The following is a 288358-nucleotide window of genomic DNA, read 5'->3' on the forward strand; positions in this document are numbered from 1 at the left end:
AATATTAAAAATCCAGATATGTAGGTGCATAGTAGGAAAACACAGTTAGTATGTACCACAGAAGGATTTTAAATTGTAATGTTCGGTACAAGCTTTACATGGTGAAAAAAGTTTGGACTAAATTAATCACAAACATTTTCCTCTATGTTTTGTTCTTCCACAAACTCTGATTCAGTGCTGATTCAAAGCTGTCTCTCTTGTATAGTTTCATACCTTGCCAATGGTGATAAGATGACAGGCACCAAAGTTTTTCTGTGTTGGGTAATGAGGTGGGATGACCACACTGCTTTGTCTTGAGAAGAATTGCCTGCTGGGTAATTTAGAGTAGCCATTCAACCTCACTGACATATCTTTAGGAGGTGGGTAAGACCTGGAAAAAACCCGTACAAACATTGGGAGAACATGCACATATGCCTCACAGACTGGATTCTCTGAGTATAAATAACAGTCCTAACCAACGCATCTTTCTGGTCCTCTCTGGATCTGGATATCTGGATAAGAAAAACACAAGATTTCCACAGACTAAAATTGTAGTATCCTTGAAAGGACATTTACTAAGCTGATTGTTAAAATAGAACTGGCAAATTTATTTTAAATTCTGATCCAGGACATTTCTATCCATAAGAAAGAGCAAAGGGCACAGATTCCTTTTCCTGTCATCTGCAAATCTTTTCCTGTACTTTGGTTTTAGCTTGCATAACTGAAATTATAAATAGAAATGTCCCAGAGAACAAAAGAAAAGCAGAACATGTGTTTAACAGATATATAGCGATCCCTATCAGTGTGATACTTGGATTTTGTAGCTGACTACACCTACCACCTAGCAATTTTAAGGGTGGTAGGACCCTTTTCACCCACAACAGGTTCTTTATAATTTTTAGAACCATGAGAGCCAATGTAATCCTGCACAAGACAGGTATCATACATAATTTCCCTTTTATTCATCTAACAGTCTAGAAGTTACCATATTTGAGGTTGTCTAAAATGGGCTCCATTTACCAAATCCCAATGTCCCAAATGAAAAGTCCAGTAGTGTTATTCTACTGGAACCAGCTCCATTTGGGTGACCTGGTGTGACTCTTACCACCACACCAAAGGAAGGGACGGAACTCTGCATGATTTGATGATCTTAGGCATCTTTCTGAGGCCAGGCCATCCTGAACAATGATTGTCCCTATGCTACTCCACTAGCCTGTTTCCTCAGAGTCCAATATGGGGTAGGCGGGGAGGAAGATGATTCCAGAGTCTTACTCTACTGTTCTCTATATAGTACCCCTTTGGTGTCTGATATGTGTTCCCCAAAATTCTTTTGCTTAAATTCTCTTGAAGAATTGACTGGGCTGAGGACCCATTATGGGGTGTGCCAATGTCCTTATGGTGTCTTGGGTATTGGCAAAGCTAACAGTTCAGGCTAATTAACAGACTCCCTGTAAGCAGATGAGCAGGTGTTGTGGAGCTCCGTTTCTCCTTTGTTCACTTCCTACTCCCTTCTGCCCACGAACTGGTCTTGGATGAACCTCAATGTGCCATTGACATCTGAGAAATTAATGTTTCCTTCAATCCTTGTTGATTGGCACTTGTCCTACTATTGTGCTTGTGTTTGATTGATATGAAGCTCAAACAACAAAGAAAGAAATGCAATAACCTTTATGAAGATCCTGTCCATTCTATACAAACCGCAACTCACTACTGTCCCTGACACCTGTTGCCCCACACCCTCTTTTTTATTCTGTGACACATATGCCTCTCTCTCCTTGACGCTAAAGCCCATTGTGGGCCCTGGCCTCCTGCACCATATTTCACCATTCATCTCGATCTAGGGCACGCCGCCTCCACCTACGCACCCCCACATTCCTCAGATCATACTCAACATCGTCAATCCATAACTTTCGGAGTCGCCCTTGTTGTCTCTTCCCACCTGGCCTTCCATCTAGCATTTTCTTAGGGCATCTGTCCTGGGACATTCGCTGTACATGCCCCAGCCACCTAATCCGTCCACATTTAATTTAGTTGACAATATCAGGATTGCTATACAAGATCTCCAGTTCTTAATTGGTCTGAATTCTCCATTGCCCAGCTTCATTGACAGAACCGAATAGCCACCTTAGAATCTTCTTTTCCCATCTTCTCAAAAGCTCCTCTTCCCCTTACTACTAAGGTCAATGCCTCAGAGCCAGACATTACGACAGGCCTCACGATGGTCCTATAAATGAGTACCTTGGTGTTCCGACGAACATTCTTTGACTTGAAGATGAGTAGGAGGCCAAAATAGGAACATATCCCGGCAGCTAGTCTCGCTTTTACTTCCACAGAAACACAATTATCCTCTCTCACCAGCGAGCCAAGGTACAGTACTTAAATTCCCTATATCTGTCAAACTGGTCTCCGTCCAGGTCTATGATTTGGCCCTCCCCCCCTGTTCGCTTTGGACACTAAGAGGTATTTCGTTTTTTCTGTATTGAGGCGAGCCCTATTTCCATTGCCACTTGTCTAAGGTTCCTATAAGCCTCTTCCAGCTCTTTACGTGTACGCGCCCATTATAGCTACATTATCAACATATGCTAGAGATTGGACCAGTCGATTGAAGATGGTTCCACCACGATTGATGGCAAGCTTCCTCATTGCTTTTTCGAGCGTGAGGTTGAACAGGAAATCACATCTCCCTGCCTAAAGCCTCAGTTAATAGTGAATTTGGTTGAAAGCGCCCCTTAAACCTTCACTTTACTTCGGGTGTTCAACATAGTCATTCTTATGAGTCTAACAAGCTTTCAGGGGAAAACAAACATTTCCATTGCCTTATACAATGATTTATGTTCCACCATGTCATATGCTTGCTTTAAAATCTATGAACAGCTTCTCAAGGGCCTGCCTTAGGCTAAAGATCTGGTCGATGGTGGAACAACTGACTCGGAATCCGCACTGAATCCCCAAGCATCCCCAAGAATGCTTTCTGCCAGCGGAGTTAGTCTATTAGCCAGGATCCTAGAGACTATTTTATACGCGACTCCAAGGAGCGTGATTCCTCAGTTGTTCCTACACTCTGTGTTCCTGCTAATAGCTAAATCCACCAGTCTAAGCCCATTGTCATTGCATTCAGTGTGTAAACCTTTGCACCCAATTACTTCCTGAATGCTCTTTCATGCCCAATTTGCGCATTCAGGTCTCCCAACACTATCTTAACATCCTGCCGAGGGGCAAGATCATTTACCATTTCCAACCTATCATAAAAATGCATCTTTCACCTCTTCCGTGGCGTCCTTGGTTGGGGCATAGACACAGAACAGTTGTATATTAAACATTTTCCCTTTTATGCGTAATTGGCAAATCCTCTCGTTCACTGGTTTGAAATCAAGAATTTCGCTCTTTAACTCCTTCTTAACAAGGAAACCAGCTCTGTGTGATCTTGTATTTCCCCCACTGTAGAAGGGTACATGAGTTCCTGATGATAAAAAGCCAGTTCCCTTCCACCTCACCTTTTGGATTGTTGCAATTGTGATTTTATATGCATCTAGGTTTTCCTTAACTTGTTGTAGTGCACCAGGTCTTGTTAAGGAAAGCACGTTCCATGTAGTGAGGTTTAAATTCGGTTTACTAAGATGTCTCTTAACACACTGAAGTTGAATCCATAAATCTAATCTGATCGATATTTTGGGTGCTGGTTTTACAACAATATTGTTTTCCGAGGTAGGGTTGTTGATCCCTTGACCCCTTGAGACATATGTAAGTAATTCAATAAAGAATGAATAGTTAATTGTATTTATATATCAGTTTTCATGTCAAAGAATTCCCAAAGATTTACAGGAGGGTGCTCAGTTCTCTTCGTTGGGTGATACAAGACAGCGTTGTCATATTTGGAAATTGTTTTGGAGATGATGATCCAGAAGTATGAATGCCAGCTATAGCTCCACCAACACCAGTTTTGGGCCAACACCAGTCATTGTAGATTTAATAATTTACCACCTATTAGGTAAGTCAGCTGCACATTAGAAGGGAGCTTTTCTGGAATCAAATGGAGCATGGCACTCAAAAATAATGAAAATATTGTTGGGACAAGAATACAAAAGGCTCTGTATCCATTACTATGGATTATTGCATCAATAATTGCATCAAGATGAAGCAGGCAAAGGACATCCATGCTTCAAGTGGATCTTCCAGAAAGCCTCATGTTTTACAGTCAAACACTTTTGACAAGTCAAATAATGCTAAGTAACAAATGTGATGAGGGCTCTCAGTCCATCTAACCTGCTAAGTAGCTGGTGTGAATGTAAGTGTGAATCTAAATTATTCCTAAAAGATAGGCTGTGAACATCATTGTCAGTTATGACAATGACAGTCAGTCACGGCAAATAAGTATCTGAACCCACACTGAAAACACTCACGTCAAAATTATAAAGTTTACCTCTTTGTTCCAGATCTGTATGATATATGTCTGTACTATTAGGTATTGTTCCATCATTTCCTGCTTGTTTGTTGTTCTTCATTTGTGTGATCGCTTTCATCATCACATTAGGAATTGGTAAAGTTCCAAGATCATCTTTAATTTGGCATTCTGGGATCAAATTGAAAATACTAATGTTGACAGTGAATTCTTCACTGAATAGACATTAAAAAAAATCAGTTTTAACAGGTGTTGCTTGCAGCCCTTTCCTTAATTAAGTTTCCCCATTCCTTAAGCCTTTAATGGACTGTTAAGTTGGGTACTTGGATATTATACAACTTGGATATTGTGTTTGCATACAAGATGTTGAATTTCCTTTACCTTGTCTGACCACCAGCTGTTCTGCATGTCATGTCTCTCCTTTGAACCTCTGTCTCTGCATGTTGGTGTACTAGTTACTTCTGTTTCGAGTTTGATTTGTTCTTCCAGTCAGACAACAAATGCAATTGAATTCAATAAACTTATTTTTCTTATGGTTATGTGTGTCAAACCTTTCAAGTGTTTCATGGTATAAAATCCAAATGTCTTTACAGGCACTGATGAGATTTATCCTGAGGTCTTTTTCAAGTGGGTAAACATTTTATATATATTTTTGGTTGACCCACAAGAGCTTTTTTCGAATGCATTCTTGAAACATTGCTCCTTTGTTTCAGTGCTTTAGTGCTTGGATGTTGATTTTCCTATGATGCTACTTCTTCTAAAGGTACTTTGTCAGAGCCAGTTTGAGACAATTAATCAGATACAAGTGTTTGTGGTGTGGATGTTGCCAGGAGGTTTTGTGTTGCTTTTTCTGACATAACAGGACATTAATGATGGGGATCTGTGGTCTATGCATATAGTAAAGAAAAAATGCTATTGGGGATTACATTTCCACCTCCTTTCTTGACAATGCTTGTACCCCAGAGAATGGAATGTTCATTGAAATGGTAAAAATAAATTCATGATATAAATTATCTTATTTGCTATTTTTCTTTCTCTCTTTTTGCCATTTTGCAGCATGACCTTGTATGTAACTGGCATAAAGCCAGAACACTGTTATTGGACTTTTCACCATATATCACTGGCATTAAGCCAGAACTATGGTACTGAAGCCACATGAGCCCTGTATACTTTAACTTATGCCAGCTCTACAACTGGTTCATCACTTATTGTGTCTGTTTTCTTTTATTCCCTGAGCTAGTTTCCCAGAGCATAAGAAGAACATTTGAACCTGATATAGATTTCAGTTTGTTCCTGTGTATACTGTACGTGTAAGAACAGTATATGTCCTTCATTTGGAAGGTAATTTGGAATCACTGTTGGTTAAGTCTCCTGGGTGATGACCTGTTTTGGGAACTTTCCTCCAGCATACTGGAATGTTTATAAAGTATTTAGTTTTCTCTCCAATCTACAGTACAGTCTCAAGAATAATCATCTCTCTACAACAGAAATTGTAGTTATGAATTCCCCAAGTAGAATAAGTTTGACATCCTTTGGGATTGCAGAAAGAATTTGATCAAGTTTGGCATAGAAACCTTCCTTGGTTTCACTGTCTGAATTTAGCAGACTATATTTAGGGCACTTTTTCTAGTCCCCTCGTAAAAAACGAAGCACCCCCCTAGATGGGCTGCTCAGTCACAGTTACAAGTGCCACTAGGCACTTCTGATTCAGCCAAAGGGTTTGACAAACTTAAAACAGCCACCACATCATTCATGATCTGGGGCTCCCAGACATCACTATTCTGTTTCTGTCTGCAATAAAAGGTTGTCAACGGCCTTACAGAATGTGCTTGAGATGAAAGAATATGTATGTGGAAACTCATACTGTGAAATACCATTGCCCACCAGTCCACACATATTGTGTGACACATATTGACCTTGACCCAATAACATAGAGACCAAGATGACTGGAAGTCTTACTGCAGCCTTCATCTGCCAGAACAGCAACAAAATGTTGATAACCATAAAAAGGATATTTAGCGGAAAACAAGACCATTTACAGACACATCTGGTTTAACTTGCTTGTCTTCAAAGCTGATGTCTATGAGGATAAGAGGCTGTCAGACCTTCAGAAAATGTGCAAACCAAGTGGCACCTCATATCTGTTACGGCTGCAGCTAGTTCTCATTACCCAATTTCCCTCACACACCCCTTCCTTCACTATTTAAACCCTCAGCTCACCCGGTAACATTGCTCGGTATTAGGAATCTATCCGCCACCTGAGCTAGCGACGCCCTTGAACCTCTGGCTACCGAAATACAGACCTTTCTAGCGTTGGACCTTAACAACCCTTTCGTCTCGCTCCTTTTGCGAATTGTTTGCCTTGCTGCCTTCTCCAACCAGACTCCAACCAGACTCCGACCTCTAGCCTGGAACTACCAACCACTCTGCTGCCTCGCTCCTCTCGGACTCTTAGACTCCCTCAGCAACCTGAACACAGGGTTCATAACTACTCACTCGTTTACAATATCAACACAATAAGAACTCAGTTATAGTAAATGGACCCTCATAAACCTCATCAACCTGGAAGTCGGACTTTTCCAACCATGTGACTGCAAGTAGTCCAAGTCAAAACATAAACTTTTCTCCAGGGCTTTGACTTTCTCCAAGATTCCAGGCCATGAGAGAGTCAGTAAAGAACACTGCAACAGAAGAAATCTTGCGTTTTACCAGCCAATTGTTATTTTCACATGACAATTGTTATTGTTGACAATCTGAATAACTGAACATATTCAGTAAAAAGCTATAGGTGGAACAACAATGAGTTTCTCAGTCCATCTTACTTACTGTACAGCAGATGACTGTACACTGACTTTTTTTTAAAAGGCAAAGTTCAGGAATACCATTTACTTCCTTTCAGAGCTTTTCGGAGTAATAGCTAAGGAAAGCTCTCTCCTTTTCTCTGTATTGGGACACTCCCAGGCACAGAGCAAGCCGATGAAGAAATTGGACCACAGACAACACAGCCAATTCAGTCTTCTGAGGGAAGTCCAAGACTCACCAAGGAACATTAAGCCAAATGGATCTTTTAGTATGAAACTTCTATGTTCATATTATAATTCTCAAGAGTTAAACTATTATTACAAACACGTGATAAAGTGTAGTTCATGATAGTAAAGGCTTGTTTACTTTTATTTGAGAATATAAATGTGATTAACTATATGAGACAGATATAACTTATAAGGTAGTGTTTCGGGGGCCGAGTTGGCCGTGGAGTGTGCAGTAAAGACCCTATGAGTGACGGTTTAATCTGGAAGAGACAGGAGATGGACTTCAGGGAAAGACACAGAATGATTTATTGTGACAATAGTGAGCAGTGACAGTCCAAAGGGGAACAGCCAAAGGCATCCGAGTCCACGCACGTCCAGGTGGGTAGTTGGGAGAGCAGTCCATATTCCGTTAACCAGGTAATCCGTCAGAGACGAAGACAAGGATAAAATCCCCGGAAAGGGGTGGCAAGACCAAGAACACATGGACATGGAACACGAATGGGACTGGGCGCTTCGAGATCCGGGCTCAGAGGTCAGGACGTCTGGGGATAAGGCCTGTGCCATCAGGCTTCTTCTTAGCCAGGTGATAGGCGGGCCATCAGACATCCGTCTTCCAGAGCTGAGCCAATTCCAATAACCGATTGGAGTGCCCTCTAGAGGAGGGATGTCGACCGTAACAGGTAGACAATAACACATTCTAGTTAATACACCTGAATTCTAATGTTTATAATTTTTGTCTTCATAATGCCTGAGTGAGTGATCAATCTTTTGTATCACTTCAATCTGGTTCACAAATATATTCTATTACTCTTGCTAGGTTGCTATGTATGTTTTGATGTTGTATCAGTAAATTGTATGTTGCATATTTAGAATCCATATGTGAGACTGTAAAATATTGTGTTTGATTCCTATAATCATCAAAGCACTCTTGCAATTTACTGTTCCAATTCCTAATTGATTCAGTAAATTGAAGCTCCTCACATCACTACAACCTTGTTTCCAAACGGTAGAGGCTATATGCAAATCCAGAAATCATAAGCATGGGCATGTGAGTTAAAGTACGTCAATGCTGCAAAACTTGAGATGCAGCCTAATGTCTGACTACCCAAGACATCAACGCAGTTATGTAAAAAGGGGCTAAATTTGTATCCGGCCTTATACAGTAACTCTTATAAAGAAAATGGAAGATTAAAATTGTGAGTAATGGGCAATAACCAATGAAAACATAAAAACAGGAACCTGGAAAGCTCATTTTTATTCCCTCCAGGTGACCAAAGCTGAGATTTATGAAAGAATACAAATCCACTGAACATTGAAACATGAAAATAATAAGAGTATGACAATCAGTAAATTCTTTTAAACATTCATTAAATTCAATTAAGGTTCATCTTGTCTCTGTTTGATATTGATATAAATATACAAACACATTTTTATTTTATCAACAATAGCATACTGTAACACTTTGCAAAAGACATTTCAGCATACAGTATATCAAGGTCAGTAAATTGTGTAGTAACTAAAAATACTCTCAATTAGCACATAACTCCCATCCTCTGCAAATTGCACTGGCTCCATGCGAAATGTAAAGTGGACTTCAATGCACTCCTGCTCATGTATTAGTCACTGCATGATCTAGTCCAGCTCTTAACTTTTAATCTAGTGATTCTGGCTTTCTTCAACTCAGTTGAATAGGTGATAAAGCCTTCTCATGTGCAGCACCATATCTAGGAAGCTTTTTGCTCAAATCTACTACAGACTGTCCCTTTCAAGACTTTCCCTAATTCACTTAAAGGGGTATCTTTGTACTTAACACTTTTAATGCATAATATAGTCTTACTATGGGTTTTTCAAAGTTAATGTGTTGCACTTTTTCAGTTTCTTTTTCTTTTTCGTTTTGTGGTAGCAGAGTGCGTCTGCTACCAGGATGACCTGCAAACTGGGAGTCATGTCCCCACTGCAGGATGGCAGAACGCAAGTGATCCGGGGACAGTGCAGAGGAACCGTAGTTCCATCGAGGGCACGTCTGACCTGGTCCTCAATAGAGCAGTGAATCGCCCCCTTGATTCTGTTGGATGAAATGATTGGTTCAGGCGTGTAGTCCAGATCCGGGGGGTCACGGAGCCGAGAGAGTGCAACAGCCCTCCCATTCTTGGAGCCGGGCGTATAGGTGATAACAAAATTGAAACAAGAAAAGAAAAGAGACCAATGGGCCTGGCGCGAGTTGAGGTGTTTGGCAGATTGAAAGAAGTAGGCCGGGTTCTTATGGTCCGTAATAATGACAAAGGGGTGGTGAGCCCCCTCCAGCCAGTATCTCCATTCCTCTAGAGCCAGCTTGATAGCTAAGAGTTCACGATTACCCACATCGTAATTAACCTCGGCGGCGGAGAGCTTCTTAGAAAAGAAGGCACAGGGATGTGGAATGTGCTCTTTTCCGTGGTGCTGGGAGAAAACTGCACTAACCCCATAGGCAGAGGCGTCAACCTCAACAGTGAAAGGCCGAGAGGGATCTGGGTGCCGTAGAAGTGGAGCTGAGCCGAAGAGTTGTTTCAGGCATAGGAATGCCTGGTTAGCCTCTGGGTTCCATTCACCCAGGCTTGGTCGGTTGCAGGTCGGGGCCGTGATAGGCGCCATGAGCGAGCTAAAGTTCTGGACGAATCGCTTGTAGAAGTTGGCAAAACCTAAAAAGTGCTGGATTTGCTTTAAATTGCGAGGAATTGGCCAGTCATTGATAGCCGCAACCTTAGCTGAGTCCATCTCCACTCCAAGGGGAGAATTGATGTAACCCAGAAAGTGAATCTTAGAAACGTGAAAAACTCACTTCTCGAGCTTGGCATAGAGTTTATTGTCAATGAGTCTGGACAAGACCTCCTGGACGTGACGGACATGTTCCTGAGGGTTGGCGGAAAAAATGAGGATGTCGTCCAGGTATACCAAAACAAAACTTCTGATAATGTCCCTATAAATGTCGTTCATGAACGACTGGAAGACCACTGGGGCATTAACAAGACCAAAAAGCATAACCTGATATTCATAATGCCCGTGCGTGGTCATAAAGGCTGTCTTCCACTCGTCCCCTTCACGTATCCTGATTAAATTGTAAGCTCCCCGTAGATCTAATTTCGAGAAGATGGACACTCTGCATAAGGATTCCAGAGAAGCTGGGATTAAAGGCAGGGAGTAGGGATGTTTGACCGTAATGGGGTTCAACCCTCTGTAGTCAATACATGGCCGCAAGGAGCCATCCTTCTTCCCTATGAAGAAAAATCCAGCACAGGCTGGGGATGAGGAGGGGCGAATGAAACCTGAATCCAGGGCCTCCTTAATATAGTCCTACAGGGCTTGATTCTCTGCCTGAGTGAGAGGGTAGATCTGTCCTTTGGGTGGGAGGGTTCCTGGAAGCAATTCTATAGCACAGTCGCAGGTGCGGTGAGGGGGGAGTGAAAGAGCCTTCTGCTTGTCAAAGGCTTGTTTCAGATGCACCTTCCAGGGGGATTACTGCAGCAGAAACCTTGAGTGGCGTGCGACAACAGGTATCACAACAGGCGTGGCTCCAGGTGATAATCTCATTCTTGGCCCAGGAGATGTGAGGATCGTGCTTCTTGAGCCAGGGAAGACCAAGGATTACCGAGTAGGCAGGTGAATCCAGGAGAAGGAGTGAAATATTCTCAACACGTGTGGCACCGACCGTAAGACAGAGAGGAATGGTCTGCCGAGTAATCCGTCCAGGAGCGATCGGTGATCCATCCAAAGCTTGAATGCAGACAGAGGGCGAGACCGGAGCGAGAGGAATATCCCACTTCTTCGCAAAAGTGTGTCTACAAAGTTCCCCGCTGCCCCTGAGTCAACAAAAACTGAAAGGGGAAGATGAATGCCAGTCCATGAAAGCTCTGCTGGGAATAAAGGCCAAGACGAGGATTGTGAAAAAACAGTGCTACTGACTCTAGCAGTGGGCTTTGGAAGGGTTCAAGATGGATACAGGGGTCTCGAAGGACAAGCAGAGAGAAGGTGATCCAACGCAGCGCAGTACAGACACAGTCCCTCCCGATGGTGCCTTTCCTTTTCCTCTTGCAGGCTCTGTGTTCTGTGAGGAATCCCCAATGAAGAGATGTGCGGATCCTGTGCAGACGCAGGAGTAAGTAGATGTTGAGACAGGCGAACAATCCAAAATGTCAGGTGAGATCGTGGTCGAAAGGCGAAAGGTGGTTCTAAATCCAGGAAATACTAATTGAGGCGAACAATCCAAAACGAAAGGCGAAGTCCAAGGTTGAGAGGCAAAGGGGAGTTCAGTATCCAGAGTAAGTGAAGTACAGAAAAAGCAAGGTAGAGCTCTCTATGAGAAGACTCAATACCGAGCAGCGGGAAGCGAGTTTGGATGGTATAAATAGCGCTGCGTGCAGCACGGTAGAGCATGTGCTGGTGGATTAACACGTGCGGTGGCGCTTGTCATTATAATTAGTTCTCTTATGGGTTGATCTCCGCTGGCTGGCGGTCGTGACACATACTTTATATGAAATGGGATTTCAGTCCAATCTGTCCAAAAAACCTCCGTATATGAACCACCCCTGACAACTATTCATGGCCAATTGAAAAATAGTTCATAAATGATTCACCAAGATAATCAATAGCTTTTAAAAAGGTTTCACTTATTACAACATATCCAGTTTTTCAGCCTATTAGCATGTGTATAGTGTGTGTAATTCTCTTTTTTTAACACCTTATACTGAGCCATAACAAGAGGTCTCTTGTTGTGCAGCTATTTAATCCATTTCAGATTTACTCTGAGTAAACACAGTATATACAGTACCTTGAACGTTCGTTTAGTACAATGACTCATTTTCACATTGTACTGTTCACGTTTTTAGACTCATTACTGTGTCGATTCATTTGTTATGAGAAAGTCACTTATTCCTGGTGAAGTTGCACCCAGGTTGCATTGGTCTATCCTAGAAGCATAGGGCACAAAGTAGGGCTGCACCCTGCAGGAGAGAGCACACAGCACCAATAGAAAAATTGAAGGCACCTCCAATTTGTTCCTTAACCCAGCCAGCATGTGTTTGGAAAGAATCCCGACCGCCAGGAGAAAAATTGTGTGAGCACAGGAAGAACACGGAAAGATCCCCTCAGAAGGCACCCCAGTGCAGGGCTGGACCCACGACCCGACAACTGTGAGGTAGCAGTACAAATGGCCGTGCCACCATGTCACCTTTGTACATCCAAATTTTGTAATAAATGGAAATTCCTCACTGAAGTTCGAGAGGGATGACGAGAACCAAGAACTTCATGTTAGAAGTTCTAAATCATAATCATTCCAGAAGTATTTTTATTCTCAAGATTTTATGTGCATCATACTGTATATAGATCCCTCTCCCTTTGCATTATGTCTCAAGCATTCCTCTTTCACTTCCACTTCTTTGTTAACTCCTCACTATGCATTGGAGTCTGAGCCCCCTTTCCTATGGAAAAATAGTGGCCAAATCTCACTATACCTAAATATTTAATAAACACTTCAAACACATTTTATCTTGAGTGTCATTTTGTGGCGATTTGTAGAAAGGGGAAATAACTTATTTCTGAACAGCACATTCATTAGTAATGATTAACTTAATAAGTACAGTAGCCTGTTCATTAAGTGGTGACTTGAATTAATGAAAAGCTCTTCAATATTTCTTAAATTAATGCATTTTATTTTTATGATTATAGCAGCATAAATATCTTGCTAAATGTCCTTAAAATAAGGTATGGAATTGTTCTTGGACAGTTCATGGACATTCATGAATAATTCTTGTTTCTCGTATAAAGCTGAGATTCTTTTATGATTGCCATCATTGGAAGTACAGTATAGATGTGTCTCTTTACACCAGGTAGTACATTTATCCAGTTTACCTGTTCTTATGAGGACAAGAGAGCGCTGTCATAAACAACGTTTCCTCAGCTACCATCACTGGAAGAAGAAAACTGTTCACAAGCTCAAAAGAACCTTTCTACAGGGCTCAAAAGACATTAATCGATATGAATGTTGGTTAGAAGTGACCTTGACCTCTGTAGGGCAATTTATTTTGTTTTGCAAAAAAGATTTAATCCATAGAGTGGATTTAGCCAGTAGAATTAATCTTTTTTGGACAATCCAAGATACTCATACAAAAAAAACAATGAAGTCACTGAACATCATTTCATTTCCAATTTGTTCTCATGAGAAACTTGGTCAGTGTTTAAAATAGGTCAAAGTTTAAAAAATCAAACTTTTTCTCCAAGTTTATATTTAGCACCCAAAATATAATTTTCTAAGCAAATTTTAAATAAATGTGATCTACAGTACTCAGCTGGAAAATTACTAAAATGTTTAAATGCAGTTTGACAAGTTAATTGTGACATATTCCATTTGTTTCTTGAAAAAACGTAAGTTAAAGAATTTTCTTCTGTTTATTTTTCTCCTTAGTAATATTTCATTTGCCGTCAGATAACTGTGGATTATTATATAATCAGTATCTTGTGTTGTTCATTGAGGGTGATTTTATTACTCATAAAGCTCAATAAAGAGACCACATCATCACTACATTACTGTTTTTTTTCTTTAAAACATTATATTAGAATTATATTTCTGATTGGAAATTCTGTACTTATCTTTTTCATGAATTATTCTCTAATAACACACTCTACCAGCAATTCAAATGTTCTGTTACTTTACCTTAATGTGTAACTTATGCAGCATGTATTTTTGTTGGTTTAAAAAACAATAAACATACTTGTTAAAACAAAGCTACAGAAATGTAAAATATACAATACATTATTCTGTATTGTATATTTTACATTTCTGTAGCCTTTCTATGACTTTTTTTGTATGGAAGATACATGATAAATGAGGTCAATAGTAACATCTAATTTAGATTGTGTACAACTTTGGTCAGTAGTTCAGGTGGGTAGCTGCGTCAGCATGCGTAGGCTGCAAAGGAACAAGTAATAGGTTTATTCCATGCTGAAAAAAAGAAGAAAGAGAACACAACGTTTCGGCCGTGGAGCCTTCTTCAGGTGTCACCTGAAGAAGGCTCCACGGCCGAAACGTTGTGTTCTCTTTCTTCTTTTTTTCAGCATGGAATAAACCTATTACTTGAACTTTGGTCAGTATGTTACTAAAAGAGGTTGCTGTTATGGAATCAGTCCAGAGAAGAGCAAAGAGATACATTCCTGTGTTTTAAAAGAATGTCTTAAACTAACATGTTAAAATGATTGAAGCTTTTTAGTCTTGAACAGAGAATTCCAAGAGGAGACATGATTCATATATCAAAAGGCAAATCCTAAACAGTATACTTCTTCTGAATTAAGAGTGAAACTAGAGTGGAAGTGCTTGTAAAACCTACTGTAGATAAGGAGGCACTTCTTTAGGCAGATGGTTTTGGGAGTATAAAACAAGCTACCTAGCCTATCTTCTTTAAAAAAACAGCTGGATCAGATCCATGGATCAATTAACGACTATGTACTGTATCAAATGGGCAAGATTGCACCTCACATTTGTAACTATTTAGTTTAACTATTTCTTAACTGGATTGCAAATTCAGAAATAAAGTTTAAACGTGTATCATAAAATATTTTTGAGTTCAAGGCCAAAGCTTTTTTGCGTTCATTCAGAACCAACAGGAGCCTCTGCACAGTTTTTATTTGTTTATTTTTCTCAAGACAAAATACGATAATTGCTGTACAAAATAAGGTGGAGCTGCTTTACTCCTGTCGCTAAATAATGCTGCTGCGTGCGCTGTGGGTCTCATGGATCGAATAACGCGATGGAACTGGAAGTGTACATTTCAGAGGGCAGTGTCCACAGTCCTCAGCCCTGCCATGCAGGGACTGAAATCATTATATGTTCATGAACAATTGGTGATGCCAAAATCGGAAGGATGTGTTAAGTCAGCAATCGACTTGTATTTCCATTATTTCCAAATCCATGAAGACTCAGTTCTTGTGATTTGCTGAAGGAGTTGACGCCATGTTTGGTGAGATGTGAGTGCAGTTTTTTTTTTATGAACGGCGATATTGGTTCTAAGGGGTGTGAAGGTTTGTCTCTCAACGACCACATTTGTTCTTCATTACAAGGGAGTGCTTTTGAATTATCCGGCAGCTTGATCAACAACCTGAGGTTTCGCAATAAAAAATCTGTTCCGTCATGTTGTTCTAATTCACCCTATTGACAATTTAATGACCTCAGCTCCAACAATGAGAGTGAACAGCAAATAAAATCAGAAGGCAAACTACTTTCATATGTGCACTTGTATATTTTAGGTAAGAATTTTTAAAGTAAAATTACATTAGAATCCTTTGGTGTATCCAAACAGTTAATTATGATTAATTTCAATTAAAAACACTGGTAATGTAAACAAGTCAGAAAAATAGTCCAGCCTTACAAATGAGTCAGATTAAGAAGACTCAATGCACGGATATGGGAAGCAAGTCTTGCCCGATTTTTTTTCTTGTTTGAAATTAGACTTTTGTATGACCTCGCGGTTTTTCTAACTTAGTATTGTTATCAGTAGTTTTTTACAAAGCTCAACCGATTGTATTTTAAGATTAAAAAGCCCTGAAACACAGTTTTTATACTAAATACTGTATTAATATTTAATCTTAAATCAATGAATGAATGTGTTAACAAATATGTGCTTATGTAATCACACATACTGTATGCAGATTAGCAGGACTAAATGTAGTGACCTGATCAGTCAACACAAGCAATTGACGAGATCCTATGCCAAAAGGCCAACTCCCTGGTGTGAGTCACATGAATATTATTAGGAGTCTTGGGGAGTGACATAACAGTAGTGGGATCATATTACAGAATAATGCCTTGTCACATGCATCATAGATGTGTCTGTAGAAAAGGCACACAGATTCAACAGATTTAATCATCTTTTCTAAATGTCCTCTCTCTGTGTAAAAATCTGTTATCCCCATCGAAAGTTGACAATTACAGGTCAGACGTTCTTAAAACTCTTCCCTATGAAAAGTCTGGAGAGAATAGTGAAACAACACACTACAAGGGACAGCGCACTACACATGACTGTATTGATTCCCTGGAGTTTAAATATAGGGAAAGAAAGGGAGTAGAAGATGCAATAGTCACTTTGGTAAACATTGTTATGGCTAAGCAAAGTGAATTGCTTGAATTGTATTGGCCAATTTTTATTTTGACATGATTCAGCTGGGATTTAACAAGATTCTACCACTCTTTCTTAATCTCTCAAATAGTTGCAAACTACAGGTACTGTATATTCTTACTTGATTAGATGGGTTACATTGTTTAATGAATAAGTCTCAACATGTAAAAGTGGGGAAATGGTTATCTGATGGACATTTTACCTCTATTGGATTACCTCTTGTCCCCTTTATTATACATTGTGTACATGAATGATTTTAGAAGATAACACACAGATAGATATCTTATTAAATTAACTGACTACGCAGCCCTGCTCAGCTTAATAAGGAACTCAGCGTATCATCTTGGGCTCATTGTAAATGATTTTATTGAATGCAGCAATGTGTTCTCTTCGGAATTAAGTGTTTTGAAAACAAAATAACTTAACATTGATTTTAAGAAAAATGTGGTTCCCTTCTAAACAATTGATTAGTCAGATTGAAGAGATTGTCGATATTTGCAGGTAATTGGTGTCACGATCGCAAACCCCTCGTCTTAAGGGCACTCCAGCCCTTCCTTGTTTTCTCCCATTACCTGCACCTGCTCCCTATTTCCGTTCCCCCTTAAAAGCCAGACGCAGACTTAACTCCTGGTCATTGATTTCCGCATCATGAGAGCCCGGGGTCCTGCTGTGTCTGGCTCCGTTATGGTTTTAACCTTCTGTTCCTGATTCCCTGCCCCGCCGGTCCCGACCCGGCTCATGCTTTTAACCCTTGGATGGATCTCCTGGCCTTGGACTCTACTCTTCCGTTTGGATTCCCCGTTTGGACTTTGGCTTTGTTTGTTCGCCCGGACTCACTTCCCCTGCTCACCTCGGACACGCCTCCCTGTATCCAGACCCTTTCCTGCATGACTTTCTCCCTAGTGTATCTTCACAATTCCGGATCGCGTCGTCTGCACAGGGCCCGGAAAGAACTGCTTCGTGACAATTGGGACTGGTCAGAAGTAAAAAATTAAGACAGGACAAATTTTGTGAAACCATTTTATAAAAGAAGACCAAACCCTTTCACCTTCTTATAATTTCAAATCATGTATTGAAAGTGTTTTAGCGTACTGGTTAACCTGTTGGTTGGTAACAGTAACATTAGTATTGCAAATTGTAATTACAGTATGTTCTGGAAAATAGTGAAAATAAGTAGCAAAATCGCTGGGGTAAATCAGATCAGCCTAAATTCACTCTATAAAAATTGAGCTCTAAAGAAGCCTTACAGCATTATGGAGTGTGTAGCACCCTTCATTGTGCATCTGCTTTAGTCCATCTGGGGGATGCTTCTGTGCCCCGAGATGTAACGCAAATAGACTGAGTAAATATTCCCACTCTTAAACAACATATAACCATTCTTTTATTCACAGAAGTATTGTTTGCCCTAATCTTTTTTGTTAGTGATTGCTGTGTTGGGGAAAATTAAAAAAGGTTTGAAATGAATAATGAACTGTTCAGTACTATGAAGTAGTTCAGGTGGGTAGCTGCATCAGCTGCAAAGGAACAAGTAATACGTTTATTCCTATGCCCCATTATAGTGACGGGGACACTATACTGTAAAAAGGTGCCGTCCTTCACACGAGACGTAAAAAAACTTTCTGTCATTAAAAATCTCAGGTTGTTTCTCGAAAAGAGTAGGGGTGTTGCCCCGGCATCCTGGCCAAACTTCCTGCTGGCGTTTACCAAGCATGGTCTCCTAATAATCCCCATCTATGAATTAGCTTCATTACTCTGCTCTCCTCCCCACTGTTAGCTGATGTGTGGTGAGCGGTCTTGCACACTACAGCTGCCGTCGCATCATCCAGGTGGATGCTGCACATTGATGGTGGTGGAGAGGAGTCCCCATTACCTGTAAAACACTTAGAGTGGAGTGTCCAGAAAAATGCTATATAAGTGTCAGGAATTGTTATTATTATTATTTTTATAATGTTATTATTATTAAAGACAATGGTGGCCACATTCTGGGAACATTGCTCTCAGAAATGCTGCAATGTGCAGACAGTAGGGTTTTCAGACTCCATCACTGAAAATCATCCACCACCACTAGGCTGTAGCAGTGCTGCTACCTGACAGGAAGTGCTGTACGTATGATTGACTAATAGTCACCCTGAGGGCTCACTTCTGCTTGTCAAAAGCTATGACTGCTAACATAATTCAGCAGAACCCTAAATCTGAGTAAAGCCATCACGTATTCCTACAATGCTAAATTCTGACTCAGTCACCAAAATGTATATCTGCAGTTTGTTTATACATATGGATGTCAATCCACACAATGTTGGCAAGAGGTTTTCTTGTGACTACTGTTTCTGTGTCTGGCAGTAGTAGAGCAGGAATTTGCAGAATAAACTGTGAAGGGTTCACTGAGGTTTGCATAAGGGGGCAATTTCGTTTTAGCATGAGGGGTTGGGTCTATCAGTGCCAGTTTTAGGACCTGGCATATTGTTACTGAATGTGTTCTCACTTTCCATGTGCAGCATTATGGTGACCATATTTTGAGGCTTGTGCTCCACCTGGTGTTAAAGTATTACCAACATGAAATCCTACTTTCTTCTCAAAAAAGCAATATTGCTTATCTGCACACAACAAGGGTCACCTAAAACACCTTAACCCAATGAAGGATCCGTGGGATGAATTGCGTAGATGTGCAGATTAATACCAATCACTTCCAAACTATGTTGTTGGTCTGGCTGGTACTTTGTAGTTTTATATTATAGCAAAGGATCTGTGCCTTGTGATCACTGTGATCACACAGGTCAGCCACATTTGCCTTGTGCCCCCTTTACTAATGTTTAAAAAAAGACAAACAAAACACAGAACAAATTTTAGTCTAATCTAAAAAGTAACGATGGATAGAGTGTTTCTTATGTTTCAGTATAGATAAGACTTCATTATTGACCAGTGTTGGTTAGATTTTTCCCACTGCTTCTTTCCTTGTATTTTTTACTTTAACAACACAGGAATTCAGAGCACTTCTAATATAAAAAACAGTTTAAAATGATCTACTGTCCTAAGTGAATTTCCAAAGAAAGCTTTCCTACACTCTTCTAATCCATGGATCAGGAATGGCATGGGTCTGTTGCAGATTTTATGGGTGCTTTTGTGTTGGAAGGTAATTTCCTGTCTTATTCAAATCATTAGTTCACTGAACTAATTACTATTTAAATCAAAACTTGAGGACATATCATCCCTCAAGGACTGGAGTGGCCCATCACTGATACGTATACTTTCTGCAAGCTACCTGATCTGTTTGTATGAGTTGCTAAGGCTGAGTCTTACCCTACATTGATTGTGCTGTCCCATATGGTTACGAGGAGCAATAAATCAATAGAAAATGCATTCCCTATGCATAGCAAAAGCTGTTTCTTTTCCCCAAATTTCATCTCATTCCTTAATTTGCTCCATGATTTGCTTGTTCAAAGACTCAATTAGAGGGAGAATTAAAAAGGAGAAACTGTATTATAATATTATGCAAAACAACATTTTATATAGTCGAGAGACATTTAGCAGTATGTTGCAAAATGTCCAAGGGGTGTGTCATTTCCAGTTCACCTCTTGATTGCACTAGTCAAGGTTTTACTCAGAAAGCTAAGTGTCTGCCTAGCTGCAGGTGCGCTAGGAAGCAGGTAAACACAGATGATCAAAGGACGTTTTTGATGGTGTACTCTGGTTAATTAACTTCATGGTAAATCACTGGAACCACAACAAAGGGTAAACATTCAGCAATCACGAAGCTCAGCATAAATACAGAGGCAAAGAAGGAGAGAGCAAATGCAGAAAGAAGGAACATGACTGTCACCCTTCTCTTTCTCCAATCTTGTGACATGCGAGAAGACCTTGTTCTGATCAGTCTTGGAGACTTGCAGACTTGGAGACTAGCTTGCTGTCTAAAATATTTTAGGTAATTCTGCTTTCCTGTTTTGTGGAATCCTTAGACTAAAACATTCTCTCTTCAAGCTGGTGATGCATTTTTAGAATAGGTAGATTAATTACAATTGACTTTTGGGAATGTTGTAGGAATAGTGACTTAGTTTAGAGTATTTTTCATTTTCTAATATTTTTGTCTGTTTTTAGCCTGTTTAGGTGTTGTAGTGCAACAATTTTTGCTTTTCATTGGCTAGTTATTATTCTATAACCAAAGCCAGACAATGTAAAGAACACACATGCCCCAAGAAATATAATGCTTTTCAGATTTATATTCTATATTCATTGGGTACTGATGAAAATACAACACTATATTTTGGGGAGTTCAGGATAAACAAAGATTCTTGCTGCCTCTTTTATTTTCTTGATAATATATCACATAAGGATTTGAATTTATGCAACAATCATAACATTTACTTTTATTATATTCATTAGAATATAATACACAGTGTATAGTGTAATATTGCTTCATGCAGATTAAATAAATCTGGCATACAAACATTCAGACTGGAGATACTCTTAATTTTGCAACAGCATGCCTACCTGTCACAATCGCAAACCCCTCCTCTTAAGGGCGCTCCAGCCCCTCCTTGTCTGTTATTCATCCCCCGCACCTGCACCCTGTTCCAGCCCCTTTTCAGTTCCCCCTTAAAAGCCAGACGCTGACGCTATTCTGGGCTCTGCATTGGTTCCCGCATCATGCGAGCCCGGGACCTGGATGCACCTGGCTCTGTTATGGTTTTAGTTTCTGTTCCTGTTCCCGTTCCCCCTGCCGGTCCCGGCCCAGTTCTGGATTTTAATCGTCGTTCTCGGATGGATCGCCTGGCCTTGGACTTTTTGCGCCATTTTGGATTTCCCTTTTGACTCATCCCTGGATCGTTTGCCTCGGCCACACCTCCCCCGACCACCAGCACTCCATAGACATGCCCCACAGGTTCTCATCCCCGTATCCTGCATGCTTTTTTCCCCGTGTTTTCTTCACTTTCCCTGGATCGTGTTGTCTGTATAGGGTCCGGAAAGAACGTTCCCTGACACTACCATGTCAATCTATACCCTGCCACCTCTGATCTTCTAAACAATATCTGGTTAAATCTTAAAGGAACACATTACTTTCAACCTAACACCTCACTAGTGCTATGATTCCATTCATGGTGGACTACCCAAGATATACATAACATGCAGAACTATCTGAGGTAAGCAGATAAAGTCTGTGCTGAATATACCCTTATTGTATTTTGGATGGATTATCCAATCACATTTTGCTTAAATGATGTTGGTGGCTTTTCCAACAGACATTGAAATATTGTTCTGCAAAGCATAGCCAGTTGGAAAGACACTGTACAGATACTGTATATTTCAGAAGCTTTTCTGTAAGAGGCAAAGATGTAGAGCAGTGGGTCTCAAACTATGGTACACGTACGACAAGTGGTAATATCAGCATTAATTTTAAGAAAAATGTGGTTCCCTTCCAAACAATTGAATAAATGGTCAGATTGAAGAAGTTGTCGATATTTGCAGGTAATTGGGACTGGTCAGAAGTAAAAAATTAAGATAGGACAAATTTTGTGAAACCGTTTTATAAAAGAAGGCCAAACCCTTTCACCTGTTGGTTTGGTACTGCGCTAGTACTGCGAATTGTAATTACAGTATGTTCTGGAAAATAGTGAAAATAAGTAGCAAAATCGCTGGGGTAAATCAGAACAGCCTAAATTCACTCTACAAAGACTGAGCTCTAAAGAAGCCTTACAACATTATGGAGTGTGTAGCACCCTTCATTGTGCATCTGCTTTAGTCCATCTGGGGGATGCCTCTGTGCCCCGAGATGTAACGCACATAGACTGAGGAAATATTCCCACTCTTAAATAACATGTAACCATTCTTTTATTCCCAGAAATATTGTTTGCCCTAATCTCTTTTATTAGTGATTGCTGTGTTGGGGAAAATAAGAAAGGTTTGAAATGAATAATGAACTGTTTGTATGCCAGATTTATTTAATCTCCATGAAGCAATATTACTTTTCTGTAAGAGGCGATGATAGAGTGTGAAGGCAACCATAATTACTTTCCACATTGAATATTTTAAAATAAAACATACGTGGAATGAGGAAGAGGAGCAGCTACTGTACTACACTCAGAAAACAGAGTCAAAGAGATGGCTGCCATCGGGATCCCAAGACCTGGAGATACGATGAAGGTTGGCAGTTTTTTCCACCGAGTCTACTATTTTCTGCTATACTAGTTTCCACAACTCTGTAGTTTTTGCTGTTCCCTGGCAGTAAAGTTGGCCTTGCAATGACCGATTGTCGGATGGTGGTGTCCTTAAGGGGGAAAGGGGGAGGGTTATGAGAAGAATTGGTCAGGTGACTGTCTGGGGACAGACAGCAGATCTGAGAAACTGAGCAAACAGAACTTTGTGAAGTTTGAATGAATTTCAGAGAGAGACATTGTTTTGGAGCCAATACGTAGCTTAGCTGCCGGTCTGCGTTTAAAGAGAGGGCTCATGAACAGGTCTAGTTAGAAGCTGAAAAAGGAGTTTAGGCTTGTTGTTTATGTTTTGACGTTTTCGTTATTTTGCTTTGCAATGTAAATAAAAGAGCGCTGTCTCTTTCGTTTACAGCTGTTTTGTGTGTCTGTTTTACCTTGACCAACCTATAAACAATCCTTTTTTGTTGGATCTCTAGGATGGATCATAGCCCAAATCAGTACTTGTACACTTCAATTTAAATAATTAAATGTACTAACGCAACAAACCCTTAGGATAGCCTGGAACCTCACCATTCGGTGCCTCATACATGAGCAAGAGATAGTCAATAGTCAATGCAATTTAGAGAGGACAGAAGTAATGTACTTTCTGGTCAAGATTTCTTAATACATTAATTAAATTAATGTATTAATACTTCAACATTAGACAGGCAGAGCAAGGATGTTTACTGAGCAACGTATGTCATTGAGTTTCAAATGCCAACATGGGGTCAAAATTTACAACAAGGTTTCTAATATCAATTTAGGTTTCAATTTTTGTTCAGTCAGCAACACTGAACAGTTGATGGTACCGACGATGCAAAGCCAACTTTAAGACATTATAATAACTGACATAATTTTGCCGTCCTCCGGCTTAAAAAAGTTTAGCTTAAGTAAATTCTGTTTCATCCATGTTGGAATATGAGGTAGACACATCTAAAGTACTGAAACTACAGATGTGGTATTTGAGTTAATGTGAGTCTCATAAGCACAGCATGGAAACCCAGGGCAAGGATGATAAATAACATGAGATTTTAATAGTAAGGCAAACAGTAATGCAGATATTATGTGTAAGTGTACTAAATCTGTTTTTGTATGGATAACTGTAAATGCTGTTCTTTCCTTGAAGATTAATGGAACTGCAGACTCTGGAAGTACTCCCCATATGTGTTCTGTCATTATAAACAGAGAGGAGGAGAGCTCTGTGACTACAGGAAAGCAGCAAGCACACAATCCTAAAGTGGACCACCAACAGAATGATTACAAAGAGATGGGCTGCACCCACAGACTGAAGAACAGATTGCTCATTTTTGCCAATGAACACAGCGTAAAACCTGGCAAATGCTCCCTATGATTTAAAAATAAAAACATGGTTAATCATGTTCATTTACAAACATATTCTTTTCTGGAAAAAAATATTTACTAAGGGATCATTAAATTCTCTGAAGACAGTAAACACAAAATGTAAAGTCTTTTAATAAGTGTTGCATTAACTATTGTTAATTGTGCCTTTTCAAATTGTGAGCTTAGGTTAATGCAATTATTATTTTGAATGAAATCAGAGTGACACATCTTCTAGGAATTCTGAGGACTGGTAAGGGAATTGGCAAAATCAGCAAATCAATTTCAGACCCTAATGTTTGTTATTTTTGAGTAATGTAATTTACTGAAGATTTACTAGTCTGTTAATGCATTTTAGGTCATTATAATGGCAAAACAAAATCTATAAACCACCTCCCGCAAGGAAATACAGTATGTGATTCTGGAGAATGTGCTAGTACTGTACCTTTAAGTTAACTTTACACAAAACCTACTCACCTCACTTATACTCCCCTACCGCTTTCTACCAATCGACCCCTAAAACATCTATACTTTATAAATAAAGGTACTGTGAATCTTTATGTACAGTACTGTGAATCCCCCAGCAAGTTTTGTCTGCTTCTATCTGTAACCAGTTCTTAATATTTATTCCCTGCTACTTTTCGGAAATTCAGGACCACCTATAGCAGTCCTACATCTTTTCAGAAGCCATATTCTGTAACTCTTACCTTCTCAGATAAATTCTCCAGAGCATCGCACCCTGAACATTCCACTCGTTCATTATCTAAAGTCAGTCTCTGCACTCAGTGCTTTCAAACTCCCTATTTCTGCTATGAATTACACACACCTCAGACCGGCATGCTTTCCTACCCTCTATTCTTTGACAAATCGACAGTTAATGACTTCCCAATGGTTGCTGCACCACTTTCTTGATGCACTGAATCAGTTTCAGCGCTGTAAGCTTTGCAGCCGTTTCTTTTTCAGGTACAGTTTCGTTCACCTTGCTGATGGAGGACTCCCAGTTGCTCAGGTTTAAATTCCTTGAGCGCTGGTCCTCTGAAGATCTGAAGCTTACATCCCTCTTTAATCTCACCTCGTCCCGCAACCGAAGATCTGAACGGATCACATGGTTTTCATTCGGTCCTCTTCTTCACCCTCTCTCAAAAATTATTCTCCATAGCACGGCCCGCACCTTCTCTCTCTGGTCGATTTGGAAAACTTACCAAAACGTCCTTCGAATCTTTCACTTTTGGCTTATGCACTCCTTCTGCAAGCTGTATCATTGTTACTGTATATATGTTATATACTGTATGTTTAATTTTTGTAACTTAAGAAATCTGTATCATCATCATGGGGGCTCTCTCATTTCTTTTGGGGGCTGACAGTTTATGGATAGGGTTGTTGTCCTCTGCCATGATCGTTCCACCAATGAAAAGCTCTCTGTTTGAATCATGCTTCTTCTTCATTTAAATTAGGGTTTAATCAAATCACTAAATTAAATATTCTTTATTTTTGTTTCCTTTCCAAAAGCAATTTCAAGACTATCAATGAAAGTCTTCATATAGAAAAAGGGAAAGATTTACCACTCTACATTTTGAAATATACCCTAATCTTTTATTTCCTAATGCTTGGAGAAAAATATATATTTCTATTATTATGTGTTACAGGGATGCTAACTTATCTTATTTTGTAAGAATGGCTTTACTTTTCTTCTTTTACTGAATTTTTGTCTCATTGCCTCACTGTTTTGATCTTTTTGCCTCTGAGAGACGTGGGTGACTAAGACTCAAATGCATAAAAAAACTTACTGTAGGACTCAAGCTTGTTGTAAAAGGTTTAAATAGCAGTATTTTTTTGTTTTTATCCTGTACATAATATTTTAATGACTGTTACAGGGTCAGACATGATTTCCTATTTTTATCATTCAATTTGCTGGACGCATAAGTCTTGTTTTAAAGCAGTTTTAACTTGGCATCTGAGCTTGACAATTCCAGAAGACTATCTAAATCTATCAATCTATTTTGTATATATCAAAGTAATTTTAAACTGTTTAAATTATGAGAGATTATACATGTAACTCACAGGATATATTCATCTTAACAATACTGTATATCTTTAAATTTACTAAACAAGAACAATGACTGAACAGACAATAGAGATAACATACTGTAGGTGTGGTCTAAATATATTTTTATACAGTATGTGCATCATACTGTAGATATCTGAATAATATATTAGATATATAAATCCTTAGTTCTCCTGTATAACAAATATTTATCTTTGCTTTATTCTCTCTCTTTATTCTCAATACTCTTTTAAAATAATGACTTCTAGCATTGTTACTGTTGGACCTGGTACTTGATTTTGTTTGTAGAAGATTTTAGCATTATGCAAACAATCCCTTGACAGCTCTAATGGATAGAGAGGAACAGGTCTAAGGAACATACTGTATGTATGAAATAATATGTAACATGTAAATGCACTCTTATACAGTAAATGCTGCACATGCAATGCATGACTGTAATGCAATTATATGGAGGAGGACTAGTGATTAATGTATTTATCATATTTAATGTTGGTAATTCAACATAACAGAATTCAAACCATTTCTGCAATAGAGTCAACCTCTTTTCATCTGCAGAATACAGGTCCGTATGACCACATCATTTTCAAGTGTATTTCTCATTTATATTTTCATTAAGTATTTTAAATTAACTGGCTTTTTGTGGTTTTATTTTTAGAAAGCATAATTGTGATGTCAAGAACAAATGAAAAGGAAATGAATTGTAATGGGAGCCAATAGCATTTCTTCTAAGCACGCATGAAGCTGAAGTACTGCTATCACCAACAGTGGCTCAAGGGACCCACCCACATAAGCAGGAGATGTCAATACAAGTGGTGACGGAATGGATTTCTTTGAAGAGAGTGTGTCTCATTAGGACAAACACGGTTTCTATACCAAACAGTATCACTTGAAAATTAATCAGTGTTGGCTTTAAAACTCACAGGGCATTTAATATCAAATGTATCTATAACCCAAATTTTATTTTGTCATAGAATTATTTTGCCATGTGGTATTATGCATTGCACTCTTCAAAACATGTTTTATTCATAAAACAAGGATTAACCATTTTTTTGCAACCATTAAAAATCAGATTTGTTATTCAAAATAAAAAAGATTTTTTTTTTATTTTAGCAGATCTTTTTAATGGCATTGGTAAAAGAAATGTCACATTTAACTCTCAGAGTAAAATTGGGTCTCCCCTCCCAGTATTGACTAGGTCCAGTCTTGCTTAGTTTCTGAAACCATGGAGATCAGTCAAGAAAAGTTATCTGGTAGATATAGGAATGCCAACTTGCTATATAAATAATATATAGAATGAATAAATAATATATAATACACATGGCCATTAGAAAATGCAGCAGACACAGACACTAACTGAGTAAAAACCTTTTTTAAAAGAAAGGTTTTGAGTCTATGCCTATACTTGAGCAGATTTTAATACACTGGGGATAGAATTCAGAGCTTTAGGGCTCTGTCACCCATAGAATGCAGGTGAGCTTGGGAGACAAAATTGAAAACCAGATTCAGTTGAATGAAGGTTGGCAGGTCAGGAAGTGATAGAAAATAAGCCAGATAGGTACCGAGCATAAGGCGAGCATGAGAATCCTGCAGTTGACTCAAAACATGATAGGAAGCCAGTGCAAGGACTCAAGACATAATATGATAGTAGTTCAGGTGGGTAGCTGCGTCAGCAGAACATTTCAGCTGTGGAGCCTTCTTCGGGTGTATTGTTTGCATGCAACTTGGTTAGGATTCTGGCTGCCAAATTCTGAACGTATTGGACATTGTTCGTTGTGATTCAGATAGTCCATCGAGTAGGGCGATGCAGTAATCAACTCCAAAAAAGACAAATATGTTGACCAGCTTTTCTGCTACAGTCAAAGACAGCATAGGAAGCAATCTGTCCATAATTCTGAGATGGGAGAATTATGTTTTTAGAATATTCTGCACATGAGGGCCAAAAGTCAAGCCAGCATCAAATATCACCCCTTAAATTAATCAATTTTGATTGAAATTCAAGCACACTGCCGTCCACAGATAGGGTTACTGCACTGCCTGTATGTGGGTGAAGTCCCGATTCTTGTCACAGTTTAATTGAAGGACATTATAAGTCATCTAGGTTTTTATATCCAATATGCAATTAGATAGTGCAGAAACAGCTACTTCATTCAAGCCAGAAAGATGCTACCTACATTCTAGTTTGTGGAAGACTTCCTTCTTTGAATGTAACTGGTCAGTATACCATGGGGCACAGAAGATGGATGGAGTTTTTAGAGGAGCTAATGTATAAAGAGGTTATAAGTGATGGCAGCCATAGAGCACACAGTATGCTCACCACACACCAGCTACAGTATCAGTAGGGAGGAGAACAGAGTGATAAAGCAAATTCATAGATGGGGAGTTTTAGGAGGCCGTGTTTTATAAAGACCAGGGGGATATTTGGCCAGGACACCCCTACTCTTTTCAAGAAACACCCTGGGATCACTATACTGGGGCATTAGGACCCACACAGTCCACAGGGTAAGTGTCTCCTACTGGCCCCTCTAACACCTCTTCCAGCAGCAACCTTAGTTTTTCCCAGGAGTCTCCCATCCAGGTACTGGCCAGGCTCACACCTACTGAGCTTCAGTAGGTTGTCATTTATGAGCTGCAGGGTGACATGGCTGCTGGTCTTAGCTATAAAGTCCTTCATGATTTTTTAAAAATAAAGTGATACTGCAAACATGTGCCAATAGAATTTGTAGTCAGACAAGACAAAACTGGAAGTTTTTGGTCTAAATGCAAAGCGTTAAAGTACATCTGACACAAATCCAACATAATGCACTATGTGCACACTCAGTCAACACAATCCCTACTGCTAAGCATGATGGCAGTATTATGTTATGGGGTTGCTTCTAATAAGCAGGGACAGGGAAGCTTATGAAGATTGAGGGGAATATGGACAGAATAAGGTACCAACAACTTCAGTAGGTCAATAACTGAAAGCACAAGGAGAAAGCTACACTGGACTGGCTTGTTGAGAAGAAAATGAATGTCTTTGGGTGGCCAAGTCAAAATCCTCACTTGAATCCGATAAATCTTCACTTGAAAATTGCTGGTCATTAACAATCCCCAACCAACTTCACAGAGTTTGGCAAGTTTGCATAGAATAATGGATGACACCTGGTGTGTAAAGTTGAATTTAAAAAAGGGTGAGATGCCTGTAATTGTTGTCAAAAGTGCTTCCACCAATTATTGACTCAAGGGGGATTTTCTCTTACCCATAAAGGTTTTCAGATTTAGCATTCTTGTTTCCATTAAAAATATTGATTTAAGTGGATTGTGAATATTTCATTGATTTTCAATACCTGCAATACTGAAGTGTTCAGGCTCATTAACTTAAATTTTCATCGTTACAGAAAGGGATTTCTCAACAATTACTTAAGATCAATCCAAATGAAAATTGATGACACAGGCAATAAACGTGCAAAACAGTCTGAGCAATAAATAACACACACATAAATATATGGCATTATTATGGTGCATAACAGTAGTTTGGCCTTGAGCACTGTGAAAGGCCATTTATAGACAGAATTCTTCTGTTTGCCCCAGTCTCTACTATTTAGGATTATTTTTCTGAACTTGCAGGGCCCTGTACATCACAATCTGAATTTCCATTGATGTGTTTTTGTCCACATTCCTAAACATATACATCAGAGATGTTATTATTAAGCGTACAGGTTTTATCATTAATTAAAGAAAACTCGTCTCATGATGTACAAAAAAAAGAGTCGGAACAACCGAGTACAAGTGAAGTTTTCTTGTGACAGAATACAAAAGCACCAATAGAATATACATCTATTCATCTAGAAAGTGTCACATGTCCAAATCAACAATGCTTGAAAATTTGTCTGAAATTTATTTTCAAATAATATAGAAAATGTAGGAAAAGGTTATCCCTTTTCATTCCCTTTTCACATTTTCTATAGCACCATCCTTTAAACATATATTCAACAAAAATAAAACAGCTAATTAAAAAATGTTAAAAGCCCATTGTTGTGGGATTTAGAAAGCATATTTAACTCCACACAAAAAGCAGTACAGTATGTCAAACCTGTAGCACCTCTGTTTCATTTAGGGGTGAAACTCTTATTTGAGCGCTAGAGTAGCTTTTGCTGACAAGAAATAGTGATCAGAAGCAGATTAAATTGTCAATAGCCAGACTGTGCTCGGGGAAAAAACTAAGAAACCTAGTGGTTGTTAGACTGGTGTTCAGAGTGAAATGAGTCATTTAAAGGTCTAAAGCATATTGCCGAGAAAGAAGCATGTTAGCTCTATTTTGTCTGCTGCTTATGGTGTGATAGGCCAGAGAACTGAAAAGGAATTAAAGTTAGATATGTTTCTTTTGAAAGAATAAAACACATTTTTTTTTACAATTCTAACTTATTATATATGTAGAGGCTACACAACTGAATACTCTATTTTGGGTTTTATCAGTGACATACTGTACCAGTAGTAGAAATTGCTTAATCAGTGGATATACAGTACTGATGTATCCATAACTAACAGTATGTGTTTCAATGTGATCTTTATATTTGAATCTATTTTGTGGGCTCCTGAGGGAAGGAAAGACTAAAATCCTTTAAGAACAATCTTTTTGTTGTGAATTCACAAGAGGAATACTTATTCCTTGACACGAATGTTGTAACTGATCCTTCAACACACTTATTTCCTCAAGGTAGCCAACAGGCGTTTTTGAATTCAAAAGACGGAACCACAAAAAGAAATGAAAAAAAAACAACATAATTGCCTACAGCATGAAATGTGTTTCCTGTTCAACTGTTGGTAGGAATCTGGTCTAAGGCTAGACTTTGATGTGCAATTACAGAGATTCTCCAACTTCTTATCTGCAGAACTTTTTGCTATGTGGGGAAAAACCCACAATGAAACTTTACATTCAATTTGATTACATGCCATTTTCATTCTCACAATTCAATGTAATTGTTTAGCACAATGATCTAAAAAAAGCTTGTATTACCCTTGTATACAGTACAGTTAGAAATATTTTGGATATGTGTCTTTATACACAGTGTAGGCCAAACGTGACAGCTAGCACTGCGATTAAAGTCATTTTTATTTTAAATAAGAGTTCATCCAACTGGGTACAAAAAGTCTTAAGAGAAATGAAGGAACTATGGTGGATTTGCATATACATTTTTTAAACTAAAACCTTCCAATTATAGGTCCTTAACTCTTTAACCACTGCTACCCCTAAATAATTCAATCATTAAAATCAGGAATGGATAACTGTTATTCTTGAGAGCTACCTGACACTCATCACCTGTTTAATAGCCTAAAATTCAAAATAAAAGTGTTATAAAACTTATTTGAGGATGACTCATAAAGTCTGCTGAATTGTGGCTTTCTAGGTCCAGGACTGTCCACCTGTGGTATAGAGTTTGTTTGCCCAGCTGGTATAACCAGCAATGTTTTAACCACATATTATTCAGGACGCCTGACTATGGTTGTTGGAAGTATTTGTCTGGTCAAATATTTGTCATGGATCCTTCAGTATTGAATATAGATAAGTTTTATTCAATTCTTATTTGAAGCCTGCTGATATTTTGGGAATGTAACCTACTGTTCCTAACCATGAAATTAAAGGTTATTAAAATTAAAGGAATTAAAGAAACAAAGAAATGTCCTTTTTAAAACTATCAGGAAAGGAATTAATTTACAATGGACAATATGAACAATATTGTGGACAGGTATAATTAAGAAAAAATAGAACTGGGTAATATGGATTAACTGTAGACTTCAGTAGTTGATTCACTACATTAGATACTGTATAGAGACTAAACAGTGAAACTGGGAGCTGGGAGACAGTAGAGAGATTAATGAATGCTCATTTTGCGGTTTATGCCACAGTGCCAGGAATAACACAACAACCGTTAGGATGTTTTTTGCCGGTCCATTTTCCAAGAGGTTTCTGAAAAGACAATCTTAATACCTTAATGCAGTCAATTAGTGTTCAAAGCAGCTGAGCAGGAAGTCAACAAATATTGCACCTTAAAACGGCGAATAATTACGTCTTCTGTGGGAAATGACACTTTGCAGATGATGTTTGTCATAGGTTTCGCTACAAACCTTTTTCTTGGTAAAGGTGTGCATCCGTGCACTATCCCTTCAGCACCGAGTTTGCAACAACAGCTAATAGTATAAGCAATTAGCTTCGAGAAGGTGAAAACAGAGTTTAGCGTTTTCCAAATACCCCACACCGGTGTTCTAAAAAATATGCCGGTGTCCAGTTAATGTTGTAGAAAGAAGACTTCAGTTGCGAAATTTCTGTTTGATGTATCTTTTGAAATGGTATGATTCATTTGATAGATTAACGGAGATAAAACACAGGTCCGGACTGAGGAGAATACTCATAAAGGCTAGATAGGATAATGCAATTAACATCGTCCACGCCACAATGAACTAAAACCTTCTGAAGTTTTGGTTTTTCTTCAACGAGCAAGTTTTCAAAGTTCTGCTGATGTTTTTGTTTTAATTCGCTAAGTGGCGGTATTGCGCTTGGATTGCTAGATACTGTCTGCAAACGCTGCAGGCAATCGCAAGCAATCCTTCAGAAATACTGTATTAACTTCTCCACGCTTCTCATTGCATAATATACTATAACACTGAGAATATAAAATAAACTGTAATTACAATAAAGTAACACCCACAAGCCTACACTTCTTAGCACTCACAGCATGGGATGGGGACGGTTAAAAGCTTGAATTACACTGTGTTTTTTTATTACTTAAAGGGTGTGGTATAGAAATTTAAATAGAGAAAGCATTCTTGGCAGAACCAGCTTGTATGTGTCTCCTCCTTGGTCAGGTTTCTGAAGCGTTTGCCATTGCCTCGAGGTCTCCCGCACAAGAAGCTTGTTTTCTTTTTCCTGTTCCAAAAGAAACGCTAGGAGCATACTTACCATAATTGCACATAATTAAATTTAGTGTTTGGACTTCCAGTCAATGCTCTGAAATATAAGTGAAACATGAAGTTGCTATTGATCGAGGCATCCTCTGCAGGAAAATTGCGAGATAACGACCATTTAACCTGCGTGATCTCTTAATGTTCAATTCGGACGTAAATCATTCCCGTTTAAGAAAATACAAAATAACAAATTCCTGGTAAATGCTTATTTCCAATCTAGAAGGATTGACGAAAAAGAGAGAAAAGGATCGAGAAAAAAACAAGAAAAACCGCAACTGCGCTTAACACGAAACGAAATGATCGGGAAAATAAAATGATTTTTTCCGAGAGGGTTCTCAACGCGTTTCTAATTAAAGACATGCCGGGCTAATCCACAAGGGACAGCTCCTTACGTCTGCAAGCGAAAAAAAAAGTGAGCGAGCCCTGTCAAAAGACTGGAGAGAAACTTCCATCAAGACACAAAAAAAGTTACCCAGTGGACTTTTATTATTTTCCACCCACTTTCAAGAAGTCGATAAAATCAGCCGATGCCTATACTGGCATCGTATAAACATATATAAGAACCTGCTTCTGGGCTGTCATGGTGTACTGCGAAATCTAGGAGTGTAAAACTGCATCGAGGATTTGAATTTCCTGCTGTACAAGCTGCTTCTTACAATCCCCGAGCAAAGTGGGAGATACACTGCAAGAACCAGAGAAAGTAAGGATACGATTTCAAAAAGGGGGAAAAAGGTACATTTTACTTTTTAAGTTCGATACTGATACCATTAGCAGCTGAGAAGCGCAGCGTGAGAACAGCAAGTACGTGAAATTCATTTGTCGAAGCTTTTTAAAGTTTAGCTTGGAAACATTACATTGAACAATCTTAAATTTTACTTAATAGATTACACATTGCGCAATTTATATGTCAGCGACTTCTTCGGCAGCATTCATCTTGAATGTTACTACTTCAGCAGAACAAAAACACCTGTCAATTTGAAGCGTGTTATCAAGTTCATATTGCAACTATTGTACTGTACAATATGAACTGAAGTGTGCGCTTAGCGATACAAGTAGAATCAAGAGAAAGGCATACTCACAAATGGCATGTAACTTTCTCTATACTTTAACATTGAAGCGACCTCATCTTTAATTATCATTATCTGTCTTTCAGGGCAATAAAAGACGACGCAGGGCAAAAGGCTGGTTTTAATCAGATTGCAGTAGCAATGAGCAAACCGAGATCACCTTTATTTCTGGGACTGGTACTGTTACTGCTCACCGCTGGATACTGCAAAGAAAGCACTGAATCCACAGACACGAAGAACAGTCAAGCCCTTCTCAAACTGATAATGGACACGGTGAAGCACTTGAAAAAGCATCATGCTGAGCAAAATGAAAATATTGTGCAATACATTTCAAAACATAGCGACTATTCTCTTGATCCAAAGGAGCAACAACACATGGACAAATCCTACCACGAGGATCACCACGAGGATCACATTGTTGGTAAGTTTATACAAATCTACCTGGATATGGAGTGTTTTCTTTTTAGTGTAATAAAGGACAGGCTTCCTCTTTGGCGCTTTAGTAGTGGTTAACCATTGTTTTCACGAATTAAAAGTAAGGATAAAGTCATTACAGATTTATATGGAAATGAAAATAAGGTCGCTTTGTTTAAAGACAACCTTCATTCCTCCTATTGCTGGTAATCAAAAAAGTAAATCAGTAATCAGTAGTAGGATCCTGTTGTATACAATACGTCAGCATGAAGGAGTTTATAACTTGCAGCTGTAAAATACATCTGGATTTTCAGTGTTGCGGTGCCGAGGAAAGTACAACAGTTAACCCTTTAGCCAACATTAAAACATCGCACAGGTATAAAAACGTAAAGTGTAACATACGGCTTTCAGTGAATGAGCTCTTCAATAATTTAATGGTTCGTTTTTAAAATATAAAATGGAAAACAGTTTGAGTAATTTTAGCAGCTTAAGAAAGGTGATAATCACAACTAATGCAACAATTGTGCGTTTTTTCACTTTACAGAAATCTTTCCTAGAGATCTCAGGACAAAGGAAAAATTTTTAAAGCACTTAACAGGTAAAACCCTTGCTGCCTCTGTACTGTGTGCGTGTGTAAGTTGACCAAGGGAATTGGAGTTAACTAATAGATATTATTGTTCCTTTTTCCAGGACCTCTTACCGTTAGTCCAAAGTGCAGCAAACACTTCTACAGGCTCTACCATAATACCAGAGACTGTACAATACCTGCATGTAAGTGCCACCTCCCTCAATGATAAATGAGAAAAACACCTGACTTGACACTGTAAACACATGACCATATACAGTTATTACAAGTACATTTGATATTTTAAACTATGAAGTTGTGAAAACGTTTTTGTTATGCATTTTTTTTTAGCTTTGATAGATTTAAACCCGGCTACAAGTACTGTACCAGTGTGTGTTGTAGTTCAACTCCAGAACATTTTTTTTCAATCCCAAATGTAACATGCAAAAAAATCTAGTTTTTACGAGGATGAAGTAAAAAACCCTATTAACAGCCTGTTAATTTCACGTTATGAAGTGCATGTATGTAAACTGCCAGAATGTCAATTTAGAACATTAAGAATTCTGCATTAGAAATGCTATGACATTTGTCTGTTGCAAACCAGCATTATATATTGAAGTCTGATTTCTAATTTAGATTACAGAAGATGTGCCAGACTCCTCACAAGATTAGCTGGAAGTTCACGATGCATGGAAGGTTAGCTTTAACAGGTAAGCTTGCTCAACTTTAAAAAAAAATCCACACAAAATAACAAACCATCATTTGGGCCGTTAACTGCACAACAGATTTGTATGAGGTGAACCAAACATACAAATAATTTTTACCTTGGAGATACAATTTCCCAGATTCAAAGTAGTTGAAAGCAGATAAAAAAGTAACCAGATAACTGCATGCGAATTGTTTGGAGCAATACTTCAGGTTGAACTGGGAGGAAATTGGAAACAACACTCTGAAAATGTTGATCAGTTGTGATTTAAAATGGTGTTTTAATTATTGATAAAATATAAAGAATGTTGTCATAATTACACTACCCTAGGAAAAATTAAACATTTTAAATGTGCATTTCTTAAGCCAAGAAATGTGTACATTACTATAATTTAGAACAGCTGATCTCTTTGTTCATATCAGTTATTCAATGAAGTCACACATTTAACCACACTGCCTACATATCATATGAATAAAACAGTAAATTAAAATATATTCTGGATAATTACATTATTTTCTTCATGTGATGCGGTTCAACTCCAGAACATTTTGTTCAACATGTGTTACTCACAGAAACCAAATAGGGTCTGAGTGTTTCACATACTGTAAGCATGTTTATAGAGGAGAGAATGACAAGTTTAAAGGTGCTGATGAGGCATGCCATATGGACAACTAGAAGATAATGTGAAAGAGCAGCACATTTGTCAGTCATCAGAAGTGGCCGATAGGCACATGTTGGTGATTTTGAACAATACAAACCCCCATTTACTAAAGATACATTATGAGACTTGTTTGTAGCTAAAGGTATGCATAACTGATTTCTAGCATAATAAATTCCTTATTAGTATCTGGATTAAAAAAAAACAACAACATTTATTTCAGCCATAATATATCACAGAAAGTTCAAATGCGGTTAATATTTAGTAACTGAAACATGGATGAACGCCACTAAACAACTTTCATCTCAGCTGTTCTGAATCACAGTCATTCCATATTACTTTTCTTGAAGCTATATATACAGTACATCATACGCAAAACTCTTTTTAAATCTCACCTTCTCCACCCCTCTTCCTAGTTCCTACCCCTTAACTATTCAGGGAACGTGCCTCCTCATCCTAAAGCCAGGGTGTTTAGCTTACCTAATCTACATACTCTACGTCCTCAAATGCATCTAACTCTCCGCTGTCATTTTCCCCATGGATTTTACTTAAAATGTAGAGGCAATCTTAACGTAAATACTGGAGTGCTACAAATAAATATAGCACTGATCATTTTGAATATGATCTTTACAATCTTAATATTTTGTTGAAGATTAAGTGGTTCATCAGGATATGGTTAAAAGTTTGGTTTAGGGATTACAATTACTGTTGCTTTCAAAAATTCTTACTTATATCAGAAGTTCAGTTACATGAAAGAAAACAGATTTTTGTACTTACTATTTGTGTTCATTACAGTAGATAGAATCCATATCCTAATCTGTGACTGCTCTGACACTTTTCATGTTAATCTTCTTCGTTCAGAATTAACATAGACAAATTTCTTATAAAGGCAAGTATAACTGAAGTGAAATAATTCTTTATTTTTATTTCTGATTTCAGCCTAACCAGGAAAGAAATCCCAAGAACCAAGAAAAGTGCCTTGGAGAACAACAGGGAAACGACTGAACTGAAAACATTTTTATCTGTCATACTTCATTGTGAACTGAACAAAGATTTATTTTTGCAAATGAATGGAGTACTTCCATAAACTTCACTTTTTGTATGTTGGTCAGCATCATTTGCAGATGTATAGCAATCCTATAAAACGACTTCTGATAACTCAAAAAAAAAATATTTAGGAAAACAAAATCCAATGTTCTGCTGCCAAAAAGAAACTAGATGCTTTTTCATACAACAAGCAAAAATAATGAAAGCTACTTTTGTATCGTCTAACATGCGTTTTTGGCTCATATTTTGTTACATTTAGTTTCTTCTCAGCATTGGTTATTACTTGACAAATAAGGCTTGTATAACAAAATCCTGGACCACTGCAACCACAATCATTAAATGCTGGGGTCATAGTGTATCCCACAATTAATTTATAAATTGCATGACAATTTTCATGCCTTTTTGTCTTTGCAAGACATTATCTCTTGACTAGAGGTGATTTATGAAGTGCTGCCTATAGTTTACATTCTGTAAAAGAAAAACAGCATTTCCTGAAACTCATTTGAGTGTGGTAAATATATATATTCAAGCTAATATCATTAGTCTTTCTGTACAATAAATGTATAAACATTCCAGCTAACGTGCAATATGTAAAAATTGTAAATATAAAATATATCTACTATAAATGAAAGTGTTTGGTATATGATATCATCAGATGTGATGAATTACAGATTAATATTTAAATAAAAGATATTTAAATAAATTATGAGGTTGACCTTAACAGTCATTGTTTTTATTTCAGACATGCAGGATTCATAATTAAGCAGTAAGCGGTGATTTACAATATTGAAGAGATTTGCTTTACAGTTTTCGGAGAAACATGACCTCTGTTTACACAGTACACAAAAGGTTTAATATCTGAAATGATTTATGAAGAGAAGCAAAGGGAGAATTCAGAAGGAAGACATTTGAAAGTGTTTCAGAAAGAAATTGAAGTCACTATTTGGAGATTAACATGTGCATGCTCACATCTTTTTCATTTAGATTATTAGGCGTGTCTCCGAAAGGAAATACATTAGGGTGAAAGAAAACATAGGTGGTGAAAACCTACATCAACCTTCATTCGCATAGGCGTAGAGAATAACCATAATTAATAAGAATTACTTGAATTTGTAGGGCTCTTTTCATCCCAGGAGCCCATTAGAGATGGGAGGGGAGCTGCTTAATTCACCACTGAAGTGCAGCACAGCAGCCCTTATACTCCAGCAACCCCACTTTGTAGCACATCAGGTGGAAAAGGGAGAAATTAATTTCACAAACTGAATTAGGGAGGAAAAATAAACAACTGAGTTAGTTCTGCATTTTCACCATGAAATGAAATGGCTAATAATACGGTAGCGCTTTCACCAATTATTTTTATGCAAATACTGCATGTTTAGTATTTTGTTTACACCAATGTAGGTTTTCCTATGGTTCTCCTACAGCTCTGTTCAACAGCTAATCTATTTTGAATCAGCTCTTTTCAGTTGAAAAGCCTAAGATGATACAATTATTATTAATAATAATAACTGTCATCAGGACAAAGGGATCAAATAAAATAGAAAAAAGCATGAATGAAATTATAGATCACGGTTCGTTTTCAGCAAGAAATGTGACACTGTGTCAAAATAAAACTACAAAACTAGTACTGGGTGTGACCTCCACAAGCATTACCACAATCCTCGAGTTGAGTCATTGACCTGATCAACCTCTGAACCAGCTATGGGGGGATGTTCTGCAACTCTTCCTGCAGACTTTCAGTGAAGCGTGCAGCCACGTGTCCCTTGTTGATGGCATGGCATTGTAAAACTGGTCTCATAGACTTTCATTTTGTCTAGGACCAGGAGAAGAAGCGGCCCGCAGCACGATTTTGACATCGTTTTAAGTTGTGACATTGTAGATGGTTCTAGCACTGTGTGGCTTTTCACTGTCCTGCTGGAACATGAACACTTCTGGATTCCTTTTCAGGAACAGAAACCAAAAAATTCATTGCACTGGATTACCGAGCAATAAGATTGCACAAAGTTGCGCTTTTATGTTGAAGTAGATTCCTCTGCACATCTTCACACTTCCACTGTCTCACCAGCTGGCTTGAACAACAGAAGAACATGCTTTCCAAGACATTTCCACATTCATGGTATTCGCTGGTCAATGGAAAACTCCAAAACTCTGACACCAACCCAGATGTTCTCTGGGTTACAGGATATATCGATTTAATCACCCAGATAAATGTTTTCTTGAATAGCCTGTGAGCACACACATCGTCACCATAAACTACAATAATTTAATCCAGCAATTTTTTGTGCTGCACTCACATAACTGTTACATAGATGGATCAGACAGGTTTTACAGTCCTAGGCCAGTGCAACAGTGCTCCACCTTCCAAGATGTGGCCTGTCAAATACAGGACCTGGTTTCTCTGGATTAGTCTGCAGATTGTCGAAGAAGATCATCTCTTTCTCTGGACAACCTCACATGCTGCCTTCCATCAGGCTGATAGCAATCATCATTACTCAAAAGGAACATGGTTGTATCTCTCATAATTCTGCATTATTTGAATCCTGCCTTTAGAAGGGCTATCTATACAGTTGCCTCATCACCTAATATTGTCAATTTTAGCACAATTTGAATATAAAACACTGAGCATTTCATGTGATTTTTTTACTTTAACTCTTTAACTATTGTTATTCCAAGCAACAAACTACTCAAGCAACAAACCAAAAAATGCAAATAATGTTATGCAGTCATTGTGCATCACTATATCACTATAGTTATAACAGTATATCATTTTAGTTGTAACACTAAACACTGGGTTTAAGGATCATCTGCATCACTTCTTTAATCTTGAATACCATGGCAGGTGTGTGGAGGGAGTTTTACATCCTGTACATCCTCAAATCCTGTAATTTGAGCAAACATTCATTTCTTACTCATCATTAATACTTCAGCTGACATTACCCTCTTAAGACAGAGAATAATCAATTCTAATGGAATTCCTCAAAAGCAGCAGCATTCATATCTTCATTTGGTTATTTTTGATCAACCTGCATAGACCCGTGTTTAACAAGCACAGCTGAACCCTTCATTGATGTTTTCTGTTAGAATCCATTGATATCTCTGCTACTTTTTCAAAACACTTTGGATCTTTTAAAATTTTCATTACCAGCACTGAAGATGCCATCTTTTAAGTGTAAAAGATCAGTTCGCATGTTAGTTGTTAAAGCTATGTTTTTTGAAACAACATAGCTAAATGCGAAAAAAAAACCAAAAGAATAAGATTTGGAGCACTTGGAAGCTTTTAGTGAAATAACATTCAGTTCAGTAATTCAGACAAGCCCCTGTATCAGGTGAATGTTATTACCATCCCTATAGATTTCTCCTGTTTGGCTGAAGGGTGGGCGACACATGGCTGTCCAGCCCTACCGTGTAAAAAGAACCAATGGCTGCTGGAGAGGTAGTGAAACACGGATGGTGCAAGACAGCTGAGTGACAACTGTAGGGAAGGAAATTCTGATTCATATTTATTCAAACTGATGTGGTACCATGTGAAGGATAGGAATGGGAGAACTGACTTCCCCTCCCAGTTTTGTTAACAATAAATGAAAATAGAAGCTCAAGATCCCTCCATGTTTAAGGGACACAATCATTCCCAAAAGACGTTTGACAGAAGAATGAAAAAAACACATTTGTTTATAAACACTAGAACTTCGTTCTAAGTATCTGATAACAGTTCCCACATATGCTGCTACAGAAGCAAAGTGAAATTATTATTAAGTAAATGGCATGGGACAGCTGTATTCCGCATTCCAAATGCAAAACCAGATTTGTGTAATATCATACCAAAAATGGTAACAAACAAGATTTCAGACAGTCTCCTGCCAAGATTAAATCTTCTTGTGCAGGTCAGGAGCGTGACAGAAGAGCAGTAATAGATTAAGCATGAGATAACACAGTTACATCCTTAGCATGTTAAATATTTCTTATTATCTACTGTACCTTGTGTAGACACATATTAAAGACTGTTTTAAACAATACAAGAGTTGATTCTATGTCTAGATATCTTATTGTTTAAATCAACATTTTCACACCAGTAAATGTGTTTGATCCTTTTATTTCCACATGTTAAGTGGAAATAAAAGAAAGCACTCTCTTTATAAAGGAGGAAATCAATTTAAATCAGATACAGATGTGGATAAAATCTGAAAGTCCTCCAAAGTGGACCATTTTGACCCATTAACATGTATTTGCTCTCATTTGCAAAAGTCAAGATTGGGACAATGTTGTTCATTCTGTTTTACTGCAAGCCATAGAGTAAAATCCTTTATTAATAGTGAAATACAGAAATTAATGATGAAGTGAATCACAGTGGGATGTCATGGGTTTCGACGAGTTAAAACCATTTTATACTGAAAATAGGTATGAAACTACAAAACACAGAGGTACACAGTAATATCTTGCACCTGCTTAGTCCAAAGCATAAAGCAGGGTGGGTGCTGGACAGGTTAATGAGGTCTCCTCTTAATTACAAATGTACACTTAAACGTCTTCTGAGAGCATTATGTTTAACCAGCTGTAAAACACAACTACATGTTCCAGTTTATCTTAAGAAAGCCACTGATCACACATACCCTCAGGACAGTTCTTACATTTGTAGATGTTCTTTAAAAATTCTAGTAATTATTTTTTATTCATATTCTATGTAATTGCACGTTTAAAGAAAATTTATAGTAATTTGCACATTAATGGTTTATTGGAAAAATATGCCTTCCTGAAAAAAAGAAATTCCAAGGATTCACTTTTACACCTGCAAAAATGACACACAACTGACTAATATCAAGATTCTTTAATTGGATCACACTTTTGCTAATGCATATTTTCTTCAGATAAGAACAAAGTTATATTACAGTAGACCACATCAAGACAGCAATGGTACTGTCTCTTCTGTATGTGAAAAATGTGAATTCTTACTCTAATACTTTATTTATTAATGACATTTTCTAATATTAAAGCAAAAAGACATTTTCACACTAGTTATCCCTTTTATGAGTTTGTGCTTTCGGCTCAGAGCTTTTAGATGTAACAGTCAATATTTTTTTCTTTTTAAAAAGAGGTTTAATTTACTCACCTACTTACAGTTTTTAGTACCTAAGTAGTCAGCTATTCTTTTGTGTGTGCATAAGAGTTTGATTTTTCTAAAATCCCTGTTTCAAATCATATATTCTTTCTGTAATATAAAAAAATGAACTATTATTTCAATTTAATTATAATAATCATATAATTCTATTCCAATTTTTAGTGTATGCAATTTGAAAATAAAACACGTTTCGTTTTTAAGCACTTTTTGCAGAAAAACTTTTTTCTGTCCAAGAACAAGCACACATACAATGCTAACCACAAAACATCTCTGGAAGAATGAGTAACCCTGCAGCGATGTTAAATGTTAGTGACAGTTCATAAATACGATAACTGTCAAATAGATACCCAGCAATAGATAAATGGCTCCACTAAAATAAATGAACAAATGTAAAGGAACATACAATTTAGATTGTTAGCAAAAGCGTTGATAAAAAAGCAATCAATAACAAGCTATGAAAGTGAGATATTAGGAAACTTGTAGAACTGTAGATGATGTATTTGTCACCAACATTACTTACAAGTTCAACATGCAGGTTCCATTGAACACAAACACCCATCCACTGTATAACTGCTTCTTCCAATTCAGGGCTGCCAGGGAGCCAGGGCATATCTTGGCAAATAAAGGGAACAAGGCAGGGAACACCCTGGGCAGCATGCTAGTCCATGACAGGGCACACACACAGACACGCATGCACGCACACCAGGGATAAATTTCCTAAAAGCGAGATAACCCTTATGTTTTTATACTGTGCTATTCCCAGTGATATCATTAAGCCAGGCTTTACTGGCAGAGACCACAGCATAATAGCATGAATATAGGAAGAGAAGGAACAAGACAGTCAAGTCAAGCTGTGGGAGAATTCCCTTTCCCAAAACCAGATTCTGCTCAGGTAAGCTGAACAGTATAAAGAGCTCCAGTCTCAAAGCATTATAACAAGAGAGTTTGTGGGAAAATTATGATTTTCTATATTTTGGAAGACTCAGAATAAACTTTCCTTTCATAGTGACGCAGTGTTAAGATAGGGAAAGTGGTGTCCATTCACTTGTGGGTATCCATGTTTCAGAGAAATGCAGTGGTGGGCGGGGCCCATTTCAGTAGGAAGCAGGTTTTTTTTGGTCTGTCAATGTCATATATTTAGATAACAGACAAAACTTCTTTAACTTTCCATGTCTAAATAATGAATCTGAAACCTACTGATTGTAGACAGCCATATCTAGGGTAACTTGTAGTTGTACAAACTGTTAATATTTGTATTTTCTACATTCGGCCTGATTATTACTGTATCACCAGAACCATGCTGGGGAATAAGAGGACACATATGCTGCATATTGCTTGATGACCTGATGACATGACTTTACAGGGTTAAATTAATAAACCTTATAATTTGCTTACATTGCAAATTGATGTCAGAATCTTATTTTTAACACCCTCCTTTTTTGTAATGATGTACACAATACTGAGCATAAAGTATTTCTGCATGCATATTTTTAGACCAATAAACTGCACAGATTTAGGGGGCTTGTCCCTCTCATTGACTGATCATGTGTGACTGCAGTTTTTCCTGTTACAATAGGATTCACTCATCACGGATGATGAGGTGGTTTACCAAATGAGCTAGATGAGCTGAGTGGCCTCTTCTCATTTATGTTTTCAACAGTTGAATGTCTAGCTTAATGATAATCAAGAAAGAAAAAAACACAGAAAGGAACCAATATAAGTTGCTTATGAAGAGAAGGCTTCATTAAGTCAGTGCACTGTCATTTGTCATCTAAGCTGGTCACAACAAGCAATTTCTAACATGGCAAGACATTACAGCCAAACCTAGTCTGTCAACACAGGCTATGATCTGGGAACCATAAGTCACAGAACCTCACCAAGATCAATGGGAATGTCCAAGTGTGATGTATTTTTAATACATTCAATTTGTTTTGGCACTCTTGAGTCAATGAAATTGATAGTGTCGAAAGAAAACTATAAGGACAACTGGATGAAAGGTGTATCCAGGTGATTAGGCGTTTGTTGTTGGGAAAGCAGATACAACCGTGCTATAACTATTCTCTCGACGCATCTCACACTGACATCAGTGTTTGGAGTCCATAATCAAATGGAAAAATCAAAACTAAAAAAATCATTCCAAAATCAATGATTCTGAATATACTGAAGAAAAATTCACAGGTATAGTTACCGCAGTTAAAACATCCGCAGTTGATGACAGAAATATCACGGCTGTCCTGTCAAGGATAACCCTAAAAACAGTCAGTGAAATCATCAACAACCCCCACAGTACAGAGGTCTGAAGTTTCATGTTCTTGGCGCTGACGAGAGGTAAACATCTGGCAGTGCAGCCTTCATAAGTTCTGCTTTTTCCATCTTCTACGAATGAATTTTTGGAAGTACAAGACGAGACCACAATAACCTTTTACCAGCAATGGAAAGATTAATGTATAAAAAGAAAGGAACTATAGATGCTTCAAAGATCACCACCTCGGAAAACAAAGTGGAGGCAACGTGATGACCTGGACTTACATGGCTGCCTCTGGAACTGGCTTACCCTTCTTCATTTATGATGTAACTGGCAGCTGCCAAAGAATGATTTCTGAAGAAACGTTGTCTGCTTATGTAAAAGAAAATGTGTTTATATTTAATGTGGAGGAACTTAACCATGAACTATAACAATGACTCACAAATTTGGCCAATGCACCCACACAGTTCCAAAAATTGAATTTGAGTTCAATTGACAAGTTGAACTGACTGGTTTTCAGGTCAATCTCCAGATTCATATTTAATTGAGTATTTTAAATGCTGTAGAAATTATTGTATTAAGAACAATCCAAAACTAGGAAAGAAGAGGCTGTGGCAAAGGCTTGGCAAAGCATCTAAAATGATGACACTAAGGCTGTTCTCCCCCCTGCGCTCTGGCAAGTGGTACTGCACTACTAAAGCAAGGACCACTAGACTCAAGAACAGCTTCTATCCCACTGCTTTACACATCCTCAACAGGTAACAGGTGGAGCTGCACACCGGTGGTGGTGGAGTCCCCACTACTTGTAAAGCGATTTGAGAGGAGTGTCCAGAAAAGTGCTATAAAAGTGCAAGCAATTATTATTATTAACTGCAATGCCTCTGACAATACACATCTGTACTATGGACTTTCGCATGGTCTACCATGTTTTTTTCCTCACTACTATATATTTACATATTTCTCCCACAACATATTTATTGTTCCTCTTGTTATTATGTTTGTAATGTACTGTATACATTGTGTGGTGTTGTCTGTGTACTGTGTATGCCCCGAGAGATTAGTGTGATTAAAAATTCCAATGTACATGTCGATATGGCAATAATGTACTCTACTCTTAAGATTAGAGATTTCAATCTATCACATACCTCAAGTTGTTGCTTCAAAGGGATACACAACCATATACTTGAATTTAATACTCTGAATTGTACTTAAAGTGAATACGCCCCAATATGCATGTTCATTTGAAATCACTGGGTGGAACACACAAAAAAAACAAGAACATACTTATTATTCATATTTTTCTGTTAATCATAAATACCAATGCTTCACTGTAAAGCAAAACTGTTTTGAATTTGCTGTCCCAATACCTTCGGATGGCACTGCACCGTGCAGAAAAGTGGTTAGTAAGGACAACAGTGACTTCATAAGGTTTGGAAATATATGGTAACACAACATAACATATGCCTGCAATGTTAAGTTGCTGTACATGCACTGACAATATACTTTTCCCCATCGTAAACCTGAGTTTTAGTGTATGGTCAGATTAGACCAATTTAACTTTCTGATCTAAACACAAGGCATTACACATCTGGTGCAGACTGAAAGCAGCCTATCTCCCAGTCAGAAACATCCCAAGTCAAGCACAGTGGCAGCAAGAGTAGTTTAATGGGCAGCTGCTCATTAGCAGAGGCAGGAACCAAGATGAGGAGAATTTGGACTTGAGTGATGACTGAGCAAAGTACAGAAGAAACCTGAAAACAAAACACTGCTTGAGTCACCTGAGAATCAAAAATTGACATTTTGGTATGGCAATGATCCAAAGCACAAGGAGATGCTATAGGCCTTTAACATTTTAATGATCAACTTCACCATGAGCAAAGATATTAAAGATCTTTGAAATGCTTTTTATACCCTTCTCCTGATCTGTGTCCTTGATTGGCCCAGTCAAAACTATGAAAATAGAAAATGTATGGATAGACATGAAGACTGCGTAAGTATTAAGCCCTCTAAGTCAGTACATAGTGGAAGCTCCTTTGGTAGTAATTACTGCAATCAGTAAACTTCACTTTTATTATCTTCTTTCAGGTTTTGCTGACATTCAGCCTCCTTCGCATACAAATGTGTTCAATTTCATTATAGTTTTGAACAAATGCATACAGCTACATGAAATTCTTCAAATGTGTTATTATTGGCAGGGGGTAAAGCATTTTGCAAAACACCATATGCTGAATATATAGCAAAGGTTATTCCCATAAGTTGTGGGACATGAAGTGACAATACTGAAAATGCTTGAAACGGGTGTCTTACGGTTAAAACTATGTGAATTTATGACATTTACAAAACTTTAAATAGCATTAGCCTTCCAGCTTTCTACCAATATTACATATATGTCATAAAATTTCACACACAATCAATTGCACGTGCATAAATACTCCAGACGGGTTTTCTGTGCGGCAATTTATATTTGTAAAAGCGTTACATATTTTAAGACCATGTTGTGCAACTTAAGGTCTAGTCCGTCCAGATATGTCCCGCTGCCATCAGACTGGCATCGCACAGGAGCCCCATCTTTTCTATTGCAACGACGGATCCATGTAGCCATTTCAAGCTGTGTGGGCACGGCGCTCACCGGCAGACACCACGCCCAGGCACGGCCCCAGGGTCCTGGAGTCCCCGATTCAGGAGGGTGGGTTCACTCAGTTTTTACTGGGACCATCATGGAAGTCTAGTTTGGATCATTCTTTCTCTGGCCCATCACCCTAGACTGTCTGGGAATCCCCCAGGAGGAGCTGGAGACTGTTGCTGGGGAAAGGGAAGCCTGGTCTTACCACCGCGACCCTCACCAGGAATAAGTGGTTTGAAATGAATGAATGATTATTCTACTTAACGTCTAAAAGACAGATCTTACTTTTTTAGTACAGAAACTAATATTGCTGCAGATAATACCTCTAAAAGCATACAACCTCTATGATAAAATATCCAGATAAGTGTCTGATACAGTAAATCACTAAAAATGAAGCTGGTATTTCAAAGGAATTCTTTTATAGACAGCGGTATTCATAATTTTACACAGCTGCACATATACAATAATATTTTGTTTCAAAGTAATTATTTCTCTTAATTACATTTACTGAGAACAATTTTTGTTTGCAATTTTCTAAAACTGCCAAGTAGTTGATTTTAAACTAAATATGTAACAGAGTGCACATTATAAAGGACATGAATTTAGGTAGGCAATCGTCAGATGATGCTATTAATCTGATGCTAAACAAGAAAAAAGGCTACTGAGTGATTACAAGAACATAAACTGTCATTTTTTTACTTATTCTGACAAATACTGAAGTTGACAAAAATATAGAAGCATCAAGAATATTCCTCCAAAAATGCTTTGCAGCATCTAAGACATTGCTCATAGACTGTTTCAAAGTCTTCGTCGTTCCCCTAAAATAAAAAACACAAAATGTTTAAATATGAATGTGCACATCAATAAGACACCATTGTAGAGATGTATAAGCTAATACATGAAGTACCCATTGTCACTGTATGTGCAGAACTAAAAAGTTCATTTTCCAAAATGCTTGTGTGGTGGTTACCAAGCTTTTCAGGCAGTTTCCAAACATCATCAGGTCAATGGCTGTGCTAAATAAACAATTTGAAAAGCACTTTGAAGCTCTTATCATCTTAAACCAGGGAAGTAAATTTGAACAATGTCTTAACACAAGGAAGCACAGTTTGGGCATATTCAATTTTAACTTCAGGAATAATTTAATAAAGACAAATGTCCTATTAACATTAAATCACATTCTTACTGATTTCAACTTAGTATCAATGATATTTAAACTCAAACCAGTTTGCATTTTGCTCTAAAAAACTAGAGCTAAAGTATCTGAAAAAAAACACCAAAACACAAAGAAGGGCTCTCAACACCCCTGTTTTCTTTCATTACCTTGTTTGCTCTATGTATAAAGACTTGACAAAAGCAAACAGACGCCTCTAAAGCAATCCCGTGACGTCACGTAAAAAGCTCAGTCATGGCATACCACAAAAACACCAGGATCAAGAGGAACAAACTCACACACACCTGAGGTAACTATGGAAATATCTGCAAACCTTCCTTTCTCTGCTTAAAAATGAAAGTCCTAAATTTCTCTTCAAAGACCAGTTATTCCTTTTTTAATATCCTCTACCTCTTAGAAGCTTTCATAATCTTGTATCATACAGTGCAAGTATTTTTTAACTTGAAATCGACAAATACTTATGCTCTTCCATCGACTCTTATGCCTGGACTATGGTGCTAAACCCATGCTTGAGCTTGCATTTATTGTTAAAAAATAGAATGTAGACTACTGGTTAAATAAAGAAAAAGGTTAAATAGGTCAGTCACTGCAGTGTCAACTGAAATATAAGAAAAAAAGATAAAAGTGAAAAGAGAGCATTTGGCCCATCTAGGTCTGTTATTAGTAGCAGATTAATATGAGCGTCTGACTCTGATTCTATTTCTTGAAGAAAGCCAGGTTATTGGTTCCAGCAGCATGGCTTGGTGGCTTGTTTCATAGTCTCACAAAGCTTTGTCAGTTGTTAATACACTTCCACACGTACTCACACAGCAAACAATGCCTTCACATAGCTTCTACATGTATACTCTGGTTCAGTTGTCACAGCTGATTCTGAAGACGAACTTTGGATTGACTTGGTCAATGCCTCTAAGGATTTTGGATATTTGAACCCAATCCTCTCCCAGTCCTCTCTTTTTAAGACTAAAAATGCTTAGTTATTTTATCTGTCAAGCGTATGTCATTCCATGCATCTAGTTTCTCTTCTCTGGACCAATTCCACAGCTGCATGTCTATCTTGTATCTTGGCGACAAAAACTGAACACGATAATCTAAGGATGTTCCACTAGTGCACTGCATAATCTTAGCATAAAATCCTTTGATTTAAATTATTTTAGCTTTATATCTTAATATTCAATTTGTTATTTATTTGTTTATCATATTGACTTTTTCCATAAGTAGTTTTTTCAAGCTCAGTGTTAGCCATATTATATTCACAGTTTGATTTTTCTACCTGCACAGTCCTCTGAGGATGTCCACTTTTAATAAAATCCATCATGTACTGTATGTCTTGAATTCCGTCTAAAGGACGGAATGAGCCTTGCTTGCTTCTACCATTACCTGAAGTACAACTCAGATCATTGCTAGATAGATACTTTATTGATCCCGTGAGGGAAATTGCAGAATTTATATATTGATATACAGCTTTAACAATAAAAGGGTCCTAGTACTAATCCCTGTGGTACTCCATTCATTACAGCACCCCCATCACCCCAATTGGTATATTTACACCTTATCTTTAGAGTTTTCTATGATTTACCCTTCAATGCAAACAGACATATCTCTATGAAGGCCAACTGCCTGCAACAAGAGAATTAACCTTTTATAAGGTCTTCTGAAAACCTAAATTCAGTAAAAGCTTTACTATCTGGCCTTTTACTAACCAGAATGGTCTACTAACTGGCATTTTCTTAAAGAACCAATACAAAGTAACGCTTTACAATCCAGGGACATTTCTGGTTCTATCCAGCTAGTATCCTTTATTTTTGTCATCATTTGATATGATTGTTACTGCAAGCACTGTGCTATGTTGGATGCATCATCTTTGCCCAATTTTGTCTTGAAATATTTACACTATTCAGCATTCTATGGCCTTAGTCTTCTCTTGCATTGCTTCATGTGCATATCTTCACTTACTGTACATGTGTGTTTCTGGAATAATTTCTGGTGTTTGCAGTGTTACCCTTTTAGTTATGGCTGAAAAGCAAGCAAACACTTGGAATTACAGTATGTGAATTTCTATAATACATAATTTTTTGCAATGCGCTTTGCTTGAATTACAATTTTTGTATTAAATAACACTGTAATAGTGTAAATGTGTATTACTACAGCACTGTAATTGTGAGAATGATAACTGTTAAAAGTGTGAATGTATTGTACAAGAGTACACTCCCTCTTGAGCAAAAATCAGTAGTATTTCACAATAAATATTGAATAACGTGCATTTTTCACAATCCCGCACAATCCTTTCAGTCCCCAAGGATGCCAGATAGTAAAGCTTTTACTTACTATACTGTACTGCTGATGTTCTTTGGTCAAAGAACTCTAACATGTTAATCAAGAAAGATCTACCTTTACTTAAATGATATCGATTAGCCCCTAGGATTATAATTCTCAACAGTTCATCCTTTAGTTTAACTCCAATTATCATGAGCATAACTGTAAATTTAATAGAAGCAAGATTTAAAGGTCTTGATAGTTGGTTTAAATTTGTTCCCCTTGTTATTGCTGGGCAATATATGAGTACTTTTGCAGTTAATCGTTACTACGCTGTCATAAATGATATCTGCAAGTTTGTTAATGGCCTATGAATTATATTCATGTTTTCTTAAGTACAACTGATAGAAGATCATCAAGCAATGGAGAAATACTGTACTTAAGTGCTTCTAGTATCTGCAGCACTCTAACAAGTTAATTAAGTTAACGAATGCTTCTTCTTTGCTGCTTTTATTAAATATAGAATTGTTTTCAGACTATTTCTGATTTCTTACTTGGTAAACACCTGATTAAAATATTAAGTACATCTGACATTTCAATTTCACCATCTAAACGTTGCTGTCCCAGATGCATTTTTCTTCATCAGTTGCTTCTCTTTACACTCCCTACCACACACTTCATACATGAGGAAATCTTGTCTGATCTGATGAGCTTTACTTATGTTATGATGTGTGTACAAAATAACTAGAATCTTTTTCAATAAAATGCACACTTACATAATAGGGGTCTTTAATAATCAGCTGCTTTTCGGGGTCATAAGTCCCAAGAAGTTCAATTTTAGCACTGGAGTTTTTCACTTGGTTAGCCTTCCTGTTGAGATCCCTGCGTTGTACAAAATAAGAAGAAGGTTTTTCCTCTTCATTCACAATAGATTGAACAGTGAATTACGCTCATTTAATAAATTCATATCAAACAATATCATGATTAATGGTAATAAAAATAAATCCTAAAAAGTATATATTAATTAATTAACACAAATAGATTAAGACTTAATAGAACTCTGAAATTTCCAAGTTCATATTTGGAGAATTCCAGTTTTATTCCTTACATAAGTTATTAAAATAATACACTCCACTTAATCTGAAATTATGTCTGCATGAAATTATGTCTGCTTTATGATTTTTCTTGTAGGTCCAACTATCATTATATTGTATATACAATATGTTATGCAACACCTATAGATTATATACACACATCTATAATTTATAGACACTTAAAAATCTATTTTTAAAATAGATATCCCAGATATAGTTGTCTCTCTTGTCCTTTCTCTGATAATCAAAAGAAAAAAATTAATTCTACTTCGGTGGCATCAATCACTGAAGGAACCTCAGTAAGCTGATTACAAAGTGAACCCATATAAGCACATGATTACTGATGGCATTCAAAACAGCACCATATATAATATTTGAAAAATGAACAGCTTAGGGTTATTTACAAAAAGACAATTGCATCCAAGCAATAGGATTGACAAGAATATACTTCTGTCGATTAATATCATTAGCGCTGGTAGATATTTCAGTAATCTGTGAACATAAATTCAAATAAAATAATAGAAGAGGAAATATTTAGAAACAAGTTGAATCACAAACTTGATCAAATTATTACACATTAAATCACTGCAGTTCTCCTGTGAATGTGGAGAAGAAAAGGTAGACCAGACAAACACAAGAAAATTACATATAATTACTATCACATTTTTTCTTTTCATGCTTTTTGTCTCTAGGCTATGCTGGTAGAGATATCTGTTTCTCTGACAAAAGACATGTAAAGCAGAAAACCAAAAACAAAAGCCAAACAAAAACCACACAACAGGATTGATTACTAGAACTTAGCTGGGAATGCTTTGGATTATTCAAGTTCTCAGCTCTTTTATAACTTGAGTATTAGATCTATGTGGCATGACAGAATATGCAAATACTCACTATGTATAAAATACGTTAAGGGAAGAGAAGATGGAAGATAAAGGTGCGACTAACATCAAAAACAAAAAATAGAGAAAGGACTGGGTTACTTTAGTGCTCATTAATGATTATTTCCTTTGATTTACTGCTACATTGAGCACGTTTTGGTAAAGGGGAACCCAGGGAACATATTTACATGAACACTACAACACCAGAGGGCGCTACATCAGCAGGTGTGGCAGTGGTGTTGTACCTTAGAAACTACAACTTAATCTCTGGTTGACACTGGTAATGTTAATGCCCTCTGGTGTGTAGTCTCATTATTGGGAAGTGTTCAATGTGGTGCCATTTGCATGCATGCATAACACTCTTGTTCTTTGGTATGCTGGTGAAATTGCAAGCACATACTGTACCTTAAATTGCTTTCATCCATGCAAAGAATGTGATCAAAAGTTTTGAAATCGTCCTTCGTAACCTAAAAAAACAGAAAATGTTTTTCAGGCAAACTTTTGATATTAAAAATTAAGCTTAATGTACAAGCATGAACACAATCATACCTCTGACACAAAATGCCCTACCCATTTCTATAACATCATTATGTGATGCTACTGTAGCTCAAGGGAGTCCTTAAACTTCACATTCCTTTATGTTTCTGTTTCTTGCATACAATTTCTACTACTTATTCCAACACATTTCTATTGAATGCCAAAATATGCTGATGATGGCGGACAAAGACAAAGATGGCTGTAGACAAAGTAAGATCAGACAGATGTAACCTCATTACATAAGAATTAGAATAGAACAGAATCTATTCTAATGTCCACATACAGTGGAAAGCAGAAGTGTGCTTAGCAGATAATTTAAGTCAATGATTAATTTATCTGCTGATTTCAATTTTTTGTGCCTGGGCAGTAAGAAAATAGCCAAACGCAGGAAGGCAAGTCCATGGGCAGTCTCAAAAGTATTGTGTTAAAAGGCTGCTTCATATTGGCAGGAACAGAGAAGCTTGTCAACACAGAGGAAAATGGATGATGTAAAGCACACGAAAATCTTAGAGGAAAACCTGCTTCTGTTTCTTAACCAGAAGAAAAGAGAATGTCCTTGTTTGGCCCAGTCAAAGTGCTGACTTGAACCCAACAGAAAATCAGAGGAAAGACTTGAAGCTTTCTGGCCATTAAACTCCAAACCAGTGACAGAGGTTGAGCAAGTTTGCAAAGACAAATGAACGAAAATCATACTATCCCCGTGCGTAAAGCTGATGGTGTCAAGAAGATGCATAGCTGTGCTTGCTGTCAAAGGCTCTTCCTCAAGAGCATTGAACTGGGGTAAAACTCATTAAATCAATACATTTTAAGCTGTTGCGGATATTTAACATTTCATTCATTAAAGCATTCCATTTGATTCACGTTTTAAATAAAAATATTCACTTTGACATGTGCATTCAACATTTGTAAATCAGCAAAATGAGAAGGACATCATGAGAAGGGGATAAGCAGCTTGGCAAGGGACTGCTCATGGATTGGGGAAAGGGTTGAGCGTTACTCTGCTCTGTGCACTTTCCCAGCACTAAGGGGGCACTAAGGCGACACCCTTGTTTACATAAAAGTACTAATTCACTGCAGGAACAAACTGTCAGACTGCCAGTGTACCTCACTCTGTTTTATAGAACTAGGCAGCCTAAAAGCTACAAAAGGTACGCTATACCTTAAACCTGGCAAATTCAACAATTTGGCAATAGAGAAGAGAATTCTGTGGGAAAGATGCCATAATGTTATAGACCAGAGCCCAGGCTGCCAGTTACTGTAATTACTTTCATTCTTCTTTAATATTAAAATAACTATTCGTAAAAAATGTTAATCAAATTACAGTAAAAAAGCTGTACCCTTTACTGGATTTAAAAATCTCTTCAATAAGCATAAAAATCAGTCAGCTGAAATTCCTTAGAAATTCCCGTCATTTGCCTCCTTCAGTACCGGTAGCTGCCAATGGCAGTTTATATTTACCATAATGCATTTTGTGGTTCTTATTTATAGCATGCTGCAAATTGAAGCAGGCATGTAATGTTAGTAGGGCTCTGATAGTGGTTTGAAGTGTGTGCAGTGAGTAACATCCTGAGTGAGTTCATCTTTGCTTTCCAGGATTTTTCTAATATTGGTTTTGACCTAATCTGATGCAGAATAACTGGAGAAACCACTGATTCCTGAAAACTACGTAAAGAAGAAAAAAAAAACATAAAATACTAGCATGATTAACTTTTAACTACATTATGCATATATTGCTCAGAGAATATTGTTCATATGAGCATAAAATAAAGTCAGATATAAAGTAAATTATCATATACTGTAGAACAGCAGATGTAGCCAGAAACCGTTTTCAAAATCCAGTTATATTTAACTCTGCTTTCCTCTGAAGCAGAGCTGTTCTCGCTGTAAGAAAAATATTAACACAATATTAACACAACTTTGAATGTTTAATTTTAACAATGTAGATCACACAACTAATTACCATTCAACAAACAGATGTCTCATCAAACCTCACAATTACATTTCCAAGTACAAATACATCTTCATTATTTTAAAGCTTTGATTAAAAATACAGGCAAAAACTGCATGAATGATTGAAATTGCATTAGCATCTTTAATATCTCATAAAAGTAAATATTTGCCTCAGGGCTATTTATGAAATGCAAGCATTTACAATTTAGGATCATGCACATGTTATCCTCTTTTGGTGTGCCTGGAAAATCACTCAAAAGTGAATTAAAGAATTCCTTTACCTGTCAGGCCAATTAAAACTCTCCATCTGCTACTGAGCTCATCATTGAAATAACTCCTCAAAAAGGGTTTATAAGGTTATAGAATGGATCAAAGACAATAATCTTTGCAAAAATGAATTCTTTACTCGTAACTTGTGTGGGAGTACTACAAGACATAGATTATCTTTAAGGAGATCAAAGAATGTCATGATGAGTACAGCTAATTCAATTCAGCACTAGTCTTCAAAGAGTACCGTCTTGAAGCAGCCCTTTAAATCCTTGAAAAAAAATCTTTTCAGAGGAGCATAAAACTGAATAGTCACTTGTCCAGTTACAGCTTCCAGGTGACAATAAACCCTTCAATAATTTTCTGAAAAGTACATGAGTAAAAGTGATAAAGCACCTTTTACAGGTTTGCAAACAGAACTTGTGTAAAACCACTGCTGAACAGAAAGGGAACAGGAACGCTGAGAAAAACGTGGGCATATCAGTTAACAGTGAATTCAGGAAGAGGACAAGAGAAACTTGTGAACTTCTAGAAATAAACAGGCTACAAACTGTTTAAGATAACTGACTAACTTGGTACTGTGTCATAAAACCATTAGGAAACCGACTGGATATTACAGACTGATCAAAAAAGTAGTTCAGGTGGGCTGCGTCAGCATGCGTTGGTCGCAAAGGAACAAGTAATAGGTTTATTCCATGCTGAAAAGAGAAGAGAGAAAACACAACGTTTCGGCCGTGGAGCCTTCTTCAGGAAGTTGGCACCTGAAGAGGGCTCCACGGCCAAAACGTTGTGTTTTCTCTCTTCTCTTTTCAGCATGGAATAAACCTATTACTTGTTCCTGATTAAAAAAAGTGTCATTCAAAACAGCGGTGAGGGATGCTGAGGGAAGCATGGCCCGAGATACACACCACTGGGTAGAGCTGTCAAGGGTAGAGTTAGGGAAGCAGGCGTCTGCCACAGCAGTAAGAGACAGAGCTCGCAGGATTGAACAGAAGCACTGAAGGAAGTCCAACGGCAGTGCATGACACAACAGACAGCAATATGTAACAGGACAAATGGAGCACATCACTGCAAAGAAGGACCAATGGTGAAGGGAGCTCGACAATAGTAGTATTTGCAAAGGACAGGGAGAGTATCTGTGAGAGTAGAATTTGTACAGAGCAGACAGATCTGGTAATAGAGCCCTAGGATAGTCAGGACAAAATGCTGTGAAAGATCTGGTGATGTGTGGATTAGAGTACCATATACCATGTTGGAAAAGAGAATATTCTGTGGAGACCTCTGTCGATTTTTTGTCAACATCCTGAGAGCTAATCTAAACAACTGGATTAGAAGAAGCCCGTGGAACAGATGTTAAAACTATTTTAGGACAGAAAATATGACTTTCTTTACAAAGTAACAATTAAACTAAGAATTCTGAAGAAGATGAATCACTGGTATGCCTTAAAAAGCCTCCTGGAAAGTTCTTTGGAGCAATGAACTAATAGGAATTGTGAGAGGGAGATAGGCCTAATAACCTCCACTAATTTGGATGATCAAAACTGTTATTCTATGCTTTTACTGCAAGTGTGGTTGAATTGATATTTACTTTAAAACTGCAGGTGGCCCACATCTGATATCCCTGACTGGGATATCTGATCAGATCCTTCAGATGGAAGTGTTTTTTTTTTCTGAAACAGAAGATTTAAAACTCAATACATTTGTCTGCCACAACCAAGGACATTGGTGTCTAGAACAAGCTTCTCAACTATGTTGTCAAAACCAATTCAATAAATTATTTCAAGTAATTGCTTCTGAGATCTTCTGCAGGCACAATGAAATACAAAACAAAAACACCTTTGGGTATAATGCTAAATCATTCCATATCACAAATGTATGTAAGCAAGAAAACACAAAAGCTCTGCATAAATCTAACTAAAGCAAAGCATTTGAATAAGAATAAAAAACATATTACAATGTGTCAGCAGAACACTTCAATGTGTGATTTGAACGCATTAAGTAACTGCAAAACGCAAAGTGCTTGACATTGCACTTATGTCACAGGACTTGATACCTAATCCACAGAAGCTTTATCATACCTGTTCTTAATTTTTCTAAATCCTTTATAAACTACATTATTGCAGCCTTGGTGTTTACTGTTTGTAAACAGTTGCTGTATATTAATCTTACGGGATTAGTTTCACCAGGTATTGAGTTGCACCTCTTTCGAAAGGTTAAGGAAGACATTTCTGACATTTCTTGCATATTTGGGTGTGAGAAGTTGGCTACAACTCTGGGAGCTGTTGGAGAAGTTTCATGCTTGGATTGCTGAATGTTCTTTTACTTTTTAGGTGAGGTGTTAAAACATTTTGTTAAATGCAGACCCGACGGTCTCATGAAAGATACCATATTTTTCTTTTTATTTTCAGTAATTCATGTATTTGTTTCATTTGGCTAACCTTTGGTTCAAGCATAAGGTAATACTTGTTGTACTATCAGATATTAATTAACTAAAATACTACCTTGGGCTCAACAGGGCTCATGACGCATTGCAAAATGAGTCAATGTATTGTAACAGAAAGGTGTGGGGGCTGTATCAGAAGTTCCCACTAGATTCCTAACACTGATAACCCTAAAGAATATGGAAGTGTGATACCCTTTGTAAGGGTAAGGAAGGCCACTTTCAAAAAGTAATGAATCCTCCTAGGAGGTGAGCCTCCCCCCTACCGATTACAAAAAAGAACACAAACTTCACATGGTCACATCAGTTGCTGGTTATCATCAGGAACTTCAATCCTCATATCCTGCACGAGAAGTTCCAGCAGGATAAGAAGGCATCTCGTCTCCACTCAGCTGGGGTCTGCTTATGGCTTAGTTCAAGTGGGCTGCTAGTCTGATTAAATGCCTTAGCTGTCCGAACACCTCAAGAGATATAATGCCCCTGCAGCCAGAGAGCGCTCCATGAAGAGAGACAACAGCATCAGCAGTCGACAGATTCATGATAGATTCAATACTTGTTACCAATATTGCAACAATTCGATTCAGGTCGGAGAAAAGAGAGTATGGTATCTTTTCTCACACACCTGGGAAGATGTTTTTTCATACAGTGTTGCATAAAAATCATCAAAGGATTTCTTGATTAAATGCAATTATTTTCTACAAAGAAATTAGTAACCGTTTATGGGAACAACAGTAGCTTTTGTAACTAACCATCTTTTAGCCCTGCACGAAAAAACATTCAGCACTGGGTGAAATTTCAACTTATTTTTTAATAATGCTAAATTCAGTGATTTAATCATTACAAATAAGGATTGTAAAGTAAAAAAAACAACAAATGGACATAAAATATAAATAATTCACTGTCAGGACATAAACTTCAACTCACATTGTAGCTAACTAGGACCTTACAGTATTCAAAAGGTTACATATTCTGGTCAACTAAAGACCCAGTGCCTGTATTCCTCACAACCTTTGCTCACATCGTTCATGAACACTTAACTGTTAAAGTGAAAAACGGAAACCTTTTCAATTAAAGCATATTTAAGTAAATTGTGGTCAGCATTACTGCCTTGCAGCACAGGGGCGAGAGCTTCAGTTCCAGTCCTGTGTTGTTATCTGTGTTTTTATAGTCTCCCTATGTCCATGTGGGTTTCTCCCAGGGGCTGGTTTCTTCCCACATTCCAAAGACATACTGGTAGGTTAACGGGCTTCTGAGAAGACTGGCCCGGGTATGAGCGTGTGCCTGTCTGTGTGTGCTCGGAGGTGGACTGGTGTGCTGCCCACGGTGTATCCCACCTTGAGCCAGCTGCTTGCCAGAACAAGGTCTGGCTGCCCCGCCATGCTGAGTTGGATTAAGCTGCTGGAAAACAGATGGCTGGATGGACAGAGAATTAGTCAACACAGTTTATTTGAAAAAACATGCAATAGAAAGTGTTGAATTAATATGTAGTGCGATACAAAGTACTTCCAAGTGTTGGATTTGGCTGAAGTCTAGTTTTAGCTGACTGTTATTCTAGTTGTGCCATGATTATAAGAAGCGGGGACACAATACAATTTAAAGTAGAAGATTGAAAATCCAACAATAATCATCCAAATCTAGTTTCCTCACTGACACTTATATTCATTAAAAATGCATAAAGAATAATACTCATGTAGTTGACATTTACCTACTGTAAATGACTTGGCTCCAATCGACCATCAAACTGAAAGCTGACCAATGTTAAAACAAAACTGAGACAAGTTGGAAAAAAAGACGACTCATCTGGAAAGAATTTTGGAGGAAGCGCAAGGGGAAACACCCCATGACTTCAGGAATTGCTACTCATACCATTCTTCTTCCCTGGCGTGTTTTTCTATGTAAAATCTACAAGACCAGGCCTTTTCTTCTCTACTCACCTCGCAGTCGACACCCCTGCAACTCTTTCCCTGCTGTCCTCTCTGCCTCACCAAACCACACTCACCAAATCATCCAAAAGTCTGAAACTTAAATAGTATTCTTTCTGCCTTCTTGCACACTGCCCCTTTCTGCACACTTTTCACTAATTCTTCCTGTCTGGATCCAGTCCAACATCCTTCTTCTTACCTATTTCTCTCCTTTCCTCTGGTCTTGCCTATCACCAATTCCTCACTTCTGATATTTTGGTAAATATTTTTCAAATTTTGATTCCCAAATATAATTACACTTTAAATGCAATTGTTCTTTTGATCCAATATGGTAATGTTGTGTATGATGGTCCAATGTTTAGGAACAAAGAGCTGCACAATATTGCCCTTTGCATAAATAGTATATATTAAGTCAAAAAGTGTTGGAACTAATGTTCTTCTATGCCTGGGTATCAAAGTATCAAAGTAACATATATTCAGCTAACTATAAAGAGGATTGAATTGCATTTTCACCACTTTGTTTACTTTTATTTTACATAACTAATACTTTGTTTCTAAAAAATGCAAATTAATATAGGACTGGTTATAAAAGACATACATAATCTGTCTTGTTTAATCAACTGGCACAAAATGGACTGCAAAGAAATGAAATCCGTTTGATACAATCATAACTAGTTGGTATAAAGAAATGAATGATCCTGAAGATTCTTTTGCAAAAAGTTCTAGCTCTAAACTTTTGACTTATTTCAAAACAGGTTTGTTAAGAGTGATCGAATTATTTAATATTTCAATACTTAGCAACAAGGAAATTAAGCTAAGAAAAAAAAAGAATCCCTCCTTAATTTCTACCAGGGGCTGGCAAGAGTTATGAAAAAATGTTTTACACCACAAGGAATGCTGATCTGTTACAAAAACAATAAGAGTAAGTTTAAGCCAACTCATGATTGCTTTAAATAGATTTACTCCTAGTACTGTTAAAACACCTATGCCTTAAGCATGGAGATTTATACATGACAAAGACAACAGATGTGGGCCACCTGCAGTTTTAAAGTAAACTGCAGTAACTACAGCTCGCTTCAAACATGTGATTATACAGCGGTTATGGACACTTTGTTGTGTTATAAATGTAATAACCACTGTAATGCACTGTGTAATAAATAGAAGTGAAGTGCAGTGAGTGAAATACAACATTTGCAGCTGTCAAATTCAAATTTGCCCTTGCCCAGTGTCAAATAATTGCTTTCACTTATACAGCATGTTTTATCCTGAAAGTTTCCAAAACACTTTATATACAGAATGCACTACATCCGCCAGCCACCTAGTAGACACCTAGTAGCCCTTTCCACCAGTAACTGCACTACACAGCAGAGAGACTGCTCTGGCAACTGAATTAAGAGAAACCTTAGTAATTTAGAAAGCAATATACACTTCCCAAAAAATAATTAATTGACTTCCTGTTTTTCAGATCAATTTCAATATCAATAATATATAAAAACATACATACAGAGTAGAAATTATATAAATATACATAGAGAGTAGAAGTCAACCTAAACGTGAATTTGGCCATCCTTTGTTTTTTTTAAGTGAGGGTGGCCACACGGCCATCGGTATCTGCTAATGAAAGAAATCTAAACCATAAGCACATCATGCGTATGTGGATTTCTGGAGTTCTCAGTAATAAACTCTTAAGCTTTGAAAACTGAAGAAAAAAAGTTACCTTTAGTTAAGTACACTAAAACCTTGATGTTAACGAGTTAAATAGTCATGATTTTGTGATTTTTTTAGTGATCACTTTTTCCACATTCGAAGACCAAATCGGCCTATTCACAGGCTGCAGAGTAGCACAGTAAATGCGGGGATCCACTTGCACATTTTCATTTCACTGATCTACTTCACCCAGCGTGCACTGGCCTGTGTAGTAAAGGTTTAGCTGTGGTAACAAAGAGTTAACATGTTGATGTTTAAGTGCATCCTGGCTAATCTTTACATGTTCAGTTTTCGTTAGGTTAGATGTGCATTATGTGTAGACCTGTAATCAGCATAATGTCTGTCTATGACAAAGTGTTGTACGAAATAAAAGTTAAATAGAAAAACTCTGTAGTCCCCTAAGTTATTACAGTACCAGTTCTTGCGTGTCCTGAGGAAAATGATCAGAAAATAAATTGAGACAAAATATATAAATTGCAAGAGCAGCAAAGTTGAGTTGATAGAGTGGGAAAGGAATGAGTAGACTTAATTTACTGACTTGTCTGTTATTAAAGTGCAGTAAAAATGTTTACATATTAATATACAGTATTGCGGCATTTATAACAGTAATAACAAAATGTAAAAAGTAAAGAAAATACAGTCTACCAAGAATGGAAAAACCTAATGCAGATTAAGCTAAAGTATCATAATAGTGATCAAATTTATTTGTTTGCACATGCAATAACTTGAATTATAGGGAATAAACAATGCTTATTTAAGTTTCTAGAAATCATCTTCAATAAAACAATACTACAAATAATTACTAACACTATGTCTGGAATAGTTCAACGGTATTCAAAAATATTATAACAATTGTCAGCAATGGACCAATACCCTATTTTAGAACCTTCTAATACTGGCATCACTATAATCAATAGAAAGATCCACTAAGAAAGAGTGAAGGTTTTATTTTCTATACATAATTACTATAGACAAAGCCAGATAGAACATAAAATGTTTAAACTAGAAAAAAAAATCTTTACTTTATAATAAAACTGTTTTCATCAGAACGTAACCTAAGCTTGCTGCAATTTGGCATGTAGCTGTAATTACGAGCAATGAGAGGAAGGAGTGATAAAATCCACACAAATCCTGTCCACCGTTTTGAAAAAGTTAAAAAAATTAACAATCTACAGTTTTTGCTTACACAGGTATTTTATTATTTAATTCCTCAGCTATTTCATATTTTTTATCTTTATTTCAGACAAATGCATCTTATTTACATAAAGCATTTAACTTACTCCTGTCCAGTATCTTCAGCCACTTTACCTATCCAGTCTTAATTTGTGATCAGTCTCCATTAAGATCAGACAAGAATTTAATAATAACCACAATGCCTTGTTATGGTCATTTAATACAAACACTGCTTTAAGACTTAATTTTATATTCATTAAGGAACGGGCAGTTTTTTTGAAAATTCACACACTGCAGAACGCAGGCAGAACGTCAAGAAAATTAAAACCAAAATAACTTAAAAAAAGGGCCAAAACGATCTCTCTTACTGTTAAAAAGATCCCATCCACTTTCAATGCACAATGTGGCAGAAACTACTTGTCTAGGTTGGTAAATGAAACCCCTCCCCAAATACGGTTGCAGGAAACGGGGATGGGTCTTCCCCCATTTCTTGCTATGTGCAGCTGATCCTTTGATCTGACATCTACTTCAGTAAATGTTATGTTATGTTTAAAGAAACATAAACACTTAACTTCTCACTGGCCAGAACCTCACAGGCTCCAAGCTGACCAAAACTTAGTTGCAGGAAAGTATCCAGAGTTACTTTTAAAAAAGAATGTTTACAAGCACTAATAACAATAACGATAAATATTTTATTAATCATTATTATCCCTTACACTTATATAAGGCATTTCACTCAAGGTGCTTTACAGGTAATAGGGACTCTCCTCCTCCACCACCGATGTGTAGGGGAACAGCCAAGTATTTTGTACTCAAGGTAAATTTTTGATACAGATCAGATTAAGGATTCCTCTTCTACATATTTTTAAATGCGATAGAAAAATGTTTGAATTTACGAAAATAAAGGAAAATGATGATTTTTATGTTCTATTATAAATGTTTTATTTTCAAACATCAACATCGAGTTGGTACTGGCCATCAAGTTCAGCAAACATCAGAAACACAATAAAATCTTTATTTGTACACTCCTAGTTACCATTGTAGCAGATCTTGAATCTATATCTATATCTCTAAATAGTGGATGTAAGGGACCTCCACATGCAAACTATGTACTTGACAATTTTTTTCCAGGTGGTTCGTGCAGTATTTATTCACCTATTTTATATTTATTTTAGTGCAGCAGTATTACAGTCAGACTGGTCAATTCCTGTTATCAGTCATTTTTAACACTCTTTGGAATGGCCATGAACCTGCTTATTTTGTACTTAAAATGACCCCCGGTCTCAGAATGTACTTAAACCTGTGGCTTTTATGCATGTTGCTCAGATTAGTGCCATCAACCGTTTTCCTAGGGTTTTCTTCAAATGACCAGCAGAACAGATCAGCCTGTCGGCTATCGAGTTCATAGCACCATACCAATGCAGCAAACTGGCTTGACCTCAATAGTGGTAGCTATCTCTTTCCCTTCACTGTGACTAGGCAAAAGCACTGTGCTCTCTTACACACTGTTAAAACTTCAGACTATAACCCTTTTAGTTTTTGTCGAAGTATCAACTGAATATCAACCCAAGAGAATATCCCCTTTGAAAAATCCTGAAATCTTTCTCAGGGGAGTTTACTGCAAGACTAGGCATTTTAGTCTCAAAGAAACATCTCTATACCTTTAGGATCCTTTTAGTTTATTAAAAGATGTTATATTTCATATATAGCTGCAATTAATTTACGTCTCATGCAAAAACATGCAGAATCTGGATTCTCGGACACTGCCAAGTAGTCTTACCCTGCCCCCTGATGTCTAAACTTGGTGGCAGCAGCAGTCAACCTCCCACGCACTGGTATTTCTTTTTTAATTTAAAATTGATGATTATTTTTCTATCCCCCCTCCCCCAGTCTGGAACATCAAACTGTGTCTTTCACTTTCAGCCTCACTGCTATGAGCCTTGTGACTGCACCGTGGAGAATGAGGAAGTACAAGCAGATTCTTTCGAATCACTTGTCTTTCGACACCTCGCAGGCTACACTTCACCGACTGAAAAACAGGCATATCCCTCACCTACAGAACCCACACATTTTCACAAGAGGGGCTGCAGAAGAAATAAAACAGAAAAAATTCAGTGTTGAATAAAATCCCTATTCTACCACTCAACATGTCACTTTTACGCACGAGTAAAAGTTTGATATATTATGTGTACAATTGCATCACAAACTATTTAAACATGGTACTAGTATACAAACTTTAGAATATGTTATGATTAGGACCTAAACACCATAGAGATGCTGTGGCAGGACATAAAGAAAGCTGAGTCGACCAAAAATGCTGCTGACTCCTGGATATTTCTCAGAGCAGAGGATGAAGTACCTACTGATTGGAAAACCACAAATCTAGAACTTCTACAGGACAACAAGAGGAAGACTGTCTAAACTACAAGATGTTTTCATTAGTGCATTAGTTAATTTCAGGAAATGTGACATGATATATCTGAACTTTTAGAAAGCTTTTCACTGAGCAAAATATGAGATTAATCTTCTGGCTCATTCAAGTGTCAAACTCATTTGCTATGGCGGGCCACTTTTCATTTCAAATGCAATTAACAGTCACTGCATTGTCACTAGATGTCAGTAAATCAAATATTGTAGTTGGGATTACTGCACATTATGTAAATCTCTATTTCTGTTCGTAAAATAATTTAGTTGGGATAGCACTTAAATGATTTGTGAAAATAAAACATCAACTATACTCATCCACACCTTGCTAAATAACACTCAACTTATATTAACTGTTCCTACAACAAATTGTGCATTTTAATACTGTACCTGCTATTTTGCGGTATGAAGCAATTTTCACTACAGTATAGGCACTTCTATTTGTAGTCTTGTGACAGCTCTCACACATGACAGATTTTTATTATGGATCCGTGCCATGATCTTAGGTTGGCACAGTGGAACAGTGGTTTTCTGCCTTGCAGCCCTGGGGCATCGAGTTCAATTCCTGGGGTGCCACCTGGATGGATTTGACATGTTTTCCCCTGTTCTCATGAAGGTTTCCTCTGGGCGACACGGGTTCTCCCACAGTTTAAAGAATACAGATAGGCTTCTGTAAACTGTCCCTAGCGTGAGAGTGTGCATGTTTGTGTCTGTGTGCGCCCTCCAGGGTGTATCCCGCCTTGCGCCCAGTGCTTCCCAGAACAACATCCGGGTCACTGTGACCTCTGGACGAGCAGTAATTGAAAGTGAGGTGATCGTGATGACATCCTTCTTATTTTCATTATTTTCTTATTTTCATTCTTCTTATTTATCATCATGATGAGAAAATGTGTTGCCAGTGCTTCAAGTTTTACAAAGAAAATAAAGCATTCCCTTGGCTTAAAAAAAACTGTGATAGAAGCATATAAAAAGGATTTGGCTCGCATAAAATGAATAAAGAAATCCCTAATAGTGAAAAATCCAAACTACAAACCTACAGTGGAATTAACTTCTAAATTCCCCTTTACTACTACTACTAAAGAACTAAACTTGTTATGAATTTTAATACTGATGCTTTGCTTTTACTTACAAATCTCCTTAAGTATTAATAGATCAAATAAAAGTTTCTTCATATTCAGAACTGCTTCAGCTTGAAATAACACTATAAAATGTTATTATGTTTATGATTGGCTGAATAAAATTAAGTGCTATGTAGCAGGCAATTGATCATATTCAGACTCAATTAACATGAATCAGACTTATTCCTCTTAACAGTAAAATCCAGGTGTGTGGTAATAATGAATGTTTTTTACATATTCAGAACTCTATAGTACCCCGCCTACTCTTGCATTACTCATTAAACCCTCATTTACAAACACACCTGTGACACTTAGAATACATATTCAATGACATAAGTCTTCTGTACTCTTACTATGCTAGTTTGGTAATTAGTAATTGGCTTGCAGCACTTTAAAAAAAGCATGAAACAACTATGCTTTAATATAGAAGACTAATCTAGACCCAGCGGATAGGGCACTCACCTTATCTGATCAAAAATGAAACCTTTATTTTCACCTTTACATTTTAAGTTAAAATAATGTTTTGGAGTAATACAATATGGTCACATTGTGAAACACTAAATGCTTTTATCTTTAATGCAGTGATCACAGATATGACCTCTATCTGAAACATCTGTGCTTATATGATTAAAAGGATTTCAGAACTTGTGGATGTCATTAAAACAGCAATGTTTATAGCATAAATATAGAAACATTTCTGTTCATTAATCATTACTTTTACAGGCAGTAAAATCTAGCCAGGAGAGACTACTGCCAAAAAGAAATGGATGTTTATGTTGACATTTCCATCCTCTAGACAATATTTGGAAGTATTTAAAAAGCAAGGAAAATGTTAGAACATAATTTCATAGAATAGTTTATAATTGTGTACCACAATAGTAGGGTCTCATATAGAATACTGCATAGAATGTTTTCACCATTGTATTGAAAAGATATTGCTGCTCTGGAATCAGTCCAGAGAACAGTGACCTGATGCAGGGCAGGGCTGAACACACGTCCCACTCTACTGGAACTGAACTGTGATTGACTAAAACATAACACAGTAAATGTAACCAGAATGAACAGTGGAACATGAACCAGATGGCACATATGGTAACTACACAACAGCGCTTGCACTTTCTGTGGTGATTAAAGAAATGCAGTACAGGGAAGTAGTTCCTCATGAACTTTTACCGCAGCACCACAGAAAGTGTCCTCACTAGTGGCATCACTGTGTGGTACAGCAGTGCTACCATGCATGACAGAGATGCACTACAAAGGGTTGTGGCAACGGCACAGATTATTATAGGATGTGATTCACCATCAATCGGTGAGATTCACAACATCCACTGTCGCAATAAAGCCCAATCCATCATTCAGGATCCCAACCATCCTGGCCACAAACTGTTCTTACCCCTACCCTCTGGCAAGCTGCATCGCACTGTTAAAGCAAGGACCACAGACTCAAGAACAGCTATTTTTGTCTCTTTATTACCGTTTTCTTACTGTGCATCGATATTGTACATAGGTAAAAATGTAGGCACCTTTCCATTCAAAACGATCTTCCAAATCAAAATCTGGCAATCTTCGACAGCAGCACAAATGATTTTTATACAATAAATTAGCTGAATTTATTTAAACACACAGAAAAATGAAAGTGAGATGAATTTCTCTACCTGTCTCGCCCTGTGGTTTGTCTCAATGCCATGTTTTCTAAGGCAGGCGAGAGCTCGAGCATCTGGAGAGCACCCCACATTCCAGTCAGACACTGCACCACTGTCTATAAACCACTGAAACACAAAACACGAGACTACGGCTCATGAAGGAGAAAGAGAAAAATTAGCACTGTACCTGTCTGGCAACGTGACTCATGGATATGCCATGCTTCCTCATACAGGACTGTCCTCGATAGTCAGGTGGGTTTCCTATCTCATATGTGGATGTTGCTGCACTGTCTATCCTCCACTACATGAAGAAAAAAGCACACAAGTACAGAACATGTATATATATATATCTTAATGTATTACCTTTTACAGATCATTGATTGGTTTGATGCATGCCAACTTGGGCAAATATGTCTGATAAATAAAAGCAAAAATTCTGATAATGCAAATGCACATTTTTAAAGTATCTTTAGGACATTTGCCACCTGCACTCTTCAATTAAACTACCTATTAATGCCCTTTTCTTACCGAATAAACTTGACAGAGGAGACTTTGTAATTTGTGTTCCTTACATATTCCATATTGGGAACGTTTGATGTAAAGATTTCAAACATGAAATGCTCAGTTTGTTAAGTACCTCTTTGAGGAAAGAGTAGGTTCCCTTGCTTGATTAATTACATTGAAATAGATTTCAGAATCTCAAATCCAGCTGGAGCAAAAGTGATACAGTTCACCTTCATTCCTGACAGGAGCTCCAGCTTTGAGATCCAGCACTTGTACCTAAAAACTTTTATAAGGCCAAAATAAACACTTAGTAAAATTAGTAGAAATTAGTTTAAAGTAAATTGTTTTTTAAAAGTCAGCTGCTAAAATGCAGCAGAAAAGTACTTTCATGGTTTCCATTTCAGGATTTGACCTGCCAAACAAATGGGAACTCACTTATCTGATGCCCTAGGCATAGGCCATCTACATTACATAAAGACTTTTGTCAAGAAAGCAGAATTAAAAATAATACATGACTATATACTTACATGATCTACAACACCTCTATCCGTTGCCATTTTCCTGAAGACAGCTTCAGCTATTGGGGACCGGCAGATGTTCCCTTAAAAATAAAAAATACTATATGACAGTTTATCTAAGAAAATAAAAAACAGTGTAGAAGTGTGGGGAATATTTTTGAGGCATATGGATACTGACAAAAATTAGTAGCCTTCTCCTACTCAAAAGACTGGGAAACAATATTACAGGACAATATAACCACAGCTAAGTGATTTACTTTAGTGTCTCAATACCAGCACAGATGGTTGTAATTCTCAAGATATTTTAAAATGAATGTCAATTGCCATTACAGAAAATGTGAAGACATCTAAAATGACAAGATGCCTGTTTTTGGAAGCCACAAGATCTTTCAAGGCCCGATGTTTTTAAACTGTACCGTTATCAAAATGCTGCAGCGAGCAATGTTTGGTGTTTTCTGCCTGATAGTTAATTGCCAAACGATAACGTGTTTAACACTTCTAAGCCCCCAGAAAGGCACAAAAATAGGCGTTTAATACAATACAAATAGGCATTTGCCATCATTTGTACATAGTTCTACTGTATATAACGTATTGTAATGTACTTATAACAACGATGTTAAACGGAACGTGACCTACATCACGTCTACTACTTCTCATAATGCTGCGAGGCCGGCATCGCGTCATTTTACAGGTCCATAGTTATGTCACTCAACTAAAACAACTGCCCACTAGCACTTGGACGTATAAAGTCGTGCTATCCATTCATATGTATAATACGGTAACAAGTCTCAAATTTGCAGTGTTTTCATATGAACCTTTCACCAAAAGCAAAGTACGCCATTCCGCAAGTGCTGCTTCGTTACTGGTATGACTTGTAGGAAATGCATCGCGACTTCAATTAATGCCTTGATATAAAGTATTTTCGGTTCGGCTGTGTCTTGTGAGAAGGTTCCGGTGAAGTACAATTTTAACCAATGCAGCCCAACTGGCTAAATCCAGAATAACAACCACGATGCACTTAAACCTTATTACTGTATATTCAGCAGTAGGTGCAATTCAAAGGTCACTTTAACAATCTGCTTTCATGTGAATCTTAATAGACAGCAGACCCTACCAATTAATTGTAATCCATTTCGGATCCCTCCAATCGGAGAAACCACTGGGCTCATGAACAGTTACGCGTGTACAGGGCATCCACATGCCGGTTGTAGCACATCTACCAGCTTTTAATTTGCTTCAGTGAGCTTGCTATGAAATATACCCAAAGAATAACTTCATCAAATCAGTTACATTGGTGCTTTGAAACATGCTTTGGCTGCACGTATGTTCAAAGGGCGGAATAAACTGAAAATATAGAGTTTGCTCACCCAAACACACGAATAAAACGGACTTTCCACTGTTAGAAGCCATCTTCGATGGAAGGGTCCTATGTCTTGTCTGACCGTCAATCGAATACGTCACCACTTATTCTTAGTACCTGTAAGTAATGCCTGATTACAAATAAAATAAAATTGAGAATAACGGCGCACTACAAATTCTACTAAAGATACATGAAAGTTGAAAAAATAAAAAATGTAAACTGTAATAAAGAACTATTTTAAACTGCATATGACATACTTTTTTTCTTCGTAAGGTCGAGTGGTTGGGTCCTTATTTAAAGCTCACAGCGCAACAGGTTTGGCAGGTGTGTTGTGAGTTACCTGTAACAGGTGAGAATTGCTGAATCGTTGACAATATATTTCTTCTGTATCTGGTGACGTCTGTGGATAAAACATTCTTTGAAAAGTAAGTGGGATAACATTTTAATTTACATTTACCGAGTTTGTTTTTATCATGATAAATTGGTGGATTCGTGGTGTAGACTATACAGGTCTGATGCTTACTCCCACAGTGAACGAGTAACTTGATATTCTGTGATCATTATTGAGTGATGAGCAAAGTTTTAGAATTGTTGACAGTGGTCGGATGTTGACTGAATGCTTCCTGCTCTGTTTGGTTAAAAAACGAAAGGTAAAAAGTACAAAAAGAAGCCCAGATTGTTACATGAAAGATGAGCTCTTTGAAGAAAACAACTGAAAAGAAAAATGGAAACTCATTTGCGACAGTGCGCTAGTGTAAACTGCGGGAGAGAAACCTGACCGGCTTTTCACTATTAGTGTACGGACAGGAAAGAAGGTAAAAAGAGTTGGAGACCGAGAGAGAAAACTATGCCCAGTATGCAATTTGTTTTTATTTAGCGCAAATAGCGTATGGTAAAAGTTAAAACCGATTCAATAATCAACTGATCAACACGTGATCAACAAAAAATTACCTTAAAATGTTTCTAAATCTTCCTTTAGAAAAATAGGGTCTGGCACTGAGGGTTCTTCCTGATATCAATTTGGTATTGGAGACATTCAACTTCAAATAGTTCTGTTCACACCAAATGGCAAATCCACTTACAATTGGCCCATGGGCCCCACTCATCTGCTTGCATTAAGTGAAAGAGTCGTCTGCAAATTTAATTATGCCATTGAAATTCAAGTTCTATTAAAGATTATAGTGCTGTACGTTTTCATCAGTTTTTTTAACTCTTGTGTACAGAGAAAGGGAGCATGTCTTCTGTTGTATATGAAAGGATATTTAACTGTCAGCTTATATGTCTGTATAGCTTCCATCATGTGATATTAGAAAGGAAAGACAGTTTGTAACGCAGTTAAAAAGGCTACAAGGCCAACATTTTAAAAGGCTCAATCTCTTTTGTAGTTCAAAATATGGGTTAGTCAGTGTCAGTTCCACTCCAGTAATTTTAAATCTTCTGCCCTTACAAATATTTAGCAAGTTATTCCATTTAAAGCAAAATTCTTTTTCTTCTGCTAGGAAATGCTATAGCAGTAAAAAGAAATAAATATACTATTCAGGTTATTCAGCATACCTGAAAGTGTACACCTTATTAACTTTCGGTCAGAAGAATGTTTCATGTTTCTACTAATGAACCATTACAGTATATTTATTGGGTTTTCAATCACTGTTTCTCAGATTTATTTTTAGAATTACGAAATAGATTTAATTTTGACATTCCTATTTTCTTTCCCCACGAACTTTTGTCTTCTACATACCCTTCATCAACCTGTGCTGTGTGCAGTGTCTAAAATTCATTTATCAAGAATGTATATATTTTCAAAATGTTTCACACCTGACGGGCAGTAAAAACACAATATGAAAAAGACATGCACTGTAATATAAATACAGGAATCATCTACCTATACAGATGACTGGTAATAGGCTTTTGTTTTTCTATAATTCTTTTATGTAAGTGATATAAATACAAACTGTACAATTTTGAAATTCATAGCAGTTGTGACAATGTTAAACCAACCTGTTCCTTGGAGTTATTCAGTAATTAGAACATAAGTCATTTTATGTATAACATCATATTGTTTTATATGATAGTTTTACAATGTTTTGTCCTTGTCCTAAATGGTGGTAACAACAGAGGTTGACAGGGGTTTATAAAAGACCACGTAATAGGTTTATTCCATGCTGAAAAAAAGAAGAAAGAAAACACAACGTTTCGGCCAGCCACTAATTAACTTTCTTCAATACTGCATTGAACTGCACTGTGAGGTCTTGTATCCATACAGAACTATGATCAATTACATTGTGGGAGGCAGTGATGGTCCATCCTTCATGCAAATGTAACAAATTACATGTGAGTCTGAATACACGCAAAGGTGCAGTACTGTACTTCTGTCTCCTGCTCTTTTCACCTTCCTTCATGCCTGTACACCATTAGTAAAAACCCAGCCAAGTTTCTGTCCTTTACATTACACTAGTGCACATCAGAAAATTATATTCAGGTTTGGATTCTTTTGAGCTATTGTTTTCAAAACGGTTATCTTTCCATGTGAAAATCTGAGCTTCTTTCCTTCCAAATGGAGAAGGATGCATTCGTTTATAGGTAACAGTGCCTTTAGTGAAGTGAAATGTTCCACAGGAAAAATTCCTCATATCTCAGGTTTTGGAGCTTTGAAATGACACTAAAACCGTGTCTGTAGAACATCAGAGGTTACAATGCCTTCAAGGAAGACTGTGAGGATAGAGAAATGACTGGAAGTGACCACTTTGAATGGCTATATGTCTAAACATTTAAGATATTAATAGGCCTTGACTCCTTCCTTTACACAACAAATATATGCACTTCATTTCTTGGAAATCTGAGAGGGTTTTGCCAAAATAAAAAAAGGGTTGATTTTTGCATAGAGTAACAAAGTTGTTTAATTCACAACACATGTTGGGAATAAGAACACTGGCAAACAAACTATTAACACAGAAGACGCTACCCCTTCCCGTCATGGAGATTGATAGCCCTGCTTTAACACTTGAGCAGCTGGGTTTTGCTCTGTTATTTGCAATTAGCTGTGCTTTGGATTTTCTTGCTTGGTCGTTTAGCTGTTGCTTAAACAGCAAGTGCTACATTGCTGGTTTTTGCCAAAACAAACATAAAAGGCTCCAAGCCTCTGGTGAGACTTTTTGCCCAGCTTTAGAAGTCTTGTTAGTTTTATGCATGTTTTGGCATCTTTTCCCCACTACTTTATGTGAGTGGATGCGAGATGTGGTGTTCTTTCAGACATTCTCCACTACATGCACTTTGTGGGGCTTCTAAACTAAATCATGGATGATGCAGCAAGTTCATTCTCATATTCTCACTTCTTGTAGAGTAGAAGTAAGGCTAGTGCTGCAAGGGGGGTTAACTCGTGTTTTATAACTCATGGTTGTAGTGCCACCTTTTATTTGGGAAATTTAACTTTTAACTTCAATGCAGAAACTATAATAATAAGAAGAAACTTTATTTTATATGGCGCCTTGAAAGATGGCTTCTCAAAGCACTTTACAGAATGACAACAACAATAAATAAGAAGAATACACAAGATAAAACACAATTATACTATACAGAGGAGACCGTGGATGGTGGTACTAACTATAGTAGGAGCAGAGGGGTAAAGAATGGAACCAGTTAAGTAAAGGCTCTTCTAAAGAAGAAGGTTTTGAGTCTGGAGTTTAGAGAAGGTGACTCTCTTATATCCTTAGGGAGAGAGTTCCAGAGCTTGGGGGCATAACAGGAGAAGGCCCTGTCACTCATAGAATATAGATGGGTTTGGGGGACAGTTGGAAGACCAGAATTAGAAGAGCGAAGGTTGCGAGGTGGGGAGTAGGGCCATAATAGTTCAGACAGGTACTGAGGTGCCAAGCCATGCAGAGCCTTATAGGCGAGCATGAGGATTTTAAAGTCCACACGGAATTTAACGGGAAGCAAGTGCAAGGACTCCAGGATAGGAGTAATGTGAACACTTGAACTAGGCCTGGTCAGGATTCTGGCTGCCTTATTTTGGACATACTGCAGTTTGTTCACTGTAGATTTGGATACCCCAGTGAGTAGAGCATTACAGTAGTCAATGTGGGAGAACACCAATGTGTTAATTAGCTTTTCAGCCACAGTTAGTGATAACATAGGGTGTAATCTAGCGATTATTTCTGAGGTGGAAAAAAGATGTTTTGACAATATGCCGCACATGTCGGTCAAATGTTAAGCCAGAATCAAATATCGCCCCAAGGTGATGCCTATGGCACCCCAACTGTGCTTTTCAGAATAGGAACCAAGACCTATCTGACATCACACAATGGAAACAATCAACATTTTGCATTTTAACAAATACCAATCAGTGCATCTGTGCATCCACTGTACTTGCAGAATATATCGTACATTACATGAATTCACCGAATAAAAGAATCACTCTGCGTATGGAGTGTTGCTGGTGAATGAACTGACCCACTAAAGAACGAATTATAGTTGTGACATGCAAAAGCTACTGTAGACCTTCAGTGTGGTTGGTGACCTTCCAAGGTCTGGGAGGTGCTGTAGAAAGTACAAGATGTTTGGCATAACATATGCGATGGAGTCGTTGTCATGGGCTTGAATATTTTGTGATATCCATATATAATGAGCTCTGGTGGCAAGTACCTGAGCAACCCTGTAGGTTGGCCATTACTAACTCCATTATTGCTGTTGTGCTTGAGAAGACCCATTTTGCAGCCAGACGCACACATGGATTACAGAACATCCCTTCCCTAAGACCTAGTGGATTCTTCCAACTCCACAGCTGTTTTAACTAATCAAGTGAACTAATGAACTGAATCCAAAGCAGAAATATTCTGGCTACTAAGAGCCAGTGACACCTCCTCTGGAAGCGGCCGAAACCTGGACGTACTTGTCTTGTTCTGTATTCAGAAGGTGCTTCAGAGCTGCAGGCGATGCTCTGAGCTCCAGTAGAATGAGGTGTATCTAGGACCAAGTGTCTGTTACGCAACTTTCACACCCCTTTCATATCGCAAACTCCCTGACTAGACGTGGTTGCATCTGGGATTATGAGTTCTTGGTGGTGCACCGGTGGCAGAGGTGGCTCTGCTCAGGGGCAGGTGTCTTGGGATGTGCCACCACACTATAATTTCATGGTAGGTGCGAGTGGCTGTTATGAGAGGGTGGTGGAGTTCTAGGGAGTGAGGAGCTCTGCAGCACAGTCAAGCCTTCAGGTGTGAATACCTATTAAGCCCAGTGGGTGAAACTGGGAAGCAGCTATGCATAGACCCATCAGTGAAAATTGTCACTGGCAATGAGGCACCCTCTAAGAACTGAAAGAGGCATGAGTTTTTTTTGTTTTTGGATGCAGGACATCGTAAATAATTTGATCTTTGATATAGTATATACTTTCTGACGGGATCTGCTGGGGTGAGATAGTATCTTGCCAAATGTACAAACTTTTCAGAATAAGATTTAATAATAATCCTTATACTTTTAAAGCGCTTTTCTGGACACTCCACTCAAAGAGCTTTACAGGTAATGGGGACTCCCCTCCGCCACCACCAATGTGCAGCATCCACCTGGATGATGTGACGGCAGCCAGAGTGTGCCAGTGCATTCACCACACACCAGGTCTCAGTGGGGAGGAGAACAGGGTGAAGAAGCCAGTTCATAGATGGGGATTATTAGGAGGCCATGATTGGTAAGGACCAATGGGAAATTTGGCCAGGATGCCAGGGTTACACCTCTACTCTTTTTGAGAAACACCCTGGGATTTTTTATGACCACAGAGAGTCAGGACCTCAGTTTTACATCTCATCTGAAGGACGGCGCCTGTTTACAGTGGTGTCCCCGTCACTATACTGGTGTATTAAGACCCACACAGCCCTACTGGCCCCACTAACACCTCTTCCAGCAGCAACCTTAGTTTTTCCCAGGAGGTCTCCCATCCAGGTATTGACCAGTGGTAAAGGCCACAGGGACAGTTAGCCAGGACACTGGGGTTACACCCCTACTCTTTTCAAGAAACACCCTGGTATTTTTAATGACCATAGAGAGTCAGGACCTTGGTTTCAATATATATATAAATCTCAACCTAAGGAGCCATCTTTTTTTATTGTATATTGCCCGTATTTGGTATTTCAAGGCCATGTTGGTTGATTGGCTGAAGAGATTTTATTTGCAAGATCAACTCGCACACATTCCCTGTTCTGTTTGTTCCTGGTTACAGCAGTGTGTTAGGTCTTTGTGTTTGCCATTTTAACTTTGTACTTCAGAATATGTAATTTTTTTTATACCTGTCATACTGTACCATGTATTCTTTTTCCAGTTGATCATTTCCTGTTCTGTTTTCTGTGATTGATTTTCTGAGACGGTATTCTTTCGAGTCCAGAATTGTCCCTGGTTTGATTCTGCTGCACTGACAGCAAACATATTGCACGGTGAATTTAAACACTGTTTTCATGCGTCTGTAATTTAATTTGGCTCCTGCATAGAGTTACTGGGAGCCATTATAGTGAGAGTTATCAGAGAGCTGCCATCACTTTTGTTCTTGGTTTCTAACCTTTTGATTAATTTTATATTGCTTTCACAAAGTATAACTATCCTACAGGTAGGTGTTCCCCCCTGGCTGAAATGTAGCAAACCAGTCAGGCTTTATTTTTGTATGGCATAACAAACTCTATTTCTGTCTTGTGGCAGTTTGCTTATTGTGCCTTCAGTGTTAAATAATTCCCATGTCTGTTAAATTTCTATATCTGTTTCTCATTCATTATATATTTTTCTTTTTTTGAATGAGAGCTATATTAATTAGCATTAATAGCAGCAGATGTTCATGTACCTTTACAACAGGGCTGATGCATTCTGAAACATTGATTATCGTGTCATTTCAATTAAAGAATAATTGGGATGTTGCAAACATTTACGTTTTTATATTAATCCTAATTTGGTATTCTTCTAACCTGCGTAAATGGCAATTATTTATATGGTACTAATAACAAAAATTGTATTCTACTATATCCTTGAATAACAACATCAATTTTAAAACATTCAAAATAAATGTTAATATTTGACAAAATTAAAAACTTTACTTCCTAGAACAAACAGGAGAAGGCAGCTGTAAGTTCTAAAAGCCTTAAGATGAGAAGTGCAAGATCTGGCTGCGATATCCTTCAACTCTAGTTGGGAGTATCTACTCGGGCTGAGCCCTTCTATATTTAAAAGGGCAATCCTAGTATAATGTTAATTCTACAATCTCTATTGATCTTGCATGGCACACTAAGCCTGATATTTTGTGCTGCAGATACAGGAGTAATCTGAGGAAAAATGGGCAGTTTCATGACCCTTGGCACTGGTTGGAACAGTGGGTAGTGGTCCCTGATGAAAATGTCCATAATTACAGTATATATAAAGTTCCAAAATTATAATTCTGTTGGCTGTTATAGCCTTATAACATGTGGTTAAGTTGCTTAGGCAAACACTTTCTCACAAATTCAGTCATGCTCTATCTGGCTATTGAGTGCCGTTCCATTCTTTTTATCTTGAGTCTGCTTTTGCCACCTCTGCAGTGAACATCGGCAAGGCCATCCTTCTGCTTGAAGCGCAGAACATCAGGAATGCAGTCGCCTCAATTAAGGGGAGTATAAGAAGAATGAAAGCAATTAACAAAACATTTAAAAAAACAAGATGCAGTAAAAGAAAATGAGTACAGTAACGCCTCAGTATTTGTGAGAGTTAAGAACCTTGAAGGGTCCGTAAATCGTGATTTCATGATTGTGGGACTTACCCTATTTTCCCAATAAGGTATTATCTTCCACGGCCCGAGAAACAGGCATTTCTGTAGCAATTCAAATTACAGCCTGTGAAAACAAATTAGATCACTATTATGGTATTATGGCTTACCCTGGATTAGAGTTTGTTTTTTTTATCTTAGTAGTGTGTATTTTCTTCATTTTACATCATATTATTACAATAACTGCAGCACTTGTACTGTTATTAAATGTATTACACACGGTAATAACAGACAACCAAACTAAGTGTACTCATTCCTCCCACTCTCCTGATCCTGTGGCTTGTTTGATTATCTTTCTTTTAATTGAATGTGATCCTTTTCTGCAAGAAGTGCAAATGTGAGAGTTTAGGGGACCACTTACTTTACTTGCTAAGTTAATTTAACATTTCTTTTTAAGGTTTTCCTGTATAATGAGCTGTAAGCACTGATTAGAAGATTTTAGGAAGGCCAAGGGAGAGAGGGAAATGAATACAGCAACAATAGGCTCATATTTTTTTCAGTATTGCAATCGCCAAAAGAACAACAAAGTATGAAGCAAAGTTTAGCTGATAGAAAAATGAGAATTTTAGATGACAGGGAAATGAGTGATGTACCATTTGTCATGCAGCAGCAATACCCCAAAGGTGGCCGCGGGAGGTTTAGGTCAGATCCCAATCGCTTGGGCTCGGAATTCCGGAGGTTTCCGGAGACATCCGAACATTGAAGAATGAGCTCGCCAGAGAAGCCCGAAGGTCATCCCTTCAGTCTGTTGAGTGGTAGATGGGATCGCCACAGTGGTGGTGGACTGGAAGTGGCCATGATGGACCGGCAGACCTGAGGCAGTTGCTGTAGGGATGGGCTGTGAACTGTTACTTGACTCAGTTGTTGAGCTCTCCTGGTTGAATTTCTGGTTCAGAGACTGGCTGCTGGTGTATGGCAGAGCAACAGAGCCACAGGGTGTTGAGAAGACCAACTGTTGGCTCGCAGCTGACTGGTGGTTCTGTTGAAACTGTGATCCTAGAGAGACCATGGTGGGGGGGCTATTGGGGTGTAGCAGAGCGGAGTACCACTGAAGTCACAGCGGGGGTTGGCCGCCCATTGTAGCTGTCCAGGGGTACTGAGGAGATTGTGACAGTCTGATGAAACTATCAAGACTGCAGTGATCCAGGCAGGCGGCCTGACAGATGGCTTGTTGCTGTGTGGTGTTGCTGTGAAGCCGCAGAGACTGGTAAACTGACCACAGGCTGATTCAGGAACTGGCTGTCGGGTAAAGGCAGACCAGAGAGACTGTTGTAGTCATAACTGGAGCAGACTGTCAGCTGGGGCAGCAGCTGACACCCTCGAAGCAGAGTCTGGCTACTGACTGGAGTAACGACTGATTAAGTTGTTGCGGAGGCTGGCTGTCCAGTAGGGTAGCGGCTGGCACAGTCACAGTGGTGGCTGGCTGCTGACATGGGGACATGGGATGATGCAGGAATAACACTCAGTGGCAAAGACTGCTTCTGGGATCCACGATCCTTGGAAAGAGTCCGCATTTACTGATGGACAGTAGGTACTGCCACCGGTAGCTGAATGAGCTCGAGAAGAAGCACCCCTTCTGTGACGCTTCAGGATTAAATAATCCATGGATGAGTGAGTGATTTGGTAAAGGGAGGAGCCACCTGTAAGTTGGTCCCTACTGCAGCCTCTGAGCTACGGATGACTGCGATTCCTCATGGGAATGTTCTGATCTCCTGTGGCAAATTAATATGGTCTCTGGTATTTACCAGAAAGGGAGCAGATATGTGTGACATGTTCTAGAAACACCCAAACAAATCCCCAATGTCTGCTTGTATTCCACCATTTGTATTTATGAAATACTGTATATATATGTAAGACAAGGATAGTACTGACTAACTGGAATGATACCAAGTCAAATGCATTCATGAACGATAATAAATTATGAAGATTAGTACACAATCTAGAGGCACTCATAAAATTCCAAAGGATTAAAACATTTAGGACTGGCAAGACACCTGACAGGTGACATTTGATGTAGGCAAGTCTTGGCACGCAGGGAAGCATTTGTATAAACTAGAAATATAAAATGTGGCATGACTAGCTTGGTGAAGATAATTATGGGAGAACCTTAGGTTTCATCTGTGGGAAGCAATAAAGGATGCAAATCTAATGTTAGGTTATATGTTAAAACTGTAGAATTAAAACCAAGGTAGGCTATGCTAGATATTCACAATGCATTTGTAACATTTAATTTAGAATATCATGTACAATTCTGGTCACTGCGCTACAAAGAAAGTTATCACCACCCTGGAATCGGTTAAGAAAAGAAGAACCAAATACATTTCTGGGATCAAAAGAATATCTTACACTAACAGACTGAAATAACTAAACTTTTGTAGTCTTGAACAGAGAAGACTGTCTACGTACTGAATGCAAAATCCTCCGAGCTTTGACAGTCAGTCAGTTCTGTAGACTTCTTTAGAATCGACAGTGACACAGAAACTGGAGGACACAAGTGGAAGCTTAAAGTTAAAGCCGATATTATGGCTTCTTTCAAGGAATAATTTAATAACATCCTTGGATCAGTAACTACAGAAAAACCAAATGATCTAGATTGGAACTTAAATGAAGATCCAAGAGAGATGTAGTGAATATGGCTTTGAGTAAACAGAGTGGAGTTTATCAGGAAATTGTGGTAAAGACTTTAAATAAGACTCCTTTTCTCAGTGATGCTGGGCATGTTCTGGTTCTGTTTACTGTACACTTAAGGGGAAACGTATTAAGACCTAGTCAAAACAAACACTCCTTCTGTGGAAGGCAATGCCTGTAAAGTCATGAAACAGATTTTCTTGACTTTACACGGCCAGAACAATTCCAAGATCTTAATCTTACTGAAACCAAGTGAAACTGGCAGTTCAATCCTGTAGATGATTGCTTTCGTCACAAATTATCTTAAAGGCAATCCTGCTGGAGAAATGAGGTGGGATGTGCTGCAGTTATTTCTGAGCTTTTTGGAACTCACTTCATGCACTGATCTGGCTCTTTTTGCTGCTTTTGGAAGTCCAGCGCATCATTTGGTATTGATTTGAGTGAATGTAAGTTGTCCACTTGCCATATTTGCCATCCTGTTTTGTTCATGTGTATCTTAAGATATCACTGGAATCACATTTTAATCAACAGGCCAACTCAAAAAGTGACTTGTGCACTTTATCCAACTTCTTACTGTGCATTGATAAACTGCAAGAACTAATCAGCTCTTCAGGTTTAGTTTAGATTGACACGTTAGCATACCGGTTACATTAATGTAGTGAAGTGTGCTCGTGAGTGTTCCCTTGCTGTTACTTTATTTGGCCAAATGAAGGATCTTGCATGTACGCAGCTGCAGGACTTGTTCGCCGACATACACAGTCCAGGTGTACAAATGTGAAATACAATGCAGTGGAAATCAAAGTATACCACACCCTGGGTGGCAACAAAGCAAGGTGAATAATCTCTTTAGTCTTTAGTCAAGCAAGAATTGCAGAATGTCATAGAGGCAAACTATCGCAAAACGTTTGGGGAATTACTGTCCATTCAACTGCTTTAGTCAGACTGTGGCTCTGTGAACTGCTTCAAGTTTCAGTGTTAGTTATGCATTTAAATCTCATATCAGCTGTTTTTTTTTTGTTTTTATCATTAAAAACTGGTGTTTCATGTTTACTGTGGGTTACGAGCCCCTTTCTGTAGGAAAGTACAGTAGTCCTAAGATAACTATTCATTGGTTTGTTGCAATCACAGCCATTATAGTCTTTAAAATGGTGTTGTAGTATAAAAAGAGATGGTATTGGGCAAAAGCATTTTTTCTACTAGACTTTTGGACACAAAGATCGCAAAATAAGTGACCGTAAAAGGGCCAGATTAAAAACGATGAGTCCAATATATCTCAAGCTAAAATGGTTTTCCAAGGATGTTGATCCAACAGATTTCAGAATTTTGAGTGAATGGGTGGGTTGTAGAGTAAGTGAGGTGGGATATAGCATTAGAAAAAAACAATAAACCCTTTTCATCAGAAAGTTTGCATGTTTTTCTGGACAAATTAGACATATCTATAATGCTTTGTAAATTATTTGGTTATTCTCTGTTTAATATGAATTTTCCACTATTTTTCCAAGGGCAGATTATAATGGTAATAAAGTAGTTCTAAACCAAAATCAGTAACTTTAGCATAGTAATTGGCAGTTATGATGTTCTCTGTTCTGAAGTGAAAAATGTGTTGAGAAAACTAAAATGGTATCATTCTTCCACATAATATCACCGAATTATATCCCAAGGCAGTAATGTTAACCATTGTGCCACAATGAGTGGGAATGAAAGAATCTAAATCTCTGCAAGTACGTGTACATCTTACCTTCTTAAACATGCCTTTCCTGAATCTTTTCCGAATTTTTGTAATTGTGTTTCAAGCAGCCCGAGATGTTCTAATGAATGTTACTAAAAATAAAAATTATTATAGATTTGTTACTATAATGATTTGACTACAGGACAATTCATGTACAACTGTGCACAGGAGCCACTTGTTTACACAAAGGGTTTTGGGAACACGCTCTCCAGCCTTGTTGTCAAAGCGGGTATTATTTCAGGAAACCAGTGGAACAGGTCCTCAGATCATTTAACTACTATCATCCAAAAGAGGTCAGATAGCCTTCTCTCAATTACAACCTTTATTTTGTTCAATACTATTTCACTCACGGTTGTCCAATCCTAGTCTTGGGGGCTTGGTTTATCTGCAGGTTTTAACTCTTGGACTTTAAACATCTTCTTCTAGCTTTTCAAGTGCTGCTGCTGCTCTGAAGAGACTAGAGCAGTGGTTCTTAAACTTTTTGGACCGAGTACCACCCCTGATCAAACCAAAGCATTACCTACCAACATGAGCGTGTGCGCGTACATACTCACACGCGTATAATAAAAATGGCACTGAGCACTTGGTTAATTTGGATCGTACCGCCTTGTAGCCATTTTCTGACGCTTGCTAACAAGAGCAGTGCCGTCCCAAGAGCAGTTTAAGAAATACTGGACTAGAACATGTCCAGACACACTGACCCCCCAGGAGCAGAATCGCACAACTGTGCTCTTGCCTCTAGAAACTGAATGAGCTGTATGAGCTGAATGGCTTCCTCTTATTTGTAAACGCATAGTCTTCACATCTTACACAGTTGTTCACTATATCGAGAGTTTTTTCAAAACCTGGAAGCTTATTTTTATACAATGCAGTACTGCTCCACCCAGACTAATTTATCCTTTTAGTTTAGTTCTTTTGAAGAACAAACCATCTGTAAAACTGTTTTTCCTGGGGTGATATTTATGTCATCAAGTTTAAATAAAATCTCGCAGATTGATATGTCTTCTTTCGGAATATGTCCATTAAATGGGTTTATTAGCTTTGACGAACTGGCTGACGTGAAGATATTGTTGAAGATTGACTGACATGACAGGTTTTTCTTGAAACATGAAAACAGGTAAGACAGCATTGAATTGAGTTTTTACAGCAAGCTTGCTTTAATCACTTTAAGTAGAGGCTGCCCCCCAAAAAAACACTTTGCCAGTGATTGTCTATTTTAGGTTTCTAATGATATACTTTCACGTGGAAACCTATTTTATCACAATGTTATAATAAAACAATATCGAATATTAATTAAACGTCTTTCATAATAACTAGGATGCATTCATGATCATAAAATAAATGTAAACATTCCTTTAATCACAAGAAAGGACATAATATATTTCTGCATTAAAACTGTTCACCTTAAACTATAAATCAGTAATATTTCAGTAACAGTTTTTCAAAAAGAATTGTCTTTTCCATTGAAAGTGAGTTTTTTTTACTACCTTTTCTTTTGAAGCAAGGCTTATCACAAAGTGATACTTTTCTTTTAAAGTTGCAAATATTTTAAAGAGAGTTGTTAAAAGTATTGAAGGCTTTTGGCCACTGCCTTTGGTGGGTTTATGTTTGAAAACCAATCGCTTGCCCAAGAGCTTCTGTCTCAGCAGATCATCTGGTCAGTGTGATACCAGGAAGTTTCCTCCAATATTAAGTATATGGTCTACAGGAGAAAGACGAAAACAAATAGAAAATGCAGTCATTTAGGGTGCCTTTTGTAACATGTCTTTGAATCTTATTCCAAAAAAGTTTATGCACCGTTTTGTTTCAAGCATGAAATATATAAATGTGTTCACCAAACTCACATGTGGTATAATCATTGGCACTACTGTACTGTACCTGGTGGCATGTGGATCAGACTGAATCTATACAATCTGTTGCCACAAATCGGTAATAAGAGTAAATCATCATAGAATTGGCCATCAGATTTTGTATGTAAAGGTTCTCAATATTAAGTGCTTAAACAACATATTGGGAAGATAACAGAGCAACCAACAGATGAGTCTCATGAGTGTCTGTGAAAATATACAATTGCACAAAAATTATGAAGTATCTTCTATATTTATCTCTTAAAAAATTGAGAGGTGACTATACCTTAGAAGATTTTATTTAAAATTATGCATTTGTTTAAATGCATTCTAAAAAAATCTACTACTATTTGCAAAACATAGGATGTGGATGTCTAAATTTCTAAGTCACAGGGTGGTGAACTCGCAGTATGAGATTTTAAAAAATGTAGCAGTTCAGAAATATTTAAAACAAGATTTTCTGTACCTCTTGTGGGTTATTTCTTTAATCAGTTAACGTGTTGAGTCCTTAATGCACCAAGTAGCATAAAATATAACTGTCTTCTAATCTGGCTAAAGAATACAATATTGTAATGAATACTGTACATATCATTACAAATTCTAGTCATAAGGAATGATCAAGAAAAAAATATTTTAAATTTTAAATGAATACAGCACAACATTCATGGCTTAAAGGAGCTCAGACATCTGTTGTGACTTATGCTAAGGTAAGAAAAGTCAATTTAAATACAGAACTAACCTCTAGAATCGAATGGCATATACTGTATATGTGCTTTTATAATGATCTTATTGATAAAATAGCCTTTTAAGCATTCTAAGGGGAATTTGATTAAAATGCCAGTACTGTTCTATTTCATTCACTAATCATGTTATAAATGTACTTTATGGGTTTCAGTTTTCTTCATGATGATAAATTTTGGGGGTGTTTTCCATATTAATAAGCAAGCTACACACATTTGGATTATGGAGCCTGATGGAGACAAATAGTTACTGAATGTAAGAGGACAGTATTTTCAAAGAAAATGGCGCATTTTATCAAAGGAGGAATTGGAGGAAAACGATGTAAAAACCAAGAGGAGGAGGCTTTAGGAGATCTGTTGACGCCCAATGTTCCCCTTCAGAGGGAGGAAAGAAGGACTGATTGGCTTGTCCTATGGTGGTGGATTTGGTAGTTTAGAAGTTAAAAGAATTTTTATTTTTTGTGCTTGTAAGCAGCTTAGCTGTCTGGCTATTATAAGAAAGGGCGTATAAAGAAGACTTTATTTAGAGCTTTGTTTGTTTTACATAAAGACCACTATCTGTGTACCAGATTGTGGTCTGCTTGTGTTTTTTTTGCCAGAAATCGCCTAATTTAAGAGGTATACACCATACCGTCAGTTGTGTTGTACTGTATATTGAGGGTTCTTTTTGGCATAGATTGCAGTTTTTGGAACAATGCACTCATGAAATGATCGGGAAGATTTTTTTAAAGGTTATTTTTTTGTGGACAAAAAAACTTAAAGAAAAAATGTAGCCATTTGGTGTGGGTAAGCAGTTCTATGAAGACCGAAGGCAGGAAGAGACTGTAAATTATGTTCAATTCCTAGCAGTCCTCAAAAACTTGCTACAGTCTATTAAAACCCTCACATCACTATACAACAATCATTTATATTAAACATCAAAAGAAACTTATCACTTATTGTATAATTGCAGAAAATCTACCAAATTATCCAGCAAATCTGTTTGTGGCAGGTGCACTGGAATTTTAAGGGAAGATGCGAACTAGATAAAGTCCTTCTGCTCCTCAACATTTGTCAGAAACAAGGTTGATCAACAGGTCAATCATGTGTGGCCACTGTGTACACGTGCGCTGTTGCTGAAAGGGTATGAATACAAGCTGCACATCTGTGGTGTATGCTTTGTCTTGTTGGTTTTATATTCTTTCCTTCTTTGGAGCCTGGACAAGCATGTATGTTCCATAAGAGGCCAGCAGCCATATCGCCCTGCAGCTCACAACTGGCAACCCACTGAAGCTAAGCAGGTGTGAGCCTGGTCAGTACCTGGATGGGAGACCTCTGGGGGAAAACTAAGGTTGCTGCTGGAAGAGGTGTTAGTGGGGCCAGCAGGGGGCGCTCACCCTGCGGCCCATGTGGGTCCTAATGCCCCAGTATAGTGACGGGGACACTATACTGTAAACAGGCGCCGTCCTTCGGATGAGACGTAAAACCGAGGTCCTGACTCTCTGTGGTCATTAAAAATCCCAGGGCGTTTCTCGAAAAGAGTAGGGGTGTAACCCTGATGTCCTGGCCACATTTCCCATTGGCCCTTACCAAACATGGCCTCCTAATAATCCCCATCTATGAATTAGCTTCATTAATCTGCTCTCCTCCCCACTGATAGCTGATGTGTGGTGAGCATTCTGGCGCACTATGGCTGCCATCCCATCATCCAGGTGGATGCTGCACATTGGTGGTGGCGGAGGGGAGTCCCCATTACCTGTAAAGCGCTTTGAGTGGAGTGTCCAGAAAAGCGCTATATAAGTGTAAGCAATTATTATTATTATTATTATTATTATTATTATAAATGTTCAGTGGGCAAAGTCTGGCGAGCATGGTACTCATGAGATTGTGGCACTAATTTCACCTTGTAAGAATGCGGTGACGCAAACGGCACGCAGTTGTGCGTTATCCTGACTTGACAGCATTCCAGAAGGATCAGCTCGCGCAAAGCCCAGCAAGTTAAGCTCCAGAGTTGTTCACTGTGGTACCATGCAATCAGGTTGCCACATATCTGCCCACACCATCACACATGGGTCTCTTGTACGCAGAACTTGGCAAATCCTTCTGTATTTCCTCATGCCCATTGTGCTGCTCGACACACAACCTGACTCATTTTTTAAAGAGGAGTTTGCTTCATTGCTGAAAGTCCACTTGAGGTTTTGCCCCAAATATGCCAATGGCACAACATAGTTGTTTCATTGAGAAGCAGGGCATAGCGGAACCTTCCTGTATTGTTTGTCCGTTTTCACAGGTCTGTTCATGATTTTAATAGCCTTACCTGTACCACATCAGGTCATTAACTAATGAGGTGATTTACTGTAAGTGCTTATTCAACAGTTAAAATCACCATATCACAGCTAGTCACGAGATATCAATCAAAATGATGCCAGCAGCATTTAGTTAATAACCCGAAACCATCTACTTTTGACTTTTGAAGTATTTTGACAATGAGTGTCGGAGAACTATGAAGAATTGAGACTATGGGATATGATGGTTCTTGCAGTCCATTTAATTACAGAAGAATGTGTATTTTATGTATGTCACCTATTACAATATACTATTTCCTAAGGACAAACCTAAAAATGCTATTGCACTATATGATTTTTATGCTATATATTTAAACTGAATACACATCCTAACTTTTTAGATCCTACAGTGTTACCCACCTAACCACTAATTCTTATTTTGTTTTTATTCCTAGTGAATAACCCAATTCCATCAAACTTGAAGTCTGAAGCAAAAAAGGCTGCCAAAATACTCAGAGAATTCACAGAGATTTCTAGCAGAACTGGCCCTGACAAACTCATACCTGGTAGGAACAAATCTTTTTTTAATGTCAGAAATATTTTCCAAAGAGGATAACCTTTGTGAATTATGGAAATTGAGGCCAAAAACTTCTTACATCAAACACATAAACAAGTTTATTAATGCATGTTGTTAGATATATTGCCTTATAGTGTGATATTTTAATTTTCTGAGAACAGGGAATGATCTTTATTTTATTTAGCATTTTTCTATACAGAAGACAATAATCTGAAGTCTTTTGCTAGTATTTTTTACATACTTAATTTAAATTAAGTACACTAAGATAAAGAAGAGAAGCATAACTTATTTAACTTATTTTTTTTGTAGGAATCTTATTTATCTCAAACCAATTTTTTAACCATTTTTTAATGTCTAAACAGTCACAGTTAAACAAGCATTCCTACATCAAATGGAAATGCATGTACTGTGCACATCCCACAATAAACTCAAGTTTTCAATAGATGCTGTTCCTCACTAAGTACTGAAAATTTGGAAAACGCTTGTGCATACAGATAGACATTTCTACAAAATGACTGAAAATGTCAAATTAATTCCACTTCATTTGCCACTGGTTTGTCTTCCTAGTGCTTCAATATGACTTGCGTATCTTTTATAATAGAGATCTTATTACTTGACCCTCAGATTTTCTGTGAATATAGTATGGGACTATACCAAGCATAATAACTTGTTTTATAACCGGTATCTCTAGCAGAACATGAGCAGCAATAGCTATTCAACAGTATCTCTGCAGGTTTTGCTGACATTTAACATTTTTACCCATTAAAGTCTTCAGTTTCAGCATTCAACATTTGATTAAAAATATGCACTTTAAAAATGTATTGTTTGTAATTAACCCAAACGAAACATCATTGGAAGGAGTCTCTGGATGTGTATGAAGTACAGTACTTTTTGTTCCATCTTCTTTGTGTTCCTTGTAGAGTTTCATTTCTTTCCCCATGTCCTTTCAGCTCATGTGATCGCCAAAGCTCAAGGTCTTGCCATCATATCAGTGATAAAAGCTGGGTTTATGATCACCGCTCGTGGAGGAAGTGGGATTGTAGTGGCCCGTCTTCCAGATGGACGTGAGTTTAACGTTTTTCACTCAATGCTTCTAATCCTCTCCTATTCCAGTAGGTTTCATTGTTTATGTAGGCAGATTTAGACCCACTTTCTAAAAATTACAATTTGAAGAACAACTGTCTTGAATCATCTGGGTTACACTCATATAAGGGTGCTTTTCCCCGATTATTTGGAATTTGCTTGCTGTAAGGTGACTTTTTTTTAATTTTCATCTTTACCTTTCAAGTTGGATATTGCCAACGCCTCCACCACAATGTAGAAATCCACTTTGTCCAATGCTCTCTTACAAGGTGACTCGTACTAGTCTTGATCTTAATGTGAAGGGATCATTATCAGGTACTGGGTATAACTATTTTTTTGCATTGTGGAGGGAGACGAAGAAGATTTCATTAAAAAAAAATAAACATGAAAGAAGAATAAGCTTCAAGTCGACCCCTAAAACCCCAAAAATCATATGCAGTTATGTTAGTGTTATATAAAGGTAGGATTGGGGTTGGCTTTAGAGGTTAAATAAGCATGGCAGGGTACGCCATGATAGGACACCAGTCCATCACAGAGCAGACGCACAGATGCGCACACACACTCACAAACAGGGGCAGTTTTCCCATATTAACCTACAGTGTGTTTTTGAACTGTGGGAGGAAACCAGAGCATCTGTAAAGGAAGCCAATATGAACAAGAGGAGAACATGCAAACTCAATGCAATGTGTGCCACAGGACACCAGGGCTGAAAGGCTACTATGCTAACCTCTGTGCCATTGTGCCATCCTCTTAGGTAATATCTTAAAAATAAAATTACAAAAATACAATTTTAGAAACGGCAAGTACACAAGATGCGAAACGCAAAAAAAAAAATATTTCGAGAACATGTACAGCTGGGATGAGTTTCCGAGCCAAAAACACTCCACCCAGTTTTCTCCATTCAGTTTCTCACACTGACATGCCTGAATACACTCTGAGGTAGACACAAATGTTCGAAAATAAAACTGTTTTAATTAAATCCTTATTTTTTTTTATTTATTACTGTAGGATCCCAAGTATGTCCACACCCTAAACTGATACATAAACGAGGGAATCATTGCTTTCTACAGTATATCAAAATGCATCCAAATACAAACATGAATGAAAACGTCTGTCTGGATGGTCAAATATGAAAACGCAGCTCATTGCATCTTTCTTAAAGTCCTTTTGGTGTCCAATACAATAAACTGTAGGTTTCAGCTCATTAACTAGAAAACCAAGTGATGAGGATTGCATGCAATGGCGGAACATGCTCACACTGGTTTCAGACCACTCGTGACCCTACCATGGCGTGCAGTGTTGGTCCCATGACCCTGGCTTTCTCATCCAGAAAGTCCAGTCTTTAAAGTTGACAAGTATGTCTTCCACTCGGTCTGGGGCTGCTTATCTGTTTAGGTAACACTGAGCTGCTAAGACACTATCAACATCTCACACCCCCTCCCCCTCCCTGTCTAGTAGTTCAAATAAATCAGATGCTGCTTGGGATAAAGGAAAATCGCCAACCTTTACATCCATAATCGGCACATAATATTGCAAATCAAAGGGCAAGAAAGGCATTAAAATCTCAGATAAGAAATTTAATGTACATGTTAATACATTAATTGACTTTTTTGCACAGCTTTTATTTAATGTGGGTTACCATAGGATTGAGCTGTTTAGGCTGAAGGCATGTATCCTTTTTTTTTTAAATGTCCTCTTGCTCTCGGTGGGTGTATAACATTAGGGTTAAGATAGGGGGTAGTAATAGAAAACAAATAAAATATATGGAACCCCAAAAACTCTTTGTAGATTATGAGATACTTCTGAAAAATAGTTTATTTTTCAGTTGGTTGATCAATTACTTTATCTAGTCAATGCGAGGATGTAACAGATGTCTCAAAAAAATATTATCTAATTAAGGTAGATAATGTTCAAATTCTGCAACGCTGTAAGCGGTCTTATTTAGAGCATCTCGTCCATCTCTGGTCACAGTACTTATTTTGGCTCCCCTTATTAGATTCTGCTTGTGTTTCTCTCACAGCACTGCTTGACAGTGAGAAAAGTCAACTGAAAAATACTTTGTTAGTCTCCTTCTTTCAGACCTGCAGCAATAAAACAAATAACCTAAATGCAACAGTTTAATCTTGGTGGATTAAAAAAAAGAAATCTTGGCCATAGTTGGCTACCGTTAATAAGGTCATATAACAAGCATCTCTGACTCATAGCAATGCTTTTTATAGCACAAGGATGAATTTTTAGTGGTTCAAATAGGTTTGCTGACATCAGAATGCTTCATAACATTGATAGGATAATTAACAGCTGAATAAATCTGGTAATATCACCAGTATGAAAAAACAATTAGAAAACAGAAGTGCCCAGAACAGCTTTTCCTTGAAAACATTTGACATTCAGTTTGAATTTGAAAAAGATTTAACATCTGGACACTGCAGCCTTTAATTATTTCAACTACCATATGCATTTTAGAATTAAAATGTGTTGTGGATTGTCAAGAATCCTAACAAAAGTTTTTAGTTACCTTGGGTCACGAAGCGAGAACTTGAAACAACAGTAAGATATAAGCTGTTGTTTTTCTTAAGAACCTTTAATTGAGGTAACCTGCTACTGAAGTACATGCAAAAAGATTTTAAACTAGTAAATTTCTCATTACCATTCCACCCACCACAAGAATAGAATTTTATTAATAAAGGCTTTGAAGTTAAAAACAAGGAGATACACTGCAGAAGAAATTAATGATTCTCCACATAAATTAACAACCTCCTTTACTCTGGGCACAAAATTATCATAAGGACTGTGTCCCCTTTGGTAATATGTGAATGATGTTCTTTGCTTTCTTCTCTGAATCATATACAGTTACTTATGATTTGTTAGCACTGAACTAATTGCAGATCAAACTCAGTACCTACTAAAGTACAGCTTTCCCGAACCACATAGTAGGCTAGACTGAGTTATAGGGAAACTGTGGAATAACCCATTCTGTTCTCCTTGTAGACGTGTTGTATTTAGTTTCATTTATGGAACACAAAAAAAAAAGTTCATATTCTAACCGCCTCAGCCAATGTAGGGTTGCAGGGGCCATATCCTGGCAAGAAGGAGGCTCCAAGTAGATCCGGCCCAGGATGGGGTACCAGTCCATCTTGGAGCCCACACAGACATGGACACTCAGACAAGGGCAAAATGTTTCCAGAAGCCAGTTAACCTCCCGGCATTGTTTTTGGACTGTGGGAGAAAACCGGAGCTCCCGGAGGAAACCCACACGAACACGACGAGTACAAACTCCACGCAGATAGCACTTCTAGGTTCACAACTGAACCCAGGGCTCCAGCACGGTGAGATAGCCATGCTAACCACTGCGCCACCATGCCACCCTGTAAAAAATATTTTTCAAAATAATTATTAATGTACAAGGTATGCTTTAAAACCACTACTTCTCCCCCCCCTTTAATGTTCTTACTTTTGACCTTTTTACCCATGTTGTATTTGTGTACTTTAAAGGGTATTTATTTATTTTTTTCTTGCGTTAGGGTGGTCAGCTCCTTCTGCGATCGGCATTGCAGGTCTTGGTGGTGGATTTGAAATTGGTGTGGAGGTAGGTTGCTTTGTTGCTTGAATTGTTTTCTAATCTAAAGGGAGAAAAAGGTGTCAGATGGTAAAAGTAAACACACCTTTCTGTTCTTAAGAGCTTTTAAAACTTTTAATTTTTATCACTTTCTTTAGAACTGAAGAATGTAGTGTAGCGTAATACCCCTTGATAATGGGCTGTTCAATCCATGGAACAGATGTCTGAGTTCTGGGGTCTGGTCTTTAAAATTGTAAATGAGTTTTAAAAAATAATTTTAACATCACTGCTGATGATTTTTAGAGAAACCCAAAGCATTGGTGACGGTTGACATTGCCTCACATGCAGTAGCTGTAAAACAGTCTCCTTATAATTTTTAAAAGCCGACTTGCAGTTTTTATAGTACTTTAAGACAATGGAATAATGTACTGTATCTCCTAGATGAATTTTTCATTTCACAAGTGAATAGGAAAATATTGCCTACTCTTAGCAATACATCATTACTGTTACGTCCCAGTGTGTGGTCTGTGTGTTTTTGTTATGTTCCACACTGCTGACCTTTGATTGTTCTCCCTCCCCCATTGGTCCATCATCACACCACTGTTTCAGTATGATGTCATCATCAATCAGCTTCTCAGCCAATCAGAGTGCATCTTATTCAGTATATAACATGGAGGTTTTCAGAAGGAAGGGGCCTTTCGTTTGACTTTGGCCCCGCTCGGCTTTGGTTTTCGCTTCACTTTTGATTTTGCTTCAGCTTTGTTGATTTGTTTTGGCGCGTGCGCGCGTGCGCATAGCTTTGGCTTTGTAGTTTTGTTGGTTTCTTTGTCCTTTCGTTTGTTTGTGTTATCCTTATTTTGCCATAACCTTGCCCAAACTTGTTATTGTATCAACCTCTGTGTTCTTTTGTACCTGGTTACTTGTGTCTACTCTTGTTTGTATTCATAGTTCACTCGTGTATTTGTGTGAACTTTTGTGTATAAGGTTAGTTTAATTTGTTGGGTACATTTTGCACACACGTAGTTGATTTTGTATTAGTAACACTAGTTTAGTACGGGTGAGTGCCGTTTGTCTTGTATGGTTTTGGGTAGTCAGTGGAGGTTAGCTAGGGTGTTGAAGATGCCAAAGACCGTGTGTTTCGGGTTTTCTTTTGTAGTCAGGTTAGCTTTCCCTCACTTTTCTAGCCAGCTCCATTTTGTTTATTTTCTTTTCTTTGGCACCACTCTAGTACTCTTACCCTGTGTGTTATCATGTCTTATTTCATACCAGTCACTTATTCAACTTAAAATCATCACTTTTTGCACCAACCCTTGTTATCACACTTCCTAGTCCCTCACTAGAACCCACCTGCTTCCAAAAACTATCCTAAATGTTACACCTTTACCCCTTGACACTTGGGGTCGTAACAATTACAATAGGAGAGACATCTTCTGTCTGAAGATCTTACAATCCAGGAAATCAGAAATGTCCTAATAAGTATGACAACAAGCTCTTATCCATAATGACGTGTGGTACTCTTTTCACTGCTCAGATTACCAGGATAAAATCCGGTTTCAAGTTGTTTGGAAGGGGGAGCTCTTCCAAAGTGCATGTTTTGATGATGCTGATAATGATGACGATGAATGATGATTTTCTCTTCTTCTCTCGCTGTTCTGTCTCCTTTCTCTGGATTTCTGTTTCTGTATGTACAGTATGTTATGGTCCATTCCTGTGGCAGGCGCTTTAATGAGCTCACTGCAAATGGCTCGGTCGCTGTTGGATGTTTATCCTTTAATATGGGGGTCTTAATAATTTACTGTAAATTTTTAGGACACCTTTGATATGGATTGCCTCCTGGCCCAAGAACAGCAACAAAAATAGTAAATAATACCGACTGCTCCAAACCTTCTGATTAAGGGAATCAACCTAGAAAGTGCAAATGTTGCTAACCTTTCTCAAACTCGGCTGCATCCTTCCCTTCCCAGTCACAACAATATGCCTGGGTAGTTCCATTCTTGCATTTGGTCATATTTAAAATAAAAACATACTTTCCAAACAACCTAGGGATTTCAAGTGACTGTAAGTCTAGGGACACATTCAATTTAAGTACATTTCAGAGTGTAAAAGTCAGGAGTTATTACAGATCCCTTTGAACTAATAACTCCATGAAGTCTGACCTATTGAACTTGCCAAAATCAGTATTTAATCATCATCATTTTTGCCCAGGCTTTATTGCAGTCACTTTCAATTCTTGCCTATTCTTGGGGTGTTCTGACTTCAAGTTTTTCTTCCCCTTATAAAATGCATCTTGTTTTGGATTTAAAACTAGAGACTGACTTGGTCAATGTAAGGTTTTCTTTTTTCACCTGATTAACTTTTTGGTTGCATTAGCTGTACGTTTTGGGTCATTGTCATGCTGCATGGTGATGAGCTGTGAAAGAATTTTCAGCTGCTTGCAACTTTTCAACCTTGTTATAAAAGTATTCTCACTCATCTTCGTGCATCCTAGCAAATTCTCATATTGTGGAGTAGGCTGTGTATTTCTGCTGAATGAGTAGTCTGTGAAATATGGGTTTTGATACCTTTGATACTCCTGCACTCGGTGCTTGTTGGTTATATGACAGTAGTTTTAGTGTTCTCATTGAGAGCCTTAATACATTTTTCTATTGTCAACGTATGTTTTTCTTTGCTGACCCAGTCATGGATGATAATTACAACTGTTTTTCTTTTCAAAAGTATAGTACAAAATACTGATTTTGGAGTTTTTCTTTCAGCTTCAGAATTGCCTACTTTTAGTTTAGGTTTTCATTTTTACTTTCAATTACAGACTCCAGAGTTTTCAGTCATAGCGGCAAATAATTAATCGATAGATTTTATAGGATGCTCGCAGCTCTTTTATGACACCAGGCCATCCACAGACACCTGTCAGCTCACTATCCCAGTAACTTTTCTCCTTCATAATAAAGAGATTCATCCACTATGAAGTTCTTCAGTTAAACCAAAAGGTTAGAATTGAATAGATTTTATTAAATATAAAATAATTAGGAGTTGTACTTATCAGTTATCTTTTTTCTATGAGAAAAGATTAATTCATAGTGAAAATCCCATTTTATGCTTTAATGTTCCAACACTTTTGGAGGGCACTGCAACTGGTAATATGACCTGAACAAGGTTAAACATTGGCCTCGGTTCACTAATTTTAGCTGTGCTTATGCTACATGATTAAAATAAGTATTCCCTGACAGTAGTACTGATGTTAAGAGTGATTCATTAAAATAATATGATTATTTCACTTTATGCTTCTGACAATATATTGTTCCCTTATGATATTTCTAACTCAATTCCCATTGGTTTAAATATTTTTGATAATTTTGTACATTTTCTGGGTATAAGAATTTCATTAAATCTTTGTTTTTCCTTGTATATGTATTAAATTGTGATTTTTATCTTAAATATTTTCTTCACAAAGAAACACATTGGGCCCTACGGTATATTCAAAACACCTATGTTTCCTGTAACCTTAAAAAGTAATGGGAATTATAGTATTTACTGCAGTTATTTTGAATGTCCCCTTCTGCTAAAATCTCCTCACCTAAGTAAAGGTGACAACTGGGATAGCTGGCTCTCTCTGTGATTTGAGTTTTCATGTAATCAATGTCACTTAAATCTAGGTCATGTGTAATTTGGATTATTTAGCAGGAGACAAACCTAACAGCTTTATTAAATGTGAATTGTAAGTGTTGATTGTTATAATATAAAAGTTTTAACTTTGAGCAGAATGAAAACAGATGGAGAAATTACTGAAAATTATATTCATTGTGATAAATAGCAGTCAGATATTTCAGTTGGCGTACCAGCATAATGAATCGGAATGATTACTGATAAATAGAAAAGTTCAGATAATTAACGACATGATCTCATCCAAGCTCCAATAGTAACAGCTTGGTAAATTATCTATTTGTTCACACTGAAACTCAATTTGTGTTTTATGAGTCATAAACATACCACATGAAACAAAGGACTGCTAAATATCTTTAAAGCCTCCCATAAAACCGACTACTGTGTCAGTAAAGTAGGTGTCCTCAATGACAAAACTGTAGAATTTCTGTTTTGCCCCAAGCGTTTAATTTGTTTCAAAACATTTGGTTGGTTTTTGTTTGTTTTTTTCCCCAGAGGTGTGGTTTTGTCAAACTTCTTTGAACTGATATATACAACTTACAATTTAAAAGTCTTCTTTTTAAGTTGGAAAATAGTTACGTTATTCAAATTGTCTATATAGAGAGCTGTTCCAGTGCCTTATACTGTAACTCCTGTACGCAATTTTTGCGGCTGAATTGATGTGAAAAAATGTATAATAAATATGGGGGGGGGGGGGGTATAAAGAACTCTTACTGACATCATTGCACAACAGATGGCATATAATGCCCTCCACAAGTATTTATACCCTTGATAAGTTTGGTATACCTTTTGATAAATTGGAGCACAACACATCACCTATCAGATTTATGCATTGGATAATGTGGCCAGGACAGGCTCTGGGTTGCCATGACCCTTACAGAGAATGAGAGGCTTTCTGAGAATGGATGGATGAAGGAAATAGGAATCGATGGCAATAATAATAGTTTTGCGGGTCCTCTGTGACATGATGCCAGCAGTGTTACCAGGCAAAGAGTCTGTTGAATGGTAACCATCCCACAGGTGGATTATCTGAATCTGATTATGATATTGCTGCCTTGTGACATGATGGCAGAGACTTCCTGTCCGTAAGTAGTGCTCATGGCGTCTAGTGATATACTAGCAACTTTCTCTGACCCCATTCCTTTTGTGCATGAATATACTGGACAAACTCTTGAGGAAAAAAGGCCTCCTATTTATATATTGTTACATACTTATGAAATAACAAAGATGGAAGGAAAAAAAACTTTCTCAAAACATATGACCTCTCGTAATATCGTGCTTGAACACGTTAATCATACCCAACTATTGTAGGTAAATCATTTGCTTTGATTTACTTTTTTTTAAGTATGTACTTTTGGAATGCCGGTCAGTTTTGGTGGTATACACTATTTTGGCGGTTAATTGGTAGGTTGAAAGAAACTCCCAATTAAGTGTTCACAGTTCTGGAAGAAAGTATAAACAGAATTTGTTCAGCATTTTATTATAATGCAAAAAGTGTTAAGCTTATTGGTGGTGAGGCGTTGTCAAGTGGGGATGGACAGTCAGTTTGCCCAGAATTTCAATAAAGCCTAAAGGCTAAATAGGCATAGATAGTGTTTTAAGCATTGAAGCCTTACTATAAATTGAATTTAAAATGACTTTATTTACATTTGTGTAATAATGTACAATGATATCCAATTTGCTCAATTATCTTGATAATTTTGTCTACCAGTAACACTGGAGAAAAGAATGAAAATGTTATTGCAGTAATTGTGCTGGCTGTTGTTGTTGTTAACTTGTGTATGTAAATCTGAATTTCCCCAGTGAGCCAGAAATGGAGTTATGATAAATGTGAATGAGACTGACCGTTTTATAACCAGGTCTAACACGCTTTATGACATTCTAAGTCCTCTCAGTATCTCATTTCCCTCCAGCTGCTTATTTGTGGAAGAAAAACGTACATGCAGTTAATTGCTGTGTTTTCAATTTTTCCCTGTTTAAGCTTCTTTCCAGTACCTTGTCCAATTTCATGCTGAATGTAAAGTAGATGAAGCTGTGCTGCAGGTCTTTTATTTTTTTTTATTGTTTCCAGCAGCCAGTTCTGTTTTAGATTAAAGACATGCCTACAAAAGTCAGAAATTAAATCCATTCTATAAAATCAGTTAACTGCTTGTTTCCCTAAAACACTCTTTTTGTAGAACAGCAGGGTGAACCACACAAGTTGTTTTTTTTATGTTCGTAATTAAACTGCTGTCTGAAAAATAAATGGATGTAAGGTCTTGCAAGAAAAATGGTTTAACTTTGGGCTTAAGGACAGATTTAAACAATTATAAGGCTTTTTTTGCTGTGTAATATACAAATAATATACACTGGTGGCTCTGTGGCTAAGGATCTGCGCCTGTGGCTGGAAGGTTGTCGGTTTGTATCCCACAGCCGGCAGAGGAATCCTATTCCGGTGGGCCCCTGAGCAAGGACCTTAACCAACTGCTCCAGGGGCGCTGTACAATGGCTGACCCTGCGCTCTGACCCCAAGCTTCTCTCCCTGTCTGTGTGTCTCATAGAGAGAAAGTTGGGGTATGTGAAAAGATACATTCCTAATACAAGAAATTGTATATGGCCAATAAAGTGATCTGATCTTATTTTGTAAAATGGCGTGAAGTGCAAAGTGGCTGCTTAGAACAAATTATTTTGTTTTTAGTCAATAATGACATATGTAAGGGATTATGGTACAGCTTACGATCTGACATTAACATCACAGTTTCTTTAGCACTCATAAAAAGTTAATGGAAATGCCCTGCTGTGCAAATGTTTTAAAAATGTTTGGCGCGCAACCTTGTGGTACAATCTAATGCTGTTCAAAGAACCCCAAAGCCTCCATTCGTGTGTCTGTACTGTTATAACAGCTTTGACTATTAATACGTCTAAGATGGAGAAGATGCCAAGCTCTATTTAGTGTCTGGGGAAACTAAACGAGGAAGAGCCTGAGCAGTACTGAGCTGGGAAATCTCCAAGAAAGAGCGTGTTGCTGCTGTAAATGCTTTGGGTGGACCACTGTCATTTGGACCAGATGTTTCAAACCTCACTGCACAGGAAATTAGGCGGAGAAGTGAGAAAGTTGTTCACTACATGGATTGAAGGGGGATTTTTTTTTTTAGTAGGCCTGATCCTACAAGCTCAGAGTTGAATTTGGCCATGGCACAGGGGTTGATGATCTTATTTATTTTTAACAGCTAAATGGGGGGGGGGGGGGAGGGAAACAGCTTTAATGACCAAATAGTCAAGACCTTGGTTTAAGGTCTCGTCTGGAAGATGACCTACTACAATCACTGCATAAATCAGTGGGTTCCAATGGCATTTTCCCCCAATTGTACATAAGGAAGAGAGGGATATTGTTCATAACCCCTTAACTAGGATATCTTAATCTCGCATAGAAAAGGAGCAGTACTTATAGATTTTGGAGATTTTCAAATATGACACCAATTTGGAAAAAGGGAGCTAAAAATGAACCAGGAAACTATTGAGTAATCAGTGGCTCTGCTCTTGCTGTTAAAGTAACGTGAAGAAAAGCTAAATGTGAAATGTTTTAGGAGACGGCCAGCCTTGGAAACAGGAGGCCCTGTTTACTGTAAGTAACATACTTGAATGTCTTTGAACACGTATCAAGGACAGCTGATAACACTGAAGCATATACTCTAGCACAATATATTTAGACTTTCGGAAAGGTTTTGATAAGGTTCCCTCTCAAATTTAAACACATTAGGATTCAAAGGTATCCATGGGAATAGGTACATGGGTAAGAAACAGGTTATCAAATAGACAATTTAAGAACATAATTGGTCATATTTAAGTAGTAGTCTTAATACAAAATCGGCTGTTTTAGGCTCATTGCTCTTAGTGATATAAGTGACCAATTTAAATTCTGGTATAGTTAGCAGACTATCTAAAGAAATACAAAGACAGAGGGAGTGTCAGACAGAAATGAGAATTACAAAAAGACTGGGCAGACACTTATTAAATGAAATGTACAGGTAGCATTGATAAGTACAAGATATTCACATGAGAAGCAATAATTTATACTGTAACATAATGTGACTGCAGGATTCTGAGGTGTGTCCTTATGTTATGATTTTTAGGTTTAAGACAATGTGGAGAAACCATACAAATATCAAACTGAATGCTTGGGTATATAGCAAAAAGAGTAGAATATACATGGTGGAACTTGTACATTGCAACATTAATTAGGAGCTCAGGTAGAGCATTTTGTTCAATTTTGGCCACTGTAACCACAAAAATTATATCGTTGTGGTTTAGCGGTTTTGAATGCCAATATTTCATCTTGTAAAGAGACCTCACCCTTGACACAACTATGCTTGAAATTGCTGGATAATAAAGCATCTTGCTAGATAACAGACCAATAGGAGTAGAAATTGGATAGCTGGACTACTTATTAGGCTGAAGATTTCCAGAAGATTTGACTATGTGATAAACAAATGATAGGCAGCAAGGAACAGTAAAGATGTATGTGAAGAATATATCAAGGAGGGAGAAGAGACCAGACAGAAAACAACTTACAGCCTACAGCCCCTCTTCACCGCTGAACCTATTCTTGATGAATGGAATCCTATCAGGTATTGGGCACTGAAGGGACATGGACTCAGATTTTGGGAACATTTGTTAACATGTATTTTCTTATTGGTGGAAATATCTTCAGAAGAGGATAGGTTAGTTCTTATTTGTTTGTTGGTTTCATAGGAAAACAGTTTTTGGAAATATGTGAAATGTACCCATTCCTCTGTAACTTGCAGCATGTTTGTTACAGTATTCTACTTGCAGTACTAATGTGTGCCTAAGCTATCCCTTGACATCCAGCCAAGTTTGAAATCAGGCCAGAGTCATATTGATAGGAGATATTTAATGTTTCATTTTTCCCGAAGAAAATTAGCATCCACTTTTCCCAATACAAGCAATCTTGGAAACATTCACAGAAAATATTTGACTTATCTCTAAAAATAGTGTATACGTGTTGGCTTTTTAGGACACTTTTCTTGTCACAGTTTGGTTTCATTATCTTAATATAGTGCTTCCAATTTTGCTTGATGTTTAGATTTGCTTGTTTTAATATTTTAAGGCATGAAAATATTATATACAGTACTAGGAATTTCAGTGAAAACCGCATGAAAGCTTGTATTTAATATGCTTGGCGAAGTTACACAAACCTTGCCATTTCCCTTGTTTTTCATGATCTTGGGGGGGGAAATGGGTTTTCCTAAAAAAGTGGGCATTAAGTGGCCTGGATCTGTATTTGCCTTTGACAATATGGCATGTTACACCCGGGAATTAACTCCATGTCCCTCAGGCTGCTGTCTTTGAGGGTGTCTTTAGAGTGGCTCTTTTGTTGTTTAAACAAGGATGTGATCTGCAGGCTTCCAGTGTCTGTTCTAGGATTTTCCTCAATCGGTATAAAATGTGATTCTTCCAAGTTATATTCCCAGGTACTGTGTTTTAATTTTCTTTTACATCCAGGTTCTCCATGAAATTCATTAAGGCCTCACAGGAGAACTGTGTTGCATTTTAGATGACATTCAAAAGAAATCTCAAGAGCATTAGATAAGAAGCATAGCTCTCTTCAGTGTTGTTTGAATAGCAGCTGCAAGGAAATGAAGTGTTTAATTTAAAATATAATGTTATGAGTTATGTACATATGTTTTCTTACCTGTCCAGCCAGTAATTGAGTTTGCATTTAAGTCTGTCATAATAAGCAGTAAGCTGAAAACATAAGCAATGCTGAATTATATATCATCCACAAAGTTATGATGTATGAAGTTAGGCTTTGTGGCTTTAAATTGTGGGGAAAAAATAAAAAGAGCTTCACAGCAAGGTGAAAATAATTGCTCGACAAGAAAAATAACTTGTCTTGTCCAGAAGTGTTCCACACTAATAAGTGGTGGATTTCTTCCTGTGCAAACTTAATTTTGAAAAATCAATACAGACAAGTACAACTGCCTTCCCGAAGTTGGCCATCCTGATGATTATATGATATATCACCTCCAAATGCACAGGCTGAAAAGTTGCAGAGGTTGCAATAGAAATTGCCAAGCTAGGCGAGAACCAATTGTATGAATTACATCCGATTTCCTTAGATAATAAAAACCAATGACTTATTTCCTGTAGGTTTGTTGAAGGCTCCGTAGGAGGATGATTCACTGCACTCCCAAATCTTTTGGGCAAAACGGGAAGCCTTGTTCCCTCCTTAACTAAGTAAACTTTTAATTCATTACCAGAATCAGCTGTAGCTTTACTTTGATCTAATTGTTTTTTTTAAATGTTTTCATTATCCTTAAGTTCTATGGTTAATTTATTTTACTACTACTTGTAATGATTTTGATTGGTTTTGCTCAGTGTAATGTTATTATACTGTAAGTACAATATAAGATCAGATCACTTTATTGCCCATATACAATTTCTTGCATTAGGAATTTGTTTTTTGGCATACCCCAGCTTGCTCTCCATGAGACGCACAGGCACGCAGACAGGAAGAGAGAAGCCTGGGGTCAGAGTGCAGGGTCTGCCATTGTACGGCGCCCCTGGAGCAGTTGGGGTTAAGGGCCTTGCTCAGGGGCCCAATGGAGTAGGATTCCTCTGCCGGCTGCAGGATTTGAACCGGCAACCTTCTAGCCACAGGTGCAGATCCTTAGCCACGGAGCCACCGCTCCGCCCCAGTATAATGGTTTTAGAAATGTTTGCGGCAAGACACCGTGTCCAATCCGTATCTCATTTTGTTCTTTTTATTTCCCCCTGCAGACAGTCCCAGATATAGGTCGAGGTTTGGGAACCGAAAGTAAATATAATAACGGAGGGTTCAGGACCAAAGGGGAACTTCAGTCCCATTTCTCAGATTTAGTTATTACATTTTGGTAACCAAATAAATGAATTGACATATACCACAAAATTTGACACATTTTGTATCAAAAAAAAAAATCGTGAACTATTTGAAAGTACTGTATGGTTGCCATATTGCAAACTCCTGGTTTCGCCACAGACAAAAGCGAGATTTGTGTGAATTGTGACGTGAAAACGGCCCTACTTGCTCACTAGTCACTGTGAGCAAATGAGAAACATGGGCTCCTAACAACGCTGATTTTTATAATTTTATTTTTGCTGATTATAAGGTTGCTCTTTTTATGCAATACTTGAAAGGGGATCTCAAAAAAAAAAAATTGTCTCCCTGTGTGTGTCGGTTTCATGAAAATATTTAAAATTAATAAACTGTAGTAGCAGAATTCACTTGCACTAAAGCAGTGGTCCTCAAACTGTAGTATGCCAGATGACCCTGGAAATGTGTTTTGTGCCCTGAAAAACGTGGAATTAAAAATTAGAACAATTTTTAATTATTCAATTGATTGGATTAATGACTTATTGCATGGTGGCAAGAACTTCAATGTTGCGGAATAAGGATTTACCTGTATGTTCTATGTCATGTGCCACTGAGATGCTTTTACCTGTAAAAAGGTACTAAATGACGTGCTTCAGCTGAGCACATTGGTGTTGGTGTATAAGGCTTTAGAAAGTTAATAGTAAAATATTTACCTGAATGTGCAGGGTAATGGGGAGCCAGTGAAGATGTCCTATGACATTGCTGTTTCTGTTCTACTGTTTTAAATACCTAGTGTTACTAATTTGGTTCTTAACAGATACAGTAAAGGCCTCATTCATTAATGTCCTTGTGCAGTAAGGACTGTATTTTATGTATAGGCTTATTACTGTATAAGCCTCATCATGTTGTATCTTACTTGTAAATGAGGCCCCATCGCCTTTATCTGGTCAATCCTCATATTACACAGTATGGTAGCCTGCAGCCATATCATCATATCATAAGCAGGTGAGCCTGGTCAGTACCTGGATGGGAGACCTTCTGGGGAAAATCTAAAGTTGCTTCTGGAAGAGGTGTCAGTGGGGCCAGTTGGGGGTGCTCACCCTGCGGTTTGTGAGGGTCCTAATGCCCCAGTATAGTGATGGGGACACTATACTGTAAAAAGGCGCTGTCCTTGGTGTGAGACGTAAAACCGAGGTCCTGACTCTCTGTGGTCATTAAAAATCCCAGGGCGTTTCTCAAAAAGAGTAGGTACACTGGCTGCCGTCACATCATCCAAGTGGGAGCTACACATTGGTGATGGTGGAGTCCCCATTGCCTGTAAAACGTGGAGTGAGTGGAGTGTCTAGAAAAGTGCTATATACTGTAAGTGTAAGGAACTTATTTCATGTTTTTAAATGTCAACATATTGTAATATGTGGATTATACATGTGTGTATGTCATAAATATGCATTTTTGTTTGCCCTTCATTGCACATATACATCTTCAGAACTCTTAAGGAATTGAATATACTTTTTTTCAGGCCATCCATAAACATTTAATACACTAGCTGCCATAAATCTGTTTTTAATAGCGATATTATGTATGATAATTGTTGTCTTACACGAAAGCTTAAGGGAAGCAGTCTCGCATGCAAAGATGACAAAAGGGGTACAACTTAGTTTATTAACATGGGAATGGTTCCAAACCTGGTGTCGTATTCCTGTGATGAAATAAAAATTAGTCAACAACTGTCAATTATTTTTTAGATTCTTCTGGTGATGAAAGACCGTTGGTGGAAACACCCCTGTCAGCATGATTTAAGAGATACTGTATGTGCGCACACACACTTGTCTTTTACACTTGATACACTGTGTTTATATAGGATTTTAATAGTAATGAAGGTTGTAATGTTTAATTCCTACTACTGCAAGTACAACATTTTGAGTTATTTTGCATTAGCCCAGCCTCGCTTAAGCTTGTTTGTTTGCAAGCATGCTGTTGTGCTGCTTGCATATTACTAGTTTTATACTTCAATGTTCCTTGTCTCCTAACATGCATTTCAAAGCTCATCCTTGTTTCTTTACTCTTAAAAGGTATGTGCTTTAATAGTCATGCTGAAAACTCCGCCTTTGAGCTATTACTGTAATTTGAGCTCTATTTTCAGGTACAGAAGAATCTAGTTATTCTTCATTTGAAAATTTGGGCCCAAAATACTTAAAGACCCTTCAAAATGTTACTGTGGGATGGAAACATGATGTTGCATCACTCTCCTTTTCTGTGTTGAGTCTACCTTTCTTGTGCTAAAGACCAATCTCAAATTTCAGAGTCGTCAAATCTGACGTATGTGCAGTCTGTCACTCACTTATATTTCAGTGGGTATGCCGTCTTGAAATGTAAAAATGTTATACTATTTTAAGGGTTTAAAGAGAGCTTCTTTGTGGAAGCCATACTGTATGGTTCATCGTCTTTCAGTCTGAAATAAATTGATTGTGATTCCATGTGTTTCTTCCAGTCATAGGAATTTATAAACATCAGGAAGGTTGCAAAGCAGGAGGCGGCCATTCAGTCATTCCTAAAACACTCGAGGATATCAGTTTCAACAGTATGGCTAGTTGCTTATTCCACTTTTCCACAACACTTTGTGTAAAACAAAGAAAACCTCCTGTTTTTCTATTTCAAATGTACTTCAAAATCGTTTCCACTTGTGTTTCCCAGCTGATTGTAAAAATAAAGTCCATAGGAGTGACTACTTCAACTCCTTTGAGGACTTTGAAGAATTAAATTGGGTCTCCTCATACCTTTCTCTGTTCAAGACTAAAAAAGGTTCTGGTCTTTTATCCTGTTAGTGTACAACTCTTCTCGGGGCATATTCTAGAGCAGCAAAATCTTTTTGTAATGTTGAACACAATATTCTTAAAGAGGCTTTTACTGTGCATTATGCAATTTTACCATAACATCCCTTGGTCTCATGCACCTAATATTTTAAAACTGCTGTACCTGCAGTATCCCTTAAGATTATAGTCATCAGATTCTAATTTTTGAGGCTTTTTTGGTTTTCTAGATATGCTTTTCTTTTGCCGATTTACTTTCATAAACATGTTTCAGGGTACTCCAGACACCTTCCGGGGTCACTTGTAATTTTTTTTTTGCAATTATTCTTGTGCTGCAGCTTTTTCTTAGAAGTAAACATAACCATGTGCACCTCGGAAGTAAATTGAACTATGTGCGTCTTGAAAATAGGTCTCATCTGTAAATCCGTGTTGTGTTTTTTCTTCAATTTGTTTTGATGATTGTTACATGTTTTGTTCATTCTGAATTGTTTACAATAATGCAAATTATTTTAAAGCACATGTTAGTGCTTTGGAATGTGGAAATCTTTACTGTGTGAAGTATTAAATTCATTAAAAAGTTTGGAAACGCCTGTTGTTTTATTGATGGTACTGAGATAATTTACGTTTTTCGCTCTGAAGTTTCCTGCTGTTTGGCTTTTCCAAACTTTTGAATAATGCTGCGATTTCTTCAGTAAAAGGGAAATCATGGCGTGTTATGTCTATTAATATAGTGTGCTGTTTTTGAAAGCCTTTCCATACAGATTGCTAGCATTCTCCTGATTAGACCTAACTGTTCTGCTGTAACACAATGTCAGTAAGGCTAAGTGAAATTAAAGCATAATGCCACTTTTTAAAGACATAATATTAGAATGACTACCTCTGAGTTTTAGAACCTACAAAAAATGTCAGATGCAGAAAAAAATGTATTGACATTTGCAGTCGTTCTCAAAATACAATTTGCAAAAATCTGTTAATCTGATATTCATATTGATATAATAGTTTCCCATGTATTTCACTTTTTATACGTCATCAGAATAAAAAGTAATAACATTTTTTGACAGGTGTCAGATTTGGTCATCATCTTGAATCACAGAAGAGCAATTGAAGCTTTTGGGAAAGGGGGCAACCTCACACTAGGAGGGAATTGTACAGTGGCAGTTGGACCTCTGGGGAGGTAAGAATGTTTCTTCTTAATTCTAGCTACCCTTCGTGGAAGGCAGACAAAGTTAAGTAGATTTAAGTATCAGTGCTTAACACATACATGTTGATAAAACCCATTTATTTTTAATTTAAAATTTAATTTTTAATTTTACATTAAACTACAGAGTGTATTTCAATAGAACAGTTCCCCTTTCTAATGTGTTTTGGTAAGACTGTGTTTTGGATAATATATACTGAAGAACATGTGGTTTTATTTTAAGCATGAGCAAAGAGTCAGTTCTTTGACTCATGGTTTTGATTAAAAAATAATTCCTTAAACAGTAGCTTAGGCTTTAAATCTGTCAAAATGATGCTGAAAATGTAAATCAGTGTGGAATACCTATGATATATTGCTATTCAATGCAATAGTGCCATTTGTAGCACATTGCTGTAACCAATTTGGTAAGAGTATAGCTCTTGTAAGATCATTGTTTATTGTATAATATTTTCATACTGTTGCTGCCTATGAATTCTGGAAACATCTGTTCCTCTTGTTTTGGAGTTAGATCAAAGAATGCAAAATAATGCATTTTTTAGTGTTAGAAACTCTAAAAAAAGAAATAAAACAAAGGTAAATGTTTCACTTACAAATTCCATATATTTTTTTAAATATATAGGCTTAACACCATGAAAGTCTTTTATGATTATTCAATGAAATAAAACATGCCAGAAATTTGAATAAATGAGAGAACAACAGTATGAGTGCCAAAGTTCTTTGCAAAACTATTGAGACAAAAAACAGTCACAAATAAAGAAAAAGGCTTTTTAGTCAGTGTGGCTTCTTCTTTCTCTGTATCCTTTGCTGAGGTTAAATAACATAAGAAATCTTAAAAGCAAGAGAAGACCATCTGACAATCTTACTTATTTGCAGTTAAGGTAGCTTATTGGTCCAAAGGGCACATTAAAGAGAGCATGAGTTGGCTTTGAAATTACAAAACAAAAACAGCCCATAAAATAAGCAAATAATTTATTCAGAAGTATAACATGAAAGTTAAAAGTGCTAAATGTATTTAAAAGAATCTTGAAATGAGTAAAAAAAATATGTGAAACATGTGGAGAAAACCAATTGATAAGGATGTGCAGAGGGAAAAAAAAAATGTTGTTGGCTATTTTGCTCTTAAAAAGATGCACAAAGACAGTTAGGGGGTATATGCGTGTTGGCATAGTCTTCGGGCCTTTTCCAGGCAACATCCCTTAAAGCTTTTATAAAAACAAATAAATGCAACGAGGAACAAATGTGTAATAAACTCAACTGACATCTAAGAAAATTAATCTGTATAGAAATTTACAGGTACCTGTAAATAGTCCCATCCAACATGTTCCCACAAGCCTGTGATTTCATCATCGTCTTGCCCTCTTTTTATCTCTTTCTTTCCGATTGTTTCTTGGTCAGTAAAGATCTGTTTTTGCTTTTGTCCAGCCTGTTGCCATGTTAGTTTCTCAATTAACACATATTATGATGTCTCATACTCTTTGATTTATGATTAATAGATTTTTTTTCTGCCTATATATGCAAGTGTACATTTTTGTCTTTTTTTTATTACCTATAGTTCTGTACTTTTTTTTTTAATTCCGGGTGCAGTATTTTCTTCTTTATTTGATACAAGCAGCACAACATGGTCTTAAGCTTCACTTTTAAGGTACAAAATCAATTTCCACTTAATCAAAAGGCACTCCAATTTTACTTCTTTTTTTTCAGACCTTTGATTATAAGTAATTTTTTTTTTGTGAATTCACAGAATTGTTGACCTCTTTAAAGTCCAGGACAAAGAAAGTAAATGTTATTGACCCTTCACATAAATGTTAAGGCATTGCTTTTCTTTTAAGTTAATCTTCGAACTATCTTCATGTAGTTATTGAATTCACTATGGTATTTGTTTTTCTTATTGAGTGCAAAAACAATGATATTGTCAATAAATCATAAATGATGTAAGTAGGTTACATTAATCTTCAGAGTCTTTTTAACTTAACCCATTGTATTGAACGTTTTTTCCAATATGGCTTAAATATTTTTCTGGACTACCTTGATAATAATGATAATAGAGCTGTAACTGTCGAGGATGTCTGTCTACTTTTGAGGGTAGATGTACAGCTTAACTGGAGTAAAACAAATTAATTAAATCACTAAAACATGTAGAAATGCTCATCTCTATTCCGCACTGCTACTACTAATAGTAAAAACAACTATCTTTATTTTACATATTGCCGTTCATGGTACATCTTTGGTGCTGTACAATCCAGAAAATAGGCAGGTATACATATTTTGATATTAAAGGGTGCAAAGAATTTCACAACAGGATTTGAAAGTGCTAGCTGATTTGCAGGATCAGATATGGATTATGAAAGCACACTCTCCCAGTTTTCGGAACCTTGTTAGGGGATTAAAGAAGGCCAGGAGCATTGTGTAGGTGTATCGAGTTAAATTGGGGAAATGTATACATTTTCTTCTCAGTAAATCATGAAACCTGAAAGATCATGTGTGAAAGTCTGAAGAACTTTAAAGTATGCATCCAAGAAAGAAGAGACGCAGGGATTTTTAGCAATGATTTGTCCATGAATGGGAGGTGTTTAAGAGAACTTGGTTTACGAGAGAGTTGCTCCAGTTCCATCCAAGATGGTAGATTATTTTGGTCTAGATGAGGGTGAGTTTTTTTTTTTTTTTTAAGAGAGGTACAATGGTGGCCTGTTTAAAGACCGGGGGAAAGAATCCTGAGAGCTCAGAACCCTGACAAGGAGTCAGGGGAACATCAGGAACTGGTAGTTGAGAGCAGCAACCTGGAAGAGGTGAGGGGGTAGTGCGTCCTGAATGCAAGCAGTATGTTTAAGGCCCTGGAGCAAACGCACACGTTTCAGTCTGAGAGGGCTGTGGAGAAGGAGGAGGGAGAAAGATGATATTTTTCATATTTCTGTTTTTAAGAACTACAAAAAAGTTAGATTTTTTTTTTTAATTTGTGGAACAGTGGAATCTGATCTTCTTCAAGCCATCAGGCAAAGTCATACAAAGTCAGTTCTCTGCACTCCTGTTAAAATGACCAGTTTGCCGTGTTAAATTAAATGCTGAGATACCCGAGCAGTGCTATGAAGCTGAACTCTTTTCAGGAGAGTTTAATTTTCACATCTTCTTATCCAGCATTAAAAATAGAGGACTTTGCAACATGATGGTGTTAGGTGATCTTTTGTGAAGTTGACTCAACCATGGACATGATGACATCAGAAGTCTATAACATTGTTTGTAGTGCTGAAGAACCTTTGCTTCTGGCTATAAACTTTACATAAAAGCAACCATCTACTGTCTCCTCTCATTGTATATATCTTGTGTATTTTTTTGTTTTTGTTCTGTAAAGCACTGAGAAGTCACCTTTTAAAATGAAGTTCATTATTATTATCTTCTGCTAAATGTCTTTAAATCACATTTAATTTAGAAAGCCCTCAAGTATGTAAGATTAGAGAAAATTTGAAAAATGGCTTTTTAAAATATATTTAATACTTGATGGTGTTTTTGACTGAGCAAGAGCAGAATCCCAAAAGTGTTATTTCTGGTGTAATCAGAAGTTCCTTATGAGACCTATAGTTTTTATAGTTTTTTGTTTTTGTATAGTATAGTTTTTTGTTTTGTTTTTTTTAATGGAGGTCTCAAACTGGGCTCTGGCATTCCCATGATAGAATGCTTTCCTGGCCTACAGGAGGCCTGGGATTTAATACCTGCCTAGTGCATTTATGACATTTTATGGGCAGCATGTGTGTGTTGGGTAACACTGCCACCTCAAAGTGCAAGAGTCCTGGGTTTGATTCTAGCTTGTGGTGCCTGTCTGTGTGAAGTTGGCTTGTTCTTTGTATATTAGCTTGGATTTTCACCTACCTGGTGTCATGGTGTCCTCCTGCCTCCTAAAGGCATACAGGTTAGGTTTGATAGGAGGCTGTTCTTAAACTTCCACCTCAGTGAGCCAAAAGGCTTCCCCACATCTGTGGACTCCTTGATGTCCTGTCGAATAGAGGAAAATAAAGTACCAAAGTCCAGAGGAGAATGACTTCCTAACTTAACATGCATCTATGTTACAGAAATGTTGAAGCAGATGTTGCCTTAAGAAGTACTGCAGCTGTGTACACATACTGCAAGTCACGAGGGTTATTTGCTGGCATTTCCCTGGAAGGCTCCTATCTAATTGAAAGGAGAGAAACCAACAGGAAGTAGGTGATCTCCAACAGTTGTCATAAAGGAATTACTGTGTAATGAACAGTCTGTTGTGGTATTGTCCATCAGTTTTCTGAAGTAATTTTTGTTGAACAAAAGCTTTTTATATTGAACAAAGGCTTTTAATGTTTGAGAGGCTGCAATATGAGCCACATTTTCACATTGTTCTATTTCTTGAAAATGAATATACAGTAGCTTTAACACAGAAGTGAAGCTCTTTGGAAAAATGCTTCCGTTATCAGGTCATCATCATAACTGACATATCTTCTATATTACATTGCAACCAGAAATTTACAGGGACCTAATTTTTAAACCTATGTTATTAGATTATATTTCTAATTGTATTTTTCTGATAGATTTTATGCTCAAGATATCCGTGCCTTCAACATTTTGAATGGTGATGTGGAGCCACCCCCAGCTGCAAGTAATCTTTATGAAATTCTTGAGGTCTACACCGAGAAGTATACAACTGATTGGCAACGTAAGAACTTGAGGGCAGCCTCAAGTAAGGTTTGTACAACACATGCATGCATTCATTGTGTGTGGTGTGAACATTGCTACAAGATTTCTTATTATCATGCTTTGAAATCAGGGGAATTCTTGATACATAATTGTGTATTACTTTATGAGATTACTTTGCAGACTCGCTGAAATTCATGTGCTTCAAATAAGTGTTGTTGGCTGCTTTGAAGATGCACTGTAATAGGTGTAAACAAGGTTTCGCATCCACACTGGGGAGTATTTTAATACCAGGCAGTAACACTACCTTAGAGACCACCTCAGACATTCACTTCAAAGGAAGGGTAATTCTAAATCGGAGATTGCTTCATATACAGTGGTTTGCCTGATGCATGGATGGTGGAAAACCCAGCTGACCCTTTTTTGTTCTGTCTCCTGCGACTCAAAATGCTCATTTTGCAGTTGAGAATACACGGAGCAAGCAAGGATTATTAGAAGGTCCTACGCTTAACACAATTACAGGGCACTAAAGCAAGCTCACATGATGAGTGTAAACCCATCTGTTCTCCACCCAGTGCTGAAAACATGCAGAAGATATTAGGAAACAAAGGCATGCGCATCATGCCAAGAAGTGAACTTCCTTTTGGATATGGATAGCATATTTACGAGGTGGTAATTGTACAGTATAATAAAGTTCAGCTGCAGCATTGTGCCACTAAACTGTTAGGAATGGTTGCCAAACAAATGTAATAGTGTTTGTTTAAACCTGATTAAACAAAATGCGATGCGTCAGAGCTGGTGCTTTCAGCTGCTCAACATGCATCTACTGACATGGACAAATAGTTGCACAGTTAGATTTTGGGACAGTTTATCTGAAACAATATTATTCACTGATTTTTTTTTCATTGAACTGTGTTTGTCAGTGAGGGCTTTAAGTCAGTTGGATACCTTTCTTGAGATGAGATGACTGTCTTTCAGACTTAGTTATGATGTACAGTAAGTAAAGAAATGAGAAAAAAAGCAAACGAACACAGTATATTAGTACTATCCTACCCTTTTCTGGACTGCTATTTCTAAATCCCATATAGCTGCCAGATTTGAACTGCTTTGAGCATCATCCCACCCCATTCAGTACTGACTCTTTCCCCATTGAAGTCTGTGGGATTTGAGTTATATAATCAGATATGGAGGAGCTACATGATCAATTGTATATAATATCTTCTTAAAAGCTGTAGAACAGACAACTAATAGCATAAGATCAGCTTAACTTAACAGAACTGTCTAATACCAGGAAAGAAAAGCCATAGCAGAATGACAAATGTCAAGGCTTCATAGACACAAGGAAGCTAACTTTTCCAAACACCTGTACATTATTTAATCCACAGACATCTAGAGCAAGTGGATTCAGCTCTTTAGAGCTGTAAAATACAATAGATTGTATTAATAAACCTCATTAGGTGTTATTTCAGTTTCTTCCCAGAATGTTTACCCATATAAGAACGCACGTTCAGGAAGATGCAGGTGCAGAGACAAACTCGCTGCAATTGTGTGAAGTAACTAAAAACTCACTTGTGGCTCTCATTTCAGGTGAATAATCCCCCAGAAAGACCTCTATCAAGACCACAGCCACAGAGATCATCAGTGAATCGGAGACCACAAGGTAATACTCCAGTAAATAAAAATTAACAGCAACCGCAATTGCACTGTTTCAACAAGTGTTTCCTTAGAAAATAACGTATGTAAATATTATATCGATAATGTCAGATTTTACATTTGAAAGTGTGTAAAAGTTCTAAGTCTAAGTTCTTGAGACTAAGCAGTTTTTATTTCTTTTATTCAAGAAAAATAACATTTGTGTTTTGGATGTTTTAGATCAAAAACCAAATCTCTACCCTGGTATCAGCGATTACAGATCAGACATGGGTAAGCAGGCAGATTTGATAAATATGTTCTAAAGCAATGTATTTACAACATGGATACTGTAAGTCAGTTTGACTATTAACCAAGATTGTTGTGCTTTCTTCAGGGAAATGGCAAATATGCATTTAAACTGCTTGCAAAATGTGATGTTCCACATTCCCCAAATAACTGATTAGGGGTTAGTTATTCTAAAGTAGAGTCAGGTGTTGGAGCCAGTTATTTCAATAACCACTTGTTCCAAGAGTACTTCTAAGAGTAATGCAGTGCTAATTATGCTAATTATTTTTTATTGTTCGTTCTGTTGTCATACACTCGTCGTAGAGGTAAATGGCATTCAGGTGGTGAAGCAGCTTCTCACTTCCGTACATGATGTGTAGTGTAGTGGGACTGCTGGAACAGAATATTTCTGTAGCTGCTGCACCTCAGTGGTAGACAGAAGTAGGTCTCCTATATGTTAAGCTCTATATACTGTAAATACAAAGAATTATGTTTCTTATTATATCTCATACCCCCAACATGTGTTTTTCTTTTAGGTGCAATAAATGCACCATATAAGTAGATGCTAATACATAAAGATTAAAACAACAAATATCTTAATAATAATAATAAAAGATACCTGCGTGTAGAAATTCACAGCTTCTACAGACCTTCTACCAATTTAGTTAACTCCAAATGCAACCAAAGCTGTTGGCATGTGGAACCTTGAAATTGTGGCAGAGAAAAGTGATTTTAACGGTTTAGGACACAGTTCAAGACCTTAAGATCTGAAGCACCACGAGCCATTTCAAGCTTTGCTGAGAGCTTTGATTTCAGCTGAACCACACAAAAAAAGTACGGAGGTCATGATCACAGAGGTTTGGTATGGTCATTTACCCCTGTGATAGTATCGCATTTTATTGTGAGTGTGTGAAATGATAATGAATTTTGCAAGAATTAACCTACTCCCAGCTGTTCTTATTACATCTTACCAAAGGATTCTTGCATGGTTCATCTAAAAGCCTTTAAATACATTAAAAGCTTATAATTTCATAAACATACCACATCATTACTTTATTGCTTAAAAAACTCTGGCAGTAAAGAGTTCTGATTCTACAGCACAAGACAAAATGACAATTGAATAGTTAAACTTTGCTAATAAACATTTTAAAAAGCATTTTAGTGATGCACTATACAGTATATATAACATTTTAAACAGATGTTTGATACTGAGGGCTGTGTAATTTCCCATCTCAGTCTTCCGAGAAATTTTTGGTCCAGTGTGCTTAAAATTAGTAAAAAAACTTTCAATGTTGTGGTTGTTAACATTTTCCCATGGATGAAAACTGAAAATAGTGTTTGTGTAAGTGTTACAATGCGATTTAAAGGGCTGACTTTGCGTGTCACCGTATCTCTTTTCATTGTTCTGTGTTTGAGGCCATTTCCAATTAGAGCTTTCACATATGATCTGTTTGTCATGGAAGTTGCAAATGAAATGTGGTGGATGTTTCCTGTATATTTGAGCAGTCTTGATCATCACGTTCTAGATGACAGCTTGCTTTAATTTTGTCAAAAGGTGTCAGGCAGGGTCCTGTGGTTTGCCGCAGGGTTATATGCAGAGATGAGTGATCACAATTGAGTACTTCTGGCTTTTGGCGTTTTTGCTTGGCTCTGTTGGACTGCTTCCCTGCCTCTGTACTGTAAGGCAATCAATTAAGACTCATGGAACATTTAACTCTATGTAATTAATGTATTGTATGTTCAATGCTAGTTCCAGGCTTTGTGAGTGTCTGGCTTTTTGCCTATGGCTCCCAGGAAGGCTGGAGCTAGAAGAACTTATAAAGAAACGCCATGCAAAAAAAAAATCCTTTGGTCTGTTTTTTTATTTCAGTTCTCTAGTATCATTAGAGCTACCACACTGATGCACAGCAGTATTGTGTAGAGTGGGGAATACTGTAGGTAACAATACAAACAAATGTATTTTAGAATGGAAGATGGAACAAATGTTGATTTAAAAAATCAGTTGATGTTTAGTTTCAAGAAAAGACCGTATGTGTGTTATATATTCTGTCAGTTTGCTTTTAAAGAAAGGTTGAAAGAAACTCAAGAGAGTTGTGGTTTAAAATAGCATAAATGTTTTTGTGGTGGTTTTGGTTTTTTTAGAATTATACTATTAAATATTCACTGTCAAACATTTTATTTGATTGCTAACAACATACAGTAAGTGAACATCTGGCTCACTGTTAAAATGAAAAGGATAGCCATGGAACATTGGTTGTCACAAGGCGCTTGACAAAGCAAGTGACCATACATGTTGTGAATACAGAACAGAAAAGACCAGAAGACAGTGGAGGAGAGGATATTCTGCTTGTATCACCTAACAAATCACCTAACAAATTCATCTCTAGAGCAAATAAATGAAAGACTACAAAGCAGTGATCAGTATTTTTTCATCTTTGGAGTGCAGTCCTGAGAATGTTGAGAGTTTATTAAGTGGAAGAATACAGTGGTTTGTTTGAGGACCACTACTCCCTACAGTGCATTACACGCAGGAAACGGAGTATAATGTATAGAGGCACTGTAAAATAGGAAACTTCCATTTATTTATTTCAGCAAATTGGAGCTCTTGAAGGTTTTCTCTTCAAATTTCTTATGTATATTTCGGACAAATTCAATTCATGTTTGACCTGTTAAGTAAATCACAACAACATTTGTTAGACAATGTTCTTTCAAAACTTTCTCTAATCATTTATGGTTCTCTTGCATAATTAAAAGTGAAGTCAAGCATAACTTTCCAATGCATTATAGAAAAGGAATGGCAGTAAAACAAAAGTTACACTTTGGATGTACTATGCAGTCTGCAAAAACATTTCTTAGAAGCAGTAAGACATACGCAGAGTTCTCACTTTACTGCAGGTGCCTGAAATGAAAACATTATTGAGAATGTGTTCTTTTACTAGTCTTTAAGTACTTCTGAGTTGTGCAATTCATTGCAGTTTTGGGAACAACCTTTATTTCTTTAGTGTACATCTGAAATTCTTTCACATGAAGCAAAGCTCAGCTGTTCACGTTACTTATGTTGAAAATATTAATGCTGTATAATACCAAACATAAGCAGCATGGGTAAATCATGTTTTTTCTCAATTTTTAGCATTAAGAAATTCTTCTGTATTTTAATATTGATATTGGGGATTGCATCACATTTACAGAAAGACATTTACTTTTCTCCATAAAAATGTGGATGCCAAATATTTACACCAAATTAAAAAGTAAAGTAAACTCACGCATCACCTGTTTATAATGGTGCGCTCAGCAAAGTCAGACTTGCAGAATAGCTAGTTTTCTAAATTATATTGCAACATTTTCTCTCTCCATGTCCCATCCTGTCCCTCGCTGAAGTCTGAATGTTTGGTTTCAATTTTACCTTGTTGCTGGAAGCTGCACATGAAATTTCGTAAACATTTAATGAGCACCTACTATATAAACACTGGACAGGTGTTCTTTTCAGCCTGTGAGGTTAATTGGGAAATATTGTGAATCTCATAAAGCCTATAGGATGAAGTGCTGCCATTTGATACCTACTGTATTTCAGTGTACTCTGCAATTGTTCAAGGACCACCGGGGGTCATCTGAGGCAAAGTAACCTTTACTGATTTTTCTGTCCTTGCCTCTAAGAACCGGCAAAGCTAATGACCTCTAAATATTACTAAACAAAAATATGTGATGTAATATTTTGTGCCACAGGACATTTTGTACTTAAAAAGCTTTAATGTCTGAATAATCACAGGAGTGGACTGAAGTTTCCATATCTATCCACTTTGTAATCATTTTATCCAATACAATGTCATGGGGGAGCCGGAGCCTATCCTGGATAGGACACCAGTCCAGTGCAGGACACACACACACACACACACACACACACACACACACACACACCAGGGACAATTTTCCCAAAAGCCAATGAAACTACCAGTACTGTGGGAGGAAACCAAAGCCCTGAGAGGAAACCCACACAAATATGACGAGAACACGCAAACTCCTCACAGATAGTGCCCCAAGAATTGAACACTGGGCTCCAAGGCAGTTATACTAGCCACTGCACTACGGTGCCATCCATACGTTTCCATATCATGCTTCACAGAGCGTCCTTTTACCTTACACTTATATTTTACATGTGGGCCTTCTCTGTTATATGGCTTTTGAAGGCACAAGGGTGAGGGTAACCCCTCCTCAGGAGATTGGGAGGAGAATCGGAGTCCAGGCTACAGAGGTAAAAGAAGCAATCACCAAGCCTTTGCTTCAGCTGATGTTAAAGCACCATACAGCAGCATGAGGGGAAGAAAAAGTTCTTCTCTCCTTTTTCTTTCTCTGCCCGTTCCCCCTAGCAAAGCTCTCTTTATAGACAAATAACAGAAGTTAAAATTCTCATTCCCACGCAGCCCCCTCTTTCAGCAGCTGGATGACTTTCCTTTCTTGCCTCTCTGTTATCAAAAACCTAATTTGTAGCTGCCTGCAGTCTAGGCATTGTCAGAGTCACAAGGACATATTATTCACAAAAGAAGCATTTTGAACATAAACAACTTTTTACATATGCCAGGTTATTAGTGCTTCGAGTACAGGTGTAAGGTTACAAGTGTTGTAACTGCAAACGTCTGGAAATGGTCGTGGTGTTATATAAAAGAATGATCTTTCATAAAGATCAAAACTTTATTTTCTAAAGCCTCTGTTGCAATTTTGGTTTATGATGGATTGTTCATCTCTTCCATACAGGCCAATAACAAAACGGCAACACGCACCAAATTAATGTACAAAATGATCTGCGTTTCCCCGTTTTTAAATTCCTAAAAAACTGTTCAACAAAGGGCTACACTCAGTCAAATCAGTCCCCAAAAATGAAATATTAATATAAATAATTTGGTCCTTTTTTGGTGTAGGAAAAGCTCGCTCTCATCTCATTGGTGAATAAGACTAATAGACACAGCTTCACATAAAAAAAAATGAGTTTGTAAATTGGTGTACATACAGTTTAGAAATGATGTTTATAGATGTTTGGAGACACAAGTCTTTTTTTGCTTGTGAGTCACTCATGAAGAATGCTCTTGTGCAATTTTCTCTCTTATGAGAGTCATGGCACCCTCATCCCGCTATGCTACTTTTCTGCATTGTTTACTGTATTTTAGTGACTGAGGCATGTCTGTCATTTTAACCTCTTTGGCAGTCAGCCAGTATTCTGTTTGAACTGTCGTCTTAAATTGGCTCAGTTTTGTTTTTCCCCGTCATGGTGGAATACCTTAAAAGATTAATCTGTGAATTATCTGTCGAGTTTTTATCTTTAACCATTACTAATAATTCTCATTCAAATTAACATTACACAGTAGTGAGAGAAGAAATTGTTGCTCACTGTTATTTAAATTAGTGTGTTTTGGCAGTGTGTAAGGAGGTTCATGGTGTATAATGATCTACCTATGATCATTTTACTTCTGTTTTGTTAAAGGTAAATTTCCTATATCAACCCTTAAGTACTCATTCTGATCTCTTCCTTTCTTTTCTTAATCAGACCAGTAAAAATACATTATTACAATGATAAATAGCCGTGATATTTGTGTAGTTGCATATGCTGTTAAAATAAATTACATATTAATTACATTAAGCCTATACATAATGATGTTGATTTATGTGTAAATACACATGTAATTCTGTACATTTTTTAAACATTTGCAACAATATGAAAAACATGACATTTCATCATTGTCTGAATTAGGATGTTTGCTTTGTTAGGAATTGTAATAATGGCCTTTAAACAGTTTTGTTTTTCTATTTTTTATTCCTGACTTGTTTTTGCCTTTCTTCTAAGTATAAACTATTTTATTACTTTTTTATTTAGAATACAAAGAACATCAATGTGCCACATTAAATTGGTAGTAGTCCATGCCCCTTGACACAGCAGCAGAAGATACTAATATAGTCATCCTGGATTGAGATGGCTGTCTTTTTTACTTTTCATCTACCTTCCAATTATACTGTAGTTCAATGTAATTATGTAATGCTTATTTGGAATACAATATTGAAAAAAAACTTTTAATTATCAGCATTGTCATGATTCCCTAAAGAAAGTAATTTCTAAGGCGCATTAATGAATTTTTGCCTTTATAAAATACCTAAATGCACACACACAAATGCAGAAATTAATTTTAATAAATGCACATTATTTTATTCTTAGGATATGCTAGAGGAACACCCAAGGAGTGAGTTCGATTGTAGAAAATTGGAAATTTAGGTTGTGAAATGAAGGGTGATGGTGTAAAATCCCTCTATTTTATTTTGAATTTGAAGGAATCTGATAATACGTTTAAGTGAAAATACTAGGGGATCTTTTAACGTGAACAAGCCAGTATTGTCTTGGGTTCTCGGGTTTTGCACCATAGACTAGCAGACTGTAGAGGAAGCTGCATAATTTTGTTTGCGGTATAACAGTGCTTATAATTTCAATTGAAAAATTATCAGTGTACATATGGAAGGTAAACCAGTCTTTTGAAAGACCTACCATTTAAATTTCTTGCCATCACCTAGATGTAGCCTCAGTACTTCAAGTTGATTGGTCTCATTGTGTTACATGAAAGCCCTCTTTCTTTTATCTTTATTATAAACAGTCCTCAAACACCATGATTTAGTGAGTGTGATTGTATCTGATAATATTGTTTGTAGGTTTATTTTAATTCACATGACCTATATATATCATATCCTATAACAAGGCAACAGAGTGAATTAGTGTGATAACCAAAGAGTGAATATAGACTGGGGAAAAGGAGCAATCAATGTTTTGTAGAACTCTACAGGGCTTTCTGTAGACTAATTTTGTAATGTGAAATAAAAAGTGATCAACCAGGATGAAGCTCCAGTTGGGCTGGAGTCTAACCCTGAGCAGCACACTTTAAAAGAGAAGCAATTAGATGCCCAGAATTGTAGGATTACAATGTTGATGCAAGTACATTAACTGATGGTATTATTAACTGGTATTATTAACTGAGTAAGGGAATTTTATTAATTTTCCTTTTTTAAAGTTGCTGTGTGTGTCCAAATAAAAAATTGTATTGATCTGATAATAGCTCCCCTTTTGCTCTCTAAGTATTTAGCCTTGCTCTGAGCTGTACATCTGTCTATAGAGTACAATACAAAACCAAAGAGATCCAGCAGATGCTTCCATAGGGTTAGAGGACAAATAGCATGACAGTATGGCAGCCTAGTCTCACACACCCTTCAACGGGAGGTGCTTCCCTCCAACAAGCTCAGGATGTCCCAGCACCCCCAACTCTCACCCTGTACTGGTCGAGTCAATATTTTGCTGGCATAGAAGTATCTCAAATAAGTTGTCCTTGTGCTGACAGACTTGTTGAGATCCACACAAATTCTGTATTGATTAAATAGGTTCTGCTGTTGCTTAACAGTAGGCCCCTTCAGTAACCTCATTACTCACTATATAGCAGTAAATAGCACTTGTCATTTATATAGACACTCCTTTATTACAGTGCTAATATTTTATTATCATAGTGTGAGAAAGTCATTCTACATTGTATCTCAGTTCACCGTTATGTATAAATTGTGCTGCAATTGTTCAAATTTAACAAAGTGCATCAGTTAATATTACTAATATTAAACAAAAAGCAGCATAATAAAGCTTGTCAACTGCTGAACTATAAAGTTCACTTAATAATAAAGGTATAAGTAAGGATTCTAATACTTCAACAAAGCAAATGAATTGGCAAAGCCCTTTTTTGATTTTTCTGACATCGTTAGGCCTGCGGTGTTTTAATAAAAGTGTAATTATAGTAAGGATTAGATTGTCGAGCTATGTAAGGGGAATGTCACCTGTCAAACTAACTGAAACGCAATGCAAACAAGCAATTACTATAACAATGGTTCTCAAATTATGGGCCATGATATAATTGACATATTCTGAAAGCATTATAACAATCTCTATTGGAATGCGTTGTATTTCTTACTGGAGAAGTACCTGAGTGAGAGCGTTTTGTATTCTAGATGAAGACGTTACACTATAAAAAAAAAAATGTAGCAAACAAAATCGTTATTGCATGTAGTTCAGAAGACATCCAGAACACTGGAGATCATACAAGGACAAGTTTCAAAACACACCTGATAGTGTGCACTAGAAAAACCTGCCTTATGTCTGCTTTTCCTGGGATATTTGCGCAAGTGAAAGTGCACCTAATGCACCTTTCAAGTGGGTAGCTGCCTGAATTGCAGTTTCTCCACACCGTCACGCATCCATGTTTGAGTACCGTCACACTAAGCAGTGCATTACAACAGCTGAGCTACCTGTAGATGCTGCGAAGTCTCTGAAGCTTGAGTCTCAACATGAAACAAAGGGTCCAATGCAGGCTTCTGAAACTCAGAAGCCTTTGAAATGTTCTGAGTTTGGAGCAGTTGTTACAATGTGTTAATAGTTTTATATCCCAAGAAAGCATAAACCTAATTGATAACACTTAGAAACCAAATCCTACAGTATATGCCTATATACAGTAGCTTTGGGATGTGTTCAAACTGCTGCATGTTTCACGAACATTCACATAATAATTTATTTAATTATATATAAATATACATAAATTTAATTTCACTACTCATAGAAGTCCTTATTTCAGCAATACTACTGAAACAAAAGCAATGGCAAGACAAATGCACTCAGGTTCAGGAATCTTCCTATTTATGAACATCTCTGACAACTTGGATGTCTGATTACAATAATTAAGTACTAGTGTGGGAGAGAGAGCTTTCACAGTTGGTGCCAATATAGTATTGAATGTGCCGATGAGCTAGATGTCTTTATCCCCTTGCTTAGTGTAATCTAGTACAACAGTAAGTCTACCTCAATGTTCAATAAACCAGTCCTTTACGTGGAAAGTAGTTCTGGTATTTTCCTTAATTAGTTTGCGAATAAAAATTAAAACGTGCTTCCAAATTCAAGTCAACTGTGAAATTTCAGCAAAGCAAAATGAAAACTTTTTTTACTGGATATCTGCTAACAGGATAAGCTTACATCCATGCTAATATATTATCTGCATTCAGTGTTTAAATAATTTATTTTTCATTATGCCCCTTGATGTGTTCGCATTGCAGTTTGCTGGATGAAGTATTGAAAACTGACTCAACTAAATTTGGGACCAAAAGGGTATCTATATGAAACACGTACATAAATACATATTCTTTTTATTACTTTTGTATGAACAGAATGTGCTATTTTAGGCCTTTCAATGTTAGCTGATTGGAGCACCAAAACGATAAGATCTTCCCTCTGCAGAACAAAACCTCAGACACTTTCCTGGTCACTAAAAGCCTTGAGAATACCTTTCTATTTGGAATGTACTTTTGAAAACCTGAGTTCCTCCTTTGACATATTTAAAAAAAACAATTACATGAAGCAAATGATGGACCTTACAAAGTCTCTTTCTTTTCTAAATACATAATAATATGCTATTTAATTGTCTTTAAACTACATGACTGTCAGTCATGAAAGCTTTTTGAAATGGTTGGAATTTAGTTTCCACAATGTCTTGGTCCTAAAGGGGTGTAGTAAGAGGCTTAAAATTCATTTCGTCTATTGAAGTTGAAGTTGTTTTTTAATAATTTACCCATAACAGTTGCTGTGAACGGAGATCTGGATCTCATACTGTTGTTTACAGCAGTCCCGAATGAACCTTTATGCTTGGTGGATGGTGATTTGGCTGTGGTACAACCTCTGATCTTCCTTCTAGTGATAAGATCTGTATGCAAATCATAGTTGGAATGTAAGCAGTAGGATATTTATTATGTCCATGTAGTGTAAGATTGTCTTTGGATGAACACTTGTTCAGTAGTTAGAAATACAGTATTGACAATGTTTTTTGCAGAATCAGTCCTCAACATCTGTACCTTTTGCTGTTGAGACGAAAGAACTGTAGGGGAGGCTCATTGACTCATTTAGGAGAGACCCTTCAGGCACTACTACAGGTTCAGTTACTCTAGTCTGTAGAGAGTCTTGCAGAGCGAGTAGGACGGTGCCATAAACACTGCATAATATACATCTGCATATGTTTAAGTCAAATGTCCTTGGTTTTGATTGTCTTTAGTTACATCCCAAAGGGTCTTTAAACTTCCACACTTCAAACCGGTCGTGCTCATTTCACCTTGCGTGATGTTGCAGTTTGATGCCGTTGTTGTTTTCTGCAGCTGCTGTCTGTAGGGAGATGTGTTGAAATACGAGATGTAGAGGTTAATTCCATGCTGGAAAAAAGACGGGGACAAAACGCGTTTCAGCTGTGGAGCCTTCAGCAGCTTGAGCCACACGCATAATGATCTTTGTGAAGTTGTCAATGTTAGTCTAGCAGATTTAAGACAGTTTCTCATGCGAAGAAGAACTAGATTATGTATTATGGCCTCATGTGAGAATCAAACATTTCATTCAAGCTGATTCACAGTTGGCACATTCTCTAGCAATTATTTGAGAAGTTAAAACAGCAGTTTTTGGTTAATCTTTTTTTCACTAATTTTGTTTTGACAGATTTACAGTTAAAAACCCTTGATTAACTTTTAAACACAGCTCTTTTCTTGCGTTGAAAGATGCCCATGTACAGGAGTGCTACACTAATTAAGAGTAATAATAATGCATTCAAATATATATACGTTCTTTGAGTTGAGTAAAATAAAATGCAGATGAAGATGGATAAGTTTAATATTTAACCTTTTCTTACTGAAGAGTAGTTGTTCGCAGGTGAATGCATTCTTGCAAGATCTCAGATTCACATTACCTGCAAGATGTGCATTCAGAAAATTAAACGGAAATTAGCTGAAAAATATAATTCTTTTGGCATACCTTCTATACTCTGATAAAGGAGATTTAACATAAAACCTAATAAGTATGAAACTTATTTCCTTTTTTCATAAAAACTTATAATGGGTCCCTTTCCCTTTCTTCAGAATGAGTACACTGCCATCTAGTGTCTAAAGTTTAGCGTTTTTGGCAGTGCTTGTTAAACGGTTTTCAGTAAATGTACTTTTAAATTTCCCTGATAGCATTACTTAGGAAGTCCATCTCTGCTCCTTATTTTTAACAAAAAAAGACACCACTAACAGTTTGCATGGTAAACATTAACAATCTCTTCAACAAGTGAGCCCCTCTTGTCTTAAGGATAGGATTTTGGGATATGGTGAGGCTACTTTTGCTCTTTAATAGCAAAAATATGGTGGTGGCCAGTTACACTTGTAGCCACCTGGCAGGTCAATGTCATGATAACATGTACCTCTGAACATTTTAAAACCTCCGAAGATAGTGTGAATATTTCCTGCAAGTGAACTTGAAAGTGAGTCTTGATTTACAAACTTCACTACATTTGAGATTCCTGTGGCAACTCTGCACTCTGTAAGTGCTTACCTTATCCATCCCCTAGCACACAAAAACAAAGCTCCTTTGCCCTGTTCAGTACCACATTCTTTAAAATATTCAGACAAGGTGATTTTTATGATGTCTCAAATCTTATGTATAGGACTTTGATCTCTCCTTTACAATGGTAAATATCGTAATAAGACAACAACCAATTGATGCGTCTGTTACAAGTTTAATCTTCTGTTTACTTAGCATGCTGTTATTGCCATAAGACTGAACAGAATCATTAAGGAAAACTTTTACAGAAGAAGATAGATATGTGGAGGGCGATAGCTAATGGAATTTGTTCTTGCTCTCTTACAACACATTTGTAAATAGGAGTGGTATCTTGGAAACAGTGTTTGTGTGGGGAATGTGCTTTAAGTTGTAAGTAATTAGAAAGTAAACCATTCAGGACTCGTGGCAGTTTTGTTCAGTACGTGTGTACTGGCACAGACGTGACCCTAGTCATGTCAGCAGGTTGGAAATATTTTACAAAAGTACTGGAAGTCTGACAGATTGTCCAAATCATAGATGCAGTGCTGCTGGTGATATTATTCATAAAAAATTAGCACACAGGTTCACATGCTTAGTGCAAGACTGTTATCGAAGAAAACACTGAAATGTAAGTCAGTAAGTGTGCCTTACCATGTGTTTCACTATTATAGTGTTATTTATTAAATTAAAAATGTATTTTTTTTTTAAATAATACAATGTAAGACTCGGGACTGTAGCTTAATTCAAAATTGGAAGAAAAAAGTCTGGTGTTATAATACCAATAAAGGTTTTTAAGATTTGTCTATGAAAATGGTCAAATCTGTGAAATCAGATTCTAAGGAAGGTCTAACAACATATTTCAAATAATTCTGTCTCGCATCATCTACTGAAATTTACTTCTCTATGCTCTCTAGAATAGACAGATTTTCATTTCATATTTGATTAGAGTTATATTTCATGATGTATACGCCCTATGTGTTTGATACATATAATTCAGAATACATTTGAATGTATCACCAAAATAGACAACCACAGGATTTTTAACAATAACGTTAACGAGTTCAGTTTATTTTTCTGATATTTTGAAGGTGACATAACATGGTTGTATACATTTTCAGGGAGACCCTCAGAAGGCCCCCTGGTTGTTACGGCGATGCACTCATTCGTAGGTCAACAGCCGGGAGACCTCAGCTTCAACGTTGGAGACAAAATCACAGTGCTCACAAAATCGGACTCCCAGTACGACTGGTGGGAGGGCCAGCTGAGAGGAGAGGTTGGGATATTCCCAGCAAACTTTGTATCCTACAGCTAAAAGCAACAGAAGAACTTTGTTCTTACATTGGGTTTGGTAAAGCTGCTTTACATTACTGCATTGGGGTTTGGATTTTCATGGCTTAAAATGAAGGGGAAAAACAGCCTTAAAATGTGTATGGTGTGCCTTGTAGGTTTATTTTATTTTGTTTGTTATGTCTTTATACTGTACTTAACCTCAGGTGTAAATGAAGTGTCTTTGATTAAACAATTGTCTATTAATAATTTGTATAATGAGGTATATATTGAGAAGCAATTGAAATTTTAATATGTATGTGAGGATGGACTGATCTGAGGTGGGGTTTCAAGTCCATAATGCATTCGCAAGCTGCTTACAAAAGTCACTTCTGGTAGCCTTAACATTAGGAGAAAAGAAGATTTTGTATCTGATTAAAACAGAATGCCCAATATGCAAAACTGTAAGGGCTAACTTATGAGGCACAATGTGTCACTATTCCAGTCCTTCTGCCCTTTAACACTACTCTCTCACATCATGGACACTTTGCAAGGTGGAAACTTATAAAATGTTGAAGAAAAAAGCAAGGCTACGGTGACCTCTTAATATTAACGTTTTAATTTCTGTGCCTGGAGAGATTTATGACTTGCTCATTACCACAAAAGTATTATTTGTTAGATAGGAATTGGAATACCACAGCAACAGCATATGAGGAAGTCTAAAAATCACAATAAGTAATCATGTAAACTCCACAACTCTGCCAAACTGTACCGTGCAGTGAAGCCACAGCCTAAAACAAGACACTAACACTACATGGGCTGATAAGAAAGCCTTCAGTGTTCGTCGCCTTATAACACTGGCTGCCAAAAGAAAGTTGGCATTACTCTGTAGTGCAGCATCTTGGAACACTTATTTAAAAATGTGAGAACACTAACACTATGAGAATTATCTTTGATGTCTTTAGTTTTTGAGATTTGTTAATTTTCTTTATATCACAAAATTACTGTGGCAATCTTAATCTCATTAATGTACAGGTTAATACAATTACGATTGATAAAATTACAAGTGTAAGTTGTTATAATGTAGATTAATTACTGCCTGGTTTTTGTAATGTACTTTTAAAGATTGTTTAGATAATTTATAAAAAAATATTCTGATTACAAAAACCCACTTCAAACATAACATGTATGTAATTGGTTGCAAATGGAAATATTTTTAGAAGAAATTATGGTTTAAAATAAAGACTGTGATTGTAATTTGTGCACTGTTTTTTTCATTAAGAAATACAATTTAGAATTTGCATGTGTGGGTGTGAAAGTACTGTCATGATGAAATGGAGTGTGTGACATTAATCAAAGGTTAAATCAAGGCATGCCCATGTTAAATTATACAATGCTCTAATAAGACCGTGTTTAAAATACTGTATACAGGTTTGGTCAAGCTGATAAAAAAGACATTACTGCTCTGGAAGGAGTCCAGACATTGCAAGGATTAAGGAATGTTCTATACAGTAGTGACGGCAGAAAAGACTATAAGGGTACCAGATTCAAGTATTCAAACACCTCAAAGGCACTGACAAAGTGAACCTGGGGGAATTTCTCAGAGCCGACGGTGAAACACTAATCATAGGACACCAGGGAAAACTGTGTGGAAAAACATTTTAAAACTGAGACCAGGAAGCAAGTTTTACCACAGAAGGTTGTGGGAATCTGGAATAAGCTACCCAGCCATGTTCTTGAAACTGAAAACCTTTAATCCAAGAAACAGCTGGATGTGTTTCTTGTGTCCACAATCTACTTAGCAACAAAACAAACCAGTCAGGCCAAATGGCCTCATCTTTCTTTAACCTTCAATGTGAAATTTGCATGATGGCACAGTACAGTAAGAAATTGATTGATAGTTCACTACTTTTTAGTTATGCTCTTGGCCATTCTTTAACAACCTAGTTAGAACTGTTTTTGAAAACCAATTATCTATTTACAGAACCTTTATAACAAAGCAGGGCACACTTTGCTGTGCATGTACCACAACTATATTTTCTATACTGTATATATATTTGAAGGAAAGGAAATAAGATATACCAATTTCTAGTAGAAGTTTCTTCATTGTATTTTTTTTTATATGAACCTAACTTTTTACCCCAGGCAACAGGAGATCTTCACACCATCATGGGTGACCTTATCATAAGTGAAGCACTAGTGTTGGAGAGACTAGAAGCAATTTAAAGGAGTACCTCTTTTTGGCTGTAGTGTATGCATCCTACTGAGTTAGAAGAAATGAGGAATATGACTGAAGAAACACTTTTAGTCACTCCCGAAGAACTGAGAATTGCTTCAGGTAGGGAGGGAAATTGAAAGCATAATACTGTAACTCTGCATAAGATATTGGACAATGTATTATAACAAATCTGTCATCTTTACATTTATTCCAGATCATTTGTATTTCCAATAATTTTAGTAATAAGATTATCACCTGCAAATGTCATGCACAGTACCATTTTGAAAGAGGTCTTGTATTACCAACACTTTAATTCTCTGAAATAGCAAAACCATCATGAACAGAATAATTAAAACAGAATATGCAGACTTATATATCTGGATTATTGGAACAAGTAATAGGTTTATTCCATGCTGGAAAAAAAAGAAAGAAAACAACGTTTCGGCCGTGGAGCCTTCTTCAGGTGTGAGAAAGACAAGGCAGTAAGCAAAGGTAATGTAGCAGGAGAACAAAGGCTGGGAGAGAGGAGAAGTGAGAGGCGAGAGCAGGGGACAGAAAGAGAGGCCAATCAAGAGGTGTGAAGTCAGAATAGGTGTAGAGAGGTGTGAAATGAAACTTCCAATGAATGGAGAAAATTTAGAAGAAGAGTAGTCTGTCGTTAAGAGAAGGGGGAAGGTGTGATCCTAGCTGCAGGATAATTTTGGTTTCGGTAGTCTTTCTGATGTATGAGTTCTCTAGAGAGAGGCACTCTCTATACCCAGTAAACACAGGTCCAACCTCACCCATGGAGAAAATCAGGCGCTCCAGTCTCTCCGCAACAGAGATGATATCGTCAACAAACCAGCGGACAAAGGAGGCGCTGTTGTGGTGTGGTGTAAGGACCTATATATCTTTGAAGCCTCTAGACAACTAACTGACACTTCTGGCTACCTCCCTCTCCAACACGACCCTACCACTGACTACCAAAAGGAAGTGGTATCCACCATTTCCCTTCTTATCAGCAGTAATGAGCTCCCCCAGGAGGCGAACCGTCTCATCATGGAACATCCGCAGGTAGCTCAATTTTACCTCCTCCCCAAAAAACAACAAACCGGACACTCCTGGACGCCCAATCGTATCAGCATGTAACTATCCAACTACTTACATCTCAGCCTTTCTCGACAGCCTCATGAGACCGCTGGTAGAAGGTCTTCCCTCATACATCAAGGACACCAACCACGCGCTCCAACTTTTTAATGATTTCCAATTTCAGGGCACCGAATGCTACATTTTTACCATGGACATCACATCTCTTTACACCGTCATTCCCCATAATGACGGCCTTACAGCCCTCAAGCACACGCTGGACAAACACACAGTGCTTGATCCACCCACCCACATCCTGGTACGCCTTGTAGAATTGGTCCTCACACTGAATGCATTCTCTTTCAATAACCTTTTTTACCAACTGGTGAGTGGAGTTGCCATGGGCACCAGAATGGGACCCAGCTATGCCAATATTTTTGTCGGCTGGGTAGAAGAACATTTCTTCGCTTCCTACACTGGCTATGTCCCTGACCTCTACAAGCGATACATTGATGACTGCGTTGGTGCCGCCACATGCTCCAACGACCATCTTGAATGCTTCCTGCATCATTTCACCAACTTCCACCCGTCCCTCAAATATATGGTTAACATATCTTCCACTTTTCTTCTGTTTCTAGACATCAACCTCTCCATCAACTACCCCTGACTCTCCACTTCAGATTATTACAAACCCACGGATTCACACAGCTATCTCCTGTATAGCTCATTTCACCCTAAGCACACCAAAAACTCTCTCCCTTTTTCGCAGTTCCTTCGGCTACGATGATTATGCAGCGATGACATCGACTTCCAGAACCAAGCCCTCAAAATGTACTCCTTTTTAACCAACAGAGGATACCCCAGCAGTGTTATTGACAGGGCCCTTGCACGAGCCAAAAACACCCCCCGGACCATCAACCCGATCAGGAACTCCCGCCGTAACAACCGCATTCCTTTGGTGCTTCCTTACCACCCTAACACACTTCCTATCCCCAGGACTATTAACCACAACTTTTCCATCCTACAGGATGATCCCTCCATTGGGGCCCTCTTTTGTGACCGCCCCATCATCTCATTTTGCCGATCACCTAATCTGCGCAACCTTCTTGTTCACAGCTCCTTTGACCACCCTCAGCAACCTTCCACACCAGGCACTTTCCCTTGCAACAGAGCTTGCTGTATCACCTGCAAGTACACATCTAACACCACACTCATTCAAGGCAACTCAGGACAATTCCAGATCACCCAGATGGCATCTTGTACCTCCAGCAACCTTATTTACTGTATCTCTTGCAGTAAATGCCCAGCCATCTATATTGGAGAAACAGGTAGGAGACTCGGAGACCGCTTCAGAGAACACATCAGGGCTGTGGAGATTAAAGATCTCTCCAAGCCCATTGTTTCTCATTTCACCTCTTACAGCCATGACCACTCTAATCTCTCCGTCTGTGTTCTCAAAGACGGTTTTCCGAACTCAGACATCAGAAAGACTACCGAAACCAAAATTATCCTGCAGCTAGGATCACACCTTCCCCCTTCTCTTAACGACAGACTATTCTTCTTCTAAATTTTCTCCATTCATTGGAAGTTTCATTTCACACCTCTCTACACCTATTCTGACTTCACACCTCTTGATTGGCCTCTCTTTCTGTCCCCTGCTCCCGCCTCTCACTCCTCCTCTCTCCCAGCCTTTGTTCTCCTGCTACATTACCTTTGTTTACTGCCTTGTCTTTCTCACACCTGAAGAAGGCTCCATGGCCGAAACATTGTGTTTTCTTTCTTCTTTTTTTCAGCATGGAATAAACCTATTACTTGTTCCTTTGCAGCCTACGCATGCTGACGCAGCTATCCACCTGAACTATCTGGATTATTGCTGAAATAGTTTTAAAAATGTAATATAGCGTATAAGGTAGGAATGTAAAAGAACTTTCCAGTCCAGAATATTTTGAAACCTCTCTCTGCAGATGGCAAAACAGAAAAAAACATTTAAAAATAAGGAAAAAAAATACCCAGGGATGTTTTATCTGCCTGTTGCTTTTGGATTTTAAACACGTCCTTTATACTTATTTTGGAAAATACCTGTTAAGGAACTAGGAGAAGTTCCTAGTTCATTATCAATAGCAAGTTAAGCTTTTAAAGCTTTTCTATAAAATAAGAATTTAGTAGTTTGAAACAACCTAATGAAGGCAGAGTAGAGGGCATCGTTCGAATTTGTTTGCTTTGCTGGCTAGCCTGGCTGAAAGGACAATAACCTGTCTTGTGAGGATGAGGCCATCAGGAGCCCCACAAGAAGAGAGAGGGACCCCATGGTGCCAATGCAGAATGCCTAAATGAAGTTTCATTAGAATATGAACCAGAATAGGATTAGTAGAGCGAATGAAGAAGGGGTGATCTGAAAGGTCTGATGAAAGCCGTAGGAGCATTTCAATGCCAACCAGGGAGAGTGACAGACACAGCAATACTGTAGATAAGGAATCCAAAAAGGGTGAATGTTTCCAAAACCATGAGCCTGCACACTGTTCCAACTGTAAACAGGGATCCGGGCAGCTGGTAGTGGGTGGAAAAATTGGGAGATGAAAGTCAGCCGAGCCAAAAACAGCCCTCGGATCATCAATGAGCAGGAACTCCCGGCCTCAAAATCGCATTTCACTGGTGCTTCCCTACCACCCTAACACCCTTTCTATCCCCAGGACCATTAATGACAACTTCCCCATTTTACAGGATAATCCCTCCGCCGGTACCTTGTTTTCTAACCACCACATCATCTCATATCACGACCACCTAATCTGCGTAACGTTCTTGTTCGCAGCTCCCTTGACCGCCCTCAGCAACCATCCACACCAGGCACTTTCCCTTGCAACAGAGCTCGCTGTATCACCTGCAAGTACACATCTAACACCACACTCATTCAAGGCACCTCAGGACAATTCCCGATCTCTCAGATGATATCTGATAGCTCCAGCAACCTTATTTACGCATCTCTTGCAGAAAATGCCCAGCTATCTACATTGGGGAGACAGGAAGAAAACTGGGAGACTGTTTCAGGGAACTCATCAGGGCTGTGAGGATCAAAGCTCTCTCCAAGCCCATAGTTTCTCATTTCACTTCTTACAGCCATGATCATACTGATCTCTCTGTCTGCATTCTCAAAGAAGGGTTTCTCATCTCCTATTACAGAAAGACATCCAGAACCAAAATTATCCTGAAAATAGATTCACAGCGTCCCCCTTCTCTCAACGACAGACTAATTTCCTTCTAATCCTCTCTAATCATTTGCAGGTTTTGACTTCACACCTCTCTTTACCCCTCTTGACTTCTCACCACCTGAGTGCCCACTCTGCTTCTCCCCTGCTCCCGCCTCCTCTCCACTTCTGGATATTGTTCTCCCATGCTGCTCACTTTCCTCTTTCTCACACCCGGAGAAGGCTCCACAGCTGAAACATTGTGTTTCTTTTCTTCTCTTTTCAGCATGGAATAATCCTCGGTTATAAAAAATGAGATGGCTGAAACTAGAGAACAAAAATATTGACCTTAAATGTATCACAAATAGTGCTCACTTACTTGAATCAATTAGATCAGCACAATTTTCCTCTTCCAATGAGAAAATAGGTAGTCTGTTCATGCCACAGAAAAAAAATAGTGTTATTCAGAGATAACAATGAGTTATTTCACAATACACATTGTGTTATTAAGAGATAAGAAATCACTACCAACAGGACTCTCCCTTCATACTGTAAATGCATCAACATTGCTGTGGGAGCAGATTCTGGGGGCTGGAAGTTGTTTAAGTCACGTATCTTTTGTCTTTAGTGGGCACAAAACTACAAAATTTCTATGTTCTAATCCAGGCTGAAAGTATCTCTTGATGAAGCTATCTGGCGTCATCTAGCAGTTCCCGAATGAACAACCTGAAAACGATAGACAAAAACGTTTTGCAACTGTAACAGGTATCAGCCAGATCCCAGAGGATCAATACTGCATGATAATTGGCAGGTATCGGTGTGTGTTGTTTATCTTCCTCTACCTTTTGCCCCTTATTTCCAGGCCTGTTGATACGACTGTATGCGGACTGCGTGATGACTCAGAGGGCTAGTATTGTATGATGATTGACAGGTATTGGGTTGTGCTGTGTCTTGTCTTCTTCTGTCTTTTGTTTCATCTCCGTTCCTCACTTACAGGTATGATCCACACCCTAGTTGTCAGACCCTGACTATGTTAATTGAAGGGCATCTTGACAAACTGACAAGTGCAGCCACTGGGCTAATTAAATAAAAAGGCAGGAGCTCCCAAATTAAAGGAGTAGAGACTAAAAACGAACTCAGACAAATGGTGTAGAGATTTTCTTTAAGAGCCTTTACAGACCTAGAAGAGGACTGTTGAGCAACGTAAAGATCAGAGAAGGAGATATAGTGTACTGACTGGTTCTGGCTTCGTCTTACAGGAAAAACGTAGATCACAATTAATGAATGAGGTAACAGTTTATTTAATGTTGCTTTAAAACATTAGGGCTATTAGGAAAACATCCCTCTTATATACTTTCTTGCACTACCAAAACTGGTGTGCATTCTTGAACTCAAATGATGATTCAGGACAGGAGTTTTTGCACAAAGCATGTACTGAAATGACCATTATGCCCTTGGAAAGGACACATATCACAGGTATCAGCTATCCTCCCTTAAAAAAAATTAAGATCACCTGGTCTATGAATCTAATCGTAACACAATGATAAGGATTCACTACTACCATTTGAATTCAGATCTTTATGAGATTCTTAGATTAAAAAAAATAACAAGATCATCTGTACAAAAGTTAAACAGGAGAATATGGCCCCTTGTGATTCACAGACATAAAAATACCACAAACATGAGAGAATGACAGGACACTTAAGTTTCTCACGTCCTTAAAGCAAATGGTGATTCTAGAATTAGGCTGATAAGGAGACTATAGTTCTGTCATTTTAGAAAATGTTTTCTCTTCTGGGTTTTGAGCTTTTCCTTGTCCTTCATTTCAAGAAATTCATTAATTTTAAAAAAAAGGAAATTCATTTTTCCTCAGTGTGGTGCTCCGACTGCCTAAAAATAAGCAAAGACAAATCAGAGTTGTTTCCATATGACATACAATATATTGAGCTGTGCTTTTGCAGTCAGAATGTTAAAATAACATCAGAAACTATCCTACAGTGATCCTGTTAAGTTTACATCGAAAACAATGTGTACAAAAAGCCCCATCAGTTTCTGAACTTGCACAAGTTTCACAAAGGTCACAAGGTTGTATAGAGAGGGGATGAGTTTTCTGTGCACACATTAGCTTGTGATGGGATGGCGCAGTAGTGCAATAGTTAGATCCAGATCTGGTGTGCTGTCTGCATGGAGTTTCCTCTGGGTGACGCTGTTCACATGGGTTTTCTGCGGAAGCTCTAGTTTCCTCCCACAGTGCAAAAATATACCCCCTCACAACCCTGAATTGGAACAAGTGATTAGAAAATGGTTGGATGGATGCGCATACTATAAGCTTCTGAAACAAAAAGGCGACAAAAGCGAATACAGACAGACATCTCATCAAAATTACAGGGCTCCAGATACTTATATTTCTTTCATATTGTCATGAGCATTTCTGAGCTTCTTTCCAAGTTCAGCATCTGGAAAAAGTTCTTTGACCTTCCTCCTTTTCACTGGTTAATGTGGATATGCTTCCTCTAACAGAATCTACAGATATCACCGGCAGTATGTTTGCTCGATTTGATTAACATGTAGCTGTTTTTGTGACCGTATTTACATGGGAATGTTAAAAGGTCCCTGGTCAATTACTCATGTGCTGTTGGTTTGTTAGGAGAATAGAGACATCTATTTCCTTTATGATAAACCCTTGCCAAGGCCTCACTGTAGTGTGATGTAATGTTGTATAAGAATCCCGATCAGCTGATAAACATTGGAAGGAAGTCTTATTTTAATGCAAAGACTCACCATTCTACTGCAATTATCCAATCACTTTTAACAACAGTCTACTGTATCACTTTCAAAATCAAATCAAATATGCTCTTTGTGCGCCAGGGTAATGAAATTCATTACACCTAATTTTGATATATTTAAATAGATTTGTATTTAACTAGTTAACTAGCAACACAACTGCTCGCAATAACAAGAATGACAATCAATAATGTGTTGTTTCCTGTAGAATGATGGTCAATCAGGAGGATGTCTCTCCCAGTTCTCCTATGGAATTAGGACAATGTCATGGTGTTTAGGCATTTAAATCAGCATAGGTGGGTGTTAGATCTTGGAGGGGATGCTGTTTATTTGAGTTGGGATGAAAATGAATGTGAGTGATGTGGTTTTACAAATACAGTTTGTGTATGACGCCCTCCCTATCATTTGTGAACAGGAGATACTAAAACAGCTATACTGTAGCTACATTATGCTACTCCAGCAATAATTATTAACCTTTCTATTTCTAGCAAGGTAGAAATTTCAGGGACAGACAGAATAATCCACACATCACAACATATGTTGGTTTATATAAAAAATTGAGAATGATATACACAAGATCGAATTTACAAATTGATTTTATTCAAATGGAGATGCTTTATGAATTCATAAAAAACATGACCATACATTTTCCTCAAGAAATACTGTGAACTATTTGTTGCAATCTTTATCAAAGGTACCAGCCTTGATTCTACCTCAGAAGAGGTTTTCTGTATCCAAGCAAACTTCCTGATGGTATGCATGTGGTATTAAAAGTATGCGGTATTCTGAGCTCTGTGACATCTCTTAGCTAGTTTCAGGTAATCATTGCATGAGGTAATGCTTTTATCTTTGAACAACTAATCAAATACAAATTTGATGATTTTACTTTTTAAATCAGGAAAGCTTTCTAGGCAGCATATGCCTTACTCTCACAGCTGACCACAGATCTGTCATATCCCTTCTTAATCATGCATTAAAATCTCAAGACCTAGAGTTTAATTTTTAAAATGACTCACATTTACTTTTACACATTCGTGAGGATTCAGTGCAGAGAACCATTGAGAATTCGCACATAACCAAGTCCACTTCTATACTGTTGCACAATGTACTACAGTATCTAGCATGTACAGTTAAAAGACATAAGTAACCATTGCTTACATGACAAATTAAAATAGTAATGCATTGGGTTTAAGTTAATTAAAATGAAATTTTTTAAGCTCTCTGGGGCCTGAGTTGCGCAGTGCACAGCGTGGTAATTGTATCCCAAAACTGAGTCGATTGCATCAAAAGTTGTCACAAAGCATTAATTAATCTCATTTAATTGCAACAGCATTGATCAACAGTCTTCATTGTTTCCCACTCATGCCTTTTGGTTTGGGGAACATGTCAAAATCAAATGCTCAGCGAGGCTCAGATACAGATCGCGGAAATGCTCACTTGACACCCCAGGTAGGGTTAGGGTTATCATTCACACACTAGTTAGACAATTCTTAAGCTCAGCGCTGTATTTTGGGGCCCAAGTCAGGTTTAGGACGGGTGGTTTTCTAGTCCTATCTGAATTTTTTTTTTTCCAGAAACTCTCTGGGGCCTGGGTGGCGCGGTGCAGCACGCGGTAGTTGTATCCCAAAACTGCATAGGTGGGATCAAAAGTTGTTATCAAGCATTATTGAATCACATTTAATTTGACATTTGTCTGTGTCAACGTTTTGTCCGTGAAGCCTTCTTAATACTGGTATCCCCATCTTATCTGGCCAGAAACTTTTCTTTCTCCTGCTTTTCCTCAAAATATTTATAACCTAGCACTCAAAATTAACCGGTGTACCTTCCAGGATGTTGTCTTGCTTTGCACCCTCGTCTTGTTTTTCCTACTGTAGTTCTTGGATAGGCTCCGGGCCACTGCAAACCTTCCCAGGAATATGCACTTTTCTGCTGGTAGATGGATTAATAAAGTTACACAAGTCATCATCCACAAGGACAAAATACAATTCTATTTTTATAGCTGTATACACAACGTAACCTGATCCAAAGTTATCCTTACCTTTTAGAAAAAAGAGATGGAACTGGCTGCTTCTGACAGTCTTGGACGGTGTCTGGTAGAGAGATTCCGCTCGTCTCAGGCAGCAGGAGACATAGGCCTGCTCCAAGTATCGGGCCACTACCGTAACAAATCATCGCCTCAAGAGAAATTCCATCTTTTGGGGACAAGACCGCATTTAAAATGCACCCAATCCGATACCACAGGTTCACAAAGCCTACACATTTCTGCCTGTGGAGAAAAAAAAAATTAAATCAGAAGGTATTTGAGCGAATACAAACCACTGCAGCAAAGTGAGTCTGTAATGTGCAGATTACGAATACTGGTATGCAAAGGTAGTGCTTATATTAACTTTTCCATCCACCTGTTTTCAAACTAATTTAGCCAATAAAGGACAGTGGTGGAGCTAGAGCCCATCCCAGCAAGCAAAGGGTGCAAGCCAGCACACACCCTGTGTGTGATGTTATTCCATTGTGGCAAATATTAACTTCCTTTGATGTAATTCTGGAACCTTCACAATCTTTCTCATTAATGACCTTTCACTGCCAAGGTGGGTTGAAAAGGAGTGAGAAAGATACATTTAAACATTTCAATGATCCTGTGAGGTACTTTACCATTAATATGGTAACCTGAAACTCCAGAGAAGACCATTTGTATATGGAATCTAGTTTGGGATATGCCTGTACACATTCAGACTAGGATTAAAGGAAACATCTAAAATAAATTGCATAAGCAATTAGAGTAGAAGAACTGGGCTCTTGGATTTGTGAATTTAATCAGTTTTAGTCAACCAAAAAGGACTGGTAAAAAAAAACAGTATCATTTTGATCCCAATTCATTACAATGTCACTTTAACACAACGCTCCCACAAAAGAAACGTAGTAAAACATGGAATGTTCACGCATTGGCTGGGATCGATCGGGAGCAAACCCTGCCAGTTCACAGGGACTGGCAGGTTTGCAGTGACCTCAGTGAGGGATATCCTTTTCCTTCAATCAAGTCTGAACATCTGGTACAGACCAGCTGTCAATTTAAGGGCTTTTATCAGTTTGAGCAACTAGGAAGATGACTGTAAATCATTAAGGTCATGGTTTAAGGGCGCAGTATGTGAATAGCAGCTAAGGTTTTCATGTGGGAACATGCTGCTGCAGCTGTTGCTGATTAATGATCTCTTTAAACAGGGTGAAGAAGGTTCATAGATGACTGTTCCATGTCTGTCTGTGTACAGACTCTTAGTTTCTATACCTCCCGGTTGAGGACTTCTAGTAAAAGGTTAACATCTGTCTCTCAGTGGCAAAGGTTAAACGGGATAGGTTTGACCAGACAATTGAAGGGAGAAGCATGGTTGGTTCTCCTGAGGGATATGTCTAGCCACCACCTGGGGAGAATTATCTGAGGACCAGGTTTACTCGAGGTTATGCAATACAAATGTATTTTATCATATTCTTATGTTCAATAGTGCAGTACTGTACCAGAATAACAATTGTTTTCCATAGTCCAAATGCCTTTGTGCGTTACAAACAGCAGGCAAGAAATAACAAGCTATTCTTCATAACTAGCATTATTTTTACAGCTCCAGTACAGGTCTAATGAAACAGTAATAAGTCAGGACCAAAAATCAAGAATTCTGCCCCTGCAATCCAAATACAACACCGAACACCTCAGACAGGACAAAGAGACAGATGATAGATGATGAATGTTCCCCCCATCTCTCTCTCTTGTCTTCTTTTTGTCTCAGTCTTCACTGCATTTATGCAGTGGTCCATTCCATTGGAAATGGGTTCAATTACCTCCCTAGAAATGGTCATCACTGGTGAATGTTCTTTAATATGGTGGTCTGAATGATGTATAGTGAAGTTAATTAACCTAAGTAAATCATTAGGAGCACACTGTGTCACACATCTGTGTCTTGCCCATCTAGGTACTGTAAATACAGTAAACAATACAATGTGTTCTAAGTAATAGAGTGATGCAGTTAGGAAACATACTGTAAATGTTGCTAAACTTTTCTACCCCCCAGTCATAACAATAGAAACTATTAATATCTTAAAAGTATCTTAATTTAATAATTAAATATCTAGGCACTAAACAACCTCAAGAGGATAAGCTCCACTCAGTTTATTGTTTTTCATTGCAGTATATTCAATTCATAGGCATGATGTAGTGATATTCTCCTTAATATTTGTGAAACCGAAGATAAACATGTAAGAGAAAGCCTAATTACCTTATAACTGTAGGAAACAGTTCTATTCCATAGAGCAGGGACACAAATACTGTAGTCTGCATACATAATTTCCCAATTAAAGCTAATGCCATTACAAGTGAAGGCATGTCTAAAGAAAAGATAGGGAAAAACAAACTTGATTATAATTTTTAATAAAAATCACCATGTCAAACTACAACTATAACAATTATAGCTGTTATTCAACATGAACAGTTTCAATGTATGGAAACAAGAATTATTTCATAATACAAAGTTATATTTAGGATTGCTCACCACACAACTTGGAAACCAGGAGGGACAGCAAGCAGCCTGATCCACTCATCAACAGGGAAATCATGGTGAATGTTCTACGGCCAAATCGTACCAACAGTAAAGGTACCAGCAAAGTCGGCATTTCAGTCAGTCCTGAGAAAAACTGGGCAAGATAGATATTCACACCAAAATTTCCCACGTTGAAACATATTCCATAGTATGTAAGGGCAGAAGACAAACTGCAGATACAAAAATAGTAACATCCTGTCAACTGCAGAGATCCATTGGGACTGAAAAACACTGACAAATTGTGAATACTGAATTAATTGTTACTACACTCCTTGGTGGTGCTCATCCCACTATGTGTTGCCACTTCAGTTACCACTGACCAGTCACAGTCAGCTAGTGACATGGCCCAGACTCAAACCCATGATCACAGAGTTCACCGTGGACGTGGGCTAGTGTCCTTATCAGCTGAGCCACTTGAAAGGTCCCAGTTTTCTTTTAACATTAATTAGTTAACCAGCCTTAAAATAAGGTTTCATATTGATCAACAGAAATAACACCTTGCCTGGCAGAAAGCACCTGTATTTTAATTTAATTTAGAAGATAAATCTTTGTAATCCCAGATACCACTTACCTTATAAAACTCATGATACAAAGACGCTGGACTATAGTTTGCGATCTGAAGTACTGAAAATCAGAATTTGTTTCACTTGCATTATTTTGTTCCATGGGCTGCTGGGTTTTCATTCCAACAGTATCCAAAATCTATGAGTAACAGGTAGAATATAGAGTAATTAACAGTTTATTAACTAGAATAAACACCAAATGTCAGTAATTATAATGCATATTCATACATGCATTGCCACATTACATCAATATTAAATAAAACTTTCTCTCTATTTCAAAACAAATATTTTTCATATCATCTTTCACACTGAAATTAAGTTGAAGATATGTATAACTTCCCTTAAATGTTTTCTAATTGAATTTGTCAAACTGCATCCCCAAATTTAAAATGATCAACTGCAGGGGTAATAATAACTCCTTATAATTATTTAGCACCTTTCTGGACACTCCACAGTACAGTGTCCCCATCACTATACTGGGACATTAGGATCCACAAAGACCACAGGGTGAGCCCTTCCTACTGATCCCACTAACACCACTTCCAGCAGCAACCTTAACTTTCCCAGGAGGTCTCCCATCTAGTTACTGGCCAGGCTCACACCTGCTTAGCTTCAGTGGGCTGCCTGTTGTGAGTTGCAGGGTGATATAGCTGCTGGCATTCATAGCATTTTCTATTCTGAATTTAGACAGGCAATTAAAATAAATATTTGCTAACCTCCACAAGTAATAAGTAAAGAGCCGAATGATACTTTTCTTGATTACAAGTAATTACAAAGGTTATAAACAAGGATAGATTATTTGGGCCATCAAACGTATACAGTTTTGTTCATTCAGTTCAGCTTTTTCTTGAAGGCCAGCGTTAAGAGTTTGTTTGGCGAAGGCTGCTTCAACAAAGTCACTGTGCTGCTTGCTGTTTCTGACTCCCATAATCTCTGTGCAAAGAAGTGTAATATTGCATTCCAAGCACAAAATGAAAACTAAGCAAGTTCTTACTAGATCCAGATTTTCCTGGTCCTCTCTGCTTTCATGTCTGTACTCTTCTAGCGTACTGAACCTTTTCTTCATCAGTAGCCACCTCGGTGACTCTGGAATACAGCTACCAAAAAAACCCCCGTTGAATCAACACAGGGAGAAAAAGGCTTGAAGTATTAAAATGCAAAAGGAGCAGATAACGTATTTATTTCTTACAAGTAAAGAGGGATACAGAGAAGCTGTGGAACTGCAATGGCTAAATAAAACTGCTGCCAGTTTGATGCAAGATATGCAATCAGAGCCAGAAACATCATCCCAATGCTGAAGGAAAAGGAAAGCAAGGCGGGGGGCCATACGTGGTATCTGGGCAAGCTCCACTCAACTCCTGAGGAAACAGGGAGAAAATGGTCATAGAGTTCTGAAGCTATGTGACATTATGTACTTCTGAAAAACAGTCAAATTAAACACTGTATGACATGAATCTATCTTAAATAACTGAATAGTTTTTTTTTATTTTTAACTAACTAATGATGTACAGAATGTATTTTTTCCTTCTGTAATTAGGAATTGCTGGTTACTTATTGTTTATACAGTACTCCTCTCAATCTGCAATTCCACACTTAATCGTATTTCATACCAGCACAGAAGCACACAGACACGTTCCATTCCTTCCAAAGGCACGCAATTAAGCAGCTCATCCCAGACAGCAGAGCTAGGAGGAGGGCAGCAGCTCTCCCTGATACCACTGTAGTTTCACACTGGCAGCACCAGTCAAGTGCAAACCAGGGACACCTGGATCAAATTCCACTTATACAACCCTGATGGGTCTCGCCAATTGAGCTGCTGTCTGGGAACAACCATAGTCAATCAATGACACAGTACAGACTCAAAACTGCAATATCTGGACCACAGGGTTCAGCCTTATTGAGAAATCAAATGTCTGCTGTTTGCAAAAACATGGTACGATAGAGAGAATAATATTGACTTAACTGATCATGTAATGTACTACAGCACAGAAAATTCTCCAAGGTCTTCCAATACAATTCTCACATCCTTAATTTTTTTAAAAACTCTCCTAACTGCAAGTTCATGATCTACAGCCTAATGAGATGCACCAGGATATCGGTGTGTATAATTCCAGCTCTTGTGAAGCGAGCCTTGCCTCCAAGAAAAAGTGAAAAGTGTCTTACCCAGACTAAAGGAAGCGATGTTTATACCACAGCACATTATTCCACCAATCAGACGAGCAGTTAGATGGAAAATGGCATTGGGTATAAATGCAGGCATCAATGCTATGATTGCCTGTATAGTACTGCATCCCACAAGGAGGACTTTCTTTCCATATCTTTATTAAAAAAAAGATTGTTAGACAGCCCTATGAAAAGCAAGAAATAAGGCTAAAAACACTCAACAGCACAAAATAATAAGTCATGTTTAAAGCAGTGAAAATAGAAGGTTTAATTTGGTATTCTGAGTTGCAAAACAAGCATTTGAAGCACCACTGGAGTATTTCAAAAACAACTTGTTGGTTTTCACAGAAACAAACAAAATTATCATCCATCCATCAATTTTCTAAACACTACATCCAACTGACGGTTGTGGGGGATCCAGAGGCTATCCCAGCAAGCAACGGGCACAAAGCAGGGTACATCCTGGATGGGACACCAGTCAATCACTGCGCACACACAGGCACAAACACATACACATACACACTCACACCAGGGCTAATTTTCCCCAGAAGCAAATTTACCTTTGGACTGTGGGAGGAAACCCAAGCAGCATACAAACTCCACACTAATAGCACCCCATGTCCAGAACTGAACCCAGCGCCCCAGCACTGCGAGGCAAAAATGTTAACCACTGCCCCACCATGCCATCAAAATGATCATCTGTGATCATTTAATGTTTTAAATATCATTTACAACAGCCAAGAAGAGATATTTAAAAAATTAAAAACAATGAAAGTTGACCCTGGTAGTTACAGTAATTCAAATTAAGCACAGGATCAGGAGTTCTGAAACCTTCAGTTACATAGTCATTAGGGATTTTACTGAAGGGGAAAATTAACTGAGGATATTTGGGTAAACTGAAAATGAGAAGGCCCTGACCACAGCAGTATATTATACAACCACCAAGATAACATAGAAGCCTACGGTATATCACCTCTACAACACCATGAGGAACGTGCAGTGTTGAAGACGGTGTTGTAGTAATGGGGGATTTTAAATCACTGAACACATATAGTAAATACAGGAAATCACCAAAATGGATTCCCGGTAACAGTCACTGTAACAGTCTCAACCTGTCACACTTACAAAGTTTTAATTAGACCACATCTAGAATATTACATACAGTACAGTTGTGGTCTCCACATGGCAAAAAAAGAACAAAAAAGCTTTAGAAAAAGTCCAAAAGAGAAGCAGCAAAAGTAATTCTGGAACTAAAGTAGGTGATATAATATGAGGACACATTGAAGAACCACAATCTCTTCAATATCTGAGAAAGATAGCTAAAATGCAGTTTTCAAAAGTTTGAAGAGAATGAAAGTTGACCTAAGATGTTATTTTCAATTAGGCTCAGCAAGCAGGAGGTCTGAAAGATTAAGTTATGCAGTCCTCATTAGTGATTTTACTGAAGGGGAAAAATTGCCGAGGATAACAAAATGCACACTTTACAGCTCCATTCCTGTTATTCGCAGTAATATGACTTGCAGATGCGTCTATATAAAATCTTGAAATTCCTTTATTTTGGGTCAGCAGTTGCTTTTCGCATCTTAATGCATGTAAAAAAACACTGCAAAAACAATACATTGTCCTTTTCTAGCAGCAACTGTAATTAACTGCTCTGAATACTTTATTTTAAAAAAACGGAAAAGGACTGTGTTCTTACATGAAGGCTGTCCCCTAACTCATTAGCTGGTTTCATTAGAATTGAAGTAGTTCAATGTCTTTTACTGTGTTCTCTTCTACACTTCCTTCAATCCATCTTCCAAACAATCACATACAGCCATGGATTTCACTATGGCCTGGTGACTTGTGTAGTTTATGATTCTTCTCATCTGCATCACATCTAATATCTCCAACATTAATTTCCTCTCTTCCGTTAACCAAATTTCATTTGAAATTCTTTTTATCTCCTCTTATGACATTAATTCCCAACTTCATTAATTAGCTACAGCATGTCCACGTTAATGAGAAAATCTAAATTACGTTTCTTAAAGGCAATCTTACTTGTCTGAGAGAGCACCACCAAACAGTGAACCAAGCAGGAGTCCACTCATATACATTGTTAGGCCGTACTCCCGAAGTTTGTTGTCTCCACATTCTGAACTCTGCGGTACAAAACAGATAGCAAGCTTCATATTTTAAAGTCTGAAAGGCAAAAAGAAAACCCGGACTCTTCCACTAAAAAGCGATTTTATTCTTTTTCTATACTTACAGTAAACTAGTTAATAGTCACCTAATATGATATACTCTATGATTACATTATCTGGAGAGGCATTTTTTATTACTTACAGTTTTGTTTACAGCATGATTTGACATTACATGTTTGTTTTTATTTTCAGCACCTTTAAATGTTATTCATATACAATAAATGATCTCCAAAGACAGAAGTGCACACAGCCAATAAATCTTAAAGAGCTCAAAAACGTCTCATTCATGATCACAGTTTTTCCTGCTGAACAGCCTTTAAGCCTCCGTCAGCAAACCTGACAAAATTTTGCCAAATGTGGTGATGTTTTGCATTGACGTGTTGTTATTCATGTCAACTTTCTTTAGTGGTGCTGGGCTGTGTGTTCATTTTTTAAAATACCATCGAACATAAATGTTACAAGTGAGAGCTACTGTAGTAGCTACCGTAATTGATCTAAGGCAGCTGTTTCTTGAAAGAAACTAGAATATCGACTTCAACCTACATTACCCAAGTAGGTTTCTACAGCAAATGTCTATCGAGTTGTGACCATGCTTTTAAGAGTACTCTGCGATTTCATTAACAACAACTTGAAGAAGTGTTTCCGCATAACACACCTCTTTTATTGGTACTCACATTAAAACTTTCTGCAAACGCGATCGAGAGAGATCTGTTTTCGTTGGATATGTCGTATGAGAAGTTCTTCTCTGGTGACTCATCTAAAAAGTTAACATTTCCAGACTCCCTTAAACTTGCACAAGAAAAATTATGTACCGTGAAAACGTCTACAAAAAACATAAATGCCGTAAAAACAAATATTAGACTGAGCCGCCAATACACGCTCTTCTGTAAAGGACCCATTACTCGAAAGACACAGATTCCCCTCTCCTCACGCGTGGGTATAAATAGCTCAAGCTGCCTGCCTGTCAGACGCACTCCATTTCTAATTAATGGTTACCTAAACGGCACACAGACTGCACAGTGGCGCGGTGGTTAGCATTGTAGCTCTGTGTTCATTTTCTGGGGTGCTACAGTATCTATTACCCTCTGCAAAAACAATACATTGTTCTTTCTCTGGCAACAATAGTCAATTTATTTTACGGGTCTTTATTACAAAGGCTCCTGAAAAGCACATGGACGTAAAAGGGGTTTCTCTCAAAGTCTGCGAAGAGTACCTCCAAAATTATTTTTCCATTTCTTTTTTCAAAAACGTCTTGGTTTTCAAGCTTAGCCAACGCGTTACTCGATGAACGGCAGTTTTCACTGAGTGTAACGTGTGTGTGGAGTTTGTTATCATGGATTTCCTCCCACAGTCCAAAGTCACACTGGAAGGTTAATTGGTTTCTGGGAAAACTGGCCCAAGGTGTGAGTGTCTGTGTGTCTGGACTGTTATGGACTGCTTGCTTGGATAGGCAATCCTATATTCGAAAAAACGGATAAAAATGGAGGGACAGATAGTGCCCGTGCATTCATTTCTCATGTTTGCAATGGTTCAGAGATTTAAAATTCGGTTCAAAATATACTGAATATTTTTTGTTAAATTTATTTTGTAAATAATATAATTTATTTTACAAATATTTTGTAAAATATTTAAATATTTGCACAATGTACTTAATTCTACACAATCATGCATACTGCATGTGCATTTACAAAAATATCAAAATACATCTTCAATACATTAGTCTTTTCATTAGTCCAGAAATATTAAGACCAACCTTGAAGTGATACAGTATACCTTGGACTCTTTTACTGTATATACCTTGAACTATTCTATTAAAAAACTTCATATTTCCCCATTATTATCCAACCATCCTTTTTCTAACCTTTTTATAAAATACAGGGTCACGGGGGAGGCAAAGCTCCCTATTATTACAGTATAGTTGTAAAAAATCCTTAAGTAAAATAGTGATGTAATGTGCAAGGCAATCAAAAAGATGTCTTTAAATAACTAAAAAGAAAATAATGCTTTGAGGACACCAGACTGTTGTAAAAGAAATTAATGTCCACAGTAAGCTACTGCGATTGAAAAACTAGTCCCAAATGGGGAATTCAGTTAAAACATTAGGGTTGATGTGAACTACTGTAGTTACCACAAGGCTTTTCCACATCTCAGTTCTGCCTTAGTGACTGCCTGCCTTTTGGTGGGTAGTTGCAGATAACATACTAAACAATCCCCAGCATGCCTTGAGGCCCTCCGACCTCTGTATCTTTCTAGGCATGGAGCCACACAGGAGGTAGCCTGTCTTTGCCATCAGTGTCGAACCCTCATAACCGGCCTGTATTGGTTAAATAGTACAGAATGTTAAAAGGCTGAGTTGTAATCAGTATTGGAGTAGGTAGTATACCCCTCAGCACAATACAGTATATAACACAGAACTATTTGCAACACTCCAGTTTCTGACCCCATGGTTCAGCTGTGACTGCATCCCAAATTAAGAAAAGCAAATTAGGATCTAACCATGACAGGTCATGAAAGGCATACTTGAGCAGCACCTGTGCAACCCAGAATTTTCTGTGCTGCTGTATTTCTGAGGAAATGATTGATGTCTTTTCGCTTTCTTTAGCCATACAACAAGCATGCTTTCATAATTTCAAACATCTGGGTCAAGATAAATAGAAAATGTGTTAGTGCATATTGTTTCTCATATTTTATTCGGGTTTAGTTAATGTCATCTTGAATTAGGTAGAAACAATTTAAGAATTAAGAAACAATCTACTGTATACAATTTGGTAGGGCACTTTTCTTACAATGCTAGAATATTGCTGCTGTCTGGTTACTTACAAGAGAACTTTGTCCCCGGTTGTTCCAGGGCTCTTTCTTGAACTCTCCTTACATACAGTACTATGAACAGAACACTTTTCCTTAGCCTGATAATGCAATGGCTAACTGACACAGGGTATTTGAAAGCAGCTGACCATTCAAACCGACCAGAGAGGTAAGGTTAAGGTAACTAGGAATCTGCCCTTCAAACAGGTGAGCTAAGGAATTAGACTGCTTTGAAGATTAATAGGGTTTTCGGTGTGTAGTTTATAATTACACATTTCTTCTCATGATCCTTTGGAGCATCAAGACTAAGAGAGACTAATTCAGGTGGTTAATAACACAGCTGTCAGTTACATACGCAATTTCCATAGCTGATCTGGTTAAGTGGTTTTGGAGTACTGTATATGTGGATACTGTGCTCATACACTACAAGCTGCCCTCAGGGCTCAAATTCAGCCTGATTGAGATTTTCTAATACTTTAAAACATTAATGAATTGTAAACTGCAACCACATTTTGAAGGTACATAAAAGAGAAATGTACATTAAAATTTTTAGGACCGAAATTGCCAAAGCAACCTACAAACGGTGTTTTGGGGTTTATGTTGCGTCTGCCATAGTCTTTACAAGGAAAATGCCTGGAAACGATCAAAAATTATAAAATGTAAAAACTGGATTATGAAGTGCCAAGTACAATCCATAGAAACAAAGCAAAGATTAAAGTTTGTAAAGAATTGGAATATTGTGTTGATTTTATCATGAAAAGGTTGCAAAAATACCATGAAAACTACCAAGATAGTTCAAAGAAGAGGAAACAAAATGTTTCTCAGCTTCAAAAAATAATATAACTTACAAACTGGTCAAAGAGGCTGAATGTCCTTAGTTGCAGAAAGAGGAGATTATGAAAAAAATAGATTATGGAGGATACTTTTGATTCAAGTACACCAAATCAAGCCAGGGGACTTCTTTAAACAAAGCACTTAAACCAAAAGCAGTTAGTGTATGAAACTAGTCATGTTGTTGAATCTGACCCTCTAGGATCCTTTAATCAATGGCTGTGGACTATTACTGTATGAAATTCATCGACAGGTAGACCAGGTAGGGGGATCTGTCATGTAAGCTGAATTCCCTCCTATTTTTTGTTTCTTTTCTTATTTCTTAGGCTCTAAAACTGGCTTTAAAAAATTAGAGTGTCTGATTCTCTTTCATCAAGGGACTTACTGTATATTTTGCTTCAAACACTTTCCACTTTCCACTTTTAGAAAAGAGTAATAGTTCTTAGACTCTCTTTCATCCATCAAAAACAGTATTTTTACTATTACGTCATCAGGTTTTTAAAATGCGTAATTTCAGTTTATGCTCTTCCTCTGTTGCTCTCTGTCCTCCATGGTTTTACGTGACAGTTACTCAGCAATCTCATAATGGAAAGAGGAGCGGATCGTCCTGATTTCCTTACATGAAGTACACACAGTACTTCTTTATAATAATAATAATAATTAATAATAATTGCTTACACTTATATAGCACTTTTCTGGACACTCCACTCAAAGCGCTTTACAGGTAATGGGGACTCCCCTCCACCACCACCAACGTGCAGCATCCACCTGGATGATGCGACGGCAGCCATAGTGCGCCAGAACGCTCACCACACATCAGCTAACAGTGGGGAGGAGAGCAGAGTAATGTAGCCAATTCATAGATGGGGATTATTAGGAGGCCATGATTGGTAAAGACCACGGGGAAATTTGGCCAGGATGCCGGGGTTACACCCCTACTCTTTTTGAGAAACGCCCTGGGATTTTTAATGACCACAGAGAGTCAGGACCTTGGTTTTACATCTCATCTGAAGAACGGCGGCTTTTTACAGTATAGCGTCCCTGTCACTATACTGGGGCATTAGGACCCACATAGGCCGCAACCTTAGTCTTTCCCAGGAGATCTCCTATTCAGGTACTGACCAGGCTCACACCTGCTGAGCTTCAGTGGGCTGCCAGTTGTAATTGCAGGGTGAAATGGCTGCTGGCTTTATCTGGCTCATTCATATACAGGAATTTTAAAAAAGCAAAGAAGGCTCGCCAACTGACTCATATCTAGTGACGAATGTGCTTAAAAATCAGGATTTTCTAGTTATTGTATTTAAATTGTAGGTGTGGCAAAATTCCAAAGAGGTATTATGACAAATTGCATGGTTTGTTAGATAACACTTACCACACAACTAAAAATAACCTAGATTAATTCTATCTAATTCCTTTGTGAAACTGCCTTCAGAAAAAACAAAAATCTAACTACTAAACAATTACAATACTTAGCAAGAGAATAAATATATTTAATTAAGACAGATCGATCTACAGGAAAAAGGAACAGTGTAAACCCTTGTAGTAAGTAAATACATTACATACAGATGGAAATTGATATAGGATGGAATAAAAAGCAAAAGATCTAAAATCTCTTTTGTACAAAAAATGTAACATACAACTCTTCGAGGTCAACCTCAATATGCAAAGAGACTTGTAGTGTAAAATAATAAAGAAATCAAATAATAATAGTCATAAAGTCTTCAAGAGTTTTATAACCTGTAAATCAGTTGTTGCACAATTGTTCATTCAGAAACTAGAAACAGCAATATTCTTCTTTCTGAAGACCACTTTAAGTATAAAGAAAGTAAATTAGGCACTATCCAACACATTGAATCACTGCTATTGCTTTGCGAAGTTTTAATGGCAGAACATAGTTAGCAGATTCTGTTGATGGTGTAGACTACAGTATGTGAGGCTCGGCCCTAGCACACCTCTTGATGGACAAAAAAAGAAGAGACACAGTAGTGCCAAATGGACCTCCGCCTGCTTGGATGTCACTTCAAGAGAGTAACTAACTTCCTCTGTTTTCTAGACTTTGTGCATTATTTCACTGTTATTACTGTTACCATGTATAAACGTTATAACAGGGGTGGTGCGGTAGCTTTGTGGCTAAGGATCTGCACCTCTGGCTCCAAGATTGCTGGTTCGTATCCCGTTGCCGGCAGAGGAATCCTACTCCGTCAGGCACCTGAGTAAGGCCCTTAACCCCAACTGCTCCAGGGGTATGATTGGCTGACCCTGCACTCTGACCCCAAGCTTCTCTCCCTGTCTGTGTGTCACGGATGTCCATAGGGACTAACCGTGGAGAGCAGGAGAGCGGAAAAAGACCCATATGCGTAGCAGTGGAACGGGAAAAAGGCCCGGGCTCGTTAGTGCAAAGAGTTCAGGAGTGCCGTATAGAAACCTATGCCCTCAGGTAGCGGACGTGGGGCGACCTGGTGCTAGGCGGGTCTCAGGACATCCGAACTAGGTCAATGCTGAGCGAGGGCAGAGTGCAAGACCCGGAAATATATAGCCCAAGGGAAAGAGAGGGACCGGAAGGACAGCAGGCAGGAAACTAGGGACAGGACAGAGTAGGAGCGCCCTCTGGCTGCAGAGGGCATGACACTGTGTGCCTCATGGAGAGCAAGTTGGGGTATGCGAAAAGACAAATTCCTAATACAAGAAATTGTATGTGACCAATAAAGTGATTAAAAAAAACAACAATCTGTTATGCTGCAGCTGGTTGTTGTAGACTGCCACAGTCGCAGTGACAGGCTGAGACTTAACTGCAGCACAGACGGGGAATGCGGAGAAGATCAGGAAGCTGAAGAAGAAGGTCATTTCTGAACCTTGCAAAGGCAGGTTTCTAAAGCACGCAGGGGACTGCCCTACTTAAGATATCTCAATGTCAGAGCATTGATCCCGCTGGGTTTCGGGACTTAAATGTAGTGCCTAATTGGAGGATTGATTGGATAATTCAGTCTCTGATCAAAAGGGAGATGGACGCGCAGATAAGCCCAACCTTGTCCTCACGGTCTTGGTTGGTATGTGAGGCACTCCCGGCCCAGACATGACACAATTCTGTTAAGGGTGTTGAGTATTCTCCTTAAATTACAACTGGTCCCCCCTTTTCACTCAAAATGTTCACCCACGTATTGAGCCACTTAAGTGAAGAAGAGATTCCCACATTGCTTTTCCCTCTTTAGGCTCGAGCACTTACTTTGCACACTTCCTGTTCTATTAGGTTTCTGAGGCTATAGTTTAGACAAAGTTTCCTTTCAAATGAGGAACACTATCACTTCAGAGCTTATGGTCTCTGAGCCATTACTATACTTTAGTATTAGAATCATTTTGAATCATCCCAACTTGTACCTCTGGTTAAAACTATATGAAAAGCCATATATTTATATACACTGACCTTCCTTATATGGCCTAAAGTTCTGGTGATGAAGGTGAAGAAGACTAGGGAGGAGTATTATGGGATTTAAGCTGGAAGGGTACATGGGAAGGTCAAATGGTGATCATTGATTGCACTGTGCAGCTTATTAACCAATTAAGATTAAAAATGATAGTGTAGGTGGGGTAATAGTTAATCAGCCACCCTCACCTGAAAGTGTATTTTATCTCTGATGCTTTCTTTGTACTTCATGTTTAATTTGTACGAGATTAACTTGTATTGTGGAACCTCTATTGTGCGCACATCGTGAATAAAGGAAGAAAATTCATCCCACTGCTGGCTTCGGTCTGGTTCATTTGGGGTTGCCCTGACTGAGTGCTTACACCTTGAAGTACCAAGGCTGTTGAGTAATTAATCCATTAAATGCACTGCTGTATAAACGTTTAAATTCGTGAAAGTTTGTTCTCAATTGACTTATGTAATCTAGGATTAAACTAAAAAGTATAGTGTGTGGAGGAAGTATCCTAAGTCTTAAGTGAGTGATTTGTCCAGTCAGAGGCACAGTATAATCTGCAAGCGATTCACACTGATGCGGAACAGGCCTTCTGAATGTGCAGTTTCTATAGCTTCACTGGAGCCCCTTTCCTAGAAGCCATCCCACCCCCCATATCAACAGACCTAAAAACGTTCTATTAAAAAACAATTGTGGCAGCAAGTGCTGTTGCATCATGGGTCATCATAAGTTCTGGCTTGCATGTCTTTTCCATCTTGATGCTGTTACAAGCTGCACACCATAGACACATGAAATAAGGCTGTCATGAGAAATGAGAAAATCGGGTCCTGGTTAGGAAATACACACCCCCTGTTGTAGGTGGATGGTTTCTTTTTTCCTGGTCCTGTGAGAAGTTATTAAAAAAGCACAAACGTTAAAAGTGTACAATGACGAATTAACCATTTTTAACATTAAGTCAGAGACACACAACTTTCATCTCCAGTAATGGTGAGTACTAGTGCCAAGCCTTCCACACAGCCCGTAGACTGATCCAATGAGGCACAATTATGGTAGGTGGAATGCAGAACCTGTTTCTTTTACAAAACTCCTCTCTAGACAAAATAACCCCCCAAACAGCATCGTATAAAATCCCTGAACAGTATGCCTGTTACAGTAAGGCTTATTGCTTGCCTGTTAGTTGAAGTGAAACCACGTTGTCACTGTAAAGTGATCCATACAAGGTAGAATAACTTCAGTCGTGGAAAAGTGTTGTTTATTAAGCTTTGGCTTCACTGACCGTGAATAACCTAAACAAAACAAGTAGAAGTTAATTTCACACTGAAAAGAAAAAAAGGAAAAAACATTTTGGCTGTGGAGTGGAAAACATTCATTGGTAGGGCTTAGAGGGACTCTTTTATTGTGCATATCCAGTCCCAACATCCACTTGCTCTGATTGATTGATAAAGGACAATCACTTTTTTTAGAACACCTGTAATATAGTAGAGATTGCATGACTTTGCATGAGTGTGTACTTATCGTGAGATGTTTAATGTGAAATAAAGTTTATTTTGATAGAAAAAAAGAATAGCGAAAACTATGCCATTCTGACTAATAAAAAAGCTCTTCCATTACCACTCATTTGTGTGTTTACTGTCCGCGTTACTATATGTTCCATTGAAAGGCTTTGTCAAGATTTGCCTGCAGCCATTTTCACTTGTTGCTTGTTTGTGAAGTTTTCAGCCTTTTAAGACCCAAACCATATACTCCAAAGGCTGGAAGTGAGACTATAGATTTTCACTGATCTATTTTCAACCCTAATGCAACATGGAACACATGAGCAATTGGAAACAACGGTCAGCCAATTATCCCAATACTTACAGTAGTCTCACCCCAAATGGGAGGATTGAGCACAACAAATGCCATTGTTCTAACATATGTGCTGGACATGTATAACAAATAATACCCAGAAGCAAAAGCTGAAAGTCTATGTCTACACTTAAGCCTTATGTTACTCTTTTTTTTTGTAAGCAACATTTCATTATGCATCCCAGTTGCTTTGTTCCTGGCACTAATGAGATAAAGAAAAGATTATTAACAACACTTAACACAAACTCCTGTAAACAGATTATTTACAACAGCAGCCAGTCCTAGTGCCCTGGTCTTACGCAAATAAAATAAACAAAGGGGAGATAATGATGCTTTTCCTCCACTGGACAGGAACCTGAAAGTGATTTTGAGAGCCCTTACTCTAACCCAGATAAGGCTACTGACAGGTACAAGCTCTCACTGATGGGTGCTGAAAAAAGGAAATACATCTTTCTTCAATTATTAAAGCCCAACCCTTTTTGCTCCAAAATTTAGTTATTTCCCTTCCATGACCAGAACTGCCTACACTTTTCCAGACTCAAATGATTAATCCATTTTTGTACTGTCCCAACAATCTCTGTGTGTCCCAAAATAAGCAAGAAAAATGCCAACTTGAATCTGCAATATACAGAAATTACCTGAATTTTCCTTAAAGTTACATTTAAACTCAGACTGAAAGATGAATATTGTTTTAAATATTGAGTTAAATATCTTAAATACCCACTGAAGGGATAAAGGCCCTAATACTGTAAGTCTCAAAATATTTTCATTCTCCCTTTGTCACATACAGTATAGCTGTGTTCCTTTTGAAGCGCAATATTTACTATATTTCAGCATACAGTATATCTGTACATAATTGATCATTTCTTCCCTGGTTACATGTGCTAAGCCTCTTGTGCCCTCTCCTGGCAGCAATACAAAAATGCACACTTAAAAAGGACAGTGACAGTGACTTCCTGTGCAGGGTTGTTCCAGCCCTGGTCTTAAAGAGTCAAATAAGTCTTATTGTATTAGCTGGGGTACTCTGTTGGGACCCTAGATCAAATTGAAGAATTTGTTCTGGCATCTCTAACTTAATGCAGTTTTATCGTTCGGAGTTGTTGGCACCATGCTGAACTACCAGACTGTAGGAGAAAGTGCCGTGTTAGACTGACCACACACCTGAGACCTGCTCAGAACAGTTAGACCTACCAGGGGATACGTCTGCTCTGTAATAGCTACCAGAATCCCCAGGGTTAAAAAGTTTCAGTGCCACTACAAAGTCACACACAGCACATGGTGAGGCAGTAAGTCTTTCTAAACATGGCAACTCTTGAAAGTTATTGATCCGGTAATTTACTACACTTTGGTCTTAGAGGACTGTCACCTCTATTTAGAATGACGTCTAAATCACATAATTTAACAAGCAATTGATCATAATCAAATAACTACAACACAATTTTAATTCAAATTATTACAATTACAATTACAATCAACAACACTTACAGCCCTTATTTTACCAACACTTTGATAAAACTAGTCCCAGAATTCCTATATTATCAGTTTAATACTTGAAGAGCTTCTGGTAGCACAACTGTGTAAAGGAGTGGGTTGGGAGGGCTTCAGGTTGAGAAGCCATGCTCTATAGCAGGCCAGAATGGGGATCTTCAGACACTAGGCTGGACACCTCTGTGTCACAGCAAAGTCTCCCAAGGACAGATGATCCCTGCAGCAGACTGCAGTTTATGGAAGGGAAGCAGATCTGTGTGATTACTTTATACTGCAGCTTGAACTCCAAACTGAGGCTATGATAGTAGAGACTTGTGATTTTGGCTGGCTACTGGAACTTTATGGGGGGGGGGGGGGTCGTTTGTTCTCTTACACATTTTCCCAGACAATTTACTGTATACACTGTAGTTTTGTTTTGTAATCCTCTATTACAATGGTACATTTTCGCACTAAACTTATAGTTAACTGACAAGAAGTATTCTCCATTTAATAGAGAATTGTATATTTTTGAGTATAAATGTATTCCATCCATTTTCTAACCACTTCACCCAATTTGTAAGGTTGCAGGGCAGCCAGAGACCCAGCAAACTATGAGCCCAATGCAGGATACACCCTGACCCTGGATGAAAGGCCAGTCCTTCTCAGAGCACACACACATACGCAAACACGGATATGCACTCACCCACACCAGGGCCAGATTCGTATTCTTATTCTTATGTATCTTTTTCTTGCTCTTACTCTTACCCAGAGGGAGAATATACAAACACTTCATGCAGATAGCAGCCCAGGTCCAGGTTAATTAGCTTTGAGGACAACTGACCCTGGTGTGAGTGTGTGTGTGTGTCTGGGTGTCCCTGCAATGCACTGATCCAATTCACAAATCCAAGAGCCCAGTTCTTCTACTCTAACTACTTATGCAATTTATTTTAGATGTTTCCTTTGCTCCTAGCCTGAATGTGTATACAGTACGCATATCTCAAATTAGAATCCATACAGAAATGCTTTTCTTGGTAGTTATCAGGTTACCATTTTAATAGTAAAGTAACTCACAGGCTCATTCAAATGTTTGAATGTGTCCTTTTCACTCCTTTTCACACCACCCTGGCAGTGTAAGGTCATTCATGGGAAAGAATATGAAGTTTTCAGAATTTAATTGTAGAAAGTTCATATTTGCTTCAGTGGAATAAAGTTTTGGAATAAACGTTCCATCCTGGGTGTTTCCTGCCTTGTGTCTTCCCCCATGACTCTGTATTTGACAAAACGGTTAGAAAATGGATGGACGGATAATACAATGTTAATAACACAAAGCACATTTACCTTTCAAACTTTTCAGATTCAAACCCCTTCTCCTTTTATTTTGCTGGCTCAGACTCCAACATGGAACCTTAAAAGACATTGCACAAATAAACAAACACATCTGTATAGAGACCACGGTATTCTATGTGAACCTAAATTGGCAGTCAGCATACAGTTTGTATAATAAATTCCACTGTAATACTTTGTGGATTTGTATTACATCTTTATATTACAATGTACAATCTTACCATTTCTTATGTTTTACCTTCTTTTGATCATTAGTCAGCAAACAGTGGCAGAGAAATGGTAAAATGGCACCTATTACAGATACAGATCATCTGTATTTCTAGACACAAACTTTCTCTATTTGTTGAACATTTTTCACTTATTTGTTGATAGTGTTCATTTAGTTGCGCTTTTGTCTTGACGTGCTATGATACCTGTATTCCCATAGCAGGTGAATAGCACATAAATCACATCAAAGTATATGTTTCAACTGACATTTATAAGAAAATATACTTTATCATAACTCACATCATCTCTAGCTGTAGGCAATTCCCTATAAAAAGGAGAAACATGAAGTTGCAAGCACACATACTGTACTGTATCTTCAGCATATTATAAAGAAAGACATACAATATTTCAACTTCAGCAATATAAATACAGCATATTAAGTATATTAATCTATTATCTAGAAAATACAGTGAAGAAAATGAATAAAATTATCGATTCTTGTTTTTAAAGTATTTTAAATCTATTTTTAAAAGACATTTGTATATTCTTTGTGGGCAATCCATTATGACCTTATTTTTTGTAACCGGCTGTTCTAATTTATTTATGAATGTATTCATTTATAGCCTGAATTATATTTATTGATAGAATATAGGGCACAAGTTCCACTTTAAATGTGCTATTTAAATGTATTAATAGTAGTCATATACAGTATAAGCTACATTGTATTTATTGGTGGATCTTGGACACTGGTTCTGCTTTGAATGTGCTATAATGATTAACAGTGCATTCTAACAATATTAACAAAAGACTCTTATGTTGACATATGTGGAAAACATTTCCTGAAGCAACAATTAAATAAGAGATCACAACATTCAATACAGGAAACTGGCTTTGCCGTTAGAATAAAGTAGAATTATGAACTCCTTCTAGGCGTCAGTGTAATTGCTTTAGCTGACAGAACTTTTTATTGAATTAATAAATTTGAACAGTACTTGATATTATAATTTCAATCGTATATATCTGGTTGGACTGTGCTGGGATGCAATGACGATATTGGCCACTAGAGGTCGCCAGTGGAACAGTCAGAACATATTTTGAAAGACGGAAAATTCACTTGGGTACTGAATCGAGAGTGGGACACCACTGTCAGAGCAATGACAGTCAGAACATTATATGGAATTTCGTATATTTGGAAGTGTATGTCATTATTCTGTGGGTAAGAGTGTCCCTAAGAGTCACTAAGAGTGTCCCATTTTGTGAAATTGCAAAATTATGCACTGTTTAAATTTGAATGAATGTTAAAACTGAGGACTTCTAAGATAAGATAAGATCACTTTATTAGCCATATACAATTTCTTGCATTAGGAATTCGTCTTTTTCACATACCCCAGCCTGCTCTCCATGAGACACACAGACAGGGAGAGAAGCCTGGGGTCAGAGCGCAGGGTCAGCCATTAATACAGTGCCCCTGCAGCAGTTGGAGTTATGGGCCTTGCTTAGGGGCCCAACTGAGTAGGATTCCACTGCCAGCCGCGGGACTTGAACCGGCAACTCGTGACACACGCTAACTCTGAGCAATTGCTGCCCATTCTTCTGAGCAAATTCACTCCAGCTCCCTCAAGGTGCTTGGGGATTGCTTATGGGCAGCAGTTATCCTTCCAAATGCTCTAAAAGTTAGGTTGGGAATTTGACTTAAGGATTCTTAAGCCTCAGCAGTGTAAAATTGGCCTTGGGCCTTTGAGCACTGTCCAGCTCAAAGGATACATTCTGTCCCAGTTTTGTCTGTGGCAGGATTTCCCTTGGATTTGCCTGTACTTAACTCCCTCTACAGTACGTTCCCATCAATCTCAACACATTTCCCAGAAGACAAGAAGAACTATAATATAAAGCTGCCACCACCATGCTTGGTAGTAAGGGTGGTGCTGATAATGAGGCATTATGTTAGATGCAACACTTTGAACTTAGACTAAAAAGATCCAGTTTTTCTTGTCTGAACACAACACCAATCACCACATGTTTGCGGTATCACATACTGTATGTTCTTTATTGTATCCCATGTGGGTTTTGAGGTGTTTCTTCAGTTCCATATCCTTTGTGGACTGACTGGGATATTGCTGAGCCACGGACCTTCTGCCCCATCTCTGGCACATAACTCTGCAAGACTTTCAAAGTCACCCTTGGCCTCACCAGTTTCCTCCCTGCTTCCTTTCTCAGTTTGGAGGGACAGTGGGATCTATGCCCTGTCTGAGGGCCTTCCACTTCTTAATGATCAACTTCACCACACTCAATGAGGTATTCAGAATCTCTGAAATGTTTATATACCCTTATCTTGATCTGTGCCATTATACACCTTTATCCCTGAGGGCAGAGAGAGCTGTTTTAATTCTGAAATGGTGAGAACCAATATTATCGCACACAGACAGAGCAACTCATCTAATTGTGTGGCTCGATAAGTTGCTTTTGTGGACCTAAATTAATTTAGGTGGGTAGCTGCGTCAGCATGCGTAGGCTGCAAAGGAACAAGTAATAGGTTTATTCCATGCTGAAAAAAAGAAGAAAGAGAACACAACGTTTCGGCCGTGGAGCCTTCTTCAGCCTTCTTCAGGTGTGAGAGAGACACAGGGCACACCTACTGCCCTGTCTCTCTCACACCTGAAGAAGGCTCCACGGCCTTCTTCACGGCCGAAACGTTGTGTTCTCTTTCTTCTTTTTTTCAGCATGGAATAAACCTATTACTTGTTCCTAAATTAATTTAGGTTTGCCACAGCAAAGGGTTTAAATACTAAGGCAGTCATGACTTTGATATTAGGTATCCATTTACTTATTTCTCTTTTTTGTGTGTACAGTATATGAGAAATATTAATTGGTGCTTCAAAACAGCATTACAGTAACAAAATGAGAAAGCTGTGCAAGGTGCAAGGGTATGAATACTTTTTGAATAGATTGTATTTCTACATTTTTCCTTGTATTTTTGAATTGCTTGTATTGGGTAAAAAGTTCAACTATCCCAGTGTTGGTATATCTTTACGCTCAGTTTGGACTCAGGTGAGCTGGCTTGTGTTTTCTGTAATCTACTGTAATCTACTGTGAGACTTCTGTTGAGTTCTGTTAAGAGCCCATCATCTTAAGAAACAGTGGAACAAACCTGTACTTCATTTATTGATATCAGTACTGGGCATCCTTCTGCAGAGTGGACCTTCCTTAACATTTGGCATAATCAGAACCTTTTTCCAAGACTTTATAAGAGAACATTAAGAAGGTTGTATTCTTGAGAAATTCTGAAAGTAAAGGTTGCTGCTGGAAGAGGTGTTAGTGGGACCCGTAGGAAGTGCTCATGCTGTGGTCTGTGTGGGTCCTAATGCCCTAGTACAGACACTGTACTGTCAAAAAAAAGGCGCTGTCCTTCGGATGAGACATAAAACCAAGGTCCTCGCTGTCTGTGGTTATTAAAAATCCAGGGTGATTTTGAATAGAGAAGTCACTTTTCACCTGATCTGCTGTATAGTGGGGCTGCTGGCCCACAGTAGGTGCTACACCTCAGTGGTGGATGAACTGGGTGCCTTCATATGTGTGAAGAGTTTTAGGATTCTTTGGGATGCTAAATGAATGCATATTATTCTTGCTCTTGCTCCTGCCCTTATGCTTACTCTTTAGTAAATATAGGTTTAAATCATTTTGATTTCATACAGGATGATATTAAACAATACTGAAAAAGTTATTATGGCCAAAAGTCAATTAAAAGACCTTTAGAGTTATATAATAACCTCACGGGCTGAATCCAAATCAAAAGTCTACAGTTTCAGGGAAACAGACTTCGAAGGAGTGAGAAAAGAAAACTGCATAATATACAGTCCATGTGAAATCAGGAGAGAATTTAGATTTCACATAAAAAAACAGAACTAAACATAAAGTTAAAAACAATTATAGAATTATTTGACAAATCAATAAGGAAAAGTTTAATTAATTTTCTAATTGTTTTATCCAATACAGGGTCACAAAGGAGCCAGTGCCTACCTTGGCAAGCAATAGATACAAGGCAGAATACAGTCTAGACTTGATGCAAGTCAATTGCAAGGCACACACAGACACAAACACACACACACACTCACACCAGGGCCAGTTTCCCCAGAAGCCAATTAACCCACCAGTATGTCTTTGGACTATGGGGAGAAACCAGAGCACCCAGAGAAACTACAGGTAAACATGGGAAGTACACACAGACTTCAGCTAATAGCATCCCAGGTCCAGAAGTGAACCCAAGGTTTCACGCCCTCTGCAGCCAGAGGGCGCTCCTACTCTGTCCTGTCTCTAGTTTCCTGCCTGCTGCCCTTCCGGTCCCTCTCTTTCCCTTGGGCTATATATTTCCGGGTCTTGCACTCTGTCCTCGCTCAGCATTGACGTTCGGATGTCCTGAGACCCGCCTAGCACCAGGTTGCCCCACGTCCGCTACCTGAGGGCATAGGTTTCTATATGGCACTCCTGAACTCTTTGCACTAACGAGCCCGGGCCTTTTTCCCGTTCTGCCTCTACGCATATGGGTCTTTTTCCGCTCTCCTGCTCTCCACGGTAAGTCCCTTTGGACGTCCGTGACACAAGGCCCCGGTACTGAGAGGCACCAATGCTAACCAATGCACCACTGTGCTGCCCATACTATTAACCATACGAGTTTATACCAATGCACTAGTGTTACATTTTCTTTTTGTTTGTATTTGAACTGAGTTACTGTTTTGATATATATATGAGATGCAACGAGTAAAAAGGAAGTGTATATTGAAAAAATATGGGTCACGTGTCTTGCCTCTGTTTCAAATGTAAATAGCTAAATTACTGCAGCACATAACTGCAGTATTTATTTGTCATTAAATACATGTTTTGTTGGTCAGTTTTACTGCAGGGACAGAACAGTTTTGGCCTTAAAACTTATCAACATGTAATTAATTAATTCTATGAATGAATGAATAAGCACGACAATGAGTCAGTGACAATGCCTACAGAAGCTTTGAAAGCATCTGTAAAATTTGCATTATTGGCAGTCCATTTTTATTTATTTATCCCAAAATGTGTGATTGCCATTTTCTTTATTTTAACAGTTTCTAATTATTTTTTGATAATAGTCTTTAACATAAATAATAAAACTTCACATATTTCAAAACTGATGTTGTCTATCTCTCTAGAAAGCTTTTATAAATATAAAAATGAAAGTTAAAACAAGTCTTTGTCTGAAGCTATACTATATAATTCTTTTTAAGATTGTTTCTTATTGAGTTGCGATTTCCCTTCCATGCACAGCAAACACAGAGGTGTGTGAAATAAAGATTGGGCGAAAACGTGTTTTAGCTTGTGGTACTTATTAACATTTTTTTCCTTGTCTCCACACTTGTGCTAGCTTCAGGGGGGGGCTAAAAAGCAAGAGATATGTGGAGGAGTATTTCTAGTGCACAAGACGTATACGGTAAGGAAGCATACCCTTCCCACTCATTGAACAGAACTAAAAAGTAAATTCAAACCCTTATCAAAACACTGAAACCACACTTTTACTTTGGAACGTGGCACAGGTGTACTGTACTTCAAAAACAAAAATGTCTGTCTGCACTTCTTGAAATTCAGACTGTCTCAGTGTTAGCAGATTCTTTGGCTGAAAGCAATTGGCAAAGTGTGTCAGAAAACATCCCCTCTTTCTGGGAGTGTTGTGTAGGATCCTGGAAATACTCATTAAACTGCAGCAGGACAATTTAACCCAGGTTCCACCCAGAACACAACTATCTGTTAACAAGAACTTGTTTGGATTACGAGTGTTGAATTCTTGCCATTCAAGCTAGTAAACACAGAGAATAAATTTATACACTACATAGCATGGTTGCATTGAATAAAAACATTGCAATATGTCATTTTAAGGTCTACATTATATATCTTATAACCAGATACAGGCCTTCCTTAATACATAATCCAAAAGTATTTTTTTGTATTTATTTTCTTGTTTTATTAACACTATCATCTATTTTTACTTATACACATTCATTTTGTACATCTGTTCTTGATCTCTTTATGCTTTGATCAGGTGAAACATGTAGGCGTTTATTTTTAGCTTCATAAGTTTCAGCATTTCTTGAAAGAAATTGAAGCATTGTTGTAGAGAATTCCACTGCAACATGTGCAGTAAAACCAAGCTACTGGGCTATGGAATGCTACAGGGTATCATTGGTGAACATGCTGGATGCTTAAGACAAGAGCAGTCATGTCTACTGCTGTAATATAGCTGGTGTATTTGGTACTACAACAGTTTTTTAAAAGGCTGTATTATTTATTGTGCCATTCACTGGAACATTAGTCATTTTTAAAGTCACATAAATAATACGATAAGATAGAATTAGCTTGAAATGCTATTTGTGTTTGCTATGTCCAAAAGCTCTGGAGCACCACAAAAAAAAGATATATGTGCTTCAGCCATATTCATGCTTTTAAGTCTGGCGTACAAAAACTTCCTTTTCCAGATACAATAAATGTTTGAAATGCAGTTCATTGGGGTGGAAAATTACAAAACAATATATATTTCATAGAATACATCACAGAGAGGATTTGTAAGTCTACTATGTGTGTGTAGGGGTGGTTAGGGCTCTGGACTTGTAACTGCAAGGTCATGGGTTCAAATTCCAGGTAAGGTAGTGCTTTCATACCCTTGAGCAATGTACTTGATCAGATCACTTAAGTGAAATGCCCAGCTGCAGAAATGGGCACTAATGTGTGATACTTTGGACAAAAGAGCCAGTCAACTGAAATAAAGGTTGATATTTAACACCTCCTGGTTGTGTGGCCCTTATGGAAAGTGAGGTATTTCTCTTTCAAGACAGGCATCTCTTCAAGCCCCCTGTGTTTTCACTCTGTGAAGCTGGAATGCAAACAGCAACACCTATTTTTGTCAGACAGAAAATGGAGAAAGGACCAAATCTCTTTATAATGTTCTAACGTGCTAAGCCTACTGACCTCTTATGTAACGGCACTGTAAAGACTGTATGAAAATCGTATAAGCTGTCTAAACTGAAGGGAAACTTAACTGGGCACTCTTGGGATTTGCATGAATTTTATTGCGACGTTTGTTGTTTGTAAACAATTTCTGTTATGGGCTCAGAAAATTATTATTATCAGATATGGTCATTTTCAACAGTCGCCAATATGACAATCTCTTTAAACCCCCTCTGTTTCCTCACTCTTCATAGTTCCTTTAGGAAGAAAATTTTGCAAATGCCTCCTAATAGGCAGTCTTGGTAGATTTATGCTTTCGAGTAATTTCTGGTGATCAGACAATGGCTGAATTGCCCTCCATAATGGTGTGACAAAAAAACGATACAAAACTAAACATTTCACACCTTACTTAGCAATCTAGGACTAACTGGATTCTCTGATACAATATTTAAGATAGTTTAAATGAATATTTTTGGGTTGTTTCTATCAGTTATTGTCTTGGCCACATCATGTTGTGAAAAGGGTTTCAAGAATAGACTCCTTTTATTTGTTCTCCTTATATGGCGTTTTGATAGTAAGAACTTTTAAGCACTATACTGCAATGCACTTTGAATGTGGTTAAGCAAAATCAACAAAACACACAGCAAGATGTTCCTCACAGCAGGAAACAGTAAATAAAATTAAAAGCCTCAGGTTGTCATTTTCCAAAGCAACATCCAAGGATGATTTTAAACAGCGGTAATGTAGTATAAGGGATTTTCAAGTTTTTTTTCAAAATAGCTTCTCTCTATTAGAATAAGAACTAGAAAAAATGAATGAGGTGGATATATTATGCAACCTGAGCCTACACAATTTATTTTGCTACAAATTAACACTAAGTGCCAGAAAATGTTTTGAAGTTATGTGACCCAGTGAAAGTAGAAACTGTTAAATGGACCAGATAACACGTAAGGATACGTTTTAAACCAAACACAAAACTTAAGTGAACGTTTTTAGGAATTCAAGTTTAAGTTCACAATAATTTTTATCAATATGGTGACCAGCAAATTTTCACTTGTTTGGAATGAGATTAAAATCACTGTTTAATCATTGTTCAAACTTTATAAAGTTTTCAAGTTCAATGCATGATGTTTCAGTAAAGTTCAGATACAGATTGACCAATTATTCAAAATGAAATTTGACCCAGTTACCTTCTTGTTCTCTTCTGTTCTTGAATTGTGACAAGAATACGTAATAAAATGTAAAAGAACATACTCTCAATTCAAACCATAACTGAATCAGCCCCATTATAATATGAAGATGGCAAAGTTTGTTTTCAAACCACTCAATTTGAGAGTCCAGGATTCTGTACAGTTAGACAAGAGAGGCTACCCAACTCTATCAAACCTATCCAATTAAATAATTAAACAATGAATTCCTAATTAATAATTATTTATACTTATATAGCGCTTTTCTGGACAGTCCACTGAAAGCGCTTTACAGGTAATGGGGTCTCCCCTCCACCACCACCAATGTGCAGCCCCACCTGGATGATGCGATGGCAGCCATAGTGCACCAGTACACTCACCACACACCAGCTCTCAGTGGGGAGGAGAGCAGTGAAGAAGCCAGTTCAGAGATGGGGATTATTAGGAGGCCATGAGTGGTAAAGGCCAGGGGGAAATTTGGCCAGGACGCCGGGGTTACACCCCTACTCTTTTCAAGAAACGCCCTGGGATTTTTAATGACCATAGAGAGTCAGGACCTCAGTTTTACGTCTCATCCGAAGGACATTAAAAAACTATTTTAACCGACAATTATAACAATTAAACAATTGTAACAGTTACATCTGTGATTACAAAGACCAGAGAGTGGAATTAAGCTGGGGCATTACAGGCAGCAGTGGCTGATAGTCCTCTGGAAGGTTGAGGTTATACAGCTGCCGCGTCTTGAAGCCTCTGTAAACCCAGCCGCATCAATAAATATTTTCTAAAGAAACGTTTGATCAATTAGAGGTGAGTTAATAATATAATCTGTCACACAGAGTTCTGTGTCCACTGAGCTCCAGTGAGGTGAGAGGAGCAGCTCCACCTTCAGTCTGAATCACTGGGTTCACTGCTGCCAGATGCGTTGACAGTCATCTGGAGATCCTGGCTCACGTGTCAGTATTCAGACCTCAGACTGTGACTGATGTTTGACTGGCAGGTTCTCAGGCTGTTTCTAACAAATGCTTCACTAACAATTTCATTGTCTGTGCAGTTGGCAGTCACCTTGAGCTGCAGCTCAGTTACCATTTCAACCCATTCTACACAGAAATAACAGCAAACCTCTCATCCTTTACATTTCCAAAACTGGAATATAGATATCTCTGTGAGCATGGTGGTTGTGAACAGTCCAGGTAAGTATGTGAATCAGGTGCGAACTTGTAATTTACTTCACTGGGATCTGTCGAGCCCCACACAGCACATTTGTTTCTAATACTAAATTTAGGGGGTAAGGGGTGCTTTCACATTGCAAAAGGTTGCCTTAAAGCTGTTTAAAGACAAATGGTGTAAACTCAGGACTTCAAGAACCACCAACAGACACAGAAACAAAACAAAAAAAAAGTAAAACTATAATTTAAATATGCAGTTTTATAGCACGAAATAGCAGCTCTGCTGCCACTAAATCAATCGATACACGAGAGGCTGGAGAAAAGACAAGTTGATAGTTAAATCTGCGGTACACATTTCAGTAAAGGTGTTAAGGAAGGTTTAAAAGCGTGAAGCGGGGCTGGTTTGATTAAATCACAGTAATCGTGATATCTGAGTAAAAAAGTGCGGAGTAAGATCGTAACACACTACAAACGGGAACAGTGTATATTACAAACATATTACAATCGGGAGAAGAACATCTTACTTATTATGTTGTTGGAAGTATGGTTTGCGTAACTCGTTACAGACCACTAAAGCCCCTTGTATAAAAGGTGTTTATTTCAGTCCGCTTACAGAAGAGCCATACTATCTTAATCGTATTGACAATCAACATATTTAAATTGATGTGTTATAATAAATATAATAATACCTAAGGACACTTAAAAGTTTAGTATCTAGCTGCTGAAGTAATAAAGACTGACAGTGCCTCGTACAGCTTAATTAATAATTTACCGCTGCCGGAGGAGTGCCGAAAATTCAAGGTTTTCACTAGGCACTCCCGTGTGATGTCACGGGGTGGGGTGTGCTTGCCTGTTCCGTTTGTTTTACCTTTATGTGGGACGGAAGCGGGGGTAGGGGGGCGTGTCGTGCCTAAACGCCAAGGTGAAACAACTGTCTTGAGTCAGTAGAGATCTGCTCACCAACCCGATGCGGTGGTTTTTTGTTATTGTTATCTGCAAGCGTCACCGCGGGACATTGAAAAGGAAACTGAGGTCCTTATTTTCTGGGTCCCGTTCGTAAGCGCGGGGAAGCTTACCTGGGATAAATGCCTACTGATCTCTCTCGCAGTGTCAAGATGCAGGCGTCCGCGGACGTGAATCCTACCAGGATCTTGGAGAAGGGTCCGAGTTACCTCCGAAAGCAGATGGAGCTGGAGGGGGACGCGAAGGGGCGGCAGAGTGCGGTGGAGAGGCTGGCGGCAAGCAAAGCCAAGTACGTCAAAAGCCAACAGGTGGTCGGCTCGAAGCAGGAGCCCGTGATCACGCTGAGCTCGGCTTCCGAAAGCAGCAACGGCTCCTCCATTCGTAGCTCGAACCGGAGCACCGGTAATAGGGACGTGAAAGGAAAGCCCGACGACGACCCCCAAGCGCGAAATGCGAAACAGGCTGAGAGCAGAGCCCCCGCAGACGGCTCGTCCATTGTACGGCGGAGCAGTTCGAAAAGGCAGAGGCCAGATTCTCTGGTCATGTACAGACAGAATCTGGTAAGGGGGCCAGCCAGTGAAAACTCAAAGGGGGGTTTAATGCGCAGGCTGTTCCTCAGTACGCTGCGAGACAAGTCAGTTGCACTACCCGAGGCGCAGGGAAAGGAATGCGCTCCCGGAGCGCACCTGGACCCCTTGGGCAGCGCGGCGACGCCGCCAGGCTGCCCCAGCAAGCCTCGCTCGGCGACGTCCGGAGGGGCACCGGCGGCGGTGAGGACGTCTGTTCCCGACACGGACGCGGAAAGCGAAAGGGCACCCAGGAAAGGGGTGTTCCGGTCGCATTCCGATATAAGTTCGAGGTACTCGAAGAACTTCTCCGAGTTCGAGACGTTCTTCAAGTACTGCGGGCTGGACGGCGACGTGATCGAGTCTCTGGGCAAACAGAACTTCACTGCGCGCTCGGACGAGGTCTCGGTGCGGGTCCGCAGCGTCAGCGTGGCGACGTCGGACGACGGGTTTACCAGGACTAGCGGCGACAGCGACGGACTCCTGGAGGAGGAGGTCAAGGAAAAGAATCAGAGCGGGACGTCGGTGATTGAGCGCAATGCGAGGATTATCAAGTGGTTGTATAGTTGCAAGAACGCTAATGAATCCGGCAAGGTGTTACGAGATCTCCATTAGAATAGTATTACGTCGCAACTGGTCAGTAGTGTTTTAAATTTATATTTATAAGGCTGATTTGCAAGTTGTTTTTCTGCAAGTTGTTTTTCTTGGGAGGTATTTATAATAAACCAATTTCATTATACAGGATTCTGCTGCTGTTAAGTTAAAACCCAACTTCAAGAACATGCGGTCTTCTCTTATTTCTGTTAAGATGTTGTGTACAGATAATGGGGCAAGTGAATATTTAATCGATTTCTGGTCAAGTTTTTATCCACATTTTAAAAATAGTGATAGACTGCTTTTATATTTTATTATTATAAACTGTTATACTTTGAAATGTCATTAAACAAAGCTTAAAAACTCCACCTTGTTCCTTTTATCAATTACGAGACGAGAGTTAAGGTTAGATGATAGAAAATAAATGTCTTGAGCAAATAAATGTAGCCTGAAGCGTTACCGCGTTTTCTTCGCTCAGCAGGTATAGAAATGTTACAGGATCAGAGTAAGATCACAAACTCGCGGAAGTACTGTACAAATCTGGAATAATAGTAACATCGTGTTGAAGGGTAAACTGTTTGCAAAATGCGTTTTAACAAATTATTAATAAGGGTTAACAAAAGGTCCAAAACTTCCGATCTGAAATGTTTAGATTTTAAGCTTACCAAAAAATACGTTGGCATCAGAGTGAATAACGCTTCTGATATGTGCTGAAAAAATCCTTAAATTACTTTCAGCGATGCAGAAATAAAGTGTTTAAACAACGTATCGCTGAATTCTGCAGTATTTTGCTTTGAAAACATAAATATAATCATGCTCAGATCACAAATGTTATGTAATTCCAATATACCGATGTAACTTTGCAAATGTATATAGCATTCCAAATGTATAAGAAGGCATTGGAATTTATGCGAGACTAAACGTTGTTGTAACCTACATGCAACTTCAATACTGTAAATCAGGAAAGAGTGCGAAATCACAACTGAAGCATGATAGTATAGTACAGTACAGTACATGTGTTTTTATGAACAAGGGTATCATTCATTCTTTTGCCCGTATCACATCTTTCGTTCTCTCTGTAAAAGAAAACACCATTGAACTGGGCCCTCTTACCATAAAGTCAAATATATACGCCTGGCGCTATACCGGTCACCTCTGTCAAAGGCACCGTGCTAGAAAAGCATCATATCGTCCCTGGAAAAGCATAACATGTCAAAAACACCAGTCGGCGCTTAAAGTAGTGGATCTGCCACTTGCAGAGTAGGGAGTGTTTATTTTCTCCTGACGAAGTGTCAGAGCGGTCATACAGGGGAATGATGCACTTGAAAACGTGCTACAGTATGTCAATGAACCAATTCAGCTGTACACTGTGACTGTTTTCTCGTTTACTGCAAGCCGTGAAATAACACCCGTGTCAGCTGCCCATGTCTCCTTCAGCAACAATGAGATTTCAAATGGAAAAATTAGCATTGGGGCTGTATCAGCAGACTGCTTATTTTCTGTGCCTTCAGGTATGTGCGTGCAGAGGAACAAACATGAATCACCAAGTGCAATTCCGTGCGATGTAACTTTTTTGTGTGTTTGCTTTGTTATTGCGCAACATCTTGGGTACTGGATTTGCTGTTTGTTTGATAAGATGGCTTTTCAATTGACCCGTGTCCTGTCTGTGCAGTTTTATTTACTAATGCCAGTGGATACTTTAGTCTGTGACAGTCTACTGCATGGGTAAGTGCGTGTATTTTCCCATTGCTAGTGGTTTAAATTTTCGTAAGGTATTAATATTTTTTTTCTTTTTCCCTTCTTCATTAACAATACATTCAATTGTAAAATGGCATGCAATTTTTCCCATGTAGATTATTTTGTTAACGAGACATGCCGAAAGCAGGTTGTCTTTAAATAGAATCTGAGAGAAGTTAGAAAATGCGTTGTTAAAGACAAATGGGATCCATGGTTCAGGAAACTCCCAGTTACTGAATAAGGCTATATAATGCTTGTACAGTAGTTTGTTTTACTTTTCTAATCAATTGAGCACAAATGATCAGTTGTGTTCCTACATGTGTGAGAGTATTAGTCTTCCATTGTTTCCTTCTTTTGTTATGATGAGTCTTGAAAGAAAATCTGACAGAAAAGGTATCCCTAATGGTTAAGGCTTTTAGCTAGAAACAATTGTGTGCACAGGCCTTTTAAGACAATAAATGCCCATAGTTGCCCAATAAATACACAAATACAACTGTTGCTCAATGTTGCTGTTTTTTCTTTTGATGATTATTCTTTTTTAGTCACTCTTTTGATTTAATATTTATAAATAGAAATAGTTTCAAAATTCACAGGCGGCTCATTTATAATGTCTGACACTTTTGATTAAGACTCTTAAAATGCCTACTCAAAATACAAATGGTTAAAAAAAACATTCCTCTATGTAAATCCATTTTAAGCGATTCAGAGCATAACTGTAGGATATGTCAATGTCAGAAAACTTGTTGGCTTCACTTGGGAGAATAATCTGCACCATTATAGTTCAGTACAGAAAGTTTCTAGAGGAAGCTAGGAGGTAAAGTGAATTTATGTTGTGTTAATATTCATTTTATCATGTCCTGGAGCCTGATTTTAAAGCATGGCCTTTATGTGAACCTTCTATGGTGTATTATCAAAGCCCATCATGTAATATACCCTCTTCTGAAGTAGTGCTGAGGTGAAAGGCTAATCTTTGAAATGGAAGTGCTTGCAATTCCACATACTGTAGCTGACAACTCCCCTCCCTCAACTCCATCCCTCCAAGGCAGGGCTGAAACGTTTAAGGAAGAGGGCCTTTTGTCAACATGATATGAATATATCTATGGATATTGGATATTGTGCTTTACCTCCGCATACCGGCAGCCTGGTACTGTTTGTGATAACAGAAAAAGTCTTAATTCTTTGAAACAATGCCCTGTTTATTGTGTCATTGGAAAACACTGAACTTGCTTCCCTGATTGCCTACAGTAATTACAACAGATGACAACTGCAGTGACTTTGAAAGCTCAAGGGCTGGTAGATTGTTTTCCAGAAGATAGGCAAGTCTGATGTCCAGTGCTTTTGCATTTTGGATGTCACCACAGTCACTGTTGGGTCTATTCAGAATAACTAAAAGTGTTTAGCTGTTGAAAAGATTATATTACATGTAAGACTTACTTCACAGCAGAATAAGGAAAGATAACTAGGGAAATGAACCATTTAAACTTTGAAACTTGTAATATAGTGTAATATTATTTACTATTTGTTTCTTGCATGAAAAAAACATCATGCGGTACTGAATCGAACGAGTTCTACGTTTCACATGTGGTGAGGGGGTTTCATTTGCTGTAGAACACACAGCAGTAACGCTTCTTTACTTTTTTAGATGATGTCAGTGTTGGCCAAAGAATCAAGCTGTGGCTGGCTCCATGTTGAAAAATGCATGCCTGCAGTCCTATCGGGTTACAAGGCATACACAAATTTGAAAGGCGCCTTTGTTTTTCTTTTTAAGTTTACATGAAATCGTAGACTTTAAGCAAATGACCTGTGGGAATTTTACTAGAAAAGAAGATAAGACTAAAAGGCTGGTGTAACAAAGAGCACCTGTGTTGGAATATCAGATGTATTCATTTAAAAAAGTAAAAACCAATGGAGCTTCACTGCAGACGTGCTGCACATACAGTACATCGTGTGATGAACAATTGTTTGCAGAAGGATCAAGTAGATTCTTTTCAACGACATGGACTTCAGACATGCAATGGTTTATTTAATACACTTCTGAGTGAAAATGATTTACCTTTTTGTTATTTTCACATTTGTTTTGGTCATAAGCCAAAACCAATACATAAAATATGCTTTTTAGAGCATTTACCACTTACCCACAGAACTTTGAGAATGCATTTTTGCCGTGCTCATATCTTGCCTTCTAATTAAAAAAGGAACTAGTGCGTTTAGTTTTATTGTGTTAAACACAGTTTATGTGATATATAAAATACAGCTATATATGACACCACCCCCCACACCTTAAAATGTAAACTGCTTTGTAGTTTAATAAGATTGATTTCTGAATATTTGTTTTTGAGAAAAGCAACTGCCCTTATCAAAACAATTTTGCACTTTGCTCTTTTTTTGCTGAAGTTAAATTCTATTTTTGTTAGAGGAAAAATCCAAATAATAATCATTGTGGTAAAATCACACTGTGAAACATTAAAACAGTTTGAAGTGAATAAAATGTGTAGGTGGGCCCAAAATTGTATTGGTTAATGCTACGTAATGCAGAACCAAAATAATAAAATCTGTAAACCTTAATGATTAAACTTTAGATAACACCAAAACATTTTTTTATGTAATGCCTCAACGTTTTGATGATACTTTACCCAGAAGTAAGACTTGATACATCTTGGTTTTTCTTATATTAAAAAAAGCTGGATTTAACACATAAATGAGAACTTTGTTTTGCTTGTTTTTTTACAAGCAATACAAATCCACAACACTTTAATGAACTGTAACTTGGCAGCTAGAGCTTGTCCTAATTCACCCCACAGATATTTCTCTATCAGTCCATCCTTTAATGTTGGTCATTGAAGTTTCATGGTCAATACAAGAAATGGATTAATTGATTTTAGCTGGTTTAGCACTGGGGGTTTGCAAAAGTATTGTCTATTCAAAAGGTAAATACCGTTTTTTTACATTTTAATATATTATAGGAGCTTATCATCTGCTTTCCTTTGATAATGAAAGCTCCAGGTTGTGACTAAACCAGTAAATAGCATCAGATTTTATTTTACCCACTGTCACGTGCAGTACAGGTATTGCTAAATGTGCTTCTTTTGAAAATGAAGATCTCACCACCATAGGTTTATAGATCTGCTCCTTCCAGCTGAGGGAACCGATTCTGGTTCGAGTTGAGATTTAATGTGTTTGCTGGCCTTCATGTCATGTTGGCCTGGCAATGGAGTAAAAGTGCTTGCTTTCTACCTACTGTACATGGCCGAGTAATTATCTGGGTTCCAAGGCCCATCACTGTTAATTTTGCTATTCAGTGTTTCTGCTTCCTTTTGCTGAAAAGCTACAATCACACGGTCTGACTTACCATTTCCATGGTGATGATACTCAAACGTATGTGCAGACTAATCCTGGCACAGAGGCAGGTGTTTCAGTACTCTCTGATTTCATGTATGATACAAAAGGCAGAATGAGGGGTGGCACAGCAGCGCAGTGGTTAGCAATTGCTGCCTTGCAGAGCTGTGGCCCTGGGTTCGGTCCCAGATGTTTGGTTCTACTGTCTCCGCACAGTGTTTGTATTTGTTTCCCCCATGTGCGCGTGTGGGTTTCAAGTGGGTACTCTGGTTTCCTCCCACAGAGGAAAGTATATCTGTATCTAAAGACACACGGGTAGGCTAATTGGCTTTTGGGAAAACCGGCTCTGGTGTGAGTATGTATGTGTCTGTGTCTGTCTGGCCTCCAATAGACTGGTGTCCTGTCCAGGGTGTACCCTGCCAGGTGCTTGTTCCTACTCAGGATAGGCACCGACTCTCCTGTGACCTCTAACTGGATGGAAAGCCGTTAGAAAATCGATGGCTGACACATACTGTATTACATCTTAATTATTATGAGAATGAGGTTATGTTATAGTGTTCCTCATATCTGTTATGTAAATCAAAGCACCGTAATTTGTTGACATTACAGGTAATGTAAGCACAATGTGTATAGCCACATAAAATCACCTTTGTTCATGTTTAAAGTTGTGCATATCTTCATATAATTTAGAAAAACTTCAATAATCCATTAGGATTTGGTCTGTCCATAGCCATATTCTTTAGAGACGTGAAGAGGTGCCTATTGTTGGTAGGATCCTGCCAGTGATAGTTTTGGCTGACCACAATGGCAACTAAATTGTGGGCTGTTTCTTGATAATGCTTATACATTTCTTTGGTTTCACGTTAAACACATCTTAGGTCTTTTTCAAAAAGATAAGGAGCCACACTTCATCGATATACAATACATTTGACAACAAAAGCAGCAGAAGGAAGTCTGGAATTTTGCAGTTATTGAGTCAGCTTTTAAAATGTGATAATGTAAATTCACAATGAAAAAATAATAAAAGTAAATGTCTTTAAACTTGCTCCATTTCAAAATGGACTGAAATCCGCAAACTAGTACCGTGGGTGGGATTGTTTGACCACTTTAGTAAATGACTTGTGTGCCTCAAGAAGGGCAGTTATAATCATAAGGAAGAAAATGTCTCTAGAAGTACAAAGCATATCCCCAACAAATGATTATGAAATAAAGATTTTTATTAGAATTTCGAAATCACTAATAAATACATTTATCTTCTTCAAATACTGCTATACCTGTCCTTTAGTTCATAGTTTCTAAAACATGACCGAAAATGCCTGCACCTGTACACATCACTAATTCTACCAGTAGCTGAAGATTAAATCTTGCTTGAGTAACATATGGTTTAATAGTGCTTCCAAAGATTAAAACATACTTCACTTCTAACCAGGGGCAATAAAGACCACACTAGTGTAGGCACTTTCCCAAGGGTATGATGCGTTTTGTTTTTGAAATGTGTTTTGAACCACACACATTACCACATAATAAATCAGATTCTAAATAATTATGGTCCATTCACCATTTATTTACTTTCACAATATTACTGAAAGCCTGGGCTTATATATTCTCTTTAATATGCCAACATTCATTTTTTGTTTTACTTGCCTTCCTTGCATAACTTCCAGGTGTGTTGAAATATCAGCCTTTGTGATACCAGTCAGCACACCTCCACATCAGTAAGGGATATGTTCGGTGTAAATATACAAGCCCAGTCCTGCTTTCAGATTTCTGTTGTGCACTGAGCCAGGGGTCAGTGTTTGGATGAAGGTAAAGCATTATTCAAAGGAATTATTTGAAATAAAAATAAACTGATGACACAACAAATATTGAATAACAGTTTCTATTTAATGGGTGTTGTTTTAAAAAAACAAAGTAGAACTTCAAAGACTAACTTTGTTATTCACCTATTTTGTCACTTTTCAAGGAACGTTTTAATACCAGACATAATTTAGGACCAGTGGAAAACCTTAGTGCGTGATAACACTTTTAAAATTGCATTGTTAGTATTGTTCTATGTGGTGCTTTGCAAAGAGTATTCAAACTGTTGCATAGTCTTCACATTGTGTTGCTTTAAAGCTTGCAGTCATGACACTTTAGCAATTTCTAATATATACAACCTACTTCACACAAAAATTAGTAAATATAAGAGAAAAAAAGGAAATTTCATTATTCTAAAAGTATGACTGCACAACTATTCAAGCCACTTGCTGTGGCAAACCTGTATTAATTTAGGTGCAGAAATTTACCATAACAAGGCACAGTTAGTTGAGTGGTCTATGTGTGCAATAATTGTGGTTCTCATCATTTTAGAATGAAAATACTGGTCTCTGCGATGCTCCTTGTTAAGGTAGTGATTTTCAAACAAAGACCCAACTATGAAGGAACTTTAAAATCGAGTCGGGGATAAAGTTGTTGAAAAGTTTCAGAAAGGAAGGTACCAAAAATGTTGAATTCCCTGAATATCATCATGAAGTGAAAGGTGCATCATACCACCTAGACACTGCAAAGATCAGACTGAGCAGCTCGACAAGGAGTAAAGTGGTGAGATTTGCCACTTTTAAGAAACTTCGATGAGTGAAATGGGAGAAAATGCGCATCACTCAACAATAACCTGGTCACTCTAAAAAGCTGACATGTGGAAAACCCAATTCAGATCCTGCATGGGTTTTGTAAGAAAGGTCCTGAATGATCCTGCGAAAATGTGGCAAAAGGTGCTGTGGCCCAGTGAGCCCAAATTGTAGCTTTGTGGTCTAAATGCCAGGAGTACACCACACCACATCTCCTATTCAAAATCATCGCTCCAGTCTAGCTTGTTGGTGACAGCATCATGCTCGGTATTGGCATACTTCTCTTTAGAAGGTACTGAAAAGCCTGTTAGGACAGAAGGAAAATGGACAGATCAATTTACAATTTACCAGAGGAAATCTTGTTTCAGTCTACTACAGACTAAAAACCAGGTGAAAACACACCTTCCAGCAGGTGTTTGTTTCAGGGTTATTTCTGACAAATACAACAAGAACATTTACTGGACGTTTACTTGGACAGATCAGCACTCATACTGTAGGTCTTTTTGAGCTGATCATGAAAAACACTTTGCAATATCTAATCAGTCGATCAATCAGTCTTTATTGTTTTCTACAAATTGCCACAGAGCACTTTACAGAGGTATGTTTTTTACATAGGTATAGAAGGCTTTTATTATCCAAACAAGAACTTGCATTCTTTCCTCTCTCTCAGGAGGCCTGAGAAGTGTTTCTGGATTTTATTCATTATTGTTTTAGAAAAAAATGTTTTGCAGAAAGGAAAATGTGGCTTCAGTGATTTTACAGTACGTATCCAGCTGTACGTTGTTAGAACATGATGACACATGCTGAGGCAGTTCACTTTGTAAAAACTAAATATTAGGCAACACATTGCTTACAATGCAAATAACAGTGCAAAGTCTGTCCATTGTTTGTTTTGAGTAGACCTTTCTCTGTTCATCTTGTTAAAGAATTCGTCTAGCTTAGGAAATAGTTTCTTTATCTTAAATCAGCTGGTACTTTTAAATGTAACATTTAAATCTATTCATTCATTCAAATATATAATATTTTAATCTGATAGTCACGTTATTCTTGTTTACAGGTTTTTTAAAAACTTATCTGTCATTCAATGTTTTAGAGCCCAAATTAACTGCTTACTATTAAAAAAACTGCAACAACTTATTTTTCTATAGGGGAAGGAATTTAAGTTTCTATTTTCTACTTTTATTGCTTTAAAGTAGTTCACATTGGCTCAGAAAATAATATAATTAAATGCCTTTAAAAACCTCTTTACATACATTTTGTAAGGAAAAATGTTACATAGGTTCTCAGTAGTTTGGCTCTGTGATGAAATATATTTCTCTCATTGGAAGAAACGATAGCTTTGTGTCAAAGCACATACCGTTTTGACCTGGTCATAGGTTAACGTGGCCGGTAAAATACCAGATGTTCTGAGGACTTCTGTCATGATATAAAATTGCTTTATAACAATACAAAATATTTTTCAATTATAATTTTTAAGGGGGAAACACAGTGTCATAGTGGTTACCACTGTCGTCTCCCATTGCTGGGCTCAATTCCTGGGGGGCTGTCTGTGTGGAGTTTGTATGCTCTCCATGTGTGCATTTCTTCCAGGCGTTCTGGTTTCCTCTCACAGTCCAAAGGCATACTGGTAGGTTAAATGACTTCAGAGAGTACACCCCCTGGTGTCACTGTATGTGCGCGTCTGTATTTGTGCCTACGTGTGCCCTGCGATGGACTGGTGCCCAGTGGAAGCCAGTGTGTACCCTGCATTGCGCCTGTTGCTTGCCAGGATAGACTCCAGCTTCCCCTGTTTTGAATAAAGCAGTTAGAAAATGGGTGGATGGATTATTAAGGATGAATTATTTTTTTGTTGTTTTGGCCATAAAATATAATGTACTAACATTTTAAATAAAGGTCAGAATCTTATCTTTAAACATTTACACTTGGCCCAAATGTAAACGTTTAAAGATACAGTAAATGGCGAGAATACTATATGATGTGACCTATTATATAGTAGAAATATTCAGTAAAAAGTATATATTTCTTTTACATATTCTTGTCTTATATTGTTTTCTTTTACACTGATTCTAAAGTAAGATCATTTGCAGTTTTTAATACAAATACTAATAAGAGTACCAAAATAAAATTTTCAGCAGGAAAATTGTCCGAACTCACAAAGATATTGTGGCACCTAGCGGCTGTGGGGTGATATTGCAGTCAGTGATGGGACATTTAGTATGGGACATTCAGCTCTTCCCTCAGAGGAGCTGTTGTGAAGGACTAAGAGTTGCTGTAGGCATGTATATTCAATCCATGCTGAAAAGAGACGAAAAGAAACACAACGTTTCGCCTGTGGAGCCTTCTTCAGGTTACTTGTTCCTTCGCAGCCTACGCGTGCTGACACAGCTACCTACTTGAACTACATACTGTATGTTCAATCGATCGATATTATTCATACATAGGGCCTTTCTGTCCAGAGCATTCTCAAGGCACTTTACATACTTACACGTATAGAAAATGTACAGTAACCAGAAAAAAAGAGAATACAATGCAAAAAATATCTAAATATGAAAGTAAAACAGAATGAGGGAATCAAAAACAAGTACGTTCTGAGGCAAGATCTAAAAACGTCAGTAGAGGATGTTTTTTTCAAATTTGATCGGGATGAGTATTCCAAAGACAAGGGGCTCCCACTGGAAAGGCTCGGTCCCCTGAAGTACGATGTAAAGTCCTTGGAACACTGAGGAGCCTGAACACGGGAAATTCATAGCCAAACCTGTAAGAGACTGGTACCCAGTGTGGGGTTTTCTGCACAGGAGAAATGTGTTCAGATTTTTTAGAGCCGGTCAGCACTCAAGCAGCGCAATTTTGGACGTACTGTAGTTTCTGAAGTAATTTCTTGGATGATCCAGATAGCAAAGCAATGCAGTAGTGTAGTCTTGAATTTGAGGAGACAATTTCTGTATCACCAAAAGTTTTGGACTATTCTCAGTACAGGATTGCTTTCTACTTGCGGAGAAAATTGATAATAACCAATAATTAAAAATATATATTTTACGTAGAACCCTTAAAAGAGGAATCTCAAAGCTTTACAGTAGGTTAAATGAGAAGTTATAAGGATAGCAAATTACAAAGTACATATAAGAAAGACAATCGGAGCAGACGTGGACTTTAATTAGGTAGAAGCCTTTTTGAACAGAAGCAATTAAAATAGTTCCACGAGAAAGAAGTACAACACAAGACATCTGTCTTACTCCATAATGAAACTCCATGTTGAGAGTCAGTGAGGATCCATTTTAAATGTGCTGAGTATGAAAATCCAATTTATAAAATAGAATGTTGGGCAGAGCTAGGATTCCCCTATCGAAATCTCCTACTAAATCATCTACCGCATTTTTGAGAACCACAGTGGAATCAGTGCAGCAGATAAAGTCATCTTGGGGAAATAATAATTTCAACTTGACTTATTCTGCCAGAAGATGGGGAGATTCATTAATTTAATTTTTCTTTCCAAGCCTTTAAAACACCCAAACCACACAGCATTCTCTTCGTGCTTTTGATTCATCATAATTGATACCATGTGAGTATGAGCCAAACATGTCAAACCTAAGTATTGCAGGACTAGAAATTTCAGGTTTTGAGATAACAAAATAGTCTGCGTACAAGGCAATTTAATATACAGTACTAACACTCCCACTGTAATAAATCGTATATTGGGATGATGCCTGATGTAGGGACAAGGCCTATTTTTTCACTTAAAATGAAGTGTTATTAAAAATGTCTGATCATCGTTGCCTTGACCAAGCATCCTGTTGCCTGTTGCCACAGGAATGTAGGTAAAGAGGTCCCTCTTTGTGATCTCAGACATAGAATGACCTACTGGTCTTTGCTGCGTGTGGGCAAATGAGGGAGATGAGTTTGTCTTGTGGATAAGGATCTTTCCTAGGACAGACCAGATCTAGTGTCAATACTCCCTAAGATGAATGTCTACTGCTGGCACCTGCATTTCTGGCAGAGGGACATATTTGGATATAATCCTAAAAGTCAAAGGCCATGGTCACTCATCCAAAAAGATGACCAACCAATCAGGGACCTGCAGGGTGTGGGTACCCACTCCACCTGGTGACTTTTTGACCAATCACCAACCATATTTTCCCAAGTTAAAAAGCAGTATGTGTCACCTCTTAACCCTGCCTCTCCGCTGAACCAGCTTGGCTGCCTGACCAGAGAACCACATGCCTGCCACACTTGTTGTCTAGTTTTTGGGACTTACACTTATTCCTGAAGCGCCGAGATAGAGAGGGGGCCCGTACGTAAAGACAGAATTCTGCCCGAGATCTAGCCTGCAGCAGGAGCCAGCTAGCTTGATCACCGTAAGCAATGCTTGGTTGAACTTGTGTCCACACGCCAGAATAGAGCAGTTTTCAGTAGTAGCCACTACGCTGGGAGCAAATCGAGTTTCTCCCTTTTTTGTCTCTCACCGACTAAGCAGGTATCACCCTGCACACACATTTTGTCCCAGTTAAACTCATCGCTGAGCCAGACAACCTCGCCTGAGTGGAATTGACTCAGTGCCAGTCTACAGCAGGATTCCTGTCTCCCTCTCTCTCTCTACCCAACACCTTGAGCTGCCTCAGGACAGGAGAGGCACTGAGCATGCAGAGCACAGATTGGACAGCGCTGCAACGGACCCAGGCAGCTGTTCTCCATCCTTCTGCGCAGGAGTCAACCAATTCCCAGGTGTGGAGGTGTATAATTCCATATTAACCACTACTGCTCTCAAAAATTCCATTGTTATATTAACACGTTTTATCAATTGTATTCATTTAAATAGCAGTAGATACTTATGAGCACCTGAATGTTGATTGTCATAATGAGACTGATTGGTGAGTTAGTATAGTTGTATGTTATACTAAACGTATTATCCTTGTTTTTACGTATCATTTCTTTATACCCACTCTAGCTTGATAATTCTCATGTGAAGAGCTGCCATTTGTATCCAGGCAAACTCTCACGTATTTACCCTGAATGCTTTTATGTTCATATTGTTTTATGTATCAATAAATGTATCCCGCATGCTGTGGATATTTATGAAGACTCCCTATTGTCCTGCCAATTGATTCCTAATACCCAAACTAAAATAATGCATTTATTGTTATAACCAACCATTGTGCCAATGAAATCACAGTTATATGAATACAGCTTAATGCATTCTACACCGATAATTAAAATAAAATAATGAAAAATAGTTCTATTTGGAAAATAAGAAATGCAGATTTTGTCTGTTCTAATGAGAATATGGACTCCATGTCAGGCAGAAAAGATTAAAAATTGGACATGTCTGCATTCAAGTGGTGTCTTAAAGATAGTACCCCATCTTTCTCATTGTGACAAAAGTCTGTGGCATGACTTCCACTTGTTTTTCACAATCTTTTCACTTATGTTTCATCTTTGTCTTCATTCTGTGGCTTGAAAAGCAATGGCATTTAATTCTTGTATATTCACTTTTCTTAATATGATTAATAATATTTTAATTTGTGCAATGGGTGTATTTGTCTTTCCTGTCGTGGATCCTGAGTGCTGTTCTTGTCTTTTTTCTGTTCTGACATTTTGACATTTTGTGTCAGGTTACAGACCCTGACTCACCTCTGGTTGCAATGGAGGTTTACCTGTTCATCAAGAGAAACTGGGTGTAGATCTCAGTGTATTTTACCCGGTGCTTTTGGTGTAGCAGTTAGTCTTGTCTTTGTTTTGAATGTGTTGCCAGCAGCTATATCACACTGTAACTCGACGCAGAAGGTCGAAAATTCAACGACAAATGGTCAGAAGAGTACTTTTGTGTCCCTTGGAAATAAAAGGTAATGTGTCTTATCTGTCAGGAAACAATCGCCGTGATTAAAGAAAACAACATTAAAAAGCATTACGAGACACAACATCAGGCTAAGGTTTTAGAATTCACAGGAGATGGATGGAGGGAAAAATTAGAACAGTTGAAAAAAGTCGCTTCAGGGGCAGCAAAAACTGTTCGAGAGAAAATTCGAAGAAAATATTGCGGCTACCCGAGCTAGTTATTGAGTATCACAGCTTCTAGCAGCAGCTGGCAGACCATTCACGGGTGGGGAGTTTATTAAGGAGTGTATGCAAGAGGTCGCGGTGGAGATGTGCCCGGAGAAACGCCACCTCTTCCAGTCGGTGAGTTTATCGGATTTTACTCGGATGGCCCAGCAAGGTTAGTAAAAAGTTTTAATGGCCCTTGCTCTAAAATGTTTGCCGACCCCTGCCTTAGACCCTTAGACACTCTATTTAGAACAGACTTGAGTCAGTGCTGGAATAACTGCAGTTGTGTCAGAGAATATATTGTTTTTTCCACGAAGATATGAGAACTGTATTGTTCCGAAGACTATAGCATTGCATGTCTTAATGTATGGAACTACCGTTTTAGCAAATTATTACTTTTATAAAGAAAAAGATTGAAAACCAACATTCCTGAGGCCTTCAGATGATATATTATTAGTCCTTTTCAAAAGCAAAGGTCAAATAGCAACCACCACTAACTCTGTTGTATCCATATCTGAATATCGGACAGGCACCTTTAAAGTGCAGAACATCCGCGGCCGTAACATCCGATCATGTCTGCAAGTAAATCTGAATCTTGTCAGCGTAGCGGGGAAATCCAGGTTTCTGATGGTGAATAATACGACCATGAGACAACAGGTACATTCAACATAGAGAAGGGGTCAGCTGTGGAACACTTGGAATAGGATCAGCAACATGAGATTTAAGAACTTCAGAAAAGTTACAGAGGGGCCATCAGGCACATTGAGCCCATTTGTTAATAGTTTAAAACAAACAGGATTTATGATTTGTCTCCTGTTAGCGAAATAAAGGGAGGTACTGTAATCCCTGCATACATAGTTTTCCACACAGTAGGAAGCAATGAAAGATGGTATTAAAAGTTGCAAATCATTAACTACCCTAAATAAGGGCCCAGTTTCAGCACCCTCTCTTTGTCTAAATTATGACTGAGAAGGCTCAAAGAACACTCCTGTATCAGGCGGAGAGCTGCGTCAGCATGTGTAACGCTTCTTCACTTCCTACACTGGCTTTGTCCCAGACCTCTACAAGTGCAGTAGACTGAGTCGGTGCTGCCACATGTTCAGATGACCAGTTAGAGCACTTCCTGCATCACTTCACCAACTTCCACCCATCCCTCAAATATACAGTTAACATACCTTCCACTACTGTTCCTTTTCTAGACATAAACCTATCCATTAACATCCCCAACTTTCTACTTCAGTCTATTACAAGCCCACGGATTCACACAGCTATCTCCCGTCCAGCTCATTTCACCCAAAACATGCTAAAGACTCTCTCCCTTTTTCACAGTTCCTTCGGCTACAATGATTCTGCAGTGATGACATGGATTTCCAGAACCAAACACTCAAAATGCACTCCTTTTTCATCAATAGAGGATACCCCACCCATGTTATTGACAGGGCCCTCATCCGAGCCAAAAACAGCCCTCGGATCATCAACTCGACCCGGCCTAACAACCACATTCCTTTGGTGCTTCTCTTCCACCCCAACACACTTTCTATCCCCAGGACCATTAATGACAACTTTTCCATCCTTCAGGCTGATCCCTCCATTGGGGCCCTCTTTTCTGACTGCCCCATCATCTCATATCGCCGACCACCTAATCTGCATAACCTTCTTGTTCATAGCTCCCTTGACCCCCTCAGCAATCATCCACATCAGGTACTTTCCCCTGCAACAGAGCTCGCAGCATCACCTGCAAGTACATATCTAACACCACACTCATTCAAGGCCCCTCGGGACAATTCCAGATCACGCAGGCAACCTCTTGTACCTCCAGCAACCTCATTTATCCCTTGCAGGAAATGCCCAGCTATCTATGTTGGGGAAACCAGAAGGAGAGTAGGAGAACATCAGAGAACATGTTAGTGAAAATTATAGATTTCTCCAAGTCCATAGTTTCTCATTTCACCTCAGACAGCGATGATCACACTGATCTCTCTGTCTGCATTCTCAAAGAAGGGTTTCTCAACTCCCATAGCAGAAAGACAACAGAAACAAAAATTATCCTGAAACGTGGTTCACACCTTCCCCCTTCTCTCACTGACAGGCTTCTTTTCCTGTAATCTTCTCTATTCATGTGCAGGTTTCAACTTCACCCCTCTCTTCACCTCTCCCCACTTCGCACCACCTGAGTGGCCTCTCTGCCTCTCCCCTGCTCCCGCCTCCTCCACTCTCCCAGCTTTTGTTCTCCTGTGCTATTTAATCTTTGCTGTCTGCCCTGTCTTTCTCACACCCGAAGAAGGCTCCACAGCCGAAACGTTATGTTTTCTTTCTTCTCTTTTCAGCATGGAATAAACCTATAACTTGTTCCTTCACATCCTGTATCTATGTACCCTGTGGCCAAAAATTATGATAAAGCCAAAAATATAAGCACATGTTCTTGTACTTAGAGAGCTATTGTTTAAGTACACTGCTGTACACTTTATTTTATTTATGTGGATAAGTACTGCAGATAATATGAGAGGTTTTATTAGACAATTTAGTACATTTTAGGCACCACAGCAACTTCAGAGTTTCTCAAGACTTACTGTGTTTTCTGTATCTTTTAGCCTCCAAACTGTAATACCATGATTGTCAGTGTTGAAAAATGCATGCACATTTGCAAATCAGAAGAACCCTACACCACAGTCAGATTTTTCATACTTCTCAGAGAGTAGAATATCTTATATCCATTGTTTGATGACCACTTTAGGATGCCATAGGATACAGTACATTGTTTTGTACCCTTATGTCAGTTTTGGTGCACACACTGCTGTTTACTTACAATTACCAAGCCTAGCTACTGCTACATTGTTTAAATATTATCCGGTTTTAATGTCAATATTGTGTGCCACAGAGGCCAACAAAGACGTTTCCTTTGCATCTCATAGCACATTCAGAGTCCATTTTAATATACTTGTCACCACAGATGCACTTTCTTGAGGTGGTTTTCTTCTCCAGAAACTTCTGCTTTGCCAGGAACACACAAGATGCAAGTATCATTGCAACAAACAATTCAATCAGTTCAGCTCATACACTGAGGCAAAGGTCTATTGTGCAGGTTTGCTGAAACATGGCTTTGGTAAAGTTAAGTTATACTTCGCTGTTAAAGTTGCTTATTAACATCCGTTGTAGTGAATGTTTCCACAATACTTACATGCTCATTGAAAGACATAAAGATAACTAACATTTTTCAAACCATAGCTTGCACTTCATGCTTAATAAACTCTTAATTACAGGTCCTAAGGACAGTGCACTGTTATGCAAATTGTTGTTGTTATTTTTTCAGGAGAGGATTTGCCATACACATATGCTATGGTACTTTCATGGTCTCTAAATGTTTTTGCAATACAGCTGATAGATTTTTATCAAGAACACAGACAACCCAATACAAGCAACAGCTTGTGATAGCAGTATTACCAGTATTACCATCTTCTAGCCTGATGTCAGATATCAAAAGATAAGCAAGGCTGGGCAGACTGCTGGCATGAAATAAATCAGAGATTCCCTGGTCCTAGGGTACCTCTGTTTCTGCTACTTTTTAGTTCACTGCACTGGTAATAAGTGGTGCTTTTTGACATCTTTATTGATCTATGTGTTTATGTTTACCTGTTTCTGCACCCTGTCTTTGTTTGCAATCTGCTCAACTAGTGTATTCTTTCTTTCTATAGCGTTTGCACTGCGTGCCGAGCCAGCAAGCAGCAGCATTCAGCTAGGTGTAAGGCCAACAGTCCACCACTGAAGTGCGTCAGCGCACAGTCGTTCACAATGTGTGACATAGTCTGTGGTGCACCACAGTTGCATTTTGGGTCAGTTGCCTGACCCCATCGGACAAGGTTGACTGCACAGCGACCCTGACCTGTCCAGAATCGGTTCAACGTTGTCCACAGTCAGTGCGGTAGGTCGAAACCAGGAGGGCAAGCAGATGGCTCGGTCACGGAACTGGGCTCGGGGAGCATCGGATCAGCGTTTCCCGTCGCGCTCCCTGTCAGCACTGACTCGGCCTCCAACCTTGTTCAGGTGCTGCGAATGATCCAACTAGCAGAGCAAATTTCAGTAATGAATCTCGGTCACGTGCCACCACCAGCAGAAGGCCCCGACACACCGGTGGAGAATGACTTTCAGCTAGGTTATTAAGTGTATGCTCACTTTTTTTCTTTTTAAATGTGATCAGTTTTTTTGTTCTGCGGAGGTTCTATTGGTTATGTATTTTCAAACACACCCGAATAAGGGAACTTATGGAAAGCAGAAACTGGTTGATTCCTCTCACTATTCCATTCAACTTTTTAGTATCTGAAAACCATTTTTGCCATTTTTGCCAGAAAATGTCTGGAATAAAAACCAGAAAACACCAGAAAAAACGGTGGTAACCAATCTCTATGGAAAACTAAGTAGCTGCTGCAAGTAGATGACACTGTTCTCTGTGGAACAGAATTTCCAACCTAGGTCTCAATATAGTGATCAGGGAACATGGAAGGTAACATCTTTTGGATGAGATATTGAACTGAAGTTCAATTGCCTGGTCTTTTTCTTTATGTTGTATGTTATTGAACTTGTTGTTGCTGCTGTTCTGTGTCTATGTTTTTGGTTATTCCTTTAATGTCTTTATATTGGAGCATACATGGAAATAAGCATTTCATTGAACTTGTGTATATGACACATAAACTGAACTAAACATTAACAATCTTATGGCACTGTCTGTAAGAGCAGGGTTGTCAGTTCCAGTGTTCTGGCTAAAATTCCACCCTGCACTTTCACAATCTCCCTGCCTAAAATTACTCCTAAATTAGTGACGTAATTTCTATTTTCTCTTCTCCCAAGAAGCTGTGAAATAAGACTGCTGGTGCATAATGGTTTCTGCCCAGGTGGGTACTGTATTTGAGTGGTGGATGAACTGAGTCATTTTCTATACATAAAGTAATTTGGGATACTTTTGGATGAAAATCTCTATATACATTAAAGAAATTATTATTCAGAAGAAACACACAGAGAGAATGAAGTAGATATTTTCTCTCTCTCAGTTGTGCTGTCTCCCTTTCTATAGTTTCCAGGTGCACATGACTTTGTCAGCACAAAAGTTGCTCTATGATAAACTAAACGGGTCAAAACTAACTTTCAGCTGAAGAGAGCTGGTATCTTAATGCATGTAAATACATGTAAGGTTTGTAAATGAAAGTATACATTTGAGTTGTATGCTTGGAAAGATAACAATAACTGTAACGTCAAAGTATCTGGATGTGCTCACACACACCAATCATCTCTTCAGTACAAGCCAGTAATTGAGAAGCTAGAAGGAGAAGGCAGAGAAAATAAATATATATGCAATTTTACAGAACAAGGATCTTCTGATCCTCTGCTCTCTTTTCACCCCTCATATTTGTGAACTGCTGAATAGCTTCTGTCATTACTGTGCTAGGAGGGGAACATTATCTGACAGCAACCATCATTCTGAATATCACTTATGTTGTTTATTTCCATTAGAATTATAGTTATGAGCTAACCAAGCAATATGTACACTGACTTTATATTGGCAATTGCCATCATTATCACTATTATTAGTATTCCTGGTGTGAAGACATCCTTATTGTTTACATATTTTCAGTTGTGCTTGATAAAGCAGGAGAACTGTATTTTCTAGTTGGTAACTAGAGCGCAAACATTTGACTCTGAGCAAGTTAGAATTGAGTTAAAGCTCAATTAAGCCCAGGGAGTTCATTTGCTCATCGTAAATACAGATAGAACTAAATAAACTTATTTGTGGAAGGATTTAAGTTTTATTCTCTCCAGAATAATTTTACTGAATCCAAAAAATGTGTACCCAGTATAATATCACATATTTGGCTGGATGTTCTTGACTTGAACATTTCATTTTGGTTAGTGATGCTCTCCCCTGGGCCTGCGCATCACGGGACCTTCTGATTTTCATTCTAGTTGAGTTCTTAATGACTCTTCCAACTCACAATCCCTGGTTTTGAAATCTTTAGCCACTTTCCAATTTTGCTGAAGGCTGCAGGTTTGTAGCCCTTCGGAACCAGCACTGACACAGAGCTCAAGTCGAACAAGAAAACTTCAACAAGTGGGATTTTAATTTCAGAAAACAAGGTTGCTCAAGAGGGTGTCCCCTGTGGAGGTCAAGTGTAGCCGCGGCTGGAAGCAACACAAGCTGAATCTGTGACACAATTGCACAAGGTTCATGATGCCTTCTTGTGGGATTCTGTCGCATTTCTCTCATCCAGCCTGGAGCAGCATGTGTTTTGCTCAACGGTCTTTGAGCCCTACATACCACATGTTGTTCCAGCTAATATTAGAGTGCTCACCCTGCGGTCTGTGTGGACTCTATAGGCCCAGTATAGTGATGAGACACAATATGGTAAAAAAGACATTGTCCTTTGGATGAGAAAATGAGGTCCTGACTCTCTGCGGTCATTACAAATTCCTTTCTGTGTTTATTTTATTGGTTTTCACCTGGCTTGTCGTTCAACAGGTTAAATTTCCTCATCACTGGTGCTCAATGAACTCTCTCACTATTGAGGTGAATTCGGTTTCTGCAAGTCAAAATCATGTGTGTGTATTACATTTATGAATGATCAATGAAATAAAAAAAGACAGCAAAAGACTTGATAAACATCTATTATCCATTATCCATTTTATTTTCTTTTTTGAGGTTTATTTTGATGAGCAGTTTCATGATTTCTGTGCGCATGTTATCATCAATTCTAATTGCAATAGTTCAATAACATTCCAGTTTAAAATCTCAAATTCTGGACATGACACACAATGAATGATTGATCTTCAATTTTCTTGAGATTCTAGCAGAATTAATTTTAAGGGAGAGTAAATTTGCCTACACCCATGACCGAAGGCCATGACTTTGTAGAACAGTAGATCCGACTGAAGGAAGAGACATCATAAGAGGATGAAAAGGGGTAAAAAATCTTAAATCAAATACAGCAAATACTGTGCAAATAAGCAATAGGTGCGAAAATCACTCTTATTTTCTGGTTTGGTTTCATTCCAACTTAAAAAAATATATTTTTCTCTCTGTAGAATAGATATGCAAAGTCTAGTACAGTATCATTTCAAGGAGTATTGATACTAGTGGCAGAGGACACCAGGAAAGATTTGATTAATATTCAGATTAATCAAATGAATGAGTTCTCCTTCTCCTTTTGAAGTATCATTATTTATAACAACTGTTATGAAAGTAATAAGGCAGTATTATGCATATCCAGAAGTGGAAGAGATTAGAATTATAATACTTTCTCTGTTGAATGAAAAATACTGTATCCTCACAAAACAGAAAAAGTAGATGTACAGTAGCACCATTTTTCATTCCGTTTCTTACCATATGACCTCTTTGTACAGTCCGAAGGTCGTAAGAATTGAGAATTAAAAACAATTATTATTGATGCCCTCATTGTGAAAGCAAAATTCATTCTTTGTTGCTGACCAAAAAGGAAAACATTATTCCCTTTTCATCAACATTAATGGGAGTTTATAAGCACATAGTTTTACACTATTCTGTCCTTGAAGAAGGCAACAGAAATGAAACTGAAACGTATCAATTGTTGATAAAGAAGTCTTCTCTTTTCTGTCAGGCAGGCTGGCTTGTTATGGGCTGTACTTACATCTAAGCTGCTACTAGAAACTGCTATATGACCTCTAATTCTATTAAATAGCCACACTGGGTGTTTATTGGGTATTGTGATTAGATCAGCGTTAAAGGCTGTTGTGGTACATTCTCAGATGGGTGTAATTCGTCATTGTACTTTTGCTATATAAAAGGAATGCAAAGGGGGCATTTTTGAATACTGTTGTACTCCACCAGTACAAAGCTGGAAAGACAAACAAAACGCCTCCAGGACTTCCTTTTGAAGCTGCTTTGAGTTTTTGTGCATGCAGACCCTTTTGATCAACCTAGTGGAGGGTAGGGTCAGTCACATGCTGGAAATCTGAAAACATTACTACATCCATGGACATATTAAATCTAGTTTACATCAAAAGGTTTAAGCAGAAAGTAGCCGTGCACCTTTAAAATGCGAATTATATACTATATGAGCAAAGCCAATAATGCCTTTAAGTCTGGTGTCACTTGAATATAGAAAATGTAGAGACCTGATGCATTCCTGGGTTTAAAGAACTATCCTTGAACGACAGGTTAAAAGAGCTGAGACTTTTTAATCTTGATGAAAGAACGTTTGAGGAGACCTGATCAGAATCCTCAAAGGCATTGACAGTCAACACAATGGACTTCAGAATCAACAGTGGAGTAACAAACCAGGGGAGACAAATGGAGATTAAGGCTGAAGTTCATTTAAAATGTAGAAGATAAGGTAAGATTTTATTGTCCACCGAGGGAATTTTTTTATGGACACCCAGCACTCCTGTACATTTAAATAGAATGCAAACAAAAAAAAAAGAAGAAAAGAAAACCATTGCACATTACTCTGTTACAAAAAATAAGAAAAACATTGCACATCACTCTATTGCACATGTACAGCATAACACATAACAATATGTAACATTTATAACACAAGACAAAACATATTGCACTCAAGTGGGTTGTAATAGTCAAAAGTGTGTTCATCCTTGACATTTGCATTGACAGCTTTAATGGATAGTGGAACAAAGGAACGTTTGTATCTGTTTGACTTACATTTGGGAACCCTAAAACATTTGCCAGAAGGAAGAAGTTAATATATTCAGAGTTGAGGATGTGGGAAGGAGCTGATATAATTTTTCCTGCCTGTTTGATTATGGATTTTTCAAATATTGTCTGCAGGGAGAGGTGCTGTTTCACTCCCATGACCTTCAAAGCTGTCTGGATGAGGCGGGTAATTTGCAATTTTAAATGAACTGATAGATTACCAAACCACACTGAAATACCAAATCTGACAATGCTCTCGATTACAGCACGGTAAAAGAGTAGCATTGCTACCTGTCGAACCCCAAACACTCTTAGTCTTCGCAGGAAATATACTTGCTGAACTTTGGAGCAAACACTCTCAACATGAGTAGACCAGCACAGGTTACGGTCTATGTGTACGCCTTAGTACTCATATGAGTCAACCTGAGTGATAACAGAGGGACATTTTGTAAACAAGATGTTTTGAGAATCTAGAAAAAGCTACCCAGCCATGTTACTGAAGCTCATACCCTGGCTCATTTCAGTAAGCAGCTGGGAGAGATCCTCTAATCAAATAGTGGCAACCCCTGGGTTAAGTGAGTTGAATTGTCTCTTCTCATTGCTTACATTTCTTATGTATTTCAGGCATATTGAAACATTAACTTCCCTGAACAAAACAACTACATGCAAAAGCAGTATTGCAGTTGAAGGCAGTCCAGGTCTTTGTTATGAATTATAATTCCATACAGCAAAATGTTAGGGGAATGTTAAATCATCAAGATCAATATGTTTTCACAGCAATTGGCAGATTATTTTACGAATGAAGGCTCAGCCTTAAAAGATATTCAGCATACTACACAAAATGAAGTGTTGTAGAGAACTGAGGGAAGGATATAGGAGAGGTGAGTTTTTTTTACAAATCAATGGGATGGACAAATCCCAGGAGCACCTGGTTGCTTTTATTAAAATCAAATTGTTCACTTATTGACTTCAGATCAACCAGATTGTTTTGTACACGCAGATAGAGTAATTGTAGCAGGAACAAATTACACAGCTGGTGGCTCTCATACCATTATTTTATTCCCAGCTTTGAATTAAAAATACAATGTTTGGCTTTACAAAGAATTCTTTGCTTGTATAACTCAGTTCCGAAAATGTCCACGAGGTGGCAGAGTAAGAATATTTGAGAAAATTGTATTCCGTTTTGCCTTCTTCCTCAAGGCCACCTAATAACATTCGTATAAATTTCGCCATCAGTGCGGCGAGAGGTTAATTCAACCCCAAGACTTTGTTTCATTTAATTAATCGCCACCAGGGATGTCATGACAAAATGCCTTTTAAAATGTCTCCAATGATATCAAAATAATTTTATTCCGATGAAAAATGGGTGCCTATGTCTACTAATAAATGCTTTGTAAGAAAATGAACGTACACTGCTCCCAGGCACGATGAAAATCTGCTGTGCTTGACTAGTTCTGTATGTATATTCAGCAACTATGTGAGCAAAAAAAAACAACAACTCCTTTGGCATAACAAATTTGTCAAGTAACACCACAACAAGAAGTTGACCCTGTAAATTAAGGACGAGTGTTTGTTTCAGTCTTTTTGATTTTGGAGTGTAACTGGAATAAAATAAATTGTTTCCTGTTGTAAATTGCCATTGTAATATCACCAGTGACGGGGAAGGACTCAGAAATCTTGAAGTGGTCTTTGTACTCTACACTTCAGGTCACTAGTTATACTTTTCCTCCCCGAGAAACATTTCTGAAAAACATTGCTGTTAAGATCTTTCTTGTCTGAACCTGGTGTAAAGAAGTGGTGATGTCTTAATTCTGTCGAGAACTGGGCATTGTGTAGCCTTACTCAGTGGTGGGCACACAAAGTTTCTGAACAGGCTGCAATCTGATTGCTGGATTGCAACATTACGAAATGCAGCTTTCTGGACTTAAATTACATTATGTGATGGTGCATCCACTGGCTAAGTTGAACGATGAGTGGGGCATCTTTGCTTAGCATTTGCATTCTGCATAGGACATGTTGTGCAAACATTTTAATAATTTTGTGCTTTGCATCACAATCCTCTTGTGGGATCATCCCAGGCTGTGGTGATGGTAATGGTTTGTGTGACTGACCCATTATCGTGTCCAAAGATTTTCAACAAGACTAAAATCAGAGGGTTGTACATGCCACACTGGCTACAAAAACAGAAGTCTACTATGACCGAAAGAAAGACACAGAAAGTATTACTGCTTTGAAGGCCAAAAAATTTATGCCATTGTTTTTTTTACGTTCATAATAAGAAAACGTTAGGAGAACTAAAGAGTTTTAGAGGTACAAAATTGTCTGTTATAGAAGGCAAGCTGGAAATGACAGACATTTTGTAATTTACCATATGGTTTACAATGTATTCAGCATTTATTTCTCACAAGGAAATTGAAAACTTGGAACACAACTGAATCTAATTTACCTCTTTGAACAAAAGAGTTACAATTTTTTTGAGAATCAGGTGTTTTTGTAGTTCTGGCAAAATGTTCTGTGAAACTTGTTCAATGAGAAGGTAGGAGTCTACATTTTACAGCAATAGAATAGAATGTCTGAGTAATACAGATCACCTAGTTCCTTTAGTATGAATAAGATATTCTATGTAGTGGGGGGAATGAGATGTTTTGTATCAACAATCAATCACAAGACTTGTCCAGAGAAACTAGGAACTTGGGTCTGTGAATGACAGGACACATCCATACCAGCTTAATCCATTGATTTAAATGGATTTATTTCCAGACTGCAGTGGCGACAGTACAAGGAATAGCAGGAAGAAATATGCTACATATCAACAAAATGACCGTAGCTTGCCATCCGTGTAAAAATGATATGCATACTCAAGAGGCCATTCAAAGGTAACATTGAGATCTGAAAGATGAAACTGCTGTGCTCTGTGGGACAGAGAACTTTTGAAGTGGCAGCAGATAGGGTGTTGGACTGTACTATTCACTGACAAGTAAGGTTTCCTCCTCTAGGCTTGACAATGTGTGTGGAGGCATATTTCCATGACTGGTGCATTGCTCAAACCAGCTGGAGGAGCCGTGAACCTGCAATGTTGTACAGAGGAACGCCCTGTATGACAAGAACAGTTTGTGGTATAGGTTGTCGACAGCTACACTGCTCAGCAAGACATCGATAAAGTTCTTAAGCCAACAGTCTTTCTGTTGCTTCAAGCCAATTTTAATTTAATCAACTATCCAAGAAAACATTGTGCTAGGATTACAGTGGCACAACCTCAAGGAAATGTCTGGCTGTTGTCCTGATCTCAATAAAACCGAACACCTGTGGAAGCGTCACCAGCAGGAGATAATTACTATTTTTCAACCTTGCCAAGCTGACTTGGGAGGAGTGGTGGAACCTCTTACAGAAAACTTTTCAGAAGCTGAGCAGGTCTGTGCCTGTGCTGTCCTAATGGTCAAGGAGGTCATACCTAATGCCTACTTTTTGATAATGTCCTATTTCATATTGAAAGAGTATGCTTTTTTGTTTTGCAATTTTATTTTCTGTAATTTTGAGATGTTTAAATATTTGACGAAGTTCATGTTGTGTTCCACTAATACCTATGACATACACTGTACACCCTACCTTACCCTTGTTCACAGACGTGGAAATGACCCAGCATGTGGTATTTGTTTGTGCTAGAATTCCTCAGGAATGTCAGACATGACTTTTCCTCATTGTGTTGCGATTTGGCTCAAGAAAGCTGATAGGATTTACGTCACTGGCATGACACCTGGATAATGCGTGCGTTCCAAGACTTTAATAATTTACACGCAGTGTTTGGAAGACGGGGGGGAGAAGATCCAACAGAAAGTTTAATTCACCAGCAGCTTACTCAGAGTTGTGTCATTTACACGAGAGCTTCACTTCTGTGAAATAGTGAAATCGAATCGATGCCGCGAGGTGCTGTAACAATCAAACGAGACAGATTAACCTTCTGGAGATATTATCAACAGTATTACAGGATTATATTACAGGATTCTTTTTTTATGATAAGCATTTTATGGCGGCTAACAAAGTCTAACAATAATCAGAAAAACAAAATATAATTTATGATTCCAAAGAGACAGAAGTAGTTAATTTTTAAGTACAATAAAGGAGAAAGACAAACAGCGACAAAACAATATGGTGGTTCAACATCCAACAAAAATCGTTCGTGTAATGCTAGTGTTGTCGATCTCCTAAGCAAATCGAGTTTTTTTAAATAAATACACGTTTCAACTACCAAACACCCAACTCCTCCAATCAAACTCCAGTTACTCCTCCTCCTCCCTAGAACCAAAACACACCGACATGTGCAGGACTCGCAGTCACGTGTTCGCGAGGGCTCTGAACACAACATATAGTCCACTGCCCTTTGATTGAAAGCTTAGCGGACCAATCAGATGCACGATTTTGGGATAGCAACACGGTAAATACAGATACCGCGTCCTATCACAAACCGCACAGAGCAAAGGGGGCGTATCGTATTCTACTAAAGAGTATGTTTACTTCCGTCAATACTACTGGGTACAGCTGAAATTCAAGAAACAAAGAGAAGTATCGTGGTAAGAAGAAGTGTTTTGTGTTAATGTTTTGTTTAGATTGTGTTACGCTAATATAACTAGGATGAGCCGAGACTCCTTGTTTATTTATACTTGGTGGTAATGTGGTTTTATCGTGTAATATTTAATGATGTCGAATGTTGTGTTTTAGTTTTTCGTTTTGCTACTGCCAATTATTTAAGGCAGCAATCTTCGCTTTCATTTTTTTAAGATCAAAAGCAGATATGTTGACCTTATCGCCAACTCTCTGATGCGCGTCTGTGTGGTTAAGGCAGTTGGGCTTGAGACACATCTAGTTTGAAAGTGGTACGCAAAGTAAATGGCAGCTGCTGAAGACTTGTGAGCGAAATGCCTGTCTTGAAATCCCAGGGTAGAAGATGCCGTTCTTGGGCCAAGACTGGCGGTCTCCGGGATGGAGTTGGATAAAAACCGAGGACGGCTGGAAACGCTTCGAGTTTTTCGGTGACGACTTGGAGAGGAACGATAACGACTTGGATTTGGAAGAGTGAGTACTAACCCCTTTCCCTCTTCAAAGTGTACTGATCTTGGGTACCTCTGATCGCTAACGCCGGTGAGTTGACTTACTCATGAGGTAAAACGGCATCAAATCACTTATTATGCTGCATGGTGTCTGAATGTAGAAGGGTAACATTTCCCTCTAAAGTTCTTTTATACTGTGAAACAGCTGTTACACAACAAGAACTGGAGTACCCTGTAAATATTCTACCTCATTTTTACCTGGCGTTTTTATCTAAAAAAATCCTTTTGTACAAAATGAGAAGGACGTTTTATTTCTTTTTTGCAATGCATAAAATAAGCTCATTTTTTTTCATACAATATGTTTTTGCTCGTATTGAAAGTCAGTGATGATATACATTTGTAAGTGACTGTTCAGCCTTGCACATTTTCAGTTAAGTGGTAATGAGCTGTTATGTTTATTGGGAAGAGATTTGAAATATTTCAAATTGGAAAAATGTTTAATAGTCATTGGGTTTTTTTTTGTGTTTGATGATGTGGAAAGGCTATATTTTATTATCTTTACTAGCCTCACAGGATGATAAAATGTCAGCCATCAATCAGTCGTGCAGCAGATTGTGTTATGTTAGACCATATTGATTGGTGACTGTTTTAATGAGATATTTTCATTAATTCTAGTTTAGAGTCACACTGCCAATAATTTAGTCGTCAATAAATTAGGGGAAGTGGAAGATATCACAGCTGCTTATTTTCTCTTGGGAAAACAAAATAAAAAGTAATGTTCTATGATTTTTGTCACGTGGAGGGCAGGGGTAATAACACACAACAGACGGATGAGTTCCATATGTATATCAGTGGAGATTTGCAAAAATGTTGAAAGGTGATTGGGGCTCTGGATGGATGTATTACTCCGTCAACAGAAGCATAAGTACAAAATAATTGGACTTGCTGTATCTTATTTTGATCAGATACGCACTGTGTTTGTTGACACTGAGTGGAAGGGTTTTCATTTACCACAGAATTAGTGCTAAATCAAGAAATAATCTTCTGTAATTATACTTTCCAGCACTGTTTCTGTTGGCTGTTTTTGATAAAGTTGAATACTTTTATCGAAGTGTGGATATGTATTGTGTGACTACACTGAAAAGAGAATGAAAGATTCCTCTCAAGTTTTTTGATTACTAAGGCCTGGCCTAACCCTTTTCAATTCACATAACAAAGTAACTTTATGAGAAGCCTGATTCACTTATATGTTACTTAATATTGACCTTTATTTTTTTTTTTAAAGAAGGAAAAAAGGGGTTGTTTCTCAAGAAAGCTTGCAAAGATCAGACAGGGAAACAGTCCTGAAAAGCAAGCGGCCCACACACAGGCAAGACAGGAAGCAGACAGAAAGCACGTGAACCCGTGTGTGAGATAATGCTGTGAATTAAAGATGATTTAGTTCCGTCATTCCTCAGTTTTATCTCTTAATTACTGTAGAGGTGAAATAAAGGCAGAACTCCGGAAACCAGGGAAGTGCTCTGGTGAGTGGTGTGGCAAGGAAGAACTACAGATAATTATATAGAGACACTGTGATCACTATAATTTTAACATTTATAAGGCTAGAATGAGGTAACACCATTTTTAAAAGCAAGAAGTAGCTCAGAAATATCATTTTTTGTTATTCTAAAACAGTGGTATAGATTACGCAGCATCGTATGTTAACATCATTTTTAAGTGACTTCACAGCATGGACCCAAGGCCTAAGCTTCGTGTGTGTGTGTGTGTGTGTGTTAGTTTGCCACATTGTGATTGTTATTGCGTGTGTTTAAATAGTGATGTATTACAATGTATTCTTTTAGACTCCAGGACGTCTGTGTATGATTTTTATTCTCATCCTTTCCATATCTATAAAAAACTAAATCATTGCAATTTTCCTTTCAGTACAGACTTGCTAACTCAATGTTAACTTAAATGTTATTTAGCTGTTGTTATGTCTACCATCTGTTTACTTGCTTAAAATGCTTTGTTTTATTTATATTTTGTGTATATATTTGTTTATGGAATACTACTAGATTTTAGGTTAGAAATCTTCTTGGAGACACATGAGCTACTTAACATTCAATAGTTTTATGTTCTTCTCTATGGGTTTTTCCAGTATGTAATGCAACATTTCTGTTATGAACCATTTTGATATTGATATTGTGTTTGTAATGCAGTGAATGTTAGAAAGGCTTACACCAGGAGTATTTACTGTTCTTATAGTAGCCCAACTAGGCCTATTTTTAACTGAAGTACTTTTTGTAAGAAACAGCAAATTTCTGCATACATGCATTGGAATATTTCTGGTAATTCTCTCCACCTCTTTAAGTAACATTCTGTGTATGTACTGCATATGTTTGCAGTGTTTTCTGCCCATATATTCTTTCCAGGTGTGTTTCCTTGTTATTATTTTGCCTCAGTGTACGGTATCTATTAAAAGCTTCAATATAATCACTAGAAAGGAATTATGCCTTGTATGCTTTTAGAAGTCATGGATTATAAATCATTTTGAAAATCACGGTCATGTGGAGACTGGCATTTTCTTGTCTTGCTGAGTGTCCAAACAGCTTTTAGTGAAACATGGAGTACTTTAAAATAATTCACAGTTGTTTAATCGGTTTACGTTCGTCTGTGCTTTTAGTCACTCATACCTCTGCTTAATCTGACTCATCCTGAAGCCTTAAGTGCATCTAAATAAATTCATGACAGTACTGCTAAGCACTATGCCTTGAAGGCTTAACTTGTGCACTGTATTGTTCTAAAAAGATGAAAATACTAAGAAATATGAATGCGATGCTGAGTGGACTAGCTTGTTGTGGCATGAAACTGTTCAATAAATATGGTGAATTAACGGTATATACTTATTTGTGCGTTTAAAGATCTTTAGGAAAAAAAATACCCTGTGCCAATTCCTTTAAAATACTTCTTCCACTGACATTGTTTGTGGGGGAATATTGTATAACATCCTAAATTGTATATCCTATCCTAAACAGTGTACAAAAGATGTATTACTAAAGCTGTGGAACAGTTGCCAATTTATTGTTCCTGCTATTCTATATCTTTGCGCATTTTTACACATTTCTTTCAGTTGTCATTTATCTTGGTTAATTTGGCATGGTAAGAGTTTCCTGTAAACGGCCGTCTGTAAAAGGTCATTTGATAGCACAGAGGGAGGAAGATGTGGATAAGAAGTGTATAACGTGCCTAATGTGTTGCATGTTCTGTGAGATATACTGTAAGTATCCTGGTTGTTTTGCTTTTCTCATAAAAATGTTTTGTGGATGTGTTATAACTGAATTGTTCTTAAGTACACAGATTCTGAAAAGAAACAGGGGATGCAAAAATAGACTGGGTATAATCTTTGAATAAGATTTGAATAAGAATAAGGGAAAGGAAAGAAGTATCTTATTTGGCCTTTGCTCTACACACATCACAGATGATTTTGGAGCATCTGCAGATTCTTTCTCTCTCCTTATTTTCATCTTTGTCACTGTGGTAAAGGGTTGTCTCAGACTAAAGTCCCTAAACATTGTTCCAACACTCTCACATGGAGGAGGTAATATTGCCTGGGCATGCATGGCTATCTGTGGAACTGGCTTACTCACACGAGGTGTAACTAATGATGACAGAGGCAGAATGAGTTCTGACGTTTGCAGAGATATTATCCTATTTAGAAGAATATTTATCAGTAATTATTTGGTACCACTTGACTGTGCAGAATAATAGTAATTCAAAGCATGGTGTGAATAACCAAGGAGCTCATCCGGAGAAGAAAGTGGAAGATCTGAGACTGACCAAGTCAATCATCAGATTGAAGTCTAACCGAGCGTGCATTTTACATGGTGAAGAGCCCAGAACATGCCAGCAGTGAGCAAGAACCCAGCAAAAGCTGCAGCAAAGGCTCAGCAAAGAATCTCAAATGCTTACACAAAGAGTTTGGTGAGGGCTGGGAGTTGCAGACGTCATGCTAATTTGATTAAAGTGGATCTGTCCAAATACTTACGGGCATCAGAAATCATTGGGTAGAACACAGAATACGTTTTTTTGTCATAATATGTTCAAATGAGCAGTATATGTGTAATTACCCAGACAAAATGTACACATTCATATTAATCTTCTGATTGCAAATACAAATTGCTTGACTATAAAGCAAAAATATATCGTTTTGACTTGTGCTGTTCCAGTACTTGTGGAGGGCACAATATATTATTCTTTCAGTAAGCCAGCTAATGGTCTTAATTCTCTCCAAGAGATTTTTCAAGCTTTGTGAATTCTGACACTGATTAGCTTATACTGTCCTCTTCTTGGCAGTCGACTGAAGTCTTTTCAGAAGCTGTTCTCTAGTGGAATAGCTACTCTAATTGGGATGACAAATGCTACTTGAAGGAAAACAATTCAGCACAGAATATTTAAGAATCCGCATACTGCATTATAATAAAACATGCTACACCTAAGAAATGAAATGGCAGTGACTAAGATGAGTGCATTTCATCTTGTTTTCTTTTTCAAAAGTTTCTTCTAGAAGAGCAAGTTTGGAATTTAACAGTCTCTGCAGATACAGGAACAGAGTAACGTATCACTACATCATACAAAGCGGAAATGCTATAAGAAGGAAATGCAATTCCATTAATATCAGGAAGAAATAGGCTTCTTTAATGTGTTACACTAGGTGCTGCATTGAGACGCGGTTACAGTCAAATGGAAATGACCAGTAAACGTCATCATCATTATTATGTCAACATGGGTCATCAGGTCCAACAAAAAGGCAGATTTATGAATGAGCTTCTGATTTGCACTGCTTAATAAAAAAGAAATATGCAGAGCCCTGCTATACTAAAGTCTTGCTCAGTAGTGGAATAATCCACTTCTCCACACTAGATATCCTGTGTCCAGGGCATAAATCTCAGTTCTCTTTGACTCTCTTTGTCAGGTTATGTAGGGTGCACAATACCAACCTGTCACATACTGTGTGTTTGGTCTGCACCATTTTCTGTAAGGTCTTTTGTTACCGTTGTAATATCTTGAGGTCGAGGCTGTTCATTTTCGTGTTAGGCCTCTGTATTATCTTTTAGTTCTGCATACAGGTAGCTTTCAATACATCATTAAATGAAGCTTTGGATTTCATTCAGAGCCTTAATAAGCTCTCGTTTTTAAACAGCTGACTGGGCTTGTATTCATCAAAGGTTTATCAAAGCATGTTATAGTGCCTTTGTGTGCCTGCAAGGGAGAGTGAGCTAAAGGTTGTTCGAAACCTTTTCCATGTGTTTTCTTGGCCTCCCAAAAGCATAACAGGCCACCAGTGAGTCCTTGTGGCAATTATTTGGCTTACTTAGGCTACAGTCCTGCAGAGTTGAAGATATTTGTTCACCACTATAAATATATTGTTTTATTTTAATTTAATTTAATTAGATAATTAAATAAATTTGTGTAATAATGAGGCATGATACTATTGGTTCATACAAAATAAGCTACTTATCTATTATAGATCATGACCTTTATTGAGCTTTCCTACTCATTAAGCTAACATTTGCGGTTCTATAGAGGGCTGCAATGTACTGCCATTAACATTAATATAATCTAATAATATAAATATATATTTTATAATATAAATTAGATTAATAAATTAATATAGTAAGTCATTCAGAAGTTGTTCTAGTAATTCATACTCAATTGGAAAGTAGTAGTATGGTACTTAGGTATTTTATTTTTAAAATGTCTTTCTGTAATGTCAGTAACCAACCAAAATAATGAGTAAAATCTATTTGCGAGGGTCACATCAGGGGGCTGACAACAAGGCAGTATCGGAGCAAACAGAAAAAGTTGATGTCATGAACCAAACCTGTAGGAAAATCTGGTTTCCAAGAAAAACCCACTTGTTTTGAGAAACAAGGAAAAAATAATGTAAAACAGCCACAATATGATTCGGTATAAAGATTTTGGAAAATCTGATAGTGTTTACTACCAGCCATATTGTAGTAGCGTCTCATGTCACATGTAGTATCAAATGAGCCCTGTTGCAGTGTAGTTACATGTTTGCTTGAGACCTGCACCTAAAACCTTAAAAGCCATTTGTCTGATGATGCTTGCTTTTACTAAATTTACACAAGGCAGAATTAGAAGTCTTTTCCGGCAGTTTATGATGTTGTGAATTCATCAGAGATAATTAATTGTAATAATTAGTTCCTTTCATTAATTGCTGAGTGCTTTTCATCCCTTCTATCCATTTTTAATTAACACTTAATCTCGTGCACAGTGAGCCAGAGCCTAAAGTGGCACATGAGGGTTGCAGAGCAAGACGCACAAGTCCATCACAAGACAAACGCACAGGCATTCACACACATATATATGCGCAACAATTTAGACATGTCAGTCAACACGGACAGTGTACTGATGTATAGCAGTGCAACTTAAATACATTGTAGTATTCTTCTTATAGATGTTAGCAGTGTGCAGCATCCCAATACAACACTGTGCTTTAACTGTAGAAATCGGAGCACCTGCCAAAAACCTATGTGCCCATGATAATAAAGTACAAAGTCCACCTGGTTGACACATGACAGGCATTATGCTCTTGAAGCCTCTGTAAACAGCAGTTCAGGTATACAGATGAGAAATTACATTTGGAAATTGATTTATCAGCAGCAAGCAGGCATTTCACCCTGCAACTCAAAACTGGCAGCCCACTGAAGCTCAGCGGGTGTGAGCCTGGTCAGTACCTGGATGGGAGACCTCCTGGGAAAAACTAAGGTTGCTGCTGGAGGTGTTAGTGGGGCCAGCAGGGGGCGCTCACCCTGCAGTCTATGTGGGTCCTAATGCCCCAGTATAGTGACGGGGACACTATACTGTAAACAGGCGCCGTCCTTCGGATGAGACGTAAAACTGAGGTCCTGACTCTCTGTGGTCATTAAAAATCTCAGGGCGTTTCTCAGAAAGAGTAGGGGTATAACCTTGGCATCCTGGCCTTTACGAATCGTGGCCTCCTAATAATCACTCTGCTCTCCTCCCCACTGATAGCTGGTGGGGAGCGTTCTGGCGCACTTTGGCTGCCGTCGCATCATCCAGGTGGGGCTGCACACTGGTGGTGGTGGAGGGGAGTCCCCATTACCTGTAAAGCGCTTTGAGTGGAGTGTCCAGAAAAGTGCTATACAAGTGTAAGCAATTAACACCAAGGGCACTATAGTTATGCCAGTTTGGGTTAATACCACCACTCTGGTGACAGTGCAGTCACTTTTTTGTACCACAACAGGCTGACTATATAGTGATGCACAGTAAGAACTTATTATTAATTATATAAATAAAGACAAGAAGAGGACAAAAATATTTTTCATAAGTAACTTCTTCATGCTTACAGTTTGCCGGGTCGTATCTGGTGTTTGCTACCTGCTTTTAACACCCTCTGCAGTACATGTCATCTGCCAGGTGTTTATTTACATAAAGAAATTAGATATCACAATTGTTTAGAATACCAATAGCCCTGAATGTTTTGGGTTCTAATTTGTAAACCTCAGACACATCTTTGGGTTGCTTTTGTGCATGTTGGTTTGATATTTAATAACCACATAAAATCCTCTTCCTGCAGAGAGGTGAAATGATTGTATCTGGTTTCTGAAACATGAATTTTAATATGGATGCTATCCAACACAGTACATACTCTGCTGTGCCATAAATACTTAGACTGAATTGTGCTTTTCATAGATGATGGAGGAATGTAAGCTGAACTAACTGAGCAATTTACATAAACCTGGAAAAAACAGCTTTTTGACCCATGGTGAAATTTAATAGGAAACAAATCGTATTGTTACTTTCATCATGTAATCACTATTTCCCAGAAGGAATGGCAGTGGCTTGCTTTAATTTCGTGTTTTGTGGTTTTTGTGTTTTTTCAGATGCATTTGTAGATTTCAGAGGGCTTTAAACATGAATGGCTCAAAACCAGCAATAACTATCAGGGTAGGGCACAGTATGAAACCAAGATCACTTCATGACACCCATACTTTCCATAATTGACTGCTGTACATATGTCATTTGAATGCCTTCTTCATGGGAGAAGGTTTAGCAGTGCATCATTTTATCTATTTTAGAACATACTACAGGACTGTCAATCAAAACTGTAACCTGAATATGTTTTTCTTGCCAAATATCCAGCTCTAGACTAGCCAGATGACCTTTTAGAGTGTATCTTACTGTTCTTGTCTTGTGCTGTATTGGAGAAAAGCATTCATTCTATCACATTTGGATTTAGCTGCTTGTTTTAACTCTACCAGGGCAACCAGATGCAATTCTAAGTTGTTTGACAGACTAATTTTTACACATCAGAACAAATGCTTGTAATGCAGTGCGGCATTACCCTATCATATTTTAGTGATCAGTCAGTTCATTTATGTAATGGGACAGCTGCTGATGGAGCAGTCAACTGTAAGGTTTTAATTCATGGATTTGGCTTTCTGGACATCACTGAACTACTTTAATCTTTCATCCACTAATAATTTATCTGGTATGTCTTTCATGTACAGCATGTTGGCATTGTGTTTGCAATTTAGGAATTATATCTTAGAGTTTGGAATATTATTGATATGTATAAGAAAACATCACAAAATAAAGTTACGTTTAATTTGAGACAGCATTGTTAATACCTGTTAGAGCTGTGGATGTGTATTGGAGCTGTACAGCTGGCTCTTAAATATCTCTTTTTAAGTAAAGGTGCATTTGGCTTTGTTGTGCTAAAACCGTTCTGCTTAAGCAGTCCAGTAAAAGCGGTGAAGCTCTACTGATTAACTTGCACAAACATTCTTGATGTACATTAATATTCTTTGTAGTCTGTATAGACATTGGAAATAAACCTGATAATTTCATGTTGTTTTTCACAAAAGTGTGAATTGAATATACTGTATGTATAGAGGACTTGTACTTAAAAGGGTTCTTTTTATAAATAGTGATGACAGAGAAAACCTAAAAGATACAGATGAGTTTTATTGAATTGTTTTCTTTGTTTTAAATTCACTATGATATATCCCTAATGCCACCTGAATAGCCAATTCCTAGAGCCAAAATAGGGATTCAAGACCATAGTCAGGGATTCTTAATAAAGTGCTGGTAATATCCTGGTTATGTGGCTGTCTGGTACCACTGAGAGCTCTTGAAAAGCCTCAAGAAAGCTTTCCGATCTATAGACATGCTTGTTTTCTTTTTACAGATGGAAATAATATTGATACTTTTATTTAATTTCCCATTTATTAGTTATGAAGTGATAACAACATGCTGGATGCTTTTTGCTATTAATATTTAATGTTTACTTTTTATATATTAAACCATTATAGTTAAAAAAGCAAATGTTCTTTCAGCTGTCTACTTTTTTTTTGTGAGAAGATAAACTGCATTGCTTTCTCTGCCAGACCTGCACTGTAGTGAGCTTTTAATAGTCTTCAGCCCAGTAATCTTCATTGCAGGGGGTGACTTCACTGGTGGATTAAGAGATTCCCATCTGTGGGGGAGGTTTAAGAAAATCTTCTTTTCTTCTTGAAGCTTTGTCCACATTGTTTCTTTAGTTTAGTTCATTTGCCAAAGCTCTGAACATAAAAGGTTTATTTTTCTTTAACCGTACTAGAGTTCTGGCATCTCCCTTAAGAGTATGCAGTTGGTCAAGGTTATCTGAAGTACCACATTCATGGTGTAAGAACTAATATTTATATTCAAGAGCAGCATTAAATAACCTGATAAGTTTCATGCTGTTGAAAAACAAGGATATATAATACTAATGAATTAATCAGATATTTGCAAAGCATAAGGACTTGAGGTACAGAAATGAATTTTGGAATTGTGTGCATTTTGTTACAAAATATATATATATAATTGTTTCTGCAAATCCTATATTTATATGAGGAATCGTCTCAGACTTGGCTCTCATTTATCTGTAAGCAACCATGTTAATCATCATTGTGACAGTGATGATATTACTCAATATTTTCCAGCTTCCTGAAAAACTTATGAATTAAAGCATATCTTCTCATCTTCATGCATGATGGTATTTTTTATGAATGCATAGAAATGTACTTATAAACCTAAAAACTGACATCTCGGAGTCTAGGCTTTTCTAATATAATTACCCCTGCATAGAAAATCGATGTTTTCTACCAGTCTCTTTCTCAGAATTGCTACAGTTTTGTGATTAATTAATTCTAGGAACAATATTTATTATTAATTTATATTGACGACAACAAATGAATAGCTGTGTCCACAGCAACTCACATTTGTGCTGAATTATACAGCTTGGCATTTTTCTAAAATACCTTGCTCCCACCTGGGATTTGAGCTCACTCTACTTTCTTGGTTCATGAAATATTATGGACATTGATAAACTGTAAATTATCAGAACAGAAAAGCAAACAAAAAAGAAGTATAGAGTTATATACAACAGTGATGTCAAAGTCTGTCTCTGTGGAAGGAACTGTATATATACTTATATACTTATATATACTTATACTTATATATATATATGAAAAAATTGGAGTACTCTTTCATAAAATATTCATATCTCAATACAATACAAAAATACTTTTTAATAAAAAAAGCTAAGGCCAATTCACTCTCATCCAGTTGCTTCACGCAATAAAAAGTTGCCAGTACGAAACTCACCAGAATATTTGTTAGATGACTTAGAGGACACATCGAAAGGAAAACTGACACTACAATCCTCTTCTGTGAACATCTGAATACTGTGAAGTAATATGGTTAATTATTCTTCAGATAAAGTTTAATAAAGCAATTTTGTTTAAGTCATTAAGAGCAAGAGTAATGAAACCAATGAGAAAAAAAAAACGATACAGTAAAAATAACTATCTAGAACTAATTATGTGTGTAGCGGAGAGAACTGTAGCATTAATACAAATTTTAGGACAGTTAAAAACCAGACTTAACTTTTATGCTGCTGTGACAGTCAGGGATAGTGGTCCTCAGAGCTGGGCTTTTTAGTCCTATACCAGAAACCATAAAGAACATGGGTGCAAGAAGCATCTTCAAGAAGAAGTGTCAAGGTGTAGACTTGTCTACACTGGTGTAGACAGTTGATCATGATATTTATTATAATAATAATAATAATAATTGCTTTTCTGGACACTCCACTCAAAGCACTTTACAGGAAATGGGGACTCCCCTCCACCACCACCAATGTGCAGCACCCACCTGGATGATGCGACGGCAGCCATAGTGCGCCAGAACGCTCACCACACATCAGCTATCAGTGGGGAGGAGAACAGGGTGATGAAGTCAATTCATAGATGGGGATTATTAGGAGGCCATGATTGGTAAGGGCCAATGGGAAATTTGGCCAGTACGGCGGGGTTACACCCCTACTCTTTTCGAGAAACGCCCTGAGATTTTTAATGACCACAGAGAGTCAGGACCTCAGTTTTACGTCTCATCCGAAGGAAGGCGCCTGTTTACAGTATAGTGTCCCCGTCACTATACTGGGGCATTAGGACCCACATGGACCACAGGGTGAACGCCCCCTGCTGGCCCCACTAACACCTCTTCCAGCAGCAACCTTAGTTTTTCCCAGGAGGTCTCCCATCCAGGTACTGACCAGGCTCACACCTGCTTAGCTTCAGTGGGTTACCAGTTGTGAGTTGCAGGGTGATACGGCAAGCTGCACAGCTTGCAAACGGAGAATATGTACACTCTGAAATAAACACCCGCTGCTTCAGAGTCTAAACACTTTGCCAACTTTGCAGAGCCATTGATAGCTATACCATTTCCCAGAAGGCAAGCACACAGTGAAGTATGTAATCTTGGTTCCCCTACAGGGGCTTTGACACCCCCGAAATCTTTTAACTTTTTCTCATTCTCCCTAAGAGTTTTTATCAGTCTTTTTCATTGACACTCATTCTCTTTGTATTCGAAATGAGATCATCCCTTCAATTTGGGTCACCCCATAAAGCCTGCGGTTTAGTTTAGTGCTACTTCCTTTTATACATTGAAGCCCATCTTCAATTAATTGCAACGGTCTCTCGTAAACTTTGTCTCCTATTTGTTGGCCATTCTACTCTGCTGTGGTTTCTGGGTGATTCCGTTCCAACAGCCACTAGTGTGTTATCGGGATGTGTAGTTCCCCCTGTCATAGATATCCAAGACTAAATCTCTCTTAAAAACCCTCGTCTCCTGCTGCCTTTCAGATGCTCCAGCTCAGGTCCCCTGACACTTCCTAAATCTACGCCTAGTTCCTAGTTATGCAAGTGTCCTTTCTTACTGGACTTTCTCTCCTTCCACTTGCTCCTCCTTTTCCATCAGTTCATTTCCTAACTGCTCCTTCCAATGCAGGGTTACAGAGGGCTAGCAACGGGTGTAAGGCAGGGCACACCCTGGATGAGACGCCAGTCCATTTCAGGACACACACAGACACAAACACACCCACGCACACCAAGACCCTAGAATGCAGTTATCTTAGCAGTTTGTTTTTGGACTGTGGGAGGAAACCCACATGAACACAGGGAGAACATACAGAATCCATGCAGATAACACCCCAGTCCCAGAACTGAACCCCAGGACCCCAGGGCCCCAGCGCTGCAAGGCAGCAATGCTAACCTCTGTGCCATCGTGTCGCCTCTTCCTCCTTTTCCCTTTGGCCAAAGTGTGCGATTAAGATTGCCCTTTGCACTCCTGGAATGCATGTTTGTGGATGAAACTCTAGTACCATCTCCAATTTGGTACCTATTGCCCCAGTAACCATTTGTTTCTCCCTTGCTTTGGCGTATACAAGAAATTGATGTTTATATACACATCTGGATCTGTTTTTCCATTTTTTGTGCATCATTAGGTGACATTTACCATTTGGTTTCTGTATATAAGTATCTTAATAGTCTGGAAAGGAACAGACCAGTTACAATGTAGTGCATTCAAAACTGAATAAGGTTGGCTTTCCTTCCTGCATGCTCACTATTAATATTATTTAACTTTTTAAAGGCCGATGATGATCGCGTAGCACCTTTCATCCCAAAGTAACCCAAAGCACTTTACACATTGAAGGAAACTTATTTCATTCAGCTCCGAAGTGCAGTACCAACCGGAGTAATTTGCAGTAGATCTTATAAACTAGCAGCTCCAATACAGAACACATGAGGCAAAGAAGTGAGTAAGTACGTATTATTTGAATTATGGGGGGAATCTAGAAAGAAGAGATTGTACAAGCCCACAGTAGACTTTAGCCAGTTTTAACAATTGACCAGGTAGTTTAGTGCAGCATCCTATGGCCAGCTCCTGATATAGCACAGTGTCCTGGTCACTGTTCTAGGTCCTTGGTTAGGAGATTTTTGTCCAGAGAGAGGAACTCCATCTACTGGTCTACCAACATCCTTTTTCATTTCTGCGAGGAATTTCAGCAACCTGAAATTCCTTGGAGGTCTGCCATCCTCGTACAGCCAGGACGGTGTCTTGCTTGTGAGATCTGACGAGATCTGGCTAAAATGGGGTAACAGTGCATCAGCATGAGCTGCACGTGGAGTTTGACTGCCTTGCAAAAGAACTTCGGAATCGATGTGTCACTCATAACGTAAAATCTTATAACTTAAAATTGACTTTCCAATTTGGAATAAGCATATAAAATATTTACATTTAACAAGACCGCAAGGCAGTGCTTTAAAAATCATGCACAAAATTATACAAAAAGCACAAATATGCAGAACAGAAGGATTTGTAAAGGCCACCCGACTGCAGTACTAAGTGCTGCTTTCATTTGATATTTTTTTAAAGTTAAACGGCACTCATTTGAAAAGGGTAATGCTCAAAAAGTTCTTTATAAAAAGGCCTTTGAAAAAAAGCCATGTAGTTCATCATAGCTTGGCAGAGCATGTAGGTATTGCTGATTTTTATCTTTTAAAATATTTGATAAAGGTCCAGAAACCTTGATGCAATAACAACAAAACATTCTTCTTTACACAACATCTAATTTATAAATACATTTTCCCCCAAGTTGTACCTTTGCACAATGTACGTTTTGTTGTTAGCTGGCTAGAGTCCCATATTTATTTCTAACATGTTACTTAGCCATATTTTGTTTGGGGAGAAGGGAACAATGTCTATTATCATCAATTACTGCTTCACAGAAAAGTTATTGAAGTGTACTACAATAAAAAAGTTATTAATGTTCACTATAGAGGTGGAAATAAATGAATTAAATATTTGCCAGCATTAATGGTTTTTAGTGAGCATATCCATCAAAAGAATTCAGACCCTGGCACAGTTTTTTACATTTTGTTACTTTAAAGCTTATAGCCATAATACTTGAAGTAGTAATTAATATGTCACACACACAATCTACTCCACACATTCAAAGCACAAAAAGAAAAGAATCGATAATTAATATGAAGCACAAAATGAAAAGTCATGATTGTCTAAGTATTCAAACCCCAGAGTAATTTAGGTACACAAAATTGCTTTAATGAACCACATAATTAGCTGTAGCCTCTATGTATTTTGTGCTAGTGGTTCACATGATTGCAGAATAAATACAATATCTCTGAAAGGACATTCAGTCAGGGAGTGATTTTCAAGCAGAGATATTAAGCCATGAAAGACGCAGAGCTTTCAAAACGGTTCAGGGATAAAGTTTTAGAAAGGCACAACCTTAATATTTCTTTGAGTGTGAACCCGATCATTAAGCAATGGAAGACAACTAGATACTGCCTACATCCAAACCAAGCAGACAGAAGACAGAAGGAAATGCTGAGGGGTGCCACCTTGAGGCCAACAGTGCCTTTGAAAGAGTTATAGAGTTGTCTGAGATGGACGTAAATGTCCACGGGTCAACAATATCTCCATTTCTCCACTGTATGTCATTGAAAAAAAATATCTCGGATCCAGAATGGCACCAAAGCACCTTAGTGTTACAGTAAATATGTAGTAAAAGGTTACATCTGCCGCACACCCAATGAAGCCAATCATTCAGTTAGCACCATCTTCCCTACGTTTAAGCATTGTGGTGGTAGCAGTATGTTCTAGTTCCGTTTGTCATCGGCAAAAAATGGGAGGCTTGTCTGGACTGATAGGAACATAGATGAAGCGAAGTACTGGCAAATCTTAGAGGAAAACCTCATTCTGACTTAAAACTGGGGTAGAATTCACCTTTCAGTAGTACAGTGGCTTAAGGATAGGAAAGTAAATGTCCTTGCATGCTCCAGACAAACTCCCGACCTGAATCCTGTTGAGAATCTGTGGGAAGACTTGAAATCCTTTGTCCTTAAGAGATCCCCAGCAAACATGAGAGAGCTTCAGCAAATCTGCCAAGAGGAATGGGTAAAATTGCACCCAGTGTACAAGGTTCGTCGAGTCTTATCCAAAAAGACGTGTGGCTGTAATTGCTGCTAAAGGTGCTTCCACCAAATATAAAGATTAGAGATCTGTATACTTCTACATTTATGTATTTTAGTTTATTTCGGTTTAGTGTTTGCTGACAGTCTATTGAAACTTGTTACCTCTAAGAAGTCTTCAGTTTGAGCTTTCAGGATTTCAACACAATATTAAGTTGAAGAAAATCCATATGCATCAATTTATTTCCAAAATGGGACACCATAGGAAGGGTCTTAATACTGTTGCATGACACTGTATAGATTATGCACTTTCAAAAATTGATTTTTAGGCACATTTTAGAAAGGGTATGAATCAATTTTGATATACTGCAACTTGTATGATGTTACATCTTGCATACATTTATTTTGCTGTGAAAGAAAAAGATCTCAATATATTTTGAATTTAACCTTCATTTAATATTTTATTAAGGTATTTATGAGGTATTGCAATCCTTTGGGGAAGCTATACTACTACTACTGGTGATGATGTTGATCATGCTAAGGTTTGGTATTTTTACAAGGTTTTCCATAAATGAGTTTTCTGAGAAACTTTTTACTTAAATAGAATTTTACACTACTTTATCTCTTTCTTGTTTAAGTTTTGTTTTGGAGAAATGTATCACCATCATCAAGAAGCAGATAACAATATTTCCTGTCTAAATTCCATTTTGTATTTCGTTTTTAAATAGGCTTCATGATGAAAACAAAGAGAACCTGTTTTCAGGTGAAGTCTGTGAAGTTGCTGCAAAAAAGAGGAAAAAGGATCACTTTAACAACAATACAAAGTCACAATGTAAGTATCACTACTCTTTTAAAGGTGGTAGAAATGTTATCCATAAATTACTTCTTAGAATCACAAATATACAGTAGATGCTGTGGCTAAAGGGACATTTTAATACCAGTGCTGTATTAATGTCAGCATTACTGTGCTGAAGGCTTTGAATCACAAGCTGATACCAGTGGACTTTACACAGTGATCTTTTGATAAGGAAGGTGGTACAGTACCAGCAGTCAGGTACAGAGACACCAAATAATAAAAAATATGATATTTTTTGAAGATCCCTTATTTGATACAGTTTTAACAAGGAAGCAAAGGAAACAGGCAAATAGGATATGATATCATTATGTTGACTTTACAATCCCAGATCTACCACTTCTGAATTGTGTTGACAACACTCGTAACAAGCTTTATGTTGTAATATTCCACCAGCCTTATTTGTTGACCACATCGGTCTCATCTTTATAGAAATAAGTGTCATCCTTTGTAGTTCTTGATTCGTTTCTTGGGTAAATTAGGCCCTCAGAAATTGACAAAGAATACTAATAGATTGGCTCTTCTGAAACCTTGATTTTGTGATGCATAGTGTAAATCTACAACATTATTATAACATATGCTAACAACTTAGAACATAAATTAGCATAATTGTAAATATATGTTTATATGACAGGGCAAGTCGGTGGCTCTGTGGTTAGCATTGCTGCCTCGCAGCGCTGGGGACTGGGTTCAGTTACTTGGGTGCTATCTGAGTGGAGTTTGTATGTTCTCCCTGTGTTCACATGGGTTTTAGACGTGTGATCCAGTTTCCTTCCACAGTCCAAAGACATGCTGGTAGGTTAATTGGATTCTGGGAAAACTGTCCCTAGTGTGAGTGTGTGTGTGCCGTACGTTGGACTGGCATCCTGTCCATGGTGTACCCTGCCTTGTGCCTGTTGCTTGTCTGGTATCCCAGTTCGCATGCAACCTTGATTTGGATAAAGCTATTTGAAAATAGATGGATGTTTATATGATATGATGTTCGCTTTTTTTCCGAAGTTTTCTACCAAGAGAAGTGGATCTACGTTCAGAAGGAGAGCACAAGAGAGGTAAGTATTATAATAATAAGAAGAATAATTGACAGCCTTAAAGTTTATACTTGCAGTTTCTCAAAGCATTATAAAATAGCACAATAGATGCAAAAAAAATTGACCAAAAACAGGTACCAAATTGACTATGTGAAGACAAGGGCTAAACTGAATTATACTTTGAAAGGTCAATGAGTTTCACAGATGTGGTACTGCACATGAGAAGGCTCAATCCCTATTACTATTTGGAAGAGTAAGAAATCTTGAATGAACAGAGCTGGAGAATGCTCGTGCAATAAATCCTTGAAATGATCTGAAGCATCTCAAGTCATTCAGTGTTTTATATGTGAGCAGAAGAAGTTTGAAGTCCTCTAAATTTCACAAGCAGTCAGAACAGGAATTATGTGCTTCTGCGGACTGCTTTAGTTAGAACACAAGCCATCAAAGTCTGGATGTACTGAAGCCTGTACCTTAGTACCTTGGAAGTAGGTCTGGCTCTACAGTTGTTTAATCTAGCTAAAATAAAGGGTTGTATCAGTATTTCCCCAGAGCAAGGGTCTGAACGAAACAGTGTTACACAGACAGACAAAAGATACTTGGCATTCCTTAAGTGCCCTTCAGGGGGTCAAAAGTAACACCAAGGCTGATATCAAAACATCCAGAGGTTTGGTTTGAGAGGTGTCAGCAACAGCACATAAGTCCGTAACTGTTGTTAATAAATACACTTTTCCCAGTGGGAGTAACCTATTCTCACTGTGGAAGTAGATTCTTATAGCCTCATAAGTGTTTAAGTTATTGGCAACTCTTGTAATGATCTAAATGTGTAAGAACGTACTTGGTATAGATCTACATTCCTTTAGAAGGCAAAAAGAAAAGCTCCTAATATACAGCATTTACCCAGGGTTAGGCAACATGTCTTGTACAATGTTACTGTTTTACAAATGTTGTTTTACATTGCATGCATCATGGACTATTCTGGGTGTTTTATTTTTTCAGAGACATGGTTACTGCACATTAGGGGAAGCTTTTAACCGCTTAGATTTTTCCAGTGCTATTCAAGATATTCGAAGATTCAACTATGTTGTTAAAGTAAGATATCATCAACTTGTATTGCTTTTATATGCTATATTTTTGATTAAGCCAACTGTATAATGAAAAAAACATTTAGCCTAAAACATTTACCTCATCAGCAGCTTTATTTACATGGATCGTATGGGATGGCTACAGACACATAAGGGAGTGAGGACTTAATAAAGTGGTTTATTAATTGTTCTTTTAAATATAAACGTACAGTTTTCTCCTCATTTTTTTATTGTTAATGTGTATTTGAAATATAAATCAATGTTCTGTACTTCTAAGAATATTAAATGTACAATCCTGTTTTGATTTTAAAAAATCTCTTATGCAGTTCACATCTGCAAACATCAATTAATCTTCTTCGCATGCACCCCAGTGTGCTCCTTTCCATCTCCTTTATAAGACGTGGCATGCAGTGTTTGGGGAAAATTAAATAGATAGGTTGATTAATAAGATTCAGCAGCCCGTGTTAAGGAATAAACATGGAATTTACTCTGAAAGACATTTTTCTTTACAGTTGTTGCAGCTAATTGCAAAATCCCAGTTAACATCTTTGAGTGGAGCGGCACAGAAAAACTACTTCAATGTTCTTGAGAAGATCGTTCGAAAGGGTGAGATCTTAGAATACTCGGATGCCTCCTGCAGCGTGGTTATTCTTTTCTAAAGATTTGCAGTAAAGGGTGTTGGATACTGAAATTAAAGTCATTTTCAAACTAGGCCTAAGCAATTCAGTAATAAAGTCCTTTAACTGACGCTGTAGATATAAATGGGCTTGCCGGTTTTTTTTGCCATATTTTTGTAGACTGTCATTTTTAAATGTTGGATTGTGTTCGTGGTTGTTAGTTTTGTAAGATTCATGAAAAATGTCCAAGGGGAAAATCTTTGTTTTAAGGAAACTGTGACATAATATGCTTAAGCAGTAAATCAGAATGTTATTCTGTTGCGTGCAAGCCTTTCTCTTTGGATAATGGAGTGAAAATGCTCCCTTGGATGGTTGATACATTTGTCATTGCCTTGCCTGATGCAGTCCTAGATGACCAGCAGAATCCACGTCTGATCAAAGACCTTCTTCAGGACCTGGGCTCTACACTGTGCATCCTGATAAGAGAAGTGGGAAAGTCAGTGCTGGTGGGCAACATCAATATCTGGGTGTGTCGCTTGGAGACCATACTCAACTGGCAGCAACAGCTGAACAACCTTCAGATCCCCAAGGTCTGTCTGAGTTACAGTGCTGTTGTAATTAATGTACAAAACAATGGAGCTAGTAAAACGTTTTGAATTTGTGTATTTTGAATTAAATTAATTTATCTTTTTTTACAGAGGAAATGTGTTTAGCAACATTGTTTTTGGGTCTATTTTACAGCAAATTACAAATGGAATTACATTAAGTGACCTCCCACTCCACATGCAAAACAACATCTTGTACAAGTTTTCGGATGGCTGGGACATCATCAACCTTGGTCAGGTGACATCAACTTTGCACATGCTGAGTGAAGACCGACAACTGTGGAAAAAACTGTGTCAATTTCATTTTGCGGAAAAACACGTACGTTTCACAACATTTCAGTTTCACTTTTATATTCAGGTTAAAAACAACAAGGCTTTAACCTCTGCTTAAGATTGTCAACTGTATTTTGTTTTATATGTAAATGTTAAGCAATTCAAAAGCCAAAGTAAGCCCCTTTGAAATATACATAGTTTGTCCACTAGAGGGTTCTTTAGATATAAAATGGATAAACACAAGACCAAGCGCAGAGCCTATCAAAGCCTGCACATGTGTTATACATTGAGCTAATTATGATGTATGTGATAAACTACTCTTGCATCAGAAGATCAGAATCATTTTCCTCCCAGGTGCATAGCAGATCTCTAGGAAAGCAGATGTGTTATATCTTTCACTGATGCTGAAGTCCTAGGTATTTTTCCTAGTAACCACAGTTTTGAGGCCAAAACAGTTAACATGGAAATTAGCACAGGTGGCTCATGTCAACTGCTTATCTGCACTGAGAACTCTTTACTGTGGTTTCATCACCACACACTTTTATCAGTAAGAGTGAAGGCACAGGCTGTCAGTATTGCACAATTCATTCTCCCTGGACAGCAAAGTAAGGAATAGTCAGTTAAGGCCTCAGCTGGCTTGATTTCTTTTAGCAAATTCACTTTCTCAAATATCGTTATTTATGTCTATGAAACATTTTTAACTACTGCAAATGTAGATGCCCATTTCCACTCTTTCTACAAAATAGAAATGAATTCAATTTATCCAGACTTTTTACAGTGTTTTTAGTCTCTACATCTTTTAATTGTGCTCTCTTTTTTTTCTGTATTCTTAGTTCTGTAGACATTTAATTCTGTCAGAAAAGGGACATGTGGACTGGAAACTGATGTACTTCACCCTTCAGAAGTATTATCCAAAAAAAGAACAGTATGGGGATACATTGCAGTTCTGTCGACATTGTAGCATTCTGTTTTGGAAGGTAAGACAGTTTGCTCATTGCACTTGTCATATATTCGTTCTATAAATCTGCCTGGAATTGAGAATTAACTTAATTATGCAAAGAATTGTTTAGATTGAATAAAATATGTATATATAAATTTATATACTGAAAGTACAACATCTGTAAAGTATTAAAAAATTAATACTTATTCATATTAATATTTTTTAATATTCTGTATTAAGGATGATTGTCATCTTGAAACTATTGTTACACTCCTTTTCATTTCATGGTGAACCTCTCTTAAATTCCATTAGCTGGTCCTCTTCTAAATTGCTTCTTTTCTATCCTGCAGTGAGTTTGTCCTTCATTCCTCTGTATTTGGACCACACTTACTCTTGGCATCTGCTGCAATTCCTCAATCCCTCCCTTTGTTTTAGTTTCTAGAAATGTAAGATAACCTAAAATCTGCATGAGGAAATAACATTTTTGCGAGTAAGCTATGGTCAGTGCATGTTAACCCACAAGATTTGAGGAATTTTAACTCAAGCTTTAGCACATACAGTGCCGTGTTACACTGTTTTAAAAATAAATGTGCAAGAAATAATTATTTCAGTTTAATTTCTCTTGGAAATATTTGTGTGGAGATTATTAATCCTCAGATGTATTAATTTGAGGATTAGATGTTAGTTACAAAAAATGTATATACTGTATAAAAGATTAATTACATATAGCACCATTACGAAGTTGCATCGTCGGCTAACATTGTGTGTCACCTTTATTACTAATTGCAGGTTGTAGCTTAACAAAATGGAGATTTCAAATCATATAGCCAATAATTCATATTCAGTTGTAAGATTCCTTCAGTTGGATATTTGTAAGACTTTATCTTGCACTATGCATGTTAAGTTTGATACTTTTGATTGAAGAGGTAGGACATATAGGCACAAACATGTAAGTGTCAAGTCGTATTCTTTCATTTTATATAGTAATACAAGGTATAAGATAATTTTGAGAGCCCAAGAAACATCTCTGGATGTTGAAGAATAACTATATCTCTGTTTTTCGTCTGAGGGTGGGATACATTTACAATTTACAGTGGTGTCCTAGGGGGCTGAAACATGAGAACTTGAGTCCTGCCTTTTACTCTCCCTTTCTTCAAGTATCACATTCATTCTGTGACTGTGCCAAGTATGTTGTAGGAAATGAAGTATTAGATATGCAGATTGACAGTTATTTTTATTGCTCCCACCTACAGTATGTAAAATTTCCTACTTCCCAGGGTTCACGATTAGACGCTTCATTAACAGCTTTACAGAGATTCTGATGTTATTTGTGCCTTTGATCTATAATATAGGGCTGCTTCGTAGTTCCAAAACAGTAGAGTCTCACTCTAATATTGCTGAGCTGTAGAAAACCCACCTTTCCTTGCTAATCTTTAACCTTTCATGTTTCCCTTCATGCTTTACCCTTCTTCTACTCCTTCCTCCCTGACCTCAAAAGGACTGCCACCTTGCTTTATTATTCAAGGTACTTTCTCTGTTTTCATCACAGTTGTTCCTGTGTATCTTCTATTTTTCTAAGATTTGGGCCCTGAAACTCGATGATAGTATTCATTATGCATGGACATTTCATATGTGAAATGTGATTAATATCTTTAAGGCGGCAATGGTTAAAATGTTTTAAGGTCAGCGTTCTAAAATGTCCCAAGGTTTCTGAATACTTTTCCTTTTAATCCTTATTTGACACATTTAATTCAGAACAGATTGTGCTTTTAAAGGTTTATTGGCATCTCTTGTCATCTGTCACTTTCAGTTCAAAGATCAACCAGTAATATGTCAGTAATAACCAATAATTAATGCTAACAGTAAATGGACGCATGCTCTCCTAACAGTTTTTCTGTTATTCATGGATTGATGCAGTATTCTGCTAAGCAGTTTAATGTACAGCAAAAATGCTTATGATTAGCTAAATACCTCTTTGAGCTGCTGCTGCTGTTATACAATGCAAAATGTTTACTTTAATGTACACCACATTACACATTATTATCTGTTAAAATCAGAATTTTAAAAGTTTTGTGGCATCTCACCTAGTTATCAGTTAACTAGCTTTGAATTAAAACCAATAGAAGACTCGCACAGAAGAAATACCATCAACTTACTGGAATGTTTAAAAGCATAAGTTGCTTTTAGTTGAAATGCATCAGTTAAGAAAACAACTGAAATGAAACTATATGGGGGACATATTAATTCAGCATATAAGTTTTTTGTTCACAGCTTGTCCTGCTTTCTGTAATGCAGAACGTTCCCCTTGGATGGGATGATTAGTCCTGTGCTGGTACCCATTTGTGTAGTTGGGTAGTAAGCACCGTGCACACGACACTATATGCCTACTGAAGGAGTGCTGCTGGTATTAAGTACAGGCATTTCTGCTATAATGCGATAGTTGAGTTCCTGTAAAACACCACATTATAGAAAATAATGAAATAATATAGAAACCATGGGTTCAATAGGAATTAAGGGTTTGGGGGTAAAGAGTTGGAATTCACAATAACAAAGGTATTTTTCTATAGTAGTTGATCATAATATTCAATTAAAATATGTTCATTTAAATATATTAAAATAAATTCATTTTAAACATATTTAAATATATTAGTTCTGCATAATGATGGTGCCTATAAACCAAAAAAGGGTGCAAATATAGTTAAGACATGCTTCTTATCTAAGTATGCTTCAGTATTTACATGTCTAATCAGAGACAAGTTCTGCAGTGGAGGAGGGTGAGGCAGCAGTTTTTGTAAGAAACTGTTTTAACAATACACATTACTATAAACCCAGTAGTGCGAATGATATTACATGTTCTTACGTTTCTCTTGTATTTTTTCTCTCATATTTCTATCAGTGTTTCCTATGAACAGAAATATAGCCGCTGAACACAGATACAGGTACACACCCTTGTTGCATATGCAGGTTGGGCAGGGCCTGACGCCAATATGTAGGAGAAAACTCCAGTATCCCAAGAGTGTGTTGCAGTGCTGACGCTGCCTTGCCTACCACTGTTTTTACTCCACACGCGTCACATTGTAGCCAACATGCACCCATGTTATGGATAAAGACAAATCAATTGTGTTAGAGCCAATTTCCGTTATGGAAACATGTTATTGCCTAAATGGTTGTACTATGTAAATTTATGCATTAATGCTTCAAGCAGCTTTTAATATCATTATTATGGCTGCTTGGGTTTTATGGCTTATTTTAAACATTGCAATACAGTCCTGACCCTCCTGAGGTCCCAGTGGAGGCATAGGTTCTTCCAGTGTAAAGGAGAATTATGTAATCAATCCCATTAAACAGCAATATTAAAATAACTGCTCCTCTTTGTTGAAGGTGTTATTTTATGACCAAGAAATCAACCTGTAACAGCCAAACTACATCTGTCTACAAACTACATATTAACTGCTACAAAGAAAAATGTATGTACTGGAGAATAATCTAAAGGTACTTGAAGAGCTCCAAAAGACCAAACCAGTATTCTGGGAAGTGTGCACTCTGAGTTGTCACAGAAACAAGAAGAAGAAACAGACTAAAAGAGTTGTCTTGGGAGGTGAAAGGAAATACGTTTCTCCAACCCATCCAAAAAATACCACACAGCATCATATGACCGAACACATTTACCCAGCTTCAGGACCTGACAGCAGATGTGGTAGTCAAGGCCTGCAGTCTGGACTTTGAGTACTGGGAGCAGTACAAACAATCCCTGAAAAGAGAAGTAGTTGTGGACACAAATAACATTGGTATGAGCTGAACACTTTCCCATCGAGGACAAATCAAGCAAGGTGGCAAGAAATTGAGCAGCAGGACTAAATGGGTCGTTTTCTCAGAAATCCTGCCAGGCCTGGGCAAACCCTGAGGATGACTACAAATGTTAGGCCGCCCAAACACAACACATGGATGAGGTCAAGGTATGCAGTATATGTAAGACAGGAAGCCAAGAGAGAAAATGAAAGGAATATTGCAGTGAAGGGTAAAAGAAATGTTAAGTTCTTTAGGGAAAGGGGCCAATGTACTACATAAGTATTTCACTAAAGAAGGTGACAACATGCCCCAGGTCAAAGTTCTTTGACCACCTTGGGTAGACAGACTGCACCCAAGACCTCCTTTTCCATATTGTACTTTTTCTACAATTTCTCTAAATTGAGAGATTCACACCTTCTTCAGCCTTCTTTATTGTCAGTTTTCTTCTAGTAGTTGTAGCACCGGTGCTACATCTATGACACATTTATCCTGTGCAGTTTCATTTCCAGCTGCACCTTGCAGCACTTATCTTGGAGAAGAAAGCTGAATAGAGTGGACATGCTAGCTGGAAGGGAGTTGCATCTCGCATTCCTGCAAGTGCCAGAGCCTCTAGTACAGGGCTGTCATAAACCTCTGGTACAGGTTTGTGATGCCTCGGACATGTTAAATGATGAGTGACTTGAGGGTGGTCTGGTCAGGGGAGAAATCAGCCCACATTTCCTCATTCTCCCCTGTGTGCGCTGCAGGAAAAAGTCTGAAGTCTGAAGTTTTATTCTGTGCCAGAAACAAGACATCCATTAATAATTTTGCCCTTACAGCTTATCATTTTTACATCAATTATGTATATATACTTCTGAAATTCAACGATCAAGGGTATGTAGAATGTTCCTTACAAATGCTCTGGGTAACAGTGGATTCATAAATATTCAGATCCCCCCATCAGAATACCTTTTCTGACACTAATTTGAAAGAAATGCCAATAGCCTGCTAAAACAAACATCCATTTACTGTCCTGTTAGACTGTAAATATTGATAAGGATGGAAGTGTTAAAGCCTCAGTAGCGATCTACATGGTGTTTATCTGATATGCTTCATAATAATGGGAATACTAATTGAAATTAATAATGCAATAAAATGATTGTTTAACGATGATGCATGGTGTGATTTGGTACAAGGCTATATATCGCTGCCCTGAGGTTGGCAGACTGGATTACAGCTAAGGACTGGTTGTGAAAAAATGCTTAGCCTGAGTCATTACTAATACATCAGCCAGCTTTGTAGAATTCTTTTGTGTATGCGATTACTATGAGGCAGCGCGGCAGTGCTCCCTTGCAACACTGAGGCCCCGGGTTCAGTTTCGGACCTGTGGTGCCATCTGCACTGAACGTTCATGTTCTTCCCATGGGGTTTCCTCAGGCTGCTCCTCCCAAAGCCCAAAGGCATACTGGTGGGTTCATTGGGTTCTGGGATGCTTGGCTCTTGTGTGAATGTGTGTGTGCGCGCCCACGGAGGACAGATGTCCTGCCCAGGGTGTATCTTGTGCTGTGCCTGTTGCTTGCGAGGATGGGCTTCGGCTTCCCAGTGACCCAGTGAAGCAGTTAGAAAATGGATGGACGTTATTTAACAGTTTAAACTTTTCATTCTGAGCTTTGTTGTTTTTTTTTTTTTAAATTTGAAAAGGAAAAAAAAAAGGCTCAATGTGAAGCTCTGAGATTCTCGAAGAAAAAAATGTGGGAATATAGGGCTTTGTAAAAAAAAAATATCAATATGTAGAGAGATGGAGTCCATATTAGTGATGTCATCAGACTTTCGTTGAATGCCATATTATGACAAATTTGTGGAGGGATGTGTATTTTCATATTTACAAATTATCCAAAGTGAGCTTCAGCATTCCATCTTAATACAAGTGAGGTAAAGGATACATTATTCATTAATGGCATTTTTAATTTCCAGGAAAGGTCTTTTTTATAGATATGCCTTGTTTTGGAATTTGCAGTGTTCAATATGAGTGTCATCAAGGAGAGGTCTTGATTGTGTATTGGAACCAATAATATTTGTTGCAATTTTAAAGCCTTTCAGTACATTATATAATGATGTGCGACTGCTACTTCAGCTTATTTAACATGAAATCCTTGTGGTACAACAGATACTTTGTAATTCCAGAACTTGTGTAACAAATGTATTGAAAATCCAGGTATTTACTGAGTTCAGGACAGTGCTGCCTAAAAGATTTTCATTTTTGCTGCGTTAGCCACATCGGATCCTGGGTATTATTGAATACAAATAACATCTCTGCTGTTTCATATTGAGAACTTTCCTGAAATCTCTGGGCTGTTCAGCTACTTTTTCTTGTTCCTTTTTCACAATTTACTTAAGTTCGGGAAGTGCTGCTGTTTTAATTACCTTTCATCAGAGTAGCTCTGAGACACTTGACTCCTCATTGCATGGTTGCATGAAAAATGTAATGAAACACTTTTTTTTTGTTCTATAGTGTAATATATATTTACACTTTTGACATTTTCATTTAATTCCTTAAAGTTTTTTAGTAATGATCTACTATATACTATTCGTATGCATTTAATAACATGACTTTTTCTTTTGACTTTCCTAGGATTCTGGACATCCCTGTACAGCTAATGATCCCGGCAACTGTTTTATGCCAGTATCCCCACAGCACTTCATTGACCTTTTCAAGTTTTAGAGCATTGTGTGCACAGTTTATTTTGTAGAGCAGGGCAAAACCAATTGCTGCTTGATTTGTTTAATGTGCAATATATGTTTAATTTTTCCTACAAGTAAAAGGGCTCAATGGAGATCTTTTGTTCCGCATGTTATGTAATAAATGCTCTCGTATGTTGCAGAAAGGTCAGAGGATGGTGTATGGATTGCACTTGGACATTTGTAAAAGAGAATGTCATTAAATTTTAAAATGCAGTTATTTTCACTGACAATATTAAGAGAGGAATGACGAAATGTGCTTTTTGGTGGCTGTGTAGCAGGTGGAGGTTAATGTGTTGGCTTTATTTCTCCTTGTTAATGAGCGCACATAGAATGATGAGTAGTTCATTACTGTTCACTGTTTTGTCATGCTGTGTACATGTTTAAAGCGTCAACACTAAAATGTAAATTTACAATTAAAACTTTTTTTTATTATATCCTTTTGTTAAATCTGCTATAAAGCAGAATCAAACTATAATGGCATTATTTATGGAAAATAATTTTGTATCCTTTTCTTTAAATATTTTGTAATCTTCCTCTATCATTCCAGCGACCAGATAAGTGTAGTGGTGAAAAACCGATCATGCTGTTGGTACAATTAAAGATTTGCTAATGAAAGTGACTAAATATAATAAAAATGCATTTAAAAATGTTTTAGCTTTGTGGTCAACTAGCTTATTTTTTACTGCAATGTCCCTGGGAGTTATCTAAGAGCACTGTGAGGTTCTTTAAAAAAGGAACTATAATATACTATAATAAAATATATAGAAAATTTTGCCTGGTTAAACTTCTCATACACTTGGTTATGAGACGGATTCCAGCCATCCATCCTTTATCAGAAAGGTAGTTTTTCCTGGTCAGGGTTGCAGCTACACCCTGGACAGGACTCGTGTCCATTGCAGGACTTACACTCATTACACAAGGCTGCTTTCAGTAGTGTCAACGTCTGCCAGTGCCACCACATTTTGATAGGGTGGTTTCTTTATTTATTGATTAAAAAGGGAAACATGCCCCTGTAGTCTGTGTGCAAAATCTCATAATAATAATAAACTTTATTTTATATAGCAGCTTTTAAAGGTGGCTTCTCAAATCGCTTTACAGAACGGCGACAACAACGGCAAAAGAAAAAACAATATACAGTATACACAATGAAAATAAACAGTGAGAGGAGATAGTAGATGGGAGTACAAAATACGAAAGGGTATATAACAGAACTAGTTAAGTAAAGACACTTTAAAAAAAAAAAAAAGATTTTGAGTCTCGATTTGAAGTAGCTTAGGAAAGGTTTCTGTGATATTCTTAGGGAGAGAGTTCCAGAGTTTCGGAGCATAACGGGTGAAGGCCCTGTCACCCATCGAGTGTATACAGGCTTCGGGGACAGATAGGAGACCAGAATCTGAAGAGTGACGGTTGTGAGGTGAGGAGTAGAGCGAAAGTAGGTCAGACAGGTACTGAGGTGCCAAGCCATGCTGTTTGCATTCATGTGTTTAAGGCTGTAGTGGACACGCTAAGTATTCATAACCTCTATTCAAGGTACCTAACTTGATGTATACTGTAAATACATCCGAAAAGGTTATGAACTAGAGGATGCCATTTGGCCCAACCAGTTTAGTAGTAGCTAATTAATCCAAGGATCTTCTCCAGGCATTTCTTGAAAGAACCCAGGGTATCGGCTTCAACAACATGGCTGAATAGCTTGTTCTCTATAGCATCCCACAGCGGTATAACTCACACCTCACATGACGTTCAAACCTGCTTTGTCAAGAATTTGTGATGAACGAAAGTGTGAGCCACAGCTTTCTACCTTTTAAATAGTGTTTAAAAGATAGAGATCTTAGGGTAACTAATTATTTAATTCTTGTTAAGGGCATTTCCTTACCATCCATTGCTAAACTAAACAATTGAACAAGATTAATTGCAAAATCTTGATCAAAATGAATATGAAATTAACAGGGTCCCTAAGATTATACTGGTTAGTTTTATTTTTACTGAAACTTTGTAATCTGAGAATTATTTGAATATTATATAATTACAGTGCATTTCACGAATGCTAAAGCATCTTGAGAAACCATTCTATACCCATAGGACTTTAGATAAAGTACGCGCATTTTGGGGATTGATTAAATGTTTCTGGCATCATTTTGATTGATTCCATTAGGCCTCCTGAGTGGCTCAGCTGGTAAAGGTGCCACAAGCACAAGTTGGACTCTGTGCTCCAGATGTAGTCGGTTCAAGCCTCGTCTTTAAACAGGTTAACTGTGACTGGAATTCCTCACGTTGGTTGAGCATTTCTCAGGGAGGGGGTGGGAATTGTCCAGCAGGAGCGTCTTGGCCCTTGGCAAACATTGAGAATCCTGTGGCCTCCAGGGGTTTTTGTGGGTTTGCAATGCTGCCAGTTGGGGGGATGTGCCTCTTCCCCAGATGGTTCTCAACCTGTGGTACTGGGCGGAGCTACATTATTCAAGACCTGTGGTCTCACATACTGTATGTCTCTTCCTTTGGGCTCATTCTGATAGGACCACATTCGAGCAGGCCATTGCCTACCCTCCTGCTGCTCATGGAACAGTGGCTATCTTGCCAGATGAGAAGATGACAGTTACGACATGGGTACTCTGCTTAGGTCCAAACCTGAGCTCTGTGATACATTAGTGGGATGAGGTGGGATGACTTGTGGTATCTAGCATTCAAACACCGTGAACACACTATTCAAGGCTCCATGATAAGAACTGGACAGAATCCTATGAACCAGCTTCTGCAACCCAATGCAAATCATGCATCCCAGAAATACATTTATATAGCCTTATGAATGTATTGTCACACAATGCTCCTTGCCTGGGCCTTTCACAGTAGACCCCCTGAAGATGATGATTACTATTAACATCATCATCAGGGGGTCTACTGTGAAATGGCACATCCTTATCAATTTATCTGTCACTTCTGCCGAATAAAATGTAGCACCTGCTACAAAAGAGATGTTCTCATTTTTAATCATCATTATGAATCTTTAGTTAAAGAAATTATTTCCCCACCTTTCATATTTGTCATGTGTCAGGTGATAAAAATGGGTTATTGAAGAAGTTTCTAAAATTCATTTCTTTAATCCACCTTCAAGGAGAGATGTAGAAAGACTGCGGCCTTTTCCGTTGATGAAATAACACTGGTATGGAGAGGTTTTTTTGAATGCCAATCACAAAATACTTACAGTACATGCAACATAGTGGGGTCATGTTGAAGAATATTAATAGACAAGCAAAGGATATTCCAGGATGGAAACTGAACACATAGATGCAAATTTTCAAAAACTACTTGGATTTTTATTGAAAATATGACCTTATATCTCCCATTAAAAGAATAATCTCACCCTTGTTATCACATATTCGAATAACAAATCGTTTTTTCATAGTCTGCAACATGATCATTTGCAGTTGAATGAATCAGCATTTGTCGCACATACAAAAATGAATACTTAATTGTTTGAAAAAAATCTGGCATGGCCTCCCATGTATACACTGGAATTTAGGTCACACTAATGACCTAGTTTTGCATATCATGATCACCAGTTGGCCACTGAAGGCTGGATTTTCTGTTAAACACAGACAAAGTGAACTTCAGTTAAAACAGTTCATGATCTGATTGGAGACACTTTAATATTGTTGAACACTGGGATTGTGTAACTAAAAAGAACAATGCATAAAGATCATTTTTACTAAGGCAAAAGGATAAAAATATCCTTACAATTTTTATTTTGATTTAAGAATTTTTAAAGAAGTACAAATCGCCAGTTCTTGATTTTTTTTGTAACATACATAAAAGCTTTTTAAGGGATAAAATATTTAATTAGACAGTAATTGTTCTGTTAATGGCTTCATTAATCATTTAAGCTAAGGTGAAATAAATCCCAGAAGGTAAAATGTGTTCCAACAACCGAGTTTGATATCACTATTAAATATATGGTATAGAAGGGAGTTGCAGAAAAGTTTACATAAATTGTCTGAAATGTTTCTTAAATAAAGGGACCTTAAATAATAGATTTAAAATTCAAAATACAAGAACAAATCACAATCAACATATGTTTTTAAGCAATCTGCAGAAAACAAAGCTGTTATTCACTAGAACAAGGACAAATAGAGAATAAAAACCATGATTTGACACGTTTACATCAATAATGTTAAAAGTTAAATGGAAAAATATAACATTTAGAAAAAAGGGGTTTACACTGTATTATTTCTGTAAATTATTTTTGCTGGTGTAACTGGAGAAGTGGAAAAAAACTAGATTTGTTTACCAAGTAATTTGAAAGATTTGTTTGACATGGCAAAAATGCTGGGAAAATAAATTAAACTTCAGTCCATGAAAAATTATTCTACAGAGTTATGGAAAATAGATTACCCAAGCCAATTTAATTCTCTAAAGATTATTGCTCTGTAAAACTCTTAATAGTAAGAATTATAAACTTTGTTAGGTTAAATAAAACACTCAAAGTCCAACAGATTCATCATAATAGTGACAAAAACAATGTTTTAAAGGCATCATTTTTCCTTATAATTTCACAAGGCTTCTGGAAATCAAAAAAAAGGTCTCGGCTTCTCTAAAGCTCATAAGCCAAACACTTTGTAGTAAGCTTAACAGAAGCACATGATACAGCTTTACATTGACTATACTGTGCTCATATTCCTGCAGGGAGAGAACTATTTTACATTTCCTATCCTTGCAGTCTAAGAAGTGAAAGCAAGCAAAAAAAGAGACATCACTACAGAGGACCTCACACAAATAAAGAGAACCACAGCAAATTTAAATTTTAATATTTAAGCATTTAAAAGTGAATTCAATTTGTGTCAGAAAACTATTTTATTTACTTTCATTTCTACTTGATGGCCAGTGCATGGACAATCTAAAGGCAGAATAAGGCATTTTGTGTGTCCCCATCCCCTCCATTATTCTGAGCTTACAGCTTTGCATAAGAGAATTCTTCTACCCAAATCTTGCGAGATATTTTTAAATCAAAAAAAGGAACGGTCAAAAACAGCAGCACAGGCAGGCAGGTGTTGCAATATATACGATACGCGAGAGGATCTCATTTCTACCCCTCCAAAATTTCCGAAACATTTCCTCTGCTTCGCCTCCTCATGCCCGCAAGCTTTTCTTTTGCTTTGGTGCTCCACTTCGGACCAGAGTTCTTGGGATCGGTCAAGTTTGAGTAGTTAGAAGTGTCCTCCTCTAAACCCGGCCATGATGAGGGCTCTGTGGGGAATGTGAAGGCATCTCTGGCCGTGTGCTCTTCAATAACATCAGTGACTTGTGGAGGCTCCCACCCTTCAATCTTATCCAATTTCTTGGTTGGCGTGATCTGCTTCATAGTCATGGTCACAGTTTCCCAGAAGCAGTAGCTCTTTTCAACATACATCTTACTTTTCTCCTCCTCCTTTTTCTTGTTAGATCTAGAAGACAAAAAAGGACAACTATTTAAATGTAGAAATCAAAGTTCCGCAAGACATAAGCAGCTCTGTACAGTATTATTTCACACACCTCTAAAGAGCTCAAAATGTCCATATGACCGATTTTAAAAGACTGCTGAGGTTGAACCTCGAGACAGGAGAAACAATTTGGCTTCCAGGAATGATGTTTTGTTCTTTTACAGTTTGTATTTTCCAGGTAAGGTAAATAAATTGCACAGTTATTCCTCTGGATACAATTAAAAAGCAGGCTTCTTTTTAAGCACTCTTGAGTGTAAGGGATTTTCCTTTAACTGTTGAACCATTTTGTAAAACTAATGGTTTTTCAACTTGTGAGGTCGAAAAAAGAAATATAAAACAATTCCATCTTGGACTGGCGCCCTCTCCAGGGTGCACCCTGCCTTGCGCATGTTGATTGCCGGGACGGACTCTGGTTCCCCCATGACCCTGAATTGTTTGTACTGTAAGAAGACGTAACATGAATTCATTTATAGAATGCAGTAGGTAACACTGCTTTTCTCAGCAGAGTTCCTTCTCTCAGTCATACTCCAGTGAATTCGACTGCATCATTAGGAAAACAGTTGTTTGTGGGTCTAAGTGTGCACCTAAAAGATGCCGATTGAATACTGACCTGGGGTGAGCTGTGCATGCTGCCTATACCCATATACAACGCACTAGAATTTTTAGGAACTTTTAAGAGTTCAGTTTTTCAGGAATGTATTGTTTTCTTTACAGTTATGGTAATGACCTTACTCGTACTTCAATTTTCTCAAAACATTCCCAAAATTGAATTTGCAATTTTGAAAAAAATCTAAATCACTAATACTTTTACCTTCTTAATGTGTTATAAGGAGCACTCTGACCTAATAAAAACCACCTTAAAAATTAAACTATTCTGTGATATCAGACACTTCAGAATACAATAAACTGACTGGTTAAACTGTTAACTGTGTTATCGTGTGTTGATACTTGGGTGTATCTTAAAAGATGTGACTAAATTCACAAAGGGCTTTTTCAAGGATCTTTTAAATATTTTGTACCGTGAAGAAATATTTGGTCAAATTCCTGAGATGAGAGAGTGCTGTCGATGGCAAAGGTCTCATGTGAGTAACTCTGCACTCCAGAAAGAACTTTCAGAGGAAAGAAATTGGATTGTCTCGAGTTAATAATTTAACATTTTATCTAGCCACCCACAGCACAAGGTAACCTGTGAAAAACCTCAAAGTGTACTTGTGAAAAACATACAACGTGTAAATTAAAAATGTGCAGAGAAAATTTCTTCTTAGCCTAAATTTCTGTCCACATGCTTAGCTTTCCATTCTTTTGAATGGTTTTGGTCCCATAAGATTCACATGTTGGTTAAGCAGATATCCCCATCGAGGTCAATTTACAAAATATCCAATGATATCTGAAGTAAACACAAAGACAATTATGTATGATGATGTATTGGTTTGCAGAACATCAAATAATGGACATTGTAAATTGTATTTGAAAAAAGCTTCAATTTTCAGTCCTCCTCCCTGTATAATCAAACTATGTAGGACGTATGGGGCCATATTAAAAAGCCTTTTGTATTGTAATGTATTGACAACGTTCACTTTTTAGCTGTATATTTTTTAAGCATTATACTATTCCAAATAGATATTCACAGGTTTCAGCTATTTTGCAAACAGTCTTGTGTGGGGCTACTAGCTATCTACGTTATAGATCTGCCCTTTATGATAAGATAGATGAGATCATTGCCCATATACAATTTCTTGTATTAGGAATTTGTCTTTTAGCATACCCCGACTTGCTCTCCATGAGACACAGAGACAGGGAGAGAAGCTTGGGGTCAGAGCGCAGGGTCCGCTATATATACGGCACCCCTGGAGCAGTTGGTTAAGGGCCTTGCTCAGGGGCCCAACGGAGTAGGATTCCTCTGCCAGCTGCGGGATATAAACCGACAACCTTCCAGCCACAGGCGCAGATCCTTAGCCACAGAGCCACCACACCAACCACAAACTTTACAAGTCTCTCATGAGCCTTCTGTCAGACAATATTTATCATGCTGTATCATGTGTAGTCTGAGCTCATACTTCATTACATGTGGGCAGCTGCGTCAGCATGCGTAGGCTGCAAAGGAACAAGTAATAGGTTTATTCCGTGCTGAAAAGAGAAGAAGACAAAAAGGTGACACACCTGAAGAAGGCTCCACGGCCGAAACGTTGCGTTTTCTTTCTTCTCTTTCCAGCATGGAATAAATCTATTACTTGTTCCCTTACTTGATTGCACGGCAACATCAGAATAACAAGAATTGAAGATCAGAAAAAAAATGTCTAGCTTAACCTGCTCGACAGAGACAGACAAGAACTGAAAAGTAGCTTTCCACACAATTGGTTTTGTGTCAGCGTTTCAGAGACGTTAATACTTAAATAAGAACTTAGAGAACTGAGAACAAAGAATTGCAATTTGAAACATCTAAAATATGGTACATGCAAGGTGGGAATAGAATGTGTGGAGCTGTAACTTCTCATTTTATACTGCAGCAAGTAACAGATTTTACACATCCAAAATGGTCATCCCCAAGGATTAGTTTTCCGGGATAAGTCTTATACTTAGTGCTTTATGAATAGCTCTACTGTTTACATGACTGAAGTGGTTTGTATTCTATTTGTCTTTCAGGTTGCAAATCATTTAAAAAAAGAAGCCTTATGCAGAGGAAACTCTACTGGTGGTAGCTGTGGTGGAGCTGAGGGTGGCTGTGCTCTTTGTCTATCCACTGCTCACAGAAAGCTGCTAATGGGGATTAGGGTTACAGCACGTCTGCTACAGAAGCACAAGGTACAAGGCAGGACAGAGAACACATGACTGGTCTCTTCCTGGACAGGATTCCAGTCCATTTCTCTGAATTCACAGCCCCCTGGAACTGTGAGGTTGCAAAGCTAATCACTACGCAGAGTGCCTGGAAGTAGAACAAAAAAAATCAATAGAACAGGGTAAAATCAAGAGGGGTGATAGAAAAACAGGTCTGAACACTGCCTTAGATCTGAATTGTTAAAACATCCGTTGTCCTTTTTAAATAAAAAAAAACTAGCAAGAGCACATGGTACAAATAAGTGGAAAAGTGCTTCAAGCAACATGGAGACTGAAGTACACAGGTTTAACTAAGGGAATACTCTGAAACAGAGGGAAGACCTCTTTGATCAGGAACACTTGCTGGCAAACTACCAAGAGAAACCTTACCGTCGTAACAAGCAGAATTGCAGCGTGGCCTAGAGAGCTCAAAGAGGAACACTAAAACAAAGACAGGATATTCTGGGGGATTCATTTTTCACTAAAATTCTTTCATGCAAAATCCCTGGCTGAGACATTGTATGATTTGCGTACATAACTAGCCTAGTGAAGATGAAAGAACTACCACTGAGAGAAATTAAAACCTGGCAAGGTGATAATGTTCCATTCCAGATCGTTTATTTTTGTTTTATCATACAAGAGCCTTTGCAGTTTTCCTTAGGTAAATTTAAAAAGAAAATGAGCAGCACCTAACCATCAACAGAATAATACATTAGGTTTTTTTCAAATTTTGGCATTCTGATCATTACAATATTTTGTGGAAAAAGTGGATCTCTACCTCCTGTTTATATCACAATAACTCTTCAAACCACTATGGCCTTGTGCTTAATTTTCTTGGTTACTCTTACTGTTGAACATAACATTTACCAAACTTTTTAAAAATTTTAAATCTGAACCACTTTTTAACTGTGGACACTCTGATTTAAGGGGTGATCCAGCTCACTCTCCCAAAAAAAAGAAATGTAATTTAAAGCCTTGATTTGGAGGGGTTACAAGCGCTAAGTCGGACAGCGCTCTATGCTCCATTTCTTTTTAAAGTACGTGGATATGAGTTAGTCATGAAAATTCCTTGACACCTTCAGTTTTTAAAGTGTTAGGACAGATGTGTCCTTGTTCTTACTAATTTGTATTATTTGTTTCATTACTTTGAGGTTACTCCACAGAAATATTTTTAAAACATTTACAAGATGAATTATATAACCTTCAAAGACTTACCCTTTTCTATTTGCTGGTGTAACTCCAGTTAATAGAAAGTGTTCGTCGTCTTCAATAATGATAGGTTTCTTCTCCTTCTTAGCCTTCGCTTTTTTACCCTTTTCCTATGGAAAAAAGAAAACGATAAAACAAAAAATCCCTCCTTTCTAGAACTGAGATCCTATGGTAATGTCTGTTATTAGCAGGGTAGCGGAGTGTGTCTATTCTTCCCTGTCCTAGTGGATCTAACAAGGAATGCCTGGATACTTTAATGACCTCTTTACATTCATTATTAAAACTACAAGGAGACAAGAACCAAGCACTAAAAATCCTCAAAGGAAATAGCCAAAAAGAACTCAATGGACTTCTTGGAGATTTACAGTAAAACACAAACCAGAGGACAAGAGAGGAAACTAAAGGAAAGCGTTTAAGCCTTAAAACAGGAAGCAGTCCTAAAATTCTATACAAGACACTTCATTTATTTTTGAAATAGTTAGCAATGGGAGTCACATTAAAGCCTTTACAATAATCCTATAGATTATTGCCATTTCTAACACCTCATCTTTAAGGTTAGAAACACAGCACAGAGAAGGCTGTTTTTGTATAGCAAAAGAATGGATTTTTGCCATCTGCTAAAGACAGATGAAACAGTATATACTTGGCTGATGAATTAGCATTTCAAAAACCTCCCTCCAGTCTTTGGTCAAGTGTCACCCAGGAATTTCAATCAGAGGAATCACAGCTTCCTTTGAATAGCTGGGTGCTTTACAGCCGTCATGTGAACAGCTTCTTGCAGATGGCCCACATATCAGTGCCAATACTTTCTACCTAGTCTCTTTCTCTCATTCTTGGACAGGGATGTGACAACAAAAATGGAAGTTACAAAAACACACAACAAACAAATAAGCCGCACATAAACAACAAAGGACAAAAGCAACAAAACATTGAAATCTGCAGTCTTGTCCAACAGCACTGCTGTGTACGCAACAAAATCTTAACAGTTAAGAGCACACTGCAGTACTCTGTCATGCTTTCATCTTTATTTAAGAAAGAATTACACATATTCATTGAATATATGTACGCTAGGGTGTCGACATCTGGAAGCTTTACATTTTGGAATTTGCTTATTCGAGATACTGTCTGGTGGACCAGAGAAGAGCAGAGCGAGATTAAAATGAGGATCGTCAGACAAATCTAACTAGTAAGTGAGCCTCTCGCTGCACAGCACCCAAGTACGCACTACCCAGAATCCACATCTCAACGTGGTCTTGTTTTGATTTCGTAACAAACTCTCCTGGTTCTGCGTCTGCAGCTGGGCCGTGACAGGCTGGAGACGGACTGTTTTATTCCCAGTTTCATTACGGTGGGGCATGACGATCATGGAGACGGAGAGAGACACTGCTGGAGGCAGAGGAGGGCTTTGTGTTGTTTATTTAAACCGATTAGTGCAAGTTTGTGATTACTTTGTCATTACTGTTGGTTATTTTAGCTGATCAGCTCTATTTAAATTAAACTTGAAGCCAGTGCATTTGTACATTAATTGTCATTAAGGGAGGGTTACTCACTGTATGTTTTTTAAACAAACTATATACTTTAGCACATTTTCCAACAGAATAGGGCTGGACTTGGTTATACGGGAACATGGCGATTCCCGACGGTTCTCTGCACCAATCCCTCACAAATGTCAAAACCCTACTGTATAGCACTTTGATTCCCATAGACCTTTCCCAATTACCGTGTCCTCCAAAGGTATGCAGACTACAAGGTCAAAACTGCAATTTTTGTTTTACAGTCAAGGAGTATGTATTTCTGATCCTGAGATTAGTACATTTACAGAAATATTTTGTCTGCTTATGTAGCACAAAATGGTGCCATACTTCCTTCACCGTGCAAACGGACAATGACCCATCCAGCCAATGCAGTGAAGGAGTTCACCGGAGCAAACAAATCTAAGCCTGACCAAGCCAGTCTCCAGACTGAAATCCAATTGTCCAGATTTTCTCTTCAGCGTGGCATGACATCCCAACACCCACAGGACATGCAAGAACTCAGTGGCTGCAACAAAGCATCTCAAATGATTACTGAAAGAATATGGAGTGCTCAATAGATTTCAGGCTTCACACAGCTTTTGCCTCAAACGGATATGCCACTTAATATTGACTTTTACACTGTGAAACTGGATTAAAGTGAATATGTCCCAATACTTAAAAACACTGGGTTCGAATGCAAAATATGTTTGGGGAATTACCCAACAATAATTATTATATTGCACTTGTGATATTGATCATAAATATAATTTGCAACAAAGTAGTAAAAAACAGGTTTGGAGTGTCCCCATACAGTTATAGATTTAGTATGAATAAAATCTAACAACTTTGTTTTGATTGCAGATAACACTGTTTAACACACAAAATGAGACTGCCATTATCCTGTTGTGTTAAAAGAAAATTTCAAATCAGAATTGATTTTTCAAAACAAATTTCTTCCATCTTCATCTTGGTTTCCTAGAAGATGTAGCATTCTTCAGTAAGGCACTATAATCATCTTTTATGTTGCTTTATCTCCATAATAGGTATTGAGCTTTATCTAGTTTCATAATGTGTAGTTTTATCTGCAATAGTCCGATATGTAGTCCTAATTTGCACGGGAACATCTCTTCATATGGTATTTTGAGACGGACATGCCTGCACACTTACTGTATGAATGTGTTAAAATGAGAAATCTACAGGCAAAGCATCAAGGCAAAAAGTTCTGATCATTTTTTAACAGCCTTCAAATTAATACAGAAATGAGCAGATCTTAATTCTATGCTGAAAAGAAAAAAAAATAAATGTAGCCTTCCTGCGTGAAACTTGTTTTTTCTTCTTTTTACATTTCAGCATAGAATTAACCTATACTCGCTCCTTTGCAGCTCAAAAACTGATGTTGTGGCTCGCTCTCAATCTCTTTAATATTAAGTTGAATTTCATCAACTTAAATATGTTTCCTGGCTCCTCTGGAGAGTTGCACTTTCAAAAGCAGTAGTTCACAATTAATAGGAAAGGGTTTAAAGTAGGGCAATTGTTAACACTCAGCTCTAGAGGCTTTATATTATTGAAAGGTGAGGTCCAGGTAAGGAACAGAACCAGATTTGTCAATAATAACTATTCTTGTGGCTACTTTCTGATTTTTGGATAGCTTGTGTTTCTGTGTGAAGGAATGTTCCAACAAGCACAACACAATCATGGATTTTCCACACATACCATTTCTTAACATACGGCAGTGGTGTATACACAATTCACTACATGTTTTTATTCTAGAACCAATATGATTCACTATTTAGACAACTTGATGAGATCATAATATCATATTTGATAAAAGCATTACTTATTCTTTTTTGTCATAATCTCATGCACAGACTATATTTTCACATTTGCCTGCTTTTTCACAACAAGAAGTAATTGTCACAAATGGTTGACTTGAAGAACCTTCATATCCTCCTTGATTACTGAAGGAATATTTTGCATTTTGAGGGAACCTTTCTCTTCTGAACACAATTACATGTACATTTTGACTATTAATGTGCTGAAACAAAAAAATGTAGCAACAAAGGTGTATATAATTTATTATGCATTTAAGTCCTATAAAAGTCATACAAACCACTGCAACATCCACACACAAACTAGGATTAAAGTAGAAATAAAAGCAAAAGGTGATTACTGGCACTCAACAAGAAGCTATTTAAAGAGGTTCTTGCCTTATGTACCAACACACAAATTAGCTGGCTCCAAGAGCATCAACTCTTAGGTTCACAAACTATTGACTGCTAGACAACAGCATACTTTATAGCCTTTCATTTTCTGAAAACTGAAGTTCCTGCTTTATGATCATTAAAGTTCAACCTTTTGAGATTTAGGTGTGATCTTAACACTACGGGAACATGGCAACCAAGAAACCGGGATCTGAATTTATTAGTTGATTTTAATTTTATCGCACTTCTCCTTATTGAGCAGATATGAAAAAGTGACAAGGAAGTATTTTTCCAGCATGTAAAAAGACAGCTCCTCTGAAACTTGCTTTGAAACTGCACTGCCTCTTATACTCCATGTACAGTACACAGATTCCCTTTAAGCAGCACGGTGCTTAAAAACAGGTTTTCGCTATGGATTGTGTTAGGTAAAAAGAAGTTGCCACCTCGCTGTCTCTGCAATGTAGCCCAAGGCCCATTTTTGTGTTTATCCTTTGTATCACTCTACACCCATTTCTCAGGCTACAAAACGCTCAATTATGATGTTCCAGACACTCTCCCCACCCCCAAGCTATTTTTTTTATTCAGCAATTACAGTTTCCCTTTGTCTGCATGGAAAATTTAGGTTTCCCATTCCTTTATTTTGAGGTTTTTCTGTGAATGTTTTCTTTAAGATTTATTCGAAGTACATTTTCTGTGCCTTTGCTGTATTTAGGTATACCCCCTGTTCCCTTATACTGTATGTAGGAGCTACAGAGGTTGTGCTGGTCTTTATCTTTTTCTTTCTTTCATATTGGCTCCAGTCAGAAGATAAAAGGACACACCCATGAAACGTTTTCACCTGAAACAAAAAAAAACTTGTTTCTGTGGCAAATTCAGTCTGGCTACAGCTGCTATTTATTTTACACAGATCATTGTTGTCTTAAGGTAATTTTGTTTTTCAACAAAATGTGAAAAACCTATTGTGCAGTCTTAGAGCTCTTGCAAATAAAACAATCTAACTCACTCTCCAAAGCACTTAATTCAATTTTGCAATTTTCCAACTTAAAAATTTCACAATCCTAAAAAACTGCATTTCCCCCCCCCCCCCCCAATTTGTATAGTTTTCACCCTTGGATTAGACCAAAACCCACAATGAAAGTTCAAACTCTGTATTTAAATACTCAAAGAAGTTTCAGGGATATTCAGATTGCTCCAGGCAGTCTACAGGCCTAAACTCAGCAGTGATAGAGAAAGGATTCAGCTGTAAAACCTTATCCTTCAGGTGCAGGAGACCAAGGCTGTCTGTTCTACCCCAGCTCTTAACAGGAGGCCCACTTCAATATCCTCCTCTGAGGGAGGAAGGCAGCTACTTAATTTTCCCTGTGACCTTTAATTCTGAATGCCTACACCAAAATGCCAGTCTTTAATCTTGAATTCTGATACAAAGAGTCTCATGTATTTTATATCTTTTGATTATCTAAACAACAAAAAGGAACTTTTCACCAACACTGTACTGTAGACTATAGTACAGTATGTTTAATTTACATACTGTGTATCCATAGACTTGCAGACAAACATTTTACCTCTGTCTACCACTTGTTTGGCTGAAATGAGTACTGAAGAAAAAAGCTCTGACAAATACTGGTTATATTATTTACCTGTAATAAACTAGCAAATACACCTCGTTACACAGTGCCAATACCTTGGTTTACTAAGACCTAGAACCAAGTTATGGTCTGGTTAAAGGTTTGAACACATGCCAGGTGCTTGTGAAGAAAGGTATTTGCAATGTGTTTTAGAAGAAAATTGATAATCTGGTGGTTTTAATGCTGTATAAATTATAGTGGGGTATAATTCATAGTAACAAAAATGAAATCAGAGAACAACAGGGATAGCATTTAATCTAATCAGGGTTAAAACTCTTGTTTTATTAATAATTTTAAGTAACAACTGGAACTACAACGCAAACACTAACTTTGTTCAATATAAAATATCCAGCCACCAAGCAAGAACACTGACTAAATGTTCAGAAAACTCTTAAACCGAATAAAATTTTGTTTCCACATTCATAAACTGTAGCTTCCACATATTAGACGCAGTTGTTATGGCAATTAAAAACTACTACACAATCACAATCTGTGTAAAACAGAGAGAAAACACCTTAAATAAGACGGATAAGATAATGTCACGAACTTTCTATGCCACTTATTGGATGCCTTTGGTTCTGTTAATTGATCGTGAAGCATTTTCATCTATTCCAGGGACCTGTAAATGCCACATACTTCATCTCTCTGTCAAATGCTCCAGGGTTTCCTAGACATCTAATCAAACATGCAAACACTGCCCAGGACTTCCTACTTTTCCAAGAATCGTCTATTTTATAAGGCAAGTTTAACGTTGCTAAACTCCAGGTATGCCTGGACTTTACAGTCTCTTAAGAAGGAAAAAAATACAAATAATGGGATTTTCAAGAAGCAATGTAATATAGCTGGCGTGAAGGGTAATGCACTTGAGTTACAGTTAAACTCGAACACCTCAGTCATGGTCTTCAAAGCCCAGGCGTCTGACTGTGTGGAACAGACATGTTCTCCCAATATTCATGTCGGATTTTGATAGGTATTCCAGTTTCCTCCCATATCTCAAAGGCATTTCACTTATAATTTGACTATTTAAAATATCCCCTTTCTCTGCGGCCCAGTGGTGAACTAACTACCTAGACATGGGGAAAGTAGTTCTTTGTTCTTTGTCTTCCCTTTTCTTCCAAGATGGGCTCTGATTCACCACAAGCCCCATGAGTATAAGCGTTGTACCGATAAAGGATGGACAGTTGTCTGGTGTCATAATTGTTCATTATTATTCATGAGACACACTGGATCAATATGATTCTCACAACTGGCTGACTGTGTGGACCATAAGAATGAAGAAATTGTAACTAGTAAAGAACTAGGACACAACACAAAATCAGTCAAGTAAGGATCCGACACAAAGGATTGGATTATCCAAAGATTAGTGTTTAACCTAGTTGAAACAAGAAAATTATAAAGTGATTCCCAAAGCAGTTAAGTATCACTGTAACGATGGACCTTGAGAAATACTACATGAAATAAAGTATCATTGTTACTTGGAATTAACACATTTGAGCATTTTCTGAATTACTTACATAGTCAATTCTCAAAAGCACTCTTTCATAATAGTAAATTGTTATCGGTTGTACTTAATTTAAAAGTTTACAAGCAGCGAGAAAGATAACATAAAAATTAACATTTGAAGAATTGCCTTCATGAGTACCTTATGCGTAATTACCAATATCTTATCTAAGTTAAATTCAAATACTAACCTACAAAGCTTTTAAAATTCCAGTTTAAGAGTAACCACAATCTCGGAGACCTCTAAGTAAACAGAAGCACTGCATTACATTTATTCAAAGGCTTTTAATGCATTAACACACAGGCTGTCTCTTGCTGCTTTTTCTTACCATCCTTAGAATATTTGGCTTAGCCAATCAATAAGCTCACAGTAATTACAAAAACACCACTTTCCCTACAAACACACCCACATGGGGTTTAATACTCAGTTCAAGGCAACTTAACCCTGATGTGATGCATGTTGCTGTCTCTAAAATGTAAGTTATGCACAACCTGCTTGAAATTATAAGCATTTTGGAAACTATGAAAGCACAACAGCATTTTTAATGAAATTATTACAAACAAATGTGATGCATCATTTTTGCATAGGTCTTACAGGATACAGAATTTCTTAATTGAACGCCAAAGACAAAAACAAGCCTTGTACAACCAATCTAAGCCGTGAGCTTGTTTAGATTTAGCACTTACTGCCAACAAAGCAAGGGGTTTTGAGCAAAATAAAGAAAAACAACTCATGTCCATTTTTATAATTCAGCAGGTAAATATCACAAAATTAAGAATATGCAAAAAAAAGTTCTCCAAAAATGACAAAGTATAAGACCTGACTAGGTAATTCACACATCTAGCATTCCCTCTTAAAATCAGTACTGCACAAAATCATGAGGGAAAAGGTGGAACTGGTTATTATACTGCTTAAATTTTAGTGAAAACATGCTATTTAAATACAAAAACCTATGCTTGCTTAAGAAAATAAAAAAATACAGGTAGTTTAATTACAAAGGGTGTTAAGATATTTATATCACACACTTGAAGGTTTCTCACACAAAACATTGTTCTGTCTTTTTCTTGGGTGTTTTTAATTCTAATCAACAGTATATTTTATCTTTGTTCACTTAACAAAAAAAATTACCAACCCAATACCAATGTTAAACTACTTAAGTGTAAAATTCTGAACTCAGGAAACAGTCAATGTCCATCATTAAGACTGTTTTTATAATGTACACTAGGATTTCTGAAATGAGAGGTTGTGCCAGGCAATCATTAACTTCACAAACTCTCAAAATATTTAGACCTTTTACCATTAGTTAAGGAATGTATAAACTGCAGACCATAACACTGCACAATATCTCAGTCTTTTCTAAGACAGGTCCTAATGATACTGAAGTAGTTATAAATGTCCATGTCTCACACAGGAACAGATGGTTTATTAGAACTTAAATGATTAAGTTACTGGAATCAACTTTGACAGAGTTGAAGAAAGGGAAAATGTATATCACCACAGTCTTAAGTGAACGTTTTACTTTCTTTAAACTAGTTTTTTTTGTCAAGTAGTTAAAATAATTGGGTCTGTGTAAGTGACATTTAAAAAAAAATGTATATCATAAGTCAAAAATCTATTTTTATAGTAATAGTAAGTTTATTGTATATGTAAAGTTTTGGTCATAGTAAAATGGCAAAAGGTGTACATCTGACAAGCAACACTGCACACACCGCACCACTTCATTAGTCAAGGTCAAATAATTTTTATGCATATCCTGTAAACCCCCCGAGATCCACATTTCATTGGCAATGGATCCAGACATCCCCTCTAATAAAGCCAAAGGTACAATGCAGTGAAGAGGCAGCTCCTCTTTCCCAAGTGCACACCCAATAGCACAACTGCCTTGCCTTTCTGTTGTGCAGCTCCACCACAGCCTCTTCGTTAAAACTCTCTGTGCCACTCTGGGCACCCTCCTCATCTAAAAGAGAGAACGTGTCAGCATGCGCAGGCTGCAAATGAACAGGTAGCGGGTTTATTTCATGCTGAAAAGAAAAGAGAGGAAACAACATTTCGGCTGTGGAGCCTTCTTCAAGAAGGCTCCACAGCCGAAATGTTGCGTTTCCTTACATTCCTTTTCAGCATGGAATAAACCCGCTACCTGTTCCTTAAAAGAGAGGATGGCTGCCCCCTTGGCATTCATGGACAAACAGCATAAAAGAGAAAGTGGTATCCTGTTCAGACAGAACTAAGATTGTTTCAGAGATGTTTCTGAGTTTCAGAGATTCTGGTCAAATGAAGTCCTGTCTGGCTGAAACGGAGCACAGAAACTCTGGATTCAGCCTGTGCAATGCTGGTCTTCTGGTGAGTGTGGAGGGAAGATGACCGTATGTATTGGTTGCATTTTCTAACTAAATGTCTTCATTGGTTCCAGCAGCCAATTGTATTATGAAGTTAATGATTGCCTGGCACAACCTCTCATTTCAGAAATCACTGAAATGCTGGACCTTCATTGGTTCCAGCAGCCAACTCAAAACTGGCAGCCCACTGAAGCTCAGCAGGTGTGAGCCTGGTCAGTACCTGGATGGGAGACCTCCTGGGAAAAACTAAGGTTGCTGCTGAAAGAGATGTGAGTTGGGCCAGCAGGGGGTGCTCACCCTGTGGTCTGTGTGGGTCCTAATGCCCCAGTAAAGTGACAGGGACACTATACTGTAAAAAGGCACTGTCTGAGATCCTTAAAAATCCCAGGGCGTTTCTTGCAAAGAGTAGGGGTGTAACCCCGGTGTCCTGGCCAAATTTCCCCCTGGCCTTCTGGCCTTCACCAATCACGTCCTCCTAGTAATCCCCTACTATGAACTGGCTTCATCACTCTGTTCTCCTCCCCACTGATAGCTGGTGTGTGGTGAGTGTTCTGGTGCACTATGGCTGCCGTCGCATCATCCAGGTGGATGCTGCACATTGGTGGTGGTGGAGAGGAGTCCCCATTACCTGTAAAGCGCTTTGAGTGGAGTGTCCAGAAAAGCACTATATAAGTGTAAGGAATTATTATTATTAATTATTGGCCAGCTCAAAGCCATGAGAGTGCACAAGATGAAATGGTGTTATTCAACTGAAGTTTTGGTGAAGGTCAAATTCAAATCCTCCTTCCCTACAGCTAAAAGTTCCCTGGCTGAACACAGTGGTGTAAATATCTTTTCTAACATTCAGTGTTTTGCTTCATCACAGACAGACATGTTTCACACGCAGTGTTGCTAGGACCTTACCTTCATCACATTCATCTCCCATAAATCAGTTCAGCTCAGCCCTCCACAGAAAACAAGCAACTATGTTACTGCCATGGTATCTCCCCTTTTCTCTGAACAACTGCAGCAGATGGTCTCCCCTCTTCCCTTCCACTCTTTCCCTCCCTGATCCTGCCTGTTCCACTCACCTTCCTTCCCCCTTCCTCTCCATTTCTGGTTGATCACCCAACCCACCAGGAGTTCCTGGTCACAGACTGCCACTCCACCCCATGGGTGAAAGCAAGTGTTGTCAGTCTGCACAGGATCTGGGCATTCTCATTCATACCCAACTCTATCCCTAGTGCCTGTGGCCTAGGCTGCTAAAGCAACAGGTTTCCCCCATGGCTGATGTCCAACTGGCACGGTGTTGAACTTCTACTTCATTCCATGTGATAACATTTACCTAATTCTTTCATATATTTCTAACTCAGGTTCCATTTTGTACATACTAGATAATCTATCAAGGTTGCCTGGATATAAAATAATTTGGTTAAAATTCTTATGCACATGAATCCTTCAACCAAGTCAATTTCTCTTCAACTTATATTCCTATTCAATGCTCAGAATTATTTTCTTATTTGGGAAGGAAAATCTGTTGTAAAGATAATAGGCTTGAAATCCTGAGTAAAATCAAAGTACATTTAACTAAATCATCTTCTTTATAGGTTATACTTTACAATCTCCATTATGAAGAGGAATATCATTACTTGCTTTAATTTCAATTTCTATTTTAATCCAAAACGAATAATCAGAACGAAGTAATTCTTCTATAACTACTTTTATTTGGAGAGATAAGCAGAGGCAGACAAGAACTTTAACAAATTGCAAGCTCCACAGCTCCTGACAGGCAATTCAAAGAAGTTTGTGTTGTTTTGGCATGCTGAGAGAGCCTTGGCCCACAAATTGTAACTCTATCAAAGTGTCACTTGACCAAATGTGCACCACTGTTTGTGGAAAATCCCAGTAATATCTGGCTGATGACATGACTCAGGTTTGAAACACCTGAGCCACAGAACTCAATCTGCTCTCTCAACTTTGATGGATAAGTCCTTTGTCCTTTTCTTACATTCTAATCAACATATCATTTAATCTGAATTAAATTAAAGGATTTTTAGCAGGCATTTCTTTCACTGGGGAACACCTCTCAATAACATATGCTCTCCAAGACTCAAGTGTACTGGCTACCCTAAACTGGTTACCCTATGCTGAAAAAAAGCACTGCAGGCAATGCTCTTACACTTTAGTCTCATCTCACTAAGGCAGGGATAAACAACTGATTAAATTCCGGGAAACAGCTGATTTGACTTCTTATCCACTTAAATGGTTCAATTAAGTTATTAAGGTCTGAGCCGGAATGAACATCAAAAACAAATGTAGCACTCCAGAATCAGGCATGCCTGCTCCTATTTAGGGGCTGAAGAGGAAATCAGTATAGAGGTTCTGTAGTGAATACCCTGATCTCATATTAAAAATGGGGAAAAGACTAGCAAACTGGGTTTGCGAGACAGACCTCACTGGACAGGCAAACTGCACAGCTGAACATTTTACAGAAATGAAGGAAAAGTCAAATGATCCTGGATGGCTTTCAAAATTTTGATGTATAGTTCGAAATAATAGTTCTAGCAAATACCACTCCAGTACCCACAACAAAAGAAGATTCGGCCATTTTTATTAACGAATAAATAAAAACCAGCATGACTTGTACATGCACTATGCATATTAATGCTTTAAAATAAAATTCTGAAATCACACGCACAATACCACGTTCTCTGTTGATCCAGCCAATGACTTTGCAAAACCCTAAAACAGCTTACAATACTGATATTATCCACTGAAATTAGTGTTGAAGTTCCCCCCTTTTCACTTTGCAAAGAACTTCAAATGGCCATCAATCTATTGTATTTTTTAATCGTAGCCCTATTGGTGCACATGCAACTACAGCACAGGGGTCCCGAGCGATTTGAATGCTCTTTAAAAGACCTAAAGACCCACAGTGACATTACCAAAACAGTCTCAATATAATGATGTAGCCTGATATGCAGAAAACCTTTTTGTCCATCGTGACTCTTACAGATTTTGCTCCACGGTGGTAGAGGACTACTCAGTATTACATTCAAGAGCACCATGAATTTACACATACTTGCATGATGCAAACAGAATACAGCACTCTGTATTTCCCACAAAGTGGGAAATAAATGGTGCCTGAAATGGTTAGCACACACATTTACAGATCCAGGGTGCCTGTCAGATAGGACAAGCTGAAACACACGGCTGACTGGATGAAATTGATCAGCAGTAACGGTTTCAGCCTTCCTGGTGGTCCATTCAGCATGCAGACAAGATGTCAAATCATGACTTGCAATCCTCAATGCTGTCTTTACTAACCTTCTAGAACAGATATGCATCACCCTCTGACATTTCTACCATTTCGACACATTTCTAAGCTACATAAGCACACGCTCAATAAGTGCTTGCTAGACCATAGTAACAATAACCTGACACACTAGACCATTACAGCTGGTTAGGGAAAAATAAACATCCTCATCCTGCAAAAGGTGACCAAATGTCCATGCTACTCAACTCCACCCTCACTAACAAAGGCCAAAAAAACAAAATCAATTTGTTTTCGCATAACTTTAGAATCAAGCATGCTGGACAACCCCAGAAGATACGAATTCTGGAGAATGACAGTGGATTGATTTAAATGAAGAGGAGCCGTGGAAATTTAGCAAAAGGAGGCTCTTGGAACATGTTCAGAGCAACTTACAGAATCTAATCACCTAACACATAAATTAAAAAACAGACAGACTGGCTAAATAAATAGAGCCATTTGATTTCAACACCAACAAGTCACTAGGCAATATCAGATTACAACTTCACTACCCCTCATTGACTCAAGACTACCGAGTCTCACTAGAATCAAAGCTATCCTTCACAAATAGATCATTTTTTAATAGTAATCATCTGAACATGGTACCGTACATTTAAGACCATATTACTGAACATTGTATGTAGTTTAATAGTGTATATTAAACTGTACTTCCTTACCAATGACAATCAAAGTTTTCAAGGGATTTGAACAAACCAAAGTTAAGACAGTGTGTACTAATACTTTGTCTGTAAAGTATATTTAATACATATTTACTAACACATAACATCTAAATTAATAGCTGTGCATCAAAAGAATGCTGTTAATAACACCTTTGTCTGCATACACCGTCAAGCCTTTATATGAATTATAAATCCATAGGAAGAACCAACAGATATTTACCTACAGAAAACACCCCAATGTTCCCAATGAGTGTAGCAAATCCAGTTTCTGAATATGCCCCCTCTCACTCAAGTACTGTAGTAGTTCACCAACAAAGCACATATTGCTAATAGAAATAGCTTTCAAACTATAGAGATACAAACCGACAACTCAATGAAAAAATGTTCACTAGAATGGTCTTCTGTCAACGTGTCTGGCACGACACTCTAAAGTAAGGAACCATTACCTTTGAAGCAGTGATTTCCTCTTCGCCATCTGGATCTTTATTCTAAAAACAAAAGGCATTGAGTAATTAGTAAGGCAGCAACAGCAGACAAAAACACTGCTGTACACAGCCTCATCCTGGATAAACAGTACAATATTTATGGAACACATAAAATAAACATGGCAAAACTGTGAAAAGCATTTCAATTGTCTCACATTTTACTTGAACAACCCATCAAGGTCTGATAAAAGTTGTTTATAATTTTTTCTCAATTAAGTACATGTGGAATATTTTAAGACAAAACATTTTCAAGGTTACAAGTGGAAGTTAAATAACAGACTGCGGTTTATAGCAACCAACCCATTTTACTGTTTACTTCACATAGCGAAATGTTTTATCAGCATTAAAAATATATTTTTACACAAGGGTCTTGTGCATTACTGGGATCATGACTGCCGTGCCCTGGAAAAGATACAGTCCTGAACTTTACATTATATTGGTGATTAAGCAGAGTACGCCTCTCTTATTCCACATCAACAACATACAATAATTTCTTTGAAAAACATTAAAAGTTTATTCTCTTAACTGATCAATGTCAGGGCTTTGTGAAAAGTGCTGATCACGCTGTATTGGCTTACATTAGTATTGCTTGTATCGCTGGTTTAAGATAAAGACAATATCATCCTGGACACATAGCAGACGATTGTGGGAAAAACGACCATAAATCAATTTTAAAAATGGCTGCTTGATAACTAATACCACAAGTGGAAGAGTGGATGTTTTTTAATTAAATTGACAGGTTTTTATTTATTTTTTTTAATACACATATACATGTTGAGCATTTACTTGTTCGTTAAACACTAAATTTTTTTTAAACTTTTCTGTGGTTACAGCCCTTTCCCAACACATTTTCTGATTTGACATTTTAATCAGTTTAGTAGTGAACAGTGCTGGCAAGAAAGATAAGTAAATACCATTACTTGAAACAGGTCTTATTCAGCAGTTATCATTCGTAAAGAAAACATTTCTTACACACCCACCCAATATGGCTTTTCCAATTCTTTTAAAACTCAGCTCAGCCACTTTCCCTTTCCAAGGGGAAAATACAGCTGGGAAGGACCAGCAAACATGCCCAGCACTCAGAGCCAGTCATCAACAGGGACCCACAGGAGAGTTAGAACTCTCCTACCCCTGCAGCACTCTGCTTGTTGGAAATATCTGCTACAGTCAGCTAGCGAAATAATACAACCATGTAACTACAGGGGTCAGGCTAACATTTAACCACAAAATTAGGCTACATGAATGAAGAAAAGGGCTGTTACCAAAGTTTTCCAGTTTAAGCCCCACCTCCAACACTACTGGGTAAAAATTAGGCTCCAACATAGGCCTCTGCTGGATGCTTGTGGGAGATTTCAAGAATGCATTAAGTAGATTTACATTGGCAATTAAGTGGATTAAAAAGATATTGTGTACAGTACATTCTAACCAGGTGAAAGGATAAAAATTATTTTTGAACTTTAGAGTAGTTTTTCACTGCTGCTGCACTTTACTTAACCTCTTTGTGCTTCCTTTTTAGAATGTGATGTAAAATAAAACTAAGGTCCTATCATAGGTGACTCTGCAACAGCTGCTGTTATTTATACAACACGTCCTGGAGGGCGATGTGCTTGACAGTGCATGTGACATGGTCACAGTGCATATTTGATATAGTCAAAGTAGGTTCCTTTAATCTTTAATTTTAAGGCACTAAATAAACAGAACATTTTCTATTTCACAACAAGAGGTAACAAAATAAAAATGGAAACATCAATGTAAAGTCACTTAAAAGAGCATTGGACCACCATGTGTAGCCAGTATGGCCTGTGTACATCATGGCATTAGTCTGCCAGAATCTAGAATTCTGCAGGAGGGATATGGCAGCATTGGTCCATAAGAAAGTGGAAAAAGCCATCCAGCTTTTCCATAAATGTTCAACTAGGTTCAGATCTGGTGACTTAAGACCATAAAATATGGCTAACATCAGCGGCATGTTCATCAAACCACTGGGTGACCACTTGCATTCTGAGGATTGTCATCCTAGAAGACACCCCTCCCGGCAGAAAAGAAATGCCTCAACACGGGTGAAGGTGATCAGTCAGTACCATTACATAGCGATGTGCATTGACCTTGCCTTCGAAAGGAATGAGTGCACCCAGCACTTGCCAGGAAAACACACCCCACAAAAACCACGGTATTGCAGAACCCCAAGAACCCTTCACTGTTGGAACAGAGCTGGCCGGGCTCAGGGCTGTAGAGTTCTTTAGTTGACTTCTTGTGCACAATAATAATGCACAAGATGTTGTTAATGTTTGTTGAGAGCATGTTGGGAGGATGATTCAACTGACAATATCACGTTTCCACTGCTCGATAGTCAACTGCCTGCATTCTTTACACCACCTGATGCCAAATGTGCATAGCCAGGTGTGACGAGTGGTTTGTACTGTACACTGCAGCCTGACTATGATATCCTGCTCTGCGGTGCTTTTGGCAGACCATTGTTAATGAAACTGGCTACTTGTACTTCAGGTTGACATTTTTCCAATTGATTTGTAGCTGCTCACGTGTTTTGCTTTATACTTCAAATCAATGCAGGGCTATCACCATCCTGTAATAGGCTTTCCTGTCCACTGTTCCCCCCATGCTGATGGTCTTTCCTTCAGCGTTCCAATGCCAAGATCACCTCAGACACTGTTAGTCAAGAAACAGCTGTGAATGGAGCTGTCTTGATCACTGAAGCTCCTGCCAAATATGCCCCCAAAAATCACTCCTCTTTCGAAGTCACTGAGGTCTCCTCTTACCCCATGCTAGCCAGAATTAAAAGCGATGAGGCCTGTCTAACACATTCACACATGACCCTAAGCATGCGTGGATGTTATTTTTAATTAATATGAGCCATCCCTGTGTGAAAGTCAATGTTTTTAATATGCTTGGTGTCCCCCATTTACCCACATGTATCTTTGTCCACTATCGGTATGTACTATTGAAATACTTAAAGTATTTCCCACTATAAATAGCAGCAGACTGGTATGGTGGATAGTACTAGGGGCTCACAGCTCCAGAGGCCTTGGGTTTTAATGTGGTGCACCTCTCTGTGGCAAGTTGGCATGTTCTCCCAATTACTGGTATAACAGGTGAAAATATACTGATGACATATTACTTAAATGTCATTCCTATTCTTGATGCGTAATGCTTTTAGCACAGTGATAGGTTTGTACATTCTTTTAAAAAGAAAACCAACTGGCTTCATAAGAGAGCAGCAAAGTGCCTTGCAATGCTGGGGTCCTGGGTTCAATTCCAGACCTGGAGTGCTATCTGTGGAGAGTTTTGACCGCATGTTCTCCCCTCTTGTGAGTGGGTTGCCCTTGGGTGCTCCGGTCTACTCTCACAGTCCAAAGACTTACTGCTAGGCTAAGTGGTGTGTGGGAAAACGGACCCTGTTGTGATTATGTGTTGTCTGCGATTGTGTGTGTCCAGTGAACGGACTGGCACCCGTGCGTCAGTTGCTTGCCGAGATAGGCTCTGACTCTCTCACGACCCTAAATTGGATGAAGCAGAGAGAAAATGGATAAATGGTTTCATAAGAGACCTTTGCTTATTTAAAGGAGTTGCTTTGGCATTCTTAAAGCACACGTAAGCAAAATAGGGTAAATAAGTAATCAGTTCCCAGACTGAACTGCAAATTCTTAACTGATAAAAGCACATACAGTTCAGAGATCACCACCTCAAATTCATAAAATTCTTGGACAAAGGAGGAAAAACAAAATGCCTAAGAAAGACAAACTATATTTACTAAAGTGTGGGTATTCTCTTAAATAAAATGTTATTGTCATATACTTTGTGTCCTTACTATCAAGATCAACACGTTTGGTTGATCATGGTAAACAAACTGTCCAGAATTTAAAATACTAAATTTTAAATGACAGAAAAATTGAATTGCAAATTCACCCAAATTTGGAATTAAATAGCCCCCTGAGTTTCACTGGTAGAATAATGTAACGGATTAGCCTATATTACAGTGCCCTTACAAATTTCTGTGCATTGTAGACCAGAAATTACCAGTAGCATTCCCAAAACTGTGTATTAGTCCTGATTCATATTAAAGTTGGCATAGCAGGAAAAGTAACCCATCACATGCAACTAAACAAAATATCTTCCTCTAGATTTGAAACTTGCACAACCAACTTCAGATTTGAAAATCACTTTAAGTGAAGTGAAACTATCCAACTAATGCAGTGGTTACCTTCAGTTCATGCTAGGGCACGACCTCCTCTCTTTCCTTCCTGTTGTTTTATAGCACTAGAACGCATAGTCTTAAATAAACAGACAGTGGCGGAGCTTCATTAATGTGAATAGCTCCTTGAATAGTGAAAAACAAAACATTGCAGAGAGTGGTCTTTTGAGTGACTATTTAATGAATTAATCAGAGACAATGACGCCACTAATGCATTAATAATAATGTAGCAACAATCCCTTAGGACACTTCTTTGAAGTGTGTAGAATGGAAGCTTAAGAACTCTGAGACACAACATGTCTGGGCATACCATGGTTTCAGATTTGCCACCGCAGGAGATCAAAGGGCTAAGAAAGACAAAAGTTTATCATTCACAACACCGATGTGTGAAGGTTCTGACAAAAAAAAAGGGATGCATCAAGCTGCAATATTTTCTACTGCATGTTTTTGTTGACATCAAAGCTACAGGGCTGAGGTTTATAGTCTGATCCAGCTTATCTCTGCAGACAACAGCTTTCATTGGAAGAGACAGCACCATGGCAAAAGTGGGTGCAAGACAGCAAACTAGCAGTCCTGAACTAAAATCATTCTCTGGAGATTTTCTTTTTTTTCACTTTTGAAACCCATGCAGGTATTCACTCATCTCAGCATGCTTTCATCAAAATGCTGCATTTTGACAGTTGTCAGTATTCTTTGCCTTGAAGGTCCATTAACTAAAGCTTCTTTTCATGTCACTGGAGTATTAAATGGTCATTCACATGTGCTGCACTGTTTTAAAACTGGGATTCCTTTGATGGAAAATGTACTTCATATTACCTTTTAAACTTTAGTAGTGGAAACAATGAGGACAGTGAGAAATGTTGCAGAGAAACAAAATGCCCGAAATCAAAATATTAAAATAGCCTTGATTTCTAGACAAAACCTTTACCACCCGTTCCTAGAGAGAGATCATTTTGACTATATATATAATATATATGTGGTACAAGCTGAGCAGTGGCTACTGAGCTACAGAACAAGTGAGGCAAGTTTCATGATCCCAGTATGTTCTCAAGCAAATGAAATAAATCTGATCAAAAGTAAATGCTTTGAACCCAAATCAGAGCATGGACAATTTTTCTCCACTGTTCTGCAGATATTATTAACCCCTGATGTGTTATTTAAACAGAAATCTCTTTGGTATGCTGTTCGACAGATTTTCTATAAGCTAAAGTCTGCCTAAGTCTGTTGTAGTTTGAATACAAACATCAAAGTAAACAAATTGTAGTGAATAAAAAAAATGAATCTGTAGGGTTTTTGCCAGGGTAATTAAAAAAAACCCGTTAACGCCCCTTCCCTACAGCAAGGGTGCTATATATATATGGTCATCTTGTGATCCTCAAAAAGATTTACCGTTTACTAAATCTATCGGTAAAAGCCTCCTTAGTTCACTGCACACTAGTGACCACTTTACTTTGTTAAGCACCTGCAAACATGCCATACTTTCAGAGTAAGGCTTACCCAGACATATAATCTCAGTTGTTTGCATTCTAGTCTTGGCTGTGAAAAAAAGCAGATGGTCTAAGGTTTTATCTTCATCCTATCTATGCTGAACATATCTGATCACCACTTAGCAAACTCAGATGGGAAATGACTCAAAGAACCTTTATCCTGCATTTGTGTTTTGCAGATCTCATTTTGCTCATGGAAACTATGCTTGTCCTTCTCTCTGTAAACTCTATGCTAAGTTTAAGATACAGATCATGTTTAACAAATCACATCTGAAAAGCAACACTGGTGCTTCAACACCACCTAAAAAAAACCTTTGAGACAGTGCTCTCTACTACCATCTACACTTTTCTTTTTAATGTAACACTCTAAGGAAAGTAGGAAATGTTAGTATTATCTTGTTTAGGTCACTGACTTTTTTCTGATGACATGGCTCATTTCCAGTTAATTTTCCCTTTACCCAGCATTGGTCTCCTAGACATTCCTCTAAATCCCCTAGATTGGATCAGAGCTCAGAAATGGTTTCATGCCTGAAAGAATGTGATTACTCCGGGGGGGGGGGGTGTTTGTGGGTAACAAACAGAAATAGCTTTTTACTTTTTCATATGGATTTCAAAATTAACAATAAATTAGCATGTAGGCTACTTTGTGTAACCACGTTTTACTGTGTAAACTTTGTAATTATAACATTTATCAGTTTTATTATCTTGTCAAGAAGTAGCTTCTACGAGAAGTAGAGGACAACACTGCTGGGTTATGTCCAGGTCAGTGCACTAATAACAATCAAAGCAGCAGAACTACTGAAAACCTCGATAGCCGTCCTGATAGCTCTCGCGTAAATCCACGTAATAAAGTCCACCCTTGTGCGCGTCTCTATCACATCCTCGGTATTAATCCCACACTCACAAACGATACCACCAAAGTGTAACTTTTTAGAGAAAGGGATGCAGTCTAAAACACCTTTTTTAAAACCAAAAACGCTGATTCATCAAACTTTCAAATTTAAACAAATTTTAAAATACCGTAATCCCCTGCGGTTTTACAACAAAAAAAAAGCCCGTTATTGCAAACACCATTTTGTCATAAGGGATAAGAACGGCCATAAAAGATTTATTTCAAAACGATTCCAACGTAACGACACGTAAAATTGCAGTGCTGTACAGATCCTTTGAGGTTCATCTCACAGCTTTAAAGTCCTTTGTTAAGAGTCTCCTCTTACCTTGGGTGCGGGTTGCTGGTTTAATGTGATGTCGTCTTCTTCCGATCCATAGTCTATTAGTACTTTGGTTTTGCTTTTCTTAAACATTATGTGGCTTCAGATACTTTTTCGTCGTCCGACTTGTAAGCTGATACGAAAGTTTCTGCAGGGGAAGTGTTATCTCCTTCCGAGCAAACTGGGTTGCATCCACGAGTTAGTAAGATTGCACAAACTCACCAGCGGGAGCACCACCAGAAGAGTTTAGCTGCTCTGGTCTTGGAAACGTGCCACAAAAACACTTCTAATCTTTCTCCACATGATTAAACGGCGATAGCGCTCAGGAGGATTACTTTTCACAGACGGCAAGAAAATGGTGAGCTCGGTGGGTAGTGAGAGAAAATTCAAGTGAGACACCTGTGACCTTTAAAACACCCCCTCTTCCTCTCCGCCACGTCTCTTCTTGCCAATTCAGCCCCAGTTTATTGGCCCCTTTTTTAACGGTTGCCATGGTAGGAGGTGGCAGTGGGTTGTCACTTCTTTTCGGAGGTGATGAGAAAGTAGCAAAAAAAAACTGTTTCAGCGAACAAGGCTTTAGTTTTCAAGAGCACCATATTTTCTTTAACTTTAACAGTGTAAAAGTAATTTGGATACTACCGGTTTGTATTAATTCCTAGGAAAATGAAAATAACATTCTCAGAGGTCAAAACCTCCTCCGTAGTTTTCTAACATTATTCGAGATGTATGCTTTGCTGTGCCACATCCTCTTATAAAAGGACACTATTATGTAACGGTCACTGCATTTAATGTCGACGTTGATAGATGAAATGATGTCTCAATGTAATCTCGAAAACATTATCGTTGAAAGGTCAGTGATGAAAAAGTGATTGTAAGAGCAACAAAAGCCGCCGATGCTCCAGTAATCATTGATTACAGAAATTACACTAATGTACAGTAGTTTGACGTGGCTTTCTCCATATGTCTTTGTTCTTTTATTTTGTTTGTCTCACTCAGATCAAATTTGCACTATTGTTGTAGTCTACCGTTGCCTCCGTTATTATGGAATTTGTGACAATAGTTTCTCTGCTGTTGCTAATACAGTAAATTACAGTATTGTATATGCATCTCACTGAGGTAAGCATGGACCTGTACATGATTATTCTCAATTATAAAGTACTGTATGACGAAGTATAGAATAAACACCTTTATCTTATCAATGTAATTTATTTGCATGTTGTGCATTAGAACCAGTTTTCAGAGAACTTAAAACAACTCAGCTTTGGTTTTACTCGTTTAAAGCTGTCAATATAATCTACGCTGTACTTGTTCAAGATTTGAGATTTTCCTTCGTGGTGTATCATCGCTCTCGTTCTTAGTCTTGCCTCCTGCTCTCCTTTTCAACTTTTTCTGTCCTTATAATCTAACTTACAGTAGTACTAGAAACAAAATAAGCTTAATGGACCTAATGGCCTCCACTTTCTACAGAAACCTTTTTATATTTTGTTGGTTTACATGCTTTACGTGTGTACATAAGCCTCGTTAATGCAAGCATTTTCGGTAGGATAATAACAAAGCCTCGTTATTTTGCATCCAGTGCAGCCTGCCGAAAAATACAACCATAAACCAAAATAAATATCTAAATTCTTAACCTATGGATTATTGTGGAGCGTATATTTATAATGACAGAGATTAAGGCAACTTTTGGATTGCAGAAAAGAACACTCCAGCTTCAAAGATTTTGTATCAAGAATAAACGACCACAAAGAACATTAACCTTTAATTAATGGTAACACCATATGTACTGTGGGAATTACAAATAAACGAAATTCTCCCGAATCAGAAATGGACTTGCGGTATTCATAAACTTTCACAGACTGTTTGAATACAAAGATTAAAAAAATTCATTAAAGGCTTTTATGTAGCTAGGTTTTGGCGTGTCTCCAATCTTTTCTATCGCAGGAAATATTGTTGCTAAACATGTTAAACAAAATGCTTATTGTTCTTTCGAAGTTCCTGAAATAGCACTTTTAACAGCAGTTGCGGTTTACAAGATTACTCAAGTTTTAAACTTTTTTCTTTATCTTTCTTTGATTCTGACGGATCACGTTCTTCAAGTTTCAGTTTCTTTTAAATAGTTCCTGATTTCTGACAGACACTTTCTAATAACATTATGATAATTCATATCAATTTGTCCATTTCATTCAAGTTCTTAAAAACAGTTTGTATAGAAGAATACAAATGAAGAATGAACATTACAAAATACAAAAATTAAAAGGCATAATAGTCTTGGTTATTTTTTATGTATCACTATAAAAGGATCATCAGTATTGATAATATTTATTGGCAGACAAGATAATTTGAAAATTGTTAAAAAGAATATTAAATATATTTAAAATATTTAGTAGTGAAATGGGTGGTAGAAATTGAGCCGAAAATAGTTCAAGTAAAATAATCAATTCAAGAAAGTTGTTTTTTATAGTTGCAATCTTGCAGGCATATTAAATCCTCTCCAAGGTATACAATACAGTATGTACCTAGTGAGCATAGTGGCCTAAAAAATTGTGGCACTTGATGATAAATAACTTCATGTTTAGTGTGAAAATAACTAATGTTGAGTTTCATGCTTTTATAGGTTAAATGTTTGTGTTCCGTTTTTGAAGGAAAAAAAATAATTTAATTTCAGGCATATGAAATCATTAAATTAGAAAATCCATTGCAAATCTGTATTGACAGTTTTCTAAAACTTTCAGTTGAAGCCCTCTTCTTTCATATACGCAAGATATCAAAATTGCAAAACCATTGGGTTGCTTTGATAAATTTCACACTGCTGGGTACAGGCTCTGTGCTGTAACTTTCACAGTATGATGAAAGGCTAAAGAATTACAAAGAGATTCTGGCTGGATTAAAAAAAACTCTCCCTTTAATGGCTTTAGCATATTAAAATGTTCCTTTTCATATCTGTTGCTTTTTTTGTTTCAGGAAACATCAGTATTCACTGCTCAGATATTAACTGTTTTTTTCCTCCTTTAGATCCTTTCATCTTATTCCCTTCATCTCTCACAAAACTGAGCAACAGTTGGGCAAGATCTCAATTACTCCAGGAATTGCTCTCCACCCTCTCTGTGTCTCCTACTTTTCTATCCCTGATTCACCTTTCTACTCTCACCTCCTCTACTCCAACCATTTTGTGTGTGTGATTGACTCATTCCCTCTGCTCTCAGTCTCTGTTGACTTCATTCTTTTCTCCCTTCAAAACACTTCTTCATGTGAATCTTTCCATCCTCTCACTTATCCATCCTGCCTATTCTATTCCCTCTGAACCCGTGTCTCCCTACTCTATAGTCAAGTCATGTCATTTGCCAAACCGCTTTATACCATACAGTGTTGCGGGAAGCCAGAGTCTACCCAGCAAGCAACAAGCGCAAGGCAGGGTACACCCTGGACAGGACGCCAGTCCATCGCAGGGCAAGTGCAAGCCGATCATACATGGGGACAATTTGGAGGCCACGGCAAAGGCCTAGGGGGGAAATTTGGCCTGGACACCGAGATAACTCCCTACTTTTATCAAGAAATGCCTGGGGATCTTTAATGACCACTGAGAGTCAGGTCCTCGGTTTAACATCTCATCTGAAAGACGGCACCCACTACAGTATAGTGTCCCCGCATTAGAAAACACACAGACCTTAGGGTGGGCACCCCCCTCTGGTCCCACTAACACTACTTCCAGCAGCAACCATAGATTTCCAGGAAGTCTCCCATCCAGGTACTGACCAGGCTCACACCTGCATAGCTTCAGAAGGTAGCCAGTTGAGAGCTGCAGGGTGATAAGGCTGCTGGTACTCTATAGTCAATCAAAATTATTCCACATTCTGCTGAGAATAATTTGTAGTTTTTGTGCCATGAACATCTCTTGTCTTTCTTACCTTAACTCCATTAAGTGTTCCACTGAATACCCCTACCATCTCTAATTTCTATCATTTTCTCCCTCCTTAAACCACTTTCACCATCCCCAGCCTGTTCCATTAGATTATTTTGCCTACTTCTTACATTGCTAACACTTATAATCTCTATCTTTCTGCTTCCCTTGACACTTCAAGAGATATTAAGGTTAATTTTTTCCATGCAGTCCTCTCATTTAAAATCTTTCAACATGAATGCTTTGGCATGCCTGCTGATGCTGCAATCGGTATAATTTCAATTTCATTTTTTTCCATTTCAAGCTTTATTGTCCCCTAGGGGAAATTTGTGTTTTACAGCACAGTCAAACACAACACAATGACAATACACATTATCAAAAGGGAAGAGAATACAGCAGTGTTACAGGAGAAAGAAACAAAAGACAAGAGTCAAGGTAGTTACTTTGCATTGTTTAAGAGTGTGATTGCAGTGGGGATGAAAGATTTCCTGAGTCTGTTGGTTTTACACCTGGGGGCACAGAGGCGTCTCCCAGATGGGAGAAGTGTGAATTCACAATGGAGGGGGTGAGACACACACTCCCTGATGCTTTTGGCTTTCTTAGTCACCCTCTGTTTGTTAAGGATGTTTAAGTTGATTTGATTATTCCCGATTATTTTGCCACTTATATTCACTAATTTACCCAGCCTGTTACAGTTACCGGTACTTATGTTGCCAAACCAACAAGTGAAGCAGAATGTTAAGACACTTTCAGTGAATGATTTGTAGAAAAGTGTAAGAATAGTTTTATCCACCTTAAAGTACCTGAGTTTTCTAAGAAAGAAGAGTCTTTGTTGTCCTTTTTTATAGATCGTGTCACAACATTTGTCCCATTTTAGGTTATTGTCAATGACCAGTCCCAAGTTCTTGTAGTCATCGACAATTTCAACAGGCTGACCATCAATTATAGTGGGTTGAGGGGTTGTGGTATTTTTCCTAAAATCAATAACCAGTTCCTTTGTTTTTGAAACATTTAACTCGTTGCACCAGTTAGTAAAATCATTAAGGATGGGCCCATGATGGTATTCTGTGTTCTTTAATAAACTGACCAGAGCTGTGTCATCAGCAGACTTAATGAGATGTCTATCTGTGTGTTTGCTTATGCAATCATTGGTGTACAAAATGAACAGCAGGGGGGACAGGACACAGCCCTGTGGTGATCCAATTGAAGTGTAGAGAATGTCAGATAAGCACTTCCCCAAATTAACCCATTGAGACCTGTTAGTTAGGAAGTCTAGCACCCATGTTATCAAGTTCTCATTCAGGTTGAAGTGCTTTGAGAGGTTAATGCATTAGAATGTTTTAGTACAAAAAAAAACATTTTAACTAGCAGAAGAGATCTTTTGTGCCACAGGAACCAACAATGAAAGGACTTGGTTTTGAGAAGTAGAATTACGGAGACGATTTTGATCATAGGGATAGCATACAATAACTTAGTATGTTCTCAGTTGCAGTTTGGTGTGCTGTAGTCCATGTTTCATTTTTGTTTTTCCCCAAATTTCGCCTGTAAACTTTACCAACAGCCAACACGGAAATAGGAAACAAAAACAATGACTAGTTTCTAGGTATCCACCTGCTTTTTTATCTGACATTCATAGAGATGAGAAATTCCAGAAACTAGGCAAAAATCTTATGCAAAATATTTTGTAATTTTCACCTGTCTCCATTTTAAACAAAACAAATGTATGCAAGAATATTTTATAAAATGCAAATAAAATAAATACATACAATCTACTTTGCATTGAGAATCATATAGATAGAATGAAACCATTTTAATCAAAGAACTGGAACTTATAAATGGATAACATTTTAAGCAATTAGAAATGAAATGTTTCACTACTTGGAAATGCTGATGTATGTTTGTTCTTCTACGTCAATGTCCAGTTGTCCTTCAAAACAGTTACAGTATTTGGTGTGTTTAAAATCTGAATGAACTGAAGCCCAGCTCAGTTCTCTCACTGTACTTCTGGTATCCTTTGCTTTGACTTTGAAGTCCCAGTGCATTACCAAAATTTGCTTTTATAAAAGCAAGTCAGAGATGGTTTGAAGGAAATGGAAAGTAGAAATTAAGTGGAAAGCCCTTCTAGACATAGACAGAAGAAATGTTATGTACAGCAATTGCATACTAAAGAATGTACAGTACTGGGTAGTACTACAAAAAATGAATTAAAAAAATGTATTGGGAGCACAGTGGTGCTGGCTCTGTGATTAACATTGCTGACATGGGTTCAATTCCTGGGGTTCTGTCTGCATGGAGTTTGTGTGCTGTCTCTGTGTCCATGTGGGTTTCAGTCAGGTGCACCGGTTTCCTTCCACAGTCCAAAGACATATTGGCAGGTTAACTGGCCCCTGGGCAATTTTGCCCTGGTGTGAGTGTGTCTGTGTCTGCCCTGTGATGGACTGGTGTCCTGTCCAGGGTGTATCCTGCCTTACTCCTGTTCCTTGGTAAAGCAATTAAAAACGGATGGGTGGGTGGATGAAAAAGACTAAATAAGACAAAAATGCAGTTATTTGAGATAGAGAGATGTAAATGATTAATCTTGATGCCACACTGCATGTCTATGTGTTTTTTGTAGAGCATTGCAAAACATCCTGACCACTACCCTTCTACACTCTCTCTCTACAATCAATGTGTGATCATTTTCCATTTTTTCAGTTTTTATTTTTATTTAAATGTATTATTATTTTTTCATGTGGGTTAGCACAGTGACTCCAATAAACACAAATATTCATTAATAAATGAATAGACAAATCATTTTTTAAAAGGTATGGAAGATGAACAGGTAAGAATTCAGAAAAAAAGATTAAAAGGCTCTTACAAGGTATTGCACTGGCCAAAGCAAAACTTGGACACTTCAGCTATAGTCAGCAGTCAGCAGACAAATAAGACAATCTGTACAGCATCAAAATATATAAATAATTACATGTATAATCCTATCTCCAGAAATCAATGTGAACTTACTTTCCATTGTCTTGCTAATGGATTTTAACTATAATTTAAATTATATTTACTTATGCTTAGCTACCCAATAAGAATCTCAAAACACTATTTCAAAATATTTGCTTGCTCTTTTTAAAAAAGATGTCACATATTAGTGCTCTGGTTTCATTTGGAAACGAGACAGGTTGTGATCTGAATGTATTATCTCATCCATCCTAAATTCTTTGAAAAGGGCATGTTTCAGTTTTTTAAATACATGAAGAAACATTGTTAGCTTGAAACAAATTCATGATTGCATCTATTCATTTTCTTTTCTTTTTAAAAGCATTAAAAATATCTTTTTTTGGCTGCTCTGTACATAATTGTTTTTATTATTACTATAATATACAATAATAATATGGTATGGTACACATAATATACTATAATGCTATAATAATTACTATAATAGTCTGTACAACAGTTCCAAGGTATGATCCTTGTCAAAATATAATTGGAAGACTAGTGCTAAATCTCTTTAAACCACGAATACTCATGGTTTTGAACTGTGGCAAACCAAAATGGGGTTTCTTAAGAGTTTCTTTAAAATGTGGCAGGCATAAAACACAAAAAAACACGCATGTACTGAAAATAGGCAAAAAAAGTAATCTTGATGTGCACAGAAGCATTTATGGATAAACCATAAAGTTAAAGTAAAAAATCTTTCAAAACAACCTTTTCCTGTTACAACCCAATGAAAAGCATGGAAAGGCGTTAGTGAAACATTTTCAATGAGATTTCAACTCTCAGTTCTTCAAAAATGATATTAAATAATTACATTTCTCTGTCTCAAAATTGCTGTCACTGTTTGGTGGAAGCTTAGTAGTTTGTGTATTTTTACTGATCAGAAATAAGTGAGGGGTATTAAGCTAACACTGCAAAACCAAAGAAGCTGATACATTAAGCTCTAAAATGCATGTAAATTAATTCAGTGTCAGAACGCTGTGCTGTGTTTGTCATAAAAAAGGACAAAGGTTGCAGATAAAAAGCGAAACAGTATTATTTACCAAAATAATTTCATCACCATACTGTAGAGTCGCCAAGCACCCATTGCATGTTGCATATAGTACAAGCCAATAATATCTACAAATAATACCTGTCATTCACCTGAAAAAAATATTATTGACATATATGTGAATTAAAATCAATGGACAGACGTAATCATGGTACTATTTTATTGCAAGATTTTGCATTGCGCACTACTTGTAAGTTGTTGATCCAAGCATCTTATTCAACCATTTCTTGAAGGAACAGAAAGTATCAGGTCCAGCTACATACAGTAGCACAAAGCAACTCCAACCACACCCCTTTGGGTGAAGATGTGTCTCCTGTCCTCAGTTTTAAATGCACTTCTACATAGATTCTATCTGGGGCCTCTGGTTTGTGTTCCATTATTTGCTCTGAGCTAATCCACTGGGCTTGTAAATGCCTTTGAGGATTTTGAATACTTATATCGGGTTCCCCTGCAGTTTTTTTCTGTTCAAGACTAAAAAGGTTGAGTTCCTTCAGCTGGTCACTGTAAGACGTTCCCCAGAATGTATCTGGTTTGTCTTCAATGGACTGATTCCATAGCACCAATATCTGTTCTTATCTCAATTATCTGAAAACCGCTTCTTTATGATAAGAGTCATGGCAAGCAAATGCCCCTCCTGGAAACACTGGGCGCAAGGCAGGACTGCATCTTGAACAAGACCCCAGTAAAACACAGGGCTCATGCACACACACAAGAAGACAGGGACAATTTCAAGACAACCTAGCCAGCGTGTCTTTGGAAAGTGGAGAAAATCTGAGAGTTCATCAGATTTACTGCTAAGAATGCAACTGATCGGTATCAAGGCTGTGTGTGTCTGTTTTTGTGCTGGCAAGAAAAACACTCTAAAATGCTTTGGACATTTTAAAATCTCAGTTGTATTTCACCTGTCAGGCACAGTGTTTTATTTAACAAAGCAAAGGAGAGTGCCTGGCAAGCACAAGTAATATATTGTTTACAGAGCTAGACTGCACAAAACCAAAACATTGAAAATGCGATACATTTTCCAGGCATACATACAGCAGCTGATTCATATTCTTGCCATGTCAATTTGAACTGAGTCTTCCCGTGCACTTTTTTAACTTGTTACTATATATAACAAAACTAGGTCTATATTTTGTTTTTTGAGAAGAGACACCTGTACTAATGTAGATTAGCTTCCACTTTAGCGTAGTTTGGCTTATCCTTAGATATTTATTGCAGTAACCTTAGTAACCACATGGAGTTTCAACCCACTATAGATATAATATTCGAATCAGCTCCAGGAAACGGCTAAAACATTTATAAAGATATGAATGTATACTGCATTGCTTCAGGAAGGAACAACTTCAAATTGTCCCCATAGAAAAAGTACCTTTGCAAGGCAATGATATAGCTGTGACAATTGTTTAGTTGGGAGGTGCTGTCAGCTTTAGAAGGGATTTTATCATTGAAGGTAATCATACAGCACAACATAATGTTGGTAATAGTTTTCAGTTCCTTCTCATGTTACAGCAACACCAACATAAAAACAATCACTGAATCTTCAAAAATTGTTAAGATCATTTTCCCATCAGGAGAAGGGTCTTACAGTGTCCATCTCTGGGATAATTTGGTCAGATGTGTAGAGAAACAGCACTTGCCTAACTAACATCGCTGATCTGTCTGGTGAACTACCAGTTTCTACCAGTCTTACCCATAGGACTTACATGCTTGTGTGCAAAGTAAAGGAGGACACATCAGGCAACTTTCCAAAGTCTGGTGAAAACTGTGTTAATAAATGGAAGAAACAATGGCACAGCAAAAACATGGAAAATGAACTTTATAGTAAAAGTATAAAACTATTAGTAAAGCTGTGCTTTTGTAAAGTGAGGTTATTAAATATTACCTTTCAATGTACAGTATTTGTAAGCACAGTGGGCTATGTAGCAAACTCACGGTTTCCTCACGCAAATTGAGAAACCTACCAAGTCCACTACTTAAGACAGAGTTTTGAAGTCAAGACTTCCCTCGGCCATCTTGCTAAGTGGTTTATGCATGACTTATATCAAACGTTTTTAATTTCACTTTTGCCCCATATGCTTTCATCATCATTTCCTTTCAAAGACAGAAGACAAGCCACATTTCCTAGGTAATGAAATTTGGCAACAAGGTTAAGCAATGAAATTCTAATGTAAGCCTACTGTTCTTAATTGTAGGTCTTCAACTACATGGCTACCATTCAATTTATGTTGCATAAGGGGATACTGTCCTTCCTTGTCTTTGTTCTCCATTTATTTGAAATGCAAGGCTGGTCTCTGGAGGGACTGTAATAGCCACATTCCTGCCATTAGAGGCCTCTATTACTTGTAAACGGGTTCAATAGGTGTCAATCTGTGTTCCACTAAACTGCATGCAGCATGGCCAAGCAGTTACCTCAAAGGACCTGTGTAAGAAAAACTCTAGGCCACACAAAAATTTAAGAAGTACCAGCTTCACTTAGTTGAGTGGGGTGGGAATTCTAGGCCTGAATTAGAGGGGCAGATAGAAAACAAAAGAGGAAGGAAAAAGACAATATGCCATGATACTAGCCAATTATCATAGATCAATGTCCTTCGTGTCACTTTGCTAATGAGGACAGCTGGTGGAAACTTACATGCAATCTCTGCAACTGCTCTGCTGCTAATAGAGAACCATACAATTATCAGGAGTCATTATCAAGACACTTTCAATACCTTGGGAAAGATTCTCACTGGAGCAACTGCGTGAAACACCAGTTAAAAATGAGCTAAATTTGTTCCAGCCAGTGCCGGACTCCAGGAAACAGGAGCAGATGCCGTAGGTGTTACAGACCCAAGAGCTGGTCCGTCACAGTCGAGGGGGTGTGACTGGATCACTGCACCTTGGGCGCTAGACAGAGGCGAAACTGTCCGGAGATACAGGGTTCATGGGCTCTTTGGGCTGTCAGACTCCACAGCTCCAGTCCAGATTCCTAGCTGCTGGGTTCCCAGAGAAAGGACTGCATGGAACAGCTGACAGTCTGCCTGAATCCCCCAGGAGTGGAACGCAGGGAGAAGAAAACAGGTGTGGGACAGGGAGATCCACCAGGGTCTGGAGTTGTGCCTCATTCCAGGGCACTGTTCAGGGCTGAGGGTTCCGCAGAGGGGCCAAGCAGGATATAGTCGAAGTGGTTATCCTGGAGGAATGCTTTATGGGGGGTCTCCTATAAAGACTAGGTCAGCAAATGCCATCAGGGTGGATTTCTGAAGTGCATCAGAGACCCGGCTGAGGGCATCACTTACGGAGTCTGGGTCCGAAGCAGGGTTCCAGCCTCTTTTCCACACTCAGCTACCTCAAAGATCCCTGGACAGCACAGCTGTGGGCAGAGCTCCCAGGCAGAACCCAGGGCTGACCTCCTGGGAACAACTATTGTTGCTGCTGGATGAGGTGTTAGTGGTACCAGCAGGGTGCGCTCACCCTGTAGTCTGTGTGGATCCTAATGCCCCAGTATAGTGATAGGGACACTATACTGTAAAAAGGCGCCGTCCTTCGGATGAGACATAAAACCGAGGTCCTGACTCTCTGTGGTCATTAAAAATCCCAGGGCGTTTCTCGAAAAGAGTAGGGGTGTAACCCCCGCTTTCTGGCCAAATTTCCCATTGGCCTTTACCAATCATGGCCTCCTAATAATCTCCATCTATGAATTGGCTTCATTACTCTGCTCTCATCCCCACTGACAGCCGATGTGTGGTGAGTGTTTTGGCGCACTATGGCAGCCGTCGTATCATCCAGGTGGGGCTGCACATTGATGGTATTGAATGGGAGTCCCCATTACCTTTAAAGCTCTTTGAGAGGAGTGTCCAGAAAAGCGCTATATAATTGTAAGCAATTATTATTATTATTATATTATTCTGTTTGTTATCAAGCTTTCTGAACATCTTGATATTTGATTTCCTATAAATAAGCTCAATCAATGGTCTGCGTTTGACATAGAAGCACTGAATTTATCAACAGAGGCTAATGATTTTGGCACAAATCAAGTAATGAGACTCATGTCCAAGTTCCAAGCGAATGAGTGCATATCCCAGCATTACACGGTTCAAATTCGTCCTTAAGGAGAAAAAGAAACGAGGAGAGATACAGACAAGGCAAACTAGACACTAAACAGTCAAAAACTGACTAATCTGGTTCCACTTACTGATACTGGTGATACTTTCCATGCATCTAGCACAGACTGTGAACATGGTTTCAGTTTACTGATCCACATCAAGACCAATTGAAGATCTCCCACTTGGACCAGCTCATGAAGTTTCTCTGTAGTCATTTTTGTTTCTGCTACTGCATGATTACCTCCATCAAGGTCCTGACCAGCAGGAACCTGCTGACTGATCAGTGAGTTCCAGAGTTCCAGAACCAGAGCTCACCAATGTATTTGTGTTAACAGTGTTAATGAGTGCTGTTTGTTCGCTGTGGTGGATGATAGTTGGGTTAGGAAGCAGTCTAAGGAAGTTTCTTTGAGTTAGATGAGTACACTCATATGATGAGTCTACACGTATTCTCCAGGACGAGATGTGCTCCTGCTAGTGGGGACATTATTACTGAGGATCAGGGCTTGCTCCATGCAGGAAGAGCTGGAAGTTGAGTACATTGTTATGCTGTGATCCTGCAGTTAAAAAATTCTCATCTTTGAGACTTTCTCTCCTCCAAATGCCGAGAAGACAAAGCCAGCAAGGCGAAGAGTTGGAAAAAAAGATGCCAAGTGTGCAGTAAACTGACTTAGGGACCTGAAGTTCTAGTAAACAGGAATTAAAGATAATGGGGTTCAAGACAGTCATCTGTGAGACAAGGGTCAGCCAGTTGCAGTCCATCCAGGCTGAGAATGAACCATCACTTTGATGAGCTGGAAAAGGTCGAGTTTGTGCAGTTTGTAGTCAGAAGTGATGAACTGCAAAAGCACTGGTGGAAAACCTGTGGTCCCAGCTCAGCCATGTCCCTGCTGATAGGAGAGGACTGGAGGAGCAGATCCTCTTGTGACACAGTAGAAGGAATCTTCCCCTGTTCACCACTAGAGAACCCTTAACACCACCAAGGCAGCCCTCTAAATTGTTTCTGTCTCCCCTAGAGAATGTCTCTCATCAGAACCATCTGGGCTTCTAATCAAGAGCCCTATAATAAATCCTCATTCCCTTTCAGAGCTAAGGTGCACTCTTTTTTTCCTCTAGAAAACTCAGAGAATTATACTAACTTTTACTCTTGAGCCTTACCACTCGCCTTATTTCACATTAGTGAAGAACCCTAATTTACTAATTAACTACACACCGGCTCTCTACCCCCACCCGAGATATCGACCCTCTAGCCAGTGAAAAGGCAGTCCTAAAAGATCTATACTGTTACACTCTTTACAGACCCTGCTAGGAAATAGAAAAGGAAAAAGAGAAGGAGAATATCCAAATGAAAAAAGATATTGAGAAACAAAAGGTCCAAATCCATCATTGTTTGCTGAAACTTTCTATTGGAGTGTTTTTCAAACAGCCCTTTTAGAACTTTGTTGAAAAGTGCAAAGTTCTGCTCGGACTGGAAAGGATGTTGCAAAATTATCAGCCAAGTAGGCAGTGGCAGGGGGAGATGGGAGAGACTCTTCAGATGCCTTTTTCCTCAAACCCCCATAGATACAGGGCACTAAGAACTAAGTTGGGAACTAAGTCAAGCAGAAAACGTGAGATGTTCTCAGCCAGTCCACCAGAAACACTGCACCTGTTGGTCCTGCACCAGGAGGCACAGGGGTCTTGGAACATCCTACAGGTGTGAGCAGAACAGAAGCCTTCATGCTGCAACTGAAGGCATGCTGGAGGGCTTTCGTAGAAGTGGAGAGCAGGAGGAGCAGCTGTGGATCATAATGGCCAAGTTTCAGAACCAGCTCAAAATGACCAAGTTGGAAACATAGAAACTGAGCTGGCTTGGTGAGGTGGTGTCTGAGAAAGAAGGAGCAGCTGTGCCCCAAGAAATCTTGGAGGTGAGGAAGAAGGAACTGATTACTGGAGGAGAGGGTGTTGGGGGGGCAGGGGGTGGTGGCCTGTGTCCCAAGCATTCCCAGAGGTGAAGGAGGAACATCTGTTACCAGGGGTTGAAGATAATGCAACCTGGCTTGAGGCTTTTGAGGAGGAGGGTTTGAAAACCTATTGTTGCCACCTTTTACTACATATCCTAAAGCAGGGAACGCTATTGAAAGGTCTCAGATGTCTAATCCTTCTAGAAAACATAAAGGGGAATGGAATCATGAGGGCTTGGGCATTTGTTCCTATATTCCTGGAGAAGTGGGAAATAAGAGTGGCCCCAGAAGTCATGGGAAAGGCTGTTGAAGCCATGACTGTCCATGCAATCCCAGAAGAGGAAGACGTCACCCTCATTGACAACTCCTGTCACAGAGATTCCAGTAGAGGGGTGGGAGACATGTTCTAAACGTTAATGCTGCTCTCTCTACAGCCTTTGTCTGAGGGGGGGGGGTTGACACCAGGGGCAAGGGTGTCCTGCTTACAACCTCCATGATAATTGTGACCACTGTCCAGTCCATGGGGGAAAGAGAAAGTATTTGTAGCATTTAACACTCTCCTGAGAAATTATTTTGATGATGGGCTGAGCAGGGTGGGTGAGGGAGCTTAATTTGGCAGGCAGCTCTTTGAAGGGTTTGTAATAGCCTCTCAGTCTCATTAGAATCTCAGTTACCAATTAAGTAATAATTAATAATAATATAGGCTGCTATTACTTTGTAAATAACCACACTGGGTGTTAATTATAATGTTGGAAATGGTTTAAATTCCACATACTGTACTCATATGGTGTCAACTGGTGGTGTTAGAACATTACAATCTAGAGTTTCACGGTTATAGTGGATAGTTGGTGACTTTGGAAGGCAGTCAGGGAAGATTGCTTTTTAAATTAATAAGTATAGATAAGGAGGCTTCATTGTCATTCATTGGAGAATTCATTGTCATTGTAAGTTTTATGGTCTTAGATCCCTAAGCCCACCTTATAGGAATTTAAGAAAGGTTAAAGGAGAGGAGACCATTTGGCCCATCTAGCCCATTTGTTAGTTAATAATTGATCCAAGGAACCGGTCCAGCCATTTCTTGAGGGAGGCCAAAGTATCGGCTTCAACCATGTGCCGGGGTAGCTTGTTTCATACTCATACAGCCCTTTGAAGTGAAGAAGTGCCTCCTGTTCTCGCTTTTACATGCACTCTCACATAGTTCACTTGTGTCCTCTGGTTTCTGTTTCACTGTTCATTTCGAAGACCTCCTCGGGGTTAAGTCCGTCAAGAATTTTGAATTCTTGTATCAAGTCTCCTGTATCAAAGGTGAGGTCTGTTACAGACACTTGCCCATGAAAACCACAGTTCAGTCGTTTGGTTCTGATAAAATACACAGCATGTCTTAGAAATACTGTAGCTTGTCAGTGTTTTTGATCTCCACCATCTCCTTAGTGCTTTAAATTTCTAACAGTATGCTGACACTAAAGGGTAATTAAGGATTTAAACAATACCTAAGGGATGCAGATTGGGTTTACACAGAAAGTAAATGTGGGTCACCATACAATTGAGTTGCCTCAGTTGTTTCAGAGGTTTGCATTACATAAACAATACATGTATCCTTTTATTCATAATTATTCTTAGTTTTTCTAGTACCCTGCTATTTGAAAAAATGTTGTTAATGGGTCTAAAAATTAAAAATGACAAGTGTTGGGCTTTTTCATGTACATTTACATTTTTTTAATGTACATTAAATTAAATGTGTTATCCACAGCAGTACAGCCTTAAGTCTTAAGAGACCCTTAATTACACTAAATTCTTGCTTAGTCTAAACAGCTAAAAGAAAATACATGCATAGAAGCCAATCAATGATATATTTACAGAATACGTGTATTTCAGAATTCTTGCAAAAATTATGGTATTTATGAATGAAACAACTCCCTAGTTCATTCATTGGATTTATTTTCACTTCATTACCTGCACATTTCCCTAAATGAAATTTCCTAGTAAACTAGTTAAGAGCAACATATTGTTCCCTATTTGTGAAATAACATTTTAAAATCTTCACCACCTACATGTCGCTGGGGAGGAGTTGATTAAAAATGAAATGAAGCGTTTCTTAAAATAAATGTACCAAACATGTGGCGAAACAGAAAATACATTTTACTGCTCCCATTTTCATTTCATTATGCAGTTTGTTCTGTGTGTGTGATTACTAAAAGTTAATAAAAATATGTTGTTAAATGTCAACCTTAACAGCTTAACAAATATAAAAAACATTTGGTTGTAACACACTGAAATTTCTATTTTTTCTATAGTTTATATTTATCCTAGACATATTTATTTCTAATATAGCTATTTTGTAATAAGAGTCATTGTTTCATACAGGTGTTAGAGAGTTGGGTTACAGTATTTTTACTATAGTCCTCAATTCTCTCAGGTACATTTCAAATAGATGTAGCTAGGGCCATGGGATACATGTATAAAATATAATAAATATTATAAATTGTTTTGGATTAATTTGATTAATTTTGCTGTTAACATCAAAACATAAGATAAAAAAATCCTTTATGTTGTGCATGAGAAATGGGAAATATCAACTGCAACACCTTTCAGAGAAGAAATGCGGAATATGTCCTGGGGATAAATATTTTTTGCAGGCTGGAGACAGAAGGAAGCTGTGGCAATATCTGTTTATTAAAGTCTGTGAGTGTTTGTGGTGTGGGTAAAGCGTTTTGCATTTTCTAAGTGCCTGCCTAAGAGAGGCTAGCCTTTTAAGGACATCTTTCAAGACGCCTGACTTCAATGAAGAGAGTTGAAGTAATGCAATATATTTTCTGTGTACTGTATAAGCACCTTTGTGCAGAAGCCCGGTGTTGCAAAGGATTTTATTTTGTGCAAAAGATGAACTTATCTTTGAAAATACTTCTTTTTCTCTCTTGTCTTGGTGGTAAACAATCCCTCCTCACATTTTTGATATAGAAAGAGAATTTAAAACTTTAAACAGGAGACACTTTATGCAAAATGTTTTTGGGAGTATGGAAGAAACTACCCAGTGATTTTGAAGCTAATATTCTAGCTGCTTTCAATAAATGAGATCCTTTGAGATTGAATGAGATCCTTGCACCAATTAGCTACTCACTAGCAATCAGTCTCAATATACCAGATGGCCTCCTCTCATATGTTACCATTCTTTTTAATGTTTTTGCATCTTCTTGCACACAATAGTGCTGATTCCATAGTGCTACACTCATTACATAGCTTTGTAAATTGGCCATGAATCACATTGCACTGCAGTATTTGAAGATCCTTCAGGAGTTGAGCATGATGAGTACAGCTCTACCACCACCAGAAATTGCTGACGGGCAACTAAAGCTTTAAACATTGAAAACTCCTATCAAAACCAGAGAATCCTGAAATTTCAGAAGAACAGGTGTCCTGCTGAGAGGGAATTCAGTGCTATCCAGGTTCTAAAGGGGTGACAGCACCTGCTAACATGATCAGTTCCTGGATCATGTTATTGGATCACATACTGTAAACTGTACCACCAATCTGTGTAACAGTCATATTTTATAGGTTAGGTGGGGGCCAAATACGTCGGACAACAACTTTTGTTGTACCAAGACAGAGACGAGAAGGACCCCGCAATTAACCTACAAATTACTCACAATAAACAGGTTTTCAGGCTGCATTTGTCACTATGCCACCACATTCTTGAGGAATTCAGGATAAATGTGGCCTTTGTCAGATGCCACATTTACTGATGAAGTGGCCCTTCTGTACTGCGGCAGTAGATGAGGAATGATCATTTGGAATTCTGTCACATGGCAGAAATTGAAGATGAACGACCTTTGGCAGGTGAATATATCAGAAACTCATTTATTGTAACTTGCCACTCAGCATTTCAGAACTGCAATAATGTCTGAATCCACTGTCTTGTCTAGCCTTGGCAATTTGCATGTTGCCAGTCTTCTGTTTGCCATGTGAAAGATAAAAAAAAGATGATCTAATTATCTGTGGTGTTTAATTTGGCATTGCAGGTCTGTCATCTCCAGTTATTTTTCCTCCTGTTAATTCATTAAAAAAAGGTAAATGTCTCCTTCTTTCACAACAAAAGAACAAACACTTTTGACAACTCAATTTAACCATATTACTGTAAGGAATGCCCAATGAAGAGATATGTGGATCCTGTGCAGACGCAGGAGTAGGTAGGTGTCGAGGCAGGCGAACAATCCGGTACGTCAGGCGAGTTCGTGGTCAAAAGGAGAAAGGTGGTTCGAAATCCAGGAAGTACAAATAGTGGCAAACAACCCGAAACGAGAGGGGAGGTCTACAGTCAAAAGGCAAAAGGGAAGCCCAGAATCCAGAAGAGTGTGAAGTACAGAATAAACGCCAGGTAGAGCTCTCAAAGAGTAGACTCAATACGAAGCAGCAAGAAGCGGGTTTGAATGACTTAAATACTGCAGCCGGCCGCACGGTAAGGCGTCTGGTGCTGAGTTAACACGAGCGGCGGCGCTTGTAATTATCGCCCTGCTACTGGCACTGGTTAGCTCTCTTGGGAGCTGGTCTGGGCAGGTTGGCGGTCGTGACAATTACAGAAACACATGGGAAATGATGGCCACCCTTCATTTGCAACATTTACTGTGTATTAATGCTGCAGACACATTCAGTTTCAGAATACAACATTAATAATACGGCACGATTATGGTAATTGAGGCTGAATCAATTTATTATGTTTATTTATTCAATTTATTCCTGTGCAGAACATAATTTATACTGCTGATATTCGTTTTTTACAATAATCAAAATCAAATGCTTCCCTGTCTTTTCATGTGTCCATAGTGCATCCTTTTACATACCCAACCACCATATAATATGCTTATTGCTTACTTTATCATGTTTCCGAGCAACAGAAAAAAAGCATTAGGTAATTGAGAACAAAGACAGTGCTATGATGTACTGCGTAAGACTGCACACAACAAAACCGTGAACTGCAAGGTCCAAGGCGGAGCAGTGACATTTGGTGCACAAAGAAAGGAGGCAGTGGAGGATATATCCCCATCGAAATTGAGAAAGGATACAAAACAGCTTTATGGTGATGTGGCCCATTACCTGTAGAGATAAGGTCTTTAAGGATATACAGTACGCAGTGAAGCTGGCCCCTCTATGAACAGCACAAACGATGAAACCCAACACAATCATTAGTGCTCTGTTTGTCCTTGTTTGTGCCATTGAAAGTAGAGTTTATAATGGTCACATTTCCAAGAAATAGTGCCTTATTTTTTCGGGGGTGTGACGTCACTCAGTCCCCCTAAAACAGCGCAGGAGAGCCAAAATGGTCTAATTCGTTAGTGCTGCATTTTTGTGCCGGTTTGTGCTGTTAAAAATAGTTGCTTCACAGCTGCTTTTGTTCCTGAGATACAGTGCCTTATTTTTCGGGTAATCACATGACAATGTACGGCAAACTTGAGCGGTAGTAGCACAGTCTGGGAAGTTCAGGCACTGAATTACTGGATGCGAGGATAACAACGCTTGCATTTTTCTCTATTTGTCTCAGGATAGGGAGGTTGGAACTTTTGCACTTAATGGACAGTAAAATTAAACATGTCTCTAATATCATAATGTAATCACAAAAGTTGCCATTTTAGCCTTAAAAAGCGAACAATTGCATTTTCTTTAAATTGATTTAGCTGCCATCTCATAATACTTCATAGTTGTATCAGAAGAGGTACTGAAGCATCACTGAAGAAATAATAATAATAATAATTCCTTACACTTATACAGAGCTTTTCTGGACACTCCACTCAAAGCGCTTTACAGGTAATGGGGACTCCCCTCCACCACCACCAATGTGCAGCACCAACTTGAATGAAGCGACGGCAGAAATAGTGCACCAGTACACTCACCACACACCAGCTATCAGTGGAAAAGAGAAAAGAGTGACAAAGCTGATTCATAGATGGGGATTATTAGGATGGCATGATTGGTAAAGGCCAAGGGGAAATTTGGTCAGGATACCAGGGCAAGACCCCTACTCCGATTCCACTTCTACCTTTCAAGAAATACCCTAGGATTTTTAATGACTGCAGTTTTACATCTCATCTGAAGGAGAGCACTTTTTTATAGTACAGTGCCCTTCTCACTATACTGGGGAACTAGGATCAACAAGGACCACAGGGTGAGCACCCCCTGCTGTCCCCACTAACACCACTTCCAGCAGCAAACTTAGTTTTTCCCAGGAGGTCTCCCATCCAGGTAATGACGAGGCTCACACCTGCTGAGTTTCAGTGGGCTGCCAGTTGTGAGTTGCAAGGTGGTATAGCTGTTGGCCATAGAGTTAAAGAAGAAAGTATAGAAGTGGTAGAAGAAAGTTTCTCTGTGTTTTTTTAAGTAAATATGCAATTCAAAGAACATTTAAAATTTCAGCTTGTCTTTTGAGCAACTTATGTAAAAAGCCTAGAGCTTTCTGCATTAAAGATCATTGTTGTACAATTTATTATATACAAAGAAAATATACAATAATGGAAAATTCCGGAAATTGAATTGTATGTTTTGTTACGATCACTATGTACGTTGACCTACTGTAAGTATTTAATAACAAATTGGTAAAACAGCACTGGAAATGATACCATATCAAACATACTGACTTCAGTAATATTAAGGACACTTTTTCTATGCTTTAAACAACATTTGAAGACAATACCTTCTGCATTGTATTGGAATTGGAACATTTTTACAATTATGTAGTTCTAATTTTCTAACCTCTTTATTGAGTACAGGGTCACGGGAGAGCTAGAGCCTAATCCGGCAAGCAACGGGTACAAGGCGGGGCACACCCTGGACAGGACGCCAGTCCATGGCAGGACACACACAGACGCAAACACAGACACGCACTCACACCAGGTCCAGCACAAAGAGCTACTTTCAACAGCACAAACCAACACAAACGGAGCACGGATGTGGGGGGTTTCATCGTTTATGCTGTTTGTAGGGGGGCCAAATTTACAGAGCTAGCTGATGGGTATGTGTATGCCATTTGTATGCATATGTGTACCAAAGTCATTGTTCTGTGGTCTACAGTTTGCATGGCAGTTGTTTTAGTAGGAAAACTATTTTCATAAGAGCCCTGTAAGAGCCCTGTAAGAGCATTTTCTATACATTGTATACTGAAGTAAGTTGAGGAACACAGTCTCATATAGTCAGCACAACAGTTCCTCCGTTTCAGCTTGGTTTAAAATTGTTGCTGCCCATTAGCTTTCTAAACTACTCTTATTGTTTATCTGTTGTTTAAGATACGCAGACACAAGTGGGAATGACACTGACACTCAAACACTGAGTTGGTGCAATGAAATAATTTTATTTATTTTTAGAGGAGAGCTCTAGTCCAGCATTTACTGCATACTTCATTCTATTTTCTAGCCCTTTTCCACTATTTAAAAATCTGTTCTTAATTATTTAAAAAAATATAAGCAAACAGTTATTATAACACCATGATGAGTCAAACCCATACAAAATCAGCTGAAATGACAACCAGAAGACAGAGTCTTCTGACTCTAGGACCAGTACTGGGAAACAATACCTATGACATCCTACATCCCTGTACTGATCAGGTCCAGCCTTGATTAGCTATTGAGATGTGATGTGATCAGGCTACAGCATTGTATCACAGTTGTCCTGTACATACAGTATGATGTATATGTACATACTGTATGTATGTTTATGTGTATGTGTGAAAGGGGAATGTATTTAGAATAATAAATTCTAGCTTCATGTACAGAGAAAGGAGAAAAGTCTTGGAGGATCCCTATGCCACTGGTACCTTCTTAGACCATTTATTATTATATCTTCAAAACAGGTGGCACAGATGATGTTAGCAATATATCCGAGAACATGGTGATTGTAATTTCTGTGTGAGATTTGTTGGAGCTGCTGTGAAAAACATTCACACACAATAATAAACTCAACCATATGGCCTTTTTCTTACCAATTAAGTCACTTGTCTGACATATCAATCAAGTTGATGTATTCTTTGCCTGAAGGGCTTAATTAGTGAACTTCTATCTGTTTAGTTTCCAGAAACAAACAAATGGCAAATATAATTATTATTGTACTCTAAATTTGTCAGTTTAAATAAACCCATTTATTTATGTATTTTTGTTAAATATTTCAGCACACTCTGACTGTGGTGCTTAAATTTCATTTATTATTTCTCCCAGTTTCCCTGAGAAAGACTTACCTGCTGTACACAGTGCTACTACACAGATAATTTAATTATCCGTCTGGGACATGGTGGAGACAGAACACTGACTCATTGTTTTCATTTATGAAATCCAACTCAAATGATGTTTCTAGTTACCCAAGCAGACATTCCACAACAAAGAAGTTAATGTTTCAGCACGTGTTCGGTGTAATATAAGCACTGAATCAGCATTGGAAATGTGATGCATGGAAGATCTTTTAACATTTTAGTTGCACCTTAAACCACTCTACCCAGTTCTAATCTTACACAGGAACAGAATGAAGGCCTGGGTACTACATCAATTACAGGTTAGCCATCATTGCTTTAATGGTGGAAACAGGAACCAAGACGGTATTTCTACTATGCATTTTTGATCATACTACAGTGGTGAGAATGGAGTGGTGCATTCAACGGGTCTTTTTCCTGGGAGGTCGACATAGGATTCCACTCCGTAGCCGAGCCTGCCCATTTCCTGTCGCCGGGCTGATTCGCCAGGGTTGAGCTCCCCGTGCTGGACGCTGACCACCCTCACCTCTCGCCACTGAGGCAGTCCGCTCAGACTCTGTTCCAGTGTACTCCAGTTCCAGGCTTCACTGTGCACCGCAGCCTGTGATCCTGAGTGCATGGAGGCACCTGGTCTCCGCCCCGGATACCATGGACTTCTTCTCTGCTGGACATCTTCTCCCTTGGTTCCAGCTCATATCCAGGAGGCAATTTCCACTGTCCAGGAGCCCAGGGCTCTCCCCGTGCAGCCCTGCACCTTATTTCCTGAACCTGACTGCACAGTGACTTCTGGCCTCTGCCCTGGAACCCTGGACTCCTTCTCTGGCTCCTTCCCCTGCCAGGCGCAGCTTCCGTGTCTGTGCAGTCCCCCTTAACTCCGTACCCACGGCCCAGGTTTATTCTGTCCACTCTGTTCTCGCACTCACTCTTTTTTGCTTCCTCACTCCTGTCTCTTGGCTTGTCTGGGTTCTTTTCGTTCTCCTTTTTGCCCAGTCTCCTTCCAGTGTCCCAGAAGAGCCTTCTGTTCCTTCCTAGGGAGCCAGGCGTCCTGTGTCCACTCTGTCTGGAGAGCTTTTCCCTGTTAGCCTGGCCATCCTGAGGGTTCCTGTTCCCGGGCTTTGAGTGGGACTGCTCCCTGCAGCTGTGCTGACCCAGGGATCTGAGAGCTGAGAGGACGAGTCCTTGTCTCCCGTTTTTTGCAGATGTCTCCCTCAGTTGGTCCAGAGGACACCTGGGTATCCGATTCCATTCACACCCGGTCTGGCCTGGTCTCAGAGGAGACCCCCATTAAGGGCGTGTGCCTTGAATCACCAGCTCCTGGGCCCTCTGACTGGATCACTGTGTGAGGGTTTCCTGCCTCATCAGCATGGTGATATCCCTTCTCTCAGTCAGCGCCCAGGGCAAAGAACAGCTACACCCTGGGGAGACTACTTTTCCTTTTCCTGTCCAGTGCGTCGGCCTGTGGGTTTGCCAGCCTGCACCTCTGGCTGCTTGGAGGGCTGCCTCCCAGATCAGTGTGGCCCCCTTTCTTTCTGGGTGCGCGTAGCAGTTCTGTTGTGGAGACGAGGGTCCCCGAATCTGGTCGGCGAGCTGGGAGGAGGAGTTTAACTCGGGTTTGGCACCTTGTCGTGTCAGCCTCTCTGATCGCCGGGGGTGTAGACATGTCGCCATCTTCCAGACTGTTGCGCATCACTTGGTTTCTTGTCTTCCATTTTCTTTTCCATTACTGCCCTGCCTGGGCTGATTAAGCCCCGCTGACCAGTCACCAGTTAATCTATTACCACCTTTCTGTTTACATTTCCTCCCACTTTGTCATGGAGCGTCCAAGTTCTCAATCAGTCAGGTCTCCTGGGGTGTTCTGCCACTCTTTTGTCTCTTGCTCTTGGGTTCTGACACATGACCCCCGGCCGTGGCGTTACAGATACGATATACATGGATACAAAGTGCAAAAGAGTGGCACGATGGTATAGTGGTTAGCATTGATGCCTTGCAGCACAGTGGCCCTGGGATAGACCTGGTGAGCTATCTGCATAGAGTTTGCATGTTCTCTGTATTCACGTGGGTTTCCTCCAGTGCTCCGGTTCACTCCCAAAGTCCAGAGACATACTGGTACGTGACCTGGCTTCTGGGAAAATCAGCCCTGGTGTGAGCGTGTGCATGTCTGTATCTGTGTGGACTGGTGTCCTGCCCAGTTTATCCCACCTTACGTCCATCGTTTGCTGTGTTCCAGCTCCCGGCTCCCGGCTCACCCCTCACCATGTATTGGATGAAATGGATAGAAAATCGCTGGATGGATAACATGGAATATGTTTCAGTTTTAGAAGAAAGAAATTACTTAGGATTTCATTTAGCATATTATGTAGCATGTTACCCAGTATATTCTTAAATGATAAAATTATAAACATAATATATATATATAATTGATTTAGGTTCTACAACATGTTCCAGTTTTGACCAAATGCAGAAAGTGAAAGCAAAGACAAGGTATAAAAAATAAAGGTATTGTATGATAGTGTCTGAGGTAAGTTTTTCAAAATTATGTACAATAGAAATCCTTATAATATCAGTTTATGTCATAATAAACTAGATCTTCTTTAATATATTACATTTGTATTATTTTTTCCTCTGAGATGCATTGCATTAAATCAATTTTTACATCATACACTGTATGTTCATTAATGAATATGCTAGCAAATGTGGTTATATATGAGGTAGCATGTTCTTAAACTGGAAGGAAGTTGATTTTCTGTTCTAAAAATAACATAATTTCTAAAGCTGTCATGCAACTTGTACTAATGAAAAGAAATGGCTACAATGTAAAATAACAGGGAAACCAAACTATCTGTTTATTTCGACATAGTTCAACATGTGCATAGAAGGGGAAATTTACAAAAAGAAAGAAACACTCCTACACATTGTATTTCACAAATCTCAGTTCATATTTTTTTTTCAAATCCAGTGTTTGCTCTGATAAAGGTCGTTTGACCAAGACATTGACTTTTCTTGAACAATGAACTATGATATTTGCAAAATACAGTGTGTGGGAGTTACTTCTTTTCAATAATATGTGAAATATGAAAAGCTAAACACAGCTGGTATGCAGCAATAAAGAAAATATGTTTTGGGTCTCTGAAGCAATACATTTCTATGTGATATTGGAAGGATTTTAAAATATATTTGCATTTGTTGTGGAAAATACTGTGATAAAACTAGACACCTCTGTGAGTTCTTGGGATTTATTAGACTCCGAAAGGTAGCAGTGTCACTCTGAGGAAAATACAGAAACTTGACAAGATGTACACATTGACGAAGGTCGGCCTAGCTGCCTCCTCCTCTTACCAGAGAGCTGACATGTGAACGACCCCCCCTTTCATAAATGTCTCCAAGATTGATAGCATAGATAATATGAGGGTTGCCCTCTGGTGCAAGCTCAATGCCAGAACTCCTGCTACAAGTCATACTATCTTTATTTTCTTAAAGGAACTCCCTTACAGGTCATATACTGTACGAGCCATATAGTCAACTGACAACCAGAGATCCTGGCCTGAGCAGAAGACTGCTAAAATGCTGCACTCACTCTACAGTACATCACAGGAAATGTAATGTACCGTACTCTTATTCTTCTGCTGACTGGCTAGACCAGCCCTTTCTCATTTTTACTTAACCGCAAAGAAAAATCTTCAGTGTCATACTCTTCTAATATCACCGCTGTTGTTAATCCAAAATCAGGATGTACAGTGTACTCCTCTAAAAAGACATGTAATCTGTCCTCTGGTGAACCTGTCCCTGTTAATCTGGAAGAAAGCAGATCTTATTATGTGTTTTAAGATGTAAACAGAATTCAAAAGTTACAGTAACCAAAATTGAGGGATTATTTTGCCATCAAATTATGTCTTGCTTCAACTTGTCCCTAAGAGCAACCGTTCAGCCATCTGAAACACTGTACTGCTGACGTATATGAGCTTAATCACAATTTTAAAGTTTTTTAAAGTCAGAACTGGCCAATGAAATGCACAAAAACCTGAAGAAGGTTCCACGGCCAAAACGTTGTGTTTTCTTTCTTTTCTTTTCAGCATGGAATAAACCTATTACTTGTTCCTAAAAATCTGTTAGTATCTGTATATGTCGAATCCTGATATAATGATATAAAGCTGAATTCATTTGAGTTATTTACTTAAAAGTCATATTATTTATCTTGTGACAATGGGAAAATTGTAGAGTAAGTAGATTATCTGTTGATGGGAATGGCAGCAAAATAACTACAGACATGTTTTGTAAAAGCATTGTCCAAACGAATTCACCATTGCATTAGACAAGAGTACGTTTTAATAAGATCTGTTCTGTAATATGATTCATGAAACATTGGCAGAAGAGCTGAAACTGTTAAACCCTGCATTTGAATCATATACAAAATGCAGATATGTTCAATCTCCTTTAAGTCATTTTCATGACTGACATATTTCAGTTCAAAGAAGATCGCATTGTTTATTTGCAAAATTAAATGCTATATATGATATTTTTCAGCAGCACATTAACTAAAAGTAAGTTATATTCTGTGGATTTATTCCCTTATCCATTTGTCCATGGATAACCAGGTGTGCTTCACCTTAAGTTTTCATCCAAAAATCCGTTAAGACAAAAAGTGCTGTCTTGTTGTACTCAAGTGTTGTAGCACAGCTTTTGCTATTTAAAAAGTTTTGTTAACATTATCATTTTGGTATACTGTATGTTTACCTGGTTTTCTTCAGCTGAAATGGGCTTTTTCTTGAATAGAGCGATGACTAATTTAATTTCTGTTTAATAAATATGTTTAATTTATCTTTAGACATGTTTTGTTTTCCATTTGTTGCTTCCAGTAAGAATGAAGGAGTGCAAACACAAATTTGCTCACAATGATTTGTCATGTAGGACAGGATAGGACAGTACAAGAATTTGTTTTCACATGTAAATGCTTTTATTCTACATTTCAAGGTTCCTTACAAAGATGGAGCTAATGTTATATTGTGTCAAATATCACAGAGACTTATGTTAAAGAGTCTCTGATGTTAAATTGTTCTGATAACTTGGATGCTGATTAGGAGGATGAAAAAAAATATATTACTTGTGTGCAAATATATCACTTTTTGATCTTAGAAACCATATTTTTCTTTTGACTTTTGATGTTTAAATAAACAGAAAAACACATTAAAGGTTTATTATCACATTAAAATTAACACATACTCTATCTGTTTAAATCCTTCCCTGCTTTGACCATAAACCCTTTAATCAGATGCCTGTTACTGAAATGAAAAGTGCAGGTGTCAGTTAGCAAGGATTTTTAAAATGACTCGAGATCACTCACAGAGTTAATTTGTTGCTTGTCTACAGTATTATTGTTCGGGTTCTTTGATTAAGTCTTTGAAGAGGTTTTCAGTGTCAAAAATCCCTGCCTTAGCCTTGTAGCATTAGTATCTATACTACCAGAAAGGGAAAGATCATGTTTCGTACTGAGTAGAAACTTCATTTTTGTTTATTAGTATTGTGACTTTTTTAATATCTCCAACTATCTCCAAACATCTCAAATTAAATTTCTCAAAAGAAATTTCAATCCTATACCAGTTCAAAAAGATTTAAATCAGGTGACTTTGAAGCACAGTAGAACAATTTCAAAACTTTTTCTTCACATTTTGTCTTTCCCAAATTTCTGTTCCTCCTTTAGCCACTGTTTCTTGTTTCCTGTCCATTTTGCCTTTGTATGAAAATATTGTCCTCTCGGTGAAGAATTTCAAGCATCAAGTCCCCACATCCCCCCAACCTTTCTTTGATATGATGAAATTTGAATAGGAAACTGAAATTAGCAGCAAGATAAGTGCTGTCTGGGAAATGATTAACTGCAGACTTTAATCACTCTTTTATCTTTATCTTCTCTTTTAGTTGTTTTCCTCTTTCTTGACCGTTTCTTGTGTAACGTCTAGTTGGTATCGATTATTGGAGTCTGCCCTACTCTGCTCAGATTATGTTTCCCTCAGTTCATAGAGAATTCACAAAGGTGATGATCTTTCACTGCAGAATTGCAAAGAAGTGGTTACTTAATGCTACATTCCAATAGAAGTCAACAATACTTAGTTAACAGACAGACAGGGGAAAACAGCTATAAAAGTTCAAAGTACAGTTTGTTTGGTCAAAGAAATAATTTGCAGTGCTAAACAACTGAATAACCTTGAAGCATTAAACATGCTTAAACATTTACCCTTACCTGCATAATATTTAAGACTTTATTGTCTGAACTGGCTGATTTTTAGGTGTTTGTGTATATCTTTCATGGATTGTAAGAACTTTAAATCGCCTGAGAATATGAAACCACTGGAATGAGTAGCTCTGTCAGTCCAAAATGAGAGAAATTGCTCTGTATACAGTATACAGTATGGTATAAGAGAGAAAAATGCAAATCTTTATTACTAAACTGCAGTTTAACCCCACCTGTTGTTCTAGGTTGTGTGTATTGTTCTTCTTTGTCATGCTTTTTTTTCACCTCCTGTCCATCTGTACACGGTTATACTAGAACGACAAATACCTTAGAGTAAATCATTCATTCTTTTTCATTTTTTTTTCTTTCAACAATTGTAATTCACTTACCTGTACCCCTGTTCTACCCTTTTCCAGCCACAGGTCTATTAGAACCAGCTGATGTCTGGCCTGTTTTCAAGATTTTCAAAGCACTGTCTTTTGCAGTTTTCAGCAGTCCAACCATGAGGAAATAGGTGCATTGTTTTAACTCAGTCATTTTGCAATTCAGTCAAAACCTAATTAATGTGATGTGGGGATGAAATTGATAAGGAAAATGTGTTGAAAGTTTATTTGGTGTAACTTGCTGAGGATATGATGCCTGAAGTTATTATTTTTCCCCATTGAATACATTATGGTAAGAAACTGAATATTGAGTTTCCCTGCATTGAACTTTTTAATAAACCAAATGCAGAAAAAGTGAGCTCCTGAATGTATCCTGATATGAAACCTCTTCACATTTATGAAATGAAAGGAAAGATGATATTGTTTTCACTGTTAAGAAATGGGTGCCCCTTCCAGAGATTTTGGTGTCAAAGCTTGCTCTCATTTATCCTGGCCACTTCCCATAGAAGTGGGAACTAATCACTTGGCCTAACAATTGTTGATACCTCATTAATGAGACTGCTTCTACACGTAACTGGAAAGCCTTTTTCATGAAAGGAAAACAAAGAAAAATGATAACAGCAGAGAAGGAACCTGCAAAGAGAAGAATACAAAGAGGCAAAAGGGGGCTTATTAGAAAAGAGAAAGCCAAATGAATTATGTGAACACCTGCACCCAAATTAAATCCAAATTGTTATCAACATGCCAATTGCAGATTCCAAATCTAATCCAGCATTCTGTGGCAGTTTTCCATTGGGTAATACAGAGCAGGAAAAACCTTGGAAACAGAAAAATGTAATCAAATGACAGTTTTGGAATTTGGGACTGGTGAGCGGAACAATATTTTTACTCAATTTGGGACCCTGTAAATGCAGCCCCATCAACTTGGATAACTCATTATTAACGTGACCTGGCTGAATTGAGATGAACAATCTCAGGAGGGTTATCATTGATTATCAAATGAAGTGTCACGAATTAATCGTTTATAGCATTTTTATAAATAGAATTTATTTATGTTTTCTGAAAAGATTTGTGGTTTAGTAACACCAAGTGAATAATAAAAAGGACAGTTAAAAGTAAGGTCATTTCCAGGCAATACAAACACAGCACGCATAGTACGTTTTCTTTCTTCCTTCCACCTCATTTACAGCCTCTGACAGACCCCTAAAAATATGTTTCAGAAAATCGCTGGATAATATTGTGGGTCTGAGATGTGCGAGCTGTGGTTTCAGTGAAAAAAAAAACTGTAGTGCTTGAGTCTGATTGTTTGGTGTTTCCACTGTTAACAAACTCCAGGCAACTCTTTCCTCCTGTTTATTAACGAGTCTTTGCGTGCAATCAGAACACAAAGGATTGCTCCTAAGTGTTGCTCTGATATATGGGTGAGTGCCAGGAAAATGAACAATAGCTTCTGTTTTTGAAAATATTTTCCTGATTTATAAGCTATTCTTGGTTTCTAGCTTGTAAAGCAGATCTCATGCTGCAGTCCATTTGCTTTAGAATACATTGTATGTATTGTAGAAATGAGGCGTTCCACTGAGTTACAGAAGTCCTTACCAGTATAGATTTCAGAGGACTTCTGCTTCAAAGACATAGCTAAATATTTTAATTATATCACTTCTGAAAACACTTATTATCCCTTAAATGACAGCATTTCCTACACTATAATTATGAAATTATATCAATTAACTCATTTACACTTTAGCTGATTGTTATGCCCTGGCCTGGTGTTGAAAAGCTTGCAGCCAGCTGAGGGAAATAAGAATCCATCTGTGAGACACAGTGCAAGGGGCAAACAGTTTGCTGGCCACAGAGATAATCGCAGGGCTGATGGAGAGAACCAAGTCAGACACGGGCGAGGGGTGACGAAGACAGCAGAGAACTGACCAAAGTCAGGGGATTGCCACTGTTCCAGGGCAGATTTTGGAAAACAGTGCTGGCGGGATCAGGTTACAAGGAAATATTCAAAGGCTGGGACAGGCACGCGTAAACGCAGACAAGAGCACTACTCTACTACAGTAACTAAATGACAGAACACCGGTGCAGTGGCGAGATGATAGCTCAACAGTCAGTGTCAGTGTTATGGTCACCATCCTCTCCTACAGAGAGCGCTCCAACCTTCTCATGTTAGTCTTTTTAGTTATTACCTGCATTATTTCCTGGTGTGCCCTGTTTTATGTTTCCCTATTTAAATTTACTCCTTCCTGCCTTTGGGGCTCAGCTTTGGAACACGGTAGTCCAATGGCCTGCATACGACCAGGCTTCGGGAGGAAGCCTGAGGGCATAGGCCTGTTTACGCTCCCTGACCCACTGAGCCGGGGCTTGGAAGGGAGCCCCGTATTTCCTGGATTCTTGTCTCGTCGTGTGTTCCTGTTGGTCTGCGTCTCCTGATGGATCTCCCGGCAATGGATTATGGACTGCTTCATGACTCCCCTTGGATCTGTTTGCCTTCGGATATTCCCTGCACGTCTGCAAGAACTTACCCACTTCACTGTGAGCACCAATAAACCCTGTGTGTCTCCCTTGAACCCTGTCTATGGTCCTTCTTCCGGATTCGCCACCTTGCATAGGGTCTAAACATCACCCTCCAAGGGAGACCAACCCAGATCTCATGATAGTCTCATGCCTGCCACACCTAGTCTAGGTGGCTCTTGGCGGAGTCGAGCTCCTTGTGTGAATCCAATCGGTCCCCATGGAAACCAAGGACTGGGAGCTCTGTCCCACCTGGGCGTAACAGATTGCTTCTGATTTACTCCACATGATTAGACAGTTCAAATACAAGGCAGAAAAGGGCTTTATTGTTTTCTGAAACTCATATCTGGATCATTCATTTTTGTAACTGGTGTGTATGTCTTTTAAGCAAAATGCTACAGTAACACAATGCTAGTAGCTCTTGAAATGTGAAATGAATTTGGTAATTGAGCTGAGAATCTCAACCAGCCATTTCCTGAAACAAGTCAGAGTGTTTCAACGATAAGGCTGAGTATGGGGTCAACGATATGATCCACGCTCCTACCAGCCCTAGGGTAAATGCCTCATGTTGTCAGTTTTACATTTTTCAGACCATTCCTATAGTGTCTCATCTTCGAAGATTACAAATGATGCTGTGACAGGACAGTCAGTGGAATCTCCATCTGTCAGTCCTTAGGATCCTGACACCTGAGAGCTGCACTGCTCTCTATTCAAAGGTGTGGTCGCTCCTAGCAGTTCTGCGAGGTTGCCGCTGATGGGGAAGAGAGGCTAGTGTGTCTAGCTGGAGAGAGGGGACCAACAGCGAGGCGTCAAGAAGCCACGTTAAAAACCTGCCTCAAGGGCTAGCATAGTGGTAGAGCTCAGGAAAACTAGCATTTCTGAAGCAGTAGAAAGGCCAACTGCTGGAGGCCCGGCAGCATTAAGACAACAAAATGTGAAAACTGTGTTATGTTCTGAAAACATCTAGGCTCAATTTGCAGCGTCATAGCAAATGTGGTGAATATTAATTAAATCAAGGTATTTAAATGTTTTCTTTCAAATTACAAGTGAAAACAAACTTTGATATTATGGAATAATTAGATCAGACACAAAATCTCATATAAATGTGTTTCTATTTGAGTTTGCAGCATAGCATTTTATACGCTCATCATGAAAGATAAATGAATAAAAACTATGTCAAAGAAATTAAAATAATATTTGGAATGTATATCCTTTATGTTTCTAGAAATATTTCTAGCTGGGTTCAGTACAGTGAACATGTTACATATCACCTTTTTGAAACCTAGACAGTGTATAGGAACAGAAGAATATGGTCTTTTGGTGTGGCAGAGTTTGATGTTATCTTGGCAGTGGTACTGGGAGTGTTCTGATCCTGTGTGTGAATCCCAACAGCGGCAGAGCAGATATACACGCATACATAGAGTATCAGTACACAATATGATGTTTCTTCTGGTGTTCAGTATATACTGTATGAAAGTCCAAAACCGGAAAGCGTGGCGAGAGATGGCCTATAGAATCGCCGAGAGTCGGATCCGACTGACCGGATAACATCATCATCATATACTGTATGCGAAAAAATGTTTTATTACTGCTCTATAAAAGATCATAACAGATAAACATAACTTAATTAAGCTGTAAACCAATCTATAATGACTTCATATCATACAAATTTCTACAGTGCAGAAGTGATAAAGTTGCTCCAGGCAGCTCTGAATAAGTCCTTTTCATTTACTGAATATATACATACTGTGTATATATGTGGATTATTTAACTTATCAGCACAACATTGAAAAGGAGATAACTGGATTATTTTTGGTTTGCTTCTATGTGTTTTTAAAGTTGGTCCTTTTGAATCACTTATCATATTGTTGTGAAACGTTCAATTAGATGTAATGATAGAAATAAAACTTGAAAATTCATATTGATTTTCCTTGCTAAAATGACATACCTAAAGGTTTACAATTAGATTACTGGGACAATTCTGACTGAAAGTGGGCAATATAGATAATTTAGATAATATTTATGAATATTAAAGAATCATAGCTGTTTGCATATACAGTATGTGCATATTTGACTGATTATCTTAAGCTTGCAAACAGAACCACAAATTGTACAAAGTTACATGCACACTTTTTATTTGTTCTTTATCAGTAAACGATTTATTCCTTATGAATTTAATGGCAGCCCAGAGCATGTCTTGGAAGTTTGGGGCATAAAATAGGACTTTACTCTGGATGGGGTGATTTAAAAAGCTTTGAAACAGAGGCACTTACAACCACAAATGTTTCAGTTTGAACATTAGAATATAAGGCTAATCTAACAATGTCCATTACTTTAATTAAATAAAATGTCGCTTCTTGAAAATGGAACCAGCATTATTCATTTATGATGTCCTGAACACACAATTAGGAGCTTGTGTAATGTACAGTAATAATAATAAAACCACTTTGTTGTCTGTAAAGCGCTTTGTGTGGAGTGTCCAGAAAAACACTATATAAGTGTAAGGAATTCTTATTCTTATTCTGATGTTAGTATATAACATTCTTAAATTTTTTTATTCCAAACTCATTACTGACACCTAGCGAGCAAAAGGAAATATTCCCTAAGCGCCAGCTTCATTCAAATATATTTAAAATCTTACTTGTCATCATTAAAAGCAGTCAAAACATAACCTCTTCTGGGTTTAATCACAATTTTCATACTGCTAAGTAGTAGGGTTTGATCTAGAACACCACAAAACACAGCTACTGATAGAAATGGAAGTGTACCAAAGGACGACTTAGATGATATCAAAGATTTATTGTATGTTACAGATTTCAAGGAGATAGATACTTTTACAGATGCTATTGAAAAGCCTTGATGTTAACTTTTTTCTTTCCATACTCTAAAAGATAGATTCATTACTCAGTTCTCCTCTCCACTGATAGCTGATATGTGGTGTGTGTACTGGCACACATTGGTGGTGGACAGCAGTCACCAGTACCTGTAAAGTGCTTTGAGTGGAGTGTCCAGACATATAAGCTACTGTATATACAAGTGTTTTACATCCCATCTGAAATGCGGCTCCACTTGGGTGAAGCAGAGAAGTGCGAAATTGTTTTAAATTAAGTGGTCGCTATAGGTTGTCTAAAACCATAGTGTGACTTAGCCAGGCCATTGGGATTAAAGTCAACAGCTGGGGTATTTATTTGAGAACTCTGGTAGAGAGGGAAGAGCGCCACCTACTGGCCTGCCACTACCACTTGCAGGATCAACCTAGACTTATTCGTCTCCTGTCCTACTGTAGAACTGACTAGGACCAATCTTGTTCAGCGTAAAGTGTGTTCGGAGGGGTAAATCATTTTGTATAAATGATTAATTTTGGATTTCTATACAGTCACAGACAAAAGTATCGACACCTTTAATTGGAAATAATTTAATGGACTATTCCTTTTCAAATTAGACATTTATCAGTATTATTTTATTTTTTTAACACAGGTTCATCGTGGTGGATACCCAAGGTAGCAGTCAAGATTCCAAGTTGCTTTAGACGACGATACACTTGTGTTAATACAATTATTCTCACTTAAAGATGTTGATAATGAGGGCCGCACAGCATTGCTTCCTTGCAGCACTGGAGGCCCTGGGTTAAGCTCCAGTCCTGCAGTGTTATTTGCGTGGATAAACAGAGTGGTGTTAGTACGTTTTCCCCACGTTCACAAGGGATTCCTCCTGTGCTCCGGCTTCTAGTCCAGAAACATACACATAGGTGAATTGGCTTCTGGGAGAAAATGGCCTTGGTGTGTTTCAGTGTCTGTGTGCCTGGCATGACTGATGCCCTGTCCAGGGTGTACCCTGCCTTGTGCCCATTGCTCCTATAGTCTCCGGCTCCCCTGTGACCCTG

General features: G+C 38.1%; 7 protein-coding genes across 10 annotated transcripts; 4 read left to right on the plus strand and 3 right to left on the minus strand.

Annotated features, from left to right (window-relative positions):
* Positions 1 to 32966: 32966 nt before the first annotated feature.
* LOC148840031 (ALK and LTK ligand 2b-like) lies at positions 32967 to 38237 on the plus strand. The gene is made up of 6 exons (XM_088909204.1): positions 32967 to 33809; positions 34231 to 34565; positions 35103 to 35156; positions 35249 to 35329; positions 35760 to 35833; positions 37427 to 38237. The coding sequence occupies exons 2-5, from the start codon at positions 34286 to 34288 to the stop codon at positions 35822 to 35824; spliced, it is 480 nt and encodes a 159-aa protein (XP_088765330.1). The 5' UTR covers positions 32967 to 33809; positions 34231 to 34285; the 3' UTR covers positions 35825 to 35833; positions 37427 to 38237.
* Positions 38238 to 47917: 9680 nt separating this feature from the next.
* Positions 47918 to 70570, minus strand: acp1 (acid phosphatase 1). Of its 2 annotated transcripts, none has more exons than XM_088907049.1 (6): positions 70485 to 70570; positions 69127 to 69200; positions 68108 to 68221; positions 53320 to 53381; positions 51719 to 51824; positions 47918 to 48333 (listed from the first exon to the last, which is right to left on the minus strand). In XM_088907049.1, exons 1-6 carry the CDS (start codon positions 70525 to 70527, stop codon positions 48256 to 48258), a joined length of 477 nt encoding a protein of 158 aa, XP_088763175.1. In that variant the 5' UTR covers positions 70528 to 70570; the 3' UTR covers positions 47918 to 48255. The 2 variants fall into 2 exon arrangements, with proteins under 2 accessions (XP_088763175.1, XP_088763167.1); XM_088907041.1 differs by lacking the exon at positions 68108 to 68221 and adding an exon at positions 68283 to 68396 and having other exon boundaries at positions 70485 to 70557.
* Positions 70571 to 70780: 210 nt separating this feature from the next.
* sh3yl1 (SH3 and SYLF domain containing 1) lies at positions 70781 to 127669 on the plus strand. The gene is made up of 10 exons (XM_088906654.1): positions 70781 to 70902; positions 87909 to 88019; positions 88981 to 89094; positions 92635 to 92699; positions 107051 to 107163; positions 111249 to 111377; positions 111738 to 111891; positions 113428 to 113500; positions 113713 to 113763; positions 126265 to 127669. Coding segments are annotated over exons 1-10 (1005 nt in total). The 5' UTR covers positions 70781 to 70901; the 3' UTR covers positions 126459 to 127669.
* A 6535-nt stretch (positions 127670 to 134204) lies between these two features.
* Positions 134205 to 146049, minus strand: LOC148840034 (solute carrier family 22 member 6). Its single transcript, XM_088908669.1, has 11 exons — positions 145825 to 146049; positions 145008 to 145108; positions 142968 to 143122; positions 141994 to 142162; positions 141799 to 141901; positions 140813 to 140943; positions 140194 to 140411; positions 139921 to 140029; positions 137700 to 137927; positions 137484 to 137590; positions 134205 to 134767 (listed from the first exon to the last, which is right to left on the minus strand). Exons 1-10 carry the CDS (start codon positions 146047 to 146049, stop codon positions 137527 to 137529), a joined length of 1503 nt encoding a protein of 500 aa, XP_088764795.1. The 3' UTR covers positions 134205 to 134767; positions 137484 to 137526.
* A 21270-nt stretch (positions 146050 to 167319) lies between these two features.
* On the plus strand, positions 167320 to 168923 carry fam110c (family with sequence similarity 110 member C). Its single transcript, XM_088939835.1, has one exon. It carries the CDS (start codon positions 167461 to 167463, stop codon positions 168517 to 168519), a length of 1059 nt encoding a protein of 352 aa, XP_088795961.1. The 5' UTR covers positions 167320 to 167460; the 3' UTR covers positions 168520 to 168923.
* Positions 168924 to 195210: 26287 nt separating this feature from the next.
* On the plus strand, positions 195211 to 223802 carry fbxo25 (F-box protein 25). 3 transcript variants are annotated; one of them, XM_088932747.1, is made up of 11 exons: positions 195211 to 195449; positions 195816 to 195951; positions 211972 to 212075; positions 213096 to 213145; positions 214121 to 214213; positions 214719 to 214812; positions 215229 to 215413; positions 215565 to 215747; positions 216535 to 216678; positions 218140 to 218166; positions 223042 to 223802. In XM_088932747.1, the coding sequence occupies exons 2-11, from the start codon at positions 195824 to 195826 to the stop codon at positions 223129 to 223131; spliced, it is 1098 nt and encodes a 365-aa protein (XP_088788873.1). In that variant the 5' UTR covers positions 195211 to 195449; positions 195816 to 195823; the 3' UTR covers positions 223132 to 223802. The 3 variants fall into 3 exon arrangements, with proteins under 3 accessions (XP_088788873.1, XP_088788882.1, XP_088788890.1); XM_088932756.1 differs by lacking the exon at positions 218140 to 218166 and having other exon boundaries at positions 195212 to 195449; XM_088932764.1 differs by lacking the exons at positions 218140 to 218166; positions 223042 to 223802 and adding an exon at positions 216992 to 217088 and having other exon boundaries at positions 195212 to 195449.
* Positions 223803 to 226440: 2638 nt separating this feature from the next.
* On the minus strand, positions 226441 to 253575 carry LOC148840037 (testis development-related protein). The gene is made up of 4 exons (XM_088909310.1): positions 253194 to 253575; positions 246241 to 246282; positions 232652 to 232755; positions 226441 to 228586 (listed from the first exon to the last, which is right to left on the minus strand). The coding sequence occupies exons 1-4, from the start codon at positions 253278 to 253280 to the stop codon at positions 228229 to 228231; spliced, it is 591 nt and encodes a 196-aa protein (XP_088765436.1). The 5' UTR covers positions 253281 to 253575; the 3' UTR covers positions 226441 to 228228.
* Between the last annotated feature and the right edge of the window lie 34783 nt (positions 253576 to 288358).

The sequence above is a fragment of the Atractosteus spatula genome, chromosome 2 (assembly GCF_055471065.1).
Source record: "Atractosteus spatula isolate fAtrSpa1 chromosome 2, fAtrSpa1.hap1, whole genome shotgun sequence".
In the NCBI taxonomy this organism is placed as follows: domain Eukaryota; kingdom Metazoa; phylum Chordata; class Actinopteri; order Semionotiformes; family Lepisosteidae; genus Atractosteus; species Atractosteus spatula.

Excerpts from the sequence above, each read along its gene's own strand:
- LOC148840031 (XM_088909204.1), top strand. The coding sequence starts at position 34,286 with ATGAGCAAACCGAGATCACCTTTATTTCTGGGACTGGTACTGTTACTG. Across the intron at positions 34,566-35,102 it reads CCACGAGGATCACATTGTTG|AAATCTTTCCTAGAGATCTC; the intron begins GTAAGTTTATAC and ends TTCACTTTACAG. Across the intron at positions 35,157-35,248 it reads ATTTTTAAAGCACTTAACAG|GACCTCTTACCGTTAGTCCA; the intron begins GTAAAACCCTTG and ends TCCTTTTTCCAG.
- acp1 (XM_088907049.1), bottom strand. The coding sequence starts at position 70,527 with ATGGCTTCTAACAGTGGAAAGTCCGTTTTATTCGTGTGTTTGG. Across the intron at positions 53,382-68,107 it reads CAAACCACAGGGCGAGACAG|GTTACGAAGGACGATTTCAA; the intron begins GTAGAGAAATTC and ends CTGTTTTTTTAG. Across the intron at positions 51,825-53,319 it reads ATGGATGAAAGCAATTTAAG|GGATCTCAACAGGAAGGCTA; the intron begins GTACAGTATGTG and ends TGTACAACGCAG.
- sh3yl1 (XM_088906654.1), top strand. Across the intron at positions 111,378-111,737 it reads AGGAGAGAAACCAACAGGAA|ATTTTATGCTCAAGATATCC; the intron begins GTAGGTGATCTC and ends TTTTTCTGATAG. Across the intron at positions 111,892-113,427 it reads TGAGGGCAGCCTCAAGTAAG|GTGAATAATCCCCCAGAAAG; the intron begins GTTTGTACAACA and ends CTCTCATTTCAG.
- LOC148840034 (XM_088908669.1), bottom strand. The coding sequence starts at position 146,049 with ATGGGTCCTTTACAGAAGAGCGTGTATTGGCGGCTCAGTCTAATATTT. Across the intron at positions 140,030-140,193 it reads CCTGGTTTCCAAGTTGTGTG|ACATGCCTTCACTTGTAATG; the intron begins GTGAGCAATCCT and ends TCTTTTCTTTAG. Across the intron at positions 137,928-139,920 it reads CTGTTTCCTACAGTTATAAG|GCAGAAATGTGTAGGCTTTG; the intron begins GTAATTAGGCTT and ends TTTTCTCCACAG.
- fam110c (XM_088939835.1), top strand. The coding sequence starts at position 167,461 with ATGCCTACTGATCTCTCTCGCAGTGTCAAGATGCAGGCGTCCGCGGAC.
- fbxo25 (XM_088932747.1), top strand. The coding sequence starts at position 195,824 with ATGCCGTTCTTGGGCCAAGACTGGCGGTCTCCGGGATGGAGTTGGATA. Across the intron at positions 212,076-213,095 it reads CAACAATACAAAGTCACAAT|TTTTCTACCAAGAGAAGTGG; the intron begins GTAAGTATCACT and ends TTTTTTCCGAAG. Across the intron at positions 213,146-214,120 it reads AGAAGGAGAGCACAAGAGAG|AGACATGGTTACTGCACATT; the intron begins GTAAGTATTATA and ends TTATTTTTTCAG.
- LOC148840037 (XM_088909310.1), bottom strand. The coding sequence starts at position 253,280 with ATGTTTAAGAAAAGCAAAACCAAAGTACTAATAGACTATGGATCGGAA. Across the intron at positions 246,283-253,193 it reads ACCAGCAACCCGCACCCAAG|AATAAAGATCCAGATGGCGA; the intron begins GTAAGAGGAGAC and ends TTTTGTTTTTAG. Across the intron at positions 228,587-232,651 it reads ACACCAGCAAATAGAAAAGG|ATCTAACAAGAAAAAGGAGG; the intron begins GTAAGTCTTTGA and ends TTTGTCTTCTAG.